Raw genomic sequence first — 212,915 nt, forward strand, 5'->3', positions numbered from 1 at the left:
TTATATCCCAATTTTGACATTTCCTCTCCCAGAGTTGAATATTATTCATGAATCCACACACTTTATCATAGATGTTTAGAATGTGTGTGGCTTTACCTTGCATAGTTAGAATCAGATTATTCCGTTTCCTGAACACATCAGCAAGACAGGCAAGGCGGGTTCCCCAGTCTGTCCCCTGACACAACCACAAGGGGGTGTGAGTGCTCAGACAGAAAATCCCTTCTGCATGCAGCTTTCCCTCTGGATAGTAGTAGTTGCTGTTGCTCAGTTCTACTGTCATCACAGAGCCTTTCAAACAGTCGATAATTTAGAGGCCTGGACTAGATCAAGTTAATCACTTTCAATGGGTCATTCAAAACCTCATGTAATTCAGGACTCATTCTCTTGCTGGCCAATGCCTCCCTGTGAATGATACAGTGGGTTACCTTCTTTCTGTGGGCAATTAATAATTTCACTCTACCAGGTATTGATGCAGCACGACGCATGCACACACAAACACAGGATTTCCAATCCAGATTGTGATCTGAGAAGAAGCTTTGAATAATGTGAAACATATCCTCACATGTAGTTTTCCCCGTTAGCTTCTTGCAGAACAGAATATGCTCATTAAATTCGTAAATGTTGCTGTATCGCACAAACACATCAGTTGATTCTCCAACTGCAGAGAAAATAGACCGGAATTATAATTTTTTCACCACTTGATCAACAATATCAACGCCCATGTCATCCATCCTACGGCACACTGTGTCATTTGACAATGGTACAGTCTTCAGTTCATCAGCTGCTGTCTTGTCAATCATAGTTTCTGAGGATACCATAAAAGGATAATGTGCATTTCAATGCAGTTCAATGCACATGCACTGAAATTAAGTAAAAATATAGGCCTATACATTTAAAATTACCAGATGTTTCACACCAGTGACCTCAGTAAATGTTTTCCTGCCTATTAAGATTTAAATAATGTGAACATATATTTTTTTGTAATATTTTTCCCAATATTTTGTTACTTTTTTAAATCTTCCCATGTACACCCTAGGGACTGCCCACTTACCCCTAGAGTTACAGTGCCTTGCGAAAGTATTCGGCCCCCTTGAACTTTGCGACCTTTTGACACATTTCAGGCTTCAAACATAAAGATATAAAACTGTATTTTTTTGTGAAGAATCAACAACAAGTGGGACACAATCATGAAGTGGAACAACATTTATTGGATATTTCAAACTTTTTTAACAAATCAAAAACTGAAAAATTGGGCGTGCAAAATTATTCAGCCCCTTTACTTTCAGTGCAGCAAACTCTCTCCAGAAGTTCAGTGAGGATCTCTGAATGATCCAATGTTGACCTAAATGACTATTGATGATAAATACAATCCACCTGTGTGTAATCAAGTCTCCGTATAAATGCACCTGCACTGTGATAGTCTCAGAGGTCCGTTAAAAGCACAGAAAGCATCATGAAGAACAAGGAACACTTCAGGCAGGTCCGAGATACTGTTGTGAAGAAGTTTAAAGCCGGATTTGGATACATAAACATCCCAAGGAGCACTGTGCAAGCGATAATATTGAAATGGAAGGAGTATCAGACCACTGCAAATCTACCAAGACCTGGCCGTCCCTCTAAACTTTCCTACTGTCACATTTTGGCACCAGTATTAGCTATCTAGCTTTATAAACCATGCCCCTCTGCAAACACACCTTCTCCGATATTGGTTACAAGGCGGTACTTATTTACCATCATGATAACATTGGTGTTTTGCATAATCTGAAAGTTGATTGAATTCGATTTGGAACTGGTCTACCTCCAGGGCGTGAGCCAGGTGCACTGTTCAAAGCCCACCGTGAAGTTGGCTCAAAACAAAAGTGATGTTATTTACCATGTGTAGTAATTGGTAAGATGGGTTTTCCCATGCAAATGAGATCGCTTTCGAAAACACTTTATCTTCCTTCCCAATGAAAATTCAAACATTTACTTAGGGAAAATGTTGTATTGTTCTGGACATGAGGGAGGGGACCAGTAACTTTATGATCAAACTTTATCAATGTAGAAGCAAAAGCTTGGTTTCTTATTTTGATCATCATACTTTCATCTGGTTTCTTTCAAATATCATGCAATTTCATGAAAAACATGATTTGGACTTTTCATGACCATCAAAAAAATAGAGTTGATGTGACTTTTCGTTTAGTTTTTAGTCAGTACCACATAAACATTTGAAGTAATAATGACTTTCATTGATTTTGAGTTCAATTTACTAGAAGTATATGAGCAAGGTAACACTGGCCAATTTGCTGTGAATGTCGTTAAGCCTATTTCAATCCACTCTAGACCCGTGCAGGTTTCTGTGATGTCGGTTACTCGAAAGAAAATAAAAAATTCATATTACGAATTCTCGGTTGAGGTTTTGATAAGGTGAGCAGTCATGTCACAATAAAACCCATCATATTAAAAGTCTTGAGTCCATAGCTAACTAACTAGCTAAATCAGATTAACTCTGGCAAACAACCTATTTCTTGCTGCTCCCGGGACGTCTGGTAGGCTTATTGTAAATGTACACGCACAAGGTTAGCTAGCTAGCTAGCTAACTAACTAAGTTAAAGTTGCAATATGTACCTTTTTGGGCATCCTGACCAAATTCACATAGAAATGTGTGTTATAGATCTGTCATTCTCAATGAAAGAAAGTCTAAGAAGCGGTAGATCTGTTCAATGGGCACTATTTCTATGCTTCCTGTTCTTAAGATTTATTTTGGCATCTTTTACTTTCGGTTTTGTACATCAGCTTCAAACAGCTGAAAGTACAATATTTTGGGTTATGGAAAATATGTTTCACAGCGGTTAAGATGGTACAATGATTCTCTACACTATACTTACTTGTTTAGTCACATAAACTGAAATTAGTTGCTGACTTTGCTGCCCCAAACTTTGTTTAAACTCAGTCTATCTAGGGCTCTATACAATCCATTTGTATAGAGTTTTGCGGAAATTCAGCGTTACAGCGTGATTGAATTCAGGGGAAAACCTGCAGAATAGGAAATTAGCTTTACATTTCTAGCTCGCTGTTTGTAAAGCTTCAGCGATACAGATTGAAGAGAGCCCCTAGTTACTAGCGGTTGATGAGTGTGAGAACAACTTGAGTGCAAAACAAGTTCAAATAGAGGTAGTTAGCTACTTTCAATTCAACTCATCAGTTTGTTGACTCTTGGCTGGTGGCAAATAGACTGTCATTCATTGTGTTTGTGTTGTGAACATTATTTAGCAGTTTTCAAGTTCACCGCTTGAGGGTGCTGCAAACTGATTTTGGAGCAATGGGATATTTTTTCTTCAGGAAAGTCATATTCTGTTACAGTGCCGCTCTACCCTCTGACTGATTCCTATATACACACATCAACCTGTTTAGATAATTTTAACCTATTTATGAACCAACACCAGGAATTATCTCTCTCAGTTACAGTATGTGTAACTTTTTCATGATGGGCTTCCTTTAGATATGAAAATCAAAGGCTCCCCCCTGCCTCCTCTTTACTCTCTCCCCCCATCCCTTCTACCTTCCCTTCAACTGCTTTTGCTTTCTGGGAACCAGTATGGGAGTTGAGAGATGTGGGTTGTGGGTTGTGTAAAGGCTCAGCTGTGCTAGCCTCCACCCATTTAAAGGGATTGAGCTAATGTTCTGCCTCATTAAAGCCCACACTGAGTCCTCAGAGGGAGAACCCACCCTGCCTAGTATGCTGAATTGTATGTGGCATAGAAAGTGCTCACCATCCAATGGAGGGAGGAGACATGTCACTGACTGCCTTCATTAATCTTTGCATTTCCAAAACAAAGGCGGCATCTCACACTGCACCCTATTCCCTACACTCGAAAAAAAAAAATGCAGGGTTTAAAACAACCCAATTTATTTTTGGGGGTAAACCAGCAATAGGTAAATATTGGACGTGCTGAGTTATTTTGGGTTGCGTGGGTTGTTGGGATTACCCAAACATAGGTTAATTTAACCATCAGCTGGGTCTTTCTGAATGTTTGATTCCGTAGCAAAAGTACACTTCCTCAAAATAGTCTGAATTAATCTAAGATAATTCATTCTGATCTTTTTTGGAGGCGTTTTGGTGGAAATGTTACATTTCCGTAAGATGTTTGGTGCAGTATTTCTCAAGTGAAGAAATGTGCAAGAAAACGAGTCACCTGTCTTTGAATGACAACAAACACTTCATTGAAGAATCCCTACTACTGACTTATCACTGACGAAGGGGCGTAGTCTTCAGCTACTGAACTTCAACTAGCCTCAAGAAAAAAAATGGTTTCCTCGAACAGCCGCAAAAAACTGCCTAACGCTCCCGAACACCAAAACAAACTAAAATAACCCAGCAGTTTTAAAGAAAACAACCCAACTAAGTGACCCAATGACTTCTTTTGACCAGGACCCAAATATGGCTCTGGTCAAAAGTAGGGCACTATATAGGGGATTGGGTACCATTTAGGAGGCATCGACACACTCATGTGCATGCACTCATCCTTCTGCTCCCCTACAGAATATTGTCTAATTTTGTGATTTATGGGCCCTCGATCTCTTAACTCCCGACCCCTCCCCGATCCACCCCAGCTGCTGGTTAGGTTTTCTATTTAATAAAAGAATGGAAGACAAGAAGAGATGGATGGGAAGGGGAGAAAGAAAGGGAGGAGGAAACGGTCACAGAGATGAATAAATACCACTATTATATATCTGGCATGTTAAACTAGCATTCTATATATTATATATATTACAAAATGTATCTGTTTGTGAGTATGGTTTACTACTACTGTAGTTTAGATATTCGCAGGCATTTTTGACATTGAAATGCATAGCCTACATTTGTCACATAAATACATTCCAACATCTCCCCTCTCTCCGTCTTCCGACTTCTCATGTACTTTTTCTCTCTTACTTCCTACCCCCTCCCCCTGTGTGCAGTAGGCTGTGGGAGTGAGAGCGAGGGAGGTATACAGAAGTCTATTGAGAGCAGGCTGCTGCTGACTCAGCCCAGGCCACTGCATTCGTCTATCTGCACTGCAGTGTCGTTTTTCCCCCCGTCCTCTTTACTTCCCTCTCCTCACTCATTCAGTGGGCTACTTTAAAACACACACACACGCACTCTCATCTCAGTTCACACTACTGCACTACACAGCACACCACACATGCTGTGCTACTTGAGGTACTTTCCTTTTAATAAAGATATGGCCAGCTAGTGGTTAGATTCTTGCAGACAAGATCCACCACTAACCTTGCTGTGATATCAGATTCAAATGACTAGGCTTTACACCTGTTGTCTACGAAGCATGTGACAAGTAACATTTGATTTGATTATAATGTTCTGGTGTTGCCTAAATGCTATTTTATCATTTCTATACTGTGTATTGTGCTAATGATCTTCTTTACTTCATACCCAGCTCTTACTTTGCAGCTCAACGTTCAATACAGTGATATTATTTTGAAGGCCCAGTGCAATCAAAATCATGATTTTCTTGTGTTCTATATATATTTCCACACTATGAGTTTGGAATAATACTGTGATTTTATTTTTTCAATTTTAAGTGAAAACAACCACAACAATGTACTTTAATTTTCCCCCAGAGATGATTTGATATTGAGATAAAAACGGACCTTTAAAGTCTTTGATGAAAAGTTTCCCCCCTTTGTAAAATAAATTATATTTCATTATATTCTAGAAAAAAAGACACCACTATGAAGCATAACTGGAAGGCTGCTTTATTGTTTGGGAATAGATTCGTGCTCAAATGAAGACAATCTTTCACTGATTCTCACTTAAAGTCCCAAGTGATTGTGCAACACACGGTCCTTTCTCTGACTGTATTAGTGGCAAGAGATAACGACAGTCAAAAAGCTTTAAGAAAAAATAAAACAAATCGGCAAAAAATACTAAATAACAGATCTCAGTCATGCTAAAAAAATAAAGGCTACATAAATCAATTCATAAATCCACAACAGAATTGAACCCAAGTCTAAAACAGAAGGCAAGCTCTCTTACCAGGTAAATGATCATCGAACAGAATACAAAGAGCATTTGTACTAGATGACTCTATGTGATGTTAATTCAGTTGATCTAGTCTAGGTGACGTTGTTTCCGAGTTTATTGGTTATTTTTGAATATTTTTGGCAATCCATGGTTTTTGTCGTGCTTCATTTTGATTCGCTAAACCCATGGGTTTGGAGATATCCTCTTTCAAATAAATCATTCAAGTCTAAATAGGCTGCTAAAAGGCACATGCCATTAAGAGATATTGCACCAAGAAACAAACACAGACAAGAAAGACAATAAAACTTGAAATGATCGGATACATCGTTCAAAAAATAACAACCAAATGAAATGTTAAATCCAAACTGCACTGGTGTGTGTTTAGGGTGAACATGGAGGAAGGTCAGTGCTGAAACTTTCAAAATGCTGTCACACTAGGCGACCTGAGGCTTAGGATACTGGGGCATGCTGACCGGCCAGCACCAGCTTGTCTCAGGATAGAAAGTGTGTGTGTACAGTACAGTACGTATGTGTGTTTATATTCAGTGGGAAGAGATAGATGAAGTTGTGGGCAAGACATCTTCACACATGTACAAAAGGGTGTGCTGGTAGTGCAATCCTCTCACCAACGCAGGCTACACAATCCTCAGCAAGCAGCCAATACAATACCATGCATTGTATGCTGGTCCCCAGTACATTGAGATCCTGGGCAGGCCAGAGTTTTGGTCATTCACTGAACATATTTCACACAAAAATTAAATGTGAGCTATTACAGTCTGTGGTACTGCATTGTCCTTAATTCAAGGAGTGGAAGAGAGAATTGAGCACATAGTTCAAATATATATATATATATATTAGAACTATATGTATATGTAGTATAGCTCTATATATGTATTAATTTATATATAGATTTTCATATAGTTTTTGCTATTTAATATTGATTTGTTTAGTTACTTCCTTCTTTAATGTGAAAAGTGACTCCAAAAATCTACTCCATCTAACAAATGTGTCACAGTCTAACAAGTGTGACAAAGTGTGTCAGCTGGAAGCCATTCTATTTATGGGTATCATATTTCTTATTAGATTAATAGCAGTCATTTTGTAAGTATTTATTTATTTACAAAAAAAAGGCGCATGTGCATGCACGCATAAAATGATATATTACATTATTTATAGTCTATTAAAAAGTTCATTCGTTACTTTTCAGCAATTTGTGCCATTTACAACATAGCCTGAACTGTAGATTAATTTTTTTATAGATTTGTTTCAAATGGATGTATGTAATATTTTTTATTTGTTCTGTTTACACATCTATACATGTATATCCTTGTTGGGCATGGAGAAAAAATGGAAGGCAGTAGCTTTTATGCTTGTCATTCAGAGTTTTATTTGGTTCAAGTTAACACCCACAATGATTTTGGAGCTCTCATGCAGCAACTGGACTATAAAACTTGAGAAGGGGATTTATTAATTAATAGGAAGTGACATCACTGCACACCAGAACGTGCAAAAGCTTGGGTGTAGTACCTTTAGTATTTTTATTAGGATCCACATTAGCTGTTGCCAAGGCAGCAGTGACTCTTCCTGGGGTCTGCTCTGTTCATTATTTGGTATTTGTTACGTGGTATGCTTTCTACGTTAGTGGAGTGAATGGCTGATGAGGGGTTTTGGAGCACATTTTTCACAAATATTGTATTATGGGGCCTACTCTCCATTGCTCACATACTGTTTGCCTCTGACAGAATTTAGTGTGTTGCTCAAACAAACAAATCCATATTACCTCTCATGACATCTCCTCACAGTGTTTCCTAAGTACCTCTGATTGCTATTGGGTTGAGCAGTATTATTGTTATATTTTATTTAGACCTGACCTAAGTCCAAAGCTACAAAACCACAAATATAATCCGCTACCTTTTCAAAACACTGCCCTTACAAGCGAGCAAAATGTTGCCGTTTCAAGAGATGCTTCTTGCCCTATATTTCAAAATGTTTTTTTTAAGGAAGCTCGAATGGCCTCTGACAGACTGACTGCCCGAGCTATTGCCAGCCGAGACCATAGTCCAACAGCGTGGCATAATATCACACCAAATCACAGGAAAATGCGTTTTCATAAGTACTCTCATCATCACTTTCACTTCCAATTAGTTGCAGAGCTCATTATAATACATCTGTAATATCTCCTGAGATTAAGGGGCGAACTCTTCAAGCATTGCGTATATTTCTAGGGTCTCTCCGTCTAACAATGACAGCGAAGAACAGAAGAGACAGCAGGGGGGCACTGTTCACCCACTCCCATTCCAAGGACAAAGGGTGACCATGAGTAACAAGGCAGGTCTCTTTGGCTTCTCCTCGTATAATTAACCCTATACACCAATTTCTATTTCTCTCTCATTTCCTAGCCCAATATTAACTCCCTCGTAGTTATGTCTGAAAATACATGTTAAAATTATATAAACTAGTAAACCATCACAACATGTACAAATGAATCAGCACATGGTAAAGAAATAAAACACAGCAGTTATTGGAAACAAACACAACATTCTTTCCTCACTTAAACCTTGTAGAACAGTCTAAATTGGCCTTAGAGAAAAATCTGAAATCAAAACTAGCTCGCTACACCTGTCAATTCCCTACCAACGTAGACACTCCCACAATGCCCTCGTCCAACACAAAAACAAAGGCAGATGGCATGGTCAATTAGGTAAGTGATATTGCTGCATACAAATTATAAATATAAGCTTTTTAAGATTTACATGATAATTTTTTTCTCTTAAAACAATCCACCAAATACACACAGACATCCAATCCCATCTCTTCTGCATCCCATAGCAGCAATACAATTAGTTTGCATTTCTCCTAATAAAATCCACAACGTTGGTATTCATTCGACACAAAGTTTCTCATCATAATACTAATGATTTACTTCTAACTTTGAATTTTTGACAGTGGACAACCTCAAACCTATAATCGAGCCACTGTTGTGTTCTGAGTATTAGTGTCTTGTGGACTATGATTATTCATGCAAGATTTCTGATCAAAACATGCCATCATGCAAGTAATTACTATGCACTGAACAAGCACAATTATCTATGTATTTGTTTGGAAATCTGACTGAGTAAATGTAAGCCCTTGGCCCAAGATGACTCCTTAATAAACAGCCCCATAACCAATCGATGTGAAAGCCCATGTAGAAAAAGCCTTTTGATGTGGATATAACAAAGATAGAATGAGAAGAAGAGTTAAGTGAAAATGTTTGTTGTTTTTGTTTTGTACCTTTTTCCTTTTTTTTGCCACTCAAATTATGTGGAGATACAAGTATATTCAGCATTAACAAACCAAATAAAAAAACCTTACATTAGGCTACTCTGGGTCTTTGTTATTCTCTTCTCAGCCGTTCTTCTGTTTGTTCATACAGAGTGATAATGTCCTTAAATGTCCTCCATGAATGTCTAAATTAAATGATACAGAGGCCCTTCTGGCTGCTTTTGGAAGATGATTCTTCAAGTCAAGCAGTATTTCCATGTTTTTCCTGCATAGCTCTGTATTTCCATGGGAATCCATTGCTGGCGGGAATCCCACACATTAAATCCCTTATCAGCGTTTCTCATTCATTCCTCTTAGTGAAGAGTTCTGTTCCTTATGTGTAGTCCACTATCTGCCCTTTTGCAAACAAAGACATTTCTTCCATATTTTGTCTGTTTTTCATTCCCTTTTGTTAAGATCAGTGGTCTAGATGCAACAATGTCAGACAGTTTTTTTAGATTAAATCAAGTTCAAGTGTCTTCAAGCTGTAAGAGACTGAGCTGCTTCCCTCTGCATCAATAGTATGAAGTCTGTAAACAAAATGATTAATATTATTATTTTTCTTACTTGCAAATGAAATAATCTGTACATCTGTGGATTAGATGGTCTCCTCTCGCTTTGTTTGAAGTTATATTATTATAATAATTATTACTGTTATTATTATTACGATATTCTAACACTTAGATTCCCTGACGGCTTTTTGGTTTCTGGCCTCCTTCTTCCCTCCCTTTCCTTCATTCTCATCCTGTTTTTCCTTGTCAGGTTTGGTTACACTGTCATAGGAGGGGAGAGAGGCAGTGGAGGGCGTGCCCTCCTTCTTTTCCTTTTCCGGATTCGTCCCCCCATTCTTCACATTATTGTTACTGGCAGGTCTGCGCTTGCGTTTGAAGCCGCGTCTAGCCAGGTAGTTTCGGTAGGCCTGCTGTATGATTTTGGCCGACACGTCCTCCTGCTTGCGCCTCAGAGTAGTGGTAATGGGCTCATAAGACACTTTGGACGGGTTCGCCGCAATAAAGCGTTGTTCCATTTGATCCCTTAGCATGTCCAGCTCTCCGGTATCGCCTAGTACCCGTTTGGTGAATGCAAACAGAATGTCGAGGCAGTGGATCCGGTCCCCGCTCACCATGGGCAAGTCCATGGAGATCAGCTCGATGGTGTTGGGCTTTGGAACACGGAGCGGGTGCTCGAGGTAGTCTGCAAAGTCTCCAAGCTTGCCATAGGTGATGAACTGCGAGGCGTCTGGGTCGAACTTCTCCCATATTTCGTAGAAGGTCGTGAAGTCGTCTTCGCTGAGCGGGTCGGCACTCTCTTCAGTCGCAACGCCAAAGTTCTCAAGGATGATGGCAATGTACATGTTGACCACGATTAGGAAGGAGACGATAATGTACATGACGAAGAAGAAAATCCCAACCGAGGGGTTGCCGCAGTCACCCGTATTTGGTGCACCTGGGTTCTCCAGTTGTGGGTCACAGTCTGGTGGGTAGTTGAGGATGGGTAACAACAAACCGTCCCAGCCGGCAGATGTGGTGATCATAAACAGGCAGATCATGCTGTTGCCAAATGTCTCAAAGTTGTACATGTCGTCGATTCCTGCCCCATGCTTGACATAGCCAAAGTTAGACATGCCAAAGATAGAGAAGATGAACATAACCAGGAAGAGTAACAACCCGATGTTGAACAGGGCAGGAAGTGACATCATCAGAGCAAACAGTAAAGTCCGAATGCCCTTGGCCCCTTTGATCAGACGCAGGATTCTGCCGATTCGGGCCAGTCGGATCACCCTGAAGAGGGTCGGAGAGACAAAGTACTTCTCAATGATATCTGCGAGGAACATGCCTGGATAGAGAAGCACACAGAGAAAGAAGAGGATATGGAGAAATGTATGATTGTTGATATGTTCTGCAATCTTTTTAGTATGTTTCCTTAAAACCATAACATTCTGTCATACATATATTTTTCTAATAATAATAATACAAACTGTCCTGTTACTGGTAGGCCACTAGGGGGAGATGTTAACACATGAGCTCACTTTCCCAGGCCACACATTTCATAATAATGTGATACTTCTAGACACATGATTTTTGATAGAAAATAGAGCAACCCATTTCTAGTACTTTGAATTAAAACAGCAATTCAGGTTCTAGCACACAAATACCAGGCATATAAGACAATAAAGGGATGAAATCACTACTGACCAACAATTGAGAGAATGACCACGACCACGTCAAAGATGTTCCACCCAATGGTGAAGTAGTAGTGCCGAAGGGCAAAGAGCTTTAACACAAACTCAGTAGTAAAAATAACAATGAAGACAAAGTTGACCCAGTAGAGGATGTTGTCAGTTTCTTCTGACTGATCGTCCGTCTCCACCATCATGGTCACCATGTTGAGGCAGATCAGCATCATAATAGATATATCAAACACCTGCTGCGTTACGAAGTCAAATACCAGGCCCTGAAAGTTATTCTGAGAGAAAATAGAGAAAAGAATGGAGGATGGATAAATAAACGTTAGTAGGTTTAACAAATTAAAGCGAGGCACATTTGGTAAGGGGACATTCTGGAAGGTCTGTTTGTTAGTACAGTTTCGTTTTCAACATGTCTTTTGAATGTTACCATAATGAGAAAACACCTCATTTACGCCTCCCCCAAAGTAGCCCTTGGGTAAAAGGAAGAGACTCACCAATGGTCTTGGTATAGGTTTTTGTGGTTTCTTTGAGCCAAGTTTTTTCATGGCAGTGTGGTATTTCTTCTGCTCCTCTGTCATGAATATATCCTGACCTCCAAAGTAAAGGGACACAGGAAAAACATCTGGTTACAACCTTGTTGAGCCAAATAATGTGGGAACTTGTTCTTAACCTTCACTGAACAAAACTATAAATGCAACATGTAAAGTGTTGGTCCCATGTTTCATGAGCTGAAATAAAATATCCCAGACATTTTTCATACGCACAAAAAGCTTATTTCTCTCAAATTTTGCATACAAATTTGTTTACATCCCCGTTAGTGAGCATTTCTCCTTTTCCAAGATAATCCATTCACCTGACAGGTGTGGCCTATCACGAAGCTGATTAAACAGTATGATCATTACGCTGATGCATTTTGTGCTGAGGACAATAAAAGGCCACTCTAAAATGTGCAGTTTTGTCACACAACGCCACAGATGTTTCAAGTTTTGAGGGAGTGCACAATTGGCATGGTGACTGCAGGAATGTCCACCAGAGCTGTTTCCAGATAATTGAATGTTTATTTCTCTACCATAAGCCGCTTCCAATTTCATTTTAGAAAATTTAGCAGTACGTCCAACCGGCCTCACAACCCAGGCCACGTGTATGGTGACATGTGTGAAAGCATTTTGCTGATGTCAACATTGTGAACAGAGTGCCCAATAGCAGAGGTAGGAATATGGTATGGGCAGGCATAAGCTACAGACAATGAAGCATTTTATCGATGGCAGTTTGAATGCACAGAGATACTGTGACGAAATCCTGCGCCCATTGGGAGGCCCATTTTTTGAAAGGTATCTGTGACCAACAGCTGCATATCTGTGAAATCCATAGATTTGGGCCTAATGAGTTTATTTGAAATGACTGATTTCCTCTCTTTGAAATTGTTGCATGTTGCGTTTATATTTTTGTTCAGTATAGTTTTATCTTATTAACATGTCCAAGGAATTTTCTTGCTCACACATAATATGCACATACATTTATGCACACCCACTCACACACTATGCAATCAAACCAAATCAAATGTTATTGGTCACATACACATGGTTAGCAGATGTTAATGTGAGTGTAGCAAAATACTTGTGAAAAAGCACGACTGCTACTTTGTTTAGCTTTTATCCTATTGCCTAGTCCCCTTACATAATCTACCGCCATCACTCCAGCATTCCTGCACATTATAAATATGGTATTGGAACTGACTTTTGAAAAATATTTCCTGCATATAGTATGCTTACTTACGTATTTCATAATACCCTTTTTTCTCCCCAATTTCATGGTATTCAAGGACATCCCTGCCGGCCAAACCCTCCCCTAACCCGGACGACGCTGGGGCAATTGTGCGCCGCCCAATGGGTCTCCCGGTCGCGGCCGGCTGCGACAGAGCCTGGATCGAACCAGGATCTCTAGTGGCACAGCCTTAGACCATTGCGCCACTCAGGAGGCCTTCATATTTCTTGTTCTTATTTCATGTATTTTTTTCTAGTAATACATTGTTATTGATTATTGCATTGTTGGGTTTTGAGTTTGCAAGAAAGGCATTTCACTGTACTTGTGCATGTGACATTAAAACTTGAAACTTGAATAAGAAAAATAGGTCTTATCTTTTTCTTTTGCTGGTTAAAGTTGTCAATGATGACACCAATGAAGAGATTGAGGGTAAAGAAAGAGCCAAAGATGATGAAGGCAACAAAGTAGATATACATGTAGATGTTGTCTTCATAGATCGGCTGATCCTCCACCTACAGAGAGCAGGAAAAACACATTCAAGCTCCAAACTCTCCCTCATTACATTCCCCTTTGTGGGTTCAAAAGTCCCTTTCCAAACAAGTTAATAGTGGTAGGTTCTTCTGGAACATGTTACATCTGTTCACACAATACCAACCACCAAACAAAAGGAAGACAAATCTCAAGTGTCAGGCTTACCTTCCGAGAATCAATGGCAGCATACATTATGTCCATCCAGCCTTTAAACGTGGCCTGTGTGAAAGGGGATATATAGAGTTGTGAGAAAAAGGGGGAAAGAAAAGTGAGGAAGAAGAATTAAGGTTAAGCAGAAATAGAGGAAATTAGGATGAGGTGTTGAAAAGGAAGGAGGAAAATTACAAGATGAAGGACATAGAGGTACAGTAGGAAGCCAATGACTGAAAATAATATGATTATTGACTTCTGCAGTCTAAGTACCGTTCAACATTGACCTTCTCCACAGTGGGAGGGGCAAGGGGCCAAAGGAGTGAAAAGTCAGAACATCAATAGTGTCATGAAGCTAGCCCTCTAGCAGAGATGTGACCCCATGGTTTATGGTTTAATTGCATGGTTTAATTCAATCACGTAATCAATCAAATGTTAGGTAATCAATTTCCTAAAATAGCTTGTCATCACATTAAGGAAGTCAGAGACACGACTGTAGGAAAGACCTTGTACTTACCACTTGTAGAAGAGCCAGGTATCCTGCAGCCACATTGTCAAAGTTAATCTTGACATTCTTCCACCTGACCTCACTGTAATTTGCGTTGATTAGTGCAAAGCACTCTGTCTTGTTGTTGACGACGTCCGGTTTAAAGTTCTCCTCTGAGGTCTCGTTGAAGCAGTAGTAATACTTCCCTGCAAACAGGTTGACCCCCATGATACTGAAGATGAGCCAGAAGATGAGGCACACCAGCAGCACATTCATGATGGAGGGGATGGCTCCCACCAAGGCATTCACCACCACCTACACACGGGACCAGGGAAACAGGAGCAGCATGAGATACAACTCACACATATACAGACATACAAACATAAACCCACTCCCTCGCAGTTTGGTTAATCTTGACTATCGCCTTATAGCTTTTTATCTTGACTATTTCCTTATGTGTTGCTACAATATCATATGCAACTGATGTCACCAATGAGGTTAACTTGGACAAAGCACAGTGAATACTGGGATTGAGGTCCCATTTTCGCATAAATCAGGTGTACCTATTTGAAACCTTTAATGTGTATGCAGATAATCCACTCTTTGAAGTAAAGATGCCTGGAAGGACCTTTTGGGGTTTTAAAAACTACCACGCCGAGACATGGCTTATTTCCAGATCGAAAAGGTTCCTCGAGGAACCCCTCAGAAAAGGGTCTTTGAGAAATCCCCGTGTAAATGGTTCAAACCGGAACCTTTTTTTGATCAGAAGGGTTCAATTTTTAACCTTTTAAAAAAATATATTGAAGAGGTGGCAGATTGGAGACGTGGCTTATTGGAGGTGTGGCTTTCAGGTAGTTATTTGTGGTCACCCATTAGAGTAAACGCTATACTTGTTGATCTTGTTAAGTTTGTACTTCAACTTTCATTGTTTTTTGCAACCAGGTGGAGTGGCTGACAGGAGAACTACAGGTGCATCATTGTTAGGATGTGTTAGCCTCCTTTTTCCTTATTTCCTGGTTTTCTCAGTTTTTGTTTCTAGATTGCTTCTACTTACTGGGTAGTCTAGTATAGCAATTGTTTGTTAGTGCTGAGTTCTTAAGTCTGTTAGCTAGCTAGCTGGTTAACCTTCAGTTTGGGCCTGCTAGCAGCTGGCTAACTTGCCCCAGTTGGATACAGTTGGCCAACAAATGTTCTTTCCTTTCTCTTCCTTTTGTCCCCTTTAGCCCTTGTTTAAGTAAATAATTGGTGGCAGCTGTGGTTGTTTGTTAGCCTGCTAGCTTGCTTAGCTGTGGGTGTTGTTGGTTTCAAATCAAAGTTTATTGGTTGCATACACAGATATGCAGATGTTATCACAGGTGCAGTGAAATGCTTGTGTTTCTAGCTCCAACAGTACCTAGCAATAAAAAAAAACAATACACACATAATCCAGATTTTTTTTGTATAGGATGAGCCATGACTAGAATAAAGTATATAAATAAAAAGTGGGTGAAGTGATGTCATTGTACATAGTGTTCAATGACTCTATGTACATCGGGCAGCAGTCTCTAAGGTGCAGGGTAGAGTACCGGGTGGTAGCCGGCTAGAACAGTGACTAAGGTTCAGAGCAGGCTACTGGAAGGAGGCCGGCTAGTGGTAACTGTTTTAACAATCTGATGTCTTAGAGATAGAAGCTGTTTCTCAATCTCTCAGTTCCAGATTTGATGGACCTGTACTGTCTTCCCCTTCTAGATGGTAGCGGGGTGGACAGGCCGTGGCTCGGGTGTCTGAGGTCCAACTTGATCTTCTTGGCCTCTCTGTGAAACTGGATGCTGTAGATGTCCTGTGGGGCAGGTAGCGTGCCCCAGGTCATGCATTGGGCTGACCGCACCACCCTCTGGAGAGCCATGCGATTGTGGAAGGTGCAATTGCCGTACCAGGCTGTGATACAGCCTGACAGGATACTCTCAATGGTGCGTCTATAGATGTTTGAGGGTCTTTGGGGCCAAGTCAAACTTCTGCAGCCTCCTGAGGTTGAAGAGGTGCTGTTGCGCCTTCACCATGCTGTCTGTGTGAAGGGACCGTTTCAGAGGAACTTTAAGTTTTTGATCCTCTCCACTGCGGCCCAGTCAATGTGGATGGGGGCGTGCTCTCTCTGCTGTCTCCTGTAGTCCATGATCAGCTCCTTTGTCTTGTTGATGTTGAGGGAGAGGTTATTTTCCTGGCACGCCTCTGTCCGGGCTCTCACCTCCTCCCTGTAGGCTGTCTCTTAGTTGTTGGTAATCAGGCCTACCACTGTTGTGTCATTAGCAAACTTGATGATTGATTTGGAGATGTGCGGGGCCATGCAGTCATGAGTGAACAGGGAGTACAGGAGGAGGCTGAGCATAGACCCCTGTGGGGTCCCTGTGTTGAGGATCAGTACGGCAGAGGTGTTGTTGCCTACCTTCACCACTTGGGGTCTAGGACCCAGTTGCACAGGGAAAGTTTCAGGCCCAGGGCCCTGAGCTTAGTGATAAGCTTGGAGGGCACTATGGTGTTGAAGGCTGAGCTGTAGGCGATGAACAGCATTCTTAAATATGCATCTCGCTTGTCCAGGCGGGATAGGATGATTGTGTTGTCCGTGGATCTGTTGGGGCGATATGTGAATTGTAGTGGGTCTAGGGTGTCGGGTAAGGTGAAGATTATATGGTCCTTAGCTAGCCTTTCAAAGCACTTCATGATGACAGAAGTTTAGTTTAGCTAAGTTACCGTCACTTTCTTGGGTACGGGAACAATGGTGGACATGTTGAAGCAAGTGGGAACAATAGACTGAGATATGGAGAGATTTAATGTCAGTAAACACTCCAGCCAGCTGGTCTGAACATTCTCTGAGGACATGGGTTGGGATGCCGTCTGAGCCGGCAGCCCTTCGAGGGTTAACACGCTTAAATGACTAACTCACATCGGCCATGGAGAATGAGAGCACACAGTCCTTGTGAGCGTTGGGGCCCGCGTTGGCAGCTCTGTTTTCCTCAAAGCGGGTGAAGAGGGTGTTTAGCTCGTCCGGGAGCGAGGAGTCTGTGTCCACAGCGTGGCTGGTTTTCCCTTTATAATCCATGATTGTCTGGAGTCCCTGCCACTTCTTATGTCTGAGCCGTTGAATTGGGCATCCACTTTGTACCTGTACTGTTGTTTTGCATCTTCGATTGCCTTACGGAGGTCGTAGCTTGTGTGTTTGTACATGTCCATGTTCGGCATTTGATGTTGAGATATTCCAGATCGGGAGAACAAAAGGAGTTGAGTTCCTGTACGTTACCACAATCACGCCAGGAGTTGTTAATCATGAAACAATTCCCCACCGCTTTTCTTTTTCCCCCGGAGTTCTTTCTTCCTATCGGCACGATGGACGGAGAAGCCCACTGGCTGAATGGACGGGGACAATATATATCCAGAGAAAACCATGATTCCGTAAAACAGAGTATGTTACAGTCCCGGATATTTCTCTGGAAGGGGATCCTCGCCCTAAACTCGTCTACTTTATTGTCCACAGATTACACGTTAGCAAGTAATATACTCGTAAGTGGTGGATTGTATGCACGCTGCCTGATTCTGAATAGGGCCCCAATCCTTCTGCATCTGCTCTGGTGGTCCAACTCATTCCAACCCATCTCAATTGGGTTGAGGTCAGGTGATTGTGGAGGCCAGCTAAACTGATGCAGCACTCCATCACATTCCTTCTTGGTCAAATAGCCCTTACACAGCCTGGAGGTATGTTGGGTCATTGTCCTGTTGAAAAACAAATGATTGTCCCACTATGCGCAAACCAGATGGCGTATCGCTGCAGAATGCTCTGGTAGACATGCTGGTTAAGTGTGCCTTGAATTCTAAATAAATCACAGACTGTGTCACCAGCAAATTATCCCCACACCATCACACAACCTCCTCCATGCTTCACGGTGGGAACCACACATACAGAGATCATCCGTTTCCCCACTCTGCGTCTCACAAAGACACGGCGGTTAGAACCAAAAAGTCAAATTTGGACTCATCAGACCAAAGGACAGATTTACACCGGTCTAATGTTCATTGCTCGTGTTTCTTGGTCCAAGCAAGTCTCTTATTATTATTGTTGTCCTTTAGTAGTGGTTTCTTTGCAGCAATTCGACCATGAAGGCTTGATTCACGCAGTCTCCTCTGAACAGTAGATGTTGAGATGTGTCTGTTACTTGAACTTTGTGATGCATTTATTTGGGCTGCAATTTCTTAGGCTGGTAACTCTAATGAACTTATCCTCTGCAGCAGAGGTAACTCTGGGTCTTCCTTTCCTGTGGCGGTCCTCATGAGAGCCAGTTTCATCATGGCGCTTGATGGTTTTTGCAACTGCACATGAAGAAGCATTCAAAATTCTTGACATTTTCCGGAGTAACTTACCTTCATGTCTTAAAGTAAAGATGGACTGCCATTTCTCTTTGTTTATTTAAGCTGTTCTTGCCATAATATGGACTTGGTCTTTTACCAAATAGGGCTATCTGCTATGTCATAGCAAGTAAAATATTTTTGTGACCGAGAATGTTGTTGTTGTTCGGGCTGGCTATATGCAAACGTATTTCTGTGTTTTAAAATACAAGTATTCTAATGAAATAATTTTCTAACAAGTATTTTGTTGTTTATTTTGACACATGGATCTTAATGGTATTTTGTAATTGTATTTTGTCATTTTTACCCTTTCCTAATCAGGGCCAACTGAAGTTATGTAGTAAGTATGGAGAGCAGGGGCACCTAGATGAGATTTGCCAGCAGGTGGTGTGCAGGGGACTGGGCCACTCCTTTTTGGAGTACCAGTATCACAGAACGTGCGATCTCTGTGAAGGTGACCCATCTCTATAGAAATGGCCCCCAAGCAGCCCCCGTATTACGAGTACTGTGCAGGGGTTGGTCATTGTTGAGGATGTGGTGAAGGTGCAGGTAAGGAAACGGAGGCAGGGAGTGCAGCAGTTAGTGTGCTGATTAAAGGGGAAGAGATGGAAGTTTCAAATTCCTGCCAGTTTCACTTTCCCGCCACTGGAGCCAATTGGCTCTCCGGCTGGGGGCACACCCTGAGGAGGGGAAGAGGAGGTAGGAGACTCCCCCTCCCCCATTGCAGTCCTGCCAGACAGCCCAGGAATGTGCAGTGGTAGCAGTAATGGCAGTGAAAGTTCAGCATTTGACTGTGATTAAGACTGATAGTGAAGCGATGTTGAACAAGTCCACCAAGAGTTCCAAACTCTCCGACCTCAAGCAGACAGAGAAAAACTAACCCAAAAGGTTGATTGAGGTCCTGGAAGGTGGACGCTTCACCCCTCCTTTTCTCTGATTGCAATTCGTAATGTATTGTTACCATTTGTTATGTGTGATTTCTCTCTCTTTTCTGTGTTTGAAGCCATTGCAGGAAAAGAAGCTGGTGATACAGATCCTGGTTCCACCTGATTTTCGGGGCAGTGCGGAGTGGCATGCGGCACACTCTGGGACTGGGCTCCAAGCTTTGTTGTTGGGGTATGGGAATGGGCATCGCCTGACAGCAGCCAGAGCCAAACCCAACACTAAACCTCGAAAATGTATTGTTGCCATTTATGTGTGATTTCTCAATTTTTTCTGTCTGAATCCCTGCACCTCTCTGATTCAGAGGGGTTAAATGCGGAAGACACATTTCAGTTGAGCAACTGACTAGGTATCCCATTTCAGGCAAAGAAGCAGATGGAGGTCAGACCCTCAGGCAGCACTGTACTTTGATAACCAGAGTATTGGCTGTTGAATGTGTGTTCTCACATGTGGATTGTCTATGGCTCATTTATCATCTACTGCACAGAGTTGTGAGTTAAAGGTTTCATTTCCCCAACATCTTGCGCAGTTTGGTCTGTTCTGCTTGGCCGAGCCAGTGCCAAGGTCCATCCTGGCGATACAGGCTGCAGTGACCCGAGGATGGGATGTCGCACATGCACACACGGTCCTGGCGACTTGAACAGACTGGTTGTGCCGAAGCGCCTGGGGAGAGGCTTTTGGAACAACAGGATTATATATATATTTTTTAAGGACCCATCCCAACCCTCACAACTGATCTTTATTAACTTTAATTGCTTTCAAAATGGTTAATTATGTATATTTAGTTCCTGAAAGTTTTTGACATTTGCTGACAGTTTATTTATGATATATGATGTAATGTGAAAATGTAAACAAGTCCCAACATTTTTTCTTAATAACATTGGTGATTACATAAAGCAATAAAGTGGTAACTACTTCAACTTCAGGATTTGCATAGGCTCTTAAGGGACCTCTCTAAGCCTAATTGATGTTACAAAACTGTCAATGCTCCACCTTAACATGTGATGACAATAGAACAGATTAATTGGCATTACATACACTCTAACGGGTTGTCTAAAAATATCTATCTGAAAGCCATGCCCCTCAGCCATGCCTCTGGTTCAGGGTTCCTTTAGGAACTCTTTGCTACATTGAAACATTAAAGGTTCTTCCAAGAACCCCTCAAATAACCAAAGGTGCAAATATGAACCATTGACTAGCAATGGTTTCTTGAGGAACTCCATGGTTCTTTGAGGATCTCCAGGGTTCCTCGAGTCCACCAATTCTAAGAGAGTAGGCCTATCCACATATCTCAGTCATAGAACGTCTGGCCAATCTGTCACAAAAGCAGTACAATGGAAAGCAGCTGACACTTCCACTTCTCCCCAAACCATGCCCTTATCTTCCCCCCGTCATACACAGATAAGCGGTGGCGGTATCAGCAGTAGCACACAGTGTAATGCTCTGGCGATGTACATTTGATGTTTTAATGCAGGACATCCAGAAGCTCTTAGAGGGCTGAGCTGAGCCTGGCATGCACAGTCATACAGGCTCATTTACAGAGCCATGTTCCCACCTTGACAAGACAGTGAGAGTGGACTTTGCTGAAGGTTTCCCTCAGAATGTGTATTGATTATGGCAAATGACCTCAATAACTACACCTATTTAGTTACCTTGATGAGTAGATTAGGGAGTTAACCTCACTAAATGGCATCATAATAATGTGATGATGGACCTGGTTCCCTCTTCATAACAAGGCCTTCGAGATGTTATACAGTGCCTTGCGAAAGTATTCGGCCCCCTTGAACTTTGCGACCTTTTGACACATTTCAGGCTTCAAACATAAAGATATAAAACTGTATTTTTTTGTGAAGAATCAACAACAAGTGGGACACAATCATGAAGTGGAACAACATTTATTGGATATTTCAAACTTTTTTAACAAATCAAAAACTGAAAAATTGGGCGTGCAAAATTATTCAGCCCCTTTACTTTCAGTGCAGCAAACTCTCTCCAGAAGTTCAGTGAGGATCTCGGAATGATCCAATGTTGACCTAAATGACTAATGATGATAAATACAATCCACCTGTGTGTAATCAAGTCTCCGTATAAATGCACCTGCACTGTGATAGTCTCAGAGGTCCGTTAAAAGCGCAGAGAGCATCATGAAGAACAAGGAACACACCAGGCAGGTCCGAGATACTGTTGTGAATAAGTTTAAAGCCGGATTTGGATACCAAAAGATTTCCCAAGCTTTAAACATCCCAAGGAGCACTGTGCAAGCGATAATATTGAAATGGAAGGAGTATCAGACCACTGCAAATCTACCAAGACCTGGCCGTCCCTCTAAACTTTCAGCTCATACAAGGAGAAGACTGATCAGAGATGCAGCCAAGAGGACCATGATCACTCTGGATGAACTGCAGAGATCTACAGCTGAGGTGGGAGACTCTGTCCATAGGACAACAATCAGTCGTATATTGCACAAATCTGGCCTTTATGGAAGAGTGGCAAGAAAGCCATTTCTTAAAGATATCCATAAAAAGTGTCGTTTAAAGTTTGCCACAAGCCACCTGGGAGACACACCAAACATGTGGAAGAAGGTGCTCTGGTCAGATGAAACCAAAATTGAACTTTTTGGCAACAATGCAAAACGTTATGTTTGGCGTAAAAGCAACACAGCTGAACACACCATCCCCACTGTCAAACATGGTGGTGGCAGCATCATGGTTTGGGCCTGCTTTTCTTCAGCAGGGACAGGGAAGATGGTTAAAATTGATGGGAAGATGGATGGAGCCAAATACAGGACCATTCTGGAAGAAAACCTGATGGAGTCTGCAAAAGACCTGAGACTGGGACGGAGATTTGTCTTCCAACAAGACAATGATCCAAAACATAAAGCAAAATCTACAATGGAATGGTTCAAAAATAAACATATCCAGGTGTTAGAATGGCCAAGTCAAAGTCCAGACCTGAATCCAATCGAGAATCTGTGGAAAGAACTGAAAACTGCTGTTCACAAATGCTGTCCATCCAACCTCACTGAGCTCGAGCTGTTTTGCAAGGAGGAATGGGGAAAAAATTCAGTCTCTCGATGTGCAAAACTGATAGAGACATACCCCAAGCGACTTACAGCTGTAATCGCAGCAAAAGGTGGCGCTACAAAGTATTAACTTAAGAGGGCTGAATAATTTTGCACGCCCAATTTTTCAGTTTTTGATTTGTTAAAAAAGTTTGAAATATCCAATAAATGTCGTTCCACTTCATGATTGTGTCCCACTTGTTGTTGATTCTTCACAAAAAAATACAGTTTTATATCTTTATGTTTGAAGCCTGAAATGTGGCAAAAGGTCGCAAAGTTCAAGGGGGCCGAATACTTTCGCAAGGCACTGTAAGTATACCTTATCATTAAGTGAGTGTAAAAAAATTAAATAAACTACTACTATTGTCAGTGGTTGTTGTTCTGTTTTTCTATTATTGCCGACTGCTGTTGCCAAGAAGGGAAACATGGTTCTCTGGTGTATGTGTATTACATGCATGTTACATGGAGTAAATGTTTCAGACATTATCAGTCAAATAATAGCAGAATGATCCTGTATTATGGAGGTTTAGGGCTCTATTCAGTCTGTATCGCTGAAGATTTACAGATTGCAGGATAGAAATTAAAAGGTAATTTCCGATTGATACGACATATGCAGCGTTTACCGCAAATGGAACGGCAGGGACTGTGAGGGGACACACACACGCACACTAACACACAAATACATTTTTATTCGTATTGTTTGTCATTTTTGTTGTTGTATTGTTTGCGTATCATTGTATTTTCTATTTGTCTGACTGTCCTTGTCTATCAGTGTATCAGTGTTTTGTTACTTGTAATGTTTTGTATTTTTGGTGGACCCCTGGAAGAGTAGCTGCTGCTTCTGCAAAAGCTAATGGGGATCCAAATCAACAAATCAACAAATAATGCAGTTTCCGCTAATGCGCATGTTGCCTTTAAATTTAAATCACGCTGTAACGCAGAACTTCCGGGATACGGTTTGAATAGAGACTATAAAACTTAGAAGTTGACATCAAGGGACATGAATAAGAGTTGCGTTTCTAGGGCTTGGCTTCACATTGTTATGTACAGATGGTTAACGCTGAGATATATATACAAACGTATGTGGACACACTTTCGAATGAGTGGATTTGGCTATTTCAGCCACACCCGTTGCTGGCAGGTGTATAAAATCGAGCACACAGCCATGCAATCTCCATAGACAAACATTGAAGAGCTGAAGAGCTCAGTGAAGTGCTCAGTGACTTTCAATGTGGCACCATCATAGGATGCTACCTTTCCAACAAGTCAGTTTGTCAAATTTAGGCTTGCTAGAGCTGCCCCGGACAACTTTAAGTGCTTTTATTGTGAAGTGGAGACGTCTAGGTGCAACAGCGGCTCAGCAGCGAAATGGTATGCCACACAAGCTCACGGAACAGGACCGCCTAGTGCTGAAGCGCGTAGCACGTGAAATAGTCTCTCCTCGGTTGCAACACTCCCTACAGTTCCAAACTGCCTCTGGAAGTAACATCAGCACAAGAACTGTTTGTCAGGAGCTTCATGAAATGGGTTTCCATGGCCGAGCAGCCACACACAAGCCTAAGACCACCATGTGCAATTCCAAGCGTCAGCTGGAGTGGTGTAAAGCTCACCGCCATTGGACTCTTGAGCAGAGGAAACGCGTTCTCTGGCGTGATGAATCACACTTCGCCATGTGGCAGTCGTTATCTGCCCCAATGTATAGTGCCAACTGTAAAGTTTGGTGGAGGAGGAATAATGGTTTGGGGCTGTTTTTCATGGTTCAGCCTCCTTAGTTGCAGTGAAGGGAAATCTTAACGCTACAGAATACAATGACATTCTAGACGATTCTGTGCTCCAACCTTGTGGCAACAGTTTGGGGAAGGCCCTTTCCTGTATGACATTGCCCCTGTGCACAAAGCGAGTCCATACAGAAATGGTTTGTTGAGATCGGTGTGAAAGAACTTGACTCGCCTGCACAGAGCCCTGACCTCAACCCCATCAAACACCAACATTTCAAAGAATAACAACCAGTACTGGTAAAATCCAACACAGGAAATTGACTGATGAAACTAAGTGAAGTTCAAAACCAATAACAAACTGCGGCATATTAAGCTGTGAGAAATGTTACTATGAGTCTCACTTGGTGTAGGTGTCTCACGTGCCAAGGCTTCAACAAATAAGCCCTGCCCAATGGCTCGGCTTACACATTCAGTTTTCTATAATAGTGCTCACTAGAAACGGGTACAAGCAAACATGCCCACATTGGCACGATGTGGGCCCAATGCCGGCTAAAATATTGGTCCCATGTAGGCTGCCCAAATTGAGCCGATGAGCTCCAAATTGGCCCCAATGAAGGTGGCCCCAATTATTTATTATTTATTTATTAAAATCAAATTTATTTACTTACATATAAATTGTATAATTTTCCAACCTTAAAGGTATTTAGCAAACATGTTCCATTGTTGACAACCAAGTTGTTACTTTCATACATATTCATCTTACTAGAAAATCTGATATGTTCTTCATATGCCCCATGCACTTACATATTTTTTTCTTTAATGACTTATTATTTTAAAGACTTTTTCACATGACTTATTATGAGCATCACACAACGCACCCTTTAAACTGGAACAACACTCTCAGTTACGGTTTCACAAAAATAACTGTTTGCAAGCCACGCCCACAAATATTCAAATATTCCTCCTCGTATATGTTATGAAGAAGCTGGTGTGGGCTAGCCCATGCTGGACTTAGTGTGGGCAGGCCCATGTTGGGCTGCTGTGGGTCAGCCATCACCAAACCAACACAGGCTATTCCACACCAGCTACTTCATAATAAAGAGGCAGGGGCTCATTCAAATATTTGTGGGCATGGTGTGCACAAGGGCTGGTATGGGCTTGGTGTGGGAAAGCCCATGCTGGGCTGGTGTGGGTTTGTTGTGGGTAAGCCTATGTTAGGTTGGTGTAGGCTGTTCTGTGTTGTGTTGATGTGGACTTGGTGTGGGCTAGCCTGTGTTAGGTTGGTGTAGGATAGCCTGTATTTGGCTGTGTGGGATTGGTGTGGGCTAGCCTGGGTTGGGCTGGTGATGGCTAGCCCATGCCAGCAAAGATAGTTTAGTATGAATAACCCCAGAAACTGCTTCTGCAATATAAATCCCTGATCATACTTGTAGGCGATGTCATGGCGACGTTAGCTAGCTAAGCTCATGTGCTGAAACAAGTCATTGGGTCTAACAGTCGTGTCGCACCGTGCAGGCCGTGAATGTGCAGGCCGTGAATGTGCAGGCCGTGAATGTGCAGGCCGTGAATGTGCAGGCCGTGAATGTGCAGGCCGTGAAATCAAAGACACTCCGATATGAAGTTGTTTTTGATCAAAGTTAAAACATGTTCAGCTACTGTAATACTTTTTTAGAATTCAAAAAAATTCACAACTAAGGTCACATTTTTCACTTTTCTCATTGACATCCCAAACCCCGGTCTGGTCTGTCAAAATATCGTCCTGTTGGGAGTCTGGGTTTGAAAACTCTGTGATGTTGGACTGGTGTGGGATTCATGTGGGCTAGCCTTTGTTGGGTTGGTGATGGCTAGCCCGTGTTGGGCTGGTGTGGGCTTGGTGTGGGCTAGCCCGTGCTGAATACCACATGGGGCCAATGGGGTCAGGTTTTCTGGGGTGATTCTTGTAAGTCGTGTGTTACATCGGAAGGTTAGAGTGAGACACGTGAAACAGTAGTTAACGGAACAGGGTACAGGGAGGATCTCTTGCTTGAAAGCCCTCGATAGTAGAAGTGAAGGCTCTAAATTAAGTACAATAGCTTGCCAATTTCAGTTAAAAAATGACGTACCATTCATATGGGATGAGTGATTTTATTCTCCAGTTTTCTTTCACAAGTTCTACATCTCTACTCTGTTTTGACATTGTGATGAGGCAGCTTTGAAACATATTGCCATTTTACCAATTAACATTTTATCATTACAATTAACCTGAAATTCCTTTCAATCCATATTTTAGATAATCATTGCTTTCTTAATATATCAGTTGCACCTTCCTATTTTGCAACAAAGCCTCCTTCACTCATGCTGCCAAACTTACCCTTGCAAAACTGACTATCCTACCAATCCTTGACTTCGGCGATGTCATTTACAAATTAGCCTCCAACACTCTACTCAGGAAATTGGATGCAGTCTATCACAGTGCCATCCGTTTTGTCACCAAAGCCCCATATACTACCCACCACTGCGACCTGTATGCTCTCGTTGGCTGGTCCTCGCTACATATTTGTCGCCAAACCCACTGGCTCCAGGTCATCTATGTCTTTGCTATGTATAGCTCCGCCTTATCAAATTGCAAAAATCACTGAAGTTTAAGCATCAGCTGTCAGAGCAGCTTACCAATCGCTGCAGCTGTACACAGCCCATCTGTATATAGCCCATCCATCGAACCAACTACCTACCTCATCCCCATATTTGTTTTAGTTTTTCTGCTCTTTTGCACACCAGTATTTCTACTTGCACATCCTCATCTGCACATATATCACTCCAGTGTAAATTGCTAAATTGTAATTACTTCGCCACTATTGGCCTATTTATTGCCTTACCTCCTTACTAAATTTGCACACTGTATACAGATTTTCCTATTGTGTAATTGACTGTACGTTTCTCTATCCCATGTGTAACTCTGTGTTGTTGTTTTTGTCGCACTGCTATGCTTTATCTTGGCCAAGTCGCAGTTGTAAATGAGAACTTGTTCTCAACTGGCCTACCTGGTTAAATAAAGGTGACTTTGTTTTTTTTTTAAACATGACTTTCTGAAATGATAACGTTTCATGCAAATTTCCATCCACAGTTTCCATCCACAGTTTTTCTGCGAGTAAAGTCATACCGTATAAAAGAAAAATCATGAAGGCTATGATAGAAACAGGAAGTTTTGGTACAATTTTATAAATGCCTAGAGATAATTTGTTTGTTTGACATGGTGGGATCGTTTTGTGTCGGTAAAATCTATTATGTGAGAAATGGCAGTGGAAAAGCCTTTATGAGCAAATATTGATATAATCGAAATAAACTTGTATCCCTTTGAAACTAAGAAGTTTTTCTTAAAATGTCATCATACCTTTTCTTTATATCTCAAAGGCATTGTCTATTGCTGGTGCCAAAACTTGTATTTCCGCCAAACGACCTAGAAATGATTTCAGTAAAGTTCTGCCTAAGGCTTAGTATGAAACGTGGCCGTAATGCTGAGGCAGCTTTGGCATGCACTGCTCTCTTGATGGTTGCTAGCCAGTGCGTGTTAACCATCCTCATGCCAGTTATAAACTTTGCAAGGCATGCCACTTTGTCCATCTCTTCGCATCTCTCACCACTAAGCATGCACTGTTTTCTTAACCACAACTAGATGGATCCATAAATAATTACTGTGGGAATAATTATCACTGAATGACAACGAAAATATTGGAATAAAGTCGGATAATGCAATTGAAGGCATGTAGGCCTATCAAATTGTTGCTTACTGAAACTCCCAAAGTTATCCAATCCTTGTAATAAATTTGAAGCAATTACCTACCCACGTGTGGTCAACTAGATGGTAATTTCAGCACCGTTTTGTTTGGGACAGCGCCATTGCGCTGAGACAAGTGTGGGGATTCATTTTTGATTTTCCTGAATCTCCACTTGGACATTGGTTTGGCTACAATTAGGCTGGGAAAGTGTTAGCTAAGTTGAGGTGAGTGCTGTCCATGATCATCTTGTCTAGTTCATTATAGCATGCATTGGTGCTGTAACTGTTGAATGGTCATGCAGAAGGACCAGCTGCCTGGTGTTTTAGATCTTACCCTCATCCCTTCAAAACGAGACAGGGCCCTAAGGGGCCTCAATGCCCTCAATGTCCGTAGTGATTTAACGGGCCCTAGATCGGAGTAGCCCATCGCATTAGCTATAAGAGTGATTATAGACACCTATACAGAGAGAGAGAGAGAGAGTAAGAGAGAAGGAAGAGAGAGGGTCCAAACAGTTAGAAAGGGTAACAGAGAGATAGACCCTACTGGACCAATTTTGTTTGTTGTTTTGGTTTAGTTTATAACGCAGGTGAAGCTTGAAAATAAGCTCTACAGTATACCTGGCTAGCAACGTTTGGTAGACAGAGAAAGAGGAGGAAAATAAGGGGAGAGAAAAAGAGGTAGCAGAATTAAACAAATGGGAAATTTGAGAGGAGAAATGCGTTCACAAAAATTCACAAGACACACAGTAAATGTACAATATTCACACAATTCACAAAGTACCAGTTGAGTATAAGAATGGAGATGGGAGCCAGGAGGGTGAGGACGGTAGTGGGGACGAGTAGGAGAGAGGACAACCTGTGAAGGGAGAGTCCCGAGACAAAAACACAATAATCTTACCCTGGCCCCTCAACACATCCAAGCCAAGTCCCTCTCGTCTGCAGTACAACACCCCTTTTAATTTTAAGAGAGACACGGTTATAGGTACCTGCGAGAGAAGGTACAGGTTGAATGTGCACATCCCTGAGCCATCTTATACTCACATTTCATTCTATTCTAGACCACAAGTTGAACTGATGACGGAGCCATAGCCTACATAAGGTGACCCAAGGGACCAAAGATGTGGTTTGACACAGTAGTAGAGTAGTTACAGGACAGAGAGGCACAGAGACCACAGGACACCATGCCTGTTAGAAAACTTGAGCTCCCTTCCCCTCTGTCTCCCATGACCATCCACGATAACGTGATACTGGCAGGGGGCGATTTGGGTCAAGGGACAACATATTATACTGCCTTTATTCCTCATCAAATGGCAGAGGACTCTGGACTGTTATATGGGCATTGAGAAACAGGGGACAGTTTCATTCAAAGGGATTTGCAAATATGTCTAAAACATACTTAGAGTCTACCAATGACAAATACTATACTTTATCACAGCTCTGAAGGGACAGACTTCTTCTCTTCTGGGAACTGTTGACAAAGGCTGTGTTTGAGAAAGAGCTGATCTTTTGGTTTCACTCATTCATGAAAATGTACAACAGATATATATATACATAATGTATTGAGTACTACCGATGAAACTACGCTATTCTAAACCATGGGTTTCTTTTTCACAAAGGGGTAGATTTAATATTAAAATGATCTCTATCGTATATACACACAGCCTTTGTCCATGTCTGTCCCCTGGCTTTTCTAATGGCACGCTAAAGCTTCCACTGTCCTCTCGGCTACTACACTGGCGTTGCTCTTTGGGGTGATGGTCACCTTCAGCCTCTGTCTGCTTGGCGCCCCCTGTAGTAAAGGCGGGGAGTGGCCGCCATGCCTCCCTCCTCTGGCTGTGCAAATAGATACTGAGGAGAGAGACCTGAGTAACCCACAATGCACAGGCAGGCGCACACACACAAACAAACACAAACACACACACACACTCCCACAAAACTGAGCACAGACATTAACACATACTTAAACCATCAGGAATGAGAACACATTAGTTGATAATGGAGTTTAAGACTCAGAAGTCATGACTTGACTTACCATCCATCCATCACATTACCCAACCCAACACATCCAACAGGACAGGTCAAGTGCAAAATATAACTTTACATTTGCTCTTCCAGAGACAGGAGAAGATACAGACACCACAGCCTTCGATACACAACAGTAGAACAATGTTACTGGGCAAAGCAACAATGGATGAAACCCCCCACTTTGCAACACCAGAACCGAAGAGAGCTTGTATGGCATTGTGATGTGTCCCATGTGGACAGTGTAACATTTTTCTTTCGATTTTTCTTTAAGGATAAATGTCAAAAATTGTTGACGGTCCCCGCCATCCCATTTATCGTCCTGCCTTTCACCCCCTACCACTACTATCACCTATGTGCAAATGGTAGTTCCCCTTGGTTGTTTACATAGTAAAGTGCTATTGTAAACCACATTGTTGACTCACTGCTAATACCACACCTCCCATCTCAGGCTGTAATATTCCATATTACAGCAGTTCACTCACAGCAATGACAAGATAGGTCAACTCCACAGCAACAGATAACACACTAGCCCATAGAGTTAGTTAAACAGGGTAGAGAGATACAACACGAAAGGCCATAATATCAATGAATGATGCCAGGCCTTTCAACATTGCAGCTGGAGGGTAAGAATAGCATTACATTAAATTAAATCCACTTAAAAGATTGGTTAAATGTTGTTGACAAAGCAGTCGAATTGGCAAATGTTTGAGTTATGTACTATACAGAGTATATTTATGGGAAGAAGGGAGAGTTTTGTTATGCCTGCTAAATGTTCGATGTCAACAGGTAATGATTTGATGTCATGTCCATACCCAGCATCTGCAATCAGTGCTAAATGGTCACACTGCAGCATTATCATTTGAGATATTCAAGTCCCTTATTATCAAAGTTGTCTAAGATCAGGAACAAAGAGTCATCTGGTTACAGCTACAGTGTGCTTGAAGGGAAACAGTATCCAACTTGGGAAGAGGAGAGAAAAGCTCATCAACTCTCATAAAACGAAGACTGACAGAGAGAGAAGCAAGAGACATAAAATACATAGCCAGAGAACAAGAACATGAAGACAAAGCAAGAGAGATAAAAATAGATTAAAAGAGAGACCAGCACAAAATAATAAAGGATGGAAAGATGGAGGAAATCATAAAAGGAGGCAAGAAGTAACATAGAGTCAGTTGGATAAGTTACTTACATCCACAATGAAGAAGTCCAGCCAACACCAGGCGTTGGTGAAGTATTTGACCCAGCCATAGGCCACCCATTTGAGCACCATCTCCAGAATGAAGATATAGGTGAACACGCTGTCTGCGTACTCCAGGATAATCTTAATGGTCTTCCTCTTATTTATGTACACATCCTCAAAGGCCTGGGGGAGGGGAAAACAGAACAGCAGCAGGTTAACAACACTGCCGTGACTGGATGTCTTGTCTTATGATTAGGCCTCAGAGTTTTTCCTGTTATGTGAAAAACTCATGACCCTCTCTATGGTTAAAGGTGCTATAGATAGTTTTGGCATTTGCTTTTCCTGTTGAAATATGAATTCTCTGAAAACTACAGTATATAGTGTTAAAGGTGCAATTGGTCAAATTGGCAAAGACCATCCTGTTTCAGGCCTCCAAAAAGTGTTATGCTGTCTTTTTTATCTACTATATTATTTTCTCTACAGAAACCTGATTGCATCTAAAGTCTTGGGATTCAACTGTGCTAACAGTAATACTGCCCTATGTTCATGGCAAACGTTGTGAATTTAGTTGTTCTCTCTCATACGACAATGTATTGAAGTATTCACAGCCCTAAGTCAATTCATCTTAGAATCACCTTTGGCAGTGATTACAGCTGTGAGTCTTTCTGGGTAAGTCTCTAAGAGCTTTGCACACCTGGATTGTACAATTGTACCCATTATTCTTTTCAGAATTCTTCAAGCTCTGTCAAATTAGCTGTTGATCATTGCAAGACAATAATGTTCTGGTCTTGCCATAGATTTTCAAGCAGGTTTAAGTCAAAACTGTAACTTGGGACACTCAGGAAGTCCAAAAAATTGAGAGTGGTACTTAGGAATGTGTTGTGTTGGATTTGCCTCAAACATAACACTCTGTGTTCAGGACACAAAGTTGATTGCGTTACCACATTTTTTGCAGTATTACTTTAGTGCCTTGTTTTAAACAGGACACGTTTTGGAATATTTTTTCTGTACAGGCTTCCTTCTCTTTGCTCTGTCAGTTAAGTTAGTATTGTGGAGTAATACAATGTTGTTGATCCATCCTCAGTTTTCTCCTATCACAGCCATTAAACTCTGTAACTGTTATAAAGTCACCATTGGCCTAATGGTGAAATCCCTGAGCGGTTTCCTTCCTCTCCGGCAACTGAGTTAGGAAGGACGCCTGTATCTTTGTAGTGACTGGGTATAATGATACACTATCCAAAGGTTAATTAATAACTTCACCATGCTCAAAGGGATATTCAATGTCTACTTTTACATTTTTGACCCATTTACCAATAGGTGCCCTTTTTTGCGAGGCATTACGTCTCTGATCTTTGTGGTTGAAACTGTGTTTGAAATTCACTGCTCGACTGAGGGACCTTACATATAATTGTATGTGTGGGGTACATAACAAAGGAGTTGAATACTTATTGACTCATGACAGTTCAGCTTTTCATTTTTTATTCATTTATAAAAATTCAGAAAAACATCATTCCACTTTGACACTATGGGGTATTGTGCGTAGGTCAGTGACAAAAACATCTACATTTAATTTTAAAATCAGGCTATAACACAACAAAATGTGGAAAAAGTAAATGGAAGTGAAAACTTTAATTCAGAAAATATTCACACCCTTTTCCACATTTTGTTGTATTGAGATTTTGTGTCACTGGTCTACACACAATACAGCATAATGTCAAAGTGGAATAATGGTTTTATAAATGCTTACAAATTAACTAAAAATGAAAATCTGAAATGTCTTGATTCAATAAGTATTCAACCCCTTTGTTATGGCAAACCTATATAAGTGAAGGAGTAAAAATGTGCTTAACACGTAACATAATAAGTTGCATGGACTCACTCTGTGCGCAATAATAGTGTTTAACATGATTTTTGAATGACTACGAAATCTCTCTACCCAACACATACAATTATCTTCAAGGTCCCTCAATTAAGCAGTGAATTTCAAACACAGATTCAACCACAAAGACCAGGAAGGTTTACCAATGCCTCGCAAAGAAGGGCACCTATTGGTAGATGGGTAAAAATAATTCAAATCAGACATTGAATATCCCATTGAGCTTGGTTAAGTTATTAATGAACCTTTGAATGGTGTGTCAATACACCCAGTTACTACAAAGATACAGGTGTCCTTCAGTTGTCGGAGAGGAAGCAAACCACTCAGGAATGTCACCATGAGGCCAATGGTGACTTAAAATCAGTTACAGAGTTTAATGGCTGTGATAGGAGAAGACTGAGGATGGATCAACAACATTGTAGCTACTCCACAATATTAACCTAAATAACAGAGCGAAAAGAAGAAAGCAGGTACAGAATACAAATATTCTAAAATATGCATCCTGTTTGCAATAAGGCACTAAAGTAAAAATAAGTAAAAAAAATATTGTCAAAGAAATGTAATGTACAGTACAGTGCCTTGCGAAAGTATTCGGCCCCCTTGAACTTTGCGACCTTTTGCCACATTTCAGGCTTCGAGCACAAAGATATAAAACTGTATTTTTTGGGGAAGAATCAACAACAAGTGGGACACAATCATGAAGTGGAACGACATTTATTGGATATTTCAAACTTTTTTAACAAATCCAAAACTGAAAAATTGGGCGTGCAAAATTATTCAGCCCCCTTAAGTTAATACCTTTTGCTGCGATTACAGCTGTAAGTCGCTTGGGGTATGTCTTTATCAGTTTTGCACATCGAGAGACTGACATTTTTTCCCATTCCTCCTTGCAAAACAGCTCGAGCTCAGTGAGGTTGGATGGAGAGCATTTGTGAACAGCAGTTTTCAGTTCTTTCCACAGATTCTCGATTGGATTCAGGTCTGGACTTTGACTTGGCCATTCTAACACCTGGATATGTTTATTTTTGAACCATTCCATTGTAGATTTTGCTTTATGTTTTGGATCATTGTCTTGTTGGAACACAAATCTCCATCCCAGTCTCAGGTCTTTTGCAGACTCCATCAGGTTTTCTTCCAGAATGGTCCTGTATTTGGCTCCATCTATCTATCTTCCCAATTTTAACCATCTTCCCTGTCCCTGCTGAAGAAAAGCAGGCCCAAACCATGATGCTGCCACCACCATGTTTGACAGTGGGGATGGTGTGTTCAGCTGTGTTGCTTTTACGCCAAACATAACGTTTTGCATTGTTGCCAAAAAGTTTAATTTTGGTTTCATCTGACCAGAGCACCTTCTTCCACATGTTTGGTGTGTCTCCCAGGTGGCTTGTGGCAAACTTTAAACTACACTTTTTATGGATATCTTTAAGAAATGGCTTTCTTCTTGCCACTCTTCCATAAAGGCCAGATTTGTGCAATATACGACTGATTGTTGTCCTATGGACAGAGTCTCCCACCTCAGCTGTAGATCTCTGCAGTTCATCCAGAGTGATCATGGGCCTCTTGGCTGCATCTCTGATCAGTCTTCCCCTTGTATGAGCTGAAAGTTTAGAGGGACGGCCAGGTCTTGGTAGATTTGCAGTGGTCTGATACTCCTTCCATTTCAATATTATCGCTTGCACAGTGCTCCTTGGGATGTTTAAAGCTTGGGAAATCTTTTTGTATCCAAATCCGGCTTTAAACTTCTTCACAACAGTATCTCGGACCTACCTGGTGTGTTCCTTGTTCTTCATGATGCTCGCTGCGCTTTTAACGGACCTCTGAGACTATCACAGTGCAGGTGCATTTATACGGAGACTTGATTACACACAGGTGGATTGTATTTATCATCATTAGTCATTTAGGTCAACATTGGATCATTCAGAGATCCTCACTGAACTTCTGGAGAGAGTTTGCTGCACTGAAAGTAAAGGGGCTGAATAATTTTGCACGTCCAATTTTTCAGTTTTTTATTTGTTAAAAAAGTTTGAAATATCCAATAAATGTCGTTCCACTTCATGATTGTGTCCCACTTGTTGTTGATTCTTCACAAAAAATACAGTTTTATATCTTTATGTTTGAAGCCTGAAATGTGGCAAAAGGTCGCAAAGTTCAAGGGGGCCGAATACTTTCGCAAGGCACTGTATGTCCTGAATACTAACCGTTATGTTTGGGGCAAATCCAACACATCACTGAGTACCTCTCTTCACATTTTCAAGCATGGTTGTGGCTGCATCATGTAATGGGTATGCTTGTCATCAGCAAAGACTAGGGAGGTTTTTTTAAATAAAAATAAACTTAATAGAGCTAAGCACAGGGAAAATTCTAGAGGAAGAACTGGTTCAGTCTGCTTTACAACAGACACTGGGAGACCCATTTACCTTTCAGCAGTACAATAACCTTCAACACAAGGCCAAATGTACACTGGAGTTGCTAACCAAGACGACATTGAATGTTCCTGAGTGGCCTAGTTACAGTTTTGACATAAATCTGCTTGAAAACTTGACAAAGCTTGAAAAAAAAAATGGGGGAAAAAATGAAAATATGGTACAATCCAGGTGTGCAAAACTCAAATAGACTTACCCAGATAGACTCACAGCTGTAATCACTGCCGAAGGTGATTCCAACATGCATTGACTCAGGGGGTTGAATACCCATGTAATCAAGATATATTACTGTTTTATTTTTCATAATATTTTTACTAATGTTAGGGGGGGGGGGGGAATCACTTTGACATTACAGAGTATTTTGTTTAGATCGTTGTCCAAAAAATGACAACTAAATACATTTTAATCCCACCTTGTAACACAACAAATGTGTAAAAAATCAAGGGGTGTGAATACTTTCTGAAGGCACTGTAAGCATTCTGAATCACCATTGTGCTACAGTCCCCCATAAAGCTGAAAACTAAGCTGGATCCCTTTGCTTAAAAGGTTAATGCATTACAGAACTTTGCTGCTCATTAGCAAGAATCATGTCACAAACAGTCGTAGACAGGTAAAAGGCATGATGGGGGAATAAAATATTAATCTATTTAATGATTAAATTTCAGTACATTCTGTCGGAACTGATACGGTTTACTGTAAGACAGTACTTAATGGTGCAGTATGAGCTAAACTGTTAGTCTGTGTGTTTTGGTTTTTACCAGAAGTCCACACAAGGATAGTAAAACAAATGGAGACATTTCACAAGTCCACCCAAAGAAAAAAGCTATTTTAGGCTTAGGGGTTAGGTTTAGGGCTAGGGTTAGAATTAGGGTTAGGTTTAGGAGTTAGGGTTAGGTTTAGGTTAAGGATTAGGGTTATATTTAGGGTTAGGAAAAATACGATTTTGAATGGGAATCAATTGTTAAGTCCCCACAAGGATAGTAAAACAAATGTGTGTGTGTGTGTGTGCATTCTTACCAACGCCCCGCTACTGAGAAGGATCATGAAGATGATGACGGTCTCAAACCAGTTGTGCTCCACAATCAGGTAGCTTGTCTTTCTCAGGAACCACCAGTGCTTCCCCCAGCCATGATCGATGGGCAAGTACAAAAACGTATACTTGGCAACACATTCTGGATAAGAGGGCACACACACTCACTGTTACTGACACAGTCAAATACATTTAGGACATGTACACACTATTGACTACACATGCACACGTCCATAAAATGGCCTTATTATGCCATACAAACTGAAGATGAGTACAGACACTCACCAACCCACACTTGCCATGGCCCACAATGAAATCAGTTAGTATAAATGCTAAGTGCTATTGTGGCCAGACTGAGGCCTGTGTCTCTCTGTGGCTTCTTAGTTACCATCTGTCCAGCAGGCGTCTGGGTCCAGGAACTCCTCCACAACCTCCACCACCACCACTTCCTCCACGTCAGGCTTGATGTCTATGGTGCTGCCCTCTGAAGAGCTAGTGTCATCCAGCTGAGACAGACAACAGGAGAGAGGGTCAGACTCCTAACATCACAGAACATTCTGTGGTGTTATGAGCTAGTATGTACAAAGATACTGCACAGTGGTACCCACTGCCTACAAAAGCATCCACTAGTCACCTACTCACCCTTTCTGTGGATACCTCAAAGGCATCATGATTTAAGGGCCACGTAACCTAACCAGGAAAAGCTGTGTGTCTCAGCTGGAGGTTAGATGTTACATGTTGTCTGCATTTTTAACACATTCTCTTACATTCCGACCATGGATGTGTGGGTAACCTTGTCTATTTTCCTTAAAGTGAGTATTATTAATAGCAACATTGACCAGTTTGTCATTAACCTTGGCTGCTGAGTGATTACATTATTAGGGCTGGTCAATGATAAATGTGCATACGCAGAATTGACAGTGATGCATGATTTGTTGCTAGGTATCTTTATGTAAATAGACTAGAGCATTAGATCCAGTGGTTAAACCTTTTACTCAATGCCCAGGATTGAGTAAAAAAACACATACGACACTCAAGAAGGTAATTGATATGGTAAACATGTTAATAAAAGTGAGGTGGAGGAAGGATCATAGGCCGGGGCTTTTTAATTCATGTCTCACGGTAAAGATACTCACAGACTCTCAGAAAAAATGCTTATTCTTAAATACAACAGTCGAACCACAAACGACGACCATTAACAAAGTATTATTTGATATGATTACAGTGAAACGGTTATGGAGAGATGATTCAACACATAGTTCTATGAAAGGCATAAAATGTAAATGTATTGAGGCTGATCTCAAACAGCATGTTCAGGTAGAGATGTTTAAACAGACATATGCCTTGTCTAGCCAACCTAATAAATCATCTCAAAGCTGAACAATAAGTCAAGGTGAACCAGGACAAATGCACGCACGCACGCGCACACGCACAGAGCTAATCCAATTTACAGATGAATGACGCTTCACTTTAGAATCCTGGATAGTCAGCAGAAAGACTGTGCTTTTCTCTCTTACTCTCATACACACTCTCTCTCTCCCCCTCTCTCGTGCTCTCTTTCTCCAGTATCACAAACAGCCAGACAGATCCCTGACTGTCTGACAGGGGCTCTGTGTCCATCCAACCGCTGCAGGGCTGGGCTGTGACAGGCTTAGATGCAGGATAGCCAGCCTTGTGGTTGGTGGAGACAGGTAGCGGAGAAGACTGGAATCTGGTACAGGTATTAGAGCTGCTGCATGACTTCCCTCTGCAAACCAGGTCAAGGTGACCCAAGCATCAGAGCTCCCCAACATATCCACATACTGTACAAGTGAGGAGGACCTTTCCCACACGTTGACATACACAAAGCAGTGTCCATCTGTCTGTCTGTCTGTCAGTCTGCAGAGCCAGTGGTACTGCCATGTTTAAACAAATGTTCTGAAACGTCAGGTCATCTGAAGGTCTCCTGTGTTCGCCCCTCTGTGTTCACCGCTCTATATTCACTGCTCAGTCCAGTGTTGATGAGTGGATTAAAAAACATGGCATACACACACACACACACACACACACACACACGCACACACACACACACACACACACACACAAATGCACTTTAAGCCATTACATCATCTACTACATTAGGACTGCAATCTCAAGAGCCTCAGCATGTTCAGAACGTATTCACACCCCTTGACTTTTTCCACATTGTGTTGTGTTACAGCCTGAATTTAAAAAGGCTACAATTGAGATCATACCCCATAATGTCAAAGTGGAATTATACTTATTTTATGTTTACAAGTTTAAAAAAAATGAAAAGCTGAAATGTCTTGAGTCAATAAGTATTCGACCCCTTTGTTTTGGCAAGCCTAAATATGTTCAGGAGCAAGAATTTGCTTAACAAGTCACAATCATTTCTACCATCTCTGTACCCAACACATACAATTATCTAATTGCTCGACTAAGGCCCCTTAGTCGAGCAGTACATTTCAAACACCGATTCAACCACAAAGATCAGGCAGGTTTTCCTCGCAAAGAAGGGCACCTATCGGTAGATTGGTAAACATTTTTAAAAGGAGAAGTTGAACATCCTTTGAACATGGTGAAGTTATTATTTACAATTTGGATGGTGTGTCAATACACCCAGTTACTACAAAGATACAGGTGTCCTTCCCAACTCAGTTACTAGAGAGGAAGGACACCGCTCAGGGATTTCACCATGAAGCCAATGGTGACTTTAAAACAGTTACAGAGTTTAATGGCTGTGACAGGAGAAAACTGAGGATGAATCATCAACATTATAGCTACTCCACAATACTAACCTATATAACAGCGCAAAAAGAAGAAAGCAGGTACAGAATACAAATATTCTAAAATATGCAGCCTGTTTGCAATAAGGTACTAAAGTAAAACTGCAAAAATGTGGCAAAGAAATTTACTTTATGTCCTGAATACAAAGTGTTATGTTTGAGGCAAATCCAACACAACACGTTACTGAGTACCACTCTTCATATTTTCAAGCATGGTGGTGGCTGCATCATGTTATGAGTATGCTTGTCTTCAGGAAGATTTTTTTTAAAGATAAAAATAAATGGAATAGAGCTAAGCACAGGCAAATTCCCAGAGGAAAATCTGGTTCAGTCTGCTTTCCAAACAGACACTGGGAGACAAATTCACCTTTCAGGAGGACAATAACCTAAACCACAAGGCCAAATATACACTAGAGTTTCTTACCAAGATTACATTGAATGTTCCTGAGTGGCCTACTTATAGTTTGGACTTAAAATCGGGCTTAAAATCTAGGGCAAGACTTGAAAATGGCAGTCAACTTGGCAGAACTTGAAAAGAAATAAGTGCAGATATTGTACATTCCAGGTGTGCAAAGCTGTTAGAGACTTACCCAGAACAACTCACAGCTGTAATCGCTGCCAAAGATGATTCTAACATGTATTGACTCAGGGGTGTGAAGAAATGAGATATTTCTGTATTTCATTTTCAATAAATATGCAACATTTTCTATGAACATGTTTTTACTTTGTCATTATGGGGTATTGAGTGTAGATGGGTAAGAAATCAAATTAAAACATTTAAAACATTTGGAATTCAGTCAGTAACACAACAAAATGTGGAATAAGTCAAGGGGCATAAACACTTTCTGAAGGCACTGTATTTGGCTACTCTGCAAAGCATCATGCTACATCTATAACTAGAAAAGGTAAATTTCCTGAAGAAAATTTGAGCGATTGCATCAGCTATTTAACAGTAGTGATCTTGCTGAAGCAAGCACACTAATTAAAATGAATATGCTGGATAACAATAGTGGTTAGTAGCAAGGGTTGGAACCAGTTCAGGGAACAGAACCGAAAACTGGAAAAGAAGGAAATGATTTGAGGAACAGAACCCTAACCTGAAACTAAAGTGATCTATACTGTTCCGGGACATAACCGTTATTTTAAAAGCATGGGAAGCGGTTAATAACTTTCTAACTTTCTATTACATTCTGACCACTCATAAACTTATTCCAGTGTCTGCCTACCGGCTGGAAATCTTTGCCAGTGGGTATACTTGTGTGTAGGCTATCTGCCCCTGCCCTCTGAAGCATAGGTTACTGTAGCCTACTGCCAACATTATAAGCATGGTGCGGGAAAAAAACATTTCCCCGCGCTAATTCAGGACTAGTAAAGGCCCAGCGCACTACTTTTGTGAAAAAATACTTACAAAAAAGATATATATATATATATATATATATATATATATATATATATATATATATATATATATTGTTTTTATTAATACAATTTTTTCAGGTGGTGCTGCTATGTGCCCAGCTGGGCTATGTGCCCAGCGCTTCAAGGCAAGCTTCCTCCTTCCTCTCTCGTGCTCTCCTCATCTGCAAAATGTCAGTTGCATCTCGCGCCCTACACTGTGACTGGCACCACAGTGTGTGTGTGTGTGTGTGTTTGTCTTTCATTATGATTTTACCATGCTTTTACGGCAAAATACAATTTGCTCTTAAAGACTTTCCTGTAGAGATTAAATCGCTTACCTGCTCCATAGCAAGCTGTTTTATCCGCACTAATTGATTAAGTAATTTAATGTCGAGCTAAATGTAAATAAATGACGGTTTCAGAGGTTTAAAAAAGAATAGAAAGGAACAATACAAACCGGTACTTTTTTTTGGTTCGAACCGGTTCAAAACTTTATTTTGTTGTTCAGAACAGTGGAACGGTAGGAAAAAAATAATGGTTCTGTTCAGAACGAAACCATAATGGTTCCAACCCCTGGTTAGTAGTGGGTGCAAACGCAATAATAAGCTTGAGGCATAATGTTTTGCTATAAGGAATCAATATTTCCTCTGATTGATTTGTTTTCTGGAGTGTGTTAACTATTTCTAGTTAACCATTAGAAGATGCGCAAGTGAAAGTAAGCACTTTGTTGACACACCTTGCTAAATCCTATTTAGTCACAAAGTCATTCTTTCTCATCACTACCATATTGTAGCTTGTATTAGCTAACATAAATGTAGCTATACATTACCTTCCAAGTCAGTCATAGAAATATAATTCCTAGAACGGACATCCAAGTCAATGGGTCATTGATGGGTAGACTGGCGGCCATTTTTAGAGTACCCATGATCAGAAAATAAAGCTGGAAGTACAGCATTCAATTTGTGCTTTATTAACAGTCAACACAATTGACATTATAAAGCCACAGCATCATTTTAATGAACATTCCATGTTAACGTGGCAATTAAGCATACAATGTCAGCCATATTGAGTGTACCCATAAGGGGCTGTCAAATTGCCATGGTCTGAGGGGCTATTCCACTTCTAGGAGTTATATTTCTATGGTCACAGTCTCATCATTGGCGTATTGTAGCTTGCATTTGCTAACAAAAGTGTATACATTACCTCCTTCTACTCATCAGGAGAGCCAGTGACGGATAAAGGCAAACACATTAGCCACGGTTCAACTTGTGAAAGACGATGCGATTACTAAAATAACTGTATCTTTTGATTAGTTTAAGTTAATCCTGTTGTGATTTCTGATTTGAGTTAGAGATCCTTTGCATTTGTTTCAGTACCTAGCTATCTAGGTTTGCAAAATACATTGTGTTAGTTGTGCTAGTTAGCTAACTAGCATGTTTAGTTAGGTGAGATTTAGCTAAATCAAAGAAATTCTGTACAGAAAGAGACATTTCTAACGGCCATTCCAATACAAACCCTTGATCACGCTAGCTAGCAGTGTAATGGTCACCAAGCAAGCTATGTAGAAACACGTGATCATCTCAAGTTAACGAGCTGTGCCAAACTGCACATGTGCAGTATAGCTCTCCTTTGAAATAAAGTTGTTTTTGAGAAATATGAATGTGTCACACTTTTGCGGCTAAGTAGGGAAGACATATTCAGCAACACGAAGCTAGCTAATGCATATAGAATATGTGAAAACCTACAAAAAAAACATATAAGAAGTCAGAAGTATGAGCGATCTTAGAGGAGTGGATGCTAACGCACTCCAATTCATAGAAAATTACGTAACCACTATATTTGATAAGGTCTCAACAAGTCAATCCACAACTTATCCTAAACCTCCAACAGAACTCCGTCAAGCCTTTCACCTAAAAGCACCCAAAATCCCCCTTCCCATTTTCCGGTTAACCACCTTCCACAACCATCAACCTCCCCTCTCAACCTCCCCACGCCCCAACCATTTCTATATTTAAATAGCATAGAAGGAATATATCACACCCATCCCTCCATACTCACGTCTTTGCTGTTCTCCACATCCGACTCGCTGCTGAAGTCCTCTGTGTTGAGGTTATCGAAATCTGACTCCCCGACCGCAATGGGAACACACACGGTCAGGTTAGGATTGTGGATGAAGGACATGTGGTCCTCGTCGATCATGTACTTGCCCACGCTGCTGCCAATACCACTGGTAGTCCCATTGATGTAGTCCAGCTCGCGGTTGATGTCTATGCCCTTCTGGTTCGCGATGCAGTTAAGCTTCTCGTCAAACTCATCAAGATGCTTCTGCTCATCCTCTGCTTCTTCCTCCTCCTTGCCATCAGAATCAGATTTGCAATCAGAATCAGATTTAAAATCAGTCAAAAAAACAGTACTGACGTTCAAGTACATTGTGAAAGCGTTTGTCTTGGTATTGTTAAAACAACACAGAAACAACACAACAATGACATCAGAGTGATGTCATATATACAGAACATAGAGGACATGTCATCACAGCATACCTTCTTCATAACCTCGGCTACAAAGACCTTGGCCCAGGCAATCCCCGTCTTTATTCGACCGACGGCTATTTGCAGGTTGTTCTGTTCTCCGTCATCGTCTGAGGGTGCCAGGTTGTCTGCGCTGAACGAGCTCAGCAACAAGGCAAGGAACAGGTTCAACACCTGGGGAGAGGGCGGTGCACATAGAGCAGGTCTTAGCAGATGTGTCACTAACCGCAAACTAACTGATATCAGGCTTAACCAGACCAAAATTATAATGCACAAACCATAGTTATATGTGGATGTGGATGCAGAAATGCTACTTGCTTCCAATTCACTAAGTGAAGAGAGACCTGATCTTCACAGGTAGGGTATGCAAAAAACTGCTACTCGATTATGGATATTTCAATGGTTGTTTTTCTTACCACCAAGTTGCCTATGACCATGACCATCAAGAAGACGATCATGCACATGTTCTGGCCGGCCACTTCCATGCAGTCCCACATGGACTCGATCCACTCCCCGCACAGAACCCGAAACACCATGAGAAATGAGTGAAAGAAGTCATTCATGTGCCAACGGGGCAGCTTACAGCTTATTGCGATCTTACAAACACAGTCCTTGTAGTTCTTTCCAAACAGTTGCATGCCAACCACGGCGAAGATGAAGACGATAAGGGCCAGCACCAAGGTCAAGTTTCCCAGGGCTCCCACAGAAGAGTGAATGATTTTGATGAGCATGTTGAGTGTGGGCCATGACTTGGCCAGCTTAAACACTCTCAGCTAGACAAGATACAGAGAGAGAGGGAGGGAGGGTAGGAGAGACAGATTTGAAGTGGTTAATCATACTGTTTGAGAATTTGGGCATTAGTCAAGTCAAGCTAACTCTGCAGCAGAATGAACCCTTCACTCCACCTTCAGTAAACTCTGGACATCAAGGTCATAGATGGTTATCATTATGCTCCATCATTCCAGTTCACACCACTTTTCTTACTCACCAATCGGAATGACCTGAGCACAGACAGACCCTCAATGTCAGCCAATACCAGCTCGACTAAACTGAGGGTCACGATGAAGCTGTCAAAACAATTCCAGCCTTCCTGGAAGTAGTAGTATGGATCCATGGCAGCCAGCTTGGCAAACATCTCACCAGCAAAGATACCAGTGAAAACCTGTAAGTGCAAAGAGAGAAAGAGGTTAACAGTCAGATCCTAGGGTCAAGCTACCACTGTAGGACACATGGTTGAGGTCAACCCCACTTAAATTCAGGAGATTCATTTAATTTCAATTCAAGGGTGCAATTTAGACTGTAAAGGGGTTGCTGTGAATTTGACAGTAACTTACCGGCAGCTAGTGGCAAGTAAGTATAGTAACCAATGAAACAATACCCACAGTATTATACCATAAACAAGTAAATGTTACTGTAATTGTAATGAATGAATTAATTAAATAAATTCATTGAGGGAGATGTGTTTTTTTTATTTTACAGTATTTTACTCTAATTACATGCACAGTAAAAAAGCCAACTTAACCAATTCCTAAATAATTATTATTCTGTGAGTTGAGTGGACTTCAAAAGGACAAGAATGTAAGCTACTCAACAAACTCTGCTCGATGTGAGCAAAAATTACAAATTCATGATTGCCTTTGGAAGGTAACACTGTAAAAAAGCCAATTTAACCAATGGCTTAATCAGCTAAATATGTGAGTATAGTGGACTTCAAATGGACAAGAATTTGAGATAACGTGTTGTGTTTACTCAACATACTCTGCTCTATGTGAGCTAATTTGAACAAGCTTGTTGAGTAAAATTCCAAATGTATGTTTGCTCAAAACCACGCCCATCATTACCATCTTTCCCAGACTGCTTTATTGCAGGTTGATATTCAGAATTGTTTGATTCAATACCTGTGTTTTTTTAATGTACATTGATTGGTTGACTAATCTTATGCTACATATATGTTTCTAAACTGATCTAATCTGTCAGTAGTTGGATTTAATGCACCCATTATTGAGATGGCTGTTCCAGTTTATATGATTTAGGTAGTCTCAAAAATTCATATTTCCCAACCCTGTCAGTCATTCTCAATGCAAAACCTGGACCAGTAAAAATCAGTTGGCAAGACAATCTGGACCCTCTCTTTCTAAAACTATCCGCCTCCATTGTTGCAACCCCTATTACCAGCCTGTTCAACCTCTCTTTTGTATTGTCCCGCGATCCCTAAAGATTGTAAAGCTGCTGCGGTCATCCCCCTGTTCAAAGGGGGTGACACTCTAGACCCAAACTGCTATAGACCTATATCTATCCTGCCCTGCCTCTCTAAAGTCTTCGAAAGCCAACTTAATAAACAGATCACTAACCATTTCGAATCCCACCGTACCTTCTCCGCTGTGCAATCCGGTTTCCGAGCCGGTCACGGGTGCACCTCAGCCACGCTCAAGGTACTAAACAATATCATAACCGCCATCGGTAAAAGACAGTACTGTGCAGCCAAAGCTTTCGACTCCGTCAATCACCGCATTCTTATCGGCAGACTCAATAGCCTTGGTTTCTCTAATGACTGCCTCGCCTGGTTCACCAACTACTTTGCAGACAGAGTTCAGTGTGTCAAATCTGTTGTCCGGACCTCTGGCAGTCTCTATGGGGGTACCACAGGGTTAAATTCTCAGGCTGACTCTGTTCTCTGTATATATCAATGATGTCGCTCTTGCTGCTGGTGATTCCCTGATCCACCTCTATGCAGACGACACCATTCTGTATACATCTGGCCCTTCCTTGGACACTGTGCTAACTAACCTCCAAACAAGCTTCAATGCCATACAACACTCCTTCCGTGGCCTCCAACTGCTCTTAAACGCTAGTAAAACCCAATACATGCTTTTCAACCGTTCGCTGCCCGCACCCGCCCACCCGACTAGCATCACCACCCTGGACGGTTCTGACCTAGAATATGTGGACAACTATAAATACCTAGGTGTCTGGCTAGACTGTAAACTCTCCTTCCAGACTCATATCAAACATCTCCAATCCAAAATCAAATCTAGAATCGGCTTTCTATTTCTATTTTGCAACAAAGCCTCCTTCACTCACGCCGCCAAACTTACCCTAGTAAAACTGACTATCCTACCGATTCTCTTTCTTCGGCGATGTCATCTACAAAATAGCTTCCAATACTCTACTCAGCAAACTGGATGCAGTCTATCACAGTGCCATTCCTTTTGTTAACAAATCACCTTATACCACCCACCACTGCGACCTGTGTGCTCTAGTCGGCTGGCCCTCGCTATATATTCGTCGCCAGACCCACTGGCTTCAGGTCATCTATAAGTCTATGCTAGGTAAAGCTCCGCCTTATCTCAGCTCACTGGTCACGATAACAACACCCACCCATAGCACACATTCCAGCAGGTATATCTTACTGATCATCCCCAAAGTCAACACCTCATTTGGCCGCCTTTCCTTCGAGTTCTCTGCTGCCAGTGACTGGAACTAATTGCAAAAATCACTGAAGCTGGAGACTTATATTTCCCTCACCAATTTTAAACATCTGCTACCTGAGCAGCTAACCGATCGATGCAGCTGTCCATCTGTAAATAGCCCACCAAATCTACCTACCTCATCCCCATACTGCTTTTATTAACTTTTCTGCACTTTTGCACACCAGTATCTCTACTTGCATATCATCAACTGCTCATTTATCATTCCGGTGTTAATCTGCTAAATTGTAATTCTTTGCTAGTATGGCCTATTTATTGCCTGCCTCCTCATGCCTTTTGCACACACTGTATATAGATTTTCTTTTTTCTACTGTGTCATTGACTTGTTTATTGTGTTATTGTTTATTCCATGTTATTCCCTGTGTTGTTGTCTGTGTCACACTGCTTTGTTTTTTCTTGGCCAGGTCACAGTTGTAAATGAGATTATGTTCTCAACTAGCCTACCTGGTTAAATAAAGGTGCATTTTTTTTTTTTAAATGCTAATAAAATACAGATTGCAGGTGATTAGAAGTTCCAATTGTTGGCTATTCTCACTCTGGCTGGATTCCAATAGAGGGTTTGCAGTTGTGTCACAAATCACTTAGCAACCGTACCAGGCTCCATGCTTGAAGACTGAAGTCAGTCTGTTGAAAGTTCTCCAAACGTCTACATGGTTGGCTGCTTTTGGTACCACCAGAAACTTCTGGAAGATTGCCCATTATTTAGTTTTTCTAAGGACACAGAAAATGGAGGCAGTGGGAGAACCTATTCAAGTAAGTAAATATATTTAGAAAATAATCAAAAACAATGTATTATTAGCTAGCTAGCCTACAATAGAAACTTAGTGTGCAGGCTAAGTTTCTGCTAACGTAATGTTTGCTAGTTAGCTAACATTACATACTACATACAGTGCATTTGGAAAGTATTCAGAACCTTTGTTACATTACAGAATTATTCTAAAATTGATTAAATAAATGTTTTTCCTCATCAATCTACACACAATACCCCATAATGACAATGTGAAAACTTGTTTTTAGAAATACTAGCAAATTTATTAAATATAAGAAGCAGAAATACCTTATTTACATAAATATTCAGACTTTGCTATGATACTTGAAATTGAGCTCAGGTGCATCCTATTTCCATTGACCATCCTTGAGATGTTTCTACAACTTGATTGGAGTCCACTTGTGGTAAATTCAATTGATTGGACATGATTTGGAAAGGCAGTTGAAAGATTTGGAAAGACACCTGTTGAAAGTGCATGTCAGAGCAAAAACCAAGCCATGGGGTCAAAGGAATTGTCCGTAGACCTCCGAGACAGGATTCTGTCAAGATACAGATCCGGGGAAGGGCACCAAAACTTTTCTGCAGCATTGAAGGTCCCCAAGAACACAGTGGCCTCTATCATTCTTAAATTGAAGAAGTTTGGAACCACCAATACTCTTCCTAGAGTTGGCCACCTGGCCAAACTGAGCAATTGGGGGAGAAGGGCCTTGGTCAGGGTGGTGACCAAGAACCCGATGGTCACTCTGACAGAGCTCCAGTGGAGATGGGAGAACCTTCCAGAAGGACAACCATCTTTGCAGCACTCCACCAATCAGGACTTTATGGTAGAGTGGCCAGACGGAAGCCACTCCTCAGTAAAAGGAACATGACAGCCTGCTTGGAGTTTGCCAAAAGGCACCAAAAGGACTCTCAGACCATGAGAAACAAGATGTTCTGGTCTGATGAAACCAAGATTGAATTCTTTGGCCTGACTGTTAAGCGTCATGTCTGGAGGAAACCTGGCAACATCCCTACGGTGAAGCACGATGGTAGCAGCATCATACTGTGGGGATGTTTTTCAGCGGCAGGGATTGGAAGACTAGTTAGGATCGAGGGAAAGATTAACGGAGAAAAGTACAGAGATATTCTTGATGAAAACCTGCTCCAGAGAGCTCAGGACCTCAGACTGAGGTGAATGTTCACCTTCAAACAGGACAACAACCCTAAGCACACAGCCAAGACAACACAGGAGTGGCTTCGGGACAAGTCTCTGAATGTCCTTGAGGGGCCCAGCCAGAGCCCAGACTTGAACCCAATCTAACTTCTCTGGAGAGACCTGAAAATAGCTGTGCAGCGACGCTCTCCAACCAACCTGACAGCTTTTGAGAGGATCTGCAGAGAAGAATGTGAGAAACTCCCCAAACAGATGTGTGCCCAGCTTGTAGCGTCATACCCAGGAAGATTCGAGGCTGTAATCGCTGCCAAAGGTGCTTCAACACATTACTGAGTAAAGGGTCTGAATACTTACGTAAATGTGATATTCCATTTTTTAAAAATTTGTATTTATACATTTGCAAAATTGTCATTATGGAGTTTTGTGTGTAGATTGATAAGGGGGGAAAACGATTTAATCAATTTTAGAATAAGGCTGTGATGTAACAAAATGTGGAAAAAGTCAAGGGGTCTGAATACTTCCCGAATGCACTGTAGCTAGCTAAGTCATCTAAATATTACCAGCTTGCTAACTTCATATTAGCTAGCAATCTTGATATGTTTAATTGTTGTAACTCTAAATGCATTTGTAGCTAGGTAGCTAGCTAACAGCCATGGAAGAGGGTGAAAGGATTAGCTAGCAGTTACAGCTGTCAGAAGGGAGAGTAGGCTACTCTGGTTAGACCGGGTACCTTTGTGGGAGGACATTATGAAAAAGAAAAAAAATGAGGACAGAGAGATATAGCAACATAATACACAGTGCTTTCTGATTTGAGTATAATGCAGCCTGTTTACTTTGTGATGTTTTCCGTCCTTAGGTACAGAGAGCCGTAAAAATCTGTCTGCAGATGAAAAGGTCCCAATGAATGTCCCAAGATAATAAGGGTACATTCTTGTATACCATGGATTATATGTGTACCGATGTTAGCACATTTTGTGAACAAAAATACAGCTTAAAAGTCACACACAATCTATAAACCTATTGCAACTCGAGCAGGCCAACCATGCTGGGTGTACACGCTTCTGTTCCAGCCCAGCACTAACACACCTGATTCAATGTATCAAACCTAATTAGTTAATAATCAAGTGTGCTAGTGCTGGGCTGGACCAGAAGTCTGCTCTCCCCGTATATCAGGGATCAGTGGAGCGAGGTTGGCCACCTATGGTATTGACTTTTTTTTCTTCACCTGAAATTATGGGTTTGGTAATAATGGTCTACTTGTTACTAAAACGTCTAACCTTACAAATTAGTTAGCTTACTTGTACTCTGAAATTATATGAAAAAGTGTTGATTCTTTGAAGTTACAGTAAGTGTTTAAATTTGTTTTAATTGTGAATTTAACTATTATTCAAGATGAACTACTGTCGTTGTTGATTAAACACAGATCACAATCCTGCAATAAAGAGGGGAAGGGAATCTGTCTCTAATTTGTCTGTTTCTGTGTTGCATTCATAAATTAACATTACCTTTCTGTTCAGTCATAAGCTCTCCAATTGGGTTTATTTGATTGTCACAATTTTTTCAAGACATCAGCCATGTGAATCCATTTTACAGCTGATAATGGTATGCAACGTCAATGCAGCCATAGGCCTACAGCAGTGGTTCCCAACTCCAGTCCTTGAGTACCCCCAACAGCGCACATTTTTGTTATTGCACCGGACAAACACACCTGATTCAACTCTGAGGGCCTGCTGATTAGTTGATAAGTTGAATCAGGTGTGTTTGTCCGGGGCTACAATAAACTGTACTGTTGGGGGTACTCGGGGACCGGCGTTGAGATCCACTGGCTTACAGTATGATGGCATTTAGCCTTATGGGCATTTGCAATGCAGCCCTTGACATTGTGCATCTGAAACAGAGAATAGCTTAACTCACACATTGTTTACATATTGTTCAGCTATATGTTCTCAATTTAAAATGATACCTGTAGACAATGTATATGAGGCTAATCATTATACTAGATTTTGTACATGCCTTGTGCTGACATTAAATTGTTTAGTGCAAATCCAACCCTTGTAATCTAGGTGGTGAAATATATGAAAGCAGGAGATGATGGGATCCTTAGTTTAAAACATACAACTACAGCCATCAAGTTCAATGCCAGATACGTTTCTCCTAGAAGGTCTGAATGGCACTTAGAGGTTTGCCTAAGACTACCACAACAATTACATAGTCTATGCTAAATGTGTTCAAATTGTAAAAGAAAGAAAAATGTTGGGCTATATGAAATACTTTTTATTAAATGGGGCAAGGCAAAGCATAGATGAAAAAATACTAAGAGCCCAGCAGGTCAAACAAACGACTAAAACAAACGGGTCACTCCAAAAAACGAATCAGGACTCTTGAGTTAGTAAAAATATGATGAATCATTTGCGAACAGCACATCACTAGATGACAGAAGTTACACAAGATCAGTTGGATAGAGTCCAGTAAGTGTGCATAGAACCAGTGCTAGAGAGTCAGTGCAAATGAAAAGGGGGTCAATGAAAATAGTCCGGGTAGCCATCTGATTAACTGTTCAGCAGTCTAATAGCTTTGGGGTAGAAGCTGTTCAGGAGCCTTTTCGTCTGAAACTCAGCGCTCTGGTACCGCTTGCCGTGCGGGAGCAGAGAGAACAATCTATGACTTGGGTGGCTGGAGTCTTTGACAATTTTTAGGGCCTTCCTCTGACACCACCTGTTATAGAGATTTGCAAGCCCTGCCACATCCGACCAGCGTCAGAACCAGTGTAGTAAGATTGGATCTTACTTCTGTATTGATGCTTTGCCTGTTTGATGGTTTGTCAGAGGGCATAGCGGGATTTCTTATAAGCATCCGGATTAGAGTCCCGCTCCTTGAAAGCAGCAACTCTAGCCTTTAGCTCAGTGCGGATGTTGCCTGTAATCCATGGCTTCTGGTTGGGATATGCATGTACGGTCACTGTGGGGACGACGTTGTCAATGTACTTATTAATGAAGCCGGTAAACTCCTCAATGACATAGGATGAATCCCGGAACATATTCCGGTCTGTGCTAGCGAAACAATCCTGTAGCTTAGCATCTGCTTCATCGGACCACTTCTGTATTGAGCTCATCACTGTTGAGCACGTCACTGGTGCTTCCTGTTTGAGTTTTTGCTTGTACGCAGGAATAACGAGGATAGCGTTATGGTCAGATTTGCTAAATGGAGGGCGAGGGAGAGTTTTGTGTGTGTTTCTGTTTGTGGATTAAAGGTAATCTAAAGTTTTTTCCACCTGTAGTTGAACAAGTGACATGCTGGTAAAAACAAATAGGTACGACGGATTTCATTTTTTCTTTGATTAAAATCACGGGCCACTAGGAGCGCCACCTCTGGGTGATCATTTTCTTAGTGCCAGCAGCAGTAAATAGCATGTTCTACAGCTTATCATGAGGTATTCTAACTCAGGTGAGCAGAACCTCAAGACTTCCTTAAAATTAGAGATTGCGTACCAGTTGTTAACAAAGAGACACACACCACCCCCCTTGAGTTTACCTGATGCTGCCGTTCTGTCCTGCCAATGTATAGAAAAAACAGTTAGATTATATTTCCATATCCTTGTTCAGCCACTTCTCGGTGAAACATTGGATATGAATGTTCTTCAGATAACGTTGATAGGATAGTCTTGAACAGAGCTTGTCCAGTTTATTCTCCAGTGATTGCACGTTCACCAATAGAACGTGGGTAGAGGCGTGGAGTGTATTTACAGTGCTTTAAATGGACATGTAAAATCTGAATTTTTTTATTTGTCAATAACTCAGCCATCTTTTGACCAATCCCTTAGCTTTTGACCTATCCCTCAAACTAAGAAGTTAAGATGTACCATGGGCCTACATTCATTTGTTATCATTTGGTCCTATGGTTGAGAAGATTTTGTAAGTATTTGTAGCATATTTGAGCATATATATTAGCATATGTTTTCATATGCTTCTACTGTATATGAAGGCCATCTTTGAATGGATCAACGCTATCTTCTTGAACTCTTTAGGGACTACTGTGATGAATCCAAAGACCAAATTTGGAGTGAATCTGACTTTTAGTTCAAGAGAAGAAGATTTTTTATAATTATTTTCCTTATTCTTTAAGAAATCAATGCCAAATTTAACATAGTTCATCACGGTATTGTTTCGAGTTGATAGACCATTGTGAAGTGGATTCCGATTGGATTTAAATGGATACTTAAAATCAGATTTCCTGATTTATCAATACCTAAGCCATCTCTTAACCAATCCCTTTTCTCAAACTATGTTAAAAGATGTAACATGGGCCTACATACCCAATTGCGTGTTATTTGGACTTCTGGTTCATGAGAATACGTTTTTCAAAGGTTTTCCAAAATGTCCAAGATAGCGATAAATCTATCTTGATGGACCTCGTGGGTCCTTGAGGCAAATTTGTTAAGCATTAGGCATTCAAGTCTCTAGGTCAAACAGGGCAATGGAAGTGAGACTGCTCATAACAGCTCCACCTTTTGGCCAATCAGCCTTTCTTTTTGACCAAGTTACTCATGGCCTCTAGTTTCTGTGCGCCAAATTAGAAAAAAAGTTACCAATCTATGCTTGAGGTTTTTTTTTGGACCATGTCAACAAATAAATAAATAAATAATAATTCAGAAAATAACAATAGCTTTCAGAGCTTCACTGTGAACCCCTAATTACACATCATTTTGCAAGCAAGCATTTTGTATGTTGGTTCAACTATATGCCCAAATGTTGAGTAAACTCACTAACCTATTGCAGCTGGTTGCATTACAATTGTATGTTGAATCAACTTTTTTTATTTACATTGTGGGATTGGTGGAAGCAGGTTTGCTGCAAAGTAATGTGTTGTCTTTATAGAACCATACAGGTTCTATTTAGAACCTTATGATCATGGTTCTTTATAGAACCTTCAAAATGGTGTTCTATATAGCACCAACAATGGTTCCGCTATGGTTACAAGTCAAAGAACTCTTATTTGGCACTACAGATGTTAGATCTTGATTTGACCAGTTTTGATCATTTCTAATGGGAAATTAGTTTTGATAGGCAACAGTAGGCTATAGTTTAGGTGTGAGATCTAGTGAAAGGAAGAGAACAGCATGTTTTCAGTGAATTTATGTAAAACTCAAGACTTATTTGAAATTCCTGCAGCGCAGGAAAAGTCTCTGCGACAACAGAGTGATCAAATTAAGATACTACATCTGAATATAGAATCAAGTGTGTAGTATATTATAACATATCATTCTGATCTCTGATAGAAACCAGAAAATGTCTGCTCAAGATTTGTACCTGAGAGTTCTGATCTGTGTGTTCTATGCTGTGATGCAGAACATGGAGGTTAAAATCACGGAGTACTTATGATTTGTAGAAATTCTGCTTAAATACAGAAATTTGAGAGTGAAATGTGAATTGGATCTTGCTTGCATGGCATTTTGTTTGATGTAGTGCTGATTAAAAATAGATTGGAGTCTCAGTGCTGGTGAAGGTTGTCCTGACAGGACAAGGTCATAGAGCAGTGCCACACACACGCACACATGCACACACACAGGGAGGTTTGTATGATGGCATGTTGGTGGGCCTATGCCCAATACCGGATCATGTGCCCAATACTTGATGACGTGCCCAATCATCACTGCAGGGAGTACTCAATGATTCATCCTGCACCACCACTGAAACCATGCCAACATCTGTAACCTAATTTCCCATATAGCTGCTGACACCACGCCAATCTCTGTGACCTCATTTCCTATCTCACCCCTTACACCACGCCAATTCCTCTGACCTCACACGGACAGGCCAGGGACTCTGCTACTGAACTGAGATATCTGAGAGCAAGTGGACACGGCATATACCCTCTAACCTCTCCTCACACTCACACACCAGCCTCATACCTTACCAAGCAGTATGCTCCACTTAACAAGGTAGCGATCGATCATGTTACATTAAACTTTAATGTATCCCCTAAACAGCCAATCCAGACAGACATACTGTCCTGCCATGTTAAAACTGCTAAATCAGTAGGAAGAGAGAGACAGAGAAGAAAATGGGGCAAGAAAGAGAGAGACAAATTTTGGGGAGAGAAACTAAGATAGCTGCTGTGGTGAGAAAAGGTTGCTTTAAAATAGAGCAGAGTTAGAGAGGTAGAGGGCCAAGTATGAGAGAAATAATTGGAAATAATTGGATGTGAGAAACATGACAATCATGTTGACACACTCCTGTGGTACCCTACACACTAAACACTGTCCACTTGACTGTTTCTCACCAGATTGCCCACTGACAGCGTCTCATCAAAGCGAGGAGTCATGGGGTAGTGCTCCATGGCCATGAAGAGGGTGTTGAGGACGATACAGATGGTGACGGCCAGATCTACAAAAGGGTCCATGACGATCAGGTTGAGCACATACTTGATCTTCAGCCAGAAGGGAAAGCAGTCCCACACACAGAACATGTTGGCAAACTTATACCACCATGATGGACATGCCCTTTGAGAATCTTCTAGCTCTGTATAGGGAAAGGGGGGGGGGGGGCAAGGGAGAAATGGGTAAACCAAGAGAAGGAGAGGGAGACAAAGTGAAAGAGAGAGCGAAAATGGTAAAGTGTGAATAAGAGGAAAAGAGAGAGTAGGAGTGGGAGAGAGAGAGAGAGAGAGAGAGAGAGAGAGAGAGAGAGAGAGAGAGAGAGAGAGGGAGGGAGGGAGGGAGGGAGGAAAAGAGTCACAAAAATAGACCCGTTGCTATAAGGCTGGTTGTCTGGTGGTCAGGTCAGTATATTGCAAAAAGGCAGGGCTAAATGGGAAGGGGTTGAAAGGTGAGAGGTTGGATGTGAGGACAGAGGCAGCCGTACCATCCACCAGTGTGTGTGAGTGAGTGTGAGTTCTGTAACCTCCACCAGTGGGTGTGTGTGTGAGAGTGTGTGTAGAGGTAACTGTGCCCTCCACCAGTGTGTGTGAGTGTGTATGAGTTCCGTACCCTCCAGCAGAGTATGTGAGTGTGTATGTGTCGCCACGCTCATCACACTGTTGCTCCGGTCCTTGTTGCGGCTGAGCTGGTCCACAGAGACCATCAGGGAGCCCGAGTGTTTCTTCTTCCCCTCCACCTCTGTGGTCTGCGCTCAGGGAGAGGACACACACACACACACACCCATCAGAAGCCTTACACAAACACTACATCTTGAAACCATTCTAATTACTAACCCTAGCCTTTGTGTCTGACACACGGTATGCTTAAACCAGAGAGAGAGAGAGACCAACACCCAATCCTATCCCACACACCAGACACGAAAACCCTATGCCATACACCAGACACAAAAAATACCACTAAGCCCCATTCCTTACAACATTATCCCACTCTAAGCAAACCGTTCTGCCCCACCCAAAACGTATAACAGTTGTATCCCCTTCCCAAACCTCCATGCAAGAGCAGGCATATAGCTAATAAGAAAAGAGAAGTCAAGACAGCCACTGTACCATGCTACGTTTGGAGAGTAGGTAAAACGCTTGGCTTGGAGAGAAGTAAGGGGATTTCAAACTACCATGCTACACAAAAACAAAAAAATGTAGAGATTCTTTGTCAAGGGGTGAGGGTGATATGTGTATGCATTTTTCATATAGGGTTTTTACTGCTCAGGAAGTGTTCTTAACTGCTGTGAAGGCTGTGAAGAACTATCCTGTTCTTTCCCTCTCCACCATGATTTACTTTATGCCATGAATTGGTACACTGTTAAAAAGTTCCTGTAATTTGATGGTAAAGTACAGGTACTGGTTGTAGTGAATTCATGGTAAACAACAAATTACTGAATTTGAGGTATTTGTGCCAACCGTCAGTGGAAGTGTTGTGCCAGTTTAAGTGGTTGATGATCCCCTTGGGATCCTTGGTTGGCAGCACTGTCCTTCCTTTACTTGCAACTAGCTGCCAGTAACTTAATGTACTTTCACTGAACTTTGTTGATTACAATATAGCTTAACATTAGTTGATAATTACTAAAGCATTATTTGTAGCGAGCACCCTTGGGATCCTTGGTTGGCAGCACTGACCTTCCTACCATATCGTATCACCATATCTAGTCAGTGAACATGACAGAGATCAGCCACAGTAAGTTACCCTGAATTTTACAATAATTACTTGCAGCAAGCTGACAGAAAATTGTTGAAAAATAAACATTAACTTCTTGGGGCCTCATTTATAACCATTGCATACATTTCACATAACATTTCTGTGTGTGCCATTTCTGTAAAGTCTGAGCAAAAATAGAGATTTATAAACTTGGTGCATGCCGTACATACGCACATTTGCCATTATAAATGAGATCTGATGTAAAATTAGCATTAAAACTCTGCCTGGAAAACACCCTCCATTCACCTTTTATGGTGACAATAACACACTTTATTTGCGGGAACTAGGCCAATTTGCATTAGGCCACGGCTTGCAAAAGATTAATTGTTGTTCAATATTTATTTAATCAATATATTATTAGGTTTCTATGTCCTGCCTTGGTATAGGCTCTGGGATGAAATAGGCAATGATGTCGTGCTCCTATCGCACAGCAATACTGTAGCCTACCCATACTGTCAAATATTTTACATAAGCTACCGGTCTATTTACTGTTTTGGCAGAATGTTTTCACATTCAACAGTAATTTATGCGGTATCTACAGTACCAGATAAAAGTTTGGACACACCTACTCATCTGTTTTTCTTTATTTTTACTATTCTGTATTGTAAAATAATAGGGAAGACATTAAAACTATGAAATAACACATATGGAATCATGTAGTAAATAAAGAAGTGTTAAACAAATCAAAATATATTTTAGATTCTTCAAAGTAGCCACCCTTTGCTTTGATGACAGCTTTGCAAACTCTTGACATTCTCTCAAAAAGCTTCACCTGGAATGCTTTTCCAACAGTCTTGAATGAGTTCCCAAATATACTGAGCACTTGTTGGCTGCTTTTCTCTTCACTCTGCAGTCCAACTCACCCGTGAGAGTAAATTTAATTCCAGTTCATCTGTTCTGTTGAAAAGATTAACCAGAATTACATTTACTCTCACGGGTGTCCAAAAATAGCTATCTGAAGAGCTATCTGGCCCTACTAAGCCATGCTTCTAGTCTTCTGCTCTGGGTTGTTTGTGACCCAACTGGCACCACACAGTCGACCACAAGGAGCAGAACATCTACACCTGGCTGTCCGAGAAACCCAAGCACTCACAGACATCGTCCCACCCAACAGGCCAGCGCATCAGAATCCGGTGAATCCTCTACCTCAGCGATGTCCTCTTCATCTTCCAGATCCAGAAATACCTTTTTGGTCCCCCTGCCCCTGCAATGTTCCAAACGCACACATGCCAAAGACAACGTTGCACAAGGAGAGGTACGAGAGGACGTTGGAATGAGGTAAACGAAGATGCCCAAAGCAACAATGCTCCATGAGAGAATGTAGTTTTTAACTACAGTTTTCTAGTGAACAAATTTGATGTTTTAAACAAAGGATTGTACTGTATACAGTCACAAATCCTATTCATGTTACAATTGAACTATTTAAGTTTTAATGCAATATCAAATTGAAAGGTTTCTATAGCCCTAGAACTGAAGCTCTCCCTAATTACTCCAGCTTCAGACCTAAAAGTACTTTAATTACATTTCCAAATAACCCATCAGTTAGCACATTTTGTAGATTGGTAGAAAATCACATTGACATCCAACTAAAGAAACAAAGTGAATGTCGACATTTACAACATAAAGACAACCATTACAGGAGTCAAAAAAATGCTCTAGATTACTTAATTAATGATAACTTGATTAATATACAGAGATCAGATAAGGGAAGTGGGATTGTGATTTCTAATACCAACATGTATGTATATAGAAAACATGAAAAGCTTGTTGGATGGTACATTTTTTTTACAAGAAATTGATTTCCTTGATAAAGGACTAAAAAATAAATTGTTGACAGAACAGGAATTTAAATTGAAATCTTTCTGTCCCAAAACCTACAGTATTGATCCTTTATGGCTTATTTAAGGTTCACAAATCAACCACAGCTCCTCGATTAAGACCTATCGTTTCAAGTATTGGCTCCCTAACTGAAATGGTGTCTCGTTATGTGGGCTTCCACAATTATCCACTAGTCAAACATTTGTAATCCCATTTAAAAGACACCACTGACTTTCTAATGAAATTACCAGTATACCAGTTATTAGTGAAGGAAATTGACTAGTCACTCTTGTTGTCTCATCGCTATACACATACAGTGCCTTGCGAAAGTATTCGGCCCCCTTGAACTTTGCGACCTTTTGCCACATTTCAGGCTTCAAACATAAAGATATGAAACTGTATTTTTTGTGTGAAGAATCAACAACAAGTGGGACACAATCATGAAGTGGAACGACATTTATTGGATATTTCAAACTTTTTTAACAAATCAAAAACTGAAAAATTGGGCGTGCAAAATTATATATTCCGAATGATGGAGGTATGGAGGCCGTCAAATTTTTCCTCTCCAACCGCTTAAGTGATGTGCCTACAAATTATATAATTGGGCTTGCACACCTAGTGCTTACTAAAAACTATTTTCTACTTGACATGTATTACTACCTAAAGACCTTTGGAACAGCAATGGGAAAACCATTAGCAAATCTCTTCATGGGGAAATTCAAATGTTATTTTATTTATGAAAATAATCCTTACAAAGATCATGTTAAATATTGGACCCGCTATATAGACGATTGCTTTATAATTAAATAAATGTCTTAACTACATTAACTCACCGGTCATTAACTCTAGAGTACAATCAATTTCCTTCACTATGGAAAAGAACATTAACTCTATATATTTATTGGATGTACTTGATACAAAGAAGGGCCAATCGCTAAGTATTACAGTTTACAGAAAACTTACAGATTAAAATACTATACAGACAACGGATAGTTATCCCCCTAAAAAGAGGTTTTACCAGTCAGTCAACTTCCTAGACTGCGTCGCATCTGTGAAACAGAGGAAAAATATGATAGACAATCCAATTCTCTCATTGAGCGTTTCCGCTTGAGAGGATACCCGACACCTGGCTTGATAAAGCAACAACAAAAAACTAGTTAAAAGCTTAAACAGAATCCAGTTACTTAATACATTCAAATAAAAACAGAAGAAACACTTTTCTGTAAAATAAACACTGGCATTTACTATCATCAGACTCCTCTTTAAATTCTGCCTTCCAGAATCCACCTTCATTCACCTATAAACGGGGTGGCAGGGTAGCCTAGTGGACTAGTAACCGGAAGGTTGCAAGTTCAAATCCCCGAGCTGACAAGGTACAAATCTGTCGTTCTGCCCCTGAACAGACAGACTGTTCCTAGGCCGTCATTGAAAATAAGAATTTGTTCTTAACTGACTTGCCTAGTTAAATAAAATAAATTAACAATCAAGATATTTATCAAAGATATTGGTCAAATCTTTCTGTGGTCAGAGAGAGAAAAGAGGCATTCATAAAAGGATCATCATAAGGAAATGTTCTAACTTGGTATGCCATAAGACTTCTAGGAATGATGAGATAAAGTCATGTATAACTTGCCCTACTAAATAAGTTATTTGTATGTTACAGTGTTCTTACAATAAGATAGATATTCGAAAAACATCCCGCGCTTGGAAAGTACGCCTTGTGGCACATAAATCAGACGTCAACCTTGCCAGTTGCGAGACACGGAATTGCGTTGTATCCACCATACAGAGGTGATTATTACAACAATGTGGATATTTAAATTCAATTCTGTACATCTACCACTGGAGGGAGAAAAGCTCATAGTAATGGCTGGAATGGAACAAATGGAATGACATCAAGCACATGGATACCATTCCATTGATTCACCTTCATCCATTACCACGAGCCAGTCCTCCCCGTGATCTCCACATTGTTTAAAAGAAGAACTAGATTGCTATATAACAAATATAGACTGTTATACAAGAACTCCGCCCATATCAGATTTTGCATATCGTTTATAAGTTAGCCCCACATATTTATGAACGACTGTGCCTGATGTCCTTTGTGGTAAGCTATCTCATGAATTGATATGATTCATCCAAGTGAGCAGACACCTAAGGCAATGGACAAACAGTGTAGCTATTCCCTCTGCAAGGCAATCAAACAAGCCCTGTGCAACTGGGTACTGGACTTACTGACGGGCCGCCCCCAGGTGGTGAGGGTAGGTAACAACATCTCCACCAGTATAGAGACAAAGTAGAGTCGCAATTCAACGGCTCAGACACAAGAGGTATGTGGCAGGGTCTACAGTCAATCACGGATTACAAAAAGAAAACCAGCCCCGTCGCGGGCCAGGATGTCTTGCTCCCAGACAGACTAAATAACTTTTTTGCTCGCTTTGAGGACAATACAGTGCCACTGACACAGCCCGCTACCAAAACGTGCGGACTCTCCTTCACTGCAGCTGACATGAGTAAAACATTTAAACGTGTTAACCCTCGCAAGGCTGCAGGCCCAGACGGCCTCCCCAGCCACATCCTCAGAGCATGCGCAGACCAGCTGGCTGGTGTGTTTACGGACATACTCAATCAAACCTTATCCCAGTCTGCTGTTCCCACATGCTTCAAGAGGGCCACCATTGTTCCTGTTCCCAAGAAAGCTAAGGTAACTGAGCTAAACGACTATCGCCCCGTAGCACTCACTTCCGTCATCATGAAGTGCTTTGAGAGACTAGTCAAGGACCATGTAACCTCCACCCTACCTGACACCATAGACCCACTCCAATTTGCTTACCGCCCCAGTAAGTCCACAGACGATGCAATCGCAACCACACTGCACACTGCCCTAACCCATCTGGAAAAGAGGAATACCTATGTGAGAATGCTGTTCATCGACTACAGCTCAGCATTTAACACCATAGTACCCTCCAAACTCGTCATCAAGTTCGAGACCCTGGGTCTCGACCCCGCCCTGTGCAACTGGGTACTGGACTTACTGACGGGCCGCCCCCAGGTGGTGAGGGTAGGTAACAACATCTCCACCCCGCTGATCCTCAACACTGGGGCCCCACAAGGGTGCGTTCTGAGCCCTCTCCTGTACTCCCTGTTCACCCACGACTGTGTGGCCATGCACACCTCCAACATAATCATCAAGTTTGCGGACGACACCACAGTGGTAGGCTTGATTACCAACAACAGCGAGACGGCCTACAGGGAGGAGGCGAGGGCCCTCGGAGTGTGGTGTCAGGAAAATAACCTCACACTCAACGTCAACAAAACAAAGAAGATGATTGTGGACTTCAGGAAACAGCAGAGGGAGCACCCCCTATCCACATCGACGGGACAGTAGTGGAGAGGGTAGTAAGTTTTAAGTTCCTCGGCGTACACATCACGGACAAACTGAATTGGTCCACCCACACAGACAGTGTCGTGAAAAAGGCGCAGCAGCGCCTCTTCAACCTCAGGAGGCTGAAGAAATTTGGCTTGTCACCAAAAGCACTCAGAGCATCCTGTCGGGCTGTATCACCGCCATCACCGCCTGGTACGGCAACTGCTCCGCCCACAACCGTAAGGCTCTCCAGAGGGTAGTGAGGTCTGCACAACGCTTCACTGGGTCAAACTACCTGCCCTCCAGGACACCTACACCAACCGATGCCACAGGAAGGCCATAAAGATCATCAAGGACAACAACCACCCGAGCCACTGCCTGTTCACCCCGCTATCATCCAGAAGGCGAGGTTCAGTACAAGTGCATCAAAGCAGGGACCGAGAGACTGAAAAACAGCTTCTATCTCAAGGCCATCAGACTGTTAAACAGCCACCACTAACATTGAGTGGCTGCTGCCAACATACTGACTCAACTCCAGCCACTTTAATAATGGAAATTGATGTAAAAAATGTATCACTAGACACTTTAAACAATGCCACTTAATATAATGTTAACATACCCTACATTACCCATCTCATATGTATATGTATATACTGTACTCTATATCATCTACTGCATCTTTATGTAATACATGTATCACTAGCCACTTTGTTTACATGCCCTACATTACTCATCTCATATGTATATACTGTACTCGATACCATCTCCTGCATCTTGCCTATGCCGTTCTGTACCATCACTCATTCATATATCTTTATGTACATAATCTTTATCCCTTTACACGTGTGTGTATAAGGTAGTAGTTGTGGAATTGTTAGGTTAGATTACTCGTTGGTTATTACTGCATTGTCGGAGCTAGAAGCACAAGCATTTCGCTACACTCGCATTAACATCTGCTAACCATGTGTATGTGACAAATCAAATTTGATTTGATTCATGAATGGTTCACACCTGATGCCCTCAATTGCCCTTTGTGCCCACTCCCATACCCTATAATTCTGGCAGACCAGAGAAGCCACATCAGATGAATGGCAACCCGGATTAGAAGCAACTGCTGCTCATTGGTTGTTCCCTACAAATTCTGTTTGGAATTATTTTCAAAATTCTAGGACAGACAGGTGTAGACGTTCTGCTCCTTGTAGTCGACTGTGTGCCGCTTGAACGTCCCCATCTAGAAGGCTGCAAGGCCGAAATGTCTGTGTATGCTATGAAAACGCTAAAATATTTTTTTGAGTGCGGACCATCACACCTTCTGTGTGTCTGAATCTGTGGGTTTTATGCACCAGCCAAGCTTCTGGGAGAAGCCCATAGGGACAAATGACAGAATATCTATTGATCCTAATCTTTTAACAATCTCTATAGTACCTGCAGTGGCATAGCAGGAAAGTCAGGTCGCTGGCAACTGAGAGCTTGTGAGTTCAAAGCCCAAGTCAGGTTTACTCCAAAGTAATCCGAATACCAAAGCATACTGTCCCTTACAGCAATAATACCTTAATCCAGCTCTACAAATACATTAACTTTTTGTATAGTTACCTTATTTTCACTGCAACCAGTAGACGGGAAATATTTAACAGTGTAATGAAGAACCTTCTAGTTCTATCAGAGTAATGAAGAACCATACACATTTTTATAAACAGGGACAAAATAAAGAACCCTTTTTTGGTACTAACTAGCACCTTTGTTTTAGTGTAACTAGGATGAGGAAGAATGCTGTTATTGGAAAAAGGTTATGTTTTATTGCACCTCCAGTAGCTTGGGGCGGTGGACAAAAGAGAGGTGGATAAATTGTGCTGAAAGACAGACAGAATAAACTGGTCTTGAATTTGCAAATCCTTGGGAAGAGGCCAGATTAAGAGGGAGAGTTTCAAGCAATGCTTGTTGTGGATGGGGCACGACATCCTAGGGAGAGCTATCTGTTTGTCGGATAGGTTCTTAGAGAGACTTCTATTCAGGATGATTTTAAACGGACTTATATGCTAATAGACAGGTTACTATGGTATAATGGAGGCCAGGAATCTGTTGTTTTTCATTGGTGGAAGCCACTCAGAGCAGCTGAAGCGAGGGGGGCAGGGAGAAATAAAGACTAAACATTGGAGTGTTGTAATAAGGCTGTGAGTGCTGAGCAATTCATGAGAAGGAAGGACAGAGAAGGGAAAGAGAGAGTGAGACAGAGAGAGAGAGGAGGGGAGAGGAAGAGACAGAGAGAGAGAGAGAGACAGAGAGAGAGAGAGAGACAGAGAGAGAGAGGAGGGGAGAGGAAGAGACAGAGAGAGAGAGAGAGACAGAGAGAGAGACAGAGAGAGAGAGAGAGAGAGAGAGAGAGAGAGAAAGAGAGAGAGAGAGAGAGAGGGAGGAAGAGAGAGAGAGAGAGACAGAGAGAGACAGAGAGAGACAGAGAGAGAGAGGAGGGGAGAGGAAGAAGGAGAGAGAGAGACAGAGAGAGAGAGAGAGAGAGAGGGGGGGGGGGGGAAACCGGACCGAAATGAAAGGCGAGGAGAAGGAAAAAGAGGAGAAAGAAGCTGGAGAGACCAGGGCAGGAGCAACCTCCATCATGCCTATAAAGTGTTTATGGACTTCCTTACACTGTCGTCAGTGGCTGCCTTATCTATTTTCACCTCAGGCAGAAGGCTCCCGCCGGGCTGGTGAGCGATGAGTGACACTACGCCATTGCAGTCCACCGTGCTGTTCCTCTTCCCTCCAATGTGGGGCGCTAGTGGGTTGATGAGGCGCGACGAGCCCTGGCTGTAGCCGCTGTAGCTGCTGCGGCGGTAGGGGATGAACAGGGAGCCCCGGCGGTCCTCACTCTCCTCCACCGTGCTGTGCTCATCGTCGGCAAACTCGTTCTCCGAGCCCACGTCCTTGGGTGGGCGGCCCTTGTTGAAGCTGAAGATGCTGCTGCGGCTGTTGTGGCGCGACATGAAGGGCGAGCCCGGGATGGAGAGGAGAGACTGGAGGAGGGAGAGGGAGAAGGGGGATGGAGAGAGAGAGAGAAGAGAAACAGAGGGAAATATAGATAGATAGGTGGGGGCGAACAAGAATGGGTGAGACAGTGAGAAGTAAAGGGAGAGAGAGGTGAGGGGATGAGAAAAAAGAAGAGACAGATAGCGAAACAAAGCACAAAAGAGAGAGAGAGGGGGGGTTGGTGTGAGAGTGTAAGAAAGAGAGAGGGAGCGAGAGAAAGAATGAAAAAAAGAAAGTAAAATGAAGATTAAATGTTGCTCCTGACTGGCGCAGTGGTCTAAAGCACTGCATCTCAGTGCTGGAAGCTTCACTGCAGACCCTGGTTCAATTCCAGTCTGTATCACAACCATCCATGATTGGGATTACCTTAGGGCGGTGCACAATTGGGCCAGCGTTGTCCGGGTTAGGGTTTGGCTGGGGTAGGTTGTCATTGTAAATAAGAATTTGTTCTTAACTGCCTAGTTAAATAATGAAAAATAACGAGGCTATATACAGGGGGTACAATTTCATAAATGCCGACAGATCATTTGTTTGTTCGACATGGCGGGATCTTTTTGTGTCTGTAAAATGTATTATGCGCGCAATTACGATGGAAACCCCTTTATGCACAAATATTGATATAACAACCATCATCTCGAAGTAAACTTGGATTTACGCGATGACATGGTGTGTAGTCCTCCCAGTACGACTCGGGAAACCTTGCAGTTTATTAGGCTACAGATGAAAATAAGTTATGATGTGCATGTACAAATTACCTCGACTGTACCCCGCACGCCGACTCGGTACCGGTACCCCCTGTACAGAGCCTCATTATTGTTATTTTATTGTGTTATTTTTATCATTTTTTACTTTACTCTGCCAAGAACAGAGTAGGCACATTTGTTATTTAACATTTGTTTTTGTTACAAAACTGTCGGTAGAGTTGAAAATGCGATGGAAACATATTGAACCTTCGATTTTTATTCGGGTACATGAAAACTTAAGCGACATTTTGTGTGGTGGAAACACACCACTGGTGGGAAGAAGTGTATCTGTCTTTATGCAGATTTTAGAATATTCGCAAATCTGTCGCCAATTGGATGGAAACCTAGCTACAGAGACAGAAAAGAGATAATGGTTAATTCAAACATGGAAAGACACAGCAACTAAAGACTAGAAGATGGTCACTTTAGAAATCAGGCACACAAATATTATGCAAAGGTCCATTTTGCTTAGTAAACAGTTCTGACTGGGCTTCTCAGAGTAATGAAAAAACACAGCTAGATTATTGCTATCAGCAGGGCCGTGAATGATCAATGAAAAGGCCTTATAAATAATGTAGAGGGGTCCTGTGAAAGCAAGCCTCTCTCTGGCCTTCCCTTCCCTCACACCAAACAGACCAAGACTAGTGTAATGTACAGTCACTGCTGCTACACTAAAACTGCTCTCCTTTGCACTAGTGTTGAACAGAAGATGTGTCGGCACAATGCGACGTCACTGACTATCACCAGGAAGGAGAGAAAGAAGAAAGGAGAAAATAAAAAATGGCAGCGAGGGAGAGGTGTGAGGCCTTAGTAATTCTGTCACTCAGTAGCAACCTCTGTTACATTAACATGAAACCTTGCATTGGTATGACATCATTGTAGTCGGGTGGCTAAGCTGAGAAATTTGACTTAATCATTCACTTTGTGATAAAAGCATCAAATTTGATACAGACGTATGTACAGTGCATTCGGAAAGTATTCAGACCCCTTGACTTTTTCCACATTTTGTTATGTCACAGCCTTATTCTAAAATGGATTACACATTTTTTTCTCATCAATCTACACACATAGTATTGTATCTACTGTATTTGTAGTGCCAGGTTTGTAGCAGAGTGCCAGGCTTGTTTCTCCCATTCTTCTCTGCAGATCGTCTCAAGCTCTGTCAGGTTGGATGGGGAGCGTTGCTGCACAGCTATTTTCAGGTCACTCCAGAGATGTTCGATCGGGTTCAAATCCGGGCTCTGGCTGGGCCACTCAAGGACATTCAGAGACTTGTCCCGAAGCCACTTCTGTGTTGTCTTGGCTGTGTACTGTGGAGTGGCTTCCGTCTGGCCACTCTACCATAAAGGCCTGATTGGTGGAGTGCTGCAGAGATGGTTGTCCTTCTGGAAGGTTCTCCCATCTTCACAGAGTAACTAAGGAGCTCTGTCAGAGTGGCCACCCTGACCAAGGCCCTTCTCCCCCAATTGCACAGTTTGACCGGGCGGCCAGCTCTAGGAAGAGTCTCGGTGGTTCCAAACATCTTCCATTTAAGAATCACGGAGGCCACTGTGCTCTTGGGGATCTTCAATAATGCAGAATTTGTTGTACTCTTCCCCAGATCTGTGCCTCTACACAATCCTGTCTCGGAACTCTACGGACAATTCCTTTGACCTCATGGCTTGGTTTTTGCTCTGACCTGCACTGTCAACTGTGGGACCTTATATAGACAGGTGTGTACCTTTCCAAATCATGTCCAATCAATTTAATTTACCACAGGTGGAATCCAGTCAAGTTGTAGAAACATCTCAAGGATAATCAATAGGATGCACCTGTTTCCATCCAGCTCAATTTCGAGTCTCATAGCAAATAGTCTGAATACTTATGTAAATAAGGTATTTCCATTTGTTGTTTTATACATTTGAAAAAAATCTTTAAAAAAAGTTTTTGCTTTATCATTATGGGGTATTGTGTGTAGATTGATGAGGAAAACAATTCATTTAATACATTTTAGAATAAGGCTGTAATGTAACAAAATGTGGAAAAAGTCACAGGGTCTGAATACTTTCCGAATGCGCTGTACCTTGAAAAGATTTAGATATGGCGCGACCACAGATTTGGCCCCTGGGGCGATTGGCAGCCATTTGTGAAAATGGCCACCAACATTAAAGCTATTTTACAATTCAAAAGGAATGCTTTGTGGTAAAGGCACCAAATTTGTCACAGAGCTAGATTTATGGACCCATGGCTGCCGACTGTAACACTATTTTGATGGTCAGAAGAACTATTTCCAGATATACAAAGCACATTTGACACAAAGGCACTGTAGATTAAGGGTAGATTTAGAAATGGAGCCACCACAGACATCTTACAAAATGGCCATTGTCTGTATTACAATGTTACAGTTCTGAAGTCCTTTTTTTAAATAAACGTATCAGATTTGGCAGAGTTAGATTTATATATCACAAAAAATATTTAGATATGGAGCCATCACAGATTTGGCCCCAGGGGGCTGTGGCAGCCATCTTTGAAAATGACTGCCTAGCAGTACCAATATTTTACAACTTAGAACTATTTTACGAGAAAGGCTCCAAGTTTGGCCCAGAGATAGATTTATGGACCCTACAACGACTAAGATATGGAGCCAACACAGACCTTTCACCCCAAATAGGCTGTATGTTATACTGCATTATAGTTTTTGTAACACATTTTTGTAACACACAGCTGTTGGTTGATACACACCATTGGTTGCTATGAATACAGGGTGTCAAGTCAGGTCCAAAGCTATGAGATCCCTTTGCTTAGTACCAAATAGTAAGTTAGCGGCTTAGTTCCAGGGCTTTTGATGTTCTTTTTAAAATATTTGGTCTGTTTCTATGATTGCATCCACTGACCTAATAAAAATGATCTTTAATTATGATTTTGGAGGTCCCTTAGCGGAAGTAAGTACACCTTTACCTGATGCTTCCTCAAATCAACAGTGACCACCAAAATGTGGTGAAAATAAAAGATTCTCTGTGTCATGTACAGTTCTTGTCTCACTGAAGCACAGCTTGAGAGAATTGTCCACAGCAATTGTGAACTACTCAAATATTTTTCACAGGTACAGCTCTAGTTAGTCTGTATTTCATCCTGATATGGGCATTGGGAAGTAGCTTCAGTAACCATTTGTTTAAATGCTCATGGAACCCAACCCATTAGACCAAAATAATATTCAGTCTTGGGCCGAGGCTGGTTTTATGTCGCAGGTAGAGAGCTACCTCATCAATAGAGCATTCTAACTCACCTCCACTAGAAGCAGTCCCAGAAATGTTTACGTTTTCCTACAAATGTGGCCTACATGGCTGCAGTACTCATTGTATTATACTGTGTGTAACTGTTCAACTTTTTGGTTTTCAGGAGAACCAGGCTAACTATAAACCGTGACTTTAAAAGTCAAAGAAGTATATGCCACGACTTTTTGTAGATTAAAGGTTTGTAAAATAGTGGTAGTCTGCGGCTATATAGTAAGATGGCTGCCACGGCCCCCAGGGGCCAAATCTGTGGTTGCTCCATATCAAAATAGTTTTAGGGTACCTAAATCTACCTTTGTGCAACATTTGGTGTGTTTATAAAAAAAAATTAAGAAAAAATTCAGAACGATAACGTTGTATTACTGACAATGGCCATTTTGTGAGATGTCTGTCACAGCCCCCGGGGGCCAAATCTCTGGTGTTTCCATATCTAAATACTTTCAGGCTCCATAAATCTACCTCTGTGCCATATGTGGAATGTTTCTCTCAAAAAAGTCATTCTGAGTTGCTTACCAAGAGGATAGTGAATGTTCCTGAGTGGTGTAGTTACAGTTTTGACTTAAATCTGCTTGAAAATCTATGGCAAGACTTGAAAATGGCTGTCTATCAACAACTAACTTTACAGAGTTTGAAGAAATGTTAAAATAACAAGACTCACAGCTGTAATAGCTGTCAAAATAGCTTATAATATTGACTCAAGGGGTGAATATTTATCTTATTAAGATATAAAAGTGTTTTATTTTACATAAATAAAAATATGTAGAAATGTTTTTCCACTTTCACATTATTGTGTTTTTGTGTAGATCGTTGACACAAAAAGGACAATTAAATAAATTTTAATCCCAATTTGGAACACAGTAAAATGTGAAGAAATCCAAGGGTAGTGAAAACTTATGATAGGCACTGTATGTCTCATTACTCATGAAAGTCTCTGAAAATGACTTAAATTAAGAAAATAGTTTATCTTTATTGTCTGATGCTAGTTTTTACCTGGTTCATGATGGACGACTTGCGTCCCAGCCGGTTGCCTGGGAAACGGAAGATGCTCCTCCTGCTGCCATCGTCTGACTCGGACTTAACGTGCTTCTCGTGGTCGACCTTCTCGCCTTTCTCCCCCTTCTCTTTCTTCTCCTCCTCTTTCTGACGAGACTTCTTCTTGCGATTGCGTCGATCCTTGGCGCTCTTGGAGCTGAGCTTGGACGCATCAGAGGAGCTACGGGATAGGTGACCTCCACCCTCCGTTGCATCGCCCCCCTCCACCCCGTCGGCCTCCGACACCATGCCCGCCGAGGTCGCCATGGCAGCAGCCTGAGGGGTGGGGAAGTGAGGGACAGGTAAGAGAGAGGAAAAGTGAAGGGAATGAAGGGAGACAGACAGACAGACAGACAGACAGACAGACAGACAGACAGACAGACAGACAGACAGACAGACAGACAGACAGACAGACAGACAGGCAGACAGACAGACAGACAGACTAACTAGGGCTGATTTGTTTACTGTGGTTCAAATAACTTTTTCTGATTTGAATATTTGCTAAATAAATGTTTTAGCATGGAGCATGGAGCATGAGCTACTCACTAGGCTATAGCCTATGTCTACTGCAGGACAAGACAAAGCCGTGAGAAAACTAGTTTTGATAAGTCATGGTTATTAAAGTCCTAAAAACAGGTTGGCTCACCAATACATTATCAAATGGAGAACACGCTTTTTGGAAGAGATATACCTGATTTTGGTGCAAGTACAGCTGACTAGCGCTAGCTGGCGTTATAGTAACCTTAGCTACAATTTTGTGGATTAAACTAAATTACGAATCTGATAAGAATCCCAGAAGACAGACAGACACTGACAGACAGACAGACAACACCCACACCCAGTCTGGGACTAACCTGGGCATCCTGAAGGATGGCAAGACAGAACAGGTAGGAGAGGGGAGAAGTGAAGGGAGTGTTGTGTACAGACAGATAGACCCAGCAATCAGACAGATAGAGAGACAGACAGACAGATGGCTCCTCACCCAGTCTAACACCAGGGAGGGACAAACCTGTGCATCCTCTTGCTGGTTCTTGATCTGCTCCAGCATGGCTTTGAACTCTGCCTCTTTCTGCTCGGCCTCCTCTATCGTCGCCTGGTTCTGCTCCTCATAGGCCATGGCCACCACAGCCAGAATCAGATTAACCAGGTAGAAGGATCCAACGAAGATCACCAACACAAAGAAAATCATGTAGGTTTTCCCTGCCGCTCGCAGTGTCTGGGAGGGAGGGAGAGGGGGGAGGAAGGAAAGGGGGAAAGAAAGAGGGAAAACAAAGAGAAGCAACATATACTGTAACAATGGTCATAATGAATAAACATTACCCATTAATTGTTTGAAGTGGCAGTATTTTTCTTCCAGAGCTGAGGTACTTCCCTGTGTTTCTCTGTCAATGCATGGTGTCTGTACTATCTTTGGCACTGTTAGCTCTGTTGCTGCTTTGACATCCACACCAATAGGTTTCTCTGGGAATGGCTCATACATGCATAATACACCATCTGTAATCTTCTCCTGGCGGAGTAAGCCACGCAATCTTTACATTCAACACCTAAAATGTATAGTACATGTGAGTCGCACGCTCGTTCCCTTCATAGTGAACGCGTACTAACTATTTCGTAACATACTGTACATATTGAAGTTCATAACATATCATGCGAATCGGAGGAAGTAACATCATAAAGAATGGATGATAGACATTCACAAATTAATATATATCATACAAAACGTAACACATCATACTAAATGGAGGGACACAAATCTAAAGTTAGAAAATAATTGTCAACCCGATTTGAAACATCTTGGTCACAACTTTTTATTTCCTAAATGGAGTAGGCTGATGTATTCAATTATGTATTTATGGCTGAATTTTGGAGTACATTTGTACAAAAGATTATGAGAGTCCACCCATAACCTGGCCCCTGCGCCAAAATACAACTTTGTTTGCACTCGTGAAATGTAGGCTATACATCCATTTACGAGGGGCAACCTTTCTGTAATTCCAACCAACCATAATTCCATGTCTTTTCCTTTGGCCTGTTAGCACACAAGTTGTCCCAATTGATAACGCACCCCCTCGAAGCATGCAACAGTGTGTGACCGTGGCCCACAATTTATGGAGTTCCTGCCTGTGTGTATTCCTGCATCTACAGGCAGCCCCTCGAGTAACCCATTGGTTCCTGCATGAACGTCCCCCCCTTGAGCACGCCATCTTCCTGCTTGTGTGACACTTCTGATATTTTGGATTTCCCCTGATTGTCTATGTGATTCAAATGTAGGTCAAAAGGGAAATAAAAGTATTTTGAGTTTTTCGGGGCGAAAGACAGCTAGCTAGCTACTGGTGTTGCCCCCGCCTGATGTGTAAGAGAGTGCTAGCTAGTACCCAGTGTCCTTCGCTCCTGTCTTCTGAACACCTGCCTTCGACGCCATTAACAGAACTGCGGGAAAGCAGTTCCCGATAGGCGGGGGCTTAGGACACTGTCTACCAGTTAGCTAGCTACAGTTGTTGCCCCCGCCTCTTCTTCTTCTGTGGGGTATATCGGCGGTTGGCATCCCCCTCCTGTACTGGAGTGCCCCTGCCTCCCGCCTGTGGCCCGGGGTCCTAGCTTAAAAATGTACCAATTGAAGTATAAAGAGGGTTATACATAAAGATGTAGGATCTTAATTTGAGCCAGTTTGCTAGAGTAGGAAAATAATGCAGGAGTCTTGACAGGTGCTTCCAGGTGTGCTTTTGTCTGCTCACTGTTTTAATGCTCCCAAACTTAATATTTTAATAAAGCTTTGGTGATTAAGAAGGCGGTCTCAGAAGTCAAACCCTTTATCGATAGTCTTTACTACTCTGAGAATGCTTTGGGCAGGACAAAAAAAAACAGCCTTCATTGAGAGGAGTGGAGGCTATGCCTGGTTTTTAATAAAAGGAAATGGGAAAAAACATTTGTCTATTATGTCCCTAAATACAAGGTTTATATATGCACTTAAGCTGTCACAATCCATTGCTAAGACCAGCATTTAATATATCCCCACCAGTTCTGCCTGAACTTGGCACTTTGGCGCACGTTTTTAAGGACACACCTCAGATATTGCCACCCCTCCCACCTCAGCAAAAGCGTGCTCATATAAGACAGGTAAATTACCAATCTTGGTGCAAGGGTTGGTAAATAGCACAGCGCCGGCTTAACATGTTGAAATTGCCAACGAGCGTGCATTTAACAATTGCTCTTACTTAATGCCAGCCCGAAAATAGAGCCCTCCTTATTTTAACACACACTTACATTAGGCAATACTCAACAACATGTTAAGTTCTCTCAAGCTCTTCCAGTCAAACTTAAAACAGAATCTTTCTCATCTGCAGCTGGGACATAGATTATGACCAAAGACCAGAAATCAGGTTAAACTCTGAGATACTGTAGAATCCATGCAGCCTCTCATCAACAGACAGACCAGTCCTTGACAAGAAGCAGTCAGTGACTCACAGTTTGATGGCAAAGAAACCAAGAGAGAGAAAATGCCGAGAGGCTATTTGCTGATCCACTGTCAAGCATGATGATTTAGTTTCTTTGCATGTTGTAGACAGGGCAGAAATGCCAGCCTTAATGAACCAATTAGCCAGTAGCCCTTTTCTGCAGTCAAATGACCTAGTGGGTGGAATATTATTATTTTTGTTTTACTAACTAAAATCTGGTGTTTATATTAAACCGTTTATTTTACTATTGGGATGCAAACTCATAATTGAATACATTTCAACTCTATCTCTAACATGGTACAGATTTGTTTAAGCCCATAACCATGTGTGTGTGAGGTGTATACATTTGTTTCAAAGTGTATTTGTTTAAGACTACCAAGTAACACTCTGTGTGACCATGATTTAGCCCACTGCAGTAAAAGGTTAAACAACAGTGCTGCAGAACTGACAGTCAATTCTCAGTTCAAAACAACAACATAGAGCCGTCTCAATCTATGGCTTTGGTTTCAATGCTCTCCGGCTGCTCATATAAGCCGCCCACATTGAATTACACTGCTTCCGCCATTACAAGCAGGAATTATTACAGTATTTTCCCTGTCTATGACGAGCTTCGCCTTACCAGCATGTAGAGGTTCTCCCAGAAGTCTTGGGTCATGAGGCGGAAGAGAGTGAGGAAGGCCCAGCCGAAGCTGTCAAAGCTGGTGTACCCGTAGTTTGGGTTTCTCCCGGCCTTCATACACGTGTAGCCCTCAGGGCACCGCCTGGGAGGAAGGGAGGGAGAAGGGGAGTCATGATTTTCATGGAGTCATTAAGTAAATCTCCCATTGACATCGACGCATGATTTGCGTGAAAGTCTTAGTTATGTTTGGATTATTTTCTGTTGTTCCCTTTTATGGTGGCTATTCCAATCTACTGGAAGTTTTATTTTGTAGTAATAGATCATGAGACTCACCCTGAGTCCGAGCTGTTTCCACACAGTAGAGCATCCAGCTGCCCAGGAATGAAATAGAAATTCCCTGAAAAAGTTAAGGACATCTTTATCTTCATCTGACTCATACATTTCAGGCTCTTATGGTTATGTGGAATGTGGGACTGTGTTTATTTACGATGTGCAGTGGACTCACCATCATTCATTTATACTGTATTCTGCATGTTCTTTTATCTAACCCAGACATGTACAGTGGGGCAAAAAAGTATTTAGTCAGCCACCAATTGTGCAAGTTCTCCCACTTCAAAATATGAGAGAGGCCTGTAATTTTCATCATAGGGACACTTCAACTATGACAGACAAAATGAGAAAAAAAATCCAGAAAATCACATTGTAGGATTTTTTATGAATTTATTTGCAAATTATGGTGGAAAATAAGTACTTGGTCACCTACAAACAAGCAAGATTTCTGGCTCTCACAAACCTGTAACTTCTTCTTTAAGAGGCTCCTCCTCCACTCGTTACCTGTATTAATGGCACCTGTTTGAACTTGTTATCAGTATAAAAGACACCTGTCCACAACCTCAAACAGTCACACTCCAAACTCCACTATGGCCAAGACCAAAGAGCTGTCAAAGGACACCAGAAACAAAATTGTAGACCTGCACCAGGCTGGGAAGACTGAATCTGCAATAGGTAAGCAGCTTGGTTTGAAGAAATCAACTGTGGGAGCAATTATTAGGAAATGGAAGACATACAAGACCACTGATAATCTCCCTCAATCTGGGGCTCCACGCAAGATCTCAAAATGATCACAAGAACGGTGAGCAAAAATCCCAGAACCACACGGGGGGACCTAGTGAATGACCTGCAGAGAGCTGGGACCAAAGTAACAAAGCCTACCATCAGAAACACACTACGCCGCCAGGGACTCAAATCCTGCAGTGCCAGACGTGTCCCCCTGCTTAAGCCAGTACATGTCCAGGCCCGTCTGAAGTTTGCTAGAGAGCATTTGGATGATCCAGAAGAAGATTGGGAGAATGTCATATGGTCAGATTAAACCAAAATATAACTTTTTGGTAAAAACTCAACTCGTCGTGTTTGGAGGACAAAGAACACCATATCTACTGGGAAGCATGGGGGTGGAAACATCATGCTTTGGGGCTGTTTTTCTGCAAAGGGACCAGGACGACTGATCCGTGTAAAGGAAAGAATGAATGGGGCCATGTATCGTGAGATTTTGAGTGAAAACCTCCTTCCATCAGCAAGGACATTGAAGATGAAACGTGGCTGGGTCTTTCAGCATGACAATGATCCCAAACACACCGCCCGGGCAACGAAGGAGTGGCTTCGTAAGAAGTATTTCAAGGTCCTGGAGTGGCCTAGCCAGTCTCCAGATCTCAACCCCATAGAAAATCTTTGGAGGGAGTTGAAAGTCCGTGTTGCCCAGCAACAGCCCCAAAACATCACTGCTCTAGAGGAGATCTGCATGGAGGAATGGGCCAAAATACCAGCAACATTGTGTGAAAACCTTGTGAAGACTTACAGAAAACATTTGACCTCTGTCATTGCCAACAAAGGGTATTTAACAAAGTATTGAGATAAACTTTTGTTATTGACCAAATACTTATTTTCCACCATAATTTGCAAATAAATTCATTAAAAATCCTACAATGTGATTTTCTGGATTTTTTTCTTCTCATTTTGTCTGTCATGGTTGAAGTGTACCTATGATGAAAATTACAGGCCTCTCTCATCTTTTTAAGTGGGAGAACTTGCACAATTGGTGGCTGACTAAATACTTTTTTGCCCCACTGTACAAACAAATGTCTTTCTGTCTAGTCGTAGACATATAGGGCCTTCAGAAAGTATTCATATCCCTTGTCTTATTCAACATTTTGTTGTTACAGCCTGAATTCAAAATTCATTAAATAATGTTTTTCTGTCACCAATCTACACAAAATACCCCATAATCACAAAGTGAAAACATGTTTTAAGAAATGTTAGCAAATTTATTGAAAATAAAATACAGAAATATCTCATTTACATAAGTATATTTATTTTACTTTAGTTTATTTTGTAAATATTTTCTTAAAACTGCATTATTGGTTAAAGTCTTGTAAGGAAGCATTTCACAGTAAGGTGTATTCATCCTGTTGTATTCAGCGCATGTGACAAATAACATTTTATTAGACTTGATTTAGATTTTCAAACTGATTTATTCCAAAACTGTAACTAGGCCACTCAGGAACATTCAATGTTGTCTTTCAAGCAACTCCAGTGTATATTTGGACTTGTTTTGGGTTATTCTTCTGCCGAAGTGTCTGCTAGAAAGCAGACTGAACCAGGTCTTCCTCTAGGATTTTGCCTGTGCTTAGCTCAATTTCATTTATTTTTATCCTTAAAAAAACTCCCTAGTCCTGGCCAATGACAAGCATACCCATAACATGATGCAGCCCCTAACATATGTGTTGTGTTAGATTTGCCCCTAACATAACACTTTGTATTCAAGACAAAGACAAATATTTCTTTGCCACATTTTTAGCAGTTTTACTTTAGTTCCTTATTGCGAACAGGATGCATGTTTTGGAATATTTTTGTTCTGTACAGTCTTCCTTCTTTTCACTCTTTCATTTAGGTTAGTATTGTGGAGTAACTACAATATTGTTGAGCCATCCTCAGTTTTCTCCTATCACAGCCATTAACCATTTTAAAGACACCATTGACCTCATTGTGAAATTCCTGAGTGGTTTTCATCCTCTCTGGCAACTGAGTTAGGAAGGACGCCTGTATTTTTGTAGTGACTGTGTGTATTGATACACCATGCTCAAAGGGATATTCAATGTCTGCTTTTTTACCCATTAACCACTAGATGCCCTTCTTTGTGAGGCATTGGAAAACCTCCCTGGTCTTTGTGGTTGAATCTGTGTTTGAAATTCACTGCTCGACTGAGGGACCTTACAGATAATTGTATGTGTGGGGTACAGAGATGAGGTATTGTCACGACTTCCGCCGAAGTCAGCTCCTCTCCTTGTTCGGGCGGCGTTCGGCGATCAACGTCACCGGCTTTCTAGCCATCGCCGCTCCATTTCTCATATATCCATTTGTTTTGTCTTGTTCCATTACACACCTGGTTTTCATTCTATAATTACTGCATGTATTTAGTCCTCTGTTCCCCACCATGTCTTTGTGTGTAATTGTTTATTGTTATGTGGATTTTGTCAGGCACTTTACTTTTGCTATGTTCCGTGTTTTTGATACATTATTGTTCTTATTTGCTGTCATTTTTGGACCAGAATTAAAGTGCGCCTGTTTATTACACTCCGCTCTCCTGCACCTGACTTCGCCTCCCATACACACCCCTGACAGGTAGTCATTCAAAAATCATGTTAAACACTATTATTGAACACAGAGTGAGTCCATGCAACTTATTATGTGACTTGTTAAGCACATCTTCACTCCTGAACATATTTACATAACAAATGGATTGAATACTTATTGACTCAAGAAATTTCAGCTTTTAATTTGTAACTCATTTCAAAAAAATTCTAAAAACATAATTCCAGTTTGACAGTGTGGGATATTATTGTGTGTAGGCCATTGACACAAATCTCAATTTAATCCATTATAAATTCAGGATGTAACACAAGAATATGTGAAGAAAAAATGTCAAGGGGTGTGAATACTTTCTGAAGGAACTGTACATGTCTTTTGGTCTAGTCATGATGTGACGATCCCAAATTAATTTTGAACATCGCAGTCCGTCTCCTCCCGATGCTGCCTTGCCCCTTTAATTTCCCATTAAGTAGCCAGCACATTTGGGTTGATTATTTTCCAGAAAATCTCAAATGTTCCTTTCAAAGAAAATTGCAACCCCTCGAGTATTCCTGTTTCCCGACCGTAAATGCTATTTAAAAGCATATAAAAGCCTACGAGCAAAAAAAAATCAACTCAAAGCACACACCCCTGAGGGGCCCCCGTGTTGAGGACCAGCTTGGCGGATGTGTTGTTACCCTTACCACCTGGGTGCGGCCCGTCAGGAAGTCCAGGATCCAGTTGCGGCAGGGTAGCCTAGTGGTTAGAGCGTTGGACTAGTAACCGGAAGGTTGCAAGTTCAAATCCCCGAGCTGACTAGGTACAAATCTGTCGTTCTGCCCCTGAACAGGCAGTTAACCCACTGTTCCTAGGCCGTCATTGAAAATAAGAATTTGTTCTTAACTGACTTGCCTAGTAAAAGAAAAGAAAGAAAGTTGCAGAGGGAGGTGTTAAGTCCCAGGCTCCTTAGCTTAGTAATGAGCATTGAGGGCACTAGGGTGTTGAACGTTGAGCTATAGTCAATGAATAGCATTCTCACATAGGTGTTCCTTGCAAGCCCCTGCAAGTCCAGATAGGAAAGGGAAGAGTGGAGTGCAATAGAGATTGCATCATCTGTGGATCTTTTGGTGCAGTGTGCAAATTGGAGTGGGTATAGGGTTCCTGGGATAATGACCAGCCTTTCAAAGCATTTTGTGGCTACAGATGTGAGTGCTACCAGTCGGTAGTCATTTAAGTAGGTTACCTTAGTGTTCTTGGGCACAGGGACTATGGTGGTCTGCTTGAAACATGTTGGTATTACAGACTCAGACAGGGAAAGGTTGAAAATGTCAGTGAAAACACTTGCAAGTTGGTCAGCGCATGCTCAAAGTACTCGTCCTGGTAATCTGTCTGGCCCAGCAGCCTTGTGAATGTTGACCTGTTTAAAGGTCTTACATCGGCTGCAGAGAGCGTGATCACACAGTCATCTGGAACAGCTGATGCTCTCATGCATGTTTCAGTGTTACTTGCATCGACGCGAGAATAGAAGTTATTTAGCTCGTCTGGTAGGCTCGTGTCACTGGGCAGCTCTCGGCTGTACTTCCCGTTGTAGTCTGTAATAGTTCGCAAGCCGTGCCACATCCGACGAGTGTTGGAGCCGGTGTAGTACGATTCGATCTTAGTCCTGTATTAACGCTCTGTTTGTTTGATGGTTCGTCGGAGGGCATAGCAGGATTTCTTATAAGCTTCCGGGTTAGAGTCCCGCTCCTTGAAAATGGCAGCTCTACCCTTTAGCTCAGTGCGAATGTTGCCTGTAATCCATGGCTTCTGGTTTGGGTATGTACGTACAATCACTGAGGGGACAACATCATCAATGAACTTATTGATGAAGCCAGTGATTGATGTGGTGTACTCCTCAATGGCATTGGAAGAATCCCGGAACATATTCAAGTCTGTGATAGCAAAACAGTCCTGTAGTTTAGCATCTGCTTCATCTGACCACTTTTTTATAGACCAAGTCACTGGTGCTTCCTGCTTTAATTTTTGCTTGTAGGCAGGAATCAGGAGGATAGAGTTATGGTCAGATTTGCCAAATGGAGGGTGAGGGAGAGCTTTGTACGTGTCTCTGTGTGTGGAGTAAAGGTGGTCTAGAATTGTTTTCTCCCTCTGGTTGCATATTTAACATGCTGATAGAAATTAGGTAAAACTGATTTAAGTTTCCCTGCATTAAGGTCCCCGGCCACTAGGAGCGCCGCCACTGGATGAGCGTTTTCCTGTTCGCTTATGGCGGAATACAGCTCATTGAGTACAGTTTTAGTGCCAGATTCGGTCTGTGGTGGTATGTAGACAGCTACAAAAAAACACAGATGAAAACTCTCTCGGTAGATGTGTGGTCTACGGCTTATCATGAGATACTCTACCTCAGGCTAGCAAAACCCTAAGACTTCCTTAGATGTCGTGCACCAGCTATTGTTTACAAAAATGCATAGACCCCCGTCCTGTGTCTTACCAGAGGCTGCTGTTCTGTCCTGCCGATAGAGTGTATAACCCGCCAGCTGTATGTTCTTAATGTCGTCGTTCAGCTACAACTCGGTGAAACATAAGATATTACAGTTTTTAATGTCCCGTTGGTAGTATATACCTGCTTTTAGTTCGTCCCATTTATTTTCCAGCGATTGAATGTTAGCTAGCAGGACGGAAGGCAGGCAGGGGCAGATTAGCCACTCATCACCTGATCCTCACAAGGCATCCTGATCTGTTTCCGCGAAACCTACGTTTCCTTTTCCAGCAAATCACGGGGATCTGGGACTGGTCGGGTGTCCGTAGTTTATCCCTTGCGTCCGACTCATTGAAGAAGAACTCCTCGTCCAATTTGAGGTGAGTAATCCCAGTTCTGACGTCCAGAAGCTCTTTTCGGCCATAAGAGATGGTAGCAGCAACATTATGTACAAAACAAGTTACGAACAAAGCAACAAAAAAAAAATCAAAATAAATGGTTGGATAAGAGCCGATAAGACGGCAGCTCTACACTCCGGCTCCATCTTTTCCAAATTCTGGGGAATTTGAAAAGGTTGTGGCTGTTTTTACTTTATAACTGTTCGATTCCTGTGTATATTTACTAATTTACAGTAGTAGTCTGAAAGCATGTAAAAAATATATATATATTGATTGCTATTATATGCTATTAAATAGCATTTCCAGTTTGAACAGAAACACCCGGTATAACCGGAAGGGGCTTGCAATTTTCAGCAGTGTAGGTTTACTTGAATTACTTACCTGGCCAGAGTATTTTTTATGCCTGAGGTACTCGACTTTAATAAATTAACCAATATTATAATTTGAGTGGATAAAAAAAGTGTTTCAGGTGATGCAATTTGTGTCGTGAAATTATATTTTTTCCTGATTTAATTTAGGTGAATACAAGAAAACCCAAAGATCTAAGTTGTTTGAGGTTATTTCAAATCAATGTGCATTTAAGGAGTTTATGAGAAGTTTTCATTCTATCACTGACTTTTTCATGAGTCCTTTGTAATGGTTCACTACAATGGGGTCGGCAAGTCTCTATTTAACCTTGGATTTGGCTCAAGTACTTGGACAGGAACACAGCAGCTCTAGCAACCAACCCCTTTTCCTTGGATAGCGGACAGACCAGATATATACAGTTGAGATGTTTTGGCACTGGCCTACAGAAAATACCTCATAATGTCAAAGTGGAAATATATTTTTAGAAATGTTTATAAATTAATAAAAAATTAAAAGCTGAAATATCTTGAGTCAATAAGTGTTCAGCCCTTTTATGGCAAGCCTAAATAAGTTCAGGAGTAAAAATGTGCTTAACTAGTCACATAATGAGCTGCATTTTGAATGACTACCTCATCTCTGTACCCCACACATACAATAATCTGTAAGGTCCCTCAGTCCAGCAGTGAATTTGAAACACAGATTTAACCAAAAAGACCAGGGAGGTTATCCAATGCCTCACAAAGAAGGACACCTATTAGTAGATGGGTAAAAATAAAAATAAAGCTGACATTGAATATCCCTTTGAGCATGGTGACGTTATTAATTACACTTTGGATACACACTTTGGATTGTGTATCAATACACCGAGTCAATACAAAGATACAAGCGTTCTTCCTAAGTTGCCGGAAGGGAAGGAAGCCAGGTCAATGGTGACTTCAAAACAGTTACAGAGCTTAATGGCTGTGATAGCAGAAAACTGAGGATGGATCAACAACACTGTAGTTACTTCACAATACTAACCTAATTGACAGAGTGAAAAGAAGGAATCCTGTACAGAATAACATGCATCCTGTTTGCAACAAGACACAAAAAAAATGTGGCAAACCAATTCACTTTTTGCCCTGAGTACAAAGTGTTATGTTTGGGGAAAATCCAATATAACACATTACTGAGTACCACGCTCCATATTTAAAACATATTGGTCGCTGCATCATGTTATGGTATGCTTGTAATCGTTAAGCACTGGGGAATTTTTTAGGATAAAAAATAAATGGAATGGAGTTAAGCATAGGCAAAATCATAGAGGAAAACCTAGTTCAGTCTTCTTTTGCCCAGACACTGGGAGAGGAATTTGCCTTTCAGCAGGACAATAACCTAAAACCCAAGGCCAAATCTACACTGGAGTTGCTTACCAAGAATACAGTGAATGTTCCTGCATCGCCGAGTTACAGTTTTGACATAATCTGCTTGAAATTCTATGGCAAGACTTGAAAATGGTTGTCCGGCAATGATCAACAACCAATTTGACAGAGCTTGAAGTTTTTTAAATAATAATGGGCTAATATTGTACAATCCAGGTGTGCAAAGCTCTTAGAGACTTACCCAGAAAGATTCACAGCTGTAATCACTGCCAAAGTTGTTTCTAACATGTATTGACTCAAGGGTGTGAATACTTATATAAATGAGATATTTCTGTATTTCATTTTCAATAAATTTGCAAAAATGTCTTCAAACATGTTTTCACTTTGAATCCATTTGAATTCTGGCTGTAATACAACAAAATGTGGAATAAGTTAAGGGGTATGAATATTTTTTAAAGGCACTATAGCTGTTCAAATGCTCCTGAATAGAATATCTGGGTGGTCAGATTTATCCTTTGTCCTTTTGAGACAGATGAGTGACATCATTTCGCCAGTGCCTTGCTCTTCCACAGGGGGCTTACTACACTGTAAAGGTGAGGGAGTGAATTTGACAGTAACTTACAGGCAGCTCAGTGGCAAGTACATTTCTGTATTTCATATTGCAGTACAGCTACTGTAATCGAAATACAGTATGTAAGCAAGCACTATGTAATGACACACAGTACAATACCGTAGAATTGACTGTATAATACTGTGAAAAAGTAAATGCTACCATAATCATAATGAGTGAATGAATGAAATTCATTGAGGGGAGGGGTTTGTATTTCACAGTATTTTACTGTAATTACATGGAATTGGTGCAAGCAGGTTGGCTGCTAGGTAATGCGTTTACATATTACAGCATAGGGGAGAGTGGGGTAAGCTGAGCCATTTCTTACATTCAGAGTCACTATGTCAAGGGAAATATATTTTCTTTCTAACAAAGATATCTACATATATTTCAGGATGTTGTGTATCCCTGGAAATAATCAGAATTCATGTAAACATAACAGTTTTGAAAACATAGTTTGTACAAAAAAGTGGTCTCTTGGCACAACTTACCCCGGATATGGGGTAAGTCGTGTAAAAGGACAGGGTAAGTTGAGCCGCCTTGGGGTACGTGGGTGATGGAGTCCTGTGACAGTGGGTCATAGTGCTGGTAGGTCAAAGTTTAATTTGTGGAATGGGTTTTGGTATATTGTTTATCTTAAATGTATGCCTACATTCAGATATAGATCTCTCAGTTCAATATCACTTACCCTTCCATTTCTTGACCAGTTGTCTGGGACAGGGACGTTGTTTCGATGTGCCAATTCGTAGAAACGTTCTCTGCATTTGAGGCTACTAAGCCCATGAAACTGGTCTGCGAAATTCTTGATATATTTAGGAAGCTCAGACTCCATGTCATCAGATAAGACCTCGTGCTCCTCTGCTACTCTCTCATAGCCTCTCTTTCGCACAGATACATGTTCTTTTTTCTTTTTTTGTCAATGTACCTCTTCAGTGTCATCCAGTCTATGTGTTCATCCCTTAGTGCTGCTCAAATGGACTTTATCCCTTCTCTCACTTCGTTGGCTGCTCTCTGAAGAACCTCAAAGGGGGCTAAACCCCTGCTTATTGTACATGTCTATATACACAGGGCATGATGATGTCTGCTCTGTAACAATACAAATGTTGAGTTCATATGCATGCCATATTGCAAAAATACTATGCATATTATGCATAAAACACACAAAATAGAATCATAATTTGTATGGTATAGTGGCCATTGGCTCAACTGGCCCCAAGGCAAACATTTTGACTACATTAGCCCACACAGCTACAAGGATGCACTTTCATACTAGGTTTAGGACCTTATATTGTAGCTTATAGAGACCCCAACTGATGTATGAAACAATCTAAAACGATCTACTTTGCTTTAGATTCAAGCATCATGAAACCTATAACACAATCAATTATTTTAACTTTGTTCAAATAAGTTTTTTGGACCTAACTTGCTTACCACTTTTTCTATGTGGTTTCTTCCTCCACTGACTCCATCAAATGATATACCTCTTCCTAAATATTCGGCCGAATGATTAATTCTGTGTATGGTTTCCTAGAAACAAGGGGTGGCACAACTAAAACTTTTGCTCAACTTACACCGCTCTCCCCTATCAATGAATATTTGGTGTTTTATATCACTTGCACTTATAAAGGCTTCCAAACTGGCAGCAACTACAGAGCAAAACAGACCAAAAGAACATAACAAAATGCTCAACCTGTACAGGTTTAAGACTTGTTGCCACTTCAATCTGTCCCCTATACATGGAGCATTCTAACCACGCAATATAGCCTCTTACAAGGCACTCCTCAAAATATGTTAATGAGACAGATACAAAAATACCATGCACCCACTAGCGGTCAAAATGTTTTTGGTGCTCCAAAAATTCAGTGCGTTACTGTATTCTGTGGGGTGGAATTACAGTACCATTTGAAATACAGCAATTCTTTCCCACCACCCACAACATTTTCCCACAATGCACCAAAATTTACAGCATGCTGCAGTAAAACGTTTCACAGTATTTAATATTGATAATACCCCAAATTAACGTATAAATTACAGTTTTCCATTACAGTGTAGGGTGGATGGCCCCACTCTCTCAGCATTCCAGTTGGGTCACTAAGGATGAGGGACTTTTCAGTATGAGACAAATTAGCCCATGATTATGTCCCATCGTTCCCTTAATCTGAGTCAAAGGGCTCTCCGTCATTGGAGTAGACCCGTCACCTCTCGCCCCAGACACTACGCTGGTGCGTATAGGGAGAGTAATGGGGAGATATTCACCACCCATTTGGTGGGGGGCAGTCCAGGAAGACTGAAGGGTTCCGGCATGCTCATATGAATACTATTCTCTGCCTTTTCTGCAGCGTTGTCACATCCTTTTCAGGACGGATGGCATGACTGCACTGGCGTCTATCAACTGGCTCACCAGAAGCGATAGCCAAGTAAGCGCTGGTTAGCGGAGTTAATGTTACTCTTTTACGACCAGCCCTAGCAGCTCCCGTTAAGCAGAGGTCTACTGACCCAAGAGAACAGAGAGATTTTCCATCCCCATCTGGACATGTTGGCCTATGCAAGGCCTGCCACTAAGAGTACATTTTTAGACCATACAGAGTGCCAGGGCCCTTTCCACACGCTCACTGTATAATGAAGTGGCATGTGATATGTCGTTTTATGAAGGGTGCACGTCGCTTACGCCCAGTGCCAAATCCTTTAGTCCCATTTTGGGTCATGTGCTTGAGGCTACTTCAGAGCAGCCATTTGAGCTACTGGAATGCATTGAGCTCTCTCTTTCAAACCACTTTACCATAGCCTTTATGTCCACAAAGTGAGTGAGTGAGCTGTTTGCACTGTCAGTCCACCACTCGTGCCTGCAATTTGCCACAGGGTTATCCAAGGTTAACTTACAGCCTAACCCCACCTTTGTGCCTAAAGTCAGCAATGCGTGTAATAGCCTCACTTTGGAGCTTTTTTATTTTTCTTCCACAGAAGAAGAGCGTCTCAATTGTTTATGTCCATTACGCGATTTACGCACCTACTGTACATTGACATGATGAGAGCTTTACGGAGGAGCAACCAGCTCTTTGTCTCCTGGGCACCTCTCCACATGGGTAGGCCCCTCTCTCGTCAACGGCTATTCCATTGGATAATGGAGGCTGTCATATTAGCCTAAGGGCCCATTCCACCAGAGGCATGGCTACATCATGGGCATTGTTCAAAGGCATCTCTGTATAAGAGATTTGTGATGCTGTAAATTGTGCTACCCCTTATTCATAGGTTGCACATCTGTCACTCGGTAGCGTCCTGCCATTGTTATGAACGTTCTCAAGCCGCCCTATACCGGCAGTGCAATAGTGGTGCCCTAAAGTCATGATAAGCTCAGTCATTCTGGACCGGAGGCTAATGACTGTTTAGTCTAAATTACACTATAGGGCCTGGAAATACGATGACATTACTAAAGTAGTCAAATATTTAGTAGGAAACAACTTTGCCAGCATTATCTTGTCATCAAATGTACTTTAGACAGATAGCAATGTTGTCATTAGCTAGCAAAGTTAATCATAAATAGCTAGCAATGCTAATGTTAGCAAGATAAAAGGTTTTCCTACTAATTGTTTGCCTCCTTTTGAATGCACTTTTGCTGAAATCTTCATCAGCGCTCATTGATGATGCATTGAGTAGAATGCTCAGTTGGGCATCAGTCCAAAACTAATGTTTCAAACAATATTGAATAGGTGAATACCTTTATGAGGTTTTACTGACTGGAGGTCACTGCGCCTTCCTGGCACATACGTTCCTCAGTGTCGGAGCCTCTGAGGGGGGATACTGTCAGGACTGTTTTGGCTTTGGAGAGCATATCTGTGATACGGTAGTGGGCTATATCCCATCGTGAGCTACCAAAACTAATATTTCAAAGAGAACGTAAAGGGATACTTTAAGATTTTGGCAATGAAACCATTGATCTACTACCCCAGCGTCAGATAATCTTGCGGAAATCATTTTTATGTCTCTGTGTCCAGTATGAAGGAAGATAGAGGTATTTTCGTAAGCCAATGCTAACTAGTGTTAACGCAATGACTGGAAGTCATAGACTAACACTAATTAGCAATTGTGCTAACGCTAGTTAGAAACTTCCTTCAAACTACACGCAGAGACATAAAAATGGTATCATCTTGTTCATCTGACTGGGGAAGTAGATAAAGGGCTTCATTGACAAAATCCCAAAGTGTCCCTTTAAGGTTACTGTTGTAACCCCGGGTTGTCTGATAGTAGAGTGAGGCATCTCACCGCGCATCCCTGTTTGCAAGCGTGTGAGGGCGAAATATATGCTTGAAAATGACCAGAAGGCAGGTCCGACAGATGTTGTGTGATCTGAGCCTCCATAGTGATCCACCTTAGGAGACATCTTTCATTGTGAGATACCTCACTCTATTATCAGAGAACCGGGGTTACGAAAGTAACCTTAAGTTTTCCATTACAGTGTTTATTTTAGACTATGAAAGACAAACAGATGCGATCGACCAATTAACTAAAAGAGACATTTGATCAGATTCTCTGGTAGGCACGGCCTACCTGGCACCCCTAACTCAAACTCAGCTCAAATGTTATAAGTCGAAACGGTCTTCTGTCTCAGTGTCACACATCTTTTGGCCATGTGTCGGACTCACTCTCGCTCATGATGTATTCGTTCCAGTCGAAGCCCTTACTGCCATTGGCCAGGAAGTTCTCAGTGGAGTTGATTGGCCAGATGACACATTTCTGCCGCAGGTTGCCCATGAAGAGCTGTAGTCCAATCAAGGCGAAGACACTGAGACAGAAGACCGTGAGGATCATAACGTCTGACAATTTCTTCACCGATTGAACTAGAGCACCGACGATGGTCTTGAGTCCTGGGGGGAGGAACCGGACATATGCATTCACACACACACACATACGTGCACACACACACACACACACGTATGTATGTGTTTGTGTACACACATACATATAAAACACACAAGCACACATACATACACACAAACAAAGAGAAATGGGCATTGCTGGAAAGTACAAGCTTAGCTATGAATTATTTATATAGAGTTTATATAGTAGAAATACAGTGGTAGTACAGTAGTCCATCTCATAAAAGTGCATTTGTTCAAGTTAACATCAAACCAAAGCTATTGCTGTGTTTTGAATTACCAACATCTAAATTTGGACAGGTATAACATAAATATTCTAAACTGCAGGCGTATGTGTAATAATAATAATAATAATAATAATAATTCTTATGGTTGATATATTTTCCTCTATTTTCCATGAAGAAAGATGTATTCAAGTCAAAAACTTTGATACCTCAATGGTGATTGTGTTCCATATTGTTAGTTACTGTTAAGTCATCTTGAACTAAATTATAGCGAGAATAGGATCCTTAATAACTACGTCAAACAATAGCACAATAATTAAAGACACATACAAAACAGCCAGAAGATGGTCAGATATTCAGGCACCTTAAACACCACAACATAGAAACACAACAACATTGAGACTGCCCCTACATGAGATTTCCATAAGACTGACACACTTCAGTGACGATCAGAATACTCCTCAAATGTTCTAAATCAACAAAATTACACTGAGGCAGGCTACATCATCAAAATGATTCTAAAACCTAATGGGTGATGTAGTTGTGGAGGGATACCAATTTAGGAATTGTTTATGTTAATTTATAACATTATGTGAATAAATGTTTTATGTCATTTAGATGCCCTTATGTTATTTTTCTGTTCAAGTCCGGGTTTCACAGGCAGTGTAGAACATCCTTGGAAACAGTAGGGCCACTCTCATATAAAATATATGGAAACAACTACAACATATCCACCAGATTGACCAAACACAGCAGCACAGCACAACGAAGAGAGAGCGTAGGACTGGGCTCAGTCAGAGGAGGAAGAAGTGAGAAGAGAAGAGAGGACAGGTGAGGGAGGCAAGGGTTAGGGGGACAAGGGTTAGGGGGGACAAGAAGAAATGACAGGTTGCATGCAGGTCATTTAAACGCCAAGGCTAAAGGAATTGACTCCATGTCATCATCACCTGTCTGTCTGGCAACCGGAATGGTGACTTAGCTTGGTTCCCATGGTTAGAATGGTTCCCATCCTAGGCACCCCCATCATGTCCCACTGGTGCTGTGTGGTGTGATCCCCACTGGGTGAGCCTTTTAGGTTGGGACCCCTTTAGATCAGAGGCCTACACTGGAGACTGAGCCAACACTACTTACTGGACTAGATGTATTTTATGCACAAATTCACATTCACTTCCTGCCCCAGACACTTGTTCAACAACACTTTTGCACCATTAGAGTGTTCTGCAGTTGAAGTTACTACAAAATCTCAAAAGGCTAACAGATACTGGGAACAAATAATGAGTCAGTGTGATGTGTGTTACATAAATGCTAACTGATTTACAATCCAACACTTCCAATGGTGCAATGTATAAACTGCCCCTGTGCCAATATCTCAACTCCCCCAGAGAAAGAGCCTTCAGTTGGATCTCCAATGTATTTGCATATCACTGTGTTATTGTCCTTTAATTCATTTCTCTGTTGTGTTTATGCCTTATTTTCCCAGGATAAACAGAAACGAGAAGTCCACATTCAGGATTAGCCATATCTGAATGGAATTCAAAGTAAAGAAGCTCCTTAAAAGCCAGAGTTGTAAGATAAAAAAGCAGGTATCTTGAAAAGCTTCATGCAGCGTATAATGTGTTGTCAAACTAGGCTTGGCAGTCTTAAGAAATGAAATGTTCTTCAGCGTGCTCCGTTATTGTCAGGGGACAATTTTTTTCATACAGAAACGTGATGTGTTTTAAGTCTGTGGCATAGATACATCAGTGTTTAAGATTGTGACAACAAATATGGTAGAAATTTGAACCCAAACTAATCAAATGTCCTAAACATTATGTATTCACCTGGAGTACCAGTTAAAAGTACCAGTCAAAAGTTCCCTGTGGACAGTACCTGTCCAACAGAGAGTGATAATGTGTTCATAGCCACCAAATGAATGAATATACAGTATCATTCAAAAGTTTGGACACACCTACTCATTCAAGGGTTTTTCTTTATTTTTACTATCTTCTACATTGTAGAATAATAGTGAAGACATCAAAACTATGAATTGACACATATGGAATCATGTAGTAACCAAAAAAGTGTTTCAAATATATTTTAGATTTGAAATTCTTCAAAGTAGCCACCCTTTAACTTGATGACAGCTTGCACACTCTTGAATAAACACAATCACCTTTTTTGGTTACTACATGTTTCCATATGTCTTATTTCATAGTTTTGATGTCTTCACTATTATTATACAATGTAGAAAATAGTACAAATAAAGAAAAACCCTTGACTGAGTAGGTGTGTCCAAACTTTTGAATGATACTGTATATTCATTCAGTTGGTGGCTATGAACACATTGTCACTCTCTGTTGGACAGTGAATCGAACCTCTCTGAAGTCTGAAGAGATACTCATGCAGGGTCTAAATAAGAAATGCTTACAAATACAATGTGTGAGTGTGAAACCCTTGTCTATCACTTTGACTTTGAGGTTAAGATGGCAATAATAATAACTATTCTTTAGTTAAAAAAATATGTGAACAATATGATTTCTACTGTTCCTCATACTAAGACTTTTCTCTAACCAAGGGAGGGTTTTCAACTAGGCCCTGAAGTTTTACCTGGGGGGAAACTCGGGCTCCTACCCATACTATCTGGTGTCAATATACTGTATGAGGCTGTTAATGTCACTTTGAGGGAGACTACTATTAAAATAATAATACGAAATTTGATGTGTATCCCACCTACTTATTTTAGGCTGTTTGTCTCTTAGTATGTCATATCAGGGCCACCTTTTCCACTTAACACCACAAGACCGCAAGTAGACTGCTAAGCCTATCAAAAATGTATTGCTACCATTTTTGATTGTTTGAAAAATAAAAAGTAAACAAAACAGGTATCATTTCTGATGCATCCTCTTTAAGAGTCTAAAGTAATAAGAAATGATGCGAATCCAATTCATGAGAAAACAAAATAAGCTCAGCCTTAGTATGTAAATGGGAGTCTCACCTGGAATGACTGAAATAGTTTTCAATGCTCGGAGAACCCTGAACGTTCTCAGCGCCGAGACATTCCCCAGGTCCACAAATTCTGTTACATATCTGTAACGGGGTAGGATCACACACAGAACAAAACACCATGACACAAAAAACAAACGGTAACACACACACAAACCCACTGATCAAAAGCGCGGACGCGCAAGTGCCTGACACCAGCACCCCACCAGAAGAAGATGACTGGCAGGAGGAGTGGACACCACAGCGCGCGCGAGAGAGAAGCACCTATCCCTCCAGGAGAGAGGAGCGAAGGTGGAAGACGAAACGAAAGGAAACAGAAACAAAATCACACCTACAGTCCTTCAGAAAGTATTCATACCCCTTAACTTATTTCACATTTTGTTGCGTTACAGCCTGAATAGAAAATGGTCTGAACATTGTTTTTCTTCACCCATCTACACATAATTCCCCATAATGACAGTGAAAACATGTTTTTAGGAATCTCTAGCAAATTTATTGAAAATGAGATGCAAAAATATCTCATTTACATAAGTATTCACACCCCTGAGTCAATACATGTTAGAATCCTCTTTGGCAGTGTTTACAACTGTGAGTCTTTCTGGGTAAGTCTCTAAGGGGCCGATCCCGACCACACAATTTATGCCTTTACTACGCACGCCTTTCCTACGCACTTATCAGTATTTGGTATTCAGACTTGCCTTATTCAATAGCATAATGCGCTCTGCAGGTGTGGCTACCTTCCGAGCTCTGAATACATTTCATTCAACCATTGAAAACCCTCCCACTTGCTGGCCAACAAATTTTCTTGTGGAGTTTTCATTCAATGGGGTTTTCAGTACTTTTATCTTAAGCCATCCCTTTAAATACGGTTCACCTTTAATTCAAATTTTGTCGACAGACTACATAGAATACATAGTGAGAACGGGTTCAGAATATAGGGACCAATGAATGAAATCCATCTATACATATTTGTCTCCGTTTCGGCACCAACTGGTAGATATAAAAATACTTTTATATCATTTTTTGGGGGGGGAGAGCCTTTATGGACGACAGTTTTATGTGGATAACTAAAACATATAGTGGTTTTATTCATCCTGAAAGTTGTGATAATCAGTCCATCACTTTGAAAAAGGGACCTCAATACATGTCATGTTGATGTGATTTTCAGTTGGCTTCCATATGGTTGGTTTCACACTCATCTTCACGGATCATAAAGAAAAATCAAATCAAATCAAATCAAATTTATTTATATAGCCCTTCGTACATCAGCTGATATCTCAAAGTGCTGTACAGAAACCCAGCCTAAAACCCCAAACAGCAAGCAATGCAGGTGTAGAAGCACGGTGGCTAGGAAAAACTCCCTAGAAAGGCCAAAACCTAGGAAGAAACCTAGAGAGGAACCAGGCTATGTGGGGTGGCCAGTCCTCTTCTGGCTGTGCCGGGTGGAGATTATAACAGAACATGGCCAAGATGTTCAAATGTTCATAAATGACCAGCATGGTCGAATAATAATAAGGCAGAACAGTTGAAACTGGAGCAGCAGCACAGTCAGGTGGACTGGGGACAGCAAAATCATCTGAAACAATTGCTATGTGTATTTATAATCCCCTTCTCCAACCTGAACACTAATTTACTCTTATCAATAAATCCTATCAAGTTGTAAATTATAATGCATGGAGAATGGTGGTATTTATATCAACAACAAATGGTAGGTTCGCTAGACCTTGTTCATGGTTTCGCACGTAAAGTTGTTGGAATTATTAGGGAAGTAAGTCAAAGTCAGAATACAGCTTATCTGTAGACACTGTTGGGGTTCGTTTCCTTGTTCCTTGTCAATCATTGGCTCATTGGTGAAATTAGCATTATGACAATATCTTTAATTAAGCCATTAAAAATCCTTTATTAATGCAATTGCAGACAGAAGTTGACAACAGGAACATAACGCATGTTTCCGAGTAAGTTCTGCAAAATATAAAAGGTCCCAATTTATTTTATTAAACCCGAAGTCCAGCTCTAGTGATGTCACTGCCTACGTCATTACCTTCTCCTCCTGAGACCAAAACCATGCCTACTCAACACTAAAACTCTTGTTTATATAGCTATCTAAAAGCTTAGCAGTAAATGTCCAAGTTGATTTATAGCGGTATGTCTGACTAATCTCTTATCTCTCACACTCCCCTGCAGAGTTCTGTCTTCACAGTCACACATTTCTCAGGCAGTCTCTTCATAAGAGGCAGAGAGCCTAGAAAAGTACTGTGGAACAATATTAAACCTCATAATGTACATATATTGTTAATCTGTAGTCAAGGACCCGATACATGTAAGGAGGGAGGGGACTTATAACCCCTCCTCTTCTATTAATACAACATAAGCATAATCAATTATTATAATACATCAAACATTTGGTACAGCCCCTATCATGACCCCTAGGTGAACCCCTTTAAACACACATCCGCCACACCTTAATTTATTCAAGCTCCACCTAAAATGAATAATGGGTGAATAGCATACTATTCTCGTGCTTAAGTTCAAGGTCAGAATATGCATAGAGAGAAAGCGCATAAAAAGGGAATTACATTCAATTTGCGGCACTTAACTCGGGTCAGAATATGGGCCTATGAGCTTTGCACAACTGGATTGTACAATATTTGCGCATTGTTATTTTTAAAATTCTTCAAGCTCTGTCAAATTGTTATTGATCATTGCCAGACAGCCATTTCCGAGTCTTGCCATACACTTTCAAGCCAATTTAAGTCAAAACTGTAACTAGGCCACTCAGGAACATTCAATGTTGTCTTTTTAAGCTACCCCAGTGCATATTTAGCCTTGTGCCTTAGGTTATTGTCCTGCTGAAAGGTGAATTTGTCATCCCATAACATGATGCAGCCACCACCATTCTTGAAAATATGATGAGTGGTACTCAGTGATGTGTTGGATTTGCTTTTAGGTTCATTATTTTTTTTGCAGTTTTACTTTAGTGCCTTATTGCAAACAGGGGTTGTACTGTGGAGTAACTACAATGTTATTGATCCATCCTCAGTTTATCCTATCACAGCTACTCTGTAACTGTTTTAAAGTCAGCATTGGCCTCATGGTGAAATCCCTGAGCAGTTTCCTTCCTCTCCGGCAATTGAGTTAGGAATGACACCTGTATCTTTGTAGTGACTGTGTGTATTGATACACCATCCATAAGTGTAATTAATAACTTCACCATGCTCAAAGGAATATTCAATGTCTACTTTTTTTTTTTTTCCCCCATCTACCAATAGGTCTTCTTCTTTGTGACGCATTGGAAAACCTGCCTGGTCTTTATGGTTGAATCTGTGTTTGAAATTTACTGTTCGACTGAGGGACCTTACAGATAATTGTATGTGCAGAGATGAGGTAGTCATTCAAAAATCATGTTTAACACTTATTGCACACAGAGTGATTCCATGCAACTTATTATGTGACTTGTTGAGCAAATTCTTACTCCTGAACTTATTTAGGCTTGCCACAACAAAGTGGTTGAATATTATTGACTCATGACATTTCAGCTTTCATTTGTAATTAATTTGTAAAAAATTCTAAAAACATAATTGCACTTTGACATTATGGGGTATTGTGTGTAGGCCAGTGACACAAATCTCAATTTAATCCATTTTAAATTTAGGCTGTAACGCAACAAAATGTGCAAAAAGTCAAGGGGTGTGAATCATTTCTGAAGGCACTATAACACTGACCCATCGTGACTCCCCTGCCCGCACACACACACATGCATAGTCTTACCTGGGATAACAGAAATTGTTTTCAGAACCCTGAACGTACGCAGAGCTGACAAATTGCCTAGGTTTACAAACTGTGTTATACACCTGCAGAGTGGTTCAGATCACAGTTACTCAACAGCCATTACAGAATGAGAGACAGAAGGCAGAGTTGGGGTCAATGCCATTTCAATTCAGTCAATTCAATAAGTAAACTGAAATTGCAATTGCATTTTTTTTTTCTTGTTGAAAAGAACTGAGAAAAAATGGAATTGGAAGTACAGTTTACTTCCTGAATTGACTGAATTGAAACAGAATTGACCCCAACCTTAAAATAAAAAAAATACAAAAATGAAATAAAGAAAAAGAAAGGAAGATAGGGGGTCAAATGAAATAAAGCAATACATACATACAATACTCTCTACCTCCATATCCATATTTGACCCTTAAAATAACTAATACTAGTAACAACACAATACTCAGATGTTAACATGCAGGAAAGTCTGATATTAGAGGGACTCACAATAAGATGGAGAAGACATAAGAGATGGGAGAATATTAAATCAAATATGGCTCAAAATGTTTCACAATATTACACATGTAAATCAGAGAAAATGTATTGTTGAGGCAGGGCAATCATGCATTGCCAAACTCTTACAATTTCAATATTTGCATAACTTTCAATCATCAAAATCTCCCTTTTACCAAATTCTCAGAGACTGCTATCCCTGTTCTTTGAAATGATGTTCTTCGGTAGGATATTTTCCCACCAACATTTTCTATTCTCACTTTGAGTTCTGTGTGTGGCTTTATGCAACGTGTTGTTTTTAAAGAGAGAAACAATGGAGTAATCATACATCGTACATTTTACACATCTGTATAAGCTCTACGTCATTTCAATGAGCTATGTCACTCTCTAGAATTGAGTGGCTTCTCTTTGAACAAACCCAAACATATGTTTATGTGTCACGCACATAAAATGCAACATTACAAATATACCTGTACTTACATATACTGTATGTTCAATTGATTGATTGACTCAGTTTAATTAATTATATTATGTTGAATTAGTACTTGGAGACGCTTCTACATCTTGGATTATTTTGCATGTTTTGAAATATTCTCTGATATGGGATGTCCTGCCTGGCCCGACCTTGTCACTCTGGTAGAGTTGGAGGTATAGAGAGAGATGGAGGTGTAGAGAGAGACGAAGGTGCAGAGAGAGATGGAACTTTAGAGAGAGGTGGAGGTGTAGAGAGAGGGATACGGGGAAGAGGTGGACTACTTACGCCATAGAGATCACCATGAAGTCCAGCCAGTTCCATGGATCTCGTAGAAAAGTGAACCCGTCTATACAAAAGCCTCGCGCCACAATCTTGGTAAGCGATTCGAAGGTGTAGATACCTGTGAAGGTATACCTAGAGCAAAATAAGGCGAGAGACAGTGAAAGGGCGAGATATGTGAATAAATGCATACTAGTTTATAAATGTTTTACAAACAGTTTCTGAATGTACATAGGGAGTTATAAATCAATACTTACTCTACTATCTTGTTCCATTCTGGAGGATCACTAAACGTCATGAAAACACAGTTGGTCAAAATGGTGCTCATGATGATCATACTGAATACCGTGAGAGGGAAGAGAGTTAAGAAAAGATTGACCATATACACCCCACCACCCATTAACATACTGTAGCAACATGGCTGAATATACTGTGAGACATTACAATGACATATATTCCATCGATGAAAGGACAAAGGAAGGAAGATGTTCCAGAATGATGTGGGACACAAGATCTAGATCAACGCACAAGGATGATTTGGCCTGTATCACTTCTTTTCTGTTTCTTCAAACAATCAAAAGAAAACATCACAATCACAAGCTCCTTCAACCTTAAGATTGTGCACAATACATAGAATAAGTATATGTGCTTTGTAATTTACGCAAGATAAACAACAAAATCATAATTTCAAAGCAAGACAATGCACCACTTGAAAGGATATGAGTGTATCAAAATCTTAATTGCTATTCGCCTAAAGAGACTAAAAGGGCTGATGACGTACAAGGAGTCTGTGGCGTGGAAGCGGAAGATTGTTTTCCCTTTGTTTAGGACTATAAACGTCTGTGGAGAGAGAGAGAGAGAGAGTTGCATTAACAAGAGCAATACAAGTCATGACACATACAGGACATGTATAAAAGACTGTCACTGTGGGGCCCATGCTGAGACAACAGAAATGGAAAGTCATGACTATGGTATACCAAGCTGACTGTTCATTGGCTGATCTGATTCCTGAGCTCATCTCTGAATCTTAGGGCACACAGAGTGGCTCCACCTATTTTATGGAACTTGCTACTACAGTTTGCCATGTCCTTTCACTGCAAGAATAATTATTTTGTATTACGACTTTAAAAGTTTAAACCCACTTTAACCTGGCACCATTAGGACTGCTCTGTGCATTTCCTCCCAAAAGCAATCAACAAGAGGGTACACCTGATATCGATATATGAGATATAAACAGAGAATATACACTGAGTATACCAAACAGTAAGACCACCTTTCTAATATTGACTTGTGCCCTCCCCCCTTTTACCCTCAGAACAGCCTCATTTCAAGAACTGGGTTGCAGTTGTCTCAAGATTTAAAAATCCTTCTTTAACCTGCCCCCACCCCCTTCATCTACACTGATTGAAGTGGATTTCACAAGTGACATCAATAAGGGATCATAGCTTTCACCTGGATTCACCTGGTCAGTCTATGTCATGGAAAGAGCAGGTGTTCTTAACTGTTTTAACACTCAGTGTGTAATGTGATACTGAGGTATAAACAGGGTCTATCCTAAGATGTGCTGAGTCTAACCTTGTGCTTTATGCACACACTAGGGCACAGGGTGAACAGCAAAGAGAACCACAACATCTTCTCTCATTATAGAACAGTAAGACAGAGACTTCTAACCTTAAGTCACCCATGATCTTAAAAGTATCTTCCACTAAAGGCCTAGTGTCACGCCCTGACCAGAGAGCCCTTGGTTCTCTATGGTGTTTAGGTCAGAGCGTGACTAGGGGGGTGTTCTAGTCATTGGTTTTCTATGTTGGTGATTTGTATGGTTCCCAATTAGAGGCAGCTGGTAATCGTTGCCTCTAATTGGGGATCATATTTAGGAAGCCCTTTCTCCCACCTGCTTTGTGGGATATTGTTTTGTGTAAGTGCATTCAGCACCACGGCTTTCACGGTCGTTGTTTGTTTATTGTTTTTTGAAGTTTCACTTATATAAAAGATGTGGAACTCAACTCCCGCTGCGCCTTGGTTCGTCCTTTATGACGCCCGTGACACCTAGCACATACACAAGCCTCTTTAACTCATGTAAAGACATATTTCACAAGTATTACAGAACGTGTGAAAAATAAATAGCGGGATTCAATGCCCAGGTCTGAATAGCTTTATAACAACCCTTTATCCAGAAAATGTTATGTTTCAACAACTTGTTGTCCATTTAAATAAGTACCCAACCTCTTTTCACCATCTGGCCTAACTACAGTTAGAATAACTAAGAGCCCCTGACTGGCAGTGATGGTAAGAGATCCCAGTGTCTGTGTGTGTTCCTTCTTTCCTGGCTAGGTTTCACCTGTACAGTAACCTCTATAGAAAGGCTGCCTGGCTAGCTGGTGGACGACAGGAGACGGGACAGGAGGAGAAGCTCTTCCCTCTCTCCAGTCTGTGGCCAAATGTCTGTCTTCCTCTCTCAGCTTAAAGCTCTTACTGGAAGAGAACTGCAAATGCTGCCATCGATCAGGGCCGGATCTGCTGACTCCAGCCTCTCAACAACCACTCCCAACCCATAAACAAGCCCCGGCCAAGTGGGGCTGGGGTGATTGTGGTGGGGTTAACTCTGAGAGAAACTGGGGACATTTTGTTAGTCCCCACAAAGTCAAATGCTATTTCTAGAGGATTTAGGGTTAAGGTTAGAATTAGTGTTAGAATTAGGCTAAGGGTTACGGTTAGGAGCCAGGGTTAGTTTTAGGGTTAGGAGCTAAGGTTAGTTTTAAGGTTAGGGTTATGTTTTAGGGTTAAGGTTAGGGTTTAGGGAAAATCTGATTTTGAATGGGACTGAATTGTGTGTCCCCACAAGGTTAGCTGTACAATACTGTGTGTGTGTGTGTGTGTGTGTGTGTGTGTGTGTGTGTGTGTGTGTGTGTGTGTGTGTGTGTGTGTGTGTGTGTGTGTGTGTGTGTGTGTGTGTGTGTGTGTGTGTGTGTGTGTGTGTGTGTGTGTGTGTTTTTTTTTTTCTTCATATTTTATTAACATCCCCATTAGCTACTGCCAAAACAGAAGCTACTCTTTCTGGGGTCCACACAAAACTTGACATAATTCATAACATTAATAGACAAGTACATCACAAGGACAGAACTACATTTAAAATAAGAATACAGGCTTCTATACATTTCTGCCTTCATAATCATGTCATTCATAGACGCTACTGAATGAAAGTGCAACACATGGAAACGGAAATGCAATAACATTGCAAATAGGCTGACATTTTTCGCAAAATTCCCCTGATGTAAATAAAGCAACCTTGTTTCACTAAATTCCCCTCATGTGAACAAAGCTACCTTGTTTCTATAGTTACCACCCGTAATGGGTATCCTGAGATAAAGTATATACTTTTTACCGTTACCACCCACTATCGGTTTCATTAGGTAAAATGCAACATTCATGAATATGCATAAATCATTTTCACCTCAGCCACAGTGATCAGAGTTAAAGGAGTAGTTCACACAAATGACAAAATACATATTGGTTTCCTTACTCTGTAAGTAGGGTGATTTCGAACGATTGCGTGAAAAATGCTGACTGTTTCCTATGGCTAAAACGTTAGCATGTGGAAACAGTGCCAGGGAAACTAAAACTAAAGCATGGATTGCTGTCATAACTTGTCCATAGACTGCTACAGGGTAAGGAAACCAACGTGTCATTTGGGTGAACTATCCTTTTAACAGACTTCAACTTAGAAACCTTGAATCATGTGGAGTTTCCTCTAACATTTCAACTTAATGATTTCCATCTCAGCAACTTGTCTTATATATCCACCTTCATTCTACACCACATTCCACCAGTCAAACACAAACACACATAGCAGTACATACTTAGGTATCAACTCAAGGACATAACTACATACATTTAAAATAAGAATACAAAGTTTTATACACTGACCAAACATTCCATTCATCATTTTGTGTGTGTGTGTGTGTGTGTGTGTGTGTGTGTGTGTGTGTGTGCACGGGGAGTGAGAAGAGATGTCACAGCAGAAGCGTGACCAGCATATAATCATCCGCACCGTAACTCGTAAGTGCCTACACTAACTTTTCTGGCTCCACATCATCCATAAAGTCCTGGTACAGGGAGGTTTTCTTCTGCACTGTTCAATCAATCCAGTAAATGTGGAGGAGGAGTTAAGAGGGGGTGTTAACGTCCAAAAGCAGAGGTCGCGTCACAGGCTCTCTTTCCATTTCCCCTGAAAACCAGATGCATCCGGTTGTTGTCCACCCAGCTCTGAGGGTGGCTGCTCCCAAACAGTTATCAAAGTGATATCTGTTCTCCACGTACACACAAACACACACACACACACACATACATGCACACATTCACACATGCATACACCATACAACGGTTTAATCCCGATGCGCTAGGCCTGTGTTTCAATTAAGGTCAACCACTATGGCGTACATACTGCAATCAATTTACATATATTGCTAGCTAGCCTCCGATTCTTTGACATATTGAAATAGTCCTGTACTTATCGACCGTATAGTGCATGAGTGTGCTGGACTCTCAAAGGCATGGTCTGTGGGACAATCAAAAGCCCGCTTCACATGCATAAACACATACAATCACACAGAGTGGCACGGGTCCTATACACAGTACACACAAAGATGTATATACTTGTACACACACACACACACACACACACAAACATACATGTGCAAATACACACACAAACATACATGTATACACACACACAATGTAAACGGAATGTTTCATGACTGACTTGCTACAAAGCTACTGCAAGCTTCATCATCCACAATAGAAGCTTTGAGGAGAAAGGCACATATGCAGGAATAGGAGGCAGAATGCAGCTGCAGAGACAACCAAAGAGAGAAAGAGGAAGGAGGGAGGGGGAGAAGCATGCAGTGGAGCAGTGAGAGAGAGAGAGAGAGAGAGAGAGAGAGAGAGAGAGAGAGAGAGAGAGAGAGAGAGAGAAAGAGAGAGAGATAGATAGAGAGAAAGAGAAAGAGAAAGAGAAAGAGAAAGAGAAAGAGAAAGAGAAAGAGAAAGAGGGGGGAAGGAGGGGTGGAGGAGCAGAGGGAGGAATGCAGAAGAAAACACTGAGGGCTGCATAGGGGAGAGAGCCAAAGCAGAGATGTATGGGTAGAGGGAGGGAGGAGGGAGGGATGGGTAGGCAGCATGCAGCAGAGAACGAGAGAAAGAGATGACAGGGTTATGCAGAGGAAACAATAAAAAGTAGATCACCGAGGGAGGGGGGAGCATCTCTGTAGGCTACAACATAGTACCACAGCTGGAGGGGTTAACATAGACTGTTCTTTAAACACCTGAACTCAGCAATAAAATCATAGTCCAAGACTTCAATGACCTTCAAAAACAGAAACATTTAGTGAGACAAGCCATCGCAAACCCTGGCTAATAGATGTGTGCATTAACACATACAGAGTTGACGGTCACAGATTACTGTCTGTAAAGTGTACCCTATACTTAACCTACCGGCTGGTATTTATACAACCAGCATTTATGCTAACACATCATTATCCAACCACACCCCCTCCCCTCCCTCACACACTCCCTCCCTACCCGGTACACATATGTAACTACATAGCCAGTCCAACTCCATTGAGCATCATTCCCGTGCAGTGTGATGTGCTCCCCCCTCCCTCCCTTCCTGCCTCACTCCCTCCCCCTCTCCTCCTCAGACCAGTACAGAAGAATGCTGTGTCATCAGACACTAAGGACTCAGACAGAGCACTAAAGCCTAGCCCTCGCTCTAATTTACTACACCCCAGAGAGAGTACGAGAGAGAGAGAGAGAGAGAGAGAGAGGGAGAGAGAGAGAGAGAGAGAGAGAGAGAGAGTACGAGAGAGAGAGAGAGAGAGAGAGAGAGAGAGAGAGAGAGAGAGAGAGAGAGAGACGAAAGAGGGGATCATAATGTAATAACTTCCCACTCCCAAATGTGCCTCTTTAAAATACAAGTCATGGCGTGATAGGAAGCGGGTGAAGTCACCAACATGGGACCTAGCTATGGTTAATGATACCAGTGTATAAAGGCCATATTCTGGCTATTCCCTGTCTCTGTGTGATCAGCAGCAGCCAGTGGAAATGACCAGTCAGTCTGCTACTCAGCCAGAGTCTTTTTGGTACCACAGAAGCCTGCCATGTGGGAGAGATGCTGGTAACACCATAGAGATTGAATGACAAGCAAGGTTTAATGCTATACACACCATAGAGATAGAATGACTAGCAGGAGAGACACTGGCTACACCATAGAGATAGAATGGTTAGCAAGGGTCAACGCTACACCAGACCTGTTTCAGCTTAGTGAGCTTGTCTTCGTAATGACGTCAAATAACAACCAACAGAGGAGAGGCATAGTTGTCTGAAGCACAAACGGATCTGACAACCAGGCTAAATTTACCGCAGATGCTAAATAGACTATGTTTGCTGTATGGAACATCCAATAATGCAGTATTGCCTAGTTTAACATTTCTATGTACACTCTTAGAAAAAGGGGTTCTTGGCTGTCCCCATTGGATAACCCTTTTGGGTTCCATGTAGAACACTCCGTGGTTTTTACCTGGAACCGAAAAGGGTTCTTCAAAGTATTATCCTATGGAGACAGCCAAAGAACCTTTTTAGGTTCCAGATAGCACCTTTTTTCTAAGAGTGTAGCCTCTAGAGGAGTATACTACAAAGAAAGATCAATGAGTTAGCCAGTTAACTTTGATAAACAACAATAACTATTCATTTTCTGATTCAGTAGGAAAGCTAAACTTTGATATGTGCTGCTGGTTGTTGAGTGAATTAGACCATGGCAAGTTGAAAGAATATATTTTGAATAAATGTAAAGTTATTTCAGGTTATTTAGGCAAGTTAGCTGGCTAACTCCTTGCTTCTGCTTTGTAGTATACCCTCAGGCCCTGGACGTTTCTCTGACACATACACACAGAGTTCACTGAGGCTCCTCCCATACACAAGCACTTGTACAACTTAAATTGAACCCCATCGCCAACACACACACACTCACACACACAATGTCACACTCTCTCACGCGCGCGCACAAACGCTTGCACGCAAGCACACACTTACACACACATACACAACCTGTCTAACTCCTGAAGCTTTTAGCCTTCCTAATCACTCCAGACATTTCAGATGCCCATTCAGTCCTCTCCTATTTCCTCCACTTTTCTCCACTCCTCTTTCTCACTCTCCTCTTCCTTTCCTCTCCATTCCCATCCTCTCCCCCATCACAGTTAGGGGAGAACAGGAACAGCAGCAACTGCACTTCCCCTCACCAGTCCACCCTCCCCTCTCTCTCTTCCCCTCCCCCTCCCCCTTTACTTGGTGCTTAAGTGCTGTGATTAGATTTCACTGCAGCTGACAGCAACACACACACACAGACACACACTGACACACACACCACATGGTCACATGTAAGCTTGAAGTGGGAAGAGAAGGAGGGGAGGGGGGAATTGGCGGTCAAGTAGAGTAGAGGATGAAAAACCTAGAGAGGAGAGGTAGAGAGATTGAGGAGGAGGTATTGAGGCGACATGAATATGTATGCCAGGGCTCCCATAGGTGTCATAAAAGGCATAGGTGTGGATGAGAAAGGGGAGGAAGGTAGGTAGTAAAATGCTCTGGATGGCTGAGGAGGGGGGTGCCCATTGTCCTGTGTGTGTAGCTTTAAGAAGAGCAAGGTATTGTGTTTCATTTGAAAATAGCATAGTGTGTGTATTTTTCATAGTGTGAAAAAAAACACACACACACAGCACGACCTACGAGATAAAGGTAACTGACCTTGGCAGGGCAGAGTGAGGGAGAGGTGTCACAGCATACATGCATACACACACACACTCATTCACTCTTACACAAGCACACACACACAGGGATCTAGGGAGGGAGGACAGAGACGCAACTCCAGACATGAGAGAGATGTGCATGAGGGAGCCCTGACCACCACCCGATGTACGAGTCTACCTCTGTCCCTCCTCAAGGACAGGGAGGAGAGGAGATCAATGGAGGAAGGGAGCAGAGGCAGGAGAAGGAGAGCGCTAAGCATAACCGATAGGCCAGGGCAAAGGGGTAAGGAAGAGGGGAGGAAGGAGGAGGGGTTATTGTACCACACCATCACCCCTCTATATGGCTGCCACTGTAGAAGTCCATGGATTTTTAGATCACAGGAGGCACACATACTAAAACAAAATGGGTACACACAAACTCGGAAGGAGGCAGAGCACACACACACACCTTGTGTGACTGGCTGTGTCCCTGGGACGATCGTGCTGAATGGGTGTCTATAGCCCTGCGGGCCCCAGATTCTCTTACAGGCTAGAACACCCAGCCCCTCGAGGTGCAGCCACCCCCTCCTCTCTTCTCCTGCCCTATAAGGACAGACCCAGGCTAGGACTACACTGAGGGTGGAGGCTGAGGGGAGAGGGGGCAGAGCCTAAACTGAAAGGGGAACTGAACTGGTGTCCTGGGCTGGTAGGGGATGCAACCATTTGACTTATGCTAAACGGGAGATAATATGTGATGTGTATGCATACCAAGTGGGGCATATGTGGTGGCTGCCCTAAATCATGATACACTGTGAGGCAGTTGTGAGGCAGTTTATGTTTGCACAGCAGAAAACTGTTATGCTGATTTAAAGAAGCAATAAAACTGACCTTCTTTAGACTAGTTGAGTATCTGGTGCATCTACTCCCTTCACAGAACAGCGCAAACTGGCTCTAACCAGAATAGAAAGAGGAGTGGGAGGCCCCGGTGCAAAACTGAGCAAGGTGACAAATACATTAGAGTGTTTAGTTTGAGACAGTCCTCAACTGGCAGCTTCATTAAATAGTACCCGCAAAACACCAGTCTCAACAGCAACAGTGAAGAGGCGACTCCGGGAAGCTGGCCTTCTAGGCAGAGTTGCAAAGAAAAAGCCATATCTCAGACTGGCCAATAAAAATAAAAGATTAAGATGGGCAAAAGAACACAGACACTGGACAGAGGAACTCTGCCTAGAAGGCCAGCATCCCGGAGTCGCCTCTTCACTGTTGACGTTGAGTGTTTTGCTGGTACTATTTCATAAAGCTGCCAGTTGAGGACTTGTGAGGTGTCTGTTTCTCAAACTAGAAACGCTAATGTACTTGTCATCTTGCTCAGTTGAGCACCGAGGCCTCCCACTCTTCCTTCTATTCTGATTACAGCCCGTTTGCACTGTTCTGTGAAGGGAGCGTTATACGAGATCTTCAGTTTCTTGGCAATTTCTCGCATGGAATAGCCTTAATTTCTTAGAACAAGAATAGACTGACGAGTTTCAGAAGAAAGTTATTTGTTTCTGGCCATTTTGAGCCTGTAATCAAACCCACATACAGTGCCTTGCGAAAGTATTCGGCCCCCTTGAACTTTGCGACCTTTTGCCACATTTCAGGCTTCAAACATAAAGATATAAAACTGTATTTTTTTTGTGAAGAATCAACAACAAGTGGGACACAATCATGAAGTGGAACGACATTTATTGGATATTTCAAACTTTTTTAACAAATCAAAAACTGAAAAATTGGGCGCCCCTTTACTTTCAGTGCAGCAAACTCTCTCCAGAAGGTCAGTGAGGATCTCTGAATGATCCAATGTTGACCTAAATGACTAACGATGATAAATACATTCCACCTGTGTGTAATCAAGTCTCCGTATAAATGCACCTGCACTGTGATAGTCTCAGAGGTCCGTTAAAAGCGCAGAGAGCATCATGAAGAACAAGGAACACACCAGGCAGGTCCGAGATACTGTTGTGAAGAAGTTTAAAGCCGGATTTGGATACAAAAAGATTTCCCAAGCTTTAAACATCCCAAGGAGCACTGTGCAAGCGATAATATTATCAGTATCAGACCACTGCAAATCTACCAAGACCTGGCCGTCCCTCTAAACTTTCAGCTCATACAAGGAGAAGACTGATCAGAGATGCAGCCAAGAGGCCCATGATCACTCTGGATGAACTGCAGAGATCTACAGCTGAGGTGGGAGACTCTGTCCATAGGACAACAATCAGTCGTATATTGCACAAATCTGGCCTTTATGGAAGAGTGGCAAGAAGAAAGCCATTTCTTAAAGATATCCATAAAAAGTGTTGTTTAAAGTTTGCCACAAGCCACCTGGGAGACACACCAAACATGTGGAAGAAGGTGCTCTGGTCAGATGAAACCAAAATTGAACTTTTTGGCAACAATGCAAAACGTTATGTTTGGCGTAAAAGCAACACAGCTGAACACACCATCCCCACTGTCAAACATGGTGGTGGCAGCATCATGGTTTGGGCCTGCTTTTCTTCAGCAGGGACAGGGAAGATGGTTAAAATTGATGGGAAGATGGATGGAGCCAAATACAGGACCATTCTGGAAGAAAACCTGATGGAGTCTGCAAAAGACCTGAGACTGGGACGGAGATTTGTCTTCCAACAAGACAATGATCCAAAACATAAAGCAAAATCTACAATGGAATGGTTCAAAAATAAACATATCCAGGTGTTAGAATGGCCAAGTCAAAGTCCAGACCTGAATCCAATCGAGAATCTGTGGAAAGAACTGAAAACTGCTGTTCACAAATGCTCTCCATCCAACCTCACTGAGCTCGAGCTGTTTTGCAAGGAGGAATGGGAAAAAATGTCAGTCTCTCGATGTGCAAAACTGATAGAGACATACCCCAAGCGACTTACAGCTGTAATCGCAGCAAAAGGTGGCGCTTCAAAGTATTAACTTAAGGGGGCTGAATAATTTTGCACGCCCAATTTTTCAGTTTTTGATTTGTTAAAAAAGTTTGAAATATCCAATAAATGTCGTTCCACTTCATGATTGTGTCCCACTTGTTGTTGATTCTTCACAAAAAATAAGGTTTTATATCTTTATGTTTGAAGCCTGAAATGTGGCAAAAGGTCGCAAAGTTCAAGGGGGCCGAATACTTTCGCAAGGCACTGTATGTTGATGCTCCAGATACACATAAGTCTAAAGGCCTGTATTATTGCTTCTTTAATCAGTACAACAGTTTTCAGCTGTGCTAACATAATTGCAAAAGGGTTTTCTAATGATCAATTAGCCTTTTAAAATGATAAACTTGGATTAGCTAACACAACGTGCCATTGGAACACAGGAGTGATGATTGCTGACAATGGGCCTCTGTACACCTATGTAGATATTCCATAACAAATCAGCCATTTCCAGCTACAATAGTCATTTACAACAATAACAGTGTCTACACTGTATTTCTGATAAATTTGATGTTATTTTAAATGGACAGAAAATGTGTTTTTCTTTCAAAAACAAGTGACCCCAAAATTTGAACAGTAGTGTATATATATGGTTGGTTTCTCAAATGACTGCCTCGCCTGATTCACCAACTACTTCTCAGACAGAGTTCAGTGTGTCAAATCGGAGGGCCTGTTGTCCGGACCTCTAGCAGCCTCTATGGGTGTGCCACAGGGTTTAATTCTCGGGCAGACTCTTTTCTCTATATACATCAATGATGTCGCTCTTGCTGCTGGTGATTCTCTGATCCACCTCTACGCAGAAGACACCATTCTGTATACCTCTGGCCCTTCTTTGGACACTGTGTTAACTAACCTCCAGACGGGTTTCAATGCCATACAACTCTCCTTCCGTGGCCTCCAACTGATCTTAATTGCAAGTAAATTGCTTCCTATTTCGCAACAAAGCATCCTTCACTCATGCTGCCAAATATACCCTCGATAAACTGACTATCCGACCGATCATTGACTTCGGCGATGTAATTTATAAAAAGGCCTCTAACACTCTACTCGGAAAATTGGATGCAGTCTATCACAGTGCCATCCGTTTTGTCACCAAAGCCTCATATACTACCCACCACTGCGGCCCTCACTTCATATTCGCCGCCAAACCCACTGGCTCTCGGTCATCTATAAGTCTTTGCTAGGTAAAGCCTCACCTTATCTCAGCTCGCTGGTCACCATAGCAGCACCCACCCGTAACACGCGCTCCAGCAGGTATATTTCACTGGTCACCCCTAAAGCCTATTCCTCTTTTGGCCGCCTTTCCTTCCAGTTCTCTGCTGCCAATGACTGGAACGAATTCCAAATATCACTGAAGCTGGAGACTCATATTTCCCTCTCTAACTTTAAGCATCAGCTGCCAGAGCAGCTCACAGATCACTGCACCTGTACATAGCCATCTGTTAATAGCCCATCCAACTACCTCATCCCCATATTGTTATTATCATTTTTTTGCTCCTTTGCACCCCAGTATCTCTATTTGCACATTAATCTTCTGCACATCTATCACTCCAGTGTTTAATTGCAATGTTGTAATCTTTGCCACTATGACCTATTTATTGCCTTACCTCCCTAATCTTACCTCATCTGCACACACTGTATATAGACTTCTCTATTGTGTTATTGTGTTACTGGCCGACCTGGATAAATAAAGGTGAAATAAAAAATAAATACAAAATATATATAGTGTATGATATAACTGTGGAAGTTATCACAATATGTCTTAAGAAGGAGTTGCATGAAGGAGCATGTACGCTCCTCAAAGAACGAATGCATGAGATAAACGCCTGGTCAGGAACAATTGGGCATATCACTCCAACATCACAGATACTGTAGTGTAGATGCATAGTACAGTAAGTATAGCTTGTTTAGTTTTAGAGCTCCTTCTTGTAATGGGTTAGTCAGTCTATGACATCCTCCTCCCTTTACAGTCTGAACAAAGCTGGACATAACACACAAATGCTATGCTTCACTCCCGGTCATTTTGCCACCTCCTAAATACCAAAAGGTTTCACACATTTAGCAGGGACCTTAGAGAAAGGGGGATACCTAGTCAGTTGTACAACAATGCATTCAACTGAAATGTGTCTTCCGCATTTAACCCAACCCCTCTGAATCAGAGAGGTGCAGGGGGCTGCCATAAACGACATCCACGTCTTCGGCGCCCGGGGAACAGTGGGTTAACTGCCTTGCTCAGAGGCAGAACGTCAGATTTTTACCTTGTCAGCTCAGGGATTCGAACCTTTTGGTTACTGGCCCAACGCTCTAACCACTAGGTTACCTGCCACACCTTAGGGAAGTCGTGCAAAAGATAAACAAGTAGAAAGGGACCAAAACAGCAGCTAACTCCTTCAAAGTGGTACAGTGAGGCAGGGAAAAGGGATCACATGGAAGAATACTATAAAGATGTACTAATTGTATGTAGGGAAATGTGAAGAGGAAAACACATACACTAAACCTAAAAAAAATGCACACAAACACACACACACACACATTCCAAGAAAACAGAAACCCAGACACACATGCATGCAGACTGTCACTAACAAATTCAATTAGCAGGAGCACTAATAATACATTTTCAGAGGGCTGCTAGTCCCATCTATGCTGCCAGCATCCACCAGCATATGCACAGTAAGTGCACCAATACAGAGCATCAATCAACACATAAGACTACAGAAGCATTACCAAAGAGAACTGCGGTCCGGAACTCCAGACCTTCACTGCAGATTTACAGGATCTACAATACCACCATCTTCCTGGTGACTGTGATAGCCAGCGCATTCATAACGTACCTATGAGCTCTATGTGACACTTCATAAGCATTGACTGGTTCTAATCAACTCTCCCAGTGGTCAAACTATTAAAAGAGCAATACCATACCACAAGGTCACCTTTGCTGTTCACTCTGTGCCATATCCCTATCTTCATGGCTGGTACAACAATGCACAAACCTCCCTTTTGTCTAATAAGAGTGGGCTTCTTACTTTCTGAATCAGGTTTCCTAAAAACAGTTTGATTCTATGTGCTTACCCCATAAGCATAAAATCTTATTCATAAACTTGGTTAAAAGCATAATATAGGGGCCACACATCAGGACTTAAAACAAACACAGTTATAAGCAGAATACACTTAAAAGGCAAGCTATAAAGACGTGAGTATAGTACAATCCATTTGTTCCTTATTCAAATTATTTTTCTAAACAGATCTCATACCAGTACCAATTTCCCTCTAACCCCTAACATTTCCTCACTAGAAGGGAGTGCCCAGCCCTGTGTGGGATTGAGTGGTGAGGAACTCACTTTCTCATTCATATAATAGGGGTCCAAGTCTTCCAGTGGTACCGCCACCAGCCCATTAGGAATGTCCCCGTAGATGAAGGGAAGGGACTTCCCAGCCTCCAGATCACCGTTGGGCATGGGTTCTTCCTCTTCTTCCTCGCGGTGACTGCTGTCCGACTTGGGCTTGGGCTTCTTCTTGATCTTCTCCTGGAATTGGCGCTCCTCGATATTACGGAGCGACTCGGGGGTGAACTGCTTGAAGCTGTCAGGTCCTGGGGGTGCGAGACCGGGCGCGGCCATGTTTTCATCCTACAGATATTTCCGCTTTATTTAAATTTCATTCAGGACATCCGGCTCTGAGAGAGAGAGAGAGAGAGAGAGAGAGAGAGAGAGAGAGAGAGAGAGAGAGAGAGAGAGAGAGAGAGAGAGAGAGAGAGGGGAAATAGAGACAGGATATAAGGTATAAATGCTGACAACTCCATATCTCTAATGAAATTCAACTTGAGAACATCCATTTTCACTAAGAACTTTGGTCATGATTTAAGTAAAAAAGACAGCAGTTCAGCATTTGGGTAAACAGCCTGTCCTACTATCAAGTTTCAAAATGGAAAAAGTAATAATGATCCCGTTTAAAATATCACCTTGGGTAGAATCAAATGGAACAAAACTCAGGTCTCTTTTAGTTCAAATGAGATGGTAGAACTAACAACGAGACAAATTAAATGTCTACTTTATATTTTATTATGGTGCTTATTAACAAGACTCATTGCTGGGTTGAGTCTTGTCTGTCTGTCTGTGTTTCTCCCTAAGCCTGAGACAGGGTGGAATTTTATATCTCTGTCAGAGATGGAGCCAACAAAGCAAGGCATCCAGACTAATGGATGTGCAACCATTTGGAACCAGAGCCATCTCTCTCTCTCTCTCCTTCTCTCTCTCCTCCCTCTCCTCATACAAATAAATGCTACATAAATCAGGGCTGCCATTGACGGGATAACAGAGAGCTGTGTCTCCAATCTACTTAATTCATTCATTCATGGTGGCTCTGATGTGGCCTGGTTGGCCTGTTGATGACCCTACAGGGAGAAAAATGAATGGCCACCTCCAGCCCTTTGTGTCTGTCTGTATGTCTGTCTGCTGCATGGGCTCTTCCCTTGTCCCAGGTGACCTGTGCTGCTTCTGGATGGAGGGAACTCTGTTAAGTGTCTGTCTGGATTATCTGACTAATGTTTGATATTTAGGAGTCTCTCTCTCTATCTCTCTCTGAAAAACCTTACATAACGTATCTTAATAAGATATTCCATTTGTAACCACATTCCGAAGTAGTAGGAACTATGGCATCTTATTAAACCATACATGGGCCCTTCAGAACCTTCTTCCGTTTCTGTCTCAATTTTAGAAAAAAATGTTCTCGGTCCTGTGCGGTTGTAATTCAAACAAATACACGTGTGAACACCAAACCTTGTTTTAAATTTGAACTTATTAGAGAAGAAATAGTGAATGAAGTGTGCCAATATATTACAGCGCATCTGTATGATGTTATTATTTTTATCCCATGTATATAACCAAGCTATCATTTCTCATTGTGTATATATTCCTTGTTTTTTTCTACTATTATTCTCTTTTTTTTATTGTATTGGGAGTAAGCATTTAACTGTTAGTCTGTTGTTTAATTTATATTGTCTTATCTGATATAGCTACATTTTCAATAATCATCATCATTAACATTGCAGTGCATGTTATAGTGGTTAGGCTCCATTTCATGACTAATTCATGAATCATGGCACAAAGGAAAAAGTTGATGATTGTGTGCTTTCACACTCAATCAATAAAAATAGGCTTTGTCCTTAACTTTCGAACCATGCAATAATTACTTTCCAGCTTGCCTATATGGCTCAGGTATGTTAGGTGGAAGAATGAAGTGAAGCATCCAACATATGGGTTTGAAGTTATTCACCATAATCAATATAGGCCCACTCGTTGGGTCATTGTCTTTGCTTCCCGTTCAGCTAGATGTTTTATTATCATTGTTGCCTCTCACTCCTCCTCTCCATCCAAAAAAAAGAGTATTGGTAGGATCGGAGGCGCAAAAATAAAAATAATTCTCAATTGACAATGCATTTCCATACTCTGTGGTTTAAGACAGTCAAAATTCAACATTTGATTTGAATGATCCATCAAATTTGTTACATCAAGAAGGATGCAATTTGGGTGTTCCTGCATGTGGGCATTCCTGCATCCACAGTTTGGGAACTACTCCTCTACAATATGGTACCCACAGTACCAAATAAAAAATTGATTTTTATTCATATTGTAGTCCCATGATCCTCCCCCACTGAATTCTTGTATGTGACATTTTTGATTACTGCCCCCTCCAGCAAGCTGCCCCCTCCAGCAAGCTGCCCACAGGTAAGGATGCTTTCCAATAGGAAGCAACGGCTGGAGAGGAACCAGAATGGCTGAAAGATACCCCCCGCTCCCTATCATGAGTTGTGAATTGATCATCTGTTTTAGGTTTTCCATCCATTCTAACCTTTTTGCATAATTTGTGCTCCTTTTTCACAGGGGGTTCTGGCTGATGACCTGTCTCCATAGCTGATAGAAACGGAGAAGGAATATCATCCCCAAAGTAGAGGTCGTCCGATTATGATTTTTCAATGACGATACCGATACCGATTACTGGAGGACCAAAAAAAGCCGATACCGATTAATCGGCCGATTTTTTAATATATATTTGTAATGAAGACAATTACAACAATACTGAATGAACACTTTTATTTTAACTTAATATAATATGTAAATAAAATCAATTTAGTTGCAAATAAATAATGAAACATGTTCAATTTGGTTTAAATAATGCAAAAACACAGTGTTGGAGAAGAAAGTAAAAGTGCAATATGTGCCATGTAAAAAAGCTAACGTTTATAAGTTCCTTGCTCAGAACATGAAAACATATGAAAGCTGATGGTTCCTTTTAACAGGGGTCTTCAATATTCCCAGTTAAGAAGTTTTAGGTTGTAGTTATTATAGGAATTATAGGACTATTTCTCTCTATACCATTTGTATTTCATATACCTTTGATTATTGGATTATTTAGTATTGCCAGCCTAATCTCGGGAGTTGATAGGCTTGAAGTCATAAACAGCACATTGCTTGAAGCACAGCGAAGAGCTGCTGGCAAACACAGGAAAGTGCTGTTTGAATGAATGCTTACGAGCCTGCTGCTGCCTACCACCACTCAGTCAGACTGCTCTATCAAATCATAGACTTAATTAGAATATAATAAAGACACAGAAATACGTCCTGGTCAGTTCCTGGATGAGAGACCAGATGCTGCTGGAAGTGGTGTTGGAGGGGCAGTAGGAGGCACTCTTTCCTCTGGTCTAAAAAAATATCCCAATGCCCCAGGGCAGTGATTGGGGACACTGACCTGCCGTCTTTCGGATGGGACGTTAAACGGGTGTCCTGACTCTCTAAGGTCTTTAAAGATCCCATGGCACTTATCGTAAGAGATGGAGTATTAACCACGGTGTCCTGGCTAAATTCCCAAATCTGGCCCTCAAACCATCACGGTCACCTAATAATCCCCAGTTTACAATTTGCTCATTCATCCCCCTCCTCTCCCCTGTAACTATTCCCCATGTCGTTGCTGCAAATGAGAATGTGTTCTCAGTCAATTTACCTGGTAAAATAATGGATAAAAATAAAATATATATATTTTTAAAATTAATATGGTCAAATCCAGAAACTATCATTTAGAAAACAGAACGTTTATTCTTTCAGTGAAATACGGAACCGTTCCGTATTTTATCGAATGGGCGGAAACCCTAAGTCTAAATATTGCTCTTACATTGAACAACCTTCAATGTTATGTCATAATTATGTACAATTCTGGCAAATTAATTATGGTCTTTGTTAGGAAGAAATGGTCTTCACACAGTTCGCAACGAGCCAGGCGGCCCAAACTGCTGCAATATACCCTGACTGCTTGCACGAAACGCAAGAGAAGTGATACAATTTCCCTAGTTAAAATAAATTAGTTAGCAGACAATATTAACTAAATATGCAGTTTTTTTATGTAGTTGTATATTGATTTTAAGAAAGGCATTGATGTTTATGGTTAGATACACATTGGTGCAACGACAGTGATTTTTTCGCGAATGCGATTGTTAAATCATCACCCGTTTGGCGAAGTAGGCTGTGATTCGATGATAAATGAACAGGCACCACATTGATTATATGCAACGCAGGACAAGCTAGATAAACTAGTAATATCATCAGCCATGTGTAGTTAACTAGTGATTATGTTAAGATTGATTGTTTTTTATAAGATAGGTTTAATGCTAGCTAGCAACTTACCTTTGCTCCTTGCTACACTCTCGTAACAGGAGGTCAGCCTGCCACGCAGTCTCCTCGTGGAGTTCAATGTAATCGGCCATAATCAGCGTCCAAAAATGCAGATTCCCGATTGTTATGAAAACTTGAAATCGGCCATAATTAATCAGCCATTCCGATTATTCGGTTGACCTCTACCCCAAAGATACTACTAATATTTACAACTGTGCTGATGTGGAAGAGGAGGGCAGACATTGTCGCTAAACTGATTTAAGTCAAAATTGCATTGCCACCTACCATTAGTTACATGTTCAATAAGATGTTCTGCAAAAATACTAACAATACAGAAATATTATTGCTCTATTATGAGGTTCTGCCAATCATATGTTGGAAACAATGATCAAGGAAACCTACAGTAGTTGAACACTTTGTGTAGATAGTAACAAGTGATTCTAAGAACAAGAATAACTGTTACCTGTAGGCCAATGTCTCTATCACAGGCCACAAAGGGTAAGGTATACCCTAAATAAAATAATCTGTGATTGATAATTGTGCATGCCTCTCATTTTCAGTCGACATGGAACAACTTAATATGCAATATAGGTATACCTATGGCTTTCATAACCAACTCAGTGCTCATAACCAACTCAGTTAGCGTCCTCCCTGAGATTTGAAGTTTGGACAGTTCGATCGCTGGTCAAGTCATACCAGACTGTAAAAATGGGACCCGATGCGTCTCTGCTTGGCACTCAAGATAGATTGGGAGTAAGGCCCAGAGATAGATGAGCGTCCTATCCAGGGCGTGTACTTGTACATCAAGCTGCCTCACACATTACAGAAACAGGAGATAGGCTCCTGCTCCTATGAGCCATTGTGGCTTGCAAAAGCAAAGGCTGGTGCAAAGCTAATCTCTTACTTTGGCTTACAGCTTTAACAGTATTGAGTCAAGGAACAGCTGTACTGCTCAAGAAAATATGGTGTCACAGTACTGAAGGGGCAGAGCAGGCAGGTGGGCTTCCTATCTCTTGTGGGAATATCCTGATGGTGCCATGACATGACAACCAGTTTCTCTAAATACTGTCCCACCAATGACTAATTTAAAGACTAATGGCCAAAAGGGTCCTTCTCTGCTTGCTCTCTCACACATAGTCAGTGTCAAAATATGTGTATTTTATTTGTTGAACCAGAATGATTTTAGTAGGTTAAGTCCATCTAGTCATCTCTTAAAATGTGTTGACTTGCCTCTCACCATAGCCAGCTAGCTAGATAACGTATCGAACCTACATCGCTAACTACATATACTAGCCATCATTGCTAGGAACTACTAGTAGCTTGCAGCAAGCACCATGCCCGGTCTGTCTCCCCGTGTCCCCTCCCGAGAACTCCTTGCTCACCAGCTGTCCTAGCCAGCATAACAAATATAATCTGAGTCATTCAGTTTATAGCACTGCGTTGCCTCTTCCTCTCTGATCCAGAAATACTTTTACGAAATTAAGAGCACCGGCATTACTGTCTGGGCATAGCTAGCAAGCCCAGACAACATTTTCCCCCTCCCCCTAATTATTTGTAATTTAAGCCTTCACATTTCGTTTTTAAATGTGTCAGTGTTGTACTGGATAGTAGGCCTACCATGGAAATGAAATATTAAACATACTTTGCGATGTATTTTTCAAATTGGCAGGCATCATGCATACTCAATCATGAAAATGATATAGCAATACAAAAAAAATCATTCAAATTTGCATTTTGTCACAAAATGCATAAACATTTAGGAAATTGCTAACATGATATTGATTTAACATTTGACCATTTGCATTTCCAATTGAGTTTGGGCAGCTAATCGCTTTCATAAAGAAACAAGTCAAAACCATGAAAATCTTTCTAACCTAAACCACTGACCTAAGAGATTGTACCACTAGGAAATTAAGTCGGCGTTTTAAGTAACCCAACGCAACCTCCAAGTCTCCTTCCACAAATGCTACATGAATTGATCTACTTTCAAGGTGAATAACAAACACCAATGCAACACAGGACATACAGGGACCTCATTTAGGCCTACTAATGATGGCATAGAGGAGCTGTCCCACCGGCTTTTCTACAGGGAATGTATCAAGTAAATCAAGACTATTCATTATGTTCTCATTCGGGCAGCAGGTAAACCATGTCATTGTAATAGCCAACCACATTTCAAGAAGAATCACCTTGTGATGCAAAATATTTCATTCAAAAAATTAAGGCTACTCACGTGTCCATTCATTCGCTGCGAGTGCATGCTGTTCCTAATTTCATCCCGGACATTCAAACCCAATAAGCATGCGTATTTACCAATAGCATAATTGTAACATCCGTTCACATTTCCTACAGACAGACGAATGATTATTCCATTGTAAGGATTGTTAATCGCATGAAACCGAACCGGAGATGTTAGAAAAACTCCAGTGGCTTCTGGAAGCCGCAGCACGTTCTCCTTCGATCCCACTGCCCGTTGCTGTTCCTTTCAGCACCACTGATGCAGCCTCAAACGAAGCGCTCGCTGGAGTCCTCTACGCATGTGTCCTCTATGCCAAGAAAATACATACAAACGCCCGCTTCGAACACACCGACAGCGTTCTTGCGCAAAATAGTACGCAACATCATCTGGATATGTATTCAACAAAAGTGCAACATTCACCTTCTGCTACAATTTCTGTCAAGCCGTCTAAGCATACAGTTTGGCGCATTTGTTCGATATATCCAACGTATGCACCACACCGAACGCACTGCAACTGCCTCTGCAACGCAATGCTGCAAGGCCAACGCAGCGTTTCATTGGAAATTAATATTAGTATACATGCAATGACTCTGGCGGTGTGTTTGAAGCGTTTGAAGTGTTTGACGCCTGTAACTGAACTATTTATCGCAACTGTTGCATTCCGTTATTGAGAGGGGAGTTAAGGACTATGAAACCGAGAACACTGGACATCGTGGAGTCTGAACTGAAGAGGAGGGGCAGAGGAGTGAAGATCGATTGAGGAGAGAAACGCAACTGGATAGAGGAGTCTACACAGCCGGTCGAGGTTAGCAGCAGCATGCGATATCCTAGTGAGGGCATAGTGTGCCTCTGTAGCGTCACCAAATGATAGTGGCACACATAATTCAATAAAAAAGCTAATTGATAGTTCCTAATATAGCATCGACTGGATAGGCTACTGAATGAAAGCTCTGTGGATTGGAATAGGCTATGTACACAAATATAAACACAATATAGTCATGGTGTGCTTTCAGTGTTGTGGCACACATCTATGAATGAACAGGGTACCCTAAACTCCAGCCAACAATGGAAGTCATTCAGAAAACGATTCATGTTTCCCATGTCAGGACAACAATCGATTAAATTATGAGTGGACTTCCTCCTCAAAAAGTTGTCATTACAAGCTATTACTTGATAAACCACATATTACATGTAAAACCGTTAAGCAAGGTAAAATGCACACTTTTTTGGCCTATTTGTTATAAACTGGTAATAACGTTTCAACTGTATGGTCTATCAGTCTTACTTTGTATTGTAGTCCATGCACTGTTTACACACACGCGCGTGCCTTGTCCTGGCGTGTGGGCCAAAGCCTTTACTAAAATACTGCAGTAAAGAGGATGCTTCTGGGTAGGCTTCTATGACAGAGCCACAATACCACTTGAAAACATGCAGTGATGGTAGAAATTCTAGGCTGTCATTCATTTAACTGTGTTGCTCCAAAACAATCTCTACCCGAGGTAAATTGTATACATTGCTATTATTTTGATAAGGTGTTTTGTTATGCTCCCCAAAAACCATTGACGGCTGTATTTTAGTACCACACCCGAGAAGGCTGCCTAGGTGCGATAAGGTTCCTAAAATGAACATGTAAGGGTTATAACACCATCGTGGACATTTATTTCCACCTCTATTTGGGGATGGGGCTGTAAAGATATGGGGAGGGGTACCGCGGTCCCTCTTCAACTGCCAAAACTGAGGCATAGCCTACCTATCTCACGTAATAGAACCTGAAAATGAGTACTGCAAGGGGAGGGGTAATCGAGTGAGGGTGGGGTGCTGTGCAAGAGGGGTAAAACTATCACAATTACAGTTAAATTATCTTACAAAGGATTAGGGTGTCGAGAATATACATTGACTCAAAGCGCATACCGGTACTTTTTAGGGCTCCATGTATATTTTGACACATTGAAATCTCATTCCGTTCAGAGGCAGGCCAACACCCCAATTTACCTGCTTTATCACTAGTCACCCCTTTCCGCAGTATAAACTCATCTTTTTCAGCTAAAGAAAGTAATCCATAAATGTAATTTTGGTTTCCCATGCATATTTGCCCAAGCTTTGACAAGGAGCCCTATACACAAACGCGAGGATAAAAGATGCTGAGGGGGACCGCTCTGCGGCATTGGGGTGCAGTTGTAGACAGGGAAGTAGCATGCATGGTCCATCCTCCACCAAAACCCAGCCTGACAAGACAACAGGATATTCACTTACTTTTCCCGCATTAACAGAAATCCAGACAGCCGGCACTGAACTGCAGATGTCCAAAAGATTCGGGAGAAACTGCGGCTGTCGCCATATTGTTGCTGCTAACTCCCTTCCCAGTGCGTGCGGGTACCCTGCATAATTGATGACTCTCAGCAAATTGTTAGGGAGTGTCGGTAAATGCCTTTGGTTTGAAAACGGCCCAGGGACCGTAAGATCGCAAAACAAAATGAAACAAAGTTATTGAACTAATAGTTAAGAAGACTACCGTATAATTCGTTATCCAAAAGTGAAAATGGATGATTTGTGGGTTTGTTTTAGTGGATGACAAAACTGTTACATTACCTCCATCTCCCAGGAATAAATATATAATCGATTTGAATGTGCATAGTTTCTAAGAAGCCACCATTAAGCATGAATTATACTTAGGCGAGTCCCTTAGGTGAGTCATAAGCATGCCCTTCCTCTTGATTAGAAGGAAACCTGAGAGGGAATTAACCATATAAGTCCTGATATCCCAGCAAAAATCGTATTTTTATTTATCTGACTTTCATATATCTGCATGTCCAGCCCTTACATTTAACCTCACAATGATGTGTTTTAGCATTTTTTATTCGGGACAACCAGGGCTACACGTAGAACAATTTGACATAAACAGTAGCATTCATGAGTTTTATTGATAACAGCCACAAAACATATGGTCCACCAAAGGAAAACCCTGATAAAAATAAATTTCTATGAAGTCTGTAAGTACAGAAATGTTTTGCTCACTGGGAATTGAATATCCAACTAGTCAGTGACAACTCTGTGGTGTTTGTGACAGCAATTATGTGAGCTTTTTAAAGTATTAGGCTATAGACACTCTGTCATGGGATTTCCGCAGTATATTCGGAAAGTAATCAGACCGCTTGACTGTTTTCCTATTTTTCCCTCATAAATCTACACAAAATACCCCATAATGACAGTGAAAACTGAAATACCTTGATTACATAAGTATTCAGACCCTTTGCTATGAGACTCAAATTGAGCTCAGGTGCATTCTGCTTCGATTTATCCTCCTTGAGATGTTTCTCCAACTTGATTGGAGTCCATCTGTGGTGAATTAAATTGATTGGACATGATTTGGTAAGTCACATACCTATCTATATTAAGGTCCCCCAGTTGACAGAGCATGTCAGAGAAAAAAACGCCCATGAGGTTGAAAGAATTGTCCGTAGAGCTCCGAGACAGGATTGTGTCGAGGCACAGATCTGCGGAAGGGTACCAAAAAATGTATGCAGCATTGAAGGTCCCCAAGAAAATAGTGCCTCCATCATTCTTAAGTGGAAGAAGTTTGGAACCTCCAAGACTCTTCCTAGAGCTGACCACCCAGCCAAACTGAGCAATCGGGGTAGATCAACAAGATTCTTCTGGTCTGATGAAACCAAGATAGAACTATTTGGCCTGAATGCAAAGTATCCCGTCTGGAGGAAACCTGGCACCATCCCTACGGTGAAGCATGGTGGTTGCAGCATCATGCTATGGGGATGTTTTACAACGGCAGGGACTGGGAGACTAGTCAGGATCGAGGGAAAGATAAACGGAGCAAAGTACAGAGAGATCCTTGATGGAAACCTGCTCCAGAGCTCTCAGGACCTCAGATTGGGGGTGAAGGTTCACCTTCCAACAGGACAATGACCCTAAGCACACAGCAAAGACAATGCAGGAGTGGCTTCGGGACAAGTCTCTGAATATCCTTGAGGGTCTCAGCCAGAGCCCAGATTTGAACCCAATCAAACATCTCTGGATAGACCTGAAAATAGCTGTGCAGCAACCATCCCCATCCAACCTAACAGAGCTTGAGAGGATATGCATAGACGAATGGGAGAAACTCCCAATATACAGGTGTGCTAAGCTTGTAGCATAATTTCCAAGAAGACTCAAGGCTTTAATCGCTGCCAAAGGTGCTTCTGAGTAAAGTACTGAGTAAAGAGTGTGAATACTTATGTAAATGTGATTTCCGTTTTTATTTGTAATGCATTTGCAAAAAAATTGAGAAAACTGTTTTTGCTTTGTCATTATGGGGTATTGTGTGTAGATTGATGAGGGGGAAAAAACAATTTAATCAATTTTATAATAAGGCTATAACGTAACAAATGCATTGCATATTTTTTGTAATGTCAGTTGAGTTGAATCAACAAATCACAGCACATATTGATGGGTACACTTCCTGTTTTTGCTTCCTGTTTTTGCTTCCTGCTTTTGCTTCCTGCTTTGCTCCTATGGGTATACTCGCAATGGGAGCCAGTCCCCCCATTTTGCCATCACTGACTTGAATGGGGACGCCCATTCTATTCATTCTATTTCTATGGCATCACATGCAGCCAGGAGCGGAGGAAATGATAAAATGTTCATGAAACATTTACGAGATTGGCTTCGGAAGCGGGGCCTACTTTGAGTTCTACCCATCTGGTTGCAAGGTGATTTGCACTGACCCCAATTTTCACTTCGAGAAGTAGGCTATCTGCAAAAGAGCCTGGCCGTCAATGACCATTTAACGTTCGAAAGCTTTCTGGATGCGTCGGGCGAGGACATGGGCGAAGTAAATGTTGACTCAGTGGGCAATGTCATCTGCATGCTAGTTCTGTGTTCTGTCCATGACAGACTGCGAACATTGCAGGAGGCGTATCACATAGTGAGGCCTGCTAATTGATTCTCTTTACAGTATACAATTGAGAGCTTATGCATGGGAATGAAAGCAATAGTCTAACATCCATCAGCTGTCAACATAGTAAAAAGTATAATAAAAATAAGTTGATCAGATAAATGTAAAAAAACAAGCCTAGGTCTGTCAGGAATTATTCCCTTTTGACAACAGTTAGGATTATATAAATGTAGTCCCCACTAATGTTAGGACTTCCTGTGTGGTCTTGATGATTAAATCTACTTTCCCACAAATCATGGCAACAGTGTTACTCAGATGATCTATTGATAACATAGTCTGAGTGCCAGGCTGTTTGTGCTATCATGCCAAATAGATTTGGCTTGACAATGAGCAATGGAGTTTGCAAGAGCACAAACAGATCTGAGATGACGCTAGTATTGGTACCATTGTGAGACAGAGAAAAATGGCAACATTGTTACATTTAACTCAATATGCAATACGTAACATTGAAACTTTTGTCCATCTCACTGAAAGGCTCAAACCATCATTTAACACTATAACACATGCCAAATGTATATATAATATGATACATTACATGATTTCATTAAATCCTGGAATTTGCTTGAGCTGGTGCTGCTTATTGTCACGTTCTGACCTTTATTTCCTTTGTTTTGTCTTTATTTAGTATGGTCAGAGCGTGAGTTGGGGTGGGCAGTCTATGTTTGTTTTTCTATGTTTGGTTTCTGTTTCGCCCTAGTATGGTTCTCAATCAGAGGCAGGTGTCATTTGGGGGGGGGGGTTACAGAAACACCCACCAACCAAGGACCAAGCAGCGTGGTAACAGGCAGCAACAGCAGCAGCAGGAGAGGCAGCGGTACTTGGAGAAATGGACTTGGGAAGACATTCTGGACGGTAAAGGACCTTGGGAACAGCTAGGGGAATATCGCCGCCCCAAAGCAGAGCTGGAGGCAGCGAAAGCAGAGAGGCGGCATGGCAGAGCGTCTGGAAGCCCGAGAGGCAGCCCCAAAAATGTATTGGGGGTGGCACACAGGGAGTGTGGCGAAGCCAGGTAGGAGACCTGCGCCAACTTCCCGTGCTTACCGGAGAGAGAGAGGGACCAGGCAGGCACCGTGTTATGCAGTTTCCCCAGTGCCTGTGCATAGCCCGGTGCGGTACATTCCAGCTCCTCGTATCGGCCGGGCTAGAGTGGGCATCGAGCCGGCTCTATGCATCTGGTCTCCAGTGCGTCTCCTTGAGCCGGCGTATATGGCACCAGCCTTACGCATGGTTTCCCCGGTTCGCCAGCACAGCCCGGCTACCGGGAGCATTCAACCAGGTAAGGTTGGGCTGGCTTGGTGCTCAAGAGCTCCAGTGCGCCTGCACGGTCCGGTCTATCCAGTGCCACCTCCACGCACCAGCCTTCCGGTGGCAGCCCCCCGCACCATGCTGTCTCTCCGTCTTCTGCCTACAGGTGCTCCCGCCTGTCCAGCGCTGCCAGAGCCTTCCTCCTCTCCAGTGCTGCTAGAGTCTCCCGTCTGTCCGGCGCGGCTAGAGTCTCCCGTCTGTCCTGAGCCGCCAGTCTCTCGTCTGTCCTGAGCCGCCAGAGTCTCCCGTCTGTCCTGAGCCGCCAGAGTCTCCCGTCTGTCCTGAGCCGCCAGAGTCTCCCGTCTGTCCTGAGCCGCCAGAGTCTCCCGTCTGTCCTGAGCCGCCAGCCAGCCAGGAGCCGCCAGCCAGCCAGGAGCCGCCAGAGCCGTCAGTCAGCCATGAGCTGCCGGCACCGTCAGTCAGCCAGGCGATGCCAGAATTGCCCTTCACTCCGGAGCTGCCGGAGTCTCCCGCCTGTCCGGCGCTGCCGGAGTCTCCCGTCCGTCTGGCGCTGCCGGAATCTCCTGTCCATTCGGGACCCATTTCTAGGGTCCCCAGTCCGAGGTTGGCGGCGAGAGTCGCCGTGTTTAAGAGGCCACGGAGGCAGACAATGAGGCGGACAAAAACTGTGGTGAAGTGGGGAACGCCAGAACCGCCACCGCGGACAGACGCCCACCCAGACCCTCCCCTATAGGTATAGGTTTTGCGGCCGGAGTCCGCACCTTTGGGGGGGATACTGTCACGTTCTGACCTTTATTTCCTTTGTTTTGTCTTTATTTAGTATGGTCAGGGCGTGTCTATGTTTGTTTTTCTATGTTTGGTTTCTGTTTCGCTCTAGTATGGTTCTCAATCAGAGGCAGATGTCGTTAGTTGTCTCTGATTGAGAATCATACTTAGGTAGCCTGGGTTTCACTGTTGGTTTGTGGGTGTTTGTTTCCGTGTGTGTGTTTGTTCGCCACACGGTACTGTTTCGGTATGTAGATTTGACGTTATCGTTTATTGTTTTTGTTCGAGTGTTTATTTGTCTTTATTAAAATATCGTCATGAACACTTACCACGCTGCATCTTGGTCCGATCCTTACTCCTCTTCAGACGAAGAGGAGATATGCCGTTACACTTATTTTATAAAGCAATAAATAGCTGTGTCTGTCGCTATACCCCATTGAGGTGCCCCCTGGCCTGGGACTTGTTAGGGCACCGCTGTTGGTTGGCTGCTGGTTGGGGGGGACCAGGGTCTTCCAAATTATTATTTATTTAGTCAATTGCTAATTTAAAACTACTTTTGGTATCTTATACCTACTTCATACAATACCAAAACAACATTAGTTATTGTCTTCTTAAAATATGAAAACAAATTTACCCAGGCCTGTCATATTTGATTGACAACCCTGTCTGTTGCATGAGTTTAACTTCATCAGGTCATGTCTAGCTAGCTAAGTTACATTCAGGCGACAAATGGATAAAAAGTACAAGTCAGGTGCGCTAAAACGCAAAGAGCGAGAGAATAAGAAAAATGTAATTGCATCCGTCATGCTTGCAACCACTGCTTTAGCCTGACAGTGGCTAATGAGGCCGGTGTTGATGGAAGCATGGCCTCCACGCCCGTAACCACGGCTGTTACGGTGATCGTATTACTACCACACTGGTGGTCACGAGTCATGATGGCAGTCAAATTTCACATGACCGTTTAGTCCCGGTAATTAGGCTTCTCCAACCTCTGATGCTACTGATGGTCATTAATAGCCTACAAAACTTGCTAACTGCCTGGTACTCAGCACTCTATTGTCCCTCTAATCACTCTGACATCAATACAAATGTATCCAAAATTGAATCAAACACTTCGTGAGTGCCCATGAGCTCATGATGAGCAACATTTCTATAGGCTGTGCAATTGCGTAAGAAAACAGAGCGATGGCCTCTATTAAAAAGAGGGTGATCCCATCAGCTTTCTATTGGCTAGGCCTACTATATTTATGTGTCAACTTTCCTAATGTTAAGTGCATTGCTACTCTTTAAAACAGGATGAAATGAAAATGAACCACTGCAATAGTGTCCTCCATTCGCTATTTAAGTGCATACTGTAGATGACGAGTATTTTTTCCCCTGCCCCTGTTTCGAGACAGGTGCATGATAATGGTCCATTCTAAATAAAAACAAATTTCACACATAAGTCATTTAGTATATACTGTATAAAGACACGATTAAATCAAGAATACTCTTATGAGTGACAATATTAGCCCATCACTTGTGAATTATATATTTGCTGCCAGGAAATTCGAGGCATTGTCAAGTGCTTGTCAAATTGTGAATGAGAGACAAAGCAGAGCTCATGTCTTTTATCAGACTTAAAAAAAATAATAATTAGTGTCACACCCTGATCTGTTTCACCTGTCTTGTGCTTGTCTCCACCACCCAACAGGTATTTCCAATTTGTCCCCATTATCCCCTGTGTATTTATGCCTGTGTTTTCTGTTTGTCTGTTGCCAGTTTGTCTTGTCCCGTCATGTCCTACCAGCATGTTCCTGTGCTCTAGTTTTAGCTTTTTCTAGTCTTCCCAGCTCGGACCTTTCTTCCTGTCCTGACCCCAATCCTGCCTGCCGTCCTATACCTGCCTGACTCTGATTTTGATTACGACTCTTTGCCTGCCTTGACCTACTGATTTCCTGCCCCTTGTATTGTCATAAACTCTGAGACTCATACTATCCGCCTCCTGTGTCTGCATCTGGGTCTTAGCCTGAGCCGGGATAGTACGAACTGACCATGACTGACCCAACAGACTCGGACCAGCTCTGCAACGCTGTCTCCTCCCATGGAACCACCATTGGAAGATATGAGGGCTTAATGCAAAGTCTTATGGAGGGACTCCATACCCTGGCAGAACGCCATGACCATGCGTTCAATACATTGCTGGAGGCAATTCCACGGATTCCTAACTAGGCAGCAAGCCACAACAGTAATCCCCCAGACTCTCAGCAATCCCGCCACCAAAGGCACTTCTTCCCAGCCTACCCCGGGGTCCCGAGAACCTCGCTTACCTCATCCGGAGCGCTACACTGGAGATTCTGGAACCTGCCGTGCATTTCTCTCCCAGTGCTCCCTCATCTTCGAGCTGCAGCCTTCTTGGAGGAGTTTGTTGCGGAGATATGAAAAGTGTTAGATTCTCCATTGTCTGGAGAGAGGCTGCTTGTAAGCTGCTCCAACAACGTCAAGACTCCCGTAGTGTGGAAGACTATGTAGTGGTTTTTCGCACGTTGGTGGCTGAGAATGCCTGGAACCCGGAAGCCCTGTTTGATACATTCCTTAACAGATTATCAGAGGTGATTCAATTTGAGCTCGCAGCCTGGGAACTGCCCATGGACCTCGACTCCCTCATAGCCTTGACCATCTGGATCGATGGGCAGGTATGAGAACTTAACCGCCCATCGGCTACGTTCTCGCTCGTCCTTGAATTCCACCTCGCCTCTGAGGAATCACAGAAATCTTGTCTTGTCTTGTCAGAAATCTTGTCTTCCGAGAGAATCTTGTCACCCGAGTTCCTCCGGAAATCACAGAAGGCTGCCGACTCGCCTCCTCCGGAGCCCATGCAACTGGGCAGGGCTAGATTGTCTCCTGCTGAGTGGTTACGCAGACTAAACACTAAGAGCTGTCTGTATTGTGGAGCTACAGGACAATCCTACCTACCCATTAAAAGACCAGGCTCATCAGTAGATGAGTACACTGGTGAACCGTAAGGGGAGTTTCCAATCTCTCACTACTCGTAACCCTCTCCATGTTACCCTGTTGTGGGGAGACCAGTCCAAATCCATTTGGGTGCTCATTGACTCTGCGGCCAACAAAAGTTATGAACACTACCCTGGTGTCGGAGCTGGATATCTCCACTCAACCCCTTTCCATCCCGATGGACGTCAGAGCTCTGAATGTGCGCTCTATGGGCAGAATCACCTACAATACGGATCCTATCAACCTGCGAGTGTCAGAAAACCACAGTGAGGCTATGAAGTTTCTGATCCTGGATTCTCCTCATGTACCCATTGTGGTAAACCGTGGGGTGTTGGGTTGACACAGAGACAGGGAGGCTTTTGTCCGCAAAAACAACTTTACTAAGACAGAAAATAAACATAACAAAGAAAATCACTGAGGTTTGGCTTGCTCCTTCTTCTCTCCTTTCACTTGGTGTTGGTGCCACCGTGCTCCTTCTATTTGGCCTCCACGGCTGGTTGGCACTTTCCTCTAATTACCTCCACTTAGAGCTGTCTGTGTCGGGGTGCCCAGCTCCCATATTCCCAGCAGAGGGAGCCAATGTCGCCTCACGTACTTCCTCTCTATTAACATCCCCCGGGGTAGACCTCCTGGGATACCACACCATGATTTTGGGGTTTTCATGGCTCCAGAGGCACAACCCCCTAATCGACTGGGCTACGAGTTCCATCATGGGTTAGAAACTTTTTTGCCATTCACATTGTCTGAAGTCTGTGCAGCCTGCCCCGGGACGTCTCCCTGTGGGCTTGGGTAAAGCATTGGATATCTCCAACAGTTCCCATGGAGTAACAGAACTTAAGGAAAGTTTTCAATTCTGCCCGCACCACATCTCTTCCTGAGCATCGGCCCTACAACTGTGCAATCGGCCTTCTCCCGGGAACCACACTGCATTGGTACACTCCTGCAGTATTCCAGGCCCTGGTCAATGATGTGTTCTGTGACATGCTGAACCAATTTGTGTTTGTCTATCTCGATGACATCCTCATCCTCATCAGCTCAAGAGCACATTCCCAATGTCCAACTGGTTCTCCAGCGTCTCCTGGAGAACCAGCTTTTTGTGAAGGTGGAGAAATGTGAGTTCCATCGCTCCACCATCTCCTTCCTAAGATACATCATCGCTGCAGGGAATATTCAGATGGACCCTGACAAGGTGAGAGCAGTAGTGGATTGGCCTCATCCCACATCCACAGTGCAGCTGGAATATCTCCTGGGGTTTGGGCATTTCTACCGTCAATGCATCCAGGGTTACAGCACCCTTGCTTCCCCCCTCTCAGCACTCACCACTCCCAAGGTTCCTGTCATATGGTCTCCAGCAGCTGAACGGGTGTTCTCAGACCTCAAGCAGCGATTCACTACAGCTCCCATCTTAATCAACCCGGACCCGTCAGTTCGTGGTGGAGGTCAACGCCTCGGACATCGGAGTGGGGAAAGTCCTTTCCCAGCATTCTGCCCAGAACCTGAAGCTGCCTCCCTGCACCTTCCCATCGTCTTAATACCGTTGAGAGGAACTACGACACGGGAAATTGAGAATTACTCACAGTTAAGATGGCGTTGGAGTAGTGGAGGCACTGGTTAGAAGGGGCGGAACACCTATTCTTGGTGTGGACAGACCATAGGAACCTGGAATATCTCCGCACTGCCAAGCACCTCAACTCCAGGCAGGCGTGATGGGCCCTGTTATTCACTGGTTTTCATTTCACTATATCCTACCGCCCGGGGTCCAAGAATGTAAAGCCTGACGCACTCTCATGTCTGTACAGCCCGCCACTACACCATCGGACCCCGAGACCATCCTCCCTACTTCCTGTCTAGAGCCTGCTATCTTCTGGGGAATAGAGTCTGGTCCGGCTAACCAGGATGTTTGTCCAGGATTCTGCCCGTACTCCGGTCCTGGAATGGGCACATTCCTCGAGGCTCTCCTGTCATCCTGGCTCCCGTCGGACCTTGGCTTTTGTCCGACAACATTTTGGCTTTTTCTTTGCAACTCTAGAAGGCCAGCATCCCGGAGTCGCCTCTTCACTGTTGACGTTGAGACTGGTGTTTTGCAGGTACTATTTAATGAAGCTGCCAGTTGAGGACTTGTGAGGCATCTGTTTCTCAATCTAGACACTCTAATGTACGTCCTCTTGCTCAGTTGTGCACCGGGGCCTCCCACTCCTCTTTTTATTCTGGTTAGAGCCAGTTTGCGCTGTTCTGTGAAGGGAGTAGTACACAGTGTCGTATGAGATCTTCAGTTTCATGCCAATTTCCGTGTTTTTGTTAATTAACGGTCAATTACTGTGAGCCCGGCGGTTATTTGCTTGACAATAACCGGCTGACAAAATTCCATGACTGCCACAGCCCTACCAGTGGTTGTAAGGATCGACGCTGGTAGAGACGAGAAGCAGGTACAGGGAGTGAACATTTAATGGTAACAGACATGGAATAGGACAGGACAGCATCTGGACACGAACACATAACGACATTAATGCAGACACAGGGAACAAACAGGGGAGCAGACAGTTATAGATGGGGCAATCAACGAAGGGAAGGAGTCCTGGTGAGTCCAATGAGCGCTGCTGCACGTAATGATGTGTGCATAATGAACGGCAGCCTGATGCCCTCGAGCGCCAGAATGGGAGAGCGGGGGCAGGCGTGACAGTGGTCATGGGGGGGAAAAAAACACAAGAGGAGGAGGTGGACCACCAGCAACTGGGAAGAGGTTTTATTTATTTTTTTATTTAACCTTTATTTAACCAGGTAGGCTAGTTGAGAACAAGTTCTCATTTGCAACTGCGACCTGGCCAAGATAAAGCATAGCAGTATGAGCAGACAACACAGAGTTACACATGGAGTAAACAATTAACAAGTCAATAACACAGTAGAAAACAAAGGGGGAGTCTATATACAATGTGTGCAAAAGGCATGAGGTAGGCGAATAATTACAATTTTGCAGATTAACACTGGAGTGATAAATGATCAGATGGTCATGTACAGGTAGAGATATTGGTGTGCAAAAGAGCAGAAAAATAAATAAATAAAAACAGTATGGGGATGAGGTAGGTGAAAATGGGTGGGCTATTTACCAATAGACTATGTACAACTGCAGCGATTGGTTAGCTGCTCAGATAGCTGATGTTTGAAGTTGGTGAGGGAGATAAAAGTCTCCAACTTCAGCGATTTTTGCAATTCGTTCCAGTCACAGGCAGCAGAGTACTGGAACGAAAGGCGGCCAAATGAGGTGTTGGCTTTAGGGATGATCAGTGAGATACACCTGCTGGAGCGCGTGCTACGGATGGGTGTTGCCATCGTGACCAGTGAGCTGAGATAAGGCGGAGCTTTACCTAGCATGGACTTGTAGATGACCTGGAGCCAGTGGGTCTGGCGACGAATTTGTAGCGAGGGCCAGCCGACTAGAGCATACAAGTCGCAGTGGTGGGTGGTATAAGGTGCTTTAGTGACAAAACGGATGGCACTGTGATAGACTGCATCCAGTTTGCTGAGTAGAGTGTTGGAAGCCATTTTGTAGATGACATCGCCGAAGTCGAGGATCGGTAGGATAGTCAGTTTTACTAGGGTAAGCTTGGCAGCGTGTGAAGTGTGAAGTGAAGAGTGAAGAGTGAAGGAGGCTTTGTTGCGGAATAGAAAGCCGACTCTTGATTTGATTTTCGATTGGAGATGTTTGATATGAGTCTGGAAGGAGAGTTTGCAGTCTAGCCAGACACCTAGGTACTTATAGATGTCCACATATTCTAGGTCGGAACCATCCAGGGTGGTGATGCTAGGCGGGCATGCGGGTGCAGGCAGCGATCGGTTGAAAAGCATGCATTTGGTTTTACTAGCGTTTAAGAGCAGTCGGAGGCCACGGAAGGAGTGTTGTATGGCATTGAAGCTTGTTTGGAGGTTAGATAGCACAGTGTCCAATGACGGGCCGAAAGTATATAGAATGGTGTCGTCTGCGTAGAGGTGGATCAGGGAATCGCCCGCAGCAAGAGCAACATCATTGATGTATACAGAGAAAAGAGTCGGCCCGAGAATTGAACCCTGTGGCACCCCCATAGAGACTGCCAGAGGACCGGACAGCATGCCCTCCGATTTGACACACTGAACTCTGTCTGCAAAGTAATTGGTGAACCAGGCAAGGCAGTCATCCGAAAAACCGAGGCTACTGAGTCTGCCGATAAGAATATGGTGATTGACAGAGTCGAAAGCCTTGGCAAGGTCGATGAAGACGGCTGCACAGTACTGTCTTTTATCGTTGGCGGTTATGATATCGTTTAGTACCTTGAGTGTGGCTGAGGTGCACCCGTGACCGGCTCGGAAACCAGATTGCACAGCGGAGAAGGTACAGTGGGATTCGAGATGGTCAGTGACCTGTTTGTTGACTTGGCTTTCAAAGACCTTAGATAGGCAGGGCAGGATGGATATAGGTCTGTAACAGTTTGGGTCCAGGGTGTCTCCCCCTTTGAAGAGGGGGATGACTGCGGCAGCTTTCCAATCCTTGGGGATCTCAGACGATATGAAAGAGAGGTTGAACAGGCTGGTAATAGGGGTTGCGACAATGGTGGCGGATAGTTTCAGAAATAGAGGGTCCAGATTGTCAAGCCCAGCTGATTTGTACGGGTCCAGGTTTTGCAGCTCTTTCAGAACATCTGCTATCTGGATTTGGGTAAAGGAGAACCTGGAGAGGCTTGGGCGAGGAGCAGCGGGGGGGGCGGGGCTGTTGGCCCGAGGTTGAAGTAGCCAGGCGGAAGGCATGGCCAGCCGTTGAGAAATGCTTATTGAAGTTTTCGATAATCATGGATTTATCGGTGGTGACCGTGTTACCTAGCCTCAGTGCAGTGGGCAGCTGGGAGGAGGTGCTCTTGTTCTCCATTGACTTCACAGTGTCCCAGAACTTTTTGGAGTTGGAGCTACAGGATGCAAACTTCTGCCTGAAGAAGCTGGCCTTAGCTTTCCTGACTGACTGCGTGTATTGGTTCCGGACTTCCCTGAACAGTTGCATATCACGGGGACTATTCGATGCTATTGCAGTCCGCCACAGGATATTTTTGTGCTGGTCGAGGGCAGTCAGGTCTGGGGTGAACCAAGGGCTGTATCTGTTCTTAGTTCTGCATTTTTTGAACGGAGCATGCTTATCTAAAATGGTGAGGAAGTTACTTTTAAAGAATGACCAGGCATCCTCAACTGACGGGATGAGGTCAATGTCCTTCCAGGATACCCGGGCCAGGTCGATTAGAAAGGCCTGCTCACAGAAGTGTTTTAGGGAGCGTTTGACAGTGATGAGGGGTGGTCGTTTGACTGCGGCTCCGTAGCGGATACAGGCAATGAGGCAGTGATCGCTGAGATCCTGGTTGAAGACAGCGGAGGTGTATTTGGAGGGCCAGTTGGTCAGGATGACGTCTATGAGGGTGCCCTTGTTTACAGAGTTAGGGTTGTACCTGGTGGGTTCCTTGATGATTTGTGTGAGATTGAGGGCATCTAGCTTAGATTGTAGGACTGCCGGGGTGTTAAGCATATCCCAGTTTAGGTCACCTAACAGAACAAACTCTGAAGCTAGATGGGGGGCGATCAATTCACAAATGGTGTCCAGGGCACAGCTGGGAGCTGAGGGAGGTCGGTAGCAGGCGGCAACAGTGAGAGACTTATTTCTGGAGAGAGTAATTTTCAAAATTAGTAGTTCGAACTGTTTGGGTATGGACCTGGAAAGTATGACATTACTTTGCAGGCTATCTCTGCAGTAGACTGCAACTCCTCCCCCTTTGGCAGTTCTATCTTGACGGAAGATGTTATAGTTGGGTATGGAAATCTCTGAATTTTTGGTGGCCTTCCTGAGCCAGGATTCAGACACAGCAAGGACATCAGGGTTAGCAGAGTGTGCTAGAGCAGTGAGTAAAACAAACTTAGGGAGGAGGCTTCTGATGTTGACATGCATGAAACCAAGGCTTTTTCGATCACAGAAGTCAACAAATGAGGGTGCCTGGGGACATGCAGGGCCTGGGTTTACCTCCACATCACCCGCGGAACAGAGAAGGAGTAGTATGAGAGTGCGGCTAAAGGCTATCAAAACTGGTCGCCTAGAGCGTTGGGGACAGAGAATAAGAGGAGCAGGTTTCTGGGCATGGTAGAATATATTCAGGGCATAATGCGCAGACAGGGGTATGGTGGGGTGCGGGTACAGCGGAGGTAAGCCCAGGCACTGGGTGATGATGAGAGAGGTTGTATCTCTGGACATGCTGGTTGTAATGGGTGAGGTCACCGCATGTGTGGGAGGTGGGACAAAGGAGTTATCAGGGGTATGAAGAGTGGAACTAGGGGCTCCATTGTGAACTAAAACAATGATAACTAACCTGAACAACAGTATACAAGGCATATTGACACTTGAGAGAGACATACAGCGAGGCATACAGTAATCACAGGTGTTGAGTTGGGAAAGCTAGCTAAAACAGTGGGTGAGACAACAGCTAATCAGCTAGCACAACAACAGCAGGTAAAATGGCGTTGACTAGGCAACGGGGCCAACAGATAAAACAAACAAGCAGAATGGAGTACCGTGATTAATGGACAGTCCAGCGTGCATCAGCTTTGTAGCCAAGAGATCAGTGTCCAGGGGGCAGCGGTGGATGGGGCAGGGAAGCTGGACTGGCGAGTGTTATCCAGGTTAAAAAAAACTAACAATGACTAAATAGCTTGTAGCTAGTTAGCTGGTTAGCTTCTGGGGGTTCTTGAGTGTGTACTAAAAATTAAAAATAATAGCGATTCCGTATCACATTGGGTGAGGCAGGTTTCCGGAAGGTATAAACAAGTTAAAAATCAAAAAGAGATAGAAAGTAAATATGGATCCAGTGAGTGTTTGGGACGCGGGGATTCAGACGGTTAGCAGGCCTGTGCTAACAAGCTAACAGTTTGTAGGCCCGGGCTAAACAAGGTAGCAGTTAGCGGACCGGAGCTGGACAAGCTAGCAGTTAGCAGGCCTAATTAGCAAGCAGGGAGATAGCGAGGGCTAGAGAGTTAGCCTTTGGGGGACGTCGCGATGGGGTGAGTCTGTTTATTCCTCTTCATGCGGTGACATCGATAGACCGGTCGTGGGCCCGGGTATTGTAGCCCAGGAGTATGCTACGGTGGTAGCACAGGTGCGCTGGCCGGGCTAGCTTCAAGCTAAGTGGGTGGAAACGCTAGCCAGGAGTAATCATCCGGGGTTGCGGTTTAGCTAGATAGCTAGTTGTGAAGATCCAGCTGAGAAATGTTCCGTTTGTGGTGGGAATCCGGGGATGAATCCGGGGATGAAAAATAAATAGGTCCGTTATGCTCTGGTTAGAGTCGCGTTGTTCGAACTGGCGAGAGCTTTCCGAGCTAAAGGTTAGCTGATGACCGGTTAGCTGAAGACCGCTAGCACAGCTGGTGGTTAGCTGGCTAGCTTCAGTTGAGGGGTTCCGGTTCCGAAGTAAATATAAATACTTTAGGAAAAATAGCTACATTGGGTGAGGCGGGTTGCAGGAGAGTATTGGAAGCTTAGGTTTAGCAAAATGTTTTTAAAGAGATATGCTTAGAAAAATATGTAAAAAAAACGAAAAAGAAACGATATATACAAGGGACACGACACGACAGGACGACTTACTGCTACGCCATCTTGGATCCAATCATATAGTCTAGAGGTGGAGGGGGACAATTGCATAGCCAAAGTAAGGCTAGCTATAGCCGAGGATGTTTCTGCTGACGGCGACACAAGCAGCACACCACCTTGCAGAGCCGCTCTCACCCCTCTTCCAGCAGTGCCGAATAAAGCACCATAACTATACAACGCCTCTAAAAAAAATTAAAAACATTTGGGTTTAAATGTATGTTGGTGTTTTGAAACAGTTTACTAAAGAAAACGTACAGTTGACGTCTGAAGTTTAAACTAGGTTTTTCACAATTCATGACATTTATTCCTATTAAAAACTCCCTGTCTTGGTCAGTTATTATCACCACATTATCTTAGGAATGTGAAATGTCAGAATAATAGTAGAGAGAATGATTTATTCAGCTTTTATTTATTTCATCAAATTTCTTTCATCACATTCCTAGTGGGTCAGTAGCATTGCCTTTAAATTGTTTAAATTCTTTGGGTCAAACGTTTTGGGTAGCCTTCCACAAGCTTCCCACAACAAGTTGGATTAATTTTGGCCCATTCCTCATGACAGCTGGTGTAACTGAATCAGGTTTGTAGGCCTACTTGCTCGCACACGCTTTTTCAGTTCTGCGTACTATTGTTTGTACAGATGAACTTGGTACCTTTAAGTGTTTGGAAATTTCTCCCAAGGATGAACCAGACTTGTGGAGGTCTACCATTTTTTTCGGATTTATTTGCTGATTTATTTTGATTTTCCCATGATGTCAAGCAAAGAGGCACTGAGTTTGAAGGTAGGCCTTGAAATACATCCACAGGTAGACCTCCAATTGACTCAAATGATGTCAATTAGCCTATCAGAAGCTTCTAAAGCCATGACATCATTTTCTGGAAATTTCCAAGCTGTTTAATGGCACAGTCAACTTAGCAGGGGTGTCAAAGTCAAATGGACGGAGGGCCAAATAAAAAAATCAGCTACAAGACGAGGGCCGGACTGTTCGAATGTTCATTGAAAAATGTTTAAATGACGCATATAGTCTAGTGAACCTAATTGAACCTACTGAAAACCTAACAAATATATTACAATATGATCAGATAAATAAAGCAATATTTTCTTATGGCTCTGTCAGTAATCTTTAATTTTCAACAGACACAAAAGACAAATTTCCTTTATATAAATATCCCCATAACATGAACATTAAATGAAAGAAACCGGTATTCAAGGCACCATCAGTAGACTATATTTTCTATTTTAGCAAAAGTGGGCTAAATTTACTTCAAAGAAAAAACAATAATAGCAATTTTCTATCATCCACTCAACTGAAATATTTTTAAAATATAATTGGATTGAAATACAAAAAAATAAAGTGCAAAAATCTATTAATCAAAAACAACACTTTGTTTAAGGAGAAGTAACATGCAGTGAAAACAAATATTAAATTTTAACTTTTAAACTTGAACTGAGTAAAAACTCTAAATATGTGATTGCACAGTAATGTTCACTTGTTTGAGGTTGAGGGTGATACTTGGTGGTGTCCCATCTTTTCCACAAGTTCATCAATGTTCGGGGTAAGGCTCTGAGCTGAAGAAATCCTCAGAATTGAGTGGAGGTGTTCAGCAGTAAGTCGACTTCTGTGTGATGTTTTGTTCAGGTTCATCAAAGAAAACAGTTGTTCACACAGGTATGTGCTGCCAAACATAGACAACGTTTGAGCAGCCTGGATGCGCAGCTGGGGCATTGTGCCGGGGAGGAAACGGGCGAACTCCGCAGCACCCACTGCCGCATATTTTGCCCTCAGTGCATCATTGCATTGGAGGTCAATCAACTCCATTTGGAGGTTTGGTGGTGAGCTTTCCACGTCAACAGCAAATGGGTTACCGAGCAGTTCCAACCTGCTTTTTTGTGCTTCAAAGTCAGCAAATCGGCGTCGAAAGTCAGCGGCAAGCATACCTATTTTATCAGCCAACTGTGTGCTCGGGAACGCACTGGTAGAGAGCTTCTCTTTCATGGTCTGGCAGCTGGGAAAGTGGCTCAAATTTTCTTTCCGCATCTGCGTCTCCCACAGAGTCAGTTTGGTTTTAAATGCCTTCACTGTACTGTACATATCAGAGATGACACGATCCCGACCCTGCAGCTGCAAGTTTATTGCATTCAGATGACTCGTAATGTCACACAGAAAAGCCATTTCACACAGAAACATTTCGTCTCGGAGTTGTGTTGTGTCTTTCCCTTTGCTGTCCAAGAACAGACAAATCTCCTCACGAAGCTCGAAACATCTTTGAAGCACCTTTCCCTGGCTTAGCCATCGCACCTCTGTGTGATAAGGCAAATCACCATGCTCCGTTTCTAACTCCGTCAGAAATGCCTTGAACTGGCGGTGATTCAAACCTTTGGCTCTGATAAAGTTAACTGTGCGCGTGATGATGCTCATTACATGCTCCATTTTCAAGGCTTTACCGCACAACGCTTCCTGGTGTATGATACAATGATAAGCTGTCAGCTCACCTGTCGCGTTTTCCTCTTGCATCTTTTCCCGTATCTTCGCCACCAGTCCGCTCCTGTGTCCACACATCGCAGGTGCTCCGTCGGTTGTCAAACCCACAAGTTTTTCCCAAGGCAGCTCCATCTCATTTACACATCTTGACACCTCTTCATACAAATCATGCCCCGTAGTTGTGCCATGCATAGGACGTAAAGCCAAAAACTCCTCTGTCACGCTTAGGTTGGAGTCCACTCCGCGGATGAAAATTGACAACTGGGCAATGTCAGAAATGTCGGTGCTCTCATCCACAGCCAAGGAATATGCAATAAAATCTTTTCCCTTTTTCACAAGCTGCTCTTTTAGATTGATGGACAACTGGTCTACTCTCTCGGCAATGGTGTTTCTGCTCAGACTCACATTTAAAAAGAGTTGCCTTTTTTCTGGGCAAACTTCGTCACAAACTTTAATCATGCAGTTTTTGATGAAATCCCCCTCCGTAAATGGCCGGGCTGATTTAGCGATCTCTTCTGCCAAAATAAAACTGGCCTTGACAGCAGCCTGGCCTTGTGATTTGGCTTTTTTGAACAGAGCCTGTCGAGATTTGAGGCCTCGTTTTAATTCCTCTGCCTTTTGTAGCCTTTGTTCCATGTCCATATTCTTGTTTTTGTCCGCGTGTTTCGTTTCATAATGTCGTCTCAGATTATACTCTTTCAGTACCGCCACACTTTCTCCACACAGAAGACACACAGGTTTTCCAGCTACCTTCGTGAACATATACTCCGACTCCCACCTTGTTTGAAACCCCCGGTTCTCAGTATCCACCTTCCGTTTTGCCATTTTTGATGGGTATCTGAAAGTTAATTTTACTGTGATGCTGACGACTGCTGTGCCAATAAATATTGAAATGAAGCAGCCTACTGCTCGGTGCGTCACCTTTGCATTGTGGGAAATGTAGTATTGGTGCGTGTAAAAGATCTGCGGGCTGCCGGCTTGCTGCGGGCCGGTTCTAATAATAAATCAAGATCATCCCAGGGGCCGTAAAAAACCTTCTTGCGGGCCGGATGTGGCCCGCGGGCCTTGACTCTGACATATGTGACTTAGTGTATGTAAACTTCTGAATCACCGGAATTGTGAAACAGTGTGTTATACGTGAAATAATCTGTCAGTAAACAATTGTTGGAAAAATGTATTGTGTCATGCACAAAGTAGATGTCCTAACAGACTTGCTAAAAACTATAGTTTGTTAACAAGAAATTTGTGGAGTGTTTGAAAAATTTGTTTTAATGACTCCAACCTAAGTGTATCTTAACTTCAGACTTCAACTGTACATCCTTTCTAACTAACTGAAAAAGGGTTCTATGAACGTAAACACTGCCATGGATCTAATTGACACCAGCATTGCTGAGATTAGATATATCAAATCAAACTTTATTTGTCACATACGCCAATACAACATTACCGTGAAAGGCTTACTTACAAGCCCTTAACCATTAGTTCAAGAAAGAGTTAAGAAAATATTTACCAAATAAACTAAAGTCAAAATTATAAAAAGTAACACAATAAAATAACTATAACGAGGCTACATACAGGGGGTACAGGTTAGTTGAGGTGATTTGCACATGTAGGTAGGGGTGAAGTGACTATGCATAGATAATAAACAGCGAATAACAGCAGTGTAAAAGCAGTTTCCTCTGACACTGCCTAGTATATAGGTCCTGGATGGCAGGAAGCTTGGCCCCATTGATGTACTGGGCCGTACTCACTAACCTCTGTAGCGCCTTACAGTTATATGAGCAGTTACCATACCAAGCAGTGATGCAACCGGTCAGGGTGCTCTCGATGGTGCAACTGTAGAACTTTTTGAGGATCTAGGGACCCATTCCAAATCTTTTCAGTCTCCTGAGAGGGAAAAGATGTTGTCGTGCCCTCTTCACGACTGTCTTAGTGTGTTTGGACCATGATAGTTAATTGGTGATGTGGACACCAAGGAGCTTGAAACTCTCGACCTGCTCCACTACAGCCCTGTCAATGTTAATGGGGGCCTGTTTGGCCTGCCTTTTCCTGTGGTCCACGATCAGCTCCTTTGTCTTGCTCACATTAAGGGAGAAGTTGTTGTCCGGGCACCACACGGCCAGGTCTCTGACCTCCTCCCTCGTCTCATCATCATTGGTGATCAGGCTTACCACTGTTGTATCGTCAGTAAACTTAATGATGGTGTTGGAGTCATGTTTGGTCACGCAGTTGTGGGTGAACAAGGAATACAGGAGGGGACTAAGCACACACCCGAGGGGCCCCAGTGTTGAGGATCAGCAGATGTGTTGTTGCCTACACTTACCACCTGGGGGCGGCCCATCAGGAAGTACAGGATGCAGTTGATGAGGGCGGTGTTTAGTCCCAGGGTCCTTAGCTTAGGGATGAGCTTTGTGGGCGCTATGGTGTTGAGAGCTGAGCTGTAGTCAATGAACAGCATTCTCACATAGGTGTATCTTTTGTCCAGGTGGGAAAGGGCAGTGTGGGGTGCGATTGAAATTGTGTCATCTGTGAATCTGTTGGGGTGGTATCCAAATTGGAGTGGGTCTAGGGTATCCGGGAGGATGCTGTTGATGTGAGCCATGACCAGCCTTTCAAAGAACTTCATGGCTACCTACGTGAGTGCTACTGGGCGGTAATCATTTAGGCAGGTTACCTTCACTTCCTTGTGCACAGGGACTATGTGTCAGGCATATGTGTATAGGTGGCAGGGACGTCAGGCGCAGGAGAGTCAAACGGAGTGTAAAATGGAGTCTTTTAATAATGTCATAAAAACATGCTCCATAACACTAAACAGGAAAAGAACATAAACAAATATGGGTACGAAGACCCGTCGCGCACCTATACAACAAAAACACTACACTGACAATAAACAATCTCTGACAAAGACATGAGGGGAAACAGAGGGTTAAATACACAACAGGTAATGAATGGGATTGAAAACAGGTGTGTGGGAAGACAAGACAAAACCAATGGAAAATGAAAAATGGATCGATGATGGCTAGAAAACCGGTGACGTCGAACGCCGAGCACCGCCCGAACAAGGAGAGGCAACGACTTCGGCAGAAGTCGTGACACTATGGTGGACTGCTTGAAACATGTAGGTATTACAGACTCGGTCAGGGAGAAAAATGTCAGTGAAGACACTTGCCAGTTGGTCCGTGCATGCTTTGAGTAGCCGTGCTGGTAATCTGTTTGGCCCCGCGGCTTTGTGAATGTTGACCTGCTTTAAGGTCTTGCTCACATCAGCTACCAAGAGCGTTATCACACAGTCGTCCAGAACAGCTGGTGCTCTCACGCATGCTTCAGTGTTACTTGCCTCGAAGGGAGCATAAAAGACATTTACCTCATCTGGTAGGCTCGCGTCAATGGGCAGCTCACGGCTGGGATTCCCTTTGTAGTCCGTAATAGTTTTCAAGCCCTGCCACATTCGATGAGCGTCAGAGCTGGTGTAGTAGAATTCAATCTTAATCCTGTATTGACACTTTGCTTGTTTGATGGTTCGTCTGAGGTCACATCGGGATTTCTTATAAGTGTCCGAATTAGTGTCCCGCACCTTGAAAGAGACAGCTCCAGCCTTTAGCTCGATGTGGATGTTGCCTGTAATCCATGGCTTCTGGTTGGGATAGAGTGGGGCAAAAAAGTATTTAGTCAGCCACCAATTGTGCAAGTTCTCCCACTTAAAAAGATGAGAGAGGCCTGTAATTCATCATAGGAACACTTCAACTATGACAGACAAAATGAGAAAAAAAAATCCAGAAAATCACATTGTAGGATTTTTAATGAATTAATTTGCAAATTCTGGTGGAAAATAAGTATTTGGTCAATAACAAAAGTTTATCTCAATACTTTGTCATATACCCTTTGTTGGCAATGACAGAGGTCAAACGTTTTCTGTCACAAGGTGAAATTGCTCAATTTGGCTGGGCGGCCAGCTCTAGGAAGAGTCTTGATGGATCCAAACTTATTCTATTTAAGAATGATGGAGGCCACTGTGTTTCTGGGGACCTTAAATGCTGCAGACATTTGTTGGTACCCTTTCCCAGATCTGTGCCTCGACACAATCCTGTCTCAGAGCTCTATGGACAATTCCTTCAACCTCATGGCTTGTTTTTTTCTCTTCTCTGACATGCACTGTCAACTGTGGGACCTTATATAGGCAGGTGTGTGCATTTCCAAATCATGTCCAATTAATTGAATTTACCACAGGTGGACTCCAATCAAGTTGTAGAAACATCTCAAGGATGACCAATGGAAACAGGATGCACCTGAGCTCAGTTTCGAGTCTCATAGTGAAGGGTCTGCATACTTAAGTAAATAAGGTATTTCTCTTTTCGCATTGTCGGTATGGGGTACTGTCTGCAGATTGATGAGGATTTTTTTAAATGTAATCCATTTTAGAATAAGGCTCTAACATACGTAACAAAATGTTGAAAAAGTCAAGGGGTCTGAATACTTTCCGAATGCTCTGTATTCCGAGTTAACCATGGATCTCAACACTGACGCAGACCTACCATTCCTCATTGCCAACGACATGCACCGAATCTGACCATTCTCCATAGAATCTACAAGACCATTCCCATCAGCAGTCAGAGCGAAGTTCTAGTCGCATGAAGCTCATCAAGAGCTATTCGTGTGCATGCATGAATGAGGCCAGACTATCCAATCTCACTTTGCTTTGTTTTGAGCAAGAAAAATAGCCACGAGAAGATGTTTGCGGGTTGGGGTGATGCGATAAAAAATATACAAAATAATTCTGATTTTTCACAGGGTGCTGCAGCACCCCTACGTCCTGTGGCTATGGCAAGACATAGACATTTACAAAGTGGTTTGACAACATGAAGGAGGGGAAGATGACGTTTTAAAATGGGACCTTGATTTGTACATAGTTTGTTCACTTGTTGGGATTATTATTTTGTTTTATGGAATGCATGATGATGGAATTAACAAATTGACTACTAGGCTAAATCAATCTACAAAATGGCAAGATTGGCTGAGAAGAGTGAAAAAGAGTGTGTGTGTGTGTGTGTGTGTGAGAGAGAGAGCGCGAGAGAGAGAGAGACACTGCCTGCCATGTGTTGCTTACACTGTATCTGTTTTTGAGTTGTAGACTTACGTATCTACTTTATCTTTGAATGTAGGCCTTTTTGTCTACTAAACAACCGCTTCATGCCTTAGATTAATGATTTTGATGAATGGTTTTGATGAATCTTCGCTTGGGTGCTGCTGACCATGGTGCCGACTACCTGTGGAGCTCTCCTGGCCGCTACGCTTTGTAGAGCGACACGTCCTTGGTGCTAAAACATTGTTTTGCTATTAGCGGCCGACTGGCAACCTGTTTTCTTTTTTTTGTGTCTGGCAAAGTGAAACACCGTATCTCTCTGTGTGTTTTATTGGAAATCGGATTGCATGGCTCAATATGTGATAATGCCTAATTTGCATTTATGATTGGCCATATCAGCTATACTTTAAAAAATGATTTGGTCAGAAGGGCCCCTCGAGACCAATCCACCCCCTCTGTGCTGAGACCCTAGCACCGCACCTGGTTGTAGGCCATAGTTTCTTTGAATTATTATTTGCTATAGCTAATGTGGGAAGCTACAATGAATATGTTCTCCAGCTCGCTACCACCAATGTTTTCATTAAGCGCCAGCTGTTGGCTAATCAACCGGTTACAGACTCATTTTCAGCCAGCTACATTTTCCACTTCATATTAACCAGGCTACTTTTCATTTAAAAGCTTCAGTTCGCCAGTCCAGCAAGCCTTCTCCCACTAGAATGAACGATATGCATCTTTTAACAATCTATTGGTAGGATAGGCGCCTGTCAGTCACAAAGCGAACGATGACAGGACAATGCAGAAGAGAGGAAGAAGCGGAGCAAGAGGTTTCACAGCCCAATGCATTTCTATGGGCTTATTTTGGAACTAAGCTTGATGCCTGCCTTCCCGGACAATGACTCCCGTTTTAGGGCGGAGACATGAGCATGTTGTCATTATATACAGATCTCCAGTTGCAGTCCAAAAAAAATACACAGAGGAGGGAGAGAGCATAATGCACATGAATTTTCACGTCCAATGTAATGTAAGTTGTAACGATGAATCAAAATCCACGGCATATCTTAATCATTTTTTTCTGACACATTCATTTATAAAAGGTGTCGAACTGGAACTGACTGAATAAAGTCGATCTCCTATATCCCTTTGCCATTCATAAATAATGCAACTTGGTTATACTGTATGTCCTATGGTATCGCATTGGGACAAGTAACCTAAAGGATTTCCTAGGTTTCCTTTCCTAGCATGTCGGGGCCAGACAGTGAGTGACTCTCGTCTCGTCAGTCAGTGTAACCTACCGAATTGCATCAGTGAGAGAGCCGTTCATTTGGTTACCTATTGGTAGGCCTAGGCTTTTTAGCGCTTATCTGCAGATAAATTATGAAAACATTTGATGAAGTTGGTGAATCATCACTGCAGGAACAATGGACTAGCCTGGCAAACCATAAAGAGCATGGCCGGCATGTCAGCACCCTGTAAACTCCTCCACATAGGTGATGAGCCCACATTTGTGAAGAAACTGAACCTGTTCTACAAAATATTTGACACCCATAATCACACAAATGACTGCTTTGCTGACATACAGACTGTCCCTGCTTCTCACGCAGAGGAAATCATTGTTACCACAGAGCAGGTCACAAAGGTTTTTAAACAACTGAACCCAAGAAAGGCCTCTGGGCCAGATAATGTGAGCCCAGTCCTCCTCAATACCTTTGCTGAGGAGCTTGACCCAGTCTGGCAACCCATCTTCCAGTTATCCATCGACTCACACACAATACCACAGGCCTGGAAACGTTTCACTTCATCCCCACCCCGAAAAAGCCATGCCCCAAGGAGCACAATGACTACCGACAAGTGGCTCTGACCACAATTCTCATCAAATCTTTGAAGAGAATAGTGGCTCTGAACCTAAAACTCTCTGCAGATAGGAAACTAGACCCTTACCAGCTAGTATATAGAAACGGGCGCAGTACAGAGGATGCAATGACCACCCTCACACACCTGATTCTGAAACACCTAGACCAACCAAAAACATATGCCAAAGCACTCTTTATAGATTTTTCCTCTGCTTTTAACACCATACAAACGCACCTTTTACTAGCCAAAATGAAAGAACTGGACATTAACCCACGCCTCATTTACTGGTAACACTCATTTCTCAGCAACAGAACTCAAAGTAAACAACACTCTCTCCCCTCCTGTGGTCACCAACTGGGGAGCCCCACAAGGTTGTGTGAGCTCACCCGTCCTTTTCATTCTGTACACCAATTGCACAAGTCAAAACACCAAGCATTTTATGATTAAGTACTCCAATGACACTGTCCTGCTGGCCCTACTGGAGGACAACAGCGACCTCCCACTGTACCTAGACAGTGTAAACAGCCTTGTGCAGTGATGTGACGAACTATTTTGTCCTGAATGTCACAAAAACACAGGAGGTTATCTTTGAGCCCAGGTCAGTGGCTGACCAAAACCAGGTAGTCATTCACAGTGAACACATCCAGCAGGTCTACTCTCATATATATATCTGGGAGTACATGTTGACCATGCCCTGAGATGGAGTGTCAAAGTGGACTATGTGCTATGTGTGTGCTAAGGTGCAATAGTGCATGCACTTTCTCTGCAGGCTGAAGTCTTTCGGGGCAACCTTGGAAATACTGAACATGTTCTTTTGCTCCACTATCCAGACTGTTTTGCAGCACTGCATCACTGCTTGGTACAACACACAGTACAGGCAAAAACCAGGGTGTCAAGTCTGCTGAAAACTGCCCAAAAAAATATTGTCAAGCTGACCATCAAAACCTTTCTGGACAGCTACCACACAAACATGCTGAGGACGGCAAACAAATATCAGAGCCCCCCTCCCATGTGCTCAACTCAGAGTTTGTGCTTCAGCCATCCAGGAAGCGCTACAGACTCCCCCTGTGCAAACTGGTCAGGTACAAAAATGAATTTGTGCCACATGCACTGACCCTTATGAACAAATAAGGAGGACATTAGGGACACAGTAGATTCACTCATTCAGGAATGGGCAATAGTGAAAAGTGATAAGTGAAATATAACTAACTGTGTTAAATTGTGCAATAACATTACGTGTCATGCTCAGGGACCTTGAACATTAAGGAGATGTGTAAGGTCTAAATCCTACCCAATATTCTCGTCTCCCTAAGTAAAGATAATACATAATTCAAACCTATATTCCCTGAAAATTTCCCCAGCAGTTCAGTTAATCTTGGCTCTTCAACCCAATTACTCCTCAAATCTAATAACAATCACTCCCTTTCCCTCCCATATTTCTGGCACTGAAATATACTGAACAAAAATATAAACGCAACATGCAACAATTAAATCATTCTGCCAGGAAAGTGTAAGCTTCTTTGTAGTGAACATGTAATTGAGTATGTTTTTAGGAAAGCCTTTCCATCTATCTATCAGAAGGCAGGGGAAGTCTCGTTGTATCACTGATACGTTTTGTTCATGTCTTATGATACATTTGGGCAAATTAATACATTTTCAATACATTGGTTGATTCCTTACTAAGGTAATACATGTTTTAATATTTTTTAATGTCTGGATTCCGTGAGGACCCTAATTATCATACTTGGACCAGAATGATGCTCTCCACTAAATTAGATATTTCTATTGTCTGATTTTCACAGATATTTACTTTACGTACAAGAAAATTCACTGGGATATGGTGAGAGGCATGGCATAGGCCAAACATAACATCAAACATACACATTCATGAAAAAATAAAACAAGAATGACAGTTTAATGCCTCCATGTCTCTGGTCGACACTCCAGTCCAGTTGGTGGCGGTAATGCACTTTAAAGTTGGTTGCCAGCAGTCATAAAAAAATACACAGAAGAAGACGAAGAGCTTGAAACAAAACATTCTTTCGACTGTATCAACTTCTGCAGCTCAACATACGCAAAATGACTTGTTTTATGAATTTCTTTACGTTTATTTTCAAGGTAGTAACGTTGCCACTACAATTAATGGAAGTGGTTGGCATATATGGCATCTACAAGCGTTTCTTTCCATTTCTAATTTACAAGATATCTTTCACCTACAACAAGAAAATGAACGACAAAAAGAAGGATCTTTTCAGCAATCTCTCAGAGTTCACCAAAGGCAATGGCCCGCTTCGCATTTTGGAGATCGGTTGCGGAAGCGGGGCTAACTTTGAATTCTACCCGTCTGGTTGCAAGGTGGTTTGCACCGACCCCAATCCTCACTTCGAGAAGTATCTACAAAAAAGTATGGCTGTCAATGATCACCTAACATTTGAAAGATTTGTGGTCGCTTCCGGAGAGGACATGGGGGCAGTGAAAGATGACTCTGTGGACGTTGTCGTCTGCACGCTGGTGCTGTGTTCTGTCAACAACATACCGCGAACATTGCAGGAGGCGCATCGCATATTGAGGCCTGTAAGTTGATTTTCATATTTAGAGTGTAATCATTTGAGCGCTTATCAATTTGGAAAGGAAACAATGCATCCACTCTCAAATAGAAAATATTGGCCATGGTATAACCAACCTTCAGCATAGTTAAATGATGTTTTTCAGAGAAATGTCAGTAACGCGCTGCTGGCAGTTTGTTATACACTGAGTGTACAAAACATTAGGAACACCTGCTCTTTCCATGACAGACTGACCAGGTGAATCCAGATGAAAGCTATGATCCCTTATTGATGTCACTTGTTAAATCCACTTCGATCAGCGTAGATGAATGGGAGGAGACAGGTTCAAAGGACTTTTAAGCATTGAGACTATTTAAAACATGGATTGTGTATATGCGCCATTAAGAGGGGGAATGGGCCAGACAAACGATTTGTGCCTTTGAACGGGGTATGGTAATAGGTGCCAGGTGCACCGGTTTGAGTGTGTCAAGAACTGCAACGCTGCTGGGTTTTTCATGCTCAACAGTTTCCCTTGTTTCTCAAGAATGGTCCACCACCCAAAGGATATCCAGCCGACTTGGCACAACTGTGGAAAGCATTGGAGTCCACATGGGCCAGCATCTGTGTGCAATGCTTTGGACACGTTGTAGAGTCCATGGCCTGACGAATTGAGGCTGTTCTGAGGGGAAAAGGGTGTGCAACTCAATGCTAATGTAAGAATATTTTAAGATAATACATAACGCAGAGGACGAGAGTTCTAATACAGTTCTAACGATCAAGGGAAATTGTTTTTTTTTTCAGTAATAGGGATTAATGCAGAGACATGGGAGGAATTTGTCTATGTATTGAGTCCGAAATAGGATACTTGTTATTTGGCCATTGGCCCAGTTTTATTGCAAGGAATTCTAATTGCTCAACCACAGGCTAGGGCTGGGTTATAGAACTACATCCTGTCCCTTTGTTCAGGAGAGACTCACGGGAGAGAATCACTGAGGACAGGGAAGGAACGACCATCTACCTCTCGGCATAACATCTATGATTTATTCTCTTTAAATAAACCTATTTTTGGGGTCTGTGTTATTAAAGAATTAACATCAACTGCTAACATTAGGAAGGTGTTCCAAATGTTTTGTACTCTGTGTATAACTGAGGTCACTATTGTTAGGGCTTACTGTGTATATTCTGTAGTCTAAATGATTACAACTACTTTCCTACAGATTATGATGGCAATTAGAGTTACTCAGAAAATCAATTGGTAACTTGAAAAACAATTAATCAAATGGCAGCTTGTAACTCAACTGGCAATCTAACATGGTAAATGTTGTTTTGAAACACAACCAGTATGTCTAGGTAGTTTTTAAGTAATGATGAATATTAGGCTATAGCTAGGAAGTTGCAACAAGCTATAGCAGGCACCAAACGTAGGCAATATAGCTACACTAACTAATTCAATTTAGTTTGATTGAATCATCAGGAACACAAGCTAGTGGGCAACGAATACACCACTGTGCAACGCACTTGAATCACTAAACATAAATGCCCTGCTGCGGCTAGTTTTAGAAGACCGTCATGTTTAGAAGTTTCAACTAAATAGTCAGTTACTATCTACATACTGACAATGCATTTTTCTACTAACAGTGGTATGGACTGAAGGTTGGAACAAAATGCTTTGTAACTACTGGTAACTTTTGTTGTTGTGAATGTCCAACAGGGTGGTGCTCTGTACTTTTTAGAGCATGTAGTGGCAGACCCATCCTCTTGGACATACTTCTTCCAGCACGTCCTCCAGCCGATATGGTACTACTTTGGGGATGGATGTGAAGTAGTCAGGGCGACATGGAAACATCTGGAGACTGCCGGGTTCTCTGAGCTCAAACTGAGGCACATCGAGGCACCACTCAACTTCATGATCAAACCACATATTATAGGCTATGCTGTCAAGTAAAGTTTGACAAAAAAAATCAAAAAAGCACTTGCACATCTGAGTTATCTCCTTGCAAGTGTGTGGGGAATAATGTGATGACGATTTAAAGAAAAAATAAACTTTTGTATCACTTGTTCCTATGCAGGCTTTAATATAATACGTCATAAGCAAGAGTGCGGGCTTCTCTTTTCTTTACAGTAAAGTTTGATAAAAATCTCTGGTCTTAGGCCTATCCCAGCAACTGTTTAAAAATAATTGTTGACACTTTTATGTATTCAGTGTAATTTTATAACCCATATTTTACCAGGTAAGTTGACTCAGAACACGTTATTATTTAACTTGGGGAATAGCTATTGGGGATGAATGAGCCAATTGGAAGCTAGGCATGATTAGATGGCCATGACAGTCAGATTGGGAATTTAGCCAGGACACTGGGGTTAACATCACTGGTCTTACAATAAGTGCCATGGGAGTCAGGACACCTGTTTAACGTCCCATCCAAAAGACTGCACCCTACGCAGGGCAATGTCCATAATCGCTGCCCTGGGATATTTTTATTGACCAGAGGATAGAGTGCCTCCTACTGGCCCTCCAACACAACTTCCAGCAGCAACTGGTCTCCCATCCAGGGAATGACCAGTCCAACCCTGCTTAGCTTCAGAGGAAAGCCAGCAGCATACCACTAAGTGTTATTTTGGTTTTGTGCACTTTTCTTAAAAAGAGTTATTCAAAAAAAGTACTTAAAATGGCATATACAGGGAGTGTGTATTAATCTGAAGAGATCACCTCTGTGTAACCAAATGGGGCAACAAGCTGTTTTTTCTTTAGGGAGAGTGGAGGCTCAGAATGCTAGGAGAAGAGGACCGCTGTCATCTAGTGGATATAAACTCTAACCAATAGGCCACCACCTGATCAGATAAACTCTGGGTCTGAGACATGTTCCATAGGGAGAATCTCAATTGGATACTCAAGTCCTCCTCTCTACCTTCTCAAAATCCATTGGATGAGAAAGCTAGATGTCCCGCCACTCAAACATTCTCCTCCAACAGGTTTTGAGGAGAGGGAGAAAGGATGTGAAGAGTATGCAATTCTCCCATAGTTTAGTTTGGCTTTTCCTCAATTCCTCCTGGCATTACAGTGCTTTCATAAAGTATTCTTGACTTTTTTCACATTTTGTTGTGTTACAGTCTGAATTTAAAATGGATTAACTTGAGATTTTGTGCCACTGGCCTACACATAATTCCCCATAATGTCAAAGTGGAATTGTTTTTTGAAATTTGTTCACATTAATTAAAAATGAAAAGCTGAAATGTCTTGAGTCAATAAGTAGAATATAAAAGCAGACACTGAATATCCCTTTGAGCGTGGTGGAGTTATGAATAACACAGTTTCATTTAATTTGTCATTTCTCCCAATTGGTAATTAGTATCTCTTCACTGCATCTCGATTACGGACTCGGGATAGGAAAAGGTCAAGAGCTGAAACACAACCAAACCAAGCCGCACTGCCCTCTTAACCTGGAAGCTAGCCACACCATTGTGTCAGAGGAAAACACTGTACACCGTGTCAGCATGCATGCACACAGCATGCCACAGGAGTCACTAGAGCGTAGTGGGACAAGGACATCCCTACCAGCCAAACTCTCCCCTAACCCGGACGACGTTGGGCCGATTGCGCGCCACCCCATGGGTCTCCCGGTCGCAGCCGGCTGCGACAGACCCTGGACTCGTAGTGGTCTAAAGCGTAGTGCTTTAGACCACCACGCCACTCAGGAGGCCCATCAATTACACTTTTGATGGTGTATTAATACGCCCAGTCACTACAAAGATGCAGCGTTTTTCCTAACTCCGTTGCCAGAGAGGAAGGAAACCACTCAGGGATTTCACCATGAGGCCAACAGTGACTTTAAAACAGTTAAGAGTTTTATGGCTGTGATGGAAGACTGAGGATGGATCAACAACATTGTAGTTACTCCACAATACTAACCTAAATAACAGATTGAATACAGAATAAAAATATTCCAAAACATGCATCCTGTTTGGAATAAGGCACTAAAGTAAAACTGTAGAAAATGTGGCAAAGTAAAATAACTTTGTCCTAAATACAAAGCTTCACTTAATATTTTCAAGCATGATGGTGGCTGCATCATATTATGGGTATCCTTGTCATCGACAAGGACTAGGGAGTTCTTTAAGATGAAATGTATACAATAGAATTAAGTACAGGCAAAATGTTTGAGCTGGGCCACAACATTAACGCTTGTCTGCTTGCTCAAGACAAGTAGACAAGCAGACTATAGATTTTAGTTGTCCGAATGGACAATATAAAACAATTAGGCTATCCTGAACAGAATTGGATTAAAGTGTCCTCCGGATGTGTTGCTCACTGTCTTCCCAATCTCTGGAGACTGCATTGACAGGCACAAGTGGTCTTTCAATCATGCAGTCGCGAGATGCGTTTGCAAATTTGTTGATAATTATTGTTTGTGGTGATTTTCCCAGTTATAGTAAATTTGGTAACACTTTACTTGACACCCTGTGTCATAACATGTTATAACATCATAACGTTGTCATGTCATAATAGCTAGCATAATCTGTCATTACACTGTCACGACCCATATATTTACACCTGTTGTAATATATATTGAGTAATTTTATGGCTGGTTATGACACCTAAATAAGAGTGTCAACCCACATTTATTTTATTTTTTTAAATAATCCTTGCCAAGAAGTTATTTTGTTTTGAAAGTTTGTTTCTTAAATCCTTTGTTGTAATTAATTATTTATAGTCATGTTTTTTTCATCATATTTTAAATAACTTTATAACACTGTCATGAAGAATTATGACCATCCTGTGTCACTTTACTTGGACTAAGAAAATACACTTTGACACTGTGAAGAAGCATTATGACCATCATAATCATATAAGCCTATCACGTACATGCCATTATATCAGTCAAAAAAAGGGTGTCCTGTCCTGCTCCTGAAATCTACACCTGCATTCAACCCAGTCATCCGCAACAGAGCATTGGGGTAGGTTCATGTCTGACATCAATGTGTGTGCAATTACAATGGTGATAATTGAATATGGTCAGTTAAAAAAATACCTATACAACATAAACATACAGTTGACACGTAGGCTATGGTGCAATGGAATGTTGTGCCTTGTGTGGTAGGTTTTGTGGGTTTTGACACTTATGTACGTGTCATAACCAGCCATAAAATAACTACCATGGTAGGATTTGTGGGTTTTTACATTGTTATGTAGGGGTCATAACCAGTGACAAAATAACGCAGAATATGTCACAACAGGTGTAAATATGTGTCATGACAGTGTTATGACCTGTTATGTCAGCTGTCATCAAATCCAATTTTATTTGTCACATACGCCGAATACAACAGGTAGACCTTACAGTGAAATGCTTACTTACAAGCCCTTAACCGACAATGCAGTTTTAATAAAATACCCCAAAAAATATATAATAAAAAGTAAGAGATAAGAATAACAAATCATTGAAGAGTAGCAGTAAATAACAATTGCGGGGCTATATAAAGGGGGTACCGGTACAGTGTCAGTGTGTAGGGGCATTTGAGTTAATATGTAGGTAGAGGTATTAAAGTGACTGCATAGATAATAACCAAAAGTAGCAGCAGCGTTCTGGGGGGGGGCAATACAAATAGGATGGGTAGCCATTTGATTAGCTGTTCAGGAGTCTTATGGCTTGGGGGTAGAAGCTATTTAGGAGCCTCTTGGACCTAGACTTGGCGCTCCGGTACCGCTTGCCATGCGGTACAACCACTAGGGTGGTTGTAGTCTTTGCCAATTTTTAGGGCCTTCCTCTGAGGTCCTGGATGGCAGGAAGCTTGGCCCCGGTGATGTACTGGGCCTTACGCACTACCCTCTGTAGTGCCTTGCGGTAGGAGGCCGAGCAGTTTCCATACCAGCCGGTGATGCAACCGGTCAGGATACTCTCGATTTTGCAGCTGTAAAACCTTTTTGAGGATCTGAGGACCCATGCCAAATCTTTTAGTCTCCGGAGGGGGAATAGGTTTTGTCGTGCCCTCTTCACGACTGTCTTGGTGTGCTTGGACCATGTTAGTTTTGGTGATGTGGACAAAAAGGAACTTGAAGCTCTCGACCTGCTCCACTACAGCCCCTTTGATGAGAATGGCAATCTATGGCATGTTATAACTGTGTTATTACTTAGGATGCTGGGTGTCAAGTACAGTGTTGCTGCACATTTTGGGTCAGCAAAGAAAATCCTGGAAAAGTCATGGTGTATGCATCACCTGCGTGTGTTCCAGTGGGCCATTGCCAGAGGGGAAGAGAAAGAGACATTTACGCAGCAGGTAAAATAATGGTACAGCCTACAACAGGCTAACTAGATTGCCAATTCAAAATATATTGTATAGTTTGGCTGATTATCTTGCTAGTTAAACATTTAGCTATTAGCAAGCATTAATGTCATTGCCATGTCCCACGTCCTAAAATAACTTTCAAATGGCACTGTTGTATAACTGCAAATGGCCAACACGCAGTTGATATGGGTGCGTAGTTGATGAAACCAATGCTGCATACTACGGTTGTAAAAACTGTCTCTCAAGGGCTCAAAATTGGCTAGGATTCTCCTCTATTCAATACTAGCCATGTAATTCTGACAAAGTGAGAGAAAAAAATGTATGCTGTCAAGATCTCCCCTAAACACAGAATATTTTAACCTTACAAAGAGATAAATGTCTTAGTTAACTTGCCCACCTTAGCCATTTGATCCCGGGTTCATTCAATGATGGAATTATGTTATAAAGACATAAGTATTTGGTGGTAATTGTAATGTTGCAGAGTGGCCAACTCTCCTCCTGGAGAGTCCAGGAGTGTGAAGGCTTTTTTCTCCAGTCCTGCTCAAACACGCCACATTGTAGTAAATATCAGCTGCTCAACAGGACCTTGATAAGCTGGATCTGATGTGTTTGAGCATGTTTATATGAAAAGCCTACACACCCAGTAGCTCTCCAGATGGAGGGTTGACGGACCACATATGTTTTATACATTGGCCTATTAATGCAGTATTTTACTTTGTGGTGGGTTAAATGCCTTGCTCAAGGTTACAACGGATCAGAGGCCTTACATTGTCAATACCAGTGATAATAATGGTTATTTTGTGGAATGATTCCTTGCATCATACAACACAACTTTTAGTACCTTTTTGATGTTTACAGACCATTTATTTTTATTTTTGGACAAGTGACTTAAAAAGTAAAAAGTCAGTCCCTAGTCAAAATCCTATAGGATTTTAGTTTTTTTCCAATATAATCCTATAAGATTCTCAAAATCCTATAGAGGTGACTGCGAGAATCCTAAAAGATCTAATAAGATTAATTTTTATTTCCAATGGGAAAAAAGTAGACCAATCGGATTCTGATAGAGGTGACACAAAGTCCTATAGGATTTTGTCACCTGTACCATAACCTTATTGGACTACTTTTTTTCCAATTTGTAATCAAAAGTAATCGTATCAGACCCTATAGGATTCTCAAAATCCTATATGGTTTTGTATGACCTCTATCTGAATCCGATTGGACTATTTTTTTTCCAATTGGAAATCAAAAGTAATCTGATTGGTTCCTATAGGTTTTTGATAAATCTTGTAGGATTGTGTCACCACAGTCAGAATCCAATCAGAACTTTTTTCTTAATTGAACCCCAAAAGTATAGTTCGTTGTCATAAGTTCCAGTACAATACAACAACATTTAATTAAATTTTTGTTAATTGGAGACAACCGTTCTATATACATTTTTGTTTTATTCACCTTTAAGAAAGCCTGTCCCTTTAAGAGTGACTGATGATGTCATAGCTAGCGCAGGCTTGCAGTGTTACTTAACTACCAAGTTCAGCTAACATTATTATTCTAACTGTTTTATCCTTCACTGTTTGGGAATCAAGAACTATGAGTACAGTATTTGTTTCCTAATGTTTCCCAACAAAGTTGTCAATGTTTTAGTCATATTTTGTTATTGTACAGCATTTTCTGAACTTGTTTTTATGCTAGCAGAGACACTACTGCTAGCCACATTTTGCCTGTCAGCTGCCTAGCTAGCTAACGTAAACTCACTCACTTTTGTACATCGCCTTGGTCTGTACAATTGACCTTATTTTAGCGCCCCAAAAACATACTTCCAGATCAACTGTAATGTCAATACCATTGTAAAGCACACTTTCTCCCCTTTCCAACAAAATAAATGAATGACATGACCTAAACGCTGCCCGTTTCTGCATAATTCAAGGAGGCAATGCGCACTGTCGGGTCTTTTTAAAAATGGCGGGTGGGGAAGCGAAACCAATGCATGATAGTGAGAAGGAGAGATGTTGTGTGGGAAAATTGCTTTTTTTTTCACTCGATCTGTCCAACTTATCTTATTGCCTCTAAAATGTAAATAAAACACTATAAAGAGTTTATATAATGTGTCATTCCATACCTATTTGAAGGTTTGTGTCGAATTTGAATTGGATTTTTAGGGCGGTGCTGAAGTGATCTTAGAAGCAAACAGCGGCTTTGAGAACGATGATTGCATGCAGTGATGACGCAAAAAATGACTAGGTTATCCCCCCCCTTACCCCTGTCACTGTCCATTTCTTGTTTTTAAACGATGAGAGAAGTGCTACACCTGGTGGAGAGAGGTTGTAAGACGGAAATAGTTGCTTTATGCGTGCTGTACGTTACGGCATGACACGTCACGATGTAACGGAGGGTCTTTCCTCCAATACTATAGAGCCATTACCATGTCCATCAACGCTTGAATAGAAACGTTGTTCACACACCAGATTTTGAACTCAACACAGTCGCTACAGACCCATTCGTTTTCTTTGTATCCTTGTTTGAATGTTGCGGTTGCGCACATTTGTACAGAATGGGGTGAGTTTACGTTAGCTAAGTTGTTGCCATTTGTATCTTGTTTTTGAGTCACTGTACTGTTATAGCAGATGGGAGATATTTATCTTGTTTGTTTATTACTAAATACACTACAGTACCAAAAGTATGTGGACACATGCTCGTCGAACATCTCATTCCAAAATCATGGATATTAATATGGAGTTGCACCTCCCTTTGTTACTATAACAGCCTGTCCACTCTTCTGGGAATGCTTTCTACTAGATGTTGGAACATTGCTGTGGGGACTTGCTTCCATTCAGCCTCAAGAGCATTGGTGAGGTCAGGCAGTGATCTTGGGTGATTAGCTTGCTGTCAGCGTACCAATTCATCCCAAAGGTGTTCGATGGTGTTGAGGTCAGGGGTCTGTGCAGGCCAGTCAAGTTCTTCCACACCGATCGACAAACCATTTCTGTATGGACTTCACTTTGTGCACTAGGGCATTGTCATGCTGAAATGGGAAAGGGCCTCCCCAAACTATTGCCACATATTTCTGTAAATACAGAAATATGCTATTTACATAAGTTTTCACACCCCTTGGCAGCTATTGCAGCTGTGAGTCTTTCTTGGTAAGTCTCTAAGAGCTTTGCACACCTGGATTGAATGATATTTGCCCATTATTCTTTTCAAAATTCTTCAAGCTCTGTCAAATTGGTTGATGATCATTGCTAGACAACCGTTTTCAAATCTTGCCATAGATTTTCAAGACAATTTAAGTCAAAACTGTAACTCGGCCACTCAGGAACTGTCTTCTTGGTAAGCAACTCCAGTGTAGATTTGGCCTTGTGCTTTAGGTTATTGTCCTGCTGAAAGGTGAATTAATCTCCCTGTGTCTGGTGGAAAACAGACTGAACCATGTTTTTCTCTAGGATTTTGCCTGTGATTAGCTCTATTACGTTTCTTTTTTATCCTGAAAAACTCCCCAGTCCTTAACGATTACAAGCATACTCATAACATGATCCAGCCACCACTCAATAATGTGTTGTATTGGATTTGCCCCAAACATAACACTTTGAATTCAGGAAAAGTTAACTGCTTTGACACATTTTTTTGCAGTTTTACTTTACTGCCTTGTTGCAAACAGGATGCATGTTTTGGAATATTTTTTATTCTGTTCAGGCTTCCTTTTTACTCTGTCAATTAGGTTAGTAATTGTGGAGTAACTTCAATGTTGATCCATCCTCAGTTTTCTCCTATCACAGCTATTAAACTCTGTAACGGGTTTAAGATCACCATTGGCCTCATGGTGAAAACTGTGAGCAGTTTCCTTTCTCTCCAACAGCTGAGTTAGGATGGACGCCTGTATCTTTGTGTTACTGGGTATATTGATACACCATCCAAAGTGTAATTAATAATTCACCATGCTCAAAGGGATATTCAATGTCTGCTTTTTTTAATTTTTTATCCATCTACCAATAGGTAGGCCGTCATTGTAAATAAGAATTTGTTCTTAACTGACTTGCATTGTTAAATAAAATAAAATAAATGGCTGCCCTTAGTGAGGCATTGGAAAACCTCCCTATTCTTTGTGATTGAATCTGTGTTTGAAATTCACTGCTTACAGATACATGTATGTGTGGGGTACAGAGATGAGGTAGTCATGTTAAACTCTATTATTGCATACAAAGTGAGTCCATGCAACTTGTGACTTTTTAAGCACATTTTTACTTCTGAAATTATTTAGGCTTGCCATAACAAAAGGCGTTGAATATTTATTGACTCGAGGCATTTCAGATTTGAATTTGTTATTGATTTGAACGGGGGAAAAAAAGAAAAAAAAACATTAATGCACTTTGACGTTATGGGGTATTGTGTGTAGGCCAGTGACACAAAATCTCAATTTCATCCATTTTAAATTCAGGCTGTAACGCAACAAAATGTGGAAAAAGTCAAGGGGTGTGAATACTCTATGAAGGCACTGTATATCACTGGTTAGAAGAGAATTTGCTAAAGACAGACAATCTACATACATTGTAGAATGTCGGATGGAAGTTTTGAGAGGCTGCCGAAACGGGGAAGGAAACAAATCAGGTGCTTTTTAATTGAATCACAACCCGCCATAGGATATCAACAGTGACAAGAGCTGGCTGTTATTTGAGTGATACTTTCTCTCAAATCCATGTATTGGTGTGTGACCGCAACTTTTTTTACAGAGAGCACCCTGAATTTTCATTGCCATTTGAGTTTAAAAATTATTGTAGAATTTTAAGTCCTAAGACTTAAAGACTTATGTCAAAATCAACAGTATAAAGCCAATTATATTGATTTGTTTTAATCAATTTTGTGTCATTGTGATTACTATAAATGTTTATACTAACATCACTAATATGAGGTAAACAGGATGTGTAATTACACTCAGTTTGATGTGGTCAAAACGTGAGGTTCTGTAATGTAGTAATACATACTGTCCACGTACAGGAAATGAATGCAAATCTAAAATAATCTAATATGTAGCTTTATTGGACAATTTCACAGATTTATATGGCACAGAAACTGTACATTTTATGTTAAACTGCAATCAAGATTAAAGAACAGTAAACTGAGGAACAGTCTTTCTCCCGTGTCTCTCCAGAGCGCAATCTCCATCTTTTTGCCTACTCACCACACAAGTGATAATTCTCTGAGGTTCTCAACCTCTTCAACACACCACCAGAACCAGTCCTAGGAATCCTATTGGATTCCAATACAAGAATCCAATAGAAAACCCTATCAGATTTTGGAACCAGTCCTATAGGATAAGTGCTATACGATTTATTCTATCCTATAGGATAAAATTCTATAGGATAGGTTCCAAAATCTGATAGAATTTTCTATTGGATTGTAATATATATTTTTTATTGGAATACTATAGGATTTTTTTTTTACTAGGGGTCCAACTTGACAAGTGGCTAAAAAAGTTAATGTCAAGCCCTGTAGAAAAAACCCAGGTTCAGTCTGCTTTCCAACAGACACTGGGAGACCTTCCCCTTTCAACAGGACAATAACCTAAAACACAAGGCCATATACACACTGGAATTGCTTAACAAGACGACATTGAATGTTCCTGGGTGGCGTAGTTACAGTTTTGACTTAAATCGGCTTGAAAATCTAGGGCAAGACTTGAAAATGGCTGTCTAGCAATGATCAACAATCAACTTGACAGAGCTTGAAGAATTTTGAAAAGAATAATGTGCAGATATTGTACAATCCAGGTGTGTAAAGCTCTTAGAGACTTACCCAGAAAGATTCACAGGAGTAATCGCTGCCAAAGGTAATTCTAACATGTTAGAATCTATAAATGAGATATTTCAGAATTTCAATAAATTAGCAGCAATTTCTGAAGAATAAATGTAACTTTGTCATTATGGGGTATTGTGTGTAGATGTGTGAAATAAATATTTAACACTTTTTAAATTTTGGCTGGAACACAACAACAACATGTGGAATAAAGATTCAGCTCAGACACATTGATGTCCCGTGGGTCACTTTCATGATCAAACTGCACATCATGGCATAGCATTCACTTTTTGGCCCACCAGCTACTGTAGCAGGTAGATATATATATAAAGATACAAAAAACTGATGAGCATGCTTTGTAATGTTTCTAAAACAAATGTATTACTAGTAAGAAGTAACTAATATGGTATATTGAATAACAACATTTTCTATAACTTGAGCCTTTTACCAAAATATCACAGATGAGACAAAAATGTTCACTGCCCCTTTAAGTGGTCAGATGAAGCAAATGCTAAGCTACAGGACTGTTTTGCTAGCACAGACCGGAATATGTTCCATGATTCTTCCAATGCCATTGTACACCACATCAGTCACTGGCTTCATCAATAAGTGCTTTGATGACGTCGTCACCACAGTGACTGTGTACATACCCCAACCAGAAGCCATGGATTACAGCCAACATCCGCACTGAGCTAAAGAGTAGAGCTGCCGCTTTCAAGGAGCGGGACTTTAACCCGGAAGCTTATAAGAAATCCCGCTATGCCCTCCGACAAACCATCAAACAGGCAAAGCGTCAATACAAGATCGAATCGTACTACACCGGCTCCGACTCTTGTCGGATGTGGCAGGGCTTGCAAACTATTACAGACTACAAAGGGAAGCATAGCTAAGAGTTGCCCAGTGACACGAGCCTACCAGACGAGCTAAATTACTTATATGCTCCCTTCGAGGCAAGTAACACTGAAACATGAATGAGAGCATCAGCTGTTCCGGACGACTGTGATCACGCTATCCGCAGCCGATGTAAGACCTTTAAACAGGTCAACATTCACAAGGCCGCAGGGCAAGACGGATTACCAGGACGTGTACTCCGAGCATGCGCTGACCAACTGGTAAGTGTCTTCACTGACATTTTCAACCTCTCTTTGTCTGAGTCTGTAATACCAACATGTTTCAAGTAGAGGTCAACCAATTAATCAGAATGGCCGATTAATTAGGGCCGATTTCAAGTTATCATAACAATCGGAAATCGGTAATTTTGGACGCCGATTTTATTTTTTATTTTTACACCTTTATTTAATCTTTATTTAACTAGGCAAGTCAGTTAACACATTCTTACTTTCAATGACGGCCTAGGTGGGTTAACTGCCTTGTTCAGGGGCAGAACGACAGATTTTTACCTTGTCAGCTCAGGGATTCAATCTTGCAACCTTACGGTTTAACTAGTCCAACGCTCTAACCACCTGCCTCACGAGGAGCCCGCCTGTTACGCGAATGCAGTAAGAAGCCAAGGTAAGTTGCTAGCTAGCATTAAACTTAATCAATCATAATCACTAGTTATAACTACACATGGTTGATGATATTACTAGTTTATCTAGCGTGTCCTGCGTTGCATATAATCGATGCAGTGCGCATTCGTGAAAAAGGACTGTCGTTGCACCAACGCGTACCTAACCATAAACAACAATGCCTTTCTTAAAATCAATACACAGAAGTATATATTTTTAAACCTGCATATTTAGCTAAAAGAAATCCAGGTTAGCAGGCAATATTGACAAGGTGAAATTTTGTCACTTCTCTTGCGTTCATTGCATGCAGAGTCGGTATATGCAACAGTTTGGGCCGCCTGGCTCATTGCTAACTAATTTGCCAGAATTTTACGTAATTATGACTTAACATTGAAGGTTGTGCAATATAACAGGAATATTTAGACTGATGGATGCCACCCGTTAGATAAAATACGGAACGGTTCCGTATTTCCCTGAAAGAATAAACGTCTTGTTTTCGAGATGATAGTTTCCGGATTCGACACTATTAATGACCTAAGGCTTGTATTTCTGTGTGTTATTATGTTATAATTAAGTCTATGATTTGATAGAGCAGTCTGACTGAGCGATGGTAGGTAGCAGCAGGCATTCATTCAAACAGCACTTTTGTGCGTTTTGCCAGCAGCTCTGCTGTTCATGACTTCAAGCCTATCAACTCCCGAGATTAGGCTGGTGTAACAATGTGATGTGAAATGGCTAGCTAGTTAGTGGGGTGCACGCTAATAGCGTTTCAAACGTCACTCGCTCTGAGACTTGGAGTAGTTGTTCCCCTTGCTCTGCATGGGTATGGGCTTCGAGGGTGGCTGTTGGGCTTTGAGGGTGGCTGTTGTCATTGTGTACCTGGTTTGAGCCCAGGTAGGAGCGAGGAGAGGTACGGAAGCTATACTGTTATACTGGCAATACTAAAGTGCCTATAAGAACATCCAATAGTCAAAGGAATATGAAATACAAATGGTATAGAGAGAAATAGTCCTATAATTTCTATAATATCTACAACCTAAAACTTCTTACCTAGGAATATTGAAGACTCATGTTAAAAGGAACCACCAGTTTTCATATGTTCTCATGTTCTGAGCAAGGAACTTAAACGTTAGCTTTCTTACATGGCACATATTGCACTTTTACTTTCTTCTCCAACACTTTGTTTTTGCATTATTTAAACCAAATTGAAGATGATTCATTATATTTGAGGCTAAATGGATTTTATTGATGAATTATATTAAGTTAAAATATGTGTTCATTAGTATTGTTGTAATTGTCATTATTACAAATGCATTTTAAAAATCGGCCGATTTAATCGGTATCAGCTTTTTTTGTCCTCCAATAATCGGTATCGGTGTTGAAAAATCATAATCGGTCGACCTCTAGTTTCAAGCAGACCACCATAGTCCCTGTGCCCAAGAACACTAAGGTGACCTGCCTAAAATGACTACCGACCCATAGCACTCACGTCTGTAGCCATGAGGTGCTTTGAAAGGCAGGTCACAACAAACACCATTATCCCAGAAACCCTAGACCCACTCCAATTTGCATACCGCCCCAACAGATCCTCAGATGATGCAATCTCTATTGCATTCCACACTGCCCTTTCCCAACTGGACAAAAGGAACACCAATGTGAGAATGCTATTCATTGACTACAGCTCAGCGTTCAACACCATAGTGCCCTGAAAGCTCATCACTAAGCTAAGGACCCTGGGACTAAACACCATCCTCTGCAACAACACATCCGCCACGCTGATCCTCAACACGGGGGCCCCTCTGGTGCGTGCTCAGTCCCCTCCTGTACTCCCTGTTCACTCATGACTGCACGGCCAGGCACAACTCCAACACCATCATTAAGTTTGCAAATGACAAAACAGTAGTAGTATCACCGACAAAGACAAGACAGCCTATAGGGAGAGACCTGGCCTTGTGGTGCCAGGACAGCAACCATTCCCTCAACATGATCAAGACAAAGGAGATGATTGTGGACTAGGAAAAGGAGGACCGAGCACGCCCCCATTCTCATCGACAGGGCTGTAGTGGAGCAGGTTGTAGAGATTCATGTTCCTTGGTGTCCACATCACCAATGAACTATCATGGTCCATACACAACAAGACAGTCGTGAAGAGAGTACGACAAAACCTATTCTCCCTCAGAAGACTGAAAAGATTTGGCATGGGTCCTCAGATCCTCAAAAGGTTTTACAGCTGCACCATCAAGAGCATCCTGACCGGTTGCATCACGCTCTGGTATGGCAACTGCTCGGCATCTGACCGTAAGGCGCTACAGAGGGTAGTGTGTAAGGCCCAGTACATGACTGGGGCCAAGCTTCCTGCCATCCAGGACCTATATACTAGGCAGTGTCCGAGGAAAGCCCCAAAAATGGTCAAATACTCCAGTCAGCCAAGTCATCAACTGTTCTCTCTGCTACCGCGCAGCAAGCGGTACCGGAGCACCAATCTAGGACCAAAAGGCTCCTTAACAGCTTCTACCCCCAAGCCACAAGACTGCTGAACAATTAATCAAATAGCCACCCGGACTATTTACACTGACACCCCACCCCCATTTATTTTTACACTTCTACTACTTGCTGTTTATTATCTATGCATAGTCACTTTACCCCTACCTACATGATTAAATGACCTCGACTAACCTGTACCCCCGCACATTGACTCGGTACCGGTACCCCCTGTACATATTCTTATTCATCCCTTATTTATCCCTTTACATTTGTGTGTATAAGGTAGTTGTGAATTTGTTAGGTTACTTGTTAGATATTACTGCATTGTCAGAACTAGAAGCACAATCCTTGAGGCAAGGGAACTGTTCCAGTAATAAAGTTGTAAGTTGTGTCTGTCTCAGATGTTGGGCTGAAAGAAGAGGGATAAACAGAAAATACAACATTAATCAAAAGGTACAATGTTTACAAAAGAATCACAGTCAAATTTCCTGTCATAAGGACCATAATTATGTAACTAGTATAGAACATGTTTCTCCAAACCTTTCGATGAGCTGTGGAATCAACACCCGGACCATGGACTGTGTCTGTTGGATTGAGATGCTTGGGGAGGCAGGTATCCTAGCAGTTAAGAGCGTTGGGCCTGTAACTGAAATGTCACTGGTTCTAATACACGAGCCGACGAGGTGAAAAATCTGTTGACGTGATCTTGAGCAAGGCACTTATCCCTAATCGCGCCTGTAAGTCACTCTGGATAAGAATGTTTGCTAAATTGCTAAAATGTAATAGACCTCCATTGAGGCTGGCCACAATGACTTTGCCTTCCAGTGTTGTCTTTGTTCAAAACAGTTCCATTTGAGTTTTACACATGCTCTGCAGCTAATAAGAGAACTTACAAATGATGCCACAACTGTCTGGTGTCTGTCTCTGGTGCTGGTCCAACAGGTTCTGCTGGTGTATGATGCAGTGCCTTATACATTATGGCCTTTCTCTTGCATTTCAAAGATGATACAAAATGTTTTTTTCTTGGTATTATCTTTTACGAGATCGAATGTGTTACATTCTCTTACATGAATTTAACATTTCCACAAACTTAAGCGTTTCCTTTCAAGTGGTATCAAGAATATGCATATCCTTGCTTGAGGTCCTGAACTACAGGTACGTAATTTTAGCCGAAAATTGAAAAAATGGGCGGATCCATAAGAGGTTTTAAAGAAGAACAGAAAAAAGTAATCACTGTTTCATATAGTCAAACTACAGTGCATTCGGAAAGTATTCAGACCCCTTTTTCCAAATTTTGTTACTATACAACCTTATTCTAAAATTGATTAAAATTGATTTTTTTCCCCCTCAATCTACACCCAATATCCCATAATGACAAAACTAAAACAGTTTTTTTTTTTAAATGTGACAAATTCATTCAAAATTTTAAAAAATGATCTAAATTCCTTTGATCCCAATAGGCTAGATGTTATGTAATTATACTGTATGTTATGTACATCTAACATTTGGTGATCTACACCATACACTTGAATAAAAGGTGTCAGACCAGGTCCAAGCGACTGGTAAATTAGATGGTTAGTTCCAGGGTTTATTCATCTGTATTCATCTCTTGGAGGGTGTACAGTGCTTTTGTTAAGTATTCACTTTTTCCACATTTGTTACGTTACAGCCTTATTCTAAAATTGATTAAATCATTTTTTCACCCTCATCAATCTACACACAATACCCCATAACGACAAGCAAAAACAAGATTTTAGAAATGTTTGCAAATTTATTTTAAAAAAAGTAATATTACATTTACATAAGTATTCAGACCCTTTACTCAGTACTTTCTTGAAGCACCTTTGGCAGCGATTACAGCCTTGAGTCTTCTTGGGTATGGCACTACAAGCTTGGCACACATGTATTTGGGGAGTTTCTCCCACTCTTCTCTGCAGATCCACTCAAGTTCTGTCAGATTGGATGGGGAGTGTTGCTGCACAGCTACTTTCAGGTCTCTCCAGAGATGTTTGATCAGGTTCAAGTCAGGGCTCTGGCTGGACCACTCAAGGACATTCAGAGACTTGTCCAGAAGCAACTCCTGCGTTGTCTTGGCTTAGGGTCGTTGTCCTGTTGGAAGGTGAACCTTTACCCCAGTCAGATGTCCTGAGCACTGATCTCTCTGTACTTTGCTCCGTTCATCTTTCCCTCAAAACTGATTAGTCTCACAGTCCCTGCCGGTGAAAACATCCCCACAGCATGATGCTGCCACCGCCATGCTTCACCATAGGGATGGTGCCAGGTTTCCTCCAGACATGACGCTTGGCATTCAGGCCAGAGTTCAATCTTGTTTCTCATAGCCTGCTAAAGACTCAGACTGTCATGTGCCTTTTATTGAGGAGTGGCTTCCATCTGGCAACTCTACCATAAAGGCCTGATTGGTGGAGTGCTGCAGAGATGGTTGTCCTTCTGGATGGTTCTCCTATCTTAAGAGGAACTCTAGAGCTCTGTTAGAGGGACCATCAGGTTCTTAGTCACCTCCCTGACCAAGGCCCTTCTCCCCCGATTGCTCTGTTTTGCCAGGCGGCCAGCTCTAAGAAGAGTCGTGGTTCCCAACTTTTTCAATTTAAGAATGATCGAGGCCACTGTGTTCTTGGGGACCTCAAATGCTGCAGTAATTTTTTGGTACCCTTCCCCAGATCTGTGCCTCGACACAATCCTGTCTCGGAGCTCAACGGACAATTCCTTTGACATCATGGCTTGGTTTTTGCTCTGACATGCACCATCAACTGTGGGACCTTACATAGACAGGTGGACTCCAATCAAGTTAAAGAAACAACTGAAGGATGATCAATGGAAAGAGGATGCACCTAAGCTCATTTAAGTCTCATAGCAAAGGGTCTGAATACTACTGTAATACATTTGCAAAAACTTCTAAAAACATGTTTTCGCTTTATCATTACGGGGTAGTATGTGAAGATTGCTGAGGATTTTTAAAAAATGTAAATCATTTTAGAATAAGGCTGAAACAAAATGTGAAAAAAGTCAGGGGGTCTGAATACTTTCCCGAAAGCACTGTATGTGCGCTTCCGAGGCTGCGCTGAGTGCGCTCCCTCCCAGTCCCCAGGTGTGCATCTCAAAAGGCTACCATGTTTTTTTTAGGAAGAAGAAATGGCCTAAAATTTAAATGTTTTGAATGCTCATCCATGTGGTAGGCCAACCATTTGTAAAACAGGGCATTGCATTGGCTTTATTTTTCCTGATTCCTGTGGCTAATCAATTTGGCTATTTAAGCAGGAAATGCAGAAGTATTTCCTTTTTCGCTATGATCAGCTTGTCAAATTGAGGGATACAAACTTCAAAGCACTGATCATGCCAATGGGGTGAAACTCCTGGACAAGTTGTGATTGTCCATTTTACTTTGACCTGTCCTGTTTTTAGGATATGTTAACATGACAGTGCATTTTTGTTTTTTGCGCACCATATAGGTTAGGCTATTTGATCTGAGAAACCTGCATGATGTAAAAAGTGTTCCCTAGCCAACTAAACGCAACTCCTCGATTTACTATCGTAAATGTACTATTTGTCGTACATTGTGGTGTTGAGTTCAGTTGGCTACATTTCCCCATATACATGCATTGACTGTCTCTCCACTAGAAATAAACTACACTAGATTTTGTTGCCATCTGAAATGTCAAACCAAGCACAAGCATGTTACAAAATTAGCTAGCTAGACTGCCTTGTACTTCATAGTACAAAATAACCATGTCCATTGGCTAGCAGCATGGCTATAGGCTAACTATAGCGTTACTGCAGTGTAATATGGGGCTAAACTGAAATACAACATCTCAATACATTGTATACCAATCCATACAAAACACCTTATTTCCAAAAGGTGTTTTAAAAATGTTTACCTTGGAAAGTAGTGACAACCGCTTTCAGAACCTGGCCTAGACAATGGCCCCCATGCTCTTGATCTACAAACATTGCTAGGTGGGAAACTGTATCAATGACCATTATAGGTCATCATTATACCAATGAAAACCTCAAATACTTGTCACTAAATGGGAGACTGGACCAGTGGTGTAAAGTACTTAAGTTGTTTTTTAGGGTATCTGTACTTTAATATTTAGGACAAGTTTTACTTCACTACATTCCTTAAGAAAATGTCCTTTTTTATTTTACTCCATTTTCCCTGACACCCAAACGTACTATTTACATTTTTAATGCTTAGCACGACAGGAAATGGTCCAATTCTCATACCTATCAAGAGAACATCCCTACTGCCTCTGATCTGGTGGACTCACTAAACACAAATGCTTGGTTAGTAAATTATTTGAGTGTTGGAGTGTGCCCGTGCCTATCCATAAAAAATTGTGCCTTCTGATTTGCTTAATATAAGGAATTTGAAATGATTTATACATAAGTATATTTTAGCAATTAAATGTACTTTTGATACTTAAGTATATGTAAAACCAAATAATTTTACTTGCCTTTTTTGATTAGAAAATGACTCATCTTTAATTTTACTGAAGTATGACAACTGGGTATTTGTTTTCCACCACTGGACAGCCCAAATGAGTAATACATAACAGAAAAATCCCCAGTAAGCAATGTATGTAAAGACTGGAAAAATATTTATTTCAATTTACTTACAGAATGAGTGACATTGCTTTCCCTCTTTTTGTTTGATTTGCTCATTCCCCCTCTCCAGAAATAGAAAATAAATATTACCCTGCCATTGTGTGTTCTCCCTGATAGATTGTCTTAGTAACAGCAAAGTCCGTCTTACACAATGTTATCTTATCTAATACCCCTTACATCCCTCTTGACAAGGATAAGGAATGGTACTTGTAACATTTCCTCATGGGGGAAAGAATGGGGGTGGGGGTGGAAATAGCTGGTTCACATAAAAAAAATACATGAAATCACATCATAGAAGTCATCATACAATCAATACAGCCGCAAATTGATAGATGTTAAAAACAGCAAATTGAACCTACTGCTACACAAGGAAAATTAGGAGCCGATTCTGGAAAAGGGGGACACAATTGGAAATTGAATGTCAATGATAAAGCTCACAATTCACGCCTTCCGTGTGCTTACAAAATATACACAAATACAAATTTAAGCGTTAGTAATCCATTTGTTAGCGCAATAAAAAGACAATGAAAAACAATCAACCTCTTTCACACCCTTTCATTGTCTTTTAAAAATGGGACAGTTCCCATGGCCACCACTCACGACATGTTAAAACAGAGTATAAAACACAAACTGAGGAGGAGGATTTCAGGTCTGAAATGAAATGTGTTCCCGGTTAACCCCGCGTTGTCCATGTAGCAGAGCTGAGCCGCTCACTGCCGTTAAATGTCCTGTTCGCTGGCTGGCTTCTCTTCCTCCTGGTTATCCTGTTTTGACACAGTACAGGTCCTTTAACGTCTTGAGTTCCTCAATGAGAGTCTTGTTTTGGTTCTCCAGCACCGCCACACGATTCTCCAGACATTTGACATATTGCTTCTTTTTCCTGCGACACTCACGGGCAGCTTCCCTGTCAGGGAGAAACACAGAAAACGGCTTTAGAGGATTACATTTAAAGAGCGACTGAACTCATTGATTCTCCATGTGTTTTTCTGTTGCGCATTAAAGAAAAACAAGATTTCAGTCTTAGTGGTGTGGTTCGATGTGGGTGTCTTATGTTGACTATATCATATCCTTGCAGTAATGTTGTTTGTTCCTAGTCGGTCACCATTCCAAGCAGGCCACCACCCCACATGGCTTAGCAACCACGTGACGCAGCATGGCAACGTGTACGTGATTGGTCAGGGAATTCCATGCTTCGAGCATCCTGCTTTCTATATGTTGAATTTCTGAGGCGAACATTAGCTCACAAATGTGATTTAAAAACTTTATTTAACTAGGTCAGTTAAGAACAAATTCTTATTTACAATGACGGCCTACCCCGGCCAAACCCAGACGACGCTGGGCCAATTTTGCACCGCCCTACGGGACTCCCAATCACAGCCGGCTGTGATGCAACCTGGATTCGAACCAGGTACTACAGTGACGTCTCCTGCACTGAGATGAAGTGTCTTAGACCACCGCACCAATCGGAAGTTTTAGTTGGGGGGAAAAAAGCCTTTTATAAAAGAACTCTCATTCTTTCAACATAGCAAAAAGACATTGTCGCAAATGCTATCAAGTCTGAGGCGCTGTGCGCTAATGGTTACTTTGGCTGTCTATAAATACACTGCTCAAAAAAATAAAGGGAACAATGAAATATTCTTATTAAATACTTTTTTCTTTACATAGTTGAATGTGCTGACAACAAAATCACACAAATTATCAATGGAAATCAAATTTATCAACCCATGGAGGTCTGGATTTGGAGTCACACTCAAAATTAAAGTGGAAAACCACACTACAGGCTGATCCAACTGATGTAATGTCCTCAAAATGAGGCTCAATAGTGTGTGTGGCCTCCACGTGCCTGTATGACCTCCCTACAACACCTGGGCATGCTCCTGATGAGGTGGCAGATGGTCTCCTGAGGGATCTCCTCCCAGACCTGGACTAAAGCATCCACCAACTCCTGGACAGTCTGTGGTGCAACGTGGCATTGGTGGATGGAGCGAGACATGATGTCCCAGATGTGCTCAATTGGATTCAGGTCTGGGGAACGGGCGGGCCAGTCCATAGCATCAATGCCTTCCTCTTGCAGGAACTGCTGACACACTCCAGCCACATGAGGTCTAGCATTGTCTTGCATTAGGAGGAACCCAGGGCCAACCGCACCAGCATATGGTCTCACAAGGGGTCTGAGGATCTCATCTCGGTACCTAATGGCAGTCAGGCTACCTCTGGCGAGCACATGGAGGTGTGCTGTGCGGCCCCCAAAGAAATGCCACCATGACTGACCCACCGCCAAACCGGTCATGCTGGAGGATGTTGCAGGCAGCAGAACGTTCTCCACGGCGTCTCCAGACTCTGTCACATGTGCTCAGTGTGAACCTGCTTTCATCTGTGAAGAGCACAGGGCGCCAGTGGCGAATTTGCCAATCTTGGTGTTCTCTGGCAAATGCAAAACGTCCTGCACGGTGTTGGGCTGTAAGCACAACCCCCACCTGTGGACGTCGGGCCCTCATACCCTCCTCATGGAGTCAGTTTCTGACCGTTTGAGCAGACACATGCACATTTGTGGCCTGCAGGAGGTCATTTTGCAGGGCTCCTCCTGCTCCTCCTTGCACAAAGGCGGAGGTAGCGGTCCTGCTGCTGGGTTGTTGCACTCCTACGGCCTCCTCCACATCTCCTGATGTACTGGCCAGTCTCCTGGTAGCACCTCCATGCTCTGGACACTACGCTGACAGACACAGCAAACCTTCTTGCCACAGCTCGCATTGATGTGCCATCCTGGATGAGCTGCACTACCTGAGCCACTTGTGTGGGTTGTAGACTCCGTCTCATGCTACCACTAGAGTGAAAGCACCACCAGCATTCAAAAGTGACCAAAACATCAGCCAGAAAGCATAGGAACTGAGAAGTGGTCTGTGGTTATCACCTGCAGAACCACTCCTTTATTGGGGGTGTCTTGCTAATTGCCTATAATTTCCACCTGTTGTCTATTCCATTTGCACAACAGCATGTGAAATTTATTGTCAATCCGTGTTGCTTCCTAAGTGGACAGTTTGATTTCACAGAAGTGTGATTGACTTGGAGTTATATTGTGTTGTTTAAGTGTTTCCTTTATTTTTTTGAGCAGTGTAAGTGGCAGGGTAGTAGATTGAGTCTGGTGAGCGATTGGGTAGTGTGCACTACAGCACACCAGGCAGCTGTGATCCAGATTATTTGATTAATGCCAGCCGTGATTACGGTGCCAGGCAGCAGTCCTGTGTGGGCAGGTTAGAAATCAAAACCCAACCATCATGTAAGTTGAGATATCTTCAGTTACAAAAATCTCACAAAACACTTTTGGAATATACTGACTTTATGACCAAAATGATTCTACTTACACTCTAGAACATTTTCGTTCTGGAATAAATGTCGATGCCACATAGGCCTTTTTCAACCAGAGAAGTTGGTTCACACACAAACAGACAAAGGGACCAACTGTGCAACACATCCTTATACACACACCTGTTCTTGGCGAGGCGGATCTCTCTCTTCATGGTGGGGTCGCCACTCTTTTGTTCAGATATTCCTACAGGGGAAGTCATGACCACGGTCTGTTGCGCTGTGGGTGCCGTGCGGATCTGGTACGTCTGCATCTCTCCTCCTGCATCTGAGGGGGATGAGGCCAATTAAAACAGTAGATGAGAGCATCTCCTCTTCAAATTCTCAACACATTACAATGTGGACCTCAAGCTGGGATCAGTGGATATTTTACACACCTTCAGAGAAGCTTTAGTGACAACATAAGACAATTATTGGGGGGGGGGTTTAGCAGGCACTACTGGGTACTTCTCCTTGTGGTATTGTCTCAACGCTTACCGTGAGTCATGAAGCCATACTCACTCTGTACGACCACCTGGTTGCTGGGCACAAGTATCTGCTGTCCATCGGGCGTCTGAGCGTACTGTAGGATGGTGGTGCCCTGTTGTTGGCCTGAGTTGGTCATGGTGAGAGTCTGTAACCCCTGGAGACCCTCTGACCCAGGGCTGGCCAGCTGGATGGCACCATTAGGGGCGATGGTAACTACAGACAAACACACAGGAAGTTAGGGACAATGGTAACTACTAGGTATGACGGGCACCGATATATACATTTTTATAAAAGAAACTGCAACTGTGTGAAGGTTCACTTTTCTGTTCATGCCCATGGCTGCCTGAGTTGAAAGTCTGAAAAGTTGAGGGATTTGTGCATGCTTACAGTACCACACATCAGGAGCAAGTTTGCACTCCCTGTCCCCGGCGGTACGATATATTTTCACAAAACTGTAGACGCCCATTATTGATGATCCCTTACTCAACAAGTGCCTCCAATTCTAACAATATTTACCTGTATAATCTATTTATGGTGACATAATTATGCACTGGTAGGATGGTGTGTGGTTGTAGTAGGGCAACCCTTACTGTATTGGCCACTACTAGTCTGGTAGATTGTCTGGGTGTTGGGCATTGTCACAGTGGTCATGCCAGAGGAAGCAGGGTTTTCATCCTCTCCTTCATTCCGTGACGCCACCTCCTCAGCAGACAGCTCATTGAGGATCTTCCTACAGACCACCGTTAAGAAGCGGGAGATTACTCATACAATAATCCATTACCGAAATCCTTACACTAAAACACACAATGCTACAGAACCAAAGTAATGAGACAGGAAAATTCATGGACAAGTGGCTCACTAGTGTTGGAATCGGCTAAACTTTGATCATTGAGATAGGAAATGAAAGAGACTGGGTTGTCAGAAGTTAATGGTTCTCTGAAGAAAAACAATGGACATCTGTGGATTAGATGAAGGAATGTGTTGAGGTCAGGAGGTGAGGACAGATTATTTTAAGGCAGTAAAATATTTGTCCTCCTGTTACCCTCTTTATTAGTTTCCTGTGGAGCCATAAACTGTAAGGAGGAGGAGTGTCTTAAGTAGGATGTATACAACTGAAGAACGAAATGTTTTGCTGTCTGATTACAGCTGTACAGAACCTTTGGGAATGATAAAAAATGCAGAAAAATTCATCCATGCTTTTGTTACTTCTAGGTTAGACTACTGCAATGCTCTACTTTCCGGCTACCCGGATAATGCACTAAATAAACTTCAGTTAGTGCTAAATACGACTGCTAGAATCCCAACTAGAACCAAAAATGTTGATCATATTACTCCAGTGCTAGCCTCCCTACACTGGCTTCCTGTTAAGGCAAGGGCTCATGTCAAGGTTTTACTGCTAACCTACAAAGCATTACATGGGCTTGCTCCTACCTATCTTTCCGATTTCGTCCTGCCGTACGTACGCAGGCCTCCTAATTGTCCCTAGAATTTCTAAGCAAACAGCTGGAGACAGGGCTTTCTTCCATAGAGCTCCATTTTTATGGAATGGTCTGCCTACCCATGTGAGAGACGCAAACTCGGTCTCAACCTTTAAGTCTTTACTGAAGACACATCTCTTCAGTGGGTCCTATGATTGAGTGTAGTCTGGCCCAGGAGTGTGAAGGTGAACGGAAAGTCACTGGAGCAACGAACTGCCCTTGCTGTCTCTGCCTGGCCGGTTCCCCTCTCTCCACTGGGATTCTCTGCCTCTAACCCTATTACAGGGGCTGAGTCATTGGCTTACTGGTGCTCTTCCATGCCGTCCCTATGAGGGGTGCGTCACTTGAGTGGGTTGAGTCACTGACGTGGTCTTCCTGTCCGGGTTGGCGCGCCCCCCCCCCCTTGGGTTGTGCCGTGGCGGAAATCTTTGTGGGCTATACTCAGCCTTGCCTCAGAATGGTAAGTTGGTGGTTGAAGATATCCCTCTAGTGGTGTGGTGGCTGTGCTTTGGCAAAGTGGGTGGGGTTATATCCTGCCTGTTTGGCCCTGTCCGGGGGTATCATCAGATGGGGCCACAGGGTCTCCTGATCCCTCCTGTCTCAGCCTCCAGTATTTATGCTGCAGTAGTTTGTGTTGGGGGGCTAGGGTCAGCCTGTTATATCTCTGGATTATTTCTCCTGTCTTATCCGGTGTCCTGTGTGAATTTAAGTATGCTCTCTCTAATTCTCTCTTTCTTTATTTCTCAGAGGACCTGAGCCCTAGGACCATGCCTCAGGACTACCTGGCATAATGACCCCTCGTTGTCCCCAGTCCACCTGGCCGTGCTGCTGCTCCAGTTTCAACTATTCTGCCTGCGGCTATGGAAACCTGACCTGTTCACTGTGATTACTATTATTTGACCATGCTGGTCATTTATGAACATTTGAACATCTTGGCCATGTTCTGTTATAATCTCCACCCGGCACAGCCAGAAGAGGACTGGCCACCCCTCATAGCCTGGTTTCTTTCTAGGGAGTTTTTCCTAGCCCCCGTTCTTCTACACCTGCATTGCTTGCTGTTTGGGGTTTTAGGCTGGGTTTCTGTACAACACTTTGCTATATCAGCTGATGTAAGAAGGGCTATATAAATACATTTGATTAAATTAAACTTGGTTAAAGCTTCTCTAGTGTTAGGTTCTTATTTTTCAGAGTAAATAACTCCCGAACACTAGTAAACATTAAAATATATCATTGTAGGAGTACAGCAGTAGCTCATCCTAGGGAAATGTTTTAAAATTGGTCCTAATGGTGGCGAAGTGGGCCAACAGCTTTAACCCCGGCATAGCTGTTCAAGTCTCAAAACAAAGGGTCTGAATACTTATGTAAATAACGTTTTTTTTGGGGGGGGGGCATAAATTGACAAAAATGACTAAAATCTGTTTTTCGCTTTGTCATTATGGAGTATTGTGTGTAGATTGATTAAATAAAAATTCCTCAGCAATTTCAGAATAAGGCTGTAGCGTAAAAAAATATGGAAAAAAAGGTCAAGGGGTCTGAATACTTTTCCAATGCACTGTACATATGTTGTCTCAACTGTATCAAAAAAGTAGTTTATTGTTGGCTACCTAGCTAGCCAATTGCATACAGGTAAAGTTACAGCCAGCTAGCTAGCTGAGCTGGCCAGTTGCATTCTGCTCTTAATGTTGATTGCTGATGTGCTAAGCCATGCATGACATAATGATAATCTTTGTCATGTTGGTCAGTTTGTCATGTTTACCTAGCTAGCTACTGAAATTAGCCACTGAGGTGCGAATGCTAAACAAACTCCATGTTAAGTGACAGGGACATGCTAAATTGGCTAGCTAGTCACAATGAAATTATGGCTAAATAGTTAGCCATCTACACTGGATTATAGAACTCGGTTGTTTTTTTGCATGTTCAACTAGCTGGTAATTATCTAGTTAAACGTTTTCTAAATCCATTTAGTTATTGTGTAGTGTCTGCATTGCAATTGTATGGCTGGAAGCAGGTTGAGTGTACAGGGCATTTTAGTACAGCTGTAGCAGTCAACAGGAGATGAATGAATTTGTGTATTAACCTGTTTTTCTGGAATTTGTCTTTCAGCATAAACCTGCTCTCCGCCCCCAGTACAAGGAGATGAACGAGGGTGAACAACCAACATTTCAGGTATTTTGTCTTTGTACTTTGAGCTTATTGCTTGAACTTCGGGTCAAGGAATGTTATTGCTGGCGTGCAATGTCTATTTTTGTCTGCTTTCTTCCATTACAGCTTCAATTGTCTGGAGCCTGGTGTTGTTGCAGCCAAGGCACTTTCACTCAGCTGGGACCAGGTTTCAGCTGCTGTGCAACATTGATGTCCTTCCTCCCAGAGATGTGCAACCATCCCCCATGCATGTATTTTTTAGAAAATCAGGACTTTTGCACAGAAAAGGCTATGGGCATTACATGTCCTGCTCCAATGCACAGGACAGAAATATGCTATTTTCAGGTCTCTCCAAAGATGTTAGACCGGGTTCAAGTCCGGGCTCTGGCTGGGCCACTCAAGGACATTCAGAGACTTGTCATGCCTGTGTGCTTAGCGTCATTGTCCTGTTGGAAGGTGAACCTTCTCCCCAGTTTCAGGTCCTGAGCGCTCTGGAGCAGGTTTACATCAAGGATCTCTGTACTTTTCTCTGTTCATCTTTGCCATGATCCGGAATAGTCTTCCAGTCCGTGCCCCTGAAAAACATCCCCACAGCATGATGCTGCCACCACTATTCTCCCATCGCCACATAGAAACTCTGGAGCTGACCAAGGCTCTTCTCCACCGATTACCGTTTAGATTTTTTTAATACATTTGCTAAAATTTCCAAAAAACTGTTTTCGCTTTGTCATTGGGTATTGTGTGTAGATTGAGGAGGATAAATATTTATTCAATCTATTTTAGAATAAGGCTGCAAGGTAACAAAATGTGGAAAAGTAAAAGGGTCTGAATTATTTCTGAATGCACTGTATGATATACCATTTTGAAGCTCTGAGTCGGTACTTTTACCTAATGTAAAAAGTAACATTTAAAATGTTGGAACGTAACACCAAAAAGAGAAGGTGGTGGGGTCACAAATCAGGTGTTAAACTAGGTGAAAAGGTGACTTGATCGCCACCAATATTCCAGTCCATCACCAGCATAGACCTCTGCAGTCTGCACACACTTCTTTCCACCACTACATGGACAGGTTAAGATGGTGTTTAATACAACAGCGCCGTGGCAGGTACCTGTAGGAGGGCCGTCTGGCCAGTATCTCTCTGGTTTTCTGGGCAGAGGCTCCACTGTCTGAGGAGTCCTGGGAATCGTCACTGTCTGAGCCCTGGCCCTGTGGAGGAGAAGGAGAGACGCCGGTACATGATGAGTTACTCATACACCATGTTTACTTAGAAGGTCCTGCACAGTCAAAAATCATTATTTGTGATATTTTGTTGAAATCAGATCATGAAAAATGAGTGTTGCTGGTACATTGATAAAGTTTGATCATAAAGTTATTGGTCAACTTCCCCATGTCAAACACTTGAATTCAGAATGCGGGATTATTTAGGGGGATTGTGATATCAAAATCTAATTTAAATACACCAATGGTAACATCTTATTCTCTTACCTAATTTAAAATTAGGACACTTAAGAGGCCTTTCTACTGACTGAAAAACACCAAAGGAAAGATGCCCAGGGTCCCTGCTCATCTGCATGGACATGCCTTAGGTATGCTGCAAGGAGGCATGAGGACTTCAGATGTGGCCAGGGCAATAAATACCAATGTCTGTACTGAGAGACGCCTAAGACAGCGCTACAGGGAGACAGGACATACAACTGATAATCCTCGCAGTGGCAGACCACGTGTAACACCTGCACAGGATTGGTACATCCGAACATCACACCTGCGGGACAGGTACAGGATGGCAACAACAAGTTGCCATTCTTTTACACCAGGAACTCACAATCTCTCCATCAGTGCTCAGACTGTCCGCAATAGGCTGAGAGAGGCTGGACTTATTGGCTTGTAGGCCTGTTGACATCTGGTGAGGACCTGCCTCGCAAGGGGCAACAACGTCGCCTATGGGCACATACCCACTGTCGCTGGACCAGGCAGGACTGGAAAAAAAAAAGAGCTCTTCACTGACAAGCCGCGGTTATGTCTCACCAGGGGCGATGGTCGGATTTGTGTTTATCGTTGAAGGAATGAGCATTACACGAGGCCTGCACTCTGGAGCGGGATCGATTTGGAGGTGGAGGGTCCATCACGGTCTGGGGCGGTGTGTCACAGCATCATCAGACTGAGCTTGTTGTCATTGCAGGCAATCTCAACGCTGGGAAGACATCCTCCTCCTTCATGTGGTACCCTTCCTGCAGGCTAATCCTGACATGACCCTCCAGCATGACAATGCCACCAACCATACTGCTCGTTCTGTGCGTGTTTTCCTGCAAGATAGGAATGTCAGTGTTCTGCCATGGCCAGCGAAGAGCCCAGATCTCAATCCAATTGAGCACATCTGGGACCTGTTGGATCAGAGGGTGAGGGCTAGGGCCATTCCCCCCAGAAATATCCAGGAACTTGCAGGTGCCTTGATGGAAGAGTGGGGGAAAATCTCACAGCTAAGAACTGGCAAATCTGGTGCAGTCCATGAGGAGGAGATGCACTGCAGTACTTAACAGCTGGCCGCCACTGGACTCTGGAACAGTAGAAAAGCGTTCTCTGGAGTGATTTAATCACACTTCACCATCTGGCAGTCCATTGGACGAATCTGGGTTTGGCAGAGGCCAAGGCAACGCTACCTGCCCGAATGAATAGTGCCAACGGTAAAGTTTGGTGGAGGAATAACCAGGGAAGCAAACGAGTCACCTTTTGGCAAAATTTGATTTGTGTAGATCCGATGACAAAAGTTTGGGCGGGGGGGGGGCTTTAGCTCTTTACTGGCTTTATGCGAACGAGTGATGCGCGTTTGGAGCAATACTGGCTGTATCCAAGGCTCAGCCAATCGTTCACATAACAGAATGCAGCATGCAACTGGAGAAAAAAACAAAAAACAATTTGCTAGTTACAGAATCAGCTCGTGCTGAAAGAGCTAAATTTCAGTTTACCAGCTACAGCAGCGCTTCCCCTGAACGATAAGAGGCAGGCGAGAAGCCTGACCACGGAGAAGGTGATGAAGCGTACTTCATGAGCCGTAACCAAAAAAACTGGTATTTGGAAAGTTTGAGGTGAGGGAGGAAGTGTGGTGGAACAAGTATTGTTAAGCACCTTGCTACAGTAGCTGGATCAAATTCTCCGTTAGCTAACCAGAAAAATGTTGAGCAACATTAACTGATCAAATAATTGAGTTTATGCTGTGAAAATTAGCTGGCTAATAACATTACAACATCAGATGAGCTAACGTTAGTAACTAGACCATAACTAACCATTTGCATTAACTGGTATACGACTCCTTGCCGTTCCTTAAGTTACTTGCTTACCGGACCCTGGCAATGTGTAAAATGTTAGTACTCTAGTTAGTTTGTTAGATGAACTAATATTTCCCCTTTCCTTAAAAAAGGGGTATGACAGGTCTACTCTCTGCCTGAAAGAGATCAATGCCAACAAAGGGTATCATGCTCTGGTGTCACATTGTAGAATCGATGTCCACAGGCAGAAAGTGCACAACCTAATAATGTTCAGTGTAGCCCAAATACGTTGTTTTTGTTGTGTTGATTTTGACTAACACGTGAGTAAGGGGGGAGGATTATCTTTTATTTTAATTTTTACTCTGTGAACATTATTTTTGCACAAGGCTACATGTTGATTGACGTTGAATTTTTTTATTTAACTATGTAGGTCATTTGAGAACAAGTTGTCATTTACAACTGCAAATTGGCCAAGATAAAGCAAAGCGGCAAAAATGACAGCGTTACACATGGGATAAACAAACGTACAGTCAATAACACAAAACAAATCTGTATACAGTGTGTGCAAATGAAGGTGGTAAGGTAATAAATAGGCCAAGTGGTAAAGTAATTACAAGTTACACAGGAGTGATATGTGCAGATGAGGAAGTGCAAGTAGAAATACTTGTGAGCAGAAAAACGAGGATGAGGTAAGTAGTTGGTTGGATAGGCTATTTACAGATGGGCTGTGTACAGCTGCAGCGATTGGTAAGCTGCTCTGACAGCTGACGCTTAAAGTTAGTGAGATAAGTCTCCAACTTCAGTGATTTTTGCAATTTGTTCCAGTCATTGGCTGCAGAGAACTAGATGCGAAAGGCGGCTAAAGGTGTTGGCTTTGGGGATGACCAGTGAAATATACCTGCATGGTACAGGCGGGTATTGCTATGGTGACCCGTGAGCTGAGATAAGGCGGCGCTCTACCTAGCAAAGACTTATAGATGACCTGGAGCCAGTGGGTATGGCCAGCCAACGAGAGCATACAGGTCGCAGTGGTGGGTAGTATATGGGACTTGTGACAAAACGGATGGCACTGTGATAGCAAATTGGATGCAGAGTGTTGAGTAGAGTGTTGGAAGCTAATTTGAAAATTACATCACCAACGTCAAGGATCAGTAGGATAGTCAGTTTTACAATGAGGGTAAGTTTGGCAGCATGAGTGAAGGCGTCTTTGTTGCGAAATAGGAAGCCGATTCTAGATACAACTTTGGATTGGAGATGCTTAATGTGAGTCTGGAAGGAGAGTTTACAGTCTAGCCATACACCTAGGTATTTATAGTTGTCCACATATTCTAAGTCGGAACCGTCCAGAGTAGTGATGCTTGGCGGGAGGGCAGCGATCGGTTGAAGAGCATGCATTTCATTTTACTAGCATTTAAGAGCAGTTGGATGCCGCAGAAGGAGTGTTATGGCATTGAAGCATGTTTGGAGGTTTGTTAACACAGTGTCCAAAGAAGGGCCAGATGTATACAGAATGGTGTCGTCTGCGTAGAGGTGGAGCAAAGAATGACCCGCAGCAAGAGCGACATCAATATATACTGAGAAAAGAGTCGGCTTGAGAATTGAACCCTGTAGCACCCCCATAGAGACTGCCAGAGGTCTGGACAACAGGTCCTCCGATTTGACACACTGAACTCTATCAGAGAAGTAGTTAGTGAACCAGGCGAGGTAGTCAGAGAAACCAAGGCTGTTGAGTCTGGCGATAAGAATACGGTGATTGACAGAGTTGAAAGCCTTGGCCAGGTTGATGAAGACGGCTGCACAGTACTGTCTTTTATCATCTCCTATAGTGGCCACTATAATATAGTAAAAATATAAAGCACGTCTCATTAAGATGTTTTTTTTTCACAAGTGCAATACTTAGATATAGGCTGTGTGTGGTCACAAGCATTCTATTATAAAGGCTGTCATGGCAAACTGCAATATTAGTGTATTGTTTTTCCCAAGACTTGAGTGTCATTTGCAGTGAAGTCTAGGCAACAAATAAATCACATTTATTTTGTATAGCCCTTCGTACATCAGCTGATATCTCAAAGTGCTGTACAGAAACCTAGCCTAAAACCCCAAACAGCAAGCAATGCAGGTGTAGAAGCAGTGGCTAGGAAAAACTCCCTAGAAAAGCCAAAACCTAGGAAGAAACCTAGAGAGGAACCAGGCTATGAGGGGTGGCCAGTCCTCTTCTGGCTGTGCCGGGTGGAGATTATAACAGAACATGTTCAAATGTTCATAAATGACCAGCATGGTCAAATACGAATAATCACAGTAGTTGTCGAGGGTGCAGCAAGTCAGCACCTCAGGAGTACATAACGACAACACGCGTTTCCTTGCAGGTAACCATAGTTGACAGAGGAAGAACAATGATTCCAAGCACAACGGCCTCGTCTCCATCAACACTTATACCTAAACGAGAGAATCACTGACATGATGTCAGATGGTCCTTTTGTGGCAGGGCTGAAATGCAGTGGAAATATTTTGGGTGGGATTCAGTTCATTTGCATGGCAAAGAGGGACTTTGCAATTCATCTGATCACTCTTCATAACATTCTGGAGTATATGAAAATTGCCATCATAAAAACTGAGGCAGCAGACTTTGAAAATTACAATTTGTGTCATTCTCAACTTTTGGCCACGACTGTACACACACACACACACACAGCTGAAGTCGGAACTTTATATACACCTTAGCCAAATACATTTAAACTCAGTTGTTTCACACAATTCCTGACATTTTAGTAAAAATTCCCTGCCGTAGGTCAGTTAGGGTCACCACTTTATTTTAAGAATGTGAAATGTCAGAATAATATTAGAGAGAATTATTTATTTCAGCTTTTATTTCTTTCATCACATTCCCAGTGGATCAGAAGTTTACATACACTCAATTAGTACTTGTTAGCATTGCCCTTAAATTGTTTAACTTGGGTCAAATGTTTTGGGTAGCCTTCCACAAGATTCCCACAATAAGTTGTGAATTTTGGCCCATTCCTCCTGACAGAGCTGGAATAACGGAGTCAGGTTTGTAGGCCTCCTTACTGGCACACACCTTTTCAGTTGTGCCAAAACATTTTCTATAGGATTGAGGTCAGGGCTTTGTGATGGCCACTCCAATACCTTGACTTGGTTGTCCTTAAGCCGTTTTGCCACTACTTTGGAAGTATGCTTGGGGTCATTGTCCATTTGGGAGACCCATTTGCAACCAATCTTTAACTTCCTGACTGATGTCTTAAGACGTTGCTTCAATATATCCACATATTTTCCCTTCGTTATGATGCCATCTATTTTGCGAAGAGTACCAGTCCCTCCTGCAGCAAAGCACCCCCACAACATGATGCTGCCACCCCCGTGCTTCATGGTTGGGATGGTGTTCTTCTGCTTGCAAGCCTCCCCATTTTTCCTCCAAACATAACGATGGTCATTATGACCAAAAGGTTCTATTTTTGTTTCATCAGACCAGAGGACATTTCTCCAAAAAGTATGAGTTTTGTCCCCATGTGCAGTTGCAAACTGTAGTCTGGCTTTTTTATGGCGGTTTTGGAGCAGTGGCTTCTTCCTTGCTGAGCGGCCTTTCAGGTTATGTCGATATAGGACTCGTTTTACTGTGGATATAGATACTTTTGTACCAGTTTCCTCCAGCATCTTCACATTGTCCTTTGTTGTTCTTCTGGGATTGATTTTCACTTTTCGCACCAAAGTACATTCATCTCTAGCAGACCGAACGCGTCTCCTTCCTGAGCGGTATGACAGCTGGTCCCAAGGTGTTTATACTTGCATACTATTGTTGTTACAGATGAACGTGGTACCTTCAGGTGTTTGGAAATTGCTCTCAAGGATGAACCAGACTTGTGGAGGTCTACACATTTTGTTTTTGAGGTACTGGCTGATTTCTTTTGATTTTCTCATGATGTCAAGCAAAGAGGCACTGAGTTTGAAGGAAGGCCTTGAAATACATCCACAGGTACACCTCCTCTAGCATTTTTATCAGGATCTTTTTTTTTACATGGGAATCAGAATCACTGTCCAGGACCCTGACTTAAATTAGAATGTGGTGGTTCTAGAGTGTACAATATAGAGATATCTGCCCAATCAATCACACATTTACCCCAGTAATACCATTTGGCAAGATAACATAAGCTAAAGGCTAACAACAATTAAAGTATGCTAGAAGAACAGGGGACACCTCCATGTCCTCCGGAGGCACTGTAGTCCAGAGGCAGTATTCATAAAGCATCCCAGAGTAGGGTTGCAGATCTAGGATTAAAATCAAATTATTGGTCAAATACACATATTTAGCAGATCTTGTGGATGTAGCAAAATACTTGTGTACGTAATCTTATTCATTATGATCTTTATGGTAAAACTGATCCTAAATCAGCAGCACTCCTACTCTGAGATGCTTTGTGAATACGGGCTCGGGCCTAGTTCCTAGTTGTAGAGGAGCACCTCTTACCTGAACAGTCTGCAACTGTGGGGACTGGATGACAGACGACTGGGCCGACTGGATCACCCCCTGCACCTGGAACTGACCCCCAGGTAGCTGGACCACAGTCACAGGAGAGCCCCCCAGAGACATCTGCAAACACAGTCAGATTAGACGATGACACAGGAGTGAATATTCAATCCTGTACTGTCCCATCCTTTGGATTCGGTTTGCTGTCCTATTAAAGCTACTCAGCCAGGTGACGCTACTGCTGTTTGCATCTGCAGGTAAATTTCCACAACTACTAAGAGCTTTGAAGTGCGAGGCTCCCCTTCCCCTCTGTTGTTGTAGTATTGTAAAGCGCACCAGTGCACATACCCTGTGTGACTATGTGAGAGCGAAGCCATTCTGCTTTCGCTGAGACTACCTTTAGAGTCTGATGCAGCAACGAACACTAAAACAGCGGTGTCTGGGAATTGCCAGGGTCCTCACGATACTTAGCTGCCGATACAATATGTATTGCGATTCTATATTTATCCAGGGGTCACGTTAAGGCAGGAAACAGAGCAACAATGTTTTGTACAGTGGTTCCTCCTCTAAAAGTTGCATCATACTGCAGCACACCTTGTGGGCTGTTGCAGCATTCTGTGGCACGTTATATAATTGTCAGCCATTTTTCTGATAGTGCTAGTTTGACCACCAGAGGGTATCTTTGAGAAGCATTTGATAGTCTTCCATATTGGCATTACATGTTTTGTAATAACATAGTATATGGGATTAATTAAGAAATTTGGCTCAATTAATATTATGGTGTTTTTATTCCGAGAAAAAAGAGAAAAAAAGCCTCAGGGTTTCCGTTAAGATGGAATGGAACATATGGCGCTGTACTACCTGACGACCTGACGATCAGGAGTAGGCTACAGTATAAGAGGACTAAATTGTTTGCCTTCATTAGACAACTTGCTCCAATGTCTGTAAATCAGGGATATTTATTCCCATAGTAAATCGTTATGGATCGATAACTAAATCAACATCTGCATTTTGAAATAGTATTTTTTTAGCATTATTTTATTAACGAAAGCATAAAGATGCTGATGAAGAAATACAGTATATGCTTTTAAATGTGGATAATTTATATACTGTATTTCTTCATCAGCATCTTTATGCTTTCGTTAATAAAATAATGCTAAAAATACTCTTTCAAAAATGCATATGTTGATTTAGTTATTATTGTATTTACTTGTCAGACTGCACAATAACCTAAAACAAATGCAGGTGGTTTTTGTGCAGTCTGACAAGTAAAAAACATAGCCTACAATACATACTGTAATAAAAATGGGAAAGTGCCAAATTCCTTACATAAGGGAGAGCAGGCCATGTCTGTACTATTCCCTGATGGGGAGGAAGGAGTAGGCTGTCCTTGTAAATAAGAATTTGTTCTTAACTGATTACATGTGGTTTTCACTATTATTCTACAATGTAGAAAATAGTAAAAATAAAGCAAAATCCTGGAATGAGTAGGTATGTCCAAACTTTTGACTAGTACTTGCTTAGTTAATATGATCGTGTTTCTATTCCATTAGGATGGAACGGAAAATATGGCGCTGTACAGCGTGACGGTCGGCAGTAAAGTACTTGGCTATTTAGCTAAAGAATCCCTGTGTCGTCCGGGTAGGGCATGCGGGAGATGGGGGTTCAATTCCCCGACGGGGAGGAAGGAGTAGACTGTCCTTGTAAGTAAGAATTTGTTCTTAACCTCTTGCGCTGAGCCATGCCGGATCCGGTAGCGTAATGATAGCCTCAAGCTCAATACCATAACGCAACGTTAACTATTCATGAAAATCACAAATGAAATGAAATTAATATACTAACTCTCAAGCTTAGCCTTTTGTTAACAACACTGTCATCTCAGATTTTCAAAAATATGCTTCTCAAGCATAGCAAACTAGCATTTGTGTAACAGTACTGATAACTAGCATTAGCATCAGCAGGAAACATTTTCACAAAAACCAGAAAAAACATTCAAATAAATATTTTACCTTTGAAGAACTTCGGATGTTTTCAATGAGGAGACTCAGATAGCAAATGCTCAGTTTTTTCCAAAAATATTATTTGTGTATTAGAAATAGCTCCGTTTTGTACATCACATTTGGCTACAAAAAAACCCCGAAAATTCAGTCCTCAAAACGCGAACTTTTTTCCAAATTAACTCCATAATATCGACTGAAAACATGGCAAACGTGGTTTAGAATCAATCCTCAAGGTGTTTTTCACATATCTCTTCGATATATCGTTCGTGGAAGCATGGTTTCTCCTCTCAATCAAATGGAAAAATACTTGCACCTGGCTTTGTGCACCAATTTCGACGCAGGACACCAGGCGGACACTTGGAAAATGTAGTCTCTTATGGTCAATCTTCCAATGATATGCCTACAAATACGTCACAATGCTGCCGACATCTTGGAGAAACGGCAGAAGGTCTAAGCTTATTCCTGTCGCATTCACAGCCATATAAGGAGACATTAGAAAACAGAGCTTCAGAAATTCTGCTAATTTCCTGTTTGACGTTTCATCTTGGTTTCGCCTGTAGAATGAGTTCTGGGGCACTTACAGACAATATCTTTGCAGATTCTGAAACTTCAGAGTGTTTTCTTTCAAAAACTGTCAAGAATATGCATAGTCGAGCATCTTTGTGACAAAATATCGCGCTTAAAACGGGAACGTTTTTTATCCAAAAATGAAATAGCGCCCCTAGAGATCCAACAGGTTTTTTTTACAATGACGTGACTCTCCGCCAATAATTACATTTAGAGGATGGGGGATTCTAAATTAATATCTAAGGGGGATTTTTTTTTTTTTTAAATGTTAAAAATTTTTTAATAAACAATATTTTGGGAGATTTTGTTTTCATTTAACCTAGATTGAGCGAGAAAAAGGCAATTCTTGAACATGGGTTGAGACACATTAATTTGTAAATAAAGCCAGTTTGTTATTTAGAATGACTTATTCCTGGAGAAACCTAACTTGATTATTTAGCAGACGTCACTTGCTTATATTCAGTCAACATACAGTGCCTTGCGAAAGTATTCGGCCCCCTTGAACTTTGCAACCTTTTGCCACATTTCAGTCGTCAAACATAAAGATATAAAACTTTTTTTGTGAAGAATCAACAACAAGTGGGACACAATCATGAAGTGGAACGACATTTATTGGATATTTCAGCCCCTTTACTTTCAGTGCAGCAAACTCTCTCCAGAAGTTCAGTGAGGATCTCTGAATGATCCAATGTTGACCTAAATGACTAATGATGATAAATACAATCCACCTGTGTGTAATCAAGTCTCCGTATAAATGCACCTGCACTGTGATAGTCTCAGAGGTCCGTTAAAAGCGCAGAGAGCATCATGAAGAACAAGGAACACACCAGGCAGGTCCGAGATACTGTTGTGAAGAAGTTTAAAGCCGGATTTGGATACAAAAAGATTTCCCAAGCTTTAAACATCCCAAGGAGCACTGTGCAAGCGATAATATTGAAATGGAAGGAGTATCAGACCACTGCAAATCTACCAAGACCTGGCCGTCCCTCTAAACTTTCAGCTCATACAAGGAGAAGACTGATCAGAGATGCAGCCAAGAGGCCCATGATCACTCTGGATGAACTGCAGAGATCTACAGCTGAGGTGGGAGACTCTGTCCATAGGACAGCAATCAGTCGTATATTGCACAAATCTGGCCTTTATGGAAGAGTGGCAAGAAGAAAGACATTTCTTAAAGATATCCATAAAAAGTGTAGTTTAAAGTTTGCCACAATCCACCTGGGAGACACACCAAACATGGGGAAGAAGGTGCTCTGGTCAGATGAAACCAAAATGGAACTTTTTGGCAACAATGCAAAACGTTATGTTTGGCGTAAAAGCAACACAGCTGAACACACCATCCCCACTGTCAAACATGGTGGTGGCAGCATCATGGTTTGGGCCTGCTTTTCTTCAGCAGGGACAGGGAAGATGGTTAAAATTGATGGGAAGATGGATGGAGCCAAATAGAGGACCATTCTGGAAGAAAACCTGATGGAGTCTGCAAAAGACCTGAGACTGGGACGGAGATTTGTCTTCCAACAAGACAATGATCCAAAACATAAAGCAAAATCTACAATGGAATGGTTCAAAAATAAACATATCCAGGTGTTAGAATGGCCAAGTCAAAGTCCAGACCTGAATCCAATCGAGAATCTGTGGAAAGAACTGAAAACTGCTGTTCACAAATGCTCTCCATCCAACCTCACTGAGCTCGCACTGTTTAGCAAGGAGGAATGGGAAAAAATGTCAGTCTCTCGATGTGCAAAACTGATAGACATACCCCAAGCGACTTATAGCTGTAATCGCAGCAAAAGGTGGCGCTACAAAGTATTAACTTAAGGGGGCTGAATAATTTTGCACGCCCAATTTTTCAGTTTTTGATTTGTTAAAAAAGTTTGAAATATCCAATAAATGTCGTTCCACTTCATGATTGTGTCCCAATTGTTGTTGATTCTTCACAAAAAAATACAGTTTTATATCTTCATGTTTGAAGCCTGAAATGTGGCAAAAGGTCGCAACGTTCAAGGGGGCCGAATACTTTTGCAAGGCACTGTATATCTTAAGAATAAAAATGAAACATTTTAATTTCTCCATGCTTGTCTCAGAGCAGTGCTGAAATAGACAACCACAGTGGGAAGGCATACAGTGGGGCAAAAAACGTATTTAGTCAGCCACCAATTGTGCAAGTTCTCCCACTTAAAAAGATGAGGCCTGTAATTTATCATACGTACACTTCAACTATGACAGACAAAATGAGAAAAAAACAAATCCAGAAAATCACATTGTAGGATTTTTAATGAATTAGCAAATTATGGTGGAAAATGAGTATTTGGTCACCTACAAACAAGCAAGAATTCTGGCTCTCACAGACCTGTAACAACTTCTTTAAGAGGCTCCTCTGTCCACTCGTTACCTGTATTAATGGCACCTGTTTGAACGTGTTATCAGTATAAAAGACACCTGTCCACAACCTCAAACAGTCACACTCCAAACTCCACTATGACCAAGACCAAAGAGCTGTCAAAGGACACCACAAAATTGTAGACCTGCACCAGGCTGGGAAGACTGAATCTGCAATAGGTAAGCAGCTTGGTTTGAAGAAATCAACAGTGGGAGCAATTATTAGGAAATGGAAGACATATAAGACCACTGATAATCTCCCTTGATCTGGGGCTCCACGCAAGATCTCACCCCGTGGGGTCAAAATGATCACAAGAACGGTGAGCAAAAATCCCAGAACCACACGGGGGGGCCTAGTGAATGACCTGCAGAGAGCTGGGACCAAAGTAACAAAGCCTACTATCAGTAACACACTAAGCCGCCAGGGACTCAAATCCTGCAGTGCCACACGTGTCCCCCTGCTTAAGCCAGTACATGTCCAGGCCCGTCTGAAGTTTGCCAGAGAGCATTTGGATGATCCAGAAGAGGATTGGGAGAAGGTCATATGGTCAGATGAAACCAAAATATAACTTTTTGGTAAAAACTCAACTCGCCGTGTTTGGAGGACAAAGAATGCTGAGTTGCAGCCAAAGAACACCATACCTACTGTGAAGCATGGGGGTGGAAACATCATGCTTTGGGGCTGTTTTTCTGCAAAGGGACCAGGACAACTGATCCGTGTAAAGGAAAGAATGAAGGGGCCATGTATTGTGAGATTGAGTGAAAACCTCCTTCCATTAGCAAGGACATTGAAGATGAAACATGGCTGGGTCTTTCAGCATGACAATGATCCCAAACACACCGCCCGGGCAATGAAGGAGTGGCTTCGTAAGAAGCATTTCAAGGTCCTGGTGGCCTAGCCAGTCTCCAGATCTCAACCCCATAGAAAATCTTTGGAGGGAGTTGAAAGTCCGTGTTGCCCAGCAACAGCCCCAAAACATCACTGCTCTAGAGGAGATCTGCATGGAGGAATGGGCCAAAATACCAGCAACAGTGTGTGAAAACCTTGTGAAGACTTACAGAAAATATTTGACCTCTATTATATACCCTTTGTTGGCAATGACAAAGTATTGAGATAAGCTTTTGTTATTGACCAAATACTTATTTTCCACATTAATTAATACAAAAATCCTACAATGTGATTTTCTGGATTTTTTTTCTCTCATTTTGTCTGTCATAGTTGAAGTGTACCTATGATGACAATTACAGGCCTCTCATCTTAAGTGGGAGAACTTGCACAATTGGTGGCTGACTAAATACCTTTTTTGCCCCACTGTATATATAAAAAATATATATGAGATGATTTTGTTTTCCAAAAAATGACAATGAGCAATTGTAATCTGAACAGGCCAAAATATAGCCCTGCTAATAGCCATAATGGCGCTGTACGAAATAGTATTTTCCAGTAAGCAACAATTTGTTTACCTTCATTCGACAACTTTGTTCCAAAATGTCTAATTCAGTGATATTTATTCTCATAGTAATTCGTTATGGATCCATAACCAAATCAAACATCAGCATTTTGAAACAGTATTTATATCATTATTTTATTAACAAAAGCATAAAGATGCTGATGAAGAAATACAGTACTGTACAGTATATGCTTTTACATTTGTATAATAAAGCATTTTGAAGATAAGCCACCGGCATTTGTTTTGGGCTACTGTGCAGTCTGACAAGTAAACATAGCCTACAGTACATACTGTAGTAAACATGGGAAAGTGCCTAACTCCTTACATAAGGGAGAGCAGGCCATGTCCAGACTTTCTCGGTCTTTAGTGCTTTTTCGGGTTGCATCAGTCAAAAACAGAAACTTCTGAGACACAGTATTAATGATGAACACCCGGAGGTTCACTGGTAAGCCACATTTGCCTCGGGAGCCATCCCAGTTTCTATTCTGTGCCCACTCGTGGTATCTCTTCGGTTACACATCCTTGGAATAGCTGAACAGCACAATGGTCCGGGCGGCCCTTGCTGTGCCTGTGGAGCAGTTGGTCAAGTGCTGTTGTCAGAAGAGTAATGGAAATGTCAGGGTGAACCGACGACCTTGACTGCATGTCGGAGGTGGAGTTCCAGAGCTCACAGGTGTGCCTGGCATGGATTGTGACTCCATCTCGTTCCTCGCCCTTTTCAACACGTCATTCTCCACCTGACTCTCCGCCAATGCCGCCTGACTCTCACATTACTGTTCACCAAACAATGGTTTTAGAACTCCAACCCCCCAAAAAATATCAGCAGGAACGTTGGGTTGCCGAATCACGTAACCCTCCTGTTGTTTTCATTTCATGTTAATTAATTCTGTGTTCCCGGTCCAAAATGACCACCCCATTATAACTGATTATAAACCCATAATAATCCATTTATTATCAAATAATGTTGCATTAGATCTTTTTAATCAACTTAAGTTATTGTGAACATTACAACTTCTATTTATGGTCTGTAGGCCTCATTGACCTGAGCTCATACAACTCGTTTGAGTAATAAAAAAAAAAACTAAATGTATGGATTATTTTGATTATAACAAATACTCAGATGAAACAGTGCTATTTATCACAGACCTCTTTGTGTCAACGTTTAACAAGGACTCTCGCCTCACCAGTGTCATGATCAAAGATATGATACGTGCTGCCAAAGAATGAATTGTGAGCAAGGCCTCAAAAAATGTTTATATACCAGAGCTGCAAGAAAAGTTCTATATATATATATATATATATATATATATATATATATATATATATATATATATATATATATATATATATATATATATATATATATATATATATATATATATATATATATATATATATTATTGAAACCATGTTGCGATTGTTTCTGAGAATGGAACCACACCTGTTGGCATTGAGGGAAAGATTCTATTGGAGAAAGGTTCCTGTGGGGGTTGCCATGGAAGCCAAGAAGGGGAGTGAGGTGCGTGTGCTCAAACACACATGCATGCATGTGGGGGTCTGGGAGAGGAAGTGTGTCCATCTGATGAATGGACATGTGCCTGAACTCAATTTTATACACTAATTGTAGTCTCGCCCCTTCATTTTTAATAACCGGTCATTTTTAACCCGGGAACACCACAGGTGTACAAAAGTTAAGACACCCAAAATGTTATGAAAATCTTCAGAAATGTATTTTGTGTGTTCAGATGCCCTGTGTGGACAAAGTCATGGAACCTTATGACAATCAGATTTAAATTAACTACATTTTTCAGAGAGAAAACCTGTAAAATCAGTCCAATTCAACTGGAACACAGCAGGAGGGTTAAGCAAGCAAAATTGCTTTGGTAAGAGGATGGCAATGCCGGTTTATTGTCCCAGCTTTAGATACTGTTGTATATCAAATTGTATAGGCTACCTTGCTCTCTCCTTTTTTTCCTCTGGCAACAGCCCAACTCGCACATGATGTGCACACACAGAGGCACACATGTTGATAGCTCTCTAACAACTTGAAAGTGCGCCTCGAGTTCTCATGCGATTCTCGTAAAACCATGTCTGTAGCAAATTGAGTTACAAAACCCCAATGCAAACCTATCAGTTTTAAAATAGTATAACTTTTACTCACAAATGATCCATCATCTAGAGTAGTCCTTAGATGAGAAAAGTTAATTTAATGAATTATATGCTACAGAATGAGTTTCTTATTCTCAAGTAACCCATTTCAGCCCACTTGGCCTTCTTATTACCGAAACGGCTAAAAAGCTCAAATTTGGAACAAGTCTGATTTAAAATAGTATAATTTAGATGTAAATATTTTTATTTTCAGTGTTGTTTTAACCTTGCTGGAGTTAAACATTTTTTTTGCAAAGGATTTATTTGTTACTTTGAAAACTGTTGCAGTAATAAGAATTGTGGAAAAAAATCTGAAAAAAAAAAGATGTATTAAATAGATAAGTACAGATCCTAATCTCAGTGATCCATGAAGAAATCGGGAAAAATTCCATTCATTTTCAGTACATTTTTGGTAAAATGTCAGTTGTAAGAATTACCCAATTGTTTATATTTTTGTAGAGTGGTTGAAACAATTAAAGCTGCAATATGTAACTTTTTGGGCAACCTGACCAAATTCACATAGAAATGTGTTTTCGATCTGTCATTCTCATTGAAAGCAAGTCTAAGCGGAATATCTATTCTGTGTGTGCTATTTCTATGCATCCATTCTTAAGTTTCATTTTTGCATCTTTAATTTCAGTTTTGTGCACCAGCTTCAAACAGCTGAAAGAACAATATGTTTGGTTATAGAAAAGATACTGCACAGCTATGTAGATGGTACAATGATGCTCTACACTATATTTGCTTGTTTTGTCAAACTGAAATTAGGCAAACTATTAGAATTTTAGCTACCAGGAAATGGCAGAGTGTTTTCTGCATAGTGAGTATTTAAGCAGCGGCTCAATATAGACCAGATAAATTAATTTAAGACTTAAAGGACCTGCAGACACCTTGGTAACTATGCCTCTTCAATACCATGCTGATATTATTCACAGAATGAACCCATCTTGTTCTTTGTGACAGTAACATAGTACATTGCCGTCAGTGATATCATTCCCATTCCTAATCCCTACTTCCATTATTAACCTCTTGATATCAGCCTGTCTGTTACCTGTTGGGCTATCTGGGAGATCTGGGAGGCTGTGATGGTGGTGGGGATGGTGACAGTCTGTGTCTCAGCGCCATTGCTGTTCTGCACCTCTTCCATTGTCACTGCGGAGGCAGATATACAGAAACATTTAAAGACCACTGGTAAACTTTCCCGATGGGACACTGGTGCGTATGGGCACTGGACAGAGCCCTCTCCGGCAAGTCTATTTTGTAAATTGAGGGATATGGTGGACAAGGACTGGACAGGCTGAGAATCTACATGGAAATAGAGTACAGTCACCTATCCCTCACAACTAAAACATTTTTTACAAAAAAATACGATTGACTAGCTAGTTATTCGTCATAGCTAGAATTACTATGCACATCCACCAGGATATGTGTAGCTAATGAGAGACCAAGGATATGGTCTCAGGTAGCCTAGTGTTTAGAGCGTTGGACTAGTAGCCGAAAGGTTGCAAGATCGAATCTCCAAACTGCCAAGGTAAAAAAATTTTTAAAAAAATGTCGTTCTGCCCCTGAGAAGTTATTCTGTTCCTAGGCAGTCATTGAACATAAGAATTTGTTCTTAGCTGACTTGCCTAGTAAAATAAATCAATAAAAACTAAGGGCATGGTTGAAAATGCTGTACTAGGTACCAGTAGCTAGCTAGTTACAAGGCTAACCTGTGGTAGCTAGCTAGCTATAAGTTTGTTAGCCAAGTGCGTTGTCTTTCTTGCTCAACATAACGTTAGCTGGTGTGGTCAACAGGCAAATTCCAATGTCGTTAGCTAGCCCGCACAATAAACCAGTTCAATGTTGTTTGCTAGCGGAGTTCTCTAGCTAGTTATTAAGCAAGGTGAGCGTTTAGCTAACGTTACGTAGGATCCTCTCATTTGAATACAAGCTAACTAGCTAGGTAAATTCGGGTGCGTTCGTAATTTCACTCTGGCCATCTACTGTGATTTCAGAACTCGTCTGAGTGTGCCAGAGCGCAAAATAGCTGATGAATTTACGAACGCTCAACACCCCTTGAATATGGCGGGTGTGTCAGTAAACGTCCGCAAAAAAACGTAATTAAATTGTTGCCATCAGCAATTAGTCATCAACGCTCTGGATAACATGCAAACAGCCTAGTCAGCTCTGCTTGGGCGAGTGAGATGTTCTCTCATGCGTGTCTGGAAGTAACTAGCAACGTTAAGAGTGGTTACCGTTGTGAGGTCAGAACGCTCGGATCAGCCCTACTCCTCGGCCAGAGCGTCCAGTGTGCACTCTGAACGCTCCAAGAGCGAAACGCTTTTGAATTTACAAACGGACAATCTGACAACGCTCTGAATTTACGAGTGCACTCTGGCACTCAAGATTGAATTTACGAACACACCCCTAGTAACTTTTGATAGTTATCAAACGTTACTAATTTATCTATTGCTAACTAACGTTAATTGGTCAAATCAGGCAGTATAACGTCAGCCAGCTAACACTAGCTAGCTAGCTGGCTAACTAAACATTGGTGGACAAGCCAGCTAACACTAGCTAGCTGGCTAATTAAACATGGGTGGACAAGCCAGCTATTCTTAACATTTGCCTTGTAGCTAGCTAACGTTAGCTAGCGTGGCTAGTATGTGCTTTTGTTTCAATGAATGAGCGAATTTTTGTAATACACAGTCACTGGCACGCAAGTACCCGCGTCAACGGACGTCAGCGATAAGGGGAACCATGATTAGCAACTTACCTTTCGACGAGGAGAGGGAGCCGACAGGCGCCATTATATTAGCAAAGCACACCATAAAATGGCATTGTGCAGTTCAGAGCGGAACAAATATGCAGACGGTCAAATCATTGAAAAGCGGTATTACCTTTACAATCCTTCGTGGACCTCAGCGATGGCGTTGATTATCACAAAAGCGCGTATAAATCACGGGGAAACAAATAGTTGTTAGCTAGCTAATTGCTAATATGGTAAATAAAAGGGCGGCGCACAACCATAAAAAAATAAAAACGGTGTATTTGTTTTTAAAGGAAGGAGGCGGAGATGCGCGCAGCCCCGGGAAGGACATATGACGTAATTGCTTCCTTTGAGAACTGTGATTGGTGGAAAAGTGTGTATAGTAAAACTATGATGACATAAAATAGATACAATGTCGCTGGCTCTGTAAACAAATTCCACATGCACAGTTTTGTAAATAGCACTTAAAATGGCCACATCTGTAGTAAATGGCCACCTTCAGTGGACATACAACTTCCTGAAATAGCTTAGTAATACTAAGCTATAGATAGATAAGCTATAGATAAGCTTTAGGTACAGTATTTATTAGTTGTATTCTTCAAAAACAAAGGGGTATATTTCAATAGTTGAAACGATCAATAAAATGTGACAGACAGCACCTTTAACAAATCCAGTTACCCGCCCATACACATGAGTAATGTCCTTGAACTCAAGGAACTCAAAAAATTTAAAAACAGAAAATAATGATTTGCTGTAAAATCAGTCTTTAATTCATTTTTTCAATTTCAGTATAAAACAGCAATTATAACCAATTTACTAAATGAAATGAGTGAAAATAATGGGGTTAGGGTAGTATAATATAATCAAGTATTTATTTAAAAAATAAATTAGCTAAATTAATTCAGAAGACAATTAAATCACTATGACTGACTATGGATATGACCTGTTTTTAAAGAGCAACTGAACGTAACTACTCCTTTTGAAAATGGCATATGTGGCATCAAAATGAGTTAGGAACATTTATTCTATTGTCAAAATTGACTATAAAGTGTAAATAGGATAATTTTGGTCATAAAGTCAGTCTCATCCAAAACAGAGATTTGCGAGCTAATTAGGAAAAAAAATGGTATGTCACAGAATGAAGGGTACCGTAACTGTATGTATGTATGTATGTATATATATATATCTCACTCACAAATGACAAGGGGCTGAAGCTCATTTGAGATTTTGTGGCTAATTGAGGTAAACAGTATTTCTGCTCATAGATTATGTATGTATGTATGTATGTATGTATGTATGTATGTATGTATGTGTGTATGTATGTATATATATATATATATATATATATATATAAAAAACGCCTCCCACGTTTGAACATACACAAGAGACACCCACATCAAAGCAAGCCTCCAAAACCCAAATCTTGTTCTGTCACATTTCCTAATGATGAGAATTGAAACCGAGGCTAAATCAGGAAGATCAGCCCCGCCTTTAATTGAGATTATTATTAACCAAATAATTTATGAACACAGCATACCAAGAGTGCATACACAAAATATTAATTGAACAACTCAGATAAAGAGATATGTGCAGTGCTATATGTACAATACCACACATCAAATTGAAGTCCTCTTTGTGTAAATTTATTACAAAATGTATAAGCAACATGAATTTCCCCCTGGCTGTGTAAACATTGGGGTTAAACTGCACGGCCATTGATTGCATAGTGTCAAAAAGTATTTTGGAGAGAGCAGAGAGAAGAGGAAGCCCTTATTGACCTCCCAGTGGTAGATTAATTGCAGTTAGTAGTAATGACAAGCAACTCCTGTGACAAACATACACAACATGGGGAGAATTATTCACTCGGTTGTCAGAGTAGCCAACTATTGTTCCCTGAAATGTCCCCCCCCCCCCAAAAAAAAACGATCCCTTTTGTGCTTGAATCTGATGCCGATGTGTGCTTGGTCTCTGTGTCATGCAGACAGACATTCCATGGTGAACTTGGAACTTTAATTCAAATGTAGGATATGGCGCTATAACTTGTCACTGCTATAGTTTTTCGGAATAGATAGGGTTAAATCATACGGTAAACTTCTCATCGCTCTAAACATTGTGATTGAACAGCATAAGGGGGGCAATTATTTAACTCACACACATTTCTGGTCCAGAACCTTCCCATAATGTTCTTATTCATATTTTACAACAAAATTGAATGCAAACTTTTAAGCTGTAGTGTTGAACATGACTGAATGTTACATATAGACAAACCCCATTCACACATTTAAGATGGAGGGGGATTGAAAATAACAAAACAACAAACTATTTACGCATAGACATGTTAGACAATAATAATGAATAGTTCATCATGGACTCCTACACCACTGCAAGGAGAAAAAATGTTATTTTGAGGATCACTAGAACCTTACAGACAGGAAGGAGCATACAATATAATAATAACGTGAAAACTTCTAAAGGTTACAGTAAATTATAAACTTTTCTCCCCGAGTGCTAAACATTGTGTGTGGAGAGGAGAGGAACATAATAAAACCTAAACAGGTGGATGTTGTTCTCCGGTTTCAATAAAATACTACCTTATTGATTCCAACAATACGATTGGCTCAGGTGTGCAATTGAAGTTAACAGGGGAAAATAAAAACAGGTTCCAGTGATTTAAAGTAGAATATGATTACATTTTCAAACCTGACCACTATGATAGTGGCCAATGTATAATTAATTACATTATATACGACAGTCCTACTTTTGCAAATTGGGGCCCTGAAAGTCCTTTTCATATGCAAAATGTTGCATTGCCAAATTCTCTCACTCACATTCTTCAATCACTCAGCTTTGGACACTCACTGAAAAGTACACTCCATCTAATCAAATTGATCAGTGGTTCATACAAAAAATAAGAGCTTTCTTTACTATGCCACAAAACAGTCATTATAATGGTTTCATCGTTCTCCCCAAGCTCATAACATCAAACCAATCTCTGGTTGGGCCCAGGAGTTATGGCTGACTGTACAAATCCCTGACAACCTTATTCATGGTGGCGTGGTTTTCAAGGTCCTTCGAGCTTGATGTGACTTGACCAGGGAAAACTCCTGGCACTATTAGCTGGTTCCATTCTGCTAACCCCTAGTGAACTTGGATTCCTCAAAAATGATTCCTCACAATTAATATGCTCCTTGAACATGAGGAATGTGCATAATTAGATAATCAAAAATAGACACGTGCAAGATCAGTGTTAAGATCTTGAATTCACTAGTCTTTACCATTACATTTAAAAAAAAATCTTATGTACAATAATCTTTCGCCACCATCTGTTCACAACTAGGTTAGCTTTCCAGAAAACTATCAGGTGAGAGAGATAAATATCTTTTTTTTTTTTTTTTTACATTTATACATACAATTTTAAAATAATATCTATACAGTGAAATACAGTATATCTAAAATACAGAGTCCTTGATGGGTACAGTACAGTAAATGGCCTCCACGTTCTACTCCAAACATCCCCTTTGGAAATCAAATCAGGATTATCACTCCAATAACACAAAGTTATGAAATGGAAGAACAGCAATGGACAAAAACAAAACATGTATGGGCAAAGTTTTATAAGGCAAGAAGTAATCTTAATTCAAGAAAGTTGAGAATGTGTTCCATTTCTTATTTAGCCTTTTCAAGCAATAAACCTGTGATGCAAGTACAGCCAATGATGACTGATTGATGTAATTTCCTCTACTGCTTCTGATTGGTCTATCTAATGTGTGTTCATTAGTGTTATAACATGCCTTTACACATCCTTCATAAACCCCTGCCTCAAAGTGCACAGATACGTCACTGCAGGGTGAAGCAAGCACAAGCATTTAGAATAAGTTAAAGATAATTTTAAAAAACAAGGACTGGGTAAGACCTGGAAAGCTTGGGGAGGAAAGCCAGCAAGAATGGAGTAAGATGAATGTCTTTAGTACATACTGTATCACTCAACCCCAGGAAATTATGTCCCCAGAGACAGGAAGTCCTCATGTATTTGGCCCCTCGCAATACCTTCCAGATGATTGGATCTTGGAGGAGTGGGGAGAGAGGTATGATTGACTTCAGCACCTTAATACTCCCTGACACTGTGCAAATAGAGGGCCATTCAGGCTGTTGAGGTGTTGTGTGATTGGGCAAGAGGGCCGTAGAGGGTGTGGCAAGAGTAGAGTTCTCTTCCCTTCCAGTTGAAAGCTGTGTTTGGTGTAGACACTGACTCTGTCCGGGTGGATATATATAAATATAACACTAAATAAATATATATCTCATTCCTAAATCATGGGCATTAATATGGAGTTGGTCCCCGCCTTTGCTGCTATAACAGCCTTCACTCTTCTGGGAAGGCTTTCCACTAGATGTTGGAACATTGCTGCGGGGACTTGCTTCCATTCAACCACAAGAACATTTGTGAGGTCAGGCACTGATGTTGGACGATTAGGCCTGGCTCACAGTCGGGGTTCCAATTTATCCCAAAGGTGTTCAATGGGGTTGAGGTCAGGGCTCTGTGCAGGCCAGTCAAGTTCTTCCACACCAATCTCCACAAACCATTTCTGTATGGACCTCGCCTTTGTGCACAGGGGTATTGTCATGCTGAAACAGGAAAGGGTCTTCACCAAACTGTTACCACAACGTTGGAAGCATAGAATCATCTAGAATGTTATTGTATGATGTAGCGTTAAGATTTCCCTTCCCTGAAACTAAGGGGCCGAGCCCGAACCATGAACAACAGCCCCAAACCATTATTCCTCCACCAAAATCTTCAGTTGGCACTATGCATTGGGGAAGCTTGCGTTCTCCTAGCATTTGCCAAACCCAGAATCGTCCGTCGGACTGGCAGATGGTGAAGTGTGATTCATCACTCCAGAGAACGAGTTTCCACTGCTCTAGACTCCAATGGAGGTGAGCTTTACACCACTCCAGCCACCGCTTGGCATTGCGCATGGTGATCTTAGGTTTGTGTGCGGCTGCTCGGCCATGGAAACCTATTTCATGAAGCTCCGGACGAACAGTTCTTGTTCCAATGTTACTTCCAGAGACAGTTTGGAACTCTATAGTGAGTGTTGCAAATGACGACAGGCAATGTTTATGCGCTACGCGTTTCAGCAGTCCCGTTCTGTGAGCTTGTGTGGCCAACCACTTGCAGCTGAGCCGTTGTTGCTCCTAGACGTTTCCAATTCACAATAACAGCACGTACTGTTGACGAATGTGACGAACTGACTTGTTGGAAAGGTGGCATCCTCTGACGGTCCCATGTTGAAAGTCACTGAGCTTTTCAGTAAGGCCATTCTACTGCCAATGTTTCTCTATGGAGATTGCCTGGCTGTGTGCTCGATTTTATACACCTGTCAGCAACGGGTTTGGCTGAAATAGCTGAATCCACTAATTTGAAGGGGTGTCCACATACTTTTGTGTGTGTGTATGTGTATATACAGTGCCAGATAAAGGATTGGAGACACCTACTCATTCAAGGGTTTGTCTTTATTTTTACTATTTTCTACATTGTAGAATACAAACTATGAAATAACACATATGGAATCATGTAGTAACCAAAAAAGTGTTAAACAAATAAAATTATATTTTGTATTTGAGATTCTTCAAAGTAGCCACCCTTTGCCTTGATGACAGCTTTGCACACTCATGGCATTCTCTCAACCAGCTTCACCTGGAATGCTTTTCCAACAGTCTTGAAGGAGTTCCCACATATGCTGAGCACTTGTTGGGTGCGTTTCCTTCCCTCTGCGGTCCAACTCATCCCAAACTATCTCAATTGGGTTGATGTCGGGTGATTGTGGAGGCCAGGTCATCTGATGCAGAACTCAATCACTCTCCTTCTTGGTCAAATAGCCTTTGCACAGCCTGGAGGTGTGTTGGGTCATTGTCCTGTTGAAAAACAAATGATAGTCCCACTAAGCTCAAACCAGATGGGATGACTTATCGCTGCAGAATGCCGTGGTAGCCATGCTGGTTAAGTGTGCTTTGAATTGTAAATAAATCACAGACAGTGTCACCAGCAAAGCACCCCCACACCATTACACCTCCTCCTCCATAGTTCACGATGGGAACCACGCATGCGGAGATCCTCCGTTCACCTACCCTCCGTCTCACAAAGACATGCCGGTTGGAACCAAAAATCTCCAAGCACACATTTCCACCGGTCTAATGTCCTTTGCTTGTGTTTCTTGGCCCAATCAAGTCCTGACGTCCTGATTCACCCAGTCTCCAGTTGATGTTGATATGTGTCTGTTACTTGAACTCTGTGAACCATTTATTTGTGCTGAAATCTGAGGTGCAATTAACTCTATTGAACTTATCCTCTGCAGTAGAGGTAACTCTGGGTCTTCCTTTCCTGTGGCGGTTACTCATGAGAGCCAGTTTCATCATAGCGCTTGACGTTTTTTGCGACTGCACAATTTTCCGTATTGACTGACCTTTATGTCTTAAAGTAATGATGGAATGTCATTTGTCTTTGCTTATTTGAGCTCTTCTTGCCATAATATGTACTTGGTCTTTTACAAATAGAGCCATCTTCTGAATACCATCCCTACCTTGTCACAACACATCTGACTGGCTGAAATGCACTATTAAGGAAAGAAATTCCACAAATTAGGCACACCTGTTAATTGAAATGCATTCCAAGTGACTACCTCATGAAGCTGGTTGAGATAATGCCAGGAGTGTGCAAAGCTGTCATGAAGGCAAAGGGTGGCTACTTTGAAGAATCTCAAATCTCAAATATATTTTGGGTTTGTTTAACACTTTTTGGGTTACTACATGATTCCATATGTGTTATTTCATAGTTTTGATGTCTTCACTATTATTCTACAATGTATAAAATTGTAAAAAGTAGGTGTGTCCAAACTTTTGACTGGTACTGTATATATACACCATTTTATACAGTGTACATCTCAAAACACAACAGTGCCTCTTGAAATCCAACAGACCTGGAATGCAAAAGACCTAAGATTTGAACCACATGCACCCCAAAAAGGGCTGTGTCAATACAGTGCGATAAAGTGCAGCCAACCCCCTCCTACTGCCCATTGTGGTACCATGCATTTTCTGTCTATGGACCAGGTTGGTCCAAACTACTTTCTTCCCAAACCCCACTCCAACAGCCGGAATCTTTTCCACCATACGATGATCTGCCCAGCGCATCCACCTGGCCTCTCACATATTATATGCCACGTAGATGGGGTCCAGTTGGTCAGCCAGGAAGGAGTCCCGGAGGTGCATGCGCTGTTTCTCTCCCCTGGAGTTGATGGGTATGACCCCTGGGTCCACGATGACCACCACGCCCACGATAAGATGGTGCTCCTCTAGCACCACATTGGTGACCAGGGGCACCAGGTCCAGGGCATCCTGCTCTGAGCCACACAGCTCAGCCACCACCACCAGTAGGTTGGTCCACGTGAACACCGCACTGCATGGGACACATATGAAAAAGGGGTTATATTAAAATCAAATGTCAGACAAAGATGCAGTACACTCGTGCGCACGTACACACACAAACACTAAGAAATCTCTTCATCTCCCTCCAATTATGAAAACAGATAAACCAATTGGACAATAAGTAAGGTTTCCTGGGACCCTCCAGTGTTCTGACCTCTCTGCGATGCTGCGGTGAGCCCGGGACACAGATGTCTCGATGTCGATGGGGTGGTAGCGCAGTCCCCTAAGCTCCAGAGTCTCATCCAAGGAACCCACCACAAACAGGGCGTCATGACGATCTGACCACAGAGAGGAAATATGTTGAATACTGGGAATGTTGGGATAGTTCATTTAGCCCTAATCAGATCCCTAGTATGTCTCCCTTTTCATGTTAGCCATTAGTGTTAGCCTCCATAGGCCTCCCCTTTTATATTAGCCATTAGCGTTAGCTTCCATATCCCTGACCGTGCCCAGCCACTCACGCCCAGCGGCATCCAGTAGTTCAGTCCTCTTGACGAAGCCCAGGTAGCCAGTCCTGGCCCACAGGGTCCTGGGGTCTCCAAAGCTCAGCTTGGTGTTAAAGTGGTCGGCCTGCAGGCTCTCCTCTCCATAGATGGTATAGTAGCCACTGGCACTGTGAGGGCTGTTGATCCAGATCTGACAGAGACAGAGAGCAGAGTAGGGGACAATGTACAGTTAAGGATGGAATAGGAGAGTAATATATGAGGAGAATTGTTGGTTATTGACAGGGATATGCGTTTTTCCTAATTATACCCTTCTTATTGCCCATCCTTTTATCAATGCCACATGTTGACATTTTCAATCTAATATTAGTATTCTCTCTCCCCTCACCTCCCCTAGATGAGAATCTCCTAGAGGTCCTCTGGTCTCTGGGTTCACAATGATCACCTTGACTCCTGGTAAGATCTAGAGAAAGTGATAGAGTAGAGAGACTGATGGTGAACAACAAACTCCCACAACAACTCATCCTGTATCTGAATACAAAAGAACATTTAATGTGTGTGGATCCATCAGGGGAGACTTACTTTTCCAGACTCCATCAAAGGGAGACTCTGAGGGGCCCCTCTCTCCACCAGCCTCACCCTGAGACAGAAAGTGAAAGCACATTGTGATGGTGAACTCAATATTGTAAAAACAAAAATATCCTCAGCGTCAAAGCTGCTCACACATATATTCTCACCTGTCATGGCGGAGGGACTTCATGTCCACATACACAGTGGAGGGGTCCGGTCCAGTGGTTCCCTGAGAAACACACAGAAAACTTGACTGAAAACTCAGATACACATCCACTGTACATGGATCAGTCCTTGAGGAGACATACAGTGAGGTCCTGCTGACCTGGCAGACAACCCTTAGAGTCCTCTATTTACATGTGACTCTTCTAGTATGTATAGTTAACAGAAGGCTTTAGCCTCCAGTTCAGGGAGACACTGGTTAGCGCATCAAACAACATGAGTCAAGATTCAGCCACAAATCATAGGAACATTGGCCATGGCCGTCAAAACATTCATGTTTTCCTTTAGCCATTAATAAAAGTCTATCTTTCCAAACAAGTGAGTTATGCTTCCATCTTATAAAATTCCCTGTTGCCTAGTAACTCCTCACAGAACTGATTCTAGCTGGTTGAATACCTGCATGCAAATGGCCAGGTTGACCCTGGATCCAAAGGCTGTGCTGACAGCGCGGGGGGAGAGGCCCAGGTCCTTAAACAGCTTGGAGAATGACATGGTTAGGGCCAGACGAGGACGCTCCTCTGCTATCACCACACAGCTCCTCACACATGACAGATTCAGCCCCCGCGCCTGGAGGGAAAGAGAGAAGGAGAGTTAGCGTGTGCTTGTGCGTGTGTGTGTGTATATGTATTGTACTCACTTTGAGTATCTCTGTCTGCGTGCCTATCCCCTTGGTGCAGAGCTCCATGACAGAGTAGGAGCAGAAGGTGTCTCTGATGCGGTACTGGCTCAGGGTGCTCAGCCACAGGGGCAGACAACTCTCCAACTCCATAGGAGGGATTAGGATGGACTGGTGGCCCGAATACACACTACACACAGGAAACAAGAGAAGGTGTGTGTTCAGTATGTGTGTAAGCGAGAGAGGTAAAGATACCCTGTGTGTGTGTGTGTTACCTTGCGAGGCACCACAGTACGAAGCCCAAGCCACAGTAAGGGTCCAGGCAGATGGCTATTTGGCGTGAGGAGTAGAGCTCACACTGTAGCTTGATGGAGCGACACAGAGCACTGACTGCTGAATGGGAGATCTGATGGCCAGAGACACACAGCCAATCACACACACATCACAATGAAACAACCAATAAGAGAAGCAGAATCAACTACTAAAGCCATGGTTATGGCTACCGCCATTGGCCCACTGTAAAGCAGATGAGCAAAATGGGCCGTTGGCTACTGACTTTGCCGATGGTAGGCTGCTTATGGGCTACCATAGGTTTACAAACTATCTGGGGCTGTTTTAGAGTATTGAGACCCAGCGGTAGCCTCCTGTAGATGACCTTACCTTGACCCCAGTGAGCATACCCGTGGTGGACACACTGAAGTCCAGATAGGCGATCATCTCTGCCGTGGGGGGCTTGTAGATCGTTGGGGGTCTATGGCGAGGGAGGTCATCTGGAAGAAGGGAACGTGCACAACAAGGTTGAGATTCTCTGGCTCAGGTTATATATGTTCTGTATCTTCTATGGCAGGGGTTCTCAAAGTGGGGTGTGGAGGTACTTTAGGGGTACGCAGCCAGAGCAAGTAAGCAAGCATATATATACAGTGCCTTGTGAAAGTATTCGGCCCCCTTGAACTTTGCGACCTTTTGCCACATTTCAGGCTTCAAACATAAAGATATAAAACTGTATTTTTTTGTGAAGAATCAACAACACAATCATGAAGTGGAACGACATTTATTGGATATTTAAAACTTTTTTAACAAATCAAAAACTGAAAAATTGGGCGTGCAAAATTATTCAGCCCCTTTACTTTCAGTGCAGCAAACTCTCTCCAGAAGTTCAGTGAGGATCTCTGAATGATCCAATGTTGACCTAAATGACTAATGATGATAAATACAATCCACCTGTGTGTAATCAAGTCTCCGTATAAATGCACCTGCACTGTGATAGTCTCAGAGGTCCGTTAAAAGCGCAGAGAGCATCATGAAGAACAAGGAACACACCAGGCAGGTCCGAGATACTGTTGTGAAGAAGTTTAAAGCCGGATTTGGATACAAAAAGATTTCCCAAGCTTTAAACATCCCAAGGAGCACTGTGCAAGCGATAATATTGAAATGGAAGGAGTATCAGACCACTGCAAATCTACCAAGACCTGGCCGTCCCTCTAAACTTTCAGCTCATACAAGGAGAAGACTGATCAGAGATGCAGCCAAGAGGCCCATGATCACTCTGGATGAACTGCAGAGATCTACAGCTGAGGTGGGAGACTCTGTCCATAGGACAACAATCAGTCGTATATTGCACAAATCTGGCCTTTATGGAAGAGTGGCAAGAAGAAAGCCATTTCTTAAAGATATCCATGAAAAGTGTTGTTTAAAGTTTGCCACAAGCCACCTGGGAGACACACCAAACATGTGGAAGAAGGTGCTCTGGTCAGATGAAACCAAAATTGAACTTTTTGGCAACAATGCAAAAATGTTATGTTTGGCGTAAAAGCAACACAGCTCATCACTCTGAACACACCATCCCCACTGTCAAACATGGTGGTGGCAGCATCATGGTTTGGGCCTGCTTTTCTTCAGCAGGGACAGGGAAGATGGTTAAAATTGATGGGAAGATGGATGGAGCCAAATACAGGACCATTCTGGAAGAAAACCTGATGGAGTCTGCAAAAGACCTGAGACTGGGACGGAGATTTGTCTTCCAACAAGACAATGATCCAAAACATAAAGCAAAATCTACAATGGAATGGTTCAAAAATAAACATATCCAGGTGTTAGAATGGCCAAGTCAAAGTCCAGACCTGAATCCAATCGAGAATCTGTGGAAAGAACTGAAAACTGCTGTTCACAAATGCTCTCCATCCAACCTCACTGAGCTCAAGCTGTTTTGCAAGGAGGAATGGGAAAAAATGTCAGTCTCTCGATGTGCAAAACTGATAGAGACATACCCCAAGCGACTTACAGCTGTAATCACAGCAAAAGGTGGCGCTACAAAGTATTAACTTAAGGGGGCTGAATAATTTTGCACGCCCAATTTTTCAGTTTTTGATTTGTTAAAAAAGTTTGGAATATCCAATAAATGTCGTTCCACTTCATGTATGTGTCCCAAAACAAATACAGTTTTATATCTTTATGTTTGAAGCCTGAAATGTGTCAAAAGGTCGCAAAGTTCAAGGGGGCCGAATACTTTCGCAAGGCACTGTATATATATACTGCTCAAAAAAATTAAGGGAACACTAAAATAACACATCCTAGATCTGAATGAATGAAATATTCTTATTAAATACTTTTTTCTTTACATAGTTGAATGTGCTGAAAACAAAATCACACAAATTATCAATGGAATTTATCAACCCATGGAGGTCTGGATTTGGAGTCACATTCAAAATTAAAGTAGAAAACCACACTACAGGCTGATCCAACTTTGATGTAATGTCCTTAAAACAAGTCTAAATGAGGCTTAGTAGTGTGTGTGGCCTCCACGTGCCTGTATGACCTCCCTACAACGCCTGGGCATGGTCCTGATGAGGTGGCGGATGGTCTCCTGACAGATCTCCTCCCAGACCTAGACTAAAGCATCCGCCAACTCCTGGACAGTCTGTGGTGCAACGTGGCGTTGGTGGATGGAGCGAGACATGATGTCCCAGATGTGCTCAATTGGATTCAGGTCTGGGGAACGGGCCGGCCAGTCCATAGCATCAATGCCTTCCTCTTGCAGGAACTGCTGACACACTCCAGCCACATGAGGTCTAGCATTGTCTTGCATTAGGAGGAACCCCGGGCCAACCGCACCAGCATATGGTCTCACAAGGGGTCTGAGGATCTCATCTCGGTACCTGATGGCAGTCAGGCTACCTCTGGCGAGCACATGGAGGGCTGTGCGGCCCCCCAAAGAAATGCCACCCCACACCATGACTGACCCACCGCCAAACCAGTCATGCTGGAGGGTGTTGCAGGCAGCAGAACGTTCTCCACGGCGTCTCCAGACTCTGTCACGTCTGTCACATGGGCTCAGTGTGAACCTGCTTTCATCTGTGAAGAGCACAGGGTGCCAGTGGTGAATTTGCCAATCTTGGTGGTCTCTGGCAAATGCCGAACGTCCTGTTGGGCTGTAAGCACAACCCCCACCTGTGGACGCCGGGCCCTCATACCACCCTCATGGAGTAAGTTTCTGACCGTTTGAGCAGACACATGCACATTTGTGGCCTGCAGGAGGTCATTTTGCAGGGCTCTGGCAGTGCTCCTCCTGCTCCTCCTTGCACAAAGGCGGGGGTAGCGGTCCTGCTGCTGGTTTGTTGCCCTCCTACGGCCTCCTCCACGTCTCCTGATGTACTGGCCTGTGTCCTGGTAGCGCCTCCATGCTCTGGACACTACGCTGACAGACACAGCAAACCTTCTTGCCACAGCTCGCATTGATGTCCCATCCTGGATGAGCTGCATTACCTGAGCCACTTGTGTGGGTTGTAGACTCCGTCTCATGCTACCACTAGAGTGAAAGCACCGCCAGCATTCAAAAGTGACCAAAACATCAGCCAGGAAGCATAGGAACTGAGAAGTGGTCTGTGGTCACCACCTGCAGAACCACTCCTTTATTGGGGGTGTCTTGCTAATTGCCTATAATTTCCACCTGTTGTCTATTCCATTTGCACAACAGCATGTGACATTTATTGTCAATCAGTGTTGCTTCCTAAGTGGACAGTTTGATTTCACAGAAGTGTGATTGACTTGGAGTTACATTGTGTTGTTTAAGTGTTCCCTTTATTTTTTTTGAGCAGTGTATATATATATATATATACACACATATGCTTGCTCGATATATATATATATATATATATATATATATATATATATATATATATATATATATATATATATATATATATACAGTGCCTTGCGAAAGTATTCGGCCCCCTTGAACTTTGCGGCCTTTTGCCACATTTCAGGCTTCAAACATAAAGATATAAAACTTTATTTTTTTGTGAAGAATCAACAACAAGTGGGACACAATCATGAAGTGGAACTACATTTACTGGATATTTCAAACTTTTTTAACAAATCAAAAACTGAAAAATTGGGCGTGCAAAATTATTCAGCCCCCTTAAGTTAATACTTTGTAGCGCCACCTTTTGCTGCAATTACAGCTGTAAGTCGCTTGGGGTATGCCTCTATCAGTTTTGCACATCGAGAGACTGACATTTTTTCCCATTCCTCCTTGCAAAACAGCTCGAGCTCAGTGAGGTTAGATGGAGAGCATTTGTGAACAGCAGTTTTCAGTTCTTTCCACAGATTCTCGATTGGATTCAGGTCTGGACTTTGACTTGGCCATTCTAACACCTGGATATGTTTATTTTTGAACCATTCCATTGTAGATTTTGCTTTATGCTTTGGATCATTGTCTTGTTGGAAGACAAATCTCCGTCCAAGTCTCAGGTCTTTTGCAGACTCCATCAGGTTTTCTTCCAGAATGGTCCTGTATTTGGCTCCATCCATCTTCCCATCAATTTTAACCATCTTCCCTGTCCCTGCTGAAGAAAAGCAGTCCCAAACCATGATGCTGCCACCACCATGTTTGACAGTGGGGATGGTGTGTTCAGCTGTGTTGCTTTTACGCCAAACATAACGTTTTGCATTGTTGCCAAAAAGTTCAATTTTGGTTTCATCTGACCAGAGCACCTTCTTCCACATGTTTGGTGTGTCTCCCAAGTGGCTTGTGGCAAACTTTAAACAACACTTTTTATTTCTTCTTGTCACTCTTCCATAAAGGCCAGATTTGTGCAATATACGACTGATTGTTGTCCTATGGACAGAGTCTCCCACCTCAGCTGTAGATCTCTGCAGTTCATCCAGAGTGATCATGGGCCTCTTGGCTACATCTCTGATCAGTCTTCTCCTTGTATGAGCTGAAAGTTTAGAGGGACGGCCCAGGTCTTGGTAGATTTGCAGTGGTCTGATACTCCTTCCATTTCAATATTATCGCTTGCACAGTGCTCCTTGGGATGTTTAAAGCTTGGGAAATCTTTTTGTATCCAAATCCGGCTTTAAACTTCTTCACAACAGTATCTCGGACCTGCCTGGTGTGTTCCTTGTTCTTCATGATGCTCTCTGCGCTTTTAACGGACCTCTGAGACTATCACAGTGCAGGTGCATTTATACGGAGACTTACACACAGGTGGATTGTATTTATCATCATTAGTCATTTAGGTCAACATTGGATCATTCAGAGATCCTCACTGAACTTCTGGAGAGAGTTTGCTGCACTGAAAGTAAAGGGGCTGAATAATTTTGCACGCCCAATTTTTCAGTTTTTGATTTGTTAAAAAAGTGTGAAATATCCAATAAATGTCGTTCCACTTCATGATTTTGTCCCACTTGTTGTTGATTCTTCACAAAAAAATACAGTTTTATATCTTTATGTTTGAAGCCTGAAATGTGGCAAAAGGTCGCAAAGTTCAAAGGGGCCGAATACTTTCGCAAGGCACTGTATATATATATATATATATAGAGCAAGCATATGTGTATATGTATGTATATATATGTGTGTGTGTGTATATATATATATATATATATATATATATATATATATATATATATATATATATATATACACACACACACACACACACACATATATATATATATACATACATACACACACGCTTGCTCTATATATATATATATATATATATATATATATATATATATATAGAGAGAGAGAGCAAGCATGTGTGTGTGTATGTGTATATATATATATATATATACACACACACACACACACACACACACACACACACACACACACATATATATATATATATATATATATATATATATATATATATGTGTGTGTATAAATACACTGCTCAAAAAAAATGTAAAAAAAAAATATATATATATATATATATATATATATATATACACATATATATATATATATATACACACCTTTTTTAAAATAGATTAAAGTAATTTTGTCCAAGGGATCTATGGAATAAGTTTAGAGGGTATAATACAATACAATACAATATAATTAATATACCATATATCTTCTTAAACCTGGGCATCACGTACATGGGAAGCTCACAGGGATATTGGTATCCACAGTAGTCCACCAATTATTAACTCAATACTTTACATAAATGCACTGTAATTAAAATTTTAAACAGCAAAGTTTTCTCTCTGCCTCATGGCAAAATGTGTAGAATTGCAGGAAATTTGCAAAAAAAAAAAAAAAAATGCTCTATGTTCCATCCCAGGGCCTGAGACTTGGTTCATCTGGCCATGCACTGCCAAAGTCATAGTACAACTCATTGTATGCTATTTTTATCTCACTCAAGTTGTGTTCTGAATATGAGGGTGTGAATTTGCTACCACAAAAGGGGTCCCCGGGACCAAAAAGTTTAAGAACCCCTGGTCTTTGGTACCTGTGTCTATGATTGTCGGCCATGTTTTAATGTTCAGAGTGGCAGCAGCCTCTTTAGAGCGTAGGATCCTCATGAGGTTCTGAGTGGTAAGGATACAGGCAGCTTTACTGACCTGGGGACAGACAGAGGCACCACAAACAACATGTTAGTTTGTCTACCTTTGGAAGACCAAAATAATTACACTCAAACACTATGCACATAAGAAAGCACCCATCCTCATACACTGACTTGATCAAAAGATAGCACATACAGTTGAAGTCGGAAGTTTACATACACTTAGGTTATAGTCATTAAAACTCGTTTTTCAACCACTACACAAATTTCTTGTTAACAAACTATAGTTTTGGCAAGTCAGTTAGGACATCGACTTTGTGCATGACACAAGTACTTTTTCCAACAATTGATTAGACAGATTATTTCACTTATAATCCACTGTATCACAATTCCAGTGGGTCAGAAGTTTACCTACACTAAGTTGACTGTGGCTTTAAAGATCGTACTTTTTGGAGAAATGTCCTCTGGTCTGATGAAACAAAAATAGAACTGTTTGGCCACAATGACCATTGTTATGTTTGGGGGAAAAGGGGGGGAGGATTGCAAGCAGAAGAACACCATCCCAACCGTGAAGCGCGGGGGTAGCAGCATCATGTTGTGGGGGTGCTTTGCTGCAGGAGGGACTGGTGTACTTCACAAAATAGATGGCATATTGAGGAAGGGAAATTATGTGGCTATATTGAAGCAACATCTCAAGACATCAGTCAGGAAGTTAAAGCTTGGTCACAAATGAGTCTTCCAAATGGACAATGACCCCAAGCATACTTCAAAAGTTGTGGCAAACCGGCTTAAGGACAGCAAAGTCAAGGTATTGGAGTGGCCATCACAAAGCCCTGACCTCAATCCTAGAAAATTTGTGGGCAGAACTGAAAATGCGTGTGCGAGCAAGGAGGCCTATAAACCTGACTCAGTTACACCAGCTCTGTCAGGAGGAATGGGCCAAAATTCACCCAACTTATTGTGAGAAGCTTGTGGAAGGCTACCGAAAATGTTTGACCCAAATTAAACAATTTAAAGGCAATGCTAACAAATACTAATTGAGTGTATGTAAACTTCTGACCCACTGGGAATGTGATAAAATAAATAAAAGCTGAAATAAATCATTCTCTCTAATATTATTCTGACATTTCACATTCTGAAAATAAAGTGGTTATCCTAACTGACCTAAGGCAGGGAATTTTTACTAGGATTAAATGTCAGGAATTGTGAAAAACTGAGTTTAAATGTATTTGGCTAAGTTGTATGTAAACTTCTGACTTCAACTGTATACACACAAACACACACACTTACGTCGATGATCATGCGGACAGTGGGAAGTGTGGCTGCCAGGTTCTGTGGATGAGGAGGTCTGACAGTGACAGGAACACAGCCAGCGTACAGACAGCCATAGAAGGAGGCTATCAGGTCAATACCTAGAGAGAGAGACCGACTGTAACTTTATGTCATCCTCAACAGAGTCTGACGGACAGACCGAAAGGACTCACCAGGAGGGTAGAGCAGCACCACGTTGTCCCCGGTGTTGATGCTGCCTTTCTCTGTGAGCGCCACTGCAATCTTCTCCGCCCGCTTATGCAGCTGCACACATGTTGCTGTGGATACCGCTACCCCCTGAAACACAGGAGTTAGAAAGGGTAGGGGCAAGGGGTTTATTTACAACTGGGCACAACTGTATATGGGGGGGTTCTGTTTACTGTAATACGTGTGAGAGTGAGTCTATAAGAGTGATAGTGCTACCTTTGCATTGAGCAGCACATAGAGACAGTGGTCTGGGTCAGTCTGTGCCCTCCACTGTAGAGCCTCGGACAGGAACTGGTGCTGAGGAGAGAAAAGACATGGTCAAAGGTCATTACATAGCAATCGTATCAATATGCATATCAATTGTATATCAACATGAGGGGAAAAATATATATTAATATCAACACTAAATAACTACAAATAAATCTAATAGGAGTTGTATTTTGCTGATGGGACAAACCTGACAGAACTTGAATTTCATCAAGTTAATTCCCTTAAGTTACAGTAAGTCTAAGGACATGAAGATGGCCAATACAGGTGCACTGCAGTAAATAGCCCTGAAGCCAAAATGTCCTCCGTTGGTAGCTTTTCTACCAGGAGGAAGGCAACTGTCACTCCCATTGGCAAAATATCAAGGAAATTGTCAATTTACACCATGCAGCATTATCGAAACTACTCCTTAAAATAATGAAAAACTGATTTAAGTTGTAGCTAATAGCAATTATGGGGAGAAATCAATTGGGGAAAAACAGCAAAGCACATGAAGAGCAGATGTGCATGTTTGGATCTCGGGAAGATGGCTTGCAGGGCCTTCCTTGGAGTCCAAACAATTCTGCAGACGAGCAAGACCTGTGTGTGTCTGTGTGTGTAATGTTTTGAACATTCAGGAGATGATGGGAGCCAATGGAAGGCATGGGGCATAAGGTGACATTAAGAGATGCCACGACAGACTGTCCCCATAACTGTGCTGTGATGCAGAAGGAAAATACATGGCATAATACATTAGCGCGTGTAAATTCAGAGCATCAATTCTGACACCATGCAAGATCTCACATCTTGCCAGAACTTAGCGATGCATCCATATAATTATTTGCGTGTGCAACTGAAAAATAACCGCATTCACATTGAGCGCGTCACTGTACAGCACATTGCAGACAGAAGCTAAGGAAGAACCAGGGTGTGGTGGGTAGGGAGGGGGCAGTAGCTCTTACCATCATAGTAGGCCACATACGGAGCTATGTAATGTTACATCCAGAGAGAGACGGGTGCATTAGGACAGAAGAAAGAACGCATCATGTTGCTCACATGGTTTACCAGCTATCTTGTCCTGTCTAACTACCCAACAAGCAAACACTTACTGGACCAATGGTGGCGAAGAGGCAGCACACCACTGCAGGCAAGCCCATATTGGACCGCTGTCTGCAACCAATACGGTGGCAGACCAACAGCGCACCGAACGTGACTATCCGGCAGTAGGCATGCCATTGTTTGTAGTGTTGGCTACAAACAATGGCCAGGTTAGTAGTACCAGCAACTGCTATAGTCCTTACCATGCTATCTATGGG

The 212,915-nt window shown here is 42.0% G+C and overlaps 4 protein-coding genes across 18 annotated transcripts in view; 1 reads left to right on the forward strand and 3 right to left on the reverse strand.

Moving 5' to 3' along the window:
• Positions 1-5,720: 5,720 nt before the first annotated feature.
• Positions 5,721-119,382, reverse strand: LOC110493229 (sodium channel protein type 8 subunit alpha). 4 transcript variants are annotated; one of them, XM_036950341.2, is made up of 28 exons: positions 119,214-119,382; positions 110,399-110,733; positions 97,032-97,150; positions 96,568-96,657; positions 96,317-96,445; positions 91,277-91,368; positions 87,845-88,066; positions 74,721-74,784; positions 74,388-74,529; positions 71,323-71,529; positions 70,272-70,589; positions 64,921-65,253; positions 55,918-56,053; positions 55,212-55,450; positions 44,511-44,684; positions 43,939-44,295; positions 43,535-43,696; positions 43,053-43,346; positions 37,199-37,316; positions 36,798-36,952; positions 31,491-31,664; positions 28,611-28,733; positions 14,458-14,742; positions 13,956-14,009; positions 13,634-13,771; positions 11,990-12,094; positions 11,503-11,773; positions 5,721-11,143 (listed from the first exon to the last, which is right to left on the reverse strand). In XM_036950341.2, the coding sequence occupies exons 2-28, from the start codon at positions 110,675-110,677 to the stop codon at positions 9,981-9,983; spliced, it is 5,943 nt and encodes a 1,980-aa protein (XP_036806236.2). In that variant the 5' UTR covers positions 110,678-110,733; positions 119,214-119,382; the 3' UTR covers positions 5,721-9,980. The 4 variants fall into 4 exon arrangements, with proteins under 4 accessions (XP_036806236.2, XP_090061789.1, XP_090061790.1 ...); XM_090205663.1 differs by lacking the exon at positions 119,214-119,382 and adding an exon at positions 116,955-117,214; XM_090205664.1 differs by lacking the exon at positions 28,611-28,733.
• Positions 119,383-145,968: 26,586 nt separating this feature from the next.
• On the forward strand, positions 145,969-175,497 carry LOC110494251 (thiol S-methyltransferase TMT1A). Of its 2 annotated transcripts, XM_021569178.3 has the most exons (3): positions 145,969-146,560; positions 174,626-174,688; positions 174,791-175,497. In XM_021569178.3, the coding sequence occupies exons 1-3, from the start codon at positions 146,066-146,068 to the stop codon at positions 175,148-175,150; spliced, it is 918 nt and encodes a 305-aa protein (XP_021424853.1). In that variant the 5' UTR covers positions 145,969-146,065; the 3' UTR covers positions 175,151-175,497. The 2 variants fall into 2 exon arrangements, with proteins under 2 accessions (XP_021424853.1, XP_021424854.1); XM_021569179.3 differs by lacking the exons at positions 174,626-174,688; positions 174,791-175,497 and adding an exon at positions 148,244-149,766 and having other exon boundaries at positions 145,973-146,560.
• On the reverse strand, positions 167,071-194,053 carry atf1 (activating transcription factor 1). Of its 8 annotated transcripts, none has more exon segments than NM_001124559.1 (8): positions 167,071-168,117; positions 170,700-170,844; positions 171,078-171,257; positions 171,635-171,774; positions 175,774-175,871; positions 182,409-182,531; positions 192,008-192,108; positions 193,839-193,952. In NM_001124559.1, coding segments are annotated over 7 exon segments (927 nt in total). In that variant the 5' UTR covers positions 192,104-192,108; positions 193,839-193,952; the 3' UTR covers positions 167,071-167,972.
• A 3,255-nt stretch (positions 194,054-197,308) lies between these two features.
• LOC110493230 (disco-interacting protein 2 homolog B-A) overlaps positions 197,309-212,915 on the reverse strand; it is an 86,258-nt gene continuing 70,651 nt past the window's right edge. For 2 of the 4 annotated variants that reach the window (XM_036950346.2, XM_036950344.2), the window contains exons 25-39: positions 212,562-212,585; positions 211,570-211,650; positions 211,320-211,443; positions 211,126-211,247; positions 209,782-209,893; positions 203,702-203,811; positions 203,317-203,447; positions 203,063-203,231; positions 202,822-202,992; positions 202,371-202,432; positions 202,216-202,273; positions 202,022-202,096; positions 201,652-201,826; positions 201,345-201,468; positions 197,309-201,161 (exon numbers count right to left, since the gene is read on the reverse strand). In XM_036950346.2, coding sequence (XP_036806241.1) covers positions 200,909-201,161; positions 201,345-201,468; positions 201,652-201,826; positions 202,022-202,096; positions 202,216-202,273; positions 202,371-202,432; positions 202,822-202,992; positions 203,063-203,231; positions 203,317-203,447; positions 203,702-203,811; positions 209,782-209,893; positions 211,126-211,247; positions 211,320-211,443; positions 211,570-211,650; positions 212,562-212,585 — 1,791 coding nt within the window. In that variant the 3' untranslated portion in view covers positions 197,309-200,908. The remainder of the gene's footprint in view (positions 201,162-201,344; positions 201,469-201,651; positions 201,827-202,021; positions 202,097-202,215; positions 202,274-202,370; positions 202,433-202,821; positions 202,993-203,062; positions 203,232-203,316; positions 203,448-203,701; positions 203,812-209,781; positions 209,894-211,125; positions 211,248-211,319; positions 211,444-211,569; positions 211,651-212,561; positions 212,586-212,915) is intronic. The other 2 variants (XM_036950347.2, XM_036950345.2) reach the window with 1 other exon arrangement.

Source organism: Oncorhynchus mykiss, chromosome 17 (assembly GCF_057628025.1).
Source record: "Oncorhynchus mykiss isolate SJ-2025 chromosome 17, ASM5762802v1, whole genome shotgun sequence".
In the NCBI taxonomy this organism is placed as follows: domain Eukaryota; kingdom Metazoa; phylum Chordata; class Actinopteri; order Salmoniformes; family Salmonidae; genus Oncorhynchus; species Oncorhynchus mykiss.

Bases quoted from the DNA above. Each gene is read 5' to 3' on its own strand.
- LOC110493229 (XM_036950341.2), bottom strand. From the start codon at position 110,677: ATGGCCGCGCCCGGTCTCGCACCCCCAGGACCTGACAGCTTCAAGCAG. The intron at 44,685-55,211 runs GTGAGAAACAGT...TTGCACTTACAG, and splicing joins CGCTGTCAGTGGGCAATCTG to GTTTTCACTGGTATCTTTGC. The intron at 44,296-44,510 runs GTGAGTAAGAAA...TATCTTGTCTAG, and splicing joins TGCTCAGGTCATTCCGATTG to CTGAGAGTGTTTAAGCTGGC.
- LOC110494251 (XM_021569178.3), top strand. From the start codon at position 146,066: ATGACTTGTTTTATGAATTTCTTTACGTTTATTTTCAAGGTAGTAACG. The intron at 146,561-174,625 runs GTAAGTTGATTT...TTTGTCTTTCAG, and splicing joins CGCATCGCATATTGAGGCCT to CATAAACCTGCTCTCCGCCC. The intron at 174,689-174,790 runs GTATTTTGTCTT...CTTCCATTACAG, and splicing joins GTGAACAACCAACATTTCAG to CTTCAATTGTCTGGAGCCTG.
- atf1 (XM_021567400.3), bottom strand. From the start codon at position 193,769: ATGGTGTGCTTTGCTAATATAATGGCGCCTGTCGGCTCCCTCTCCTCG. The intron at 192,109-193,714 runs GTAAGTTGCTAA...CTGCCTCCGCAG, and splicing joins CTCCCTCTCCTCGTCGAAAG to TGACAATGGAAGAGGTGCAG. The intron at 170,845-171,053 runs GTAAGCGTTGAG...CATCCCCCTCAG, and splicing joins GTATGGCTTCATGACTCACG to ATGCAGGAGGAGAGATGCAG.